Source organism: Kogia breviceps, chromosome 10, assembly GCF_026419965.1.
Source record: "Kogia breviceps isolate mKogBre1 chromosome 10, mKogBre1 haplotype 1, whole genome shotgun sequence".
In the NCBI taxonomy this organism is placed as follows: domain Eukaryota; kingdom Metazoa; phylum Chordata; class Mammalia; order Artiodactyla; family Physeteridae; genus Kogia; species Kogia breviceps.
The window spans coordinates 102,009,152-102,297,509 of NC_081319.1; the positions used below are offsets into that span (position 1 = coordinate 102,009,152).

Below are 288,358 nucleotides of genomic sequence, written 5' to 3' on the forward strand. Positions count from 1 at the left end.
TGGCCGGACAGGATGGGATGGCGGTGGTGTGACTGGGAAGGACCCCTCAAGGACCTCCAAGACAGCCCCATTTGGACTTAGCTCTAGAGCTCTAGTGTCAAGTCCTGTCGCTAGGCCTTTTTTTTTTTGCATTTACAAAAACAGCTATTGTCTTACACAGGGACCAAATTTAGAGCTGCTTTGGAAACACTTTCTTCTAAGGACAGAGTGGATTTCTTCCTTCACTTCTTCCAAAACAAGAAGGGTGTAGGGCATTTCTTAAAAATCCATATGAGTCCCTTGCTATTGTGTCTGTTTTGCAGACAAAACACTCTGCCAGGAAGTCTCTGGCAGACAGCCCCGTAACTCAGAAATTCCAGGCTCCATGACAGATGTGAGCAGCTACCCTGGTGACGGGAGCTGCCCGACTGCACGTAGCAGGACAACGCCCCCAAGACGCCCGGTGTCGTCCTTGATAGGAAAGGGAGGGTGCTGCTGTGGCTGTTGAGATGTGGCTGGAAGAGCAGGAATAACACCACCATGTTAATGAGAAATGCAAAGCGAGTTTTAATGGAGCAGAAAGGTTACATCACTGGGCTTTGCCCATCATGAAATACATTTGGTTTATTTTATATTATGTCTGACCTACGTGTGTGGGGCTGTAGATTCTTCCATGTTTAGTAAAGTTGAGCAAGAAGGCACAACTGACTAAATACTAGACATTCAAGACCTAGTTTTTGGTGTTGGTCAAAAGGTTCACGGTTCTCCCATTATTTGTAAGCATGGAGACTGAAGACCTGATTTTGTTGCCTTAATGGAATCAGTTATTAAACTGTCTTAAACTTTGGTCTTCTTTACACACATGGATTTAAGAAAGAAGAGAGAATTAAAAAATAGAAGATAATGACATATCTAGAAGAAATTAAATTTGGACTAAAATTCTTTAAAAGGAGATTTTTATTTCTATGGAGATATAATTTTACTAAAGATTTAAAAAGAAGTAGATGAAAATGTACTTGTTAACACAAGTGTTTATAAACAACTTTAAAATTAATTTCATTGCCCTAAGTGTCAGAAATTTTGAGTCAAACAAAGGAAATTTGGACCTGCTTATTAAACGAAATAGATATACTGAATGAGGCATCATTCTTTGAAGAGGAATAAACTGATGCTAATTCTTTAGACACTTGAATGCACCAGCACTGAGAGGTTTTGTTGTTTTTTCACAGATGGGTGCTAATTCACTGTGAATTGGCATACATATAATAAATGTTACGATATTTCTAAATCAGCTGTTCATCAAATAAAATACAATAAAGGCTGAGGAATCTCTCATTGGACAGTGAGGGCATTAACTTTCACTTGAACTTCTCAATTCAAAGGAAACAAATTCATGAATAGGTTCTCTTTAATCATGAAGGCAGTGTCTAATTTACAGTCTATTTATCTATGATGCAAAAAGGGAATGAAAGTTATAATTTTTCAAGTTTAGAAAGTGCTTTTTAGGAAAACCATGTTGTTTAAGAGCAAAAGAAGGGGAAGAAAGCCCTGCTATAATCATTACACCTAAAGTAATTATGCTGTCATTTTTTAAAAAGTACCAGATTGCTATAGACTGAGTATTCATATCTCCCCAAATTTCATTTGTTGAGAGCCTAACTCCCAATGTAATGCTGCTACCAGGAGAGGCCCTTGGGTTCTGATTAGGTCATGAGGGTGGAGCCCTCATGAATGGGATTAGTGCCCTTATAAAAGAGACCACAGAGAGCTCCCTTCCCCCTTCTGCCACGTGAGAACACATGGAAAAGACAGCTGTTTATGAACCAGGAAGCAGGCACTCCTCACCCAACACCAAATCTCCTAACACCTTGATTTTGAACTTACCAGCCTCCAGAACTGGGAGAAATAAATTTCTCTTGTTTATAAGCCACCCAGGATCTGGTACTCTGTCATAGTAGCCTGAATGGACTGCGACAGGGACTTTCAGGTAAAGAGGCTTGGCTTTTGCATACAATTTATTTCTAAACACTCATCCGCCACCAGTTCCTAAAGAAATAATCTAAGAAGTATATAATTGGGGAAAGCATCCATTTACACAGAAAGCTAAGGAATCAAATAATCAAAATGGCAGAAATAAACCCCTCCTGAAGGTATGGCATGGCCTTCTGGGGAGTAAGTGGGCAAAGTGCTGGCCCCCAGGAGTCACTGGGCTTGGAGGGCTGAGCTCTGGAGAGGAGGGTGGGCTGTGAGACTAACCTGGAAAGTGCCTTGTAAAGGCTGTGGGTGTGCGGACTGTGGGGCTTCCCCACTGACAGTGTCAGTGCAGGACTCAGAGATCTAGGCTGCTGTCATTAGTGGAGAGCTGTGGTTCCCTGCTCTGGAGAGGAAATTTCCCAAAGTGCAATGGTGATTGTAATTGTAGTGATAAGCAGCCTGGTGAAATTGGGCTGGAGACCCCAGGGGGAAAGGACCACTTCCTTGAACAAGAGGCTGCTGGCAGCATCCCAGGATGGTGGCCAACCTTTGCTGACACAGTAACAGCTGTTTAGAAAAATTGGGCTGAAGAGGCAGATTTTCATGTGAGTTCCAGCCGTAAGCCTGGGGCCAGGCGAATTGGCTTCTCTATAGATAGAAGAGGAATTACAGAGACCAGACTCCCTCATCAGCATAGCATGTGGCTCAGATGCTCTTTGCTACCCTCAGATTGGATCACTGGATTAGCAACAATCAGTAAGCAAGAATAAAACCAGTGTGGTGTCTATGAAAAGATTCTTTATCATGAAATCCTACCAGGAAGATTCAGAGAAAGTGTACATTTCTGGAAAATATTTGTGGCAAAAAACCCCAATGAATTTCAGATATCATCTGCTCTTTACTCTCAATAATATTAAAAAATGCTCCGCATAAAATTAGATGAACTGTAAAATGACGTGACAGTGGAAGATAATGTTGAGATGTAAGCAGCACTTAAAGGGAAATAAATGAGGTATGAAGAAATGATTTAAAACTAAGCAGATAACATCAGTGTTTCAAAACACATTAGAAGCAGAAAAGAGCAGACTCAACCCTGCCAAAAATTATATCAGTAATACAGAAGACAAGCTAGAAAAAATATATGTATATATAATGCAAAAAAAAAAAAAGAGAGGAAAAAATTGGAGGGATTTCATGGGCATACATGGAGATCCAATATGTGGAAAACTGTATTTCTGAAGATGATACCAAGAACAGATGGAAGAAAAACAATATTTGAACATATATAAAACTTCCTAAAGACTGAAATCTCCCAATTAAAATGGCCCACTGGGTACTAGGCAAAATGAAGAGATTCAAACACTTAACATACCCCGGTGAAAGTTCTGAAATTTATGTAAAAGTAAAGAACCCTATTAAAGCCATGAAAGGTTATATACAAAAAAAGAAAGAAAGAAAGAAAGAAAAGAAGGAAGAGAAAGAAAGAAAGAAAAGAAGGAAGAGAAAGAAAGAAAGAAAAAGAAAGAAAGGAAAGAAAGAAAGAAAGAAGGAAAAGAAAAGAAAGGAGAAACAAAAAAAGAAATACAAACTGGTCTCAGGATTTTTTTAAAATAATATAGATGCTAAAATCAATGACAAAGTCAATGTCTAGAGTTTTGAGGGAGAAACTCTGTGACCCAAAATTCCTTATGTAGCCAATCTGTCTTTCACTTGTCAAGAACAGAAAAAAACATTTTCAGAGATTCAAGGGCTCATAAACTTACAGTCCATGTGCAGCCCCTTTTGCTACTCAAAGTGTGGCTCACAGTTAGCAGCATCGTATCATCTGGGACCTTGTTGGGAAGCAGAAGCTCCCCTCAGACCCCACATCAGACCTACTGAATCAAAATCTGCATTTTAACAAGATCTCCATGTAATTTATATGCATATTAAAGTTCGAGAAGTACTGCTCTAGTAAACCAAATAATTAATCAAAGTGTAAACTGCACCCCCTCCCCCAATAGTGAATCACAGTTGAGGACCACAGTGAACATTTAAATTAAGTACCATAGAATCAAATCTTAATAAGTGTATATTGAAAGTCTACATATATATTTATATAATATAAAATAATAACCTGAAAATAAATGTCTAAAATCTAATATAAATAGGGAAGGAGAACAGGTGACAGAAAATAAAAAGCCTATTGCATCATATGGTTCAGCAACATTCAATAAAATTCTTAACTTTTGGGATGTTTTATCCTTGGAATTGGTAAAGACGTATGTGTGTGTGTGTGTGTGTGTGTGTGTGTGTGTGTGTGTGTGTGTGTGTATGTATATATATGTAATTTTTTTTTCAAATATGTTAAAGACAAATGATACCCAAACTATAAACTAGCTTCAAACAGAGGGCAAAAATTCACATAATGTAAAAGAAAAAAAAATCAGAACATATTCTTTGTGAAAATAAATGTAAATGGGATAAACTCCCCTATTCAATAAAGTAGGCAGATTTGTGTCAGTGAAAATAGCTTTATTACTTATCCTCAAATCAAAGAAAATATAAAGTACAGAGCAGGAACAAAAACTCTCCTGAGCTCCCATTATACACAAATAATCATTACAAATGTTCTGATGATCATTTTTCCAGAAAACAAATCCATTTGGTTTTTACAAATGGGACAATACAATGCATGTAGTTTTTTAAAACTGCCCATTAAATATGATATGTCTAGGTGTATTTGTAGTTGTTATTTGTTTGTTTGTTTCATATTTTCATGCTTAGGGTTCTCTGGATCTGTGGTTTGATGTATTTCATTCATTTTGAAAATTTCATTTAAAATATTTTTTTCTGCATAGTTATCTCCTCTTCTTCTGGGAAACTAATTACCCATTGTTACTTCTTTTTCTAGCTCTCGAAGCTCTGTTATGTTTTATTTTTCACTCTTTTTTTTTTCTTTTTGTGTTTCAGTTTGGGTAATTTCTATTAACCTATTTTCAAGTTTATTGATTCTTTTCTCAGCTCTCAAGTCTGCTGAAGAGCCTGTTGAAGGCATTTTTCATCTACAGTACCACAGTTTTCCTTCCCCTAATATTTCCATTTAACTTTCTCTTCTCGCTCCCACTTCTCTGCTGAAGTTTCCCATCTCTTTATGCATGTCATATGCTTTTTTCCCCTAAGCATCTAACATATGAATTATAGTTATTTTAAATTCCTTGTCTGATAGCTCCAGTACACGGGTTACCTCTGAATCTGGTTGTGTTGATTGCTTTGTCTCTTGACTTTGGTTTTGCTTTGTTTTTCATTAAATTTTGTTTTGTGTGTATGTCTTTAATTTTTGATTGAATGTTAGACATCATGTTTAGACCAATCGGCACTGAGGTAAATAGTATTTACACGGGTAAGTGGGCATGCCTCTTCGGTTAGACCTTTAATGTGGGTGTTGAGTAAGTACATTCAGGAGTTGAAGTGGGTTTGAGTTTTCTTGTTGTTATGGTTCCCTTCCATGAAAACTGGCTTCTAGGAGGCGTGGAACGTGACTTCCTGGTAAACTGGCACGTGACCCCCTGGAACTTATTAACTTGCCAAAGATGTAGCAAGCTTGTGCATTATAGGTAGGCACGACTATTACACCTTCGTAGGATAACTGATTGATAATTTAGCTTGCTTCAACGCCATAGTCAAGCACTATCGTTTCTCCCCTACGAACGCTCCCACTCTGCTGCCTCCTTTCTTTGCTCCCTCCCTTGGCGACACCCAACTCCTCATCTGCTCTGTGGCTGCCCTGCACAGTGGAACAGACCTGGAGGAAGCCCAGGTGTGTCCCATTGGCTTCAGGTGGGTCCCCAGGCCAGCAGGCAGTCATGCCAAACCGTGCTGGTCCATCACTCTCCCATGCTTTTCTAGACCTCAGACTTCCTCTTCCCTCCCCAAACTCCAGTACTTCTTCTCCCATCTTCAGCCCTAGCTCACGATACTGGCTCCCATTACGGTGACAAAACGGAAGCCACCAGAAGAGAACAGATACAAGGGAGGGGGGAGGGGCGGTGGTGGTGGGATACATGGGGAGACTAGGATTGACATGTAGACACTAATATGTGTAAAATGAATAACTAATAAGAACCTGCTGTATAGGAAAAGAATAGAAAAGAAAAATTTAATTCTCTCCAAAAAAAAAAAAAAGAGAGAACAGATACAAGCTCTCACCACCAACCACACCCACGCACCTCTCCAGATCAGTGCTCACCCCCTGTGCAGCCCTTCTCTTCTTACAGACAACGGTTCGTACTCCTTGGGCCAGCCAACCTCTCCTCCTGTGCACCTCGTGACATCCCCCCACACTCAGGACCATTGCCCCCCAGATTCTCCCTTCTCTCCTACAGCATCAGTGTTGCCTTCTTTTCTGGACCATCCCCATCAGCTTAGAAACAGGCTGATTCTTCTTTCAGGTTAAAAAAATCAAAACCCTCTTGGCCGCGTTCTCCCCTCCAGCTACTGTGTGTGCCTTTCCTTTTCTTTACAAGAGAAGTTTTGAACGTGCTGTTTGCACCCATTGTCCCCGTTTCCTCCCTACCTGCCCCCTCGAAGCCGCTCCAGCCAGACTTTGCTGCCAACCTCTCCACCCAAACTACCACGAGCAAGGTCCCCGGTGACGTACCCACTGCCAAATCCAGGGGTAAGTGTGAATTCTCATCACACCTGACCTATGAGTAGGAGGACCTGTCACTGGTCATCCAAACTGGGGCACATTTGAGAGTGAACAGGGTTGTAGCAATGATTCAACCCAGTCCGGGAGTATAAGCTGGGATGGTCCAGGGCAAACCAAGGCAAGTCAGCAGATACGAAACAGCTGCCCACTCCCTCCTCTTCGCTCCTGGCCTCAGGCCAGCAGTTAGCAGGCTGTCCTCCTACCTTCCTGGCTGCTCCTTGTGGGTCTCTTTTTCCTATTCCTCCTCACTGGCTGGTCTTAACAGTGAGGTGCCACAGGGCTCAGCCCTTGACCCGCTGCTCTTCTCTATACTCGCTCCCATGCTGACTAACCCTGTCTCAGGGCTGTAAATACCATCTTACATGCTGATGACTCTCAATTTTATCTCTGGCCCCATCTCTTCCCTGAACCCGCATATCCGGCTGCCTGTTCTGTGTATCCGCTGACTTCTCCAATGTAGTGTGTTCACTATTGAGTGACTTTTTCCTCTCAATCCTGTTTCCCATTAAAGTTAATGACACCTCAACCCTCCCAGTTGCTTTGTCTGAAAATCTCAAAAGTCATCTACCACTCCCTTCTTTCTCTCAGCCCTCCTCTGGTCAACCAGAAAATCCTGCTGGCATTTACACCAAAACAGATCTAGAATCTGACTACTTCTCGTCACCCTCTGGCCTCCACCCTGGTGTGAGTCACCAGCATCTCCAGCTGGGACTGTTGTAACAGCTCCCTAACTGGTCTGCGTATGTCCGCCCTCGCCCCCCGTCCATTCCTCAGCCCAGCTCTCGGAGCAACGCTGTGTGCAGACGAAGTCAGAGCATGCTGTGTTCCTGCTGAAAACGCTTCTCACTGATGAAAGCCAGTGTCCTCTCACACCAGTCAGAACGGCCATCATCAAAAAGTCTACAAATAATAAATGCTGGAGAGGGTGTGGAGAAAGGGAACCCTCCTGCACTGTTGGTGGGAATGTAAATTGGTGCAGTCACTGTGGAGAACAGCATGGAGGTTCCTCAAAAAACTACAAATAGAACCTCCCATAGGATCCTGCAATCCCACTCCTGGGCAGACATCCGGAAAAGATGAAAACTCTAATTTGCAAAGGTACACGAACCCCAATGTTCATTGCAGCACCATTCACAAGAGCCAAAAAATAGAAGCAACCTAAGTGTCCATCGACAGATGAATGGTTAGAAATGTGGTATATTTATATAGTGGAATACTACTCAGCCATAAAAAAGAATGAAATAATGCCATCTGCAGCAACATGGATGGGCCTAGAGATGATCATACTAGGTGAAGTAAGTCTGACAGAGAAAGACAAATATCATATGATATCACTTATATGTGCTATCTAAAACAAAATGATAAAAATGAACTTATTTACTGAACAGAGATGGAGTCACAGACTTAGAAAACAAACTATGGTTACCAAAGGGGAAAGAATGGTAGGGGAAGGGATAAATTAGGAGTTTGGGATTAGAAGATACAAACTAGCAGATACAAACTACTATATGTAAAATATCAACAGATAAACCAAGGACGAACTGTGTAGCACAGGGAACTATATTCAGTATCTTGTAATAACCTAAAATGGAAAAGAATCTGAACATATATATATGAAACTGAGTCACTTTGCTGTACACCTGAAACAGTGTAAATCAACCACACTTTAATTAAAAAAGGAATGATTGGGCTTCCCCGGTGGCGCAGTGGTTGAGAGTCCGCCTGGCGATGCAGGGGACACGGGTTCGTGCCCCGGTCTGGGAAGATGCCACGTGCCGCGGAGCAGCTGGGCCCGTGAGCCATGGCCGCTGAGCCTGCGCGTCCAGAGCCTGTGCTCCGCAATGGGAGGGGCCACAGCAGTGAGAGGCCCGCGTACTGCAAAAAAAAAAAAAAAAAAAAAAGGAATGATTAAAAGGAAGAAAAGCCAACGTTCTCACTTTCATTTGCCTCACTCTTTGCCCAGGTCTTTTTCTTTGGACTTTCTCTGTTGAGAGCAATCCTTCAGCTCTGCTCTCTTCCTGAACAATCACATTTGAACTATCACAAAAGCTCCTTGAGGAAACTACGGTTTCTCTTCTTCTTTAGATGCACCTTCCAGAATGTTCTGACCAACAGTTAGAACAAGAGGATGTCACTGCTTTCAGTACCTGCCTAAAAGTAGCATTTGTAGCCCAATAATAACTCAGGATGCACCTGTTAAAGGGGTTCAAATGGTGGCATTTCAGTTTCCATATTAAGAGAATGTTCTGTGGGGTCCTCTTCCCAAAGCGGCGACACACTGGCGGTTCATTTCACTCTCAGCAGGTGGAAGACAAAAACTGTAGTTTTCTGCCATCAGCAGCAGTTCCTCCCAGTGCAGCTCTTGGGAGGCTGCAGATTTACAGGAAGAGGGCAATGTATCAACACTATTTGTTAATGGCGGGAACACTGGCTCCCATGCCTGTTGTCTCATTTGTTTGGGACCAGGCTATGATTGTGAGGATTCTTTCTCATCTGAGGGAAAACAAATGGGACTTTCGTTCATTCATTCAACAAACATGTATTAAGTGCCTTCACCAGACATCGTGTTCACATCTCACCCCATAGAGACTAGAGGGGAAACCTGACACTACACAAAAAGCTACACAAACACATAGTTACCGTTCTGTTCGGGGCTCCAGCGAGAAAGGACAGATATTAGGAGAGCGTAGTGGAGGTGAGGGCTAACCCCTGAAAAAAGTCTCCCCGGAGAGAACTGTATTTACTTCGTTGTTATAAAAATTCAATTTCCCCACTCTGAGGCTTTCTTGAGCTAGAAGGCAGGCTGCTCAGAGGTGGAAATCTAAGTAGGGCTGCTCCCGGCTGCTGCCCTCCGACGTGGCATGTATGTTCCAAGCGGGGCCTGGGAATTCAGAGGAAGGACCGAGCGCAGGCAGCCGGGGATTCTGGGTGGCGCAAGAAAGGCAGGCCTGTGATGGGCTCAGAGGAGAGGAGAGTCGTTGCAGGCAAAGGGAGCAGCCTGACGTCTGTCTGGAAAAGAGGACGTTATTTAGTCTCAGTGGAGCCTGGGAGAGAGGGGTGGGTAGGAAGAGGTAGAAAAAGAGGGGCTCTGCGTGCCAGGCGTGTGGGTTGCAGGGAGAGAGTGGTGAACATGACGGATACAGCCGGAACGCTTACTGATGGAGAAGAGGGCCAGTCAACCAAGTGAGCACAGAAATCCGCAACAAAATGACATCGATTGTGAAAAGGGCCACGTGGGAACTAAACTCGGAGGTGGTGGAGAGAGTGTGCTGAGCGGACGGCAGTGGCTCCAGAGGGCTGCTTGGGGTGTCCCGTCCCCCGCGGAGGGGATCTGGGGGCAAGAGACCTGAGTGCACCACGAGGCCAGTCACCGGAAAAGACGAGAGAGGGAGCAAGCTCAGGCCTTGCAAGTGCGGAGGCAGGAAGTGTCGGAGGGGATTGGGAATAATCCAACAGCTAGAATCCGGGGCAGCAGAGGGCACGGGGTACTGGGTGAGATGGCATCTTTCCTGAAGGCCCTTGAGAGCCGAAGCAAAGAGTTGGGATTTTATTCTAAGAGAAGAGGAAGCCACTGAAGGGAATTAAGTGAAAGAGTAGTATGATTCACTTGTAGAAGCTGTGTGGATAGATTGGAGGGACTCTGGAACCCAACTGCCTGGAGACTCCCGTAGATGAGATAAGAGACGTGGGGTAGTGGGAAGGGGGAGGTTGACTGGAGCTGTGTTTCAGAAATGGAAATGACAAGCCCACTGATGTCACCTGGGGGCTGCAGCGGGACTGAGACCAGCAATAGGAAAAGGGGAGCAAAGTGTGCAAACGGGGTTTCTGGTGTGAGCCAACAGCAGGGAAGTACCGTTTTCTGAGATGGAGAAACTGAAGGTCCGGTGGATTGCGGGGAATCCCACGCGTGGGGTTTGGGCTCAGCCTGTAACATAGGCTGGTGGTGAGATCCAATAGACAGTGAGCGCTCAGAGGAAGGTCTCGGCTCGGCTCGTAACAGAAATGTTGGTGTCATCAGCTTGCAGGTCTGTCTCTCGCCAGGGCTGTGAATGAGATCAGCTAGGGAGTGAGTGGAGAGAGAGGACAGGACAGGCGGCTTGGAGGCTGAGAAGCTAGCATCTTGGGGCTGGGCTGAGGGGCTTGAGGAGAGATGCATGGGGTGGGAGGTACAGCAGAGACGTTTTGGTCCAGATGTGGATCCAGATGCAGCCAGTGCTCCTTGTCCCGAAGCTGCCAGGAAGCCCAGTAAGATGAGAGAGCGTAGCCTTCCTCGGATTTGCCAGCGTGGACATCTCTGGTGACTTTGGGGTATGGTGGGTGTGGAAGCCAGGGGGGCATGGGCTGAAAAATGAGCTTACAATGATGTGTGCATAGTTCTGGAAGGATTTTGCTATGAAGGAAAACCAAGGAATTGGGATAGTAGCTGGGGGATCATGAGGGCAAGGGATGTTTTCTATTTTTAAGTTAGGGAACACTGAAGTGCGTTCATCCGTGGGTGGGAACGATCCAACAGAGAGGAAGTGGTTGGTTAACTAACGCAGGCCAGAGAAGACTGCGTGGGAGCAAAGCCTGGAGCAGGTGAGGGGGTGGGTGCCGGGGTTTTGGCTGCTCTAACAAACTACCGTGAATAAAACATAACACACGCATAAAACAACACACGCTTCTCCTCTTACAGCCTGGAGGTCAGAAGTCCAAATCAGTGTCACTGGACTAAAGTCAGATTGTCAGTAGGGCCAAAGGTCGCTCTGGAGACTCTAGGGGACCATCTGTTTCTTGCTTTTTCCGGCTTCTCGAGCTGATTCCTTCGTTCATTCCCGCTCCCCCCACCTTCCAAGCCAGCAGGGGAGGGCCTTTGAATCTGTCTCCGCTGATTACATTTAGGGCCAACCTAGGCATTCCAGAATAACCTCCCCACCTCAGGATCCTTATTAATTACACCTGCAAAGTCTCGTTTGTCCTGTAAGGTAACACTCAGCCAACATGGATAGGCTGCGGAGGACTGGCCTTGGCTCGGGGCGGGGAGACTTCCTTCCTTCTTGCAACCAGAAGGAAAAAGGGAAAGGGACCCGTGCAGGGCTGTGTAGATTTGGTGGCACAAAGATGAGGGAGTTCCTGCTTTTGGCTTCAATTTCCTGCCAGAAGTATTGACAGCTGAGAGGAAAGGCGACTGAAGGAGGGTGGACAGGGAGCGGAGGGGGTAGAGGTCTGGAAGTATTGCACGGAGTGGGAAACTTAACCACCTCTCAGGCTTGGCCAGGGTCCCTGCGAGAGAGCCTGGCCAGGTGTTAAGTATAGGACGAGAATCCACGGGATCTAATCAGGAGGCGGGGAAAACAAAGCAGCCGGGTGGCGGGGGTGGGGGGTGGGGGGGGGATGGAGAGCGAGGGGACACTGAGTGAGAGAACTGTACGCACCAGAGGGCCTGGGCAGAGGGCGATACCGCTAAATGCAGACTTCGGAGACAGTGCAGATTTAGGTGATGACAAGTTCTGGGGTTTCGCTTGGGGAGGGAGTCACTGGGGGACAGATGGGTCATCCACGTGGATGCTGAAGAAAACAGAGTGGGAAACAACCACCGCTCAGGCCTGAAGAGAGACCCTGGCCAGGTGTTAAGTATAGGTTGAGATGGGTCATTCACCTGGTTGCCGGGAATGAAAACAGGAAAGAGGTGGCCAGGAATACTGTGAGACGGGAACCAAAATCTTCAGTGAACGGGGAGTGGGGAGTGACCCGGAAGAAGTTAGATGCTAGACGTGGGTGGGTGACCGGAACCGGAAGAGCAGTGGGTGTCCGGTTCAATAGCATCCGTGGAAAGGGCGCTGGTGGTTTGCCGGAGGAAGGAGGAGGAAGGGTGTGGAAGGAGCCATGCGAGCAAGGAAGCCCAGCTTTTCTTCCCAACTCGGAGGGAGTCAAGGTGTGAAAGACAAATCTCTTAACACTTGAGAGGGCTCCCATGTTTCCATGTTTGTATTAAGATAAGGAAAGTAGCTGATACTCTTAAGAATGTGTGCTGATGCTTTGGTGGAAGAGTTGGGAGGTCTGAGGTTGGAGGCGCATTGGGATGGGAGTGTGGCTGATACTGGATTTTTGGAGAGGATCCCTGGGCTTCCAGTGGTGAGTGAGTTTCACAGGACAGAGCACGTGGAATCACGTAGCTAAGGGCCTTGAGCGGCAGTCTGAGGACTCTGTGTTTTACCCTGTAGATGGGGGCTGGGGGAGGGTGTTCGCAGCAAATGATCATGGTCAAAGGCAGGCTTTGGGAAAGTTAACTTTCCGGCCTCGTGAATGAAAGAGGCCCTTAGAAGGCTACTGCACAGGACAGGATTAAGGTCTGATCAGGGTGTGAGCGCTGAGAATGGTAGAAAGAAATGGTATTCGGCAAGAAATGTGGTTGGCTTGAATTATCAGAGATAAAGGAAAGGAGGGAGTAATTGGGAGATGATTCCCACGTGTTGAGTGTAACTGGTTGGGAGAGTCGGTTTTGAGGGGAAATTGATGACTTGGTATTTGGCAAACCTTGGTTAAAGGGTGCGTAGTGGCCAGAGCAGTGTAATGACAGGTGAATCAGTGGGCGCTTCCCCTGTTGTGTCAGCAGTCACTGCCTGGGGTTTCCCAGACTGAGGATAAATCAAGGACAAGCAGGATCCCAGGAAGCAACCCACTGAGTCTCCGGATTTAGCTTCCGATCCCTAGGGCGGGGCCTAACCTTCAACTACCACGTGCAATCAGGCGTGCGCCTGCAGATGTGAATTGCGAGGCGCCCGATTCACACGATTCACACCTGGGGAAGCCTCGCAGTCTTTCCACGGGAGGCAGTGCAGCCAGAGTAGGCGTGTCTATATAGCCTTGATGCAGCTGGGGAGTTAGGGCGCCATAGGACGCCAGCCAGGCGTTTTTGGAGGAGGAGCCCTGCGGGATTAGTGTCTAAGAGGAGGCTCTGAGCTTTTCTCCTTCTCACCCTCAAGGTAAGGCAGGGCAGGGCACACCGGCACTGGTTTCTCTCGTTAAGCGGGTTTTCATCAGTCCCTGAGCTCAGGCCCAGAATCACCGTTGAGGTCCAGCCAAGAATTTGACTCATTCAGGTGTAAACCCCGCCCATTCTGCTCAGTTTCCAGAATTCTGCTGACAGCAGTTCTTTCTTCCTTTGGCCTGAAATCCCGGGGTCTTTGTGTACGTTGAGATGAACCGAGGCTGACATCCCCCACTGTGGCCTCCCGGCGCTCCAGGCCAGAGCGGGCAGAGCCTGGGTTTGGGGAGGCGCAGAGCCCCGCGTGAGTAACCCAAGCCGTCCCGGGAAGTGCTGGAGGCCGGGCATGGAAGGCTGTTGGGGGCCCGGACCCCCTCCTTCCGCGGGCTCCCAGCCAGGCTCTCCGGGCGCGCGCGGGCCCAGCCTCCGCCGGGCAGCTGGCGCGCGCCGGGCGGGGGCGGGGCGCGGGCGGGGCCTCTCCGGGGCGGGGGGCGGGGCTGGCGGCGCGGAGAGAACTGGCCGCCGCGGCGAGAGCGCGCGCAGCCAGCCGCGATGTCCGCGCGCGCCGGAGGTCTCCTCCCGCCGCGGCCCCGGGCCCTGGCGCCGGTCGCGCCTATGCTGCTGCTGCTGCTGCTGCTGCTGCTGGACGCCGGCGGCGGGCGCGGGGGCGCCTGGGCCCAGGAGCCGGAGGCGGCGGCGGACGGGGCCCTCGCGGCTGACGGCGGGGACGGGCAGGACCCGCACGCCAAGTACCTGTACACGGCCGACATGTTCACGCACGGCATCCAGAGCGCCGCGCACTTCGTCATGTTCTTCACGCCCTGGTAACTGGCCGCACCGCCCGCCTCGAGCTCCGCGGGCGCGGGTCGGGCCCGGGCCCCGCACTGTGCGCGCGGGGGGCGCGGGGCCGCGGCCTGGGGGCTCCCGGCGAGGGGCTGAGGGTCTTCCGGGCCGGGGGGCGGCACGCGCCGGGCGCTCGCGGCTGACGTGGCGCTAGGGCCGGGGTGGAGCAGGAGGGGGCGGTCCCCGAGGGCCGAGCCGGAAAAGGCCGCGGTTCCGGCTCCCGCGCCCCTTCCCCCGATCCCCGCACCGGGGGAGGGGAAGGGGTCGTCGCCCTTCGGGGCCGCTGGGAGCTCAGAACCCGTCCGTCCCCTGGCCCCAAATTTCTGCGCCGGCCGGAGGCAGCGGCCTGCGGTGCGCCGGGACCCGGAGGCCACGTGCGGTCGCCCCGGCGACCAGGCGCCCGGCGTGCACACTTGGCCTTCGGAGGCGGTTCGCTCGCCGCACGGCTGACCTCCGGCCTGCGGGTTTAATTGAAACCCAGGGACTCACAGGCGTGATTTCCCACCCTGCGGGAAGGGGTGGCCCAGACAGAAGAGAGTTCCTGCGCTCCCCCGGGGAGTGGAGAGCAGTGCGGGTTCTGGGGGCCCGTCCGCAGCCCCGCGGTGGTGGGGAGCTGTGCTCGCGGTGATGGGAGCCACTGGCCCCGGGACCCAAGGCTGACCTCTGGCACCTGCTCCTCTCTGCTCTCTTGGGGCCTGGTCGTCTGCGAAGTGTGAGATGGGAAAAGTCACTACGTTGAGCATACGGTCTCCCTCGCTGTGGTTCGGGGCGGGGGGTGGGGGCGCTTTGGTGTGGCCTCGGTGCCGGACCCAACCCAGAGACGCCTGCTCTGTGGGTTGTCCTACGGAAAGCCTTCCGGTCGTTCGCACGAGCACAGCCGAAGGGGTCCTCCGTGGGCGGGGCACACAGCCAGTCTTTGGGCCCAAGGCCCTTTGCAGGCTTTACTGCAGAATTTGGCATTCTCCCCCAGAGCGGAGGCGGCTCCTTGAGATGTGGGAAGGGGATGCAGGAAGGAATAGGGAGAAGATGCCCAAGAAAAACGGCCTGTTCAGAAAATGTGCTGGTGGAAGTTGGAGGAAACTTTTGCTCTTCCTCCCCACGTTCAGATGATGACCGTATTTCAGTTCATTTGGAGTTAAATCAGCACTTTTGGTTTGGGTCAGAACTGTCCCATAGATAACATTGTTTCCAGTTCCCAAGAACCAAAAGCTGAATTTGTAGAACTACCAGTGGTATAGAAAATACTTTGTAAAGTAATGGATATCGATAGTTACTTTGTGAAGGGTATTCTCAGAGTAGCTATTCCAATTAAATACACTACTTAAGTGAAGCCTATTTTTGTGGAATAAATCTGCCCATGGATTTTTTTCCTTATATTTTAAAGAAAAACTGACATGTAGACATCGTAGGTCCGTGCAGTGCCAGTGGAGTTTTAATTTTGGAGTCTCTGTAATACTCACCAGCTAGTCCTGGGCTGAGTGAGGGAGAGGACCGGGCGCTTGCTATTAAGTACATTCCTTAAAGCAATGTAATGTTTCATTGTGTGCGGCTCATAGACTTTTAGGTGGCTGCTCCCAGAGGAAGTAACTTTTAAAGTTTTTGTTTGCTTCTTAATAGTCTATGAAATAGAGATGTGTGGCTTTCTGGGACAGCATTTAGAAGTTAGACTTTAATAAGAGCAGATCGGAGCTCAGATGAAATACACTGTGGGCTGCCCCGCCTCTTTCCATTTCAGTCTCTGGAATGATGGGAGCCCGTGTGTGATTCGGGGGTAGGAGCTAATGAAAGCATTGGTCTGTGTGCCTTTGCTCTGACCCGGGCAGAGGCAGGGAGCATCAGGTCATAGCTTCTCTATGGCCAGTTTTCAGGTCACATTGAATCTGGTGACAATGAGGTCAAGGTTGGAGCCGCCTCCTCCAAAGGACCAGGTGGCTTTGCTCTGTTATGTGAGCACAGACTGCCTCTGAATGCAGCTGCTGTCTCAGAGGTTCGTGCTGTAGCCCCAGGGGTCCAAACCCAGAAGTGCCAACTGCACGGCACCCGTGGATTCATCACGAAGACATTGCCAAGCACTTAGTACATGCCAGACACTGGGAATCCAGTTGTAGAAAGGATAATGCTTGTCTTCTTGTACCATATATACTTAAATCTAGCAGGGGTTTTCCCTCACAATTGTCTTCCAGAAAAGGGGGGTTCATATTGTATCTGAACCTCTTATAAAGCAGGATTCTCTTCTCTGGCCAAGAGAGTGCTTAGGGAGGACAGGTTAGCTTGAAGCAGAATTTTCCAGTGCTTCCTTTAGGTGCTTCCTGGTGAGGTCATCTGTCAGAAAAGAGGCAAGGAGATTTAACACTGATTTTATTGAGGAATTATTTTGAGGATGAACTCAGTTATTAAGTGTTGGGTGTTCTTACCACACTTTAGGAAGCAGTACAGCAAGTAGTTACATCGTAGACACCATGAATACACACTTACCAGGTGAGTGGGGAAAAAAACCCCACATGCCATAATGTTTGTGTATAGTTAAATTCATACAATGAGTATTATAAGTGTATGTTTGAGTATATCAAATTTAGAAGTTTGGGGTGGCCACAAGCTTTATTTATGCTTCTCACTGGAGAGAATGCAGAACTGATTTCATTTCGAGGCTGTCTTGCATTTGGGGAGACTCGGTTACATGGTAGAGGAGACCTGACCGTAAAGGAGCCATGGCGAGGGGAAGTGCTGAGCCACTGCCACAGAGACGGAGCGAGGGAGCTCTCCAGAAAAGGGGGAGGAGAGAGTGGACACCAGACGGCCTGGTAGTCAGGGCTGACTTCCTGGAGGAAGTGACACCCAAACTGAACAAATAGGGATGAGCCGGGTGGGTTTAGGGAGGAAGTGTCAGAGAGAAGAGTGTGCTGATTCCCAGGGCCCGGTTTCAGGAACCGGGAAACCCAGCAGCACGGCCCGGCAGTGGGCGGCAAGGGAAGGAGGGCAGTGGGCACGGAGGTCAGGTGGGAGGCCAGCAGCGGCCGGATCGAGGGGCGTCGGGCACAGCGCCGGGCGAAGTTTTGATTTCACGCTGAGAACGACGTGGAGTCTCTCCGGAGGGTTGAAGCAGGGGAGCAGGGTTCTGCAGACGCTGTGAGCTGTCCGGCCCCGTCTCCACTGCAGTGTGAAGAAGCGGTTGGATCAGGGAGCCCCTCTGCCCTAGGAAATGGCTGAGGGGGTGGGTCAGGCACCCTCTGACCCCGGCGCTCAGCGTGCTTCTCGCTGTCACCTCGGTACAGGTGTGGACACTGCCAGCGGCTGCAGCCTACCTGGAACAACCTGGGAGACAAGTACAACGGCAGGGAGGACGCCCAGGTGTACGTGGCCAAGGTCGACTGCACAGCTGACTCGGATGTGTGCTCCGCCCAGGGCGTGCGCGGGTACCCCACGTAAGTGACGGGCGCGCGCCCTGAATCCGCTTGGTCTTCCTCGGCTCTTCGCAGCCGCATTCGGCCAGGGAAGTTCCAGTTAGACTTCTGGCGGCGTCTCTGTAGTTCTGAGGAGTGAGGAGCTGCCGACTTTCAGCAGGCATTCCCTGTTGTTAGGGAAAGGTCGTATTTACACCGCGTGTGTATTAGGTGCCTTTGTTTACTTCGTTTGGGAAAAGCCTTTAATTAATCAGTTGCGTTTTCCTGTTTATAAAAGAGCGTGTCTGCCAGACAAAAACGGCATTCTCCGTGGGGTCCTGTCCCACTTGACGTTCACACGCACGTTTACACGGTGAGCAGCGACGGGCACGAATTTTCGGCCGCTCCGTTAATTCTTAGGCCTCCTTTCTAGCGTTATTTCCCGCGTGACTCGCCCGCGGGCTGTTTTTGTTGGAAAGAAGGTGCAGCCGTTCTGACAAGTGATACTTGCTACCTACTTCCTCGACAGTTAAAATAGTTTTTTGGTTTCAAGAGCAGAAATGGAAACTGGCTTCATGAACAGAAGAGGGAATTACTTTGAAGGCTGTGCGGGAAGGCCTCTGCGAGTCGGCCCCATGGGTTTGGAGGTCTGTCTCTCTGCCCTCCCACCCCTTCAGGTGACTTAACTGCCCGCTCTGCGTCTCTCTCTTGCCATGGCGGACTTGGGCCCGTCGCCGGGTGGCCCGGCTTGGATAGAGTGTTCATTCCAGAAGCCATCTCTGTGACCCGAGAGGCAGGATGTTGTCGGAAGAGGGCAGCCCCCATCAGGCCCCACGTTCACCGGTGGAGTGAAGGGCGCTTCTCCAAAAAAGGGAGGAGGCTCTTTCCAGAAGGACGTGGGAGGGGTTGGGCACTGCGGGTCCCAAACTGTTTGTTCAGATCGACAGATGAAGTCAGTCCTCTGGGAGAGCCGAGCTGATCTTCAAACTTGCGAGGCCGCATGGGAAATGGCCGGGGCTCTGGGCTGGAACCTGGATGCCACGGTTTGGACCCCAGCTCTACCGTCTACTTACCCTGCTGCTCTGGCCACGCACGTTCCTCAGCCTCTGAGTCTGACGTGGGATGCTGACACCCACCCCCCGTAACACTGCCGTGCGTAGCAACGTGTGTGTAGATACCGATCTGAACATACCCGATGATGTTAAGGCTTCCTCTAACCTTTGGAGATTCGGCATTTCCATCCCGGGCTCTGGAACTCTCGGTCTTTGGTGACTGCTCGCTAACGTGAGTGCAGCAACTCAAGCGTACGTCAGACCAGAGCAACAGAGACGGCATTTCCTGCTGTACGTACCTGCCTGTTGGCATCGCCGCCCTGTGCTCCACTGCGTTGCCTTCAAAGTACACTCTGCTTGTATGAAGAGCATCCCAGAGAAGCAGCCAGTGAGAAGTGGGGCCAGTTACCTGTTGAGAGCCTGTTGCTTTCAAGGTGCAGGAGCAACAGAGATGGGTGGCCATGGTGTCCACGCTTAACAGCTGGCTCTGTGTGGCCCCGTGGCTCTGTGCACCGTAAACCACGCCACAGGGAAGGTGAAACAGGACCGGTCGTAGGGCTGAGCAGGCAAGTGTCAGAGAGCAGGGGGTTCCACCTGCACCCAGTCATACGAGCTCTCTGGCTGCAACATCACTTACTCCACAGATGCTATCCACAGATACTGAAAGATCCATGTGGGATCAGGTGTCCTGATTCGTTTGTTTAGAAGATGGTCTCCCCAAGAAAACCATGCACTGGCTTTGTGGTGTTAAAAAGAACTATACAGTACAATGAGCTCCCACTACGTGGTTTGGGAGGGAACCTCGTGACCGTCACAGCCCGAGAACAGATTGTTTTCAGAGAATGCAGGGGGTAGGGACATGCTGCGTAAAATGTAGTGGCCTTAGGGCAGTCATAGATGTACCTGTGTGAGCTTTTACTTCTAGGGATGTTTCGAGGCCTGAATCAGACGATGATGTGAATGCTGAGGTGGGTTGCGGAGCGGGGTGCCAGCACATTAGCTTTCAGGCCATCCCTCCCCTGGCACCTTTAACTGGAGTAAAAGATTGGAGAGGGAGGGAATTTGGGTTCCCAGGTCCCTGAAGAAGGCTGCTTATGCTCGGGAAGATGTTTTGAGGTCTTGCTGTTGAGCCAGTAAAGAATCTTCATCACCTGGGAAAATGCTGGCAGGGGCAGGGCTGAAGGACCTTCCCTAGGGCTGCCGTGCGGAGTGCCACTGAAGAGAACAGGAACGTTCCGGAGGCCAGAAGCCCGAAATCAGGGCATCAGCAGTGCCGCGCTGCCTCTGAAACCTGTCAGGGGTCCCTCCTTGCCTCTTCCTGGCTCCTGGTGGTTGGAGGGCAGTCTCCGGGGTTCCTTGACTTGTAGAAGCATCACCCCAGTCCTCCTTCTTAACTCGGCCTTCTGCTGTTTGCATGTCTCTCTCTGTGTCTGAATTTCCCCTTTCTATACGTACTGGATTAGGGCCCACCTTCATGACCGCATTTTAACTTGATTGCCTCTATGCAAATCCTATTTCTAAATAGGGTCACGTTGCATGGTAGCCCGGGTTAGGACTTCAGCAAATCTTTTGGGGGACACAATTCGACCCATGACACCGTCTCATCTACAGCAGTAGAACTTCCATCGTGCTCTTTTCCAGGGGGACCCAGCAATGGGGATCTTTTCCCCTGCAGAGTCTCCTTGACTGAGGAACAGATCACCAGGAAAACAAGTGCCCATGTGGAGGTTTTGGTAACAGCAGAAGAGTTTGGGGCTATACTTGGGGCATGAACCCCATGGCCCGCTCTGCATTGCTGCCTTCATCTCCATCTACAGTGAGAATGAAGTCAGATGCCCCGTAAGGGAAGCTGGGCCCTCCCTCGGCTCCGTGAGCTTAACCAGAAGCTCAGGCTTGAGCTGGTTAGAGATTTTTAATCCAACAACAGGAAGAGATTTTAAAAATTAGTTTTGCTTTGCTCAGTACACCACATGAGGAAAAAGTCACGGATTAGGTTTTACTGCATTTTAACCTTAGCAAAGAAATGGAGGATGGGTTCAACAACGCCTGGTCTGATTTCTGATTTTTTAAAAAAAATTCTTATATAGTTTTATGGTTACAATTAAGATTTAAGTCTTCAGATTTTCTTTCCTTTTTTTTTTTTTAACTTCTTTATTGGAGTATAATTGCTTTACAGTGGTGTGTTAGTTTCTGCTATATAACAAAATGAGTCAGCTATACATATGTTCCCATATCTCTTCCCTCTTGCGTCTCCCTCCCCGCCACCCTCCCTATCCCACCCCTCTAGGTGGTCACAGAGCACCGAGCTGATCTCCCTGCGCTATGGGGCTGCTTCCCACTAGCTATCTAGTTTACGTTTGGTAGCGTATATATGTCCACACCACTCTCTCAGTTCATCACAGCTTCCCCTCCCCCCCCCGCACCCCGTGCCCTCAAGTCCATTCTCTACGTCTGCGTCTTTGTTCCTTTCTGATGTTTTGAGGATCCCCTCGTTTCTATCCTGAAGCACCTTGGTGGAGGGAGGCCCTGGGGAGAGAGGGAGGGAGTGGAGAGGGACAGTGGCCGCCCCAGTCCTTTGTGGGCACAGCTTACCTTTCCAGAGCGTCTCAAGGTGGTGGATGTGGGTGTTCAGAGTCTGAGGGCCTGCTCTGGAGTCGCTTGAAATGTTAAACTTCATGAAGGAAGGGACATACTGGCCAAATCGAATTAGATTGTGTCTCTTTGTCATGGTTATATGAGTATAAGCTGCTAGGGAAGGGGACATATATTCTTCATGGGAGACACGTTGGGATGTCCCCTAGTCCGTCACAGGATCTGAGCTTCTGGGTGAGGCCAGTAAGCCCATCTTCACCTGAATGCCTTCTACAGCCAGTGTGTTGCTTTTCTTGTTTGGTGTGAAACTTCATTTTAAGACCTCTGTGGGGCTAGCTGTCCAAACCCAGAGCTTGATTTCTGCATATCTTAACTTCTCGCACTCCGACGCTGTGCATTGGGCATCTCCTAACAAAACCCGCGTACGTGCCAGGAAGCGTTGGGGCTGTTTTAGGTGCGTAGGCTCGCCCCTGAATGCTAGCCTGTGTTTGTTTCCTGTCAGTAGCCATATTTCCCCCTCCGTCCTGCCGCCTTCTATTAACTCTGTCAGTAGAAGAATTATTCCCTCCCCTCCCCCCATTCCCTGACGCCTTCTGTTAAGTTTTATCTAGACCATGTTGTCCCGTCACCAGTGGAGTGACACAGGGTCTGGACATGTTCGTCTCGGCCTCTGGGGATGTCTTTGCTCCCCTCCAAAGGCAGAGAGTTCCTTGCTGTCTGCAGATACGTAGTATGTGTGGAAAGTAGAAAAGATTCCTTCTCTAGGGGCAAGTGAATGGGCCACATCAACCAATGTCAAGGTTGTCCTTTACAGTTGGAGAGTTGAACTCTCTCACAGTAGCTGGGTATTCATGAGCTGTAAGAGTTGAAGAGCTGACGGTGTATCCCGGAAATACATTTACTGCAGAACAATGCTATTTCTACTACAGTTGTAAATTGTTTTTCAGAATGCAGGACGTAAAAACTACTGAAGCCGGGGAAGGATAACAAACGGGGGGCAGGGGAGAGCTAGAGAGTTCTGCACAGCTGAACCCCCGTAGCTTGGGGTTTAACTCGCGGCCTGATGTGTTCACCCCGGTTTTGTTTCCCAAGAATAACATAAGAAGCTTTTAAAAGTTCAGGATCAAGTGAATATGTTATCGCCTAGAACATTACTCTTCTTTCTTTTCCAAGTATTATCAGAGAGGGGCAGGGGTGTGCTGGCTGCAGCCCACCGACACCTCATTTTTATGATTGTTCCGCTAACCGAGTTTGCTCTCTGCTCAGAGGGGTTTGAAGTGCTTTAAAATCTGCTGCAGCTAATCCTCTGTTACTCTTTCAGCTTGAAGCTTTTCAGGCCTGGCCAAGAAGCTGTGAAGTACCAGGGTCCCCGGGATTTTCAGGCCCTGGAAAACTGGATGCTGCAGACACTGAATGAGGAGCCCCCCGTGAGTGCACACAAAACCGCCCCCTCTTTCTTCCTACATTTTTGGGGTAGTCAAGAGGCCAGTTTCAGTACCATCTTAAAGCAACTTTTATCATAAGTAAAGATTCACTTTTTTTTTCTTCTCAGTTTTTCTTTTCATTGTGATAAAATACACTGTAAAATGTGCCCTGTTCACTATCTTTCAGCGGACGATTCAGTGGTATAAATACATTCAGAACGTGGTGCCGCCGTCACCGCCGTCCACGCACAGAAATTTTCCGTCTTCCCCGAAGGGAAACCCTGTGGCCGTTAAACCCTGCCTCCCCCTCCCCCTCTGGCGTCCCTGGTGCCCAGCGCTCTGTTTTCTGCCTCTGTGAATTTGGTTCCTCTAAGTACCTTATGTAAGTGGGAAAAGATGAAGTTTTAACAACTTTCTGTTGTGGAAAAGTTCAAACAGGCACCAGAGTAGACAGAAGAGTCTAATGGATGATGTGCAGGAGCGTAGAGAAAGGGCCCCGCCTGAGCCTCGACAGTGCTTCCCGTTTTGCGGGCCTTATTTTGTATCCCCTGCTTCCCCGCCCCGCGTTTGGCTGCACAGTCAGTGTCGTTTGCAAATATTTCAGGATGCAGCCCACAGATGAGGACTTGCTGCTTTTTAACATACCCTCTGTGCCCGCTTCACATGTAATTCCTCAGCACCCGAGATGGACTCGTGGCCACCCAGGGTCAGGGCCAGGCCCCCGCCAGAGCGTCCAGGCCGGGCCAGCCCCTCCCCGCCCTTCCTCCCCCGGGACCTCGCTCCTGCAGGCGGTACCCACAGTGAGAATCTTCCCTTTTCTTCTCAGCCCCACGGCCCCACGTGGCTTTGCTGATAACAGAATTCAGTACCCTTCACGCTCTCCATGTCTTAACGGCCTCCCCCGCTCTAAGGATAATATCAGGAAATTGCAGAAACTGTATGATTTCTGAGATGTTTTTTTTTTATTGCAGTATAGTTGATTTACAATGTTGTGTTACTGAGATAGTTTTTAAAGACATATGTAGAGTGTTAGGAAGAAAAACCTGTAAGCCTCCTCCAGCTGACGTTAGGAGTCCTGACTTTGTCATAAATCACGAGGACCGTGAGCCCCGCAGTAAGTGTCCCCTCGTGCGCGCGGTGCTGTCGGGTCAGTGCTGGGTGCTCAGGCCCTCAGAGGCTGAGCTGAAGTTTGACGGGAATAGAAAGGTGGCCGGTGTTCCCATGCTGTACGGTTCTGATGAAAATATGAAGAGCGTCTGAAGTCTTTGAATGTAATGTCCAGCTCAACACTGGACTGAGACTGTGGTATTGCATCAGGCAGGCGTTGCCTGACTTGAAGGTTGTCTGTGCTCCGGGGGTCTTTCGGGGGCCCTGATGCTGTTGGTGTCATCTTCCAGGGCGTGGTCCTTCAGCTGTCCCCCAGATTCTGTGTAGGGGTCACAGCTAATCAGAAACCCAGCTGCTTCCCAAGTGCTACTTTACCTCACATTTTTAAAAGTTTAGAACCACATGGAGAAGAATGTCGGCATACGGTACTGAATAAGTGTTGACCAGAGACGTGTCTAATTTTAGGCAACAGGGAAAACCACAGACCTCGCAGAGAGTAAATTTGCATCTCTTTGTCATGGCAAGAAAGCTGGAGGAGCAGGTGTAACTTTCACATAGATTTAAACTTCAAGTTTTTGTTTTTTGGGGGTTTTTTTTTGTGGAAATGTCCTCTGAGGGGAGGAAGCCAGTTTTAAAGGGGAGTTCACGGTCTCCAAAAACATTTAAAGTAAACTTTTCAGCAAAAAGCCAGTCTTCTATGATGACTTTATTCACGAAACCATCCGCCAGTCTCAGGATGGCAGAAAGACTTCATCTCATGAACCGAACGTCTTTCTGGGGAGCGGAGCCCAAAGCACAGGCTGGGGACGGGGCAGCCAGGCTGAGGCTCACGTAGCCATCCTCGGGGGGGTACCCCAGGGCCGTGGCCACATGGCACCCACCCCTCCCCACCTGAGACCTCAGTTACCCACTGGCTGTATCTTTGTGTCTCAGAGCAGTGGGGATCTCAGATAATTGCTAGAGATGATGACAGGGTGCCTTCTTATAGAAAAGTTCAAATTTTCAGACTTAATATTGCAAACCGAAATTCTTTTCAATATGAATTTTGCCTTATAAGCAAAAACTTTTAAAAAACTTTTCTCTGCATTTATATCTAAATAATGTATACATTTTCATCTTCAAAGAGGATAAATTTAGATTTTTCCTTCCTAGCATTATGGCAGTATTAAAGGAAGTCAAAGAAAAGAAAACCTGCCATTTCTTAAATTTTACCCCAATTTTTATACTTCCATGTTTCCTTCTGTATTTTTTTCCTTAAACAGCCATAATCAAATAAACATGGTTCATTTCATTAATGATCTTTTTATATAGTTGAATCATCTTTATGTTGATCATATTTTATCTCATGGATTTGCCGTAATTCAGCTCTTCTCTGTCCATGGATATTTAGGATATGTATATTTTTTCTGTCATCAGAAATGCTATAAGGAACATTTTTACCTTTGTAAAGGACGTTTTTTTTTTTCCTACTTTGGAGGACTTTTTAGAATATATTCGCAGACGTAAAACTGCAAGGCAAACAATAAAAAAGCAAGACCACTTTTATGGCCCATGATGAATACTGCCAGATTGCTTTCTTAAGACTCTGTAAAAGCCCACATTGTCACCAGCCCGGGGAGAGGGGAGGTGCCCGTTCTGTGACACGCTGTGGTGTCCCCATAATGGCCATCCCTACACGCCACCGAGGGACATGGTCCTTCGGTGCCATAAATGGACATTTCACTGCGGCAAGCCCTTTGAACATCTTGTACAGGGTGACGTATAGTCTTTTGTTTCACGTTACTGGAACTTAACTGACTGTTCACTTAGCCGTCACTCTTGGGCATCCTTTTGTCTGGGTACTTCAGCACTTTGAAAGTTTTGTCAAGCCAGCAGTGGAAAAGAAACCTTCATGGTGCTTTACTGCCCAGCTTTGAGCTGTCAGCACTTTGAAAGCTTTTAAAGACTTAACTTAGATAGTCTTTTTAATCGAAATATGAACCGCCAGATAAACACTGAGTAACGCACACCCACGTGTCTGTAGCACAGTGGGCATTCAGTGGTCTTCTCTTCACCTCTGCTTGCAGGCCGTGGCTGTGCCGGCCTTTTCAACAATTGCGACATCTCGAATGGCGTGGCAGAGTGGTTAGTAGTTGTCACACTGGTGTCTGCCGCGTACTGGAGAAACGCCGCTTCTTGTCTGTTCACTGTGTGTTTCTGCCCCAGACTTAGCCCCATGAACTATATTCTCGCTTAAAAGTGCAGCCCGTGTTTGCCCTGTGCTTTTCTCTTTGCTGCCTTCCACCCACCTGAATTTTCTTTCTCGTCACCTTTTCTCGTTTATCAGCCCTGCAGAGTTTTACCTTCCTTCACAGGTTCTCTTATGTTTGTGTAGCTAAAGGATGGCCAGGCCCTCCTGTTCTCGGATGGTTTCCCGTTCCCCACTGTGTCCCTTTTGCTCCCTCTGTGTCTTTGGGTGCTGCTTCCTTCTGGATATTTTACAAGACGTCTCAGGTCATGTTTTAAAGGACGGGACAGGGTGCTGGTTTGGGGTGGCCCATCCTTCGCTCTGTCTGCTCTGTTGGGTAGGGTTTGGGGACAGCAAAGGACAGGTTGGGGCAGGGGCGCCGTCACCCAGCTGCCTGGGGCATCGATCCTCGAGCATTTGCCGAGGGTGACAACGTCGCTTCTTTGCCCGGGGCGCCACCTCAACACAGCAGTGTCCCTCGAAGCCTCGAGGTGGCAGGGGAAGGGGGAGAGCATAGAAGGTTCTGGACAGAAGCCTCCAAGGGCTCCACGGGGTCTTCACGCACACATCCAGTGACTCTTGTTCCGTCTCTTCCCATCAGACGCCGGAGCCCGAGGTGGAGCCACCCCAAGCCCCCGAACTCAAGCAGGGCCTGTACGAGCTCTCGGCCAGCAACTTTGAGCAGCACGTGGCACGAGGTAGGCGGGCGGGTGCGCCGGGTCTGCGTCTCTGGGCACCCCTGCCCGGTCCGTCCTCCCGGGGGGCCTGGCTTTTCCTCTTGCCACTTGTGGGCTCGTGGGTCTCAGCATGGGTGGCGCTTGTCAAGAGCTTCTCTCCCCCAGCCCCGATGACAGCAGTGTTTAATGCTCTTCCTCTCGGAGGTGATTTCTCCTTTTGTCTCTGTCCTTAGGGACAGGCCAGTTGTACTACTAGGCTAAAGCCTCAGGTGTGGAAAGCTCACTGGTGGTGACTGGGTGCGCTTACTTGTGTACTGGCTGGACGGTGCGTCCTTGGATAAGAATGTGTTTGTTTATGTTAATGTTAATCATATGCTTATTGACCTGAGGCAGAAAGAAAGGTTTCTCTTACCTGTTTAAACCAGAATTTATTAGGACGATTATAACACACGAATCGAATCAGCGTAGGCGTTCTTTACATTTAAAATATTTTTCGATACCAAATCTCATTTTTTGAAAATAGTCTCCTAAATGTCAGAAAGACCTGAGTACGATTTCTAATGTTAATAATGTATAAGGCCTTTTTTCTTCACACGTTCGGAAGTGTTGGCTCAGCAGTGAAGGGCTTGAAAGTGAATTCAGCCTCCTTGCTGACCCCCCCTCTCAGATGCTGTCATGGAGAGAAATCCTCCTGGGAGACGGGGTTGGAAACGCTCTTAAAAGGCCTTAAAATTGTGTCCGGCCCTGAAGCTTCCTGCTTGCTGGGAGTTGAAATACACCCCATTTAAGGTCTGACATCGCTTGTGGTGATGCTTTCAGCCGTTTTTAATTAAAGGTGGCTAGTTAATTGGTACAGATGCTCTGACAGGGTTTCCGTCCTAAGGGGAGCCGCTTTAATTTGAGACGGGCTTGGGCTCCCTGCAGGACGCGCTCCCGGGGCCACCCCGTGACAGACCACTGTCCGAAGCCCAGCCCTGACCCCCCCTGAGCAAGTCGCCCACCGGGGGGCCGTGTCCCCACACGCCGCGGCCTCGTGCTGCTGGCATGAGAGAGCAGTGCGGCCCCGCCCTGACTCAGCTCCGCTTGATGCTCCAGGAGGCCCTGGACCTCCTGTCTCCACCTCACAGCACAGAGTAGCGACACACCTGTCTGGAGACATGGTTTCAGCCTTGCAGATCAGCCGCTCGTGTATATTTAAAATGTTTTTATTTGAATTTCTTACCTGGAGTATAGTGGATTTACAGTATTGATTTTGAAGCAAGTTTTTCCCTATTTCCCTCGAACGCATCATTGCCACGGTGACAAGATGCCGCCGTGAGTGTTGCCGTGGCAAAGTCGGACTCCGAGCCCGAGTCACACGTCCAGCGTCCGTTGGTTGGTTCTCTCCTTGGCCACAGCCTGATTTCGGTTTGGTCTCAGCCTGACACCGTTTTGGCCCTAGGCTGGTCAAGGTAGAAGAGCCTAGATAAAAGTTTTCAGTGCCTAAATCATGATGTTGTGAGGCTTGATTTTCTCCTAGCCAAGGGAGTGATATTCAGTCTTTTTAGATCTTCTATCTTACTGTGAAATAAAACTCAGATACAGAAAACAGTGTAGGGTGTAGTGAATGGTCATAGAGCAGTCACCCGGCTCAGGACAGAAAACTGCTCGCTTCCCGGGCCCCGTCCCAGCCCTGCCCCCCCCCGCCCCCCAGGCGCTGCCCTGACTGCAGGGAAAACGCCGCTTGCTTCACGGTGTGCAGTACAGCTGCCCTGTCCACGTCACCCTGGTGTCTCTGTTCCCTGTGAGTCGGCCGTGGAGTCTAGGGACTTTATCACTGTCTGTTGGATGTTTTGGGGGTGTGTGAGCAAGACTGCCTGGCTGGGAAGTCTCTCTGTGATGTCAGTGGCCTCGTCCGTCACCGCCTAGAGCCGTAGCTCACGAGGGCTGCAAAGCCTGCTGCCGTAATTCAAGCGTCCCTTCTTCATTTTTACAGCAAGAGACGCTTGCCCTCGTTTCTCACTCGGTTATCCAGCGGTGCAGTTCACGTGGGAGAGACAGGCTAAGTGCCTGATTCTTTCCCTTTATTGCCCGTTTTCCAAATAATGAGTTGGGTTCCTGTTGTCCTCCAAAGATGACAGATTAGTTTTTAAGGATCGTTACGAACTCATGGGTAGAGACGTACTTGATGGGGAGTCGCTTTTTAGCGGTTCAGGGGTTCACCCCGAACTGAGCTTTGCAGGAGGACAAAGATGAGACGCTTCCACTCACACGCTAGTTGGGTGGATGTAAAACCACACTCCCTCTCCCTTTCCCCTGCCTCCTCCCCCCCCCCACCCCCGAAGGAGACCACTTTATCAAGTTCTTCGCTCCGTGGTGTGGTCACTGCAAAGCTCTGGCTCCGACCTGGGAGCAGCTGGCTCTGGGCCTTGAACATTCCGAAACTGTCAAGATTGGCAAGGTAAGTGAAAGCCCTATTAAACCGGAAACAGACCGCCTTTGGCTGGATTAATTAGCTGAGTAGCCCATTATTCATTCTGTGCACAAAGTCGCAAACTTGATTTATTAATTCCATTTAGCGTGCCACTTGATAATTCATTTCACCTTCACAGATGGCAGCCGGGTTTCGAGTGTGCTGGCTTTTCCACAGTCTAGAGATAAATTATGGCTTTGGCTCCTTTGTTTATTTTGAAGCAATGGCCAATTCTGAATTGGCAGCCCCAGAGCCCTTTCTGCAAAGATATGGGGCAGAGCCTTAGAGAACGTTCACTGGACGTACTTGGAGACGGTCCACAGTCGAAATCACCCAAGAGCTCTTTCCTAAAAGGACCTTCGGCTCTGCGCTCACACCCTGTGTGCAGCCCGCGTGCAGAAGACCCGCCCGTGGGGAGCCCTGGCTTGCCCTGCTGCCTGGAATTCTTTCCCACTTTACGGAGGGAAGCCAGAAGTGATGCCTGACAACTGGGTTTTCGGGAAACATCTAGAGCAGCTTCCGGGCCTTCAAGCACTTTTAATCCGTCTATCCTCCAGCACCTACCAGACACCCTGCCTGAATTGCTTTTATAAAAATCTCATTTTCTACCTTGCCGGGGGCTGATCTGTATACAGAAGTCAGGCTGCATGTTCAGGGACTGTAGCCAAGAAGGTGATGTGCCCAGCACAGTGAGATGGCCAAAAGCACAAACGTGGGATTCCGACAGACCTGGCCGGTCACCCCCGAGCAGCTTCTCCACACCTCAGTCTCCCGCTTTGCAAAACCACGACGAGATCTGACTGGGGCGGTGGTGAGGGTGACGGTAACGTGCCGAGCGCAACGCTGGGCGCAGAGCAGACGCCCGGGAAACTGTAATGGTGGCTACGCGGCGTTTCCACTCTTGTGTGTTAAACCCTTCGTTTGACGTCTTTTCAGTGTTATCTTTATTATATTCCAAATACTCCTATGTAAAACTCCCGAACCTGGGGATGCGTTTCTGAGCTAGCTTTGGGACTGGCGTGGTCTCTGTCCACGACAGCTGGCCGTCCCCTTCTCCAGGTGTCAGGCTGGGCTCCCTCTCTCCACCTGCCAACCTGCTCAGGTAAACTACTGCTCCCCCACAACGGGCATTCTTGAGTGAAAAGAAACCATGTCTCTAAAGTAGATCCTATCGCTCCGCTCCCTAAGCTCAGGTGTATTTGGGGGTAAAGTCTCTCCAAAAGCTGCAACTTGCTGGCGGAGATGCTACAGATGGGGCGTTGTAGAAATTTTCTTTCTTTGAAAAAGTACTGAGTGTCCAAGAGCGCGTTTACCAGGAAGGCTCGCGGAGAAACTGACGGGGCGCGTGATCTGCATTTCTAGGTTGACTGCACACAGCACTATGAACTCTGTTCAGAAAACCAGGTCCGAGGTTATCCTGCTCTCCTCTGGTTCCGAGATGGTAAAAAGGTACGTCTTCAGGTCTTAGTGTTGAGACGAGATGTGTGTCTTAACCACGGCTGAACGGTCGACTGGTTTAACAGGGGTGGCGCGTTGCCAGCACAGATTGGGCACTGGTTTAAAGGAATATGCATCATGGAGCGAGAATGTCTTTCTCTTTGTTGGTAAGGCCTGGCTGCTTGAGAGAAACCATCAGGTGTTAGGTACTCCCCAAACATCTCAGCTGGCTCAGGTTAACTCTAGAATAAGCCGACTCGACGGTCCTAGGGTAACTGCTCTGATTACGACCTTTGACAAGGGTCAGCGCTCGCTCTTGGTAAGGCTCTTACGCCGGCTTCGTCCCCGGCCGGTGGGCAGCGCCCAGACTTTGGAAACGCTTAGCTCTGCAGAAGGAAGGCGCTGTAAAGTTCTTTGCCCAGAGCCAAACTGCGGCCGATCATCTATGCTTTGCCTTCACATTTGAGCAGCAGACACCACAGAGCCGGGACACCCAGACAGAGATGTCCAACGGGGGCGGGGCACGCGTGGGCAGGTGGAAGGTCGTGGATTCACTGCCCTGACGTTTCTCCATGTGGCCCGTGTCCCGGACAGGTTGATCAGTACAAGGGCAAGCGAGATCTGGAGTCGCTGAGGGAGTACGTGGCATCGCAGCTCCAGAGCTCGGAGAGGGGCGCCCCGGAGCCCGCCCGGCCCTCGGAGGCCCCCACGCTGGCCGATGAGCCCGCGGCCGACCAGGTGGGTGCACGGTCGTCTCCTGCCTCCAAGCGGCAGCGCAGGCACGGCACGCGGTCATTCACATGGTGGGCTGGGGTCCGCTTTTCAACACAGCGTTTTCTTGAACTCCTTTTACATACATGCTTGTTAGGGGGTCAGCGTAGACAGAGCTTCCCTTTAAAGAACCTGGCGTGGGCGTGAGACAAAGGAGCCTGCGAGCATTTGAGGTCAGCATTTCTGGACGGTTCTTCCCTTTGGTTCAGCACTCTCTAGCTTGAAGGTGTTTGCTGCGAAAGCTGGGCTCTTGCCTCTTGGGCCCGTTCTGTGCGTTTCCATAACTTGCTGCAGCCAAGGTGGTAAAGGCCCCTGAAAGAGCCGCAGCCGAAGGGCACTGCGCGTTGGAATGTCAGAGGCAGATCACTGTAGGCTACTTCATTTGTCCAGACGATCGCTGACTTATCGAGGTGTCCTCTTCATATATTCAGAGCGTGAGGTTTCACGGTCGTTCGTTCTGTGTTGATCAAGCCCTTGTCGCGTTCCAGCCACTGGCCTAGGCCGCCAGGACACAAAGCGAATAAGGTCGTTTTCCGCCTGTGGAGAGTGGCGGGTGGGAGGGGGAGACACGCGAAGAAATGTCGGCGCTGCCGCAGGCCGGGGCGGGGCGGGGAGGCGGGGAGCGCCAGCGCTCGGGTGAGTGGGTGTCCGCGGGTGCGAGGAGGCCGAGGGCGCCGCGCGGGACGCAGACGGAGCCGGCGGCTGGCCTCCGGGGGGCCTTGTCCGCCAGCCGGGGATCTCGGGTCTGCAGGGGGCAGTTGGGGGGCTTGGAGCCGATGTGCACGTTAAGAAAGCCGGCCGGCTACAGCCTGTGTGGACGAGACGGAAACGCTGTATCTGGAGACGAAGGGTGTGGGGCGGCGGGCGGGGCTCCGGCTCCCCCTGCGCAGCCGGGATGGGGGAGGGGAGGGGAGGGGAGGGAGAGGCGGGCTGCAGGCGCCGGGCGGGGTTCAGCGTGTCCGGGCGTGAGGTGAGGACCGGGGCTGGGGGGCGGGGACGGGTCCACTTTCAAGGTGTTGGTTCCAGGGCCGGGGCGGTCTGCGGGTGGCGACAGGTACGAGTCCGGAGCTGAAGCCGGATGCCTGTCTAGACGGGAGGTTCCCGCGTCCGCTCCTGTAGGTAGAAACCGACGCCGAAGGCGCGGGTGAGGATGAGCTTATTCGGGGGAGTCGAGTAGTGTTTCCCCAGGAGAACAGTGCTTGATTTCCTAGCTGAGAACCGTAAGGCGTGTTTGTCTGTTGGTTTATTTCCAAAGCCGAATCCTGGTCTTGCCGCTTCAGTTTACACGACTGCACTCCACGGCGCGTCGGGTTCCTACCCGGGACAGCGGGCGGGGCGGCCCCGGTCCTGGGGAGGACGCGTCCCTGGCGGCGGTCGAGCCTCAGCACTTAACGGGAGCGACTGTGACTCGCTGGGGCCGTCACGCCCAGGGCCCGGGGATCAGACTTGGAAAAACCAGCAGCCACCTACGGCATCCTCCCAGGGTGGGGCTGTGATGGGGCCTCCGCCCCCCGGGCCCAGCCCCTGCTGGGATTCTTGTAGGTTGCGGACTGCGTGGGTGTTAGTTAAAAGTTGAAGTTTGGGTTTAAGAAGTAAACAAACGATTTCATAGTTAAGGGGCCATGCGTCAAGGGAGCCTGTGTCCTGGTGGTTACAAAGGTCACCCCACATCGAGTATAATTATATACTCTGGATGTTTTTGTCAAGCCCAGAAGGCTTTCTATTTATAATAAGGTTTTCCACCACTAAGTGGGTCTTTCAGTGAGTGGGGTATCATGTTTCGGGACATAAAAGATGGTAGCGTCTGGATGGCCCCCTCAGTGCCCCTGCGTCCTGGTCACGGACACATGGTACTCGCTGCTGGACCCGAGCGGGGCAGCCCTGGTACACTTTGCCACGTGATGCATCATATTTCTTTTATGTGTTTGTTTATTTGGCTGCATCGGGTCTTCGTTGAGGCACGCAGGATCTTCCGTTACGACATGCGGGCTCAGTAGTTGTGTCGCGCGGGCTCCGGAGCACGTGGCCTTAGCTGCCCCGCAGCGTGTGGGATCTTAGTTCCCCTCGATTGGAAGGCGGACTCTTAGCCACTGGACCACCGGGAGAGCCCCCATCATCCATATTCTCACGAGAGGATCACAGATCCGTTTTTGGAGAAAAACGCATAGATGTAATTCTGTGAAGAACCTTCAAGGTAGAATCACTTTACATCAGACTGCTGTGTGGCACCTTTGCCCTGAATCCTCCAGCCTGAGTTCAAATGCAGTTTTCACATTTACTTTGAATTTAAAAATGGAGAGCAGCCTGTTATCTGTAAAGCACACATTGCCTATGCTTGTGTAACTAGGGTCCTTCTGTCACATAGAGAAGATAATTATGAATCTGTAGGATGAGAGCGATAGAGTCGGTGGGGAAGGCAGTGTGTACAGACCTCAGGGAGGCCGGTCAGCTTGGACTTCGGCCGGTGTCCGAGGCTCCAAGCCCGGGAGGCGCACGCTTGGGCCCTGCCCACCCGGAGCCCTGGAGACAGCGGCCGAGCCTGAACCTGCCTGGGCTGGCTGGGGGCAGGACGCTGGACGTGTCCTGTCCCCTCCACGCGGCACCTCCTGGGCTCAGGACCGTGGGGCCAGTGATGACGATGAGTCTGCCCTTTTGTGGAGCTTGTGAAAAGTGAGTTGTGTAGGTAATTTGTGAGTGGCCTCGGAGCACACGTCACAGCGTTTAAAAGACGACGGACTTGTATCTCTGCGACCCCAGGGCATGATTCCCGCGCTCTGCTTTACGTGGTGTATTTGAATCGTGACTTTTCCCTCCCCCAAGGGCACTACGGTGTTGGCACTGACGGAAAATAACTTCGATGACGCCATCGCAGAAGGCATAACCTTCGTCAAGTTTTATGCCCCGTGGTAAGTGGCTGTTGAATTAGAAACTTTGTCCTCGTGCACTTGACTCACACCCTATTTTTCAGCTCATAGGCCAACCCTCCGGACTCAGTGTTGCGCAGATGCTACGTTTACATGTAGTTACGCTACTGGGAAAAAGGAAGTGTTATCATTATATATGTTAAAGGTTGGTGGTTTTCATCAAGTTATGGAGAATGAGGTGAACTTCAAGTTCAGTCTGCTCTGGAGAAAACAAAAGTGGAGACTTATTATCGTGGCCACGTAACACTGAAGTTTTGTGGTATCTGGGCACTTTGCCAAGTAGATGGCTTTTGGGGTTAAAAACACCGTGGACATCCTGAGGTATTAATAGCTTTGCCCCTTCGTCTCTCTGGATGTTGGGGAGAGATCGAGTAGAGCTCAGCTTTCCGTTACAGCCGTGCCGTCTGTCAGTCACCCGAGCTTCCTGGCCCGTGGCCCTCAGGGACCAGAGCAGACAGGGGCTGCTCGGAGCCCAAGACCACGGCATCCGGAACCGGTGGGAAGACGATCGCTTCCAGGATGCGTTGTGAACCGCTGCGGCTTTGGATGCCCTTTAAATCCTTTGAACCCAGTTTCCTCAGCTATAAAACGGGGAGAACGCGTTGTCTTATTTGGAAAAATAGTGTTGAGGAGAGAGAGAGATCCTGTTTCTGAACACACACGTGCCATTTTCCCTCCTCACTTTGTTTCATTCCGCGTATTCATGAGAAACAGTAACAGCAGAGATGAAAAGTTAATGAGTGACCTGTATGACTTGCGCAGGTTTTATGCGGGCCTCTCACTGCCGTGGCCTCTCCCGCCGCGGAGCACAGGCTCCGGTCGCGCAGGCGCAGCGGCCACGGCTCACGGGCCCAGCCACTCCGCGGCACGTGGGATCTTCCCGGACCGGGGCACGAACCCGCGTCCCCTGCATCGGCAGGCGGACCCCCAACCACTGCACCACCAGGGAAGCCCCACGCAGGTTTTATTCTTAAAGAGTAGAATCACTAGTAAATAATGCCTTTAAAACTACCATGTATTTTCTATTTAAAAAACCCTAAAGCTGTGTGGATCATGTACAAGGACAGAAGAGCCCCTTTCATTGCAGGGGAGCAGGTCAGAGAGGGGAAGGTGGTCAGAAAGGGGCTGTAGGAACAGGTGGAAGGAGAGTCTGCACAACACCGAGTGCCCTCGGTGCTCACACCACGTCCCGGAAGCTTCAGGGAAGCTTTGACGTTCTTTTGAACATTTAAGACCGTGAGAAATACGTGTGTTTGGCATTCGGGTGATCTTAAAAACCAGTGTTTGGCGTCTTCCGTCTCCTGCTCATCTCCAGCTCGCGGTACATTCATAAACCAGGGAGCCCACAGTTTACCGTGTCGTAGAGATGGTTTCAAAGTTGACGCTGTCCTCAGACCATCTTGTAGCCATCAGTCAGGTTCCGAAAGTCTGCTCTGACTTGGGTTTGAATTCTGTGTTTGGGATGGAAGAGGAGGAACGGGCGCGGGGCGTGGGGGGGGTGGGCGGCGGCGGGGGGGGGGGGGGTTAGCGCCCCCTGCGGGAGAGCCCGCTGTTTTATATAAGCTTCTAGGCAGCTGTTGGCTGCTTCCTACAGAAGCAACAGGCTGGGCAGTGAAATGCAGGCGAGTGAGCTTGACGGGACCTCAACCAAGCTGTCGCTGTTCTGTCCCCAGGTGTGGGCATTGTAAGAACCTGGCTCCTACCTGGGAGGAACTCTCTAAAATGGAATTCCCTGGCTTGGCGGAGGTCAAGATCGCCGAGGTGGACTGCACTGCAGAACGGAACATCTGCAGCAAGTACTCGGTGGGTCCGCACGGATGCAAACCCACGGGCGCAGAACTGGGGGTGGATCCCACGCGGGGCTGTAGTTCGGTTGGTATTGTGAACTCAGCCGAGATAACTCATCCTCTCCACAAAGAGTTTTTTGTGTCCTTTGGGAATTTTTTTTTTTTTTTCCCAATTGAGAAGCAAAAGAGCTGCTCTCTCAGAGGAAAGGCTGCCTTCTGTGAGTGCACACAGTTCAGAGGGGGTTTTCAGGCCTTGCCACCCGGGCAAAAGGCTGGCAGTACCTGAGACCTAGCTTGAGGGCAGGGCGCCGCCTGCGCAGCCGTTCTCATTGGCTAAACAGGCAGCTGGCTTGTACCCTTCGTGGCGCACAGACACGAGGCGGCGCTCAGTGCAGATCCTACACTTCCCCGAGAGGCCACGCCGATGGGCCAGGCTTGGGTTCTTTATGTAATGTCGCCTTCTTTCCAAGCTATCGGCACCATCGAACAGCCCAGAAGATTTGCAATTTATATTTATATTTGTCCATTTGTGGTGTTTTTCTTAAAACAGTTTCGAGGCCTCTGGAGTTTATTAGAGCAGATGTTTGTAGCGCAGACGTCATCTACTTCCCACAAGAGGCCAGTCATTTGCTGTAATTTTTTAAATTTTTTTGCTGCTTTAAGGAGAAAAGAGGTGAGCTGTAGCTGACAAGTGTGTGTCCTCGAGGCTCCTGCCGCAGCTCGGCACGGACCACAGAGTGCCCTGCTGTCTGTCGCCAGGGAGCTTGCCGGGAAGTGCAGCCTCGGGCCCCCTCCATCCACACCAGCTCCCCGGGCGAGACTCCACTCGGGGGTGAAGTCACTCCTTGTTGCTAATCTCGAAAGTAGGTTTGGGTAGGAAAGTGAATAAAGAGCCCCAAGGCTCCGCTTTCTGAACTCTTAGGTACTTTTTTGATGTTCTGTACGTTCTGAAAATTTAACTATAGACTTCCCTGGACACAACTCTAGGATCTTTTCGGATTTTGTTTAAGAAGCAACTGGTGTTGATTTTCTTTTTTTAAAGGTACGAGGTTATCCCACATTGCTGCTTTTCCGCGGAGGGAAAAAAGTCAGCGAGCATAGCGGGGACCGAGACCTGGATTCCTTGCACCGCTTTGTCCTGCGCCAGGCGAAGGATGAACTGTGAGCTCGGCTGGAAGCTGTGTGTCCTGCCTGGCCCCGGGGACGGGGCTCAGTCCTGCGGCCGCTGCCCGCTCCCTTGCGGCGGTGACTCCGAGATCCGAACGTACTAAACTTGTGCTGTCTGCCCTGCGTGTGTGTGTGTGTTTTAAGCCGACACGCTCCGCAGATTCTTCCTTAAGTTTCTCTAAGTAAATGCATAGCTCATGGTCCCTTTGCAAACTAAATATTTTCAGTGGCAAAAAAGCTACCGTCCGTCCCATTCAACCTTCTCTCGGCGAAAGCTGAATGGTTTCCTTTGAGACTAAACTAGAGTCAAGGAAATTCCAATTGCCAGACTGTTTTTGGCGAGAGCATCATCCGAGGCATAGTTTTCGAACCGTCCGCGCACAAGTTCTGGAAAGGTGGCCTTGCCTTGTGGCGGTGTTGCGTTGCTCTGAGCTGAAGGTCCCAGTTGACTTGTTAATAACATGGTTGGTCCGTAGCTTGGAGCAGATTTAAAACACAAAATCCCGTCGCCTCTGGAAGAGCCGCTTTCCCAGCCCCTCCTGGATCTTCTGTCTGTGTTGATACCTCTCTCTCACGGAGAGCGGTGAGCCGTCATGAAAACAGTGGCACTCCTGACGCGTGCCCGAGTAAGATCATGCTGATGCCGTAGCCTTGTGTGTGTGTGTGTGTGTGTGTGTGTGTGTTGATACTTGACCAGTTGCTTACGACTGTTCAAGGGATACTTCTGTCCCTGCTGAGTGAGAGATTTCATTAGTTAACATGAAGCCAGAGTCCACGTGACCTTTTTTGATGTCCCACGTGGAAAGTTCCACAAGGCTGGTCCCGACGGTTCTGTTAACTCCTGGGAAGATTCCCGTTGGTTTGGCCACCGGGGCAGCAGGACTAGATGAGCTTTCCCAGGTCTGGGCATCAGGGACTGAGGACGCCCTGCAGCGCCACGATAGAGCCCTAACCAGAAGCAGCTTCCGACTCTGCAGTCCTTTTAGAGGCCGTGTCCTGTACTTCGTCTGCCTTCGAGGAGGTCAATCTTCTACTGTACAAAGAGTGGGATTAACTTGACCTCAAGGTCAAAGGAGGGAGGCAGGGCCGAAGTAGGCCACATTACCGGCGTCCCCGTAACTCACGCCGTCCCGGTTAATAAGAAGCATGTTTACCCTTCACCCTTGGAAATCAGCAGCTGTAGGACTAGGCTCCCTTAAGCTATGTACCTGTGGGTTCTTCGCCATCAACTGCTCCTTGTGATAAAACACTCCTCACCCCACCGCCCGAGCTCCGGAGATGTGGCCGCTTGGCACGAAGTACCTGGTGGTAAGGACCTTAGAAACAAGACCCCCGTCCGCTGTCCGCGGCGGACAACAACAGCAGGATCCCGGCCAGCCTCTGCCTTAAAGGAAATCTTTATTAATCATGTATGGTTCACAGATGTTCTTTAAAAAAAAAAACCCAACTTTCTAGAGAAGCACAATCCTCATGAGTGGATTCATCTTTGCATCATGAGTCTTGTTTTAAAAGAAAATCAAAGTGGTACAACTTGTTTACACTATGATACTTTCTAAATAAACTCTTTTTTTAAAAAAAAAAAGTCTGGTCTCTCCTTAAATGTTACAGCAAAACAGATATAAAATAGACAATAAATTATAGTTTCTATTTACAAAAAAGCTGTAAGTGCAGTTATAGATCATAAATGTATTATTTAATCAGTTTAGTATGAAATTGGTTTCCTAGTACATGATCGTGAAAAAGACATTTAAAAAATATTCTCAGATTTAATCTGAGTCTTACTCTCTACAGGGGAAAACCGTGATTTCGGTTCCTAAACCGCACACGCATCCTAATCTCCTAAGGCTGGGTGCCCCCTTCCTTAGCTCATCGCCTTTGCTGGTCTAACCCCGAGATGCGGGATGCTGCCCAGTAAGAGGCAAGGAGCCGTTTTACCGACACAGATGAGGGCTGACATTCGTTCCTGACGTAAACGTGCTTTTTCAAAGAGCCGTCCCTCAAGGGAAGAGGTGCGGGGCGTGTAGCTCGGTTAAAATGATGGCTTTAAAAGGACTTCTCATCTCCAGAGCCTCGCCTCAAAGTGGGATCACTCTAGTCTCTGGTTTTGGTCCTAGCAAAGAAAACAGCAAATGCTGGGGGGGGGGGGGGGGGGCGCGCGCGTGGGGGTGGGGGGGGTGGAAATGATGTGGTTGAACTGAAATAAGGATATTTTCACACGGACAAAACGCCCGCACAAACATGTAACAGCACGACTGAGACAAAAGGCACTTGCAGGCTGCCCGGCTCCCTCCCGGGCTGTTGAGCCCCCGTGAGAAACCGACCTCCCCGGGATGAGAGCTGAACAGAGACGTTCTGCCCCCCCCCCCCCCCCCGCTCCCGTTATCTGAGAAATCTACCTGTGAGCAACTAGTGAGCCCGCCGATATCTGAGCCAAGAAGAATTTTACTTTAAGATTATCTTCCCTGTTGACTTACTAGAACCACGAAGAGCTTGATCTACAGCAAAATAAGTTGGGTGGGTTTGCGGGGCAGAGGGGAACCTTCAAAGGTAGGTTTCTCCAGTCACCAGACTTCACGCTACAGACACTCAAACTCAGCTCCCTGGAGACCGGCAACTGCTCGCGGCATTTAGGACGTGAGCAGGTTACGGACGAGGTCCTTTAAGGTGTCCGTTAGGGCGGAAAGGCGGCAGCCAGCGCGAGGTGGTGTCGGCGTCCTATCCCGCCTCCCCGGTGCCTCCGGGTGCCTCCTAAGGCAGATGTGACGCAGGAGCCCAAGGCGGTGCGTGTGCGCGCGGCAGCTCGCCCCGAGTCAGTGGCACCCACAAGCTCTGACGACCATGTTCCTGTATTTCTTCAGGATGACGTTGGAGCTGTCGTCGAAGTAGAGCACCGAGATGGCGTTCAGCTTCGTGGGTGCACAGCACGGTTTGGGGACGTACTCGGGATTCATAAGGTGAACCTGCTCCAGACACAGAAGGAGGGGAGGCGTCGTTAGGAACAATACCTGGTCCGGGCCTACTCCCCGGCCACGTGGAGACGCCAGCGCTCACCAGGGTCTGCACGATGGCGTGGTTGGTGGCGTTCATGTGCGCGTTGAGAGGGAAGGAGCATTCTCCGTCGCAGTAGTTGGCGGCGTAACCCTTGGGTGCAATGATCCAGTCCTTCATTCAAGGCAAAAGGAGGCAACAGAGAGTGATGTACACACGCGCCCCGTATCACCTGGGCCCTCGGGAACCCTGCGAGAAGCTCTCTCTCACGCGGGACGGCTAAGGAGACCGACACAGCAGGTCGAGGTCACGCTCGAGGGGCAAAGCGAGGCTCTGAACCCGGCCAGTCCGACTCTGGAGCCCTCGCTCCCTTCCACAGGCCCGCGAGGCCCTGACCTGCTCCCGGCCCGCCTAGGCCTGGAGGCCTGCAGGCGGCCGGCTCCGTGAACTTGGACCAGAGGAGCCTCTCCAGCACTCCCTGTCACCGCAATGCCACCTGCACACGGGAACGATCTTCCATCGCTGGACACCTAGGATGTGCGTTTTCTCTTATTAACTAGCAGTGGCCCTCAGGAGGGAGGCAGAGCGTCGGTGCGCTTCTAGTCTGGGCGAACCGGCACGTGGCCCTTGGAGAAGTTAACTGTTAGATGCTCTTCCAGCCCTTTCTCAAAGCACAGTGAACACTTGTTTCAATGCCCAAAGCAATACAGGCCCTGTGGACCCTGAGAGAAGAGCACTGGGAAATGGGCTGCTGATTTGGAGGGACAGGGAGCCCGTGCACCTGGAACGGAGTGGGGGGTGGGGGTGGGGGTGGGCTCATGCACAAGTGGGCGGGCCTTTTGCCACCCCGCTCCAAGACCTGGGCATCTGGAAGGGCTCCTAAGTACCCTCACAGGAGGAACCTTCTCAGCCCTCAAGTTCAAAGTCTTTGATGATGGCTGCTGCCCCTAAGATGAGAAGAGACTGCTAAGAAAGGGCCCTCGCCCCCCTTGCTGTCCAGAGCACGCACCTGCCACCCCAGGTCTTGGAAGCTCACGTAGAGCTCATGCTTCCTGCAGGCTGTTTTCAGTTCGCTGCTGTTGTAATCTGTTGGAGATCAGAAGATGCAACAGTTAACCCATTCTTTTTTTTTTTCTTTTTCTGTACGCGGTCCTCTTCGCTGCTGTGGCCTCTCCCGCTGCAGAGCACAAGCTCCGGATGCACAGGCTCAGCGGCCACGGCTCACGGGCCCAGCCGCTCCGCGGCACGTGGGATCCTCCCGGACCGGGGCACGAACCCGCGTCCCCCGCATCTGTAGGCGGACTCGCAACCACTGCGCCACCAGGAAGCCCAACCCATTCATTTTTCATTTACCAACTCGCCCGGACAGTTAACCACGGGCCAGCCGTGCACAAGGCCCCCGCTAGACACAGCTGGGGCGCCCACAGCTCTGCAGGCTCCCAGCTGCTCGGGTGTTTGACTTACTCCGTCTTGTCCACTCTGGGGTCACTGCCGGGCACACACACAACACGTCATCACTGACCTGAACGGACCCCCTTCAAGCAACAGACGTTTGTCGTGATCCCCCGTTGGACCGAGAGCCCCAAACACCCCGGGGCCCTGACTTGGAGGACATCGTATTCACAGGCAAGACACACCAGGCAGGTTCCGCGCTCGCCTTCTAAAACAGGGGCTGGGAGGACAGCTGCTGGGCCAGGAGAGCCTCCCGACGGGGGCGCCCCGGAGCCAGGCCTGCCGGGGAGGCCGGGAGCACCACGTCTGCTGAAGCGCACGCAGCTGCTGCGTGTGGCAGGACCTGCTGGCCTGGCTTCACTCACCGCCCACCGGCAGGAGGACAGGAGCCCCTGGCTCATCTAGGCCAGACGGAGCGGCTCGTGTGTGACAGGCCCCCTGCGAGGTGCCCCGGGAAACACGAGGATGCGTCAGGCAAGGCTTCTGGCCTCCGGCGACTCAGGGAACGGACGGGGCGCCGTGAGACGTGCAGAGCTCACGCCAGCACAGAACAGAATCCGAACGCCGTGCGCAGGGGCTGGAGAGAAACCCCACCGGGAGTTCACGGAAGGGACAGTTAAAGAGGGAGAGAGAGAGGAAGAGGGAGCAGTGCTGGTGGAACGAAGTTAAGGACATGTGAAGAGTTACCCAAACCACGGAATTTCCTGTGTGATAATCGAGCTCCTAGTGGGTCCCCGGAGAGCTCAGGATGGCGCTGCTCACCAGACGGACCACCACGTGGTCAGAGCCGGGACGCGGGCCGGCCTGGCCTCCAGGGAGGGGAGGAGGGCTGGAGACGGAGCTCAGGTCATGAGGCCCACGTGACAACCCCGGACACGGGGCTCGGGGGAGCCTGGCGTCGCCGGGCGAGCCCGTCCGTGCGCGGCGAGAGGGCTCCTCCTCTGCGGCCTTTCTAACCCGGCAGGAGTCTAAGTGGGGCACTTCCCCGAGTCCTGTGAGTTGCCCCAGTGAATCACCAGACCCGGAGGGGCCGGCGCGGGAACCCGAGTCTCACCGAGTGGGACAGAACCGCAGGTGGCGTCCGCAGGGGCCAAGCCCTTGACCTGGTGGCATCTGTGCTCCCCCCGGGCCGTGAGGATCAGGACGGAACTGGGCTGTAGGAGCCCCAGGTGGCATCGGGACGCGGGGGGTGGGAGGGCAGTGGCTCCCTTCTGCCGGACGGAACCGAGAGGGCATGGGGAGGACCTCGGCCAGCGGCGCACGCTGGCCGGCCCCCGGGGTCTCCGCAGTCTGGCCCTTGCTTCCCTCGGGCAGAAGAGGTTCTCAGGAGAGCAGGGCGGGATGCGAAGGGCAGGGGCCCCATCACGCCGCAGGCGGGGCCGGGCAGCCGCCGGCACCTGAATCCCTGCGGCCCCAGCTCAGCCCAAGTCCCAGGGGTGCAGGCAGCCGGCCTGCTGTCCTTTCCAGCCCCGAGAGAGGAGGAGAGAGGAACAAAGGGGACACTGGAGAGGGGAAGAAGCAGGAAAGAATCAGGGCGGCCTAAGAAACCAGGGGGCAAGGGAGGAGAGGGAGGGCTTCTGCAGACGGGCTGCCCGGGCCGTGCGGGGCTGACCCCCTCCCCTGCCCCAGGCCACACCAGCTGCAGGCCCCATGCTCGGCCAGGAAAACACCAGAACAACAGGAGCACAGAGCATGCTGTCCGCACAGCCCGGCTCTTCTGAGCTCAGGCCGCTGAGTCTTCCCAGTGGAAGCTTGTTTTTTAGAGGGAACAATTCGCTGCTCTCATTTCCCTTCCCTCCTAGAATGACAAGGGCAGGACAAAGGGCAGCTGTTAAGATGGCACCCCTGCCTGCACTGGTCTGGCCTGCCCCCCACCGCCCCAATCTCTGGCCTGATCTGCCCAGCTTATCCCAGAGGAATCTCCGGCTCCCACGTACCCCACAGAATCCACAGGGCCTTAAGAACCTGCTGGAGGAAGCCCAGCTCCTGTGCCGCGGACACTGTGGGACCCCGGGACCACACTGGGACTTTGATTTCTGATGTCAATAATCTCGTAAAGCGTTGGGTAGGGGGCAGGAGTGGGGGGACAGCTTGCTTTTCAGAGGCTCAGTTTTGTTTACAACCAGAGGGTTAGCATGAAAGGCAACAGTGAAGTCCTGTTCTTTTGTGGCTGCAGGATTTCAGGGTCTTACACAGCATTTAAGCTGAGCGGGGCTTTGATCTCAGCCTTGGTCTTGGTTATAAAAGAACATGGAGCTAAGTATCTTGAAAACAGACAGAGGCTTCCCTTAAAGACTGAGCCCCTAGACTCCCTGCGTCACGCACCTCTGTCCCTTCCTAGAGGGACCCTGGCCCCCAGTGCCCTCTCTGGAGTTGACAGTAGTGGTGAATTATTCGGGCATCTTGCAGCACCTGTTCACGCCTCTTTATTATTCAGCGTTACCGGCCATTAGCACATTCATTAGGGGTGAACCTAGGGATGGAGTAGAAGGTCAGGTTCTAGTTGGCTTCACTCCTTGATAACTTTTATCTTAAAGGGACGTAATGGCAGACGAGAGTCAAGTATTATAAATATGGAATTTGGAACAATTCTAACTTTCCAATCACTCATGCCCTTGCCTGTCCTCCACAGCTGTGGAGAATTAAGTTCTGATTTCATTTAGAAAGCCCTGGACGAGCCTCTACCTCTTGACTGAGACATCTGGGAGCCAAGCTCCAGGCCCTAAAATTTGAATTTAAGGTCAAAATGACAAATGAAAATCCGCAACGCCTTTGAAGAACTATCAACGGCTGAGTCACAGCCCTGACCCATGTGTCCGATTCTTCCCAAGCGCTGCGTGTCCATGCTGGATGAGCCCTCTCGTCTTTGGCATGTCAACCCAGGGAAGCAAGTGCTGAGCTAGAGGGGACACCTGCCAGGAACTAAAGGCCAAGCAGACATTGCTCTGGGAGAATGAGACCCCCTAGTCTGTGCACTGAAATTCCCTGAAATCTACAGCGAAACATTTCCTAGTCATAATAAAGTACCCACATCACTGCTTGGCGAGTGATGAGTTCTGGTTACCTTTCCTATGCTGGAAGCATATTGAATGGTCCCAACTGGAAAGTTCAAGGGATAGAAGATATGAACCAGCAACGAGAAGGTCAATAGTGTATTTACATGTACCAGAGCCACCTTTTCTCCCAGGACCCTTAAGGATACATGTTTGGGGACTTACCTGGTGGCGCAGAGGTTAAGATGCAGGGGATATGGGTTCAAGCTCTGGTCGGGAAAGATCCCACATACCACGGAGCAACTAAGCCGGTGCGCCACAACTACTGAGCCTGCGCTCCACAGCCCGCGAGCCACAACTACTGAGCCCGGTCGCCTGGAGCCCGTGCTCCACAACGAGAGAAGCCACGGCAATGAGAAGCCCGCGCGCTGCAACAAAGAGTAGCCCCTGCTCGCCGCAACTAGAGAAAGCCCGCGGGCAGCAACAAAGACCCAACACAGCCAAAAATAACAAATAAATAAATAAAAATTTTAAAAAAGGATACACGTTTGGGTGGGTTGGAAAGAGACAGAAGGAGAATTTAAGAGATGTTCACAGGTAGCATTTGAATCGATGAAGAGCTCATTCCAAAGAAGAGAGAGGGTCTTGAGAGGCTGCTGGTTCAGAGACAGTCGGCAGGGCCGAGCGATGTCAACACGAACATCAAGGATGAACGAGGCCCAAAGGTCAGCGAATCCAATCTGACGTGAATTGTTCAAAGTGGCAGAAAATGTTTCAAAACTATTCATCTTGCAAAACAAGGAGCAATTCTCAGTCACGTGTTGCCAGCCAGCTGGTGCACGTGGCAGAAAAACTCAAGACTCGCCAGCTGAATTGAAATCACACTCACCACCCCATCCCCCAAAGATGTCTTGGAAAGACCTTGGAAAATGAGCCAGAACAGAATCTAGAATCACCACATTGGAACCATCCCTCAAGGCCATTTGTTCACAACCCTTGTAATGGGTGGGTCAGGTGGTGTCAGTCCCCCAGGAGACAAAATCATGGGCGCTGAGAGAAAGATAACTCTGAAAGAGGGTAAATGGCAGCAGGTAGAGTGAGACCACCCAGTGAGAGCTTGGGGTGCCACAGGGGCAGCGGGCTGGCTGGTAGCCTGGAGGCCCGAAAGCATGGCCAGAGGCACTAGAACCCCCAGTGGGCTGCACAGCACGGCTTGGACCAGGCCTAGTAAAACACGTGTCAAACGACGAACAAGATGGTCCAGACAATATCGAAGCCCAGCGGAGAAGTGCGACACGGCCAACGTGCAACATCCGCTCGGAGCGACAGAGAAGCCGGGGCAGGTCCAACCCATCCAGGGGGACTTCGGTCCAAACCCACTGCTCAGTGCGTGTGTTTGGGAAGTCCAGCTTGAAGGCCAAGGACAGGTGTGAGAGCAGATTTTGGGGGGCAGGGGAAGAGGCGGACGTGCTCCTGGCCTCTCCCTCGTTGGGGACGGGTCCCGCCGTCTCCGGCACCGGCAGCTCAGCTCCAAAAACAGCCACGTGTCTCCCTGCCGTGTTTCACCCTGATGACAGGCAACTGGATGGATAATGCTACCTTCTTTACCCAGAGGCACGGCGGTCTCCGGTGGGCTGCTGCTGGTGTTTGTCTCAGCGGAGAAGGATGAATTCCCCGGGAGCGCACACTGTGGAAGCCTGGGGGCGAGGGGGGCGGCAGAGGCCAAGCCATCTCTTCCTTCAACCTCCCGAAAGACTTACAAGGGCCAAGTCCCACCTGGAGTCACACCCGAGACCACAGCTTTTTGTCTCGGCAGCATCTACCTGGTTCACGAAGACCCAGCAACATCTGGCCCCGCCGCAGCCCGGAAAGCGCGCGCAAACCGATGGTCCACTCCCCTGGAGAGCAGGCCACCTTTCTGGAAACACCTTCTCCGAGAGCCATCCCCTCTGCACCTCCATTCCCATTAATGGCAAGAATAAGGAAGGAGGAAAGGGCCAAACCGCTAAAGCACTTCAGTGAGCCCCACCTGGGCCATTTCTTGGACCAGCTTGAGAGAGTCTTCGAAGATAATGGGAGGGAAGGAGGCCCCTCCGTAGTAATACTTTCATTGGGGGTCTGGGCCTTTAAACAGGTGAGGCCAGGCCCCTTTGTTACAAACTCTTTGCCTTCCTGCCGCTGAAAGGAACAAGGCGTGTTTGAAAGTACGGGGCTGGGGGATGGGAAGACCAAGAAAAAGCAGATATACTCGCCTCTTCTTACAAATTAGACCACCTTTACTATTCGTATTTAATTGAAACTCATCAAACTGAAAACAAAATGCTGAAAGGGATTTGGAAGAGACTAATTCAGTGATACCACGAAAACCCAAATCAGAGATGACAGGTTTTCTCGATTAAAAAAGAAATGTACGCGTGTACTGGTGGGGGAGGGGATGTGGAGTAAATCAAGTGAGATTTTCATTTTAAAAAGCAATCGACACCTCAAGAGCCGCCTTGGGGCCTGAGGTCCCAGTACCAAACTGACCACAGTTCATTAATGAACGGATGCCACCGCCCGGCCGCACCGCCCTGCCCCGAGGGCAGCACTGCGATGCTTCCTGTTCAGCTGGCTTCCTGCCAAGCGAATAAAGGCAAGCGATCATTTCTTCTTTAAACCCCAACCCTGACTGTTTCTAGCGGTAAACACAGGAACAGCCATGCTGGGCGAAGCTTCCAAGAAACACCAGGAGGACGAGCAGCAAAATGTCACATCACACCGGGTGGTGCAAGTTCCACATCCAGGTTACTGGTCACAGAAACCGCTGCGTCAGAACCCAAAATGAAGACACCTTCTCCCAAAGAAAAACGCGGAGCTTCGGAGAGTTCCAAGAACTCTTGCCGGCCGTGGAAGATGACACTGTGAAAACAGTCATCTGGAAGAATTCACGCATCTTCCAGAAGCATTTTACATCCCTTCCGAGGAGCCTAACATACACCCCGAGGCCTTCCCATGCTTGGAGGCAGCTCATCTTTAAGCCAGAGCAATGCTTCTCATTTAATTCCAGCAAAGCCACCGAGGATCAATCATCCCCACTTAACAGCTGGGTAAACCGACGCCGAAGTGGATTAGGTTTGTCCAAAGTCACAGAGTAGTAAGGAGGGAAGCAAGATCTCCAACTGCAAATCCTACAGCAAATCTTCAACTCTGTGCTTGATTGCCGGGCTATTTAAAGGAAAAGGAAACCCCAGAACTTGAAAGCACCAACTTTAGAGTAAGATGCACCGTGGTTTGAATTCAATACCGGCTAGCTCTGTGAGCTGGGCGTCAGGAGGGAACATCTGCTACCCCCCGCCCCACCCCCACCGTGTTCTGACGAGCTGACTTCCCCAAAAGGCACGGCGTGGGAGGGAGCATTTCGGAAAGACCTCTGAATTGACACTCGGGCCGTGGGGGCTGTGGCCTCCCTCCTGCCCTTTGACCCTGACTGTTCAGGGCAGGAGGGGGCTGACTCCCTCCCCTACCTCCAGGCGGTGAGCACCTGGGCCCAACCTGGCTGCCGGAAGCTACCACGAAAGAGATGCGCTCTTCCCGAAGCTGAGGTTGCCTTCCTGACCCCCACATCAACACAGGCTTTCCGAGAGCGCCACCAACAGAGGGCGGCTAGGAAGGGAGAGATTCCTCGTATCTGAGCCCACACCATCTAACCACGTCTAAAGGTAGAACCCTGAACTTGCCAGTCAAATGCACCAGTGAAATCCAGCGAGAGGGCCGCTGGAGCTGACTGGCCACAGCACTTGCAGCCGAGAGCACCGACAAACGCCAACCCGCCTTACACACGAACGTACCAAGCCCGTAAGTCACGGCTTCCCCGGCGTAACGCAACTAGGAGAAAAGCCAAGCGCTCTACGGATCGTCACGGGCATGAAAAGAGGTGGAGAGACCCGACCACACAAAAGGACGCTTTCCTGGAAAAACAAGACTCTGAGGCTGCCTGCGGCCCGAGACGACCTCGGGGTAACACGTGCTGCCCTCTGACGGCCTAGGGACCCGTGTAGATGATCGGGGGCTGACCAGGCACCTGCAGCCTCCGCGCGTGGTCTGCAACCCTTGGCGGGTCCTGGGTCCTCACGGACGCCCCGGCGCCCACAGGGTCCTGCGAAGACGGGGCCGCCCAACCCACCTGAGGCGCTGGAGGCCCGCGACACGTCCTGGGCCGGGGCGGAGCGGTTGCGGCTCTGCTGTCGCCGGCGGCCGGCGGCCGACCGGGTGCTGCGCACGTGGACCTCGCTGGCCTTGAAGAAGGCCACCATGAAGGGCTGCTTGTCGTAGGGGCCGTCCCTGCCCACCAGGCCGGCGGCTCGGGGGCTGATGTCGAGCCCTGGAAGGCAAACCAAAGCAGGAGGCTGGCGGGACCCCCCCAGCCCCGCCGGGTCTGCGGCTCTCACCCCTGCCTGTTCACCCTCCTTCCTGACCGCGAGCCCCCCACACACACACCCCACCCCGGGCGAGGCGGCTTCCCGGGCTGCCGGGGCCGGGCCCGCGGGCCGCAGGTGCGGGGAGGGCGCAGGTGCGCGGGCCGCAGGTGCGGGGAGGGCGCCCACTGACCCGCGCAGCGTCGGCCCGCGGACCCGCTCCCGCCTTCCTCTCCCTCCATGCGCCCTGGGTGCTGCCCTCCGCGGGTCCTCTCGGGCCCTGGACCATCTCACCGTCTCCAAGGCCTTGCCAGGAGGCTTGGGCGGGGAGGCCTTGCTTGTGCACAGCGGCTCTGAGGCGACGGGAAGCCAAGCCATCCTGGAGCGCGGGGCCCACCCGGAGACCAGGGCTCCGCCACGCCTGCCGCAAAGGGAAACGGAGGCCGACGACCCTCGGCCCGAGCTTGGCCAACTCACCGTCCCGCGTGACCACGCTCAGCTGTAGCCCCATGTTGTGCTGCGGGGTCAGGACCCACAGGTTGCTGGTGGCTGTGATGTCAAATTCCAGCCAGCCTTCTTCCGAGGCCCACACGGCGCGGGTGTCCAACAGAAACAGGTCAGAGTCTCTGAAAGAGGGAAAAGGCGGCAGGATGAAGGGCGCAGAGCCCCCAGCCCATCCCCACTGCGTCCTGCCGGGTGTCAGACGACAGGTGCCACCGTCGGACCAGGCACGGCGACCAGCCGGGGGGCCCGGCCGGTTTGGCATCACACAGGACGCAGCCGCGACACAATCTGCTGGGGAGCCACCCGGACAGCAGCTGCCTGCTGACACGGGGGGGCCCTCGGCGTCACCAAAAGCCTCACGACACCTGCTCAGGCCGCATCCTTTTTAGAATTAAGGGAAATTCAAAATAAATAAAGTCCTGTTGTTGCGTGCCTTGCAGCTAACGAACTCTAAAAAGAGAGGCAGTGGAGAGGGCGGTGAGGAAGAGGGTTAAGAAAATATTAAAATCAGGATCAATAAAGATGAGCATTTACTAAGTTGTACTTTGTTCGTTTTTTTAAAAGCTCAGAACCCGACAATCCTCACGTTAGTTCCTGTGAAAGGAGAAGCCAGGATTCACATCCTATTTCTGAGTAATCATCAATTCTTTTCTTTTAATTAAGGCCTTCACGTGGCCTACGGGGAGAGCCGCGTCCTTCCCCACGTGGACCGTGAGTTTCAAGTCTGTCCCGGCCCCGCTGTGAGCCACGCTGGGGACCTTTGAGGCAAACTCCCCGAGCCCATTCCTTCCACTGGGCTCCACAGGGACTACTTTTACTTTTTTTTTTTTTTTTAACAGTTTCCAGCTGATATAACTCTAGTGTGGGAAGATGGGGTGAGGGACCCACATGCCATGACAAGGCAGCGTGAAGGACGGTCACTTTGGTGTGTCGCAAGGACACAGTCTGAGCTGATGTTCCAGAGACACTGGCACGAAACAGCCTGCAATTCCCATGACAGGGAAGGGGGAGGTTTTAGCCATGGAAAGAGTCAAATCCCCTGGTGCTGGAAATACTTTGCTGCAAGAGTTTACAGAGCAGAAAAATTACTAGAATTCAATACTAACTTTAAGATGACCATCACAATACGAACAGTGTGCATTTACTTATTTTATAAATTTATTCACGTATTTATTTTTGGCTGCATTGGATCTTCGTTGCTACGCGTGGGCTTTCTCTAGTTGCGGCGAGCGGGGGCTACTCTTCGTTAAGGTGCGCGGGCTTCTCATTGCAGTGGCTTCTCTCGTTGCACAGCACGGGCTCTAGGCTGCAAACTTCAGTAGTTGTGGCACACGGGGCTCAGTAGTTGTGGCGCACGGGCTTAGTTGCTCCGCGGCATGTGGGATCTTCCCGGACCGGGGCACGAACCCGCGTCCCCTGCATCGGCAGGTGGACTTCTCAACCACTGCGCCACCAGGGAGGTCCTAACAGTGCACATTTAAATCGGTCATAAAGCGCTTGCATCATCCTGAAAACGAGGTAGAATATCATTACCCCCATTTTACAGCTGGGGAAACTGAGACTCAGGTGTGAGTCTATGTAAGTGCAAGAACAATCTGGTGAAAAGAAAGTAAGTGGATTCAGTGTTTTCCACAATGACTTCCTGCCTTTTGAGATTATTATGAAAGACAACCTGTGACAAATGAATACAATGTACCTCTAAGTCCATCAAACGTTTGGGAGGCCGGTGAAACATCTGAGTTAAAAATGTTAGACTTCTCAGAGGGGAAACAATTTTTCCTGTTTACATGGCTCAGAGTTAGAAGGCAATGCTATTGTCGTCTTTTCCAAGTTCCAAGCAGTAGGTGTGGCTACACGTCGTTTACTCAGCTGCTGGACAGTCTGCAGGGGGTACATCGCAGCCTGCCATCTATAAAGCGCCCCCCCTCCCCGCATGTGTCACACGCCCTGCTGAGAAGTTCCCCCCCCCCATCGCTGAGGTGACTGTGGACAGGCAGACAGGGGGTGTCGGTGGAAAACAGCAAGAGGGGGTGGCGAGTCCAAAGCTTTGAAGTGAAGATGTAAAAAGACATCAATGCTGTTCTGGAAGGTTGGAGAAGACCTTCATCCAGAAATAACACAGACACCATGAACGGCAATGTGGGAAAAGTCACCCTGGTCCCAAAGGATGCACAAGACATGTTCTCGTCAGAGGGGCGGCTTCTAGAATGAAGACGCGGTGAGAACGTCAGGGCGTGAGGCTGCCCCTGAGGTGAAGAGGGTCCGCGTGGGGTTAGAGTCGAGAGCCACTGGTCACTAAGAGTTTCGATGGGGCAACCGGCACATGTTTTCAGGACGTGTGACAAGGATGCAGAGAAATACAGCCCAAGGTATGAGCGTGGCACAGCTGGTAGAAAGAGCTAGAATGAGCTTTTATATTTAAAAAGAATGTATGATGAAGGAACGGGGGAGTCTCTTAGCAGAGAAAGTGGGGGAATGGGACAGAAGGCCGTCATCCAAAAATGGGAGAGAGAAGCAGAGGAAAAGGAAAAGAGGAGAAGGGCATGACTTAAAGAGGAAGAGGAAGAGATGACGTCCGCAGGGTGAGTGGGGTTTGGTGGACGCGGGAGTCCGAGTTTCCACCCTGACTCTGCTCCAGAGTCACACTGGGGGGTCCCCAGGAATTGGTGCTGCTCCTGGGCCACACCTCGCTGAGTGTCCAGCGAGGACGCCGGCCCTCACAGCTTAGGAGACCCGTGGATCCACACACGCGGGGTCGCAGCTGAGCCCGGAGACGGGAAGAGCTCCGGGGCTCAGGGCACTGAGGGCGAATCAAATTCAGCCACTTAAACCCGGGATGCTCAGGTCCCTTAGAAGGGAAGTGATGGAGAGCATAGGCTTGAAATAGCTGGGCTCAATGGCTGGAGGAACAGCAAATATTTCCCGTGTGCTTTCACCAAGCGGGGCCTCGAGAAGAGCTCCCACCTCTCCTTGGGAAGCCCGGGGAAGGCAGGTCCTGTTATGTGTCTCTTCTAGAGCTGAGGGCGTGCAGCCTGGAGAGGGTGAGTGTGTGAAGGACACATAGGTGGTTAAGTGGGGTAACCACAGCTTGAAACCAGAGCTCAGGCTTCAAAAGCAGAGTCAAGAAAAGTATAGGCAGACAAATATCACATGATATCACTTATCTGTTGAATCCTAAAAAATGAGACAAATGAACTTATTTACAAATAAGAGACAGATACAGAGAACAATCGTGGTTACTGAAGGGGAAACGATAAATTGGGAATTGGGGGTTCACAGATACACACAACTGTATATAAAACAGATAAACAACAAGGACCTGCTGTATAACACAGGGAACTATATTCACCATCTTGTAATAACCTATCATGGAAAAGAATTTGAAAAAAGTGTGTGTGTGTGTGTATACACACAGAACTGAATCACTTTGCCATATACCTGAAACTAACAAAATACAGTAAATCAACTCTAGTTCAATAAAAAATTTTTTTTCTAAAGTACAGGGCAGAGGTAGTAATTACCCAAACAAGGGCTTAGAATAAAGTCAGAGTTTAAAATCCACTGCACATCAATGCCAATGGCGGCTGGATACAGAAGACACATTCAGATAGATGCTCAGGGCCGGCACAGGATGAGAAATCATGAATGACTTCCCATGTCAGGGTCAGTGTAGGAGGGGGTGGAAGGTCATGCAGGAAGTAAAGGTTGAGATGCCTAACTAACGCCTGTTGCTGGGACTCCAGTGGCCTCCCGGTGTCACCCTCCCCCTCTGCCCAAGCGCAATGCCCTCTGTCTACACTGCACACACCACTGACACACACTCCGAAAGGGTGAGGAACTTTCAAAAAGAATGACAGCTTTGAGGAGGGACTTCACTGGCTCAATGCTTCCAATAACTCAGGTATTTAAGAGACACTATTTATGGCAGGTCACTAAAATGGGTCTGGTCTGACCCACATCTATTTACTTTTCTTCAATGACACATGACCTCCTCAGTCTACGCACTCTGTCAAAGTGTTGCCTCAAATAAGACGCTCCTGATTTTGCTACGCAAACAGCAGGGGTTCCCTTCTAAACCCCACTCTGGTGGCATCGGGGTCTTCTTTAGGCGAGAAGTACAATTTTCAAATAGAATGAAAGTCAAAAATCAATGAAAATTAGACAGTAAGGCAAGGATTTTTACTTTTTTCTCATGTAATGTATTGTACATAGAGGATTACATCTAAACTTTTACCAACTAAAAAGATAGAAAGAAATAGGATATTTGAAATCAAAGCATTACAAACCAGAGTAAACTGCTACACACACACACACACACACACACACACACACACACACACACACACACTCACTCACTCACACGGATTTGAGTAAGGCGGGTGAATGAACATTATTATTATATAATCAGCCAAGCTCTCATTGACTTTATGGCACTTGAATTTACCCAATTTGCACCTCTAGGATGAGCATAAAGAGAAAAGTTCATATATCCAAGGCACTTACACTCTGTAAGGGATATTTCGTCTTCAATAAACCAGTACAGATCACTTTGCTGTTAGGATATTAACACAGCTCTGCCCTCACGCGGTGTTTACCTCGGCACTGATCCTACATATGTTAGCGCCTCAGGACCACCTGAAGAGGCAAACAGGATACCATCCATACCACCGCAGGTCTGCAGAGCGCGAAACTGAGGCACATCTGGGTTAAGCAACTTGCTCACACTCACTCAGCTGGATTTGAACCCAGGCAACTTGGCTCTTAACCATCATAGCAGGTTCTCAAGGCCAGCCTGCGTCAGAATCGCCTGGCGACCTTGTTAATAACACACAGACTGTTACAGTTTCTGAGGCGGAGCCTTGCAGACTTGCACTTCTAACAGATTCCCGTCGCTGCTGGTCTGGGGAACCGCGCTCAGACGCGCTGTCCTCCAGCACTCTCCCTCTCGAGTATGAAGAGAATGACCTCGGCCTGCTTTTTAGACTTAAGGTTCAAAGCTGTCTGCTCTCAAAATATCTTGCTCCTCTCCTTAAAATCATGCAAAGTCATGTAGGCTTCACGAGTGTTTGATTGTCTTAGGGACTGGCTTTACCCTCAGGGAGTTCGAGTTAGACTCATAATCAGAACCACAGGTTAGGTCAAGTCCAAAGCAGCAGTATTATTAGAAGGTTTGCTTCTATGTGTCCTAGACAGGGAGAGAGGGGGAAGGCGGAAGATTACTTCGTACAAGTTCATGGCCACCTAACCTGTCCTCTTTGGCCACGCAGACACAGTAACGTTCCCAGACACCGGGGCAAACACTCCAACACGCCCTAGCGATCGAACACAGATTGAATGAAGGGTCTGCCACCTTTTAAACATGTCATGGGCAAATCTTGTATGTTTTAGTTCTTATCACCAACCCCATATCCACGTCCTTGCCCGACATGGGGAATTAAAATGGTAAAAATACTGTTAATTGGTGATTTTAAAAGAAATAGCAAAACAAAATCTTGACCACAACCATATGGCCCAACTCCCACAAAGCTGGACGTCCCGGGGGACATGCTGGCAACCAAAGCAACCTGTTTCTGGGAATGAATAATCCAGAAGGCACAGTTCCAGAAACAAAGACCTATGTTCTTTCTTTTTTAAAATAAATTTATTTATTTTATAAATAACTTATTTATTTTATTTTTGGCTGTATTGCGTCTTCGTTGCTGCACATGGACTTTCTCTAGTTGTGGCAAGCCCGGGCTACTCTTCGTTGCAGTGCACGGGCTCCTAGTTGCGGTGGCTTCTCTTGCTGCGGAGTACGGGCTCTAGGCACACAGGCTTCAGGAGTTGTGGCGCATGGGCTCAGAAGTTGTGGCGCACGGACTTAGTTGCTCCGCGGCATGTGGGATCTTCCCGGACCAGGGCTCGGACCCATGTCCCCTGCATTGGCAGGTGGATTCTTAACCACTGCACCACCAGGGAAGCTCAAACCTATTTTCTTTTCTCTGCCACATTTACCAAGTGGATAAACAGTTCCAAACAATAGTTCCTCCGGCTCCCCATGCCCTGACATCCCCCTCTCCCCAAACTTAGCATTATTCTGAGTGTATCCAATTCTGTGTGATAATGTTAATTCCTCTCTAACCTTCTCAGCTCGCCTGTGCCCTTGCAAAGAACAGAACGAAGACAGGCAGAGGAAGAAGGTTTGGTAGCTTCTTGAATCTTTTTCTTTTTTTCTTTAACTTCAGGGAGATGATTCTAAGTCCAAGGAATATGTTCTTGACTAAGAAGATGAAACTAACAGGTTACGTAACAGCAGTTGTGGGTCAGTTACATTATCCCCTTTTCAGGGGCAAAGGAACAAATACTGAAAAGTTCAGTGCTTGTCCGGGGCCCACGCTGAGTGCGTCAGAGATTATCAAGCCAGCAGTAAGATTGCAGGAGTCCCTGGGGATGGGACCTGTGAAAGCCAGATACGGAAAGAGAAACAGGTGTGGCTGCACACAGCGATAAAAAGGCTTTGATTTTCCTCCACCCAAACGACAATAGGGTTCTCCTATTCCTGGCTTTCTCAAGTTTGCCCTTCTCTTCATAAAAGAAAACGGTCCCAGGTATCTCACTTTCATGTCGGTGGAGATAAGAGTTCACATTACTTCACTTTGGGAGGCAGCACTGAACATCCGACAGAATTCATACAGCAATCAGTTTATGAGAATCAGTCTATGAGAAATGCTTTTCTAAGAAAACAACTCGCCTAGATCCTGGCTCAACTACCGCGTTCAGGTCTGGTTTCCAGAACTATATACTGTTTGGTTACTGACTCAAACATCAACATTTGTGGGGATTCATTATAAAGATTACCAAATAAAAATAATAAAAATATGATACTTCAGAGATGGGTGCTTCTGGCTACGATGTATCAAACTAACACTCCTGCTAAGACTAAAAACACAAACCTTTTTGAAGCCATCTTAGAGCAACCGAGAAAGGCAACGGTTGATGAGTCAAGAGCTCAGAGAGAAGAGAAATGCATTGAGGTGAACCCTGTATTTGCTGTTGCCTTTTCATCTCAGGGTATTTGTTAATTCCTAGCATGACGCAAGGATGTCAAACAGAAAGGAGAAGCAGCCAGGAGCTTGGAGCAATATCGCTGGCTGGGGACGCAAATTGGAGCTTCAGGAAGTTATGACTTGAAGGGCTAAGGTCCCAGAGGAAAGAGGCTGTAGAGAAGTGAGCTCATAAAAGTGATCTCATAGAAGTTTGGGTTCACTTCCTCTAGGACCTTGGCTCTTCAAGTCCTGGTGTCCATGAACTCCAATATTTCCATTTGAGATGCTTGCCAAATATTAGACTGTGTTTGCATGCAGGAGGAAGCTGAGAAAACAAGCAGAAAGAAACTGCTTAGAGGATAAAAGGCAAAGCAGAGTTTTTGGCAGTCTCTCAATACTTGGGAGTTAAAAAATTAGAGGTCAGAGGCCATCAGGGAAGGAAACTTCTGGTAAACAACCTAAACTTTCAGCTGAGACCCCTAAGAGCTAAACTGTAGGAGAAAAGGAAAACCAGAAACAGAGAAGCCTTAACACATCTGGAAACCCAGCCTCAGTTAAGACAAAAGAACAAGGTGATCTGCCTGTCTGTATTTTTTCTGCCTTCCAGAAGAAAATGAAACCCAGTCTGGAAGGAGATACCAGTATCTAGAACTGATTTCATAAATAACGCCCAGAATTTAATTTTAAAAAATTATCAGGCATGCCAGGAAAGAAAACCAAATGAGGAAAAATCAAGGGAACAAACAGATAATAGAAATAGACCCACAGGTGATCCAGATAATAAAGTTTTCAGACATGATCTTAGAATCTAGCCTTATATTAAAAGGGTAATAAATCACAAGTTGGGTTTGTTCCAGGGATGTGAAGTTGGTTTTACATTTGAAAATCATTTAATGTAGTATATCACATTAACACTGTAAAGGAGAAGAATCATATATAGACATCCCTCAGTATCCCTGGCAGACTGGTTCCAGGACCCAAACCTGGATACCAAAAATACCTGGATACCAAAATCCCCATATGCTCAAGTCCCTTACATAAAATCATGTACATTCTTTGCATAAAACTTACCCATATCCTCCTGTATATTTTAAATCATCTCTAGATTACTTATAATACCTAACACAATGTAAATGCTATGTATCAATAAACAGTTGCCAATAAACAGCACACAGCAAACAATAAACAGCACACAGCAAATTCAAGTTTTGCTCTTTGGAACTTTCTGGAATTTCTCTTCAAATATTTTGATCCATGGTTGGTTGACTCCACAGATGCAGAACCCATGGATATGAAGGACCAACTATAATCATCCCAAAAAATTCAGAAAAAAGATAAAATCCACATCAATTTCTAATTTTAAAAAACCCATAGCAAACTAAGAATAGAGGAGAATTTCCTTAATAAAATAAAGAGTATCTACAAAAACATTTATAGCAAACGTTATCCTTAATGGTGCAATATTAAACATCCCCCCCACTTAGATTAGAAATCTGACAGAGATTTCCAACCTGAGATTAGAAATCTAACAGAAATCTGAATGGAATTCAACATTGCACTGGATATCTAGTGAGCACAATAAAACAAGAAAAAGAGAAGTAAAAATATAAGAATTACAGAGGAAAAAATAAAAATATTTATAGATGACATGATTATATTCATAGAAATTCTAAAATTCTGCAGAGAAAAATTATTAGAATTAATATGTAAACTTGCAAGGTTGCTGGATATAAGGTCAATATATAAAAATCAATTGTATTTCTATATGTGGGCAAAAAAGAATTAGACACTGAAACTTTTAAAAGTTAATAACATCATTTACAATAGGATAAAAACTTCAATTCCTGGAATAATTCTAATAAAAACATTCAAGACCACCTAAACTGTAAAATGTTATTGAGAGTAATTAAAGAAAGCCTAAATAAACATATTCTTGGACTGGAACACTCACTATTAGGGAGAGTCAATTCTTCCCAAATCAAACTCTAAATTTAATGAAATTCCAAACAGAAGCCCAGCAAGTTTCTTTTGTGGAAATTGAAATGCTGATTTTACAATATATATGAGAATGCAAAAGGGCCATCAATAGCCAAGAAAATCTAAAAGAACAAATCTGGAGAACTTACACACCAGATATTAAGACTTCTTACAAAACCAAAAGAATCAAGAGTTTTTATTGATACAAGAAGAGAAAAATCAATCAATAGAACAGAATAAAGATCTCAGAAACAGACCCAAACACATGTGGTCACCCGATACATGACAAAAATGCCACTGATGTGAATGGAAAAAGGAGAGTATTTTTAATAAATGGTTCAGGGTCAGCTAGGTTTTTCTATTCTTACACAGCTATCTAATCTACATCTGTAGCTCACCTGTGATCTCAAATATCCATTCCTGTAGAGTTTAGCTCATTCTGCTGATCTAAACGCTCCCATATCCCACTGCCTCTTGGGCATCCAACCATGACTCGGACATGTCCCAGCCTGGACTCGCGTCCACCCCCCCGCTTCCTTCACTCATTCCTACATTCCCTATCTCTGTGAATGATGCAGAGTAGCGAATCAAATTAAAAATTTTGGAACACTGGGTTTTTTGCCTTTTGACAGTTATTTTCTCTCCCGGGACAATTATATTCTATCTTAAAAAGCAGGTCAGAAATGGTGAACTTGGTCACAACTTTAAACAATAATTCAGTCTGGCATTGTTTCTGGGGACTCCACCGGCATGGCCTCTGGGTGGCCTAAGGAAATCTTTCTTGGTTTTAAAAATCAGCTTTTAACACAGCATTGCCCTGTTCCCTTGATTCAAAGATGCACATCTTCCAATTCTAAGGATTCTGAAGTTAGGATGAAACATATGGACCAAACTGGAAAAAAAAAAAAAAAAAAAAAAACCTGCTTTGGGGCTTCCCTTGTGGCGCAGTGGTTGAGAACCCGCCTGCCGATGCAGGGGACACGGGTTCGAGCCCCGGTCCGGGAGGATCCCACATGCCTCGGAGCAGCTGGGCCCATAGGCCATGGCCACTGAGCCTGCGCATCTGGAGCCTGTGCTCCGCAACGGGAGAGGCCACAGCGGTGAGAGGCCCGCGTACCACACACACAAAAAACAAACAAAACAAAAAAACCCCTGTTTTGCCTGTCTGCAAACAGAGTCGTGATATTGCTCATACCAGGAGGAAATGAATTTGGAATTTGGTAATTAATTCTCACTTTAAATGTCTTCCAAAGGACTGCACCATGACAGAACACAAAAAAGAAAAGTTATCATATACACAGAAGATAGATTATTACTGCCAGGCAATACAACTGCCAGACCAGAGACAGTAGAATATGGATGTCACAACTATCAGAGGCACGTGTGGCCAGTTCATGTACCAAACAGAACCATCTTTCAGACCCTGAAAAAATTTCTGGCTGGCTTTCAAGAGATGCTGTTTGACTTTGACTTCCAGATATACGAAATTGAATAAGAAGAGTCAAAGTATGTCTTTCACCAGATAGATATGTAGATGCAAATGATATTCTTAAAGGCCCCCAAACTGCACGATAAATGTATAGGTGCTATAAAAGTAAAGATCATGAGTACATGTTATGAAAAGCAACATGCTACCATCACACTACTACACATGACAATGGAAGGTTGACAGTTAATCAGAGCAGCCGGGCTTCCCTAGTGGCGCAGTGGTTGAGAATCCGCCTGCCGATGCAGGGGACAGGGGTTCGGGCCGTGGTCTGGGAAGATCCCACATGCCGTGGAACAACTAAGCCTGTGCGCCACAACTAGTGAGCCTGCGCTCTAGAGCCCGCGAGCCACGACTACTGAAGCCTGCGTGCCTCGAGCCCGTGCTCCGCAACGGGAGAAGCCACCGCCATGAGAAGCCCGCGCACCGCAACAAAGAGTAGCCCCTGCTCGCCGCAACTACAGAAAAGCCTGCACGCAGCAACAAAGACACAACGCAGCCAAAAATAAATTAAAAAAAAAAATCAGAGCAGCCTTTACCCTCCAAGTATGAAGACAGCTTAGTGTGTATGAGATTCGGGAGAAGATGGTAAGATAAACGGACAGAGATATAATACTGTGAATAAGGACAAGTACTTTTATATAAATTTATTCTAGTCTTTTTTTTCTCCTCCACACCCCCTCCTCTAGAAGAACTGCTAATAGATCCATGGTTGACCAAAAGATCAATGAAGGTTTGCAGAGCTTTTCCATCGCAAGGCCTTGAAAGCCAAAGTATCAATACCAGGGCCTGAATTCTAACAGACACATTTTTTCCCCCAGTGGAGCTGCCTCCTCTGCCATCCAAACAGAAGCGTCCTTGAGACGTTCGCATCTAAGCTAAGGAGATGAAGATGCAGGGCATGCCATAAGGGGACTGCTTACCTCTTTCCGGCACTTCACCTTTATCTCAGGACTGTCCCCATGTCACTGGGATGACTTTGAGGGAATCAAAGCAGATCATAGTTTAGGCCTAACTTGGACTTGGCAAAATCCATATGTGCCACGTGTCATCCTCTTCTGAGGCTAACCTGCCTGCCCAGCTGTCTGATGGGGTCATGGCTAAATCCTAAGGAAGGAACATAGGGGAAGGTCTTTCCCAAACTCTAAGCACTGTATAAATGCCAGTTTCCGCCAAGGTCATCATAAAAACATAACACTTTCGTACATCAGAGGGTAACGCCGAACTCATCTTAAGATATCAACCCCACACCATACTCTAGAGTAAAATTTTAAAATGAACTGCAAAGGGCCCCCTGTGCTCCTCCGATAGGGCCGCGTATGCTGTGGGGTTGCCAACGCCACCCCCCTCTGCGAGCTGCTCGAGATCTTTTCGGGACTGCGATTCCATCTCTTGGCTTATTCTCAGGTTTTGAATATACTGTATCAATTGCTACCCTGTCCTACCTCAAAGCACCATCTCTTCAACTCATCACTTTCTTGAACTTACCTGGGGTCCAGTGCTTTCTTACCAGTCAGAGACATAAGGTTCCTGCAGAGTTCGCAGCAACGGCTCATCTTCCAAGAATCATTTCTGGCCCTGCCTGGGTCAGGCTCCTAGCTGCCCTTTACACCGGGAGGCCCAACACCGAACAATGTCTGCCTCAGCTGAGGGTATGACTCAGCACTGAAACACCTGCCCTTTTTCTCTTCCAAGGAGGCCAACTCTTTTGCAACACACTCGTGTGTTTAGCTGATCCCTCAAATGCTACAAATTTCACTGAAACAGATTAGACAGCTATGTTTCTTCACAGGCCTGGAGGGTTCTTTTCAGCCAAGACACCCCAAGATGGTACAGATGGGGAGATCGAACGCTTCCCCAGAAGGGGTCCCACAGTTCAGTCTGGAGGCTTCTGGAAGGACAAGAGCAAAAACCACAGGCAGCCTGGGCTCCAGGCCCGCTGATAAGAAAATCTTCTCCTGGCCAACGTGGAACTCTTTAAAAGCATGAAATTCTCCCAATTCTCCCAGGATTTCCCCTTTCCTATGCACGAAAATCAAACAAATTCAATCACCAAATGCTCCCATCCTAAAACGCAGAGAAATTACAACTCTGCTTTGACACGGAGTCAGCAAAGGTTGGGACCATTAGGGGAGTTTTGTTTTCCAAGCTCGCTGCTGGCCTGGAGGAAGCACGACACCACGATCTGAAGCTCAAGGCAGCTGTTCATTTTTGGCTGGAGTTCAGTATAAACCTAACAAATGGTCTGCCAGCGCGTGCTCTCTCTCTTTTTTAAAATAATAATAATTTTGAAAAAAATCCACAGTCACAAAACCTCCCATCTAGTGTTTTCACTCCAAAGCTTTTCCTGCAGAATACAGAAAACTATGTTTTCCAAACAAATGTCTGAGCCAAAAAAGGCACCAGCAGGTTATTTCCATCAGAGAAAAGGCAATAGGACGGATACTTAGGCAGATTGAAAATCAATGGCTAAAGCAGTTCCACAGAATCACTGAAGAGCAATTCTCTCTGAAATACTGAAAGGTGGAAATCTAGCAACGAATAATTTACTTTTCAAAAGAGACCCTTAACAGTTAAGTCAACGAATACACTTTTATCTAGGAGCGAAAATCAGACATCAGAAAACCTGCCTTCCATTCTGAAATTTTGATGTGTTATAGAGATCGTGCAACGGCTCTGTTTTACTTACAATACAATTTAACTACCACCGCTGAGAATTCACATACAGCCATCCGTGTGTCTGTCCAACACGAGGACATGTCCCTCCTTCTCCAGTTCCCTCATTACAGACTTGAATATGCATCACGGCCAAATGCTGGCAGTGCTCTCAAAATGGTCCTTGTATGGTCCATGTTTGTGATTATTTTCGTGTGTGTATTTGCGACAGACCCACACACAGATCCGTAAGTTCAGGAGAGACCCAACTCCTTCCTCCTTTGGACCTTCTTAATCCAAACTTTTGGACCTCCTTGGGAAATTAACAGATTTCCAGGACCAAAAGCAAGAATCTGGAGGTGGTTTATAAAACCAAAGCTAACAGAGTCCATCAATAGAGGACATAAAAGTCCCTCCTCCTCTGCATTCTCTTCCTTTCCCTTTTATCTTCGCATTTACCATACAATTGCCAGAATGTCCTATCACGGGCCGAGTTCCCACCTGCTGCCTGCTGAGAACCACGGGCAGTGCTAACCTCTGCATCGGACTCTCTGTTCTGGCCAAACCACTCAACTGAGCCCTAAATACAAGCAAAGTTCAAGGTCATGGGCTTGTTTTCTGTGTGCTGTACGTAGGACTGAAATAACTGCTGTCATACTTCATCCCTTGGCCCCTCCGAGGCTCTAAATATCACTCCATGGACATTTTCCTTTATTTGCTAGGCAGCCCCAAGAACACAGCTCTTCTGTAAAACAGTGTGGCCCCATTTCAGGAAACAAGAATAATATAGACACGGGAAAAGGAGTCTACCGGTCCCTTGCAACTACATGATAAAAAATACACTTGAGACACACACACACACACACACACACACACACACTCACTCACTCAAAGACCTATTATACCACATATGTGTATATTATGTGCACAAGCACATATCCTTCTATTCGCCCGAATCAGCAGCATTTGCAATGCATGCATATCCTCCTATCATTTCCGTGTGCGAACTTACATTAGCCACCCTCATCCACCATTCAAAGCAGGGACTAAAACATAGTGAGAAACATCTTAGTCCCAGTGAATGATATGTTTTCCGAACACAAAGGATGCTTAGTAGATACCGTTCACTGGCTTGCTTTGGAAAAGAAGACTATTTGGGCAATGTTCACCTTAAGAGCAAAAAAAGTCGTCTTGCTGGCTCGACGCTACCATTGGGAACACACACCCCCCGACACGCCCACGTGCTGCCCTTGAACTCCAAGCCACCTTCCAGAGACAGAGTCGGGGTTATAAGGTGATGGGGTGAGAAACGGGGGCCAGCCCCACCCTTCGGGGTTCCTCGAGCCTCCGTACCTGTGCTGCTGCTCCTGTAAGACTTGGTAAATGCCGACAAGGAAAGTTTGGTTTTTAAAACTCCCGAAAACACAGTCCTTGTAGATTCGGAACTCTGCAGCCGTCACCGCCTCACCCTCAGGAATCTGGGATAGGTTGAACTTGAACTCTTTGTGGTGTCGCTGGCGAGGGGAGAACTCCTTGTCGTACTCCACTATAGGATTAAACGAGAGAGAGGGACAACTATTGTTACTTGGCTAAGTGCCACAGGCTCACCTCGAGAAAGTTCCCCCGATTTCATTCCTAAGTGGCTTAGCGTTACCCTTATTACAGGGATCAGTGGGTGATGCGAAGCACCTCGGGCCAGGCTGCCAGGCTGAGATTAAAATCCTTCATCCTCCCCAAGGATTAAATACAATGCTTAGACTCTCTTTAACGACTTGAAACTATTTAACCGAGTTGCATGACAACAAGTTATTTAAACTCTTGTCTTCCGGCTTCCTGGTCTGCAGCAGGAGGGGATGAGGGCTTCCCAGGGAAGCTGGAGGAATCCAGGCAACAGCGACCAAGAACGCCTCGGCCTCCTGGCCTGCTGTCCCCTCCCAGCCCCGCTTTCCTCCTGCGGCTCTCCTGTCCCCTCAGGGTGCTTCCTTCTCTTCCCCACCAAGCAGTTGCCAAGACCAAGGGCAGCCCTGAGCTAACCTCTGCCGGGGGAGGGGGTTCCGTGGTCGGAGATGGGGGTGAGCAGTGCCTCCTGCCTGGCTCTGAAGCTCGAAGGGTCCTCGTATTTTGCCTGATGTCCAGGGGGGATATTTGTTGAGGGGTTTAGTGCGAAACTTCATGGAGAATATTGCTCTAACTAAAGTCCCCTGCCGTCCCTCTACTGGAGGAAACTGAGGGTTGAATGCTTCTGAGTGGAGGGACCCTCTGGGTTGTGAAGCTGCGGGGGTCTCCATTTAACCTGCATGTAGACCCCACGTATAAGGACAGAGGCGCAGAAACACATCGCCAAGGGGATAACATGCTATTGCCTAAGGCTTTTTTTTAAAACTGGGAAAGGAGCGAGTCTAAAAGCTTTTTTTTTTTTTTTTGGGTCATATTTTGGCCATGCCACGTGGCTTGCAGGATCTCAGTTCCCCAACCCCGGCCATGACAGGGACAGCGCCGAATCCTAACAATTAGGCCACCACGGAACTCCCTAAAAGCTTTCTTTAAATGAAATCTTTTCCCTGCATAAAGACAAACTATGGAAAACTACAAACAGCTGATTATCATGCTTCAGAGTCAGCTATACAAAGTCCTGGGTGAGAGAAACGCTACCAGCCTCCGACGCTTAACTCCTAATCGTTGTAGGAGAGAAAAGCAAGCACCCTGCTTCCCACCACAAATGCTGACTCTTTTCCCCCCCGAGCTCAGAAATGCTTCTGCCCTGCTGCTCCAGTTCGTTTTTTCTTAATGGCAACCGCAGTAGAATGTCATGAGCAAATTAATCCTTGATGGTAGAGCTTTTCCAGGGCTTGTGGGTAGGGAAAAAAAAAAAAAAAAGATCAAGTTATTTGCCACCTCCAGTGGCCCGCTTTCTCCCCCACGTGCTGTCCTCCGTAATCACCAGAGAAAAGCTCTGCAGATTAAGCTCCTTTAAAGCCAATAACTTTACATGAACTTGAGACCTCGATGGCATTGCAGAAGCTTGGGAAAGTTAAGCCATCCACCGGTACGAGGTTTCTAAATAAAGAATTTCTGAAACTGCCATGTGACTATGCAACAAATCTTTTAGATTCAACTTATCCCTTTTCTGGGGGCGGGGGGGGAGGGAGTTGTTACAAAACGGTAAGCTTTGGCTTGTGTAAGAGCTTGAATATAAGTTAGAAAAAAAAGGAAAAAAAAAAAAAAAGGTCCAGCCAGAAAGTAAACCATGGTTCAGTCCCAACAAGAGAACAGGTTTTTTAATTAGTGGCTAAGCATGAAAAGCAATATTGTTGGGGAGTTCACCCAAGGACACCCACACCTGATGGTGGATCACTTTTCCCTAAAACTGATCTGCCTTTTCAGTTTGATATGTTATCATCAGTGGTTAAAAAGTGAATCGAATCTGATTTCCCAGAGACTTTCTAAAAAATAGTCACACAGCTTTTCTATAGGGCCTCTTGGGTGCTTAAAAATTTCAATATCAAGAAATGAAAGCATATTCTTCAGATTCTTTTGAGAGAATGCATAAGAATTCCTCAAAGAAGTCTTCCAATCACTCTTTTTTTTTTTTTTTTTTTTTTTTGGTGGTACGCGGGCCTCTCACTGTTGTGGCCTCTCCCGTTGCGGAGCACAGGCTCCGGACGCACAGGCTCAGCGGCCATGGCTCACGGGCCCAGCCGCTCCGCGGCATGTGGGATCTTCCCAGACCGGGGCACGAACCCGTGTCCCCTGCATCGGCAGGCGGACTCTCAACCACTGCGCCACCAGGGAAGCCCCAATCACTCTTAACATAAACAACAGAAAGAAAAACTATGAATGCGAAGCAAGATATAAAACAGTGACTTAAAAATAAAACAGTGACTTAAAGATATTTCAGTTATAAGGAGGAGAGAAGGGACAGACACTTCAATACATGAGAAATATGTCAGTTAGTCTTTGGAGAGGTATACCACCCCCAGTAAACCACACCTTCCTGTATGTACAACCTTAGGTGGTCCCTTCTCTCCTGGGCTGGTTCTGTGACCTTCTCTGGACCAATAAGAGGCAGCAACAGTGCTGCTGAGTGATTCTGAGGCTAAGTCAGAAGCTTGGAACTTCCCTCCATTTAGGTGTCTTGGAATGCACGTCTAAGGAAAGATGGCTACCACGTTAAGAAGTGCAACGACTCTGAACCCCCTAGACTATGAGGAAGTCCGAGGTAACCACGTGGAGAGGCTGTGTGGGCGCACAGAGACACGGAGGGAGATGGAAGGAGGGTGGGAAGAGCCCAGTCAGTCCCCAGCCACCTCAGCTGAGGCACCAGCCATGGTATGAAGACACCATCTTGGATGTCCAACCCACCGGAGCCTTGGGATGACCCCAACCCCAGTGACCACCTGACGGCAACTGCATGAGAGACCCTGGGGGGGGGGGGCACTCAGTTCATCCTCGTCTTTTCACCAGACGGTGAGAGGTGCTAACAGTACCTTGCTGTTTGAAGCCACTATGTTTTGGGTGATTTGTTACACGGTAAGAGGCAACTGACACAAGATGAGAAGGGAGGGCAAGAGAGGATGAGAGAGGACGAGAGAAGGGGAGTCTGACCTTGCCAGGAAGGGGAGAAACTGCAGGCACTTCTTAAGGAGGAAGGACTTTGGGGGGCTTCCCTGGTGGCGCAGTGGTTGCGAGTCCGCCTGCCGATGCAGGGGACGCGGGTTCGTGCCCCCGTCCGGGAGGATCCCACGTGCCGCGGAGCGGCTGGGCCCGTGAGCCATGGCCGCTGAGCCTGTGCGTCCGGAGCCTGTGCTCCGCAACGGGAGAGGCCACAGCAGTGAGAGGCCCGCGTACTACAGAAAAAAAAAAGGAAAAAAAAAAAAAAAAAAAAGGAGGAAGGACTTTGAAATCCTGGGAGGCAGTGTGTGTGACTAAGGATCCTGGCAGCCGCTCACAGACAGATGTGAAGAGATAGATAAAGAATCTAAAAATGAGAAAATGGAAGCATAGTTCAAAGCCTTCCATTGTATTATCGTGCGAATTAGAACTCGTTGCCTTATATGTACATTTCCCCAATTCTCCTCCGGTCAGTCTTGAAGCACCCCGCTTCCTCCTGCTTTTCCTTTATCCTTTTTGGAGGAGAGGCATGGTCTCCTCAGCCCCCCAGTGGGTCTCCCATTGCTGCCCACCTCGTTATAAGCTCTCACACCTAAACTCTTTATTGTCGCCTGAACTTCTCCTCGTGCCTCCTAGCTCAAAGCTACACCATCTTTCCTCCCTCTTCCCACGAGACCTCAGCTACTGGTCACTGGAGTTTGCTTGCAATGCCTCCTCTCCCCCCCAGATCTTCTGCCCACAATTAAAGTTACACGGTGCATTTGCTAATGTCTCACAGGGATACAAGAAATAAGTACGATGAGGTCACTGCCTACATGTGCATTTGAAGACCACCACCAGAAAACGGTAATGGTTCCAATGAGCTCAGCATTTCCCCTTTGAGCTCTGTGACCTGGGCTCCTTAAACATCAGACAGTTCAAGAAAAATGAGAGAGGGCTGAGGTGGGGGTCCAGCGCTCATACCCATTTTGTAGCCCCTGCCTCTGGCTTCTCAAAGATGGCGCCGTGGGTGGAATAGGTAGTAGCGAGGTTAGTAGCCAAGAATGCGGACCAAGTGTGAAGCCGACAACACAGTTCTGAAGTCCAGCTCCCCCTTACCTTACTCCGTTGATACCGGGCAAGATATCAGCCAAAGTTTCAGTTATCAGTTAAATGGGAATAACACCATCTCTGAGGATTAAGTGAGACAATCTGTACAAGACAGTCAATGACAGAGGAAGGGCTCAGCAAATGGTCGTGGGACGTATTGTTAGCGGCATTTGACAACCTAGCTCCTCTGAGCTGAGAATATGTCTTTGCTGAGTTATTCAAATTTACTCACGTCTCTCAATGAGCCTTTTACGGTGGAGGACTTGCATTCTCTGGAAAGGGAGGAGAGTGAAATCACTGTCCGAAGTGTCATCAGCCCTGGTGTCTGGCTACTGAACATAGTACTGTGTTCTCTGAAGCAACGATTCCTAGAATTTTTTATTTCAAGGACCACTGAAAACATTTTTTTTTTAATGGTAATGACCTTACACAAGGACATCTACTGTTTCTGTTTTCCTTTTGTAAGGACAATAAAACAAATAAGACAACAAACTACACCCTTTTTAACACTCTGATTTTATTTTCAAAGGTCCTTTTAACACCAAATCAAGTAGGGAGGATGTAATTCAAGGACATATACAATCCTTGAAATTGAATCAGTTTCGCTTTATAAAAACTCACTCTGTTCTCTCTCTTTGCCTCAGATGATACCAGCTGAAATTTCAGACCAGCACCAGACCTCTAGTCAACAGGTAGGAGCCACAGCCCAAAAGAATAAACGTTCCTAGGTCAAGATTGTAAGTGTAAATTATGTAGTATTCGACATGCAAAAGTATGTATATATATGTAATTTATGGAGATAATGAAACATAATAACGAAGCACAAATGGGACCAGCACCCAACGTAAAATCTGGAAGGTGAACAATATTCCTCCCCGGTGCCATCCCCCACTCCCACCCACAAGGGACCTCGGATCATGAATAACGTCTGGCAGTCCCTTGCCTTTCATTTATGTATTTATTTATTCTGGGCTTTCGAGACTTTCGTTCTCTGACCAAGGATTGAACCCACGCCCTCGGCAGTGAAAGCACGGAGTCCTAACCACTGGACCACCAGGGAATCCCCAGTCCCTTGCCTCTGAAAGAGTTTTACTACATACGTATGTATCACTGACGCATAGAGTGTTTAGTTTTTCTTTTTCTCTTAAAGTCTTTCCTTTCAGAGACATGATGGAAGTTTTAGAGGCACCCAGGGAAAATCTAGTCATGGCCGCAGCTAAGCTTGAAGGCTGCCCAAGCAGGGGGCCGTGCTGCCTATCAGCTGCTGGCGGAGTGCTGAGGTTCTGTGGGAATGGATGACTAGCAACTTTTTCTCCTTCTGCAGCCCTACCGCGTGCACATCTATTACAGACACGGGCATTTTCTTAATATGTGCTAGTGGGTATGTGGAGAAAGTAAAACCCCTGTGCATTGCCGGTAGGGATGTAAAATGGTGCAGCTGCTGCGGAAAACAGTTGAGTGATTTCTCAAAACATCAAACAGAATCACCACACGATCCAGCAAGCCCACTTTTGGGTGTGTATGGGTACCCAGAAGAATCAACAGCAGGGACTCAAACAGATATCTGTACACCCTGTTCGTAGCAGCTTTATCCACAAAAGCCAAAAGATAGGAAGAATCCAATATCTACAGTGGATGAATGGATAAACAAAACGTGGTCCATAAATACAATGGAATACGGTTCAGCCATAAAAGTAGAAATTCTGACGCGTGCTACAACATGGATAAACCTTGAGCACATTTTGTTAAGTGAAATAAGACAGTTACAAAGGGACAAATATTGTATGATTCTACTTGCATGAGGGACCCAGAGCAATCAAATTCATAGAGGCAGAAAGTAGAATGGTCATTTCCAGGGGCCGGGGGTATGACAAGTGAGTGTTGAATGGGTACTGAGTTGCAGGGAGGGAAGAAGAAAAAGTTCTGGAGAGGGTGGAGTGACTGTCACACAACAATGTGAAAGTACCTGTACCTAAAGTGGTAAATTCTATGTTATGCCTATTTGACCACTGTTAAAAAAAAAATTAAAAATGGACATTTTCTTGCACAATCACAATGTATGATCACACCTAAATGAAAATAATTCCTCATTGTCCTCCTATACCCAATCCATAATTAAATGACCTCAAATGCCTCAAAAATTGTCTTTCTACATTGGGTTTGTTGCAATCAGGAGCCCAACAGGGTCCATTCCTTATGCTTGAGTCTCTTCTAAACTAGCAAACTAGCGGGGGGGGGGGGTGAACTGGGAGATTGGGATTGACATGTGCACACTAATATGCATAAAACACATAACTATCGAGAACCTGCCGTATTAGCACAGGGAGCTCCACTTTGCCGTACAGCAGAAACTAACACAACATTGGAAAACAACTATACCCCCCCGAAAGAAGACTTGCTTACCCAAAAGATAAAATAAATAAATAAATAAAAATAAACCAGCAAACCAGGAATAGAAAAAAAAATCCATTAACCTGATGAGGAGTCAACATAAAAACGTACACTAACAACAGTCCTAATGGTGATACGTTTGAACCACTTCCTTTAAAACAATGAAGAAGGTGAAGATGCTCATTTCAGTCTTGCGTTGGAATCCAGCTCAGTGCTGCTAAGGTTAAACAATTGGAAAGGACGAGGCACATTACAAACTGTGGACCTAATAAGAAGTTCAGCAAACTGCTTCCCTGTCTCAGTGAGTTGTAACTGCTGTAACAAAAACACTACAGACCGGGTGGCTTAAACAGCAAACATTTATTCCTCACAGTTCTGGAGGCTGGAAGCAAGAGATGAGAGCGCCAACAGGACTGGGTCCTTGCTGAGGGCCCTCTTCCCAGTTAGGTCCTCACAGAGCCTCCCTTGGTGCATGCTCGCAGAGGGAGAGGGCGTGTGGGAGCTGGAGTCTCTTATTCTTATAAGGACGCTAATCCCATATTGGGGCCCCAACCTCATGACCTCACCTAGACCTATTTATCATCCAAAGACCCCACCTCCTAATACTGTCTCACTGGGGATTAGAGTTTCAACAGTATGAATTTCAGGGACACAAACACACAGTCCATGACGTTGACCTGAAGGTGTCACGTCATGTGTTCCACTACCTTTCCAATTTATGGTATGAAATTTTTGCATTTGTTTTCATCAGTGACCCTGGTGATGGTCTCATATCATCATGTTGTTTGGTTTCAAGTTACACGTGCTCTTGGCATAAGTTGGGAAATGTTCCCTTTCTTTACAAGAAATGATCTCTTCCTGGAAAGTTTGGCAAACTTATCAGTAACATCTGATCCTGGAATTTCCTTTGGGGAATATTTTTAATTACTCATTCATGTTCCTTTAAACATATAGAAATATTCAAGCTATCTTTTTTTTTAAGTCAGTGTGTATCTTCTAAAATTTGTTAATTTGGGTTTAATTCTTTAAATTTATTGCCATAAAGTTTTTCAGAGTATTCTCTTATTATTTAATCTCTGCTCTATTATGTTTTTCTCATTCTAATATTGTTTATTCGTGGATTTCCTTTCTGACTCATCTTACTGAAGGTCACTTTTTCTTTCTCACTACTGCTTAATTTGATCATGATAGAGATATTTTAATATAGGTATTTTCTGAACATCATTCCACAAAATCTGAATTCTATCAATTAAAGTTGTCTAGAGAAAAATAAAGACACCACCTACTTCAACTGCAAATATAAAAGAAGAAAGAGGGAGGGAGAAGTATGGAACACTCGCAGGATAAATTGGGAGATTGGGATTGACATATATACACTACTATGTATAAAATAGATAACTAAAAAAAAAAGAAGAATGGAACACTCTCTCAATACATTTAAGAGTAGTCCATATTCATTACTTTCTCACTAACTGGACTCATTCGGTGGTTAATTCAGTATAGCTCAGTTCCGGGAATTACAGTTGACCCTTGAATAACTCAGGGGTTAATCCGAGTGTGACTTAGAGCTGGCCTTCCACGTCCTCAGTTCCTCCAAATCCATGGATTCAACCAACCTCGCACTGTGTAGTACGAAGTATTCACTATTGAAAAATATCCCCGTATAAGTGGACCCACGCAGTTCAAACCCCCGTTGTTCAAGGGTACATTCATTTGACAATAAATTCTACATTTTCCAAATGCTTAATGCTTCCACTTATAGACCAAACTTGAAAAAGCTGAGACCCTTTTTTAAAAAAATTACCATTCCATTGATAACTATAAACTTTTTTTTTTTCATGCTATGGCACAAGCTGATTTCATTTTAGGCAACATAGAAAGTTCTGGCTAGTTTTCCAAGGGTTGTAACAATGGTGGCCTTTTGACTCCTCTGTTGCAAGCCTGCAACCTTAGATAGTGACAGAGACACTGCGTTCAACTCTCCTACTCACTTTTTAAACCGCAGTGCCACGACCCTTCCCTCCAGGGTTCACCAAATATTCCTAAATATTTGTATTCATGTTCTATGAGAATCACAAATATCAAGAAGCTATTTTCCTGGCTACCATGCTCTAAATGACTTTTTTAATCTAAACTTTACTTTCTATTTTAAATAATTATAGATCTATAAGTGGTTGCAAAAATAGGACAGATTTTTTTTTTTAAAGCAGAGAGGTCCCACATAACATCTTGTATAACTAAGAACAATAACAAAACCAAGAAACTGACACTGGCATTAATACCTTAGCAAGACTACAGACCCTCTTTCTGATTTTACCAGCTTTATTATTATTATTTTTTAACTGGGGTATACTTGTTTTACAATGTTGTGTTAGTTTCTACTGCACAGCGAAGTAGAGTTCCCTGTCCTATACAGGTTCTTATTAGTTATCTATTTTGCACATATTAGTGTATATATGTCAATCCCAATCTCCCAATTCATCCACCTGCCCCGCTCTACCCCCTTGGTGTCCATATGTTTTTTTCTCTACATCTGTGATTTCACCAGCTTTTACGTGCACTTTTTTGGGGGTATGTATGTACGTCATAACTCTATGACATTTTGTCACATGTATAGATTCCTATGACCACCACCACAGTCCGGATCCAGAACAGTTCAGTCACCATAAAGGAATTCCCAAGGCTGCCCTTTGATTCCCAATGACTCCCCCCCCCCCCAACCCGGTACGCGGGCCTCTGACTGCTGTGGTCTCTCCCGTTGCAGAGCACAGGCTCTGGACGCGCAGGCTCAGCGGCCACGGCTCACGGGGCCCAGACGCTCCGCGGCACGTGGGATCTTCCCGGACTGGGGCACGAACCCGTGTCCCCTCCATCGGCAGGCGGATTCTCAACCACTGCGCCGCCAGGGAAGCCCCCCAATGACTTTTAAGACCAGACTCAGTGCATATATCATAAAGAGATTTAGGACCAAAAATTAGTGCCTACATACCATCACTAGTAGTAAGGGTTAAGCAAGTCATTTTTTTCTTTTGAAAACCTCACTTTAGAACCTTTCTCCCTACCCCAACAGATGTTAACATCACTTTAGGCTGGGAAGAAGTTCAATAGCTTCAACCATGCATGTCTTACAGTGGAAACAAGGCACAGGCCTCAGCTAACACGAGGGCGTGCACTCGGGCTCCGGATAAACATATGTCACCAGGAAGGACTTAAGCTGAACAGGGGCAGCCTTGACAGAGTCCCATGGAGAGCAAATAACCACCATTTTGCCTCCTTCTAGGGACTTCTATAAAGAAGCAATCCGATTACATTTAGTTGTTTTTTTTTTTTTTCGGTATGCGGGCCTCTCACTGTTGTGGCCTCTCCCGTTGCGGAGCACAGGCTCCGGACGCGCAGGCCTAGCGGCCATGGCTCACGGGCTTAGTTGCTCCGCAGCATGTGGGATCTTCCCGGACCAGGGCACGAACCCGTGTCCCCTGCATCGGCAGGCGGATTCTCAACCACTGCGCCACCAGGGAAGCCCTCCGATTACATTTAGTAAACATCAGCATACATAACATGCATTTTTCCACAAATAAATTGAACACCTTCAGTCAAAACAGAGAAATGGGACAGCCCAAAGAGAAAACTCAACTCTCCCACACCTCTGGTTTCAGCAGCACAGCAATATCGGGCAGGCAGAAGGCCCTCACTGTGGCTGAGAGGAGAAATTTAAGTCTGTGTTCATTACACCAGACTCATCATCATTTCTTTCTGGATGATCTGGTTTCCCCGGGCTGCTTTTATGTCCTTCGTGCTTGCTGTGCTGCAGCTTCACCACAACGCCCTGAGCTGTGCGTTTCCTTCTCTTTGTTGTACTGGGACGACGCCGGACTTCATGTGTCTACGGCGGCCTGTCTCCCATCGGTTCTGAGAAAGTCTTAGCCACTAGTTCATCGACAGTGGTCTCTCCTGGCTTAACTTCAGTTTCCTCTGAAAGTCAGATGGTTATTATATTAGACCTTCTCATTCTAACTGCTGCCTCTCTTAAATGCACATGTACATCCCTTACCTCCTCCTATGTGCGCTGAACCATCTCTCTAGACCCATCTGCAAGTTCACCAATTCTCCCTTTGGTATTTAATGTACGGTTTAAGGCATCTATTCGTTTGTCATTTAATGATTTAAATTTTTTTTCCAATAGCTTTCTTCGTCGCCATGGTTGCTCTGTGGTCTACTTGCTCATCTTCCATTGTTCTGCATCTCTCTTTATGTATTTATTATACTATTTATTTTGTGTATTTCCTACATAGCTGTCTTCCCTTTTCTAACTTGGTGCCTCTTTTCTAAGATGTGAAATCCTTGGGGAACTTAATCCGCACTGCCCTCCCACACCTCTGATGACTTTCCTTTTGCTGGTTTTACCTCCTTGGGTGTTTGGAAATTTTTCGGTAATTTTTGATGGAAATGCATCCCAAATGTTTAAACTGGTGTTGCTTTTCTTTAAGAGAAAAAAAAAAAAAAAAGTACATTTGCTTCTGACAGGACTACAAAGCTGGAATCGGTGATCTCTTCTGGAAGCTTGGAGGGCCCTGGCTTCACGGGGGACCCTCCAGGACCACTCTCCCACCTTGGCCTGGGCCCTGAGCTGCTCTCGTGATGAGTGGTGCTGGTATTTGCTCTCGCAGACACCCGGCTCTCATGTTTGTTTGCTCACAGTAACAACCTCAAGGGAGCTCTCCAAGATGCCTCGGAGTCCCTGACATTCTGATGGAGACATACTTGCCGCTGTTTATCCTGGACCTAGTCATCTTTTAGCAGGAGGGCCTGATGGATTATCTAGCTTGCAACACTTCCAGAATTTGGGGCCTTTATCTTCTGTGTTTGGAAAATAACATTTGGGACACATTCCTCTCCACTCCGAACGATGTTATAAAACCCGCCTAATGTTTGAAGACTCTACCAGCACCGCCATAGACATCGTGTCATCTGTTTCTCCGAACAGTCCAGCAGGCAGGCAGAGCAAACAAGATCACCACGGTATCAAGAGGCCTCTGAGGCCAAGGGCAGTGAAGGGGTTTCCCTAAGCTGCTCATTTTTATGATTTCTGCTAGGATTTTACGCTGATGCCTCCCTCCTGGCATCTCCAGCCTCTGCTCCCCCTTAAGGAATGTGCTTGTCTTAACTGCTGGGTGCGCGTCAGCATCCAGATGCCCCTGGTCCCCTGGAAGCCCCAACACACACAAGAGGAAACTCATCCAGCCCCCAACCGAGCTGCCCTGTAGCTTCACCTCTGTCCACCAGGCCAGGCCCAGCTGGCCGATCAGTCCCCGGCCTGTGTGGATTTCACCTTCTAGAAACGTGCTGTAGCCACGAGCAGCTATTCACGTGTAAAGTGGTTAAAGTGAAACGTGCAGTTCCTCTGTCACACCAGCCACGTTGAACGTGCTCAGTGGGGGGCTTCCCTGGTGGCGCAGTGGTTAAGAAACCACCTGCCCATGCAGGGGACATGGGTTCGAGAAGATCCCACATGCCGCGGAGCAGCTAAACCCATGCGCCACAACTACTGAGCTGCGTTCTAGAGCCCGCGAGCCACAACTACTGAGCCCACGAGCCATAACTACTGAAGCCTGAGCGCCTAGAGCCCGTGCTCCGCAACAAGAGAAGCCACTGCAATGAGAAGCCCGCGCACCGCAACGAAGAGTAGCCCCCGCTCGCCGCGACTAGAGAAAGCCCCGCGCGCAGCAACCGAGATCCAACGCAGCCATAAATAAGTCAATAAATTGATAAAAATAAATAAATAATTTAAGAAGTATCCAGTGGCCACATGCAGCTGGTGAACGCCGCATCAGAAAGCAGGTCAGGGAACACGCCAGTCCTCACAGCAAGTTCTCCTGGACGGCACTGCCTTAAAGGTCCCTCTGACCCAGCCGTTCTCCTCCCTCCACGCCCACTGCCCCTGCACAGCCTGTCCTGCTGGCCTCACTTCTGCCCCCTGTCCATCTATACCCGCGCCGCAGCTCACACCACAGTCACGCTGCGGACCTACCTTGTGGCGGGCCCGCCCAGAGCCTTCAATCCCGACCCCCCCCCCCCCCCACCATCGCCTTCCCGTCCCACCCCTCACCTTCCCCTGCCTCAGCTCTTCTCTTAGGAGGAATTCAACTGCTCTGCTTTTCCGACCACACTCCCCAGAACCTCATGCCTTTGCCTCACTTATCCAATCGCATTGCCCTTTCAAAGATCTTTCAGATGAATGATAAACACGACGTGGCGTGTATGTATACACACACACACACACGCACGTGCGCACACAATGGAATATCACTCAGCCATAAAAATGAATGAAAACTGGCCATTTGCCACAGTATGGATGGACCTGGAGGGCATTATGTTTAGTGAAATAAGTCAGACGAAGAAACACAAATACTCCATGTTTTCACTTATATGTGGAATCTGAAAAATAAGATGAATGACGACAACAAAACAGAAACAGACTCACTGATACAGAGAACTAATGGTTATCGGTGGGGAGAGGGGTGGTGGGAAGGGCAAGGCGGGGGTAGGGGATTAAGAAGTACAAACGACTACGCAATAAAATAAGCTACAAGGATATACTGTACAGCACAGGGAATAGAGCCAATATTTTATAATAACTTTAAGTGGAGTATAATCTACAAAAATCTTGAATCACTATACTGCATACCTGCAACTAATATGAAATTGTAAATCAACAATACTTGAATTAATAAAAAAAAAAGATCCGGGCTTCCCTGGTGGCGCAGTGGTTGGGGGTCCGCCTGCCGATGCAGCAGGGGACGCGGGTTCGCGCCCCGGTCCGGGAGGATCCCACGTGCCGCGGAGCGGCTGGGCCCGTGAGCCGTGGCCGCTGCGCCTGCGCGTCCGGAGCCTGCGCTCCGCAGCGGGAGAGGCCACAGCAGTGAGAGGCCCGCGTACCGCAAAAATAAATAAATAAATAAATAAACAAAAAGATCCTTCCCTCCCTCACCTCCAGGATGAAGACTTTCCAGGGCCCCAAGTTTGAAAATGCTTTGGTGCTCCTATGCAATGCTAAATAAAGACAATTTATTACAGCCAAAAAATAAGGGGAGGTAAATCAAAGTTGTTATTTCCTCTGTAATTACTAATGCTTTGGTGAAATATATCAAAGTGAAACTCTTTTTTAAAAATGTGTTTCCACTCAGTTTTAAGCGTTTCTCTTTTGCTAGAACTAAAACCATTATTTGCAATACTTCATGGGCAATCGGCACTATTTTAAATCTTCAAGGCTGAATTCCGGGAAGCCTTCCTTAACTGCCTTCCTTCTCCACCCTCCCCCCAGCCCCACTGGTTTGGGGACCCTCACTCTAAGTTCCCATAACATCCCATTGACATTGGACCCCGACCTTATACTAAGATGGCCAGCTGTTCATGTGGCTGCCACCCTCCCCTGCTGGACCATAAGCCTCTCAAAAGCAGGGTCCATGACAGGTTCGCCTTCATACCCCCAGGAGGGCTCGAAGAATGAATGCAGAAGCCAGGACTGAGGCCTGCCCCGTGCCCAGGAAGTGTCCCCAGCAGGCAAAGGGGGCCAGAACAAACTCAGGCTTTGCACTCTAGCCCCTGCGATCTTTCCTCAATTCCCCGGGGCATCCTCCAGAACACAGCGAAACCGGGGTACCGACTGGACACATCTGTCCAGCTTTGTTTTTTGAAGCTGCAACGCTCTGGGGCCAGAACAGCAATTTTCATATTGCTTGGCACTCAGCGTTCAGGCTGCAAACTCCAAGCATTTTAAATGTGAAAGAGCAGAGGAAAGAAATTAATCAGCTCAAAATACTTCAATAATACTCAAGCCATATCACAAGGTCACCATGCACAAGACAGAATGGGTTTTTAATCTCATCCTGAATTCAGAGAAACAGACCTCTGACATTCTCCTTCCCCTTCATTCTTTGTTTTTTTAATTGAAGTGAAATTTACATGATAAAACGAACAATTTTAAGGGGAACAATTCAGGGGCGTTTAGTACATTCCCGGTGTTGTGCACAACTACCCCTATCTGGTTCCAAACTATTTTCATCACCCTGAAAGAAAACCCATGCCCATGAAGCAGTAAGCTCCTCATCCCCCCCTCCTCCATGTCCTGGCAACCAGCAATCTTTGCCCTACCTCTATGGATTTGCATATTATAGATGTTTCATATGAATGCAGTCATACAGTCCTTTGTGACTTGCTTCTTTCACTTAGCATAATGTTTTCAAGGTTCATCAGTAGTGTTAGCATGTATCGGTACTTCACTCTTTTTGTGGCTGTATAATATTCCATTGTATGCACACACCACATTGTGTTTACCTGTTCATCCATCAGTGGACAGTTGGACCATTTCCACCTTTTGGCTGCTATGAATAGTGCTTGTAAGAAGGTGCATGCACATGTCTTTGCTTGCCTGTTTTCTATCATAATACCTCTTTCATTCTCGTTTGTTCTTCCTCTTTTTTTAAAAATAAAATTTATCTTATTTTTGGCAGCGTCGGCTCTTCGTTGCTGCGCGCGGGCTTTCTCTAGTGAGCGGGGGCTACTCTTCGTTGTGGTGCATGGCCTTCTCACTGCAGTGGCTTCTCTTGTTGCGGAGCACTGGTTCTAGGCGTGCGGGCTCAGTCGTTGTGGCTTGCGGGCTCAGTCGTTGTGGCTTGCGGGCTCCAGTAGTTGTGGCGCACGGGCTTAGTCGCTCCGCGGCATGTGGGACCTTCCCAGACCGGGGCTCGAACCCGTGTCCCATGCACTGGCAGGCGGATTCTTCAGCGCTGCACCGCCGCGGGGGAAGCCCTCTTTTGTTCTTCCTCTGCGTCTCTCCTTCTCAGACACAGTTTCCCCAGAGTTCATGCTGGAGCCACTAACAACGCTCTATTGGAATTTAAACACAGCCTGTCCCCCAAAGTAGGGCGATTATAGCTAAAGCCTCACCTCAGGACCAAGCTGGGCAGGACCTGTGAGCGGAGAGAGGCTGGAGAGTCACTGAGTGCTGAGTGAACACGCCCAGCACCGTCTCTGGCGCATAGCAGGTCCACAATAAATGTTTGTTGACTCTGATTACAAAGGAGGTTAATTCAGAGGAGTTACAGGAGGGACCGTGAGAAGGAAAAATAGATGTACAGACCAAGCAAGAGTCAAGAGAAGAAAAGGGCACCTCAGAGAGCAGCAAAGTGGGAAGGGTAACAAGAGACTGAAAATCAAGCTCTGATGAGAGAGGAACCTTCTCACCAGAAGACATCCTGGGCAAAGATGAAAAGGGAGGGACCCTTATCAAATGGCTATCATTTCCTTTTTTGAAAGTCTGAAGTCTAACATGCAGGAAAGAACACCGGACCAAGAGGTGAGGCTTCTTTCTAGCCCGTCAGCTGACTGAACCGTTTTCAGTCTCTTGCCACATCTACAGGGTGGCCTTAAATCTGCAAACAAAGATAATACTACTTTATCAGATACTAGAAGGGAATATCAATAACCCACTCAGCAGGGGGTACTGGGCCTGTGTTTACCGATTTGGTGACCACCCTCCACAGCTGAAGTAACTTCCATCCACGAGGCAAAGAGAATTCCGACCCCATATGCACCGACATATGCTCAGGCAACGCCCGGCAGGGCTGTAAAGTACTGGATGATGCATCCTTTGTACTAAGATCACGGGCATCAGGGGTCTTCTTCACGTCCACCCTTTGCCCGGCCCATAAATCCCACCTCTTCCATCTCCTTTTGCAGAGACCAGGCAAGAGCATGAAAAATCCACCACATGGAAAATCAGTCCTTACATAGCTGAGAAGTGAACTATGCGGGACTGCTTTCTCTCGCTGGGTGGCAGCTTAAGTAAACACTAAATCCTGCCTTTTTCCACAGTGGACTTCTGACCATGACAATGGAGCTATTTGGTTTTGATGAAATGTTCACGTTTTAAAAGTTAAGAGTAACTGACAGCCCAGCTTCTTGCCCTGGTTCCCAGGGTGACCGGCGTTTCAGATTCCTGGTCTGTTACACCGCATCAGATGACCCGTTATTACCCGAGGCCCAGTGTCCGCCGACATGCCAAGCACAGGACGTGGGGAGAGGCCTTTCTCAAGCTCCCGTCCAAGCCCCGGGTGGCCTGACAGCGGGTGGGTGGGTGGGGGCGCAGCACACACCCTCCCTCTTAACCCCAGCCACGCCCAGACCCGAGGGCCTCGCAGAAAGAAAACTCAGCCTGGTACAGAGGGTGAGACCCGCCCCCAGAGTGCATGCACGGGGGCAGGGCGTCTTGTTTTGTCACCTTCTGTGTCTGAGGGCCTGGACCAGCACCGGCGCAGAGCAGGGGGCCAGTGTGTATTCGCTGAGTCAGGGAACCACCCACGTGGAGGCAATGGGGTCACACCTTCCAGAGCACCGGCCTGGCCGCAGTGACGGACAGACGCTTGAACATCTCCGGGTCAAGCTGAGCCCTCGGTTCTAAACTCAGATGTGATCATGGCTGCCGTGTTCTAAACAAGAGAATGGAGGAGTCCCCCCATGGGGGTGGGGGGTCCCCGCAGCACAGCACAGCCATCTGAGTGCAAAACACAGAAGAGGGCTGTTCGCTCCCTTCCAGAGACAAAACTTGGATCGCCATATCCTTGCAAAAACACAACAAAACGCTTCTCTCAGGGCTGCTCTCGGAGAATCGCTTTCCCTTTCTGGGGCACCAAGCTTTCCTGCCCGCCTGTGTGTTTAGCCCTAATTGACTCCAAGTGTTTATCGGCAACACTTCCTACATTAAAATAACCACAGGTACACCAAGGTAAAGCATTTGAATGTATGATTCGGAAGAAAAAAAAAAAAAAAAAACACAACAGAAAACACCTATAAGAGGCTCCAAAGAGTGGAAAACACAGGGCCTCACTGCTCCCATCTTCCTGTTTCTAAAAAACATGATCACGCAACTTCTGAGTTAACTGGCTAATACTGACCCGAACACCGTAATTTCTCAAGCAATCGCATTTATTTATAAGAGTAAAATGGACTCCAACCTACCAAAGTGCTTTTGGGTCCTCAGAGATGATGATGATCACAGATAATATAAAGTCAGAGAGACAGATATGAGCTGGGAAGTACTCAAGTGTGTGCCAGACTGGCAGTCTGCACTTGTTTGTTTTTTTCGTTTGGTTCTGATTTCCTAACTAACAAGTGGTACAAGGAAAACATCTTCGGGTTGAGCTAGAAGCTCAGGTCCTTGTCTCCTCTTCCTGGAGCCCCCGTGAAGCCGTCATTTTGGAGGCACTGCTCTGGGATAATTTCTGTGTCTAACACAGCCTTGTCAATTCACCGCAAGGCTGAGTTTAGGAAAAACCAGGCTGGAGAAGATTCTTATCCTAGCATCTATCTGTGGGAAGGCCGGGGACGCAGAGGAACAATGCAGTGACAGCCAAATGTTTCGCAGTAACTCTCCCTCCCTGTCCTAATTCAAAACATTATACTTCATTATTGCTGTAGCACCAGAGTACATTCTTTGCTCCAGTGATTCACTTCATTTTCCTGAGAACACAACGGAGAGAGGCTCCCAGTGTAGAGTTACTGATCGGCCTCCAGATTACGTCCAAGCTAAACGGCTCACTTAACATTTTGTTTTCCCCGAAGCACAGCGGGTCCACAGGGTGGGGGAAGTCCACAGGGCGGCCAGCTCCCTCGGCCAAGTCACAGGATCTGGGTTCTTTCGGGATCTCAAATCACAGGCTGAGGAGCGCAGCAAGCAGGCTTGGGGGAAGTTGGGCTCCAGAAAGAAGTGAGGTGGCCTGTAGAGAGCTAATGGTAAACCCATGAGGGCACCTGCCTTAGGAGTATGCACAAGGCGCTGTGATTGATTTGGACCAAGTCCGGCCTCACTCAGGCACTGAAATGATCAAAAGTCGTGGTTCAGGGGCTTCCCTGGTGGCGCAGCGGTTGGGAGTCCGCCTGCCGATGCCGGGGACGCGGGTTCGTGCCCCGGTCCGGGAGGATCCCACGTGCCGCGGAGCGGCTGGGCCCGTGAGCCATGGCCGCTGAGCCTGCGCGTCCGGAGCCTGTGCCCCGCGACGGGAGAGGCCACAGCAGTGAGAGGCCCGCGTACCGCCAAAAAAAAAAGTCGTGGTCCAAAGGACAATAAAAGACGGGAGAGGAAATGAACAGAAGAGAGGCTGCCCGGAGACCCCAAGGGGCACCCCACATAAGTCAGGCAGCACGGCGTTAACGAGGAATCCACCACGCAACCGTGGAGGGACCAGTCTGCTTCCCATCCAATGGGTGGTTTCGCCCTGGACCCCGCTGTACTCTCAACACACGGGGCTGGGGCCCGTGCACAGTGGGTACCACCAGGTGCCGTAGCTCGGTTCCCCCACATCGGTCTTCCCCTTGCTGTTTCTCTTCCTGTCTGGCGTTGGCAAAAATCAGACAAACCGAGTCCGAAGGAGAGTAAGAATTACTGAGCAAAAGTCACGAGTAATTCTTCCAACTACCTTTGATCATCAGTGCCTTCCCCACAAAACCTGTCACCGAAGCCATGAGTGATCAGTGCAACTCATGGGCTGGATTTTAGCCTTTCTCTTTGTAGAGAGCCCATCACAAAACAAACCACGAATGAAAGAACTAGTTCTCAGGCAATTTAAACCCGTGCTGACAACGGCATTGCCAGAGCCCCTCCAGGTGCGGGACCATCCCGGCCCTCTGAACTCGGCTGCATCCCGACGATGAGAAAGCCACCTGGGAGATAAACACACCAAGGCCTTGGCCACACGGGAGAGTGAGAGGAACGAGAGAGAGTGACACCTAGGACAGGAAGGGCTGACTTGGCTGGAAGTGATCTGTCAAGTAAGAGAAAAGGAAGCTGTTGCTTTATGGCCCTTTCGAACCAAGAAGGAAGTCCACCCGACTGGGCTTGGAAACAGAGGTAGTCAGTCAGCCCCAATCCTGAGTGCTCTGGAAGGATCCACAGCCACTGTGACGTGGTCTCAACTCAGATACTGGAGTCCACACCATCTCTGAGGTCCCCCTTCATCCTGCTCCTGGCTGGAAAGCCTTATGAGTGGAACCAGGCAGGGCCAAACAGGGAAACATGGACCATAACTGTGGCTGCGAAGCTACAGAAGAGTTCGGAACGACATTTCTCTTTTGTGGCCCTGCCTCCCACAAAATGTCGTTAGGGAAGAAAGAGAAGATAGGAACGTTCTCTAGGACAGGCTGCCACTGGACTATGGCAGATGGAGTTTCTGATGTCCACGCAGTTGGAAAAAGCAATGCACACTTCAAATGACAACTTGGGAAGACACTTTGTCTCTTCAAACCATTAACGTTCTAAAAGCTACCAGATATGGCCAGATTTTATCCTGACCTGACAGTGTCAGCAAATCCAGCAAAAGAAGACCCTAGAAAGGGAGCATGGGTTGAAGGTTTGCACATGTTCAATGGTGCAACAAGGGTGTGGATCCTGAGACCAAACGCCTGGGATTTGGCCCAGAGATGCTCCTGCATGTTTCTGGCTTCATCAGCAGGGAGCCAATGGTGTCTTCTGGCAAAGTGCCTCCACCTCCCACTTTTCCCATCTCAGTTTCCTCATCAGCAAAGCAATGGAAACGCCAACACTAGTGCCACCTGAAAGTGAGGTGTGACTGATCTCACCAGTACCCAAAAGAGAATGGAAATATACATGTTCCTGAAAAAGCCAACACTCGATCTTCACCGAAAAAATAAATCACTAAATTCAACTAAATATTTACCGAACACCTATCATCTACAAGGCATGCTAATAAGCCTTTGGGATTATCATAGAGTTCACATTTGCACAAGAATAATTTTAAAGGTCATTAGTGGGCTTCTAAGGATATTACCAACACTAAGTGACATGTTTAATTGGATATTCCGTTAAAGCTCCCTCGTCCCCCTCCATGTCCTTGAAATAAATTCAAAGCTTACACAACAATAACATACTAACCCCTCCCCTCCATTGTGTTCAAGTCAGAAAGGATCAATAAACGTCTATGGTCAAAGTGGGTTTGATAGAGGGAGAAAGGGGGTCTTATAGCAGCCATATCACTTCTTAGAAGACTCACAATGGCCATGGGGAGAAGAGCCCAGCCAGAGGAAGACCACTGCTAGTCACTGACCCTTGCTCAGAATGTTCTGGAAAGAATGCCAGGAGGGGCGTGTCACGCAGGAAGTCTGGACCTGCCGTCAGTCAACAACGACATCATATTACATCCCTTCCTGACTTCTTCCTCTGAGCTTAGAGGCCTCCTTGACCCCCTCTTTCTCCCACAGCCCCCTCCCCCATTCCAGCCAATCCTGCCCGCTCCATCTGCAAAATCGACCCGAATCTAGCCGCTCCCCAGCCCCACAGCTGCCATCTGTTATCTAAAGCACTGCCGTAGGCCCCCACCATGTGTTTCTGGTTCTACTTTGCCCCTACGGCCTACTCTCCCCACAGTGGCCACAATGACGCTTTTAAATCATAATTCAGATGATGTCATCCCCAGTATATAACGCCCTAATGCCCTCTCTCTAGGAGCTAGAATACAATTCAAAATCCTTAGGGTGGTACACAAAGCCCACCCTGATTCAGGCTCTGGCTTGCTCTCTGACCTCACTTCATACCCTTGAAGACGTTTTTCAATAGGGCAATTCCGTGAACACGCCAAGCACACACCTGCCACAGGATCTTTGCACTTGCCGCTTCCTCAGCAGTAAGATGCCCTTACTCCCGAGAGCCCTATAGCTCACCCTCTCACTTCCCATGTCTGCAGGCTCAAATGCCATCTTCTTGGAGAGGCCTTTCCTGACCACCTAGCTGCACATCTGGTTACTCCCCATCCCTGCTGGTTAGGTCTCCACAGTATCTGTCACCACTGGGCATTATACTGAATTTATTAACTTACTGTCTGTCGTCTTCTCTAGAAATGCATGCTCCATGAGCGCCAGAAGTCTGTTATGCATTTTTATATCCCATGTGCCTAGAACTGGGCATGGCATGTGGCTGACAGCCAATGATCCTTTTGAATGAATGAGTAACCTCGATATTATTTTCTTCATTGGCAAAAGGGAGGTAATAGTAACTCATCTGCTTCGCAGAACTGTTCCAATACCTAAATGAGATAATACGTGTGGAAGCATTTTGCAAAGGATAAAGTGCGAAATTCTCTAAGTGAAAGGAATTATTTCTATTTACCCACTGGCCTGGGGACAAAGCAGAGCCAGTAACTCAATCAGCATCACCTACAAGTGAGCTGTGCAGATATTCAGGAAAACATGAGTTTGGGACGTGCAGTGGTGGTGACTGCAATCCCTCAACTGAAAAACCTGTTCCATGCGAAGGAAAAAAAAGAGAGAGAGAGAAACAATCAGGGAGAATGTAAGATAGAAAACCATAGGGTACCGAGTGTTACAGAAAATGTGGAGCAGGCTTGCTGTAATATTTGAATTCCATATTCACAAACTGTAAAATGAATCAATACCAGAAAAAAGGAGGAGGTACATTCACTGGGACAAACACAGCACGGATCCCGCTGCAGCGCCAGGGGGGCCGCCGTGGTTTCCACGCTAAATGGCCTGGAGGAACCAGTTGCTATGGCTTAAGACCCCAGCACATCAAAAGCCTGAAGGCGGCGGCCCTGACTACCTCTGTCATTCGGGCTTTGGAAAGTCACACCACTCCTTGGCTAGTTTGTACCATGTTGCCCGCTGCTCCCGGAGAAGTGGTAACACTTAGGAGGGAGCTTCTAACAGAGGGTGAGAAAAAGGAGTACCTGGGGGTTGACAGCGCACTAAGAAGAGGGAGGGGTGGGCCTGAAGGGTGGCGGGAGGCCGTTTCCACACCCACCCCGGGGACAAAAATAAAACCCACAGAAATAGGCTGTGATCTGGTTCGAGACAGGCTCAGGAACAGGGCTCCAGGGGGCAGGAGGCGACTCGTTCACACCAAGCATACCCTGCACAGGGAAGGCAGAGAAAGGAAAGTACCTCCCCCCTCAAAGGCCAGGGTCCACGGTCAGGACACCACGCAGTCAGTCCCTGGCCGCACAGGGAGGACACAGCAGGCAGGGTTGAAATCATAACCTTAAGGCCTGTGTCGGTGAAAGCTCATTCGCGGCAGCTCTTCCTCCTCAGATTCCACACGGCCAAAGTCCCTCTTAGCTCCCTTTATAACGTCCTGAGTGCTGAATATTCTTAGAAAGTAGGGAATGTCTTTCTGAAATAAACATATATTAAATACTGGCTGTGTGCTAGACAGCTTGCTAAGTGATGGACACGCATTGTCCTACCTAAGCTGCATGACGCCTGAGTACGGCCGTCACTGTGACTCCGCCACCGCCCATTTGGGAAGACAGACTCTCCAAGCGGCAAGGAACCTGCTTGAGGTCACGTGAGCGACACGGGCAGCCCTGGGACCTGGCTCGAAAACTCATGCCATATCCTTACCCTGCAGCTACAGGTCCTACAAGAGAGATTCTGGGAGCACAGGTGGCCTAAGAGCTGCCCCAAGGCTTGGAAGTCTGGACGGGCACACGTGAGAAGCCTAGACACAACCCCTGAGTCCCCCGCTCAGACTAGGTGAAGCCAGCCCTCAGGTGGGGACGGCAAACTCAGAGCCCGAGGCCCCAAAGCTCTAAATCTTGGCTCCAACAGCCAGACCCTGAGGGATGAGCAAAGCAGAGCCTCCAAGATGCCTGGGGGTCCCGTTCAGCTCCAGAAGGTCGAGGTTTCGCTGCAATCAAGGGCCACCTGGAGGAACAGCCCACGACAGGCAGGAGGACGTTCACGGGGAGGAAGGGGCCTGAGGAAAGTACCAGATGAAGCAGGAGGAGTTTCAGGTCTAGAGAAAGGGCTTCGCCCTTCCCCTGGGCCAAGCCCACCTGCCTCGGGGGATGAGCTGAGGGCCCTTCACCCGCCCCCGCTTCAGGAGCGCTGGTACTGAAGGCGGGGACAGTGCCTGGGCCACAAAGCACCCAGAGCTAGAAAAGCTCCTGGACACAGCTCGTTCGGGTGGGGAGAGGGGAAGGGGCCACACGAGGCAAAAAGAGCAGAAGTGAGCAGGCATCAGCAAGTGCCGAGACCCAACGGGAACGCTTTTCTGAGGGCATCTGAGCTCCCAACCCCTCACACACCCGCCAGGGTTTGAATTTATTGTCTAGAGGTAAGAGCTTTAATCCTGCATAGAGAACAATACAACGCCCAAAGGGATCCTAATAACGAAAAAGAAACTGCACTGCGTATGTGAAAGTTGCTAAGAGTGTAGATCTTAAAAGTTCTCATCACAAGGAAAAAAAGGACTTGTAACTACGTGTGCGGATGAATGTTAACCAGACTTACTGTGACGATCACTTCGCGGTATATACAAATACTGAATCATTATGTTGTACACCTGGAACTAACGTAACATTATATATCAATTGTATCTCAATTTTTTTTTTTTTTTTTTTTGCTGTACGCGGGCCTCTCACTGTTGTGGCCTCTCCCGTTGCGGAAGCACAGGCTCCGGACGCGCAGGCGCAGCGGCCACGGCTCACGGGCCCAGCCGCTCCGCGGCACGTGGGATCCTCCCGGACCGGGGCACGAACCCGCGTCCCCTGCATCGGCAGGCGGACTCGCAACCGCTGCACCACCAGGGAAGCCCCTATGTCTCAATTTTTAAAAATTTTTAAAAGAACAAACCTTTACAGTGTATCTATTTACTGAATTGTATGTCATTTGTAGCACACATATATATTAAAATGTACATATGTACACTTTTTAAAAGACTGAAAAGATATACAGTAAAATTCTAGTTAGCAGGGATGACGGAAAGATTATGGATAATTTCTACTTCTTTATTTTTGGTTATCTCTATTTTATAAATTACTCACAATGTAGTCTATTTACAATAAAAATCCATTGCATTATTTAAAATAAAAAAGATTTTTAAGTACATCACTTAAGTGGACCACAGAGGCCCCTAATTTCACCAGCCTCTTAACTTTATCTCTCAAAGAAGTTGTTAAACATTCTCAGATGTCTAGAAACATAGTTGGGATGCCTCTTTCCATCTGATTACAAAAATTACTCACTGTAAGCCAATTTATGGTAACTCTACTACAAAAAATGCAGCTTATGCTTCTGGTTGAAAAATCACAGTATTACCTCAACTTCAGCTGGAAGATAGAGAAACAACATTTAGGATTGAAAGACTGAGTTTTAGAAGAAAATTGCAATTGGAAAAAAGAAATTAAATACAACTAAAAAGAATTCCCAGAAAGGATTCTCGGTTCCCATGGAGCGGCTTATTTTGGTCTGGTATCATTGCTGAGACCTTCCAGGTAGGGCCTAGGAAGTCCCCTGGTCCTTCCCGTTCACCCTTCTCTCATCCTACTTTCCCCTTTCACACCCCTCACTGCCTACTTATTTGCCAAGTTCAAACAACTGCTAGATCTCCAGACCTGGTAGTAAAATACGCTGTCAGGCATGCAACCCCTAAACATCAGCACATAAGCTGACCTGGATGGACTCCAGCCAGCCAACTGCAAGCGATCAGACAGACAAAGAAACGGGTGTGCAACGTGCCCTGTCCACTCGGGTTTGAAGTTCCTCTGGATCATTTTCACCAGCTGGATCTTAAAGATGAATCTGTAAGTGAGAGGTAGGCTGACTTACCATGCTGGTTTGCCCAAGACTGATGGGTTTTCTAGGACACACGGGCCTTTCAGTGCTCAGACCGGGATAGTCCCAGGCAAACCAGGACGAGCTGGTCACAGTACTGCCACAGGACATCTAGGCCGATAACACCTCAGCCGGTAGAAGTTACCTGGATTAGAGATCACACGTATGTGCGCATGGGCACACACCTCTCAGTCACACACGTGTCACATACACATGCCTGTAGGGATGTACCTGTGTACATCTCACACCAGAGCTGGTCCCTTTCTTTCTCTCATTTTCTGCTCCAGCCAACTCTCACCAGTTCACCTCGTCATCATAAACGATGTTTCTCCCTCTGATTACTCACGTCCTCATGGATTTCCCTGGTTAGACATGGGATACCTCTCTCTGAAACCTGAGAAGAATATCTTGCTAATTTCATGCGTTTATGTATTTTTAATAAAATGCAAGCATCAGCTCATTAAAAGGATCTCCTTTCCCCAGACTGTGATGGGCTTTTCCTTTCTTCGATATTATCAACATGTCTGCACATGACCTCTGACCCAGGGGGACCCTGACAATTGTATGTGACGTGATCCTGAAGATCACGAGCAGCTCCATCCCCTTTTCACTTTGAAAACAAGGGCTATGGAGCCAGATTCCAGGACCCCAAGCCCTGGACGGGGCAGCCTTGTTTGAGGAGAGGAAAATCGGGGCCCTGGCTCCATGTGACTGTGACCTCGCCAGCCGGTAGCAGTTCCCTTTGGGGCTTGTTTGTGACGAGTGTTTAATCGCAGACAGTGTCCACAAGAAAGGAAACCTCAAAGAGTACCAGGCCACAGCGCAAATCACCCGAGTTGTCAACAATGTACAACTCACATAGAGATGTCAGTTACCGCCCACAGCTGCTGGCAAGTTTGGGGTAAAAAACCCCCCAAATCAGAACTAGAGGTGAGCTAAATAATATGATCCTACAAGGAACATTAAAGAATCCAAAATCCCTTCTGTTTTAAATCCCCTTCAGGGGAATATAAAACGTCCCTGAAGTATAAAACAAACATGCTGCTGTCTCTCTCGTCTTACATTAAAAAGTAATGTTGGGCTTCCCTGGTGGCGCAGTGGTTGAGAATCCGCCTGCTGATGCGGGGGACACGGGTTCGTGCCCCGGTCCGGGAGGATCCCACGTGCCGCGGAGCCGCTGGGCCCGTGAGCCGTGGCCGCTGAGCCTGCGCGTCCGGAGCCTGTGCTCCGCAACGGGAGAGGCCACAGCAGTGAGAGGCCCGCGTACCGCAACAAAACAAACAAACAAAAAAAGCAGCAATGTTTAGGAACGCTTTTTTATACTTCCATGGCAGTGAGATTAGCAAAACTGAACCGCTTCCCTGGCTCTAATTTGTATGTATTTGCTTATTTTTGATTTATGCAGTTCTTTGTGTTTTGTAAATTCTGAGAAAAATCAGCAGAATAAAATAGTCCAAGCCACGGATTTGGTCTATTTCATGCTCTGAAAAAATTTCTCCAAGTAAAGAGTCCAATTATAAATGTGTTAAAAAGAAAAAACAAGAAAAAACAATGTTTGGGCGTGGAGACATGATCTAAATGTATTCACCTGTTGGACCCGTAATGTGATTACCCACAACAGACTGAAGGACCGGCTGAGTCATGTCGGGCAAAGAGCCTGACATTCCCGACCTCTGTTTCCGCACTTTTCGACAAGATAACCAAAGCCCATTCTCTCCAATGCTGCATTTCTATCATGACAGGAGGTGTTGGGGAAAATCTAATATTCGAGTCAGATGAAGGTTCAATAAAACTTTAAGGAACACTTCTAATTCAGCTTTAAAACATAAGGCAGTTTCCTGCCTTAATAAACATACATCATTCTTTAACGACTGAGGCTCCTGCAGAATTATGTTAGCTCCTACTGAGAAATAAGGTCAGAAGAAAATAATGTTGTCTGGTTGAAAGAATCCTGAAGACACAGCACACACCTCTCTCCCTCACACACGCACAAAATGTAAGAATCAAATGAGCTCATTCACACATGTAAGAACATTTTGCAAACTGTCAAGTTCATGGGCAGGGCATTATTTTAAATTAGACTGAATGCTGGCTTGGCCAAGGACCTACCTAGAAGTTGGTTTCTCCAGAGTGAGAAAAGTGGGAGCCTAAATCTTTGCTTGCCTTTGTTTTGTTTTGTTTTTTTAACTGAGGTATAGCTAATTTACAATATTGTGTTAGTTTCGGGTGTACAGCAAAGTGATTCAGTTATACATACCTATCGACATATATACATATATATGCATATATATATATATTTTTCAGATTCTTTTCCCTCATAGATTACAAAATATTGAGTATAGTTCCCTGTGCTATATGGTAGGTCCTTGTTGGTTATCTATTTCATATATAATAGTGTGTATATATTAATCCCAAACTCCTAATTTATCCCTCCCCCTCCTGTTTGTTTCTGAATTTGTCACTTTCTTTTCTCAGTAGAGTTCAGAATAACAGATAATCCTGATTAACTGAAGGACCTGCTCATTGTCACTGAAGTATTATCACAATACGAAGACCAATGAGCTAATAACCAGTATTAGAAACAGTAGAGGAATAAATTTTTTGCATTCTACAGGATTTTCTCCTGATACCACAGTGGGTTTTCTTTTTTTTTTTTTTTAACCTAATATATAACCCTACAGGGAAACTGGACATTAAGGAGAAAAAATAAAGTCAAAAACAGCCACCAGCGAAACAAGCAGACTATATACTCTGATGTGCTAATGCACTTTGATAAATAGAACCAGTTCTCAGAGTTTAATTAGTTGGTCAAAAATAGAGGTCAGCATACACAGACAATGTCATCTTTCCTAATTAGGAATTTTACTTTGGGCCAGAATCTGAAGTTAATATACCAGTGGAAAATGCATGGGTTTTTTTTGTTCTGTTTTGATTTTTTGCGGTACGCGGGCCTCTCACTGTTATGGCCTCTCCCGTTGCGGAGCACACGCTCCGGACGCGCAGGCGCAGCGGCCACGGCTCACGGGCCCAGCCGCTCCGCGGCACGTGGGATCCTCCCGGACCGGGGCACGAACCCGTGTCCCCTGCATCGGCAGGCGGATTCTCAACCACTGCGCCACCAGGGAAGCCCAATGCATGGGTTTTCGTGGTCAGACAGATCTGGGTTGAAATTCCAGCTCTATCACCTATCAGTTAGTGTGACCTTGAAGAGTTATTTGACCTCTAACTTACCTTTAAAATGGGGAGAAATCTACTCTGCTGATTCGGGAGAGGACTCAACTAATGGAAGCAGGTGTCATACAAATGTAAACACCATCCTCTTCCCCCACTTCATCTACTTATTTTTCCATTCTTTTCTTTTCTTAACATACCTGTCATGAAAACATACACACAAGCCTCTCTAGAAATTTTCCATCCTACTAGTTGATGGCTTTGCAAGCCAGAGGGCAGGACTTCCGTAGGTCCTCATCATGGGAAATGCTTAACATAAAAGTCCTCACCCACCTCCAAGTGTCACAGATTCTGACCGCAGCCACTCTGCCAGCAAGCACAGGTTAAGCTACGTCGATACACAAATGATTAATAAATGTCCCACCAACCATTTGATTTATGGCCACAACTACTATTTCTATGCTACTATGTTCTACTTCCTCTTGCTCTATTTTTGGTTAAATGGGTTGTATTAGGAAGTCCAGCAACCGGAGAGACAAAGGAAAATGTTAATACTAAGCACATCCTTGCTGTGAAATGCTCATTAATTAATTACAATGGGAATGAATTTAGCCATTTTCCTCCCTGCTTAAAGACCTCACTATAGTATTTACTTTTTTAAAATTTAGTATTAATGAATGATTCAACTATATGACCCTCCTATGTTCATGTCGAGCTTTGAAATGTTTCATTATAATGATTTTAACCAAGCCTATGGTATTGCTATGGCCACTATTAATTCTTAGCAACGAAAACAATAATACCAACTAGTTATTGAGTACTGACGTGCCAAGCAGTGATAGGCTCCCTGCAAACATCTAATTCATTTTTTGCAACTCCCAACATCATTCTAATTTACCGATGAGAAACTTGCCCCGATTCCCAAAGCTTATCACCGTCAAAGCCAAGATTTCAGGCCATACATTTTTTATCGCCAAGTCCACGCTCTTAGCCTCTCTGCTATTCTGCATGCACAGAGGACCTGCCACTCACCCAGCGTCATGTCATCTCCACGTCCATCAATTCATCAGCGTTTTAGTACCACAGCTTCCAGGGAGCCCCTGGAGTAAAGGCTGATTGCTTAGTGAAAGAATCCAGGAGTTCTTGGTCTTATCATGAGAGAAAAGACCCCCAGAAAGAAAAGAACAAATAATCTCACAATAGGTTACTTAGGAGCTTGGCATCACATAATTTGAATATCTTGAAAGACATTTAAATGAGCTCATTTCATATGCTAAACAGGTTAACGAGACACCTTTGTTCCTGCCAGCTGAGGACACTAAGGGATCAAGTCGCATCCCTGCTTTAGGGACAGACTGGGCTTCCAGACTCAGACCACTACATGACTCCTCCCAATGGCCTGAGGAAAGAGTGAGGTGTAACTGTGGTTTGCTACTGAAGAATCCAGAGATGACAACAAAAGATAAGATTAAGAGGATAGGTGTGCTTTGTGCAAAGGGATTAAAAAGAAAAAACAACCTGAAATAAAACTGAAGAACAGGGAATTCCCTGATGGGCCGGTGGTTAGGACTCCACGTTTTCACTGCTGGGCCTTCATTCTGAGTCCCCAGCTGGCCCAGGAGAGGGGAGCAGGGAGGGGACCATGGGAGTGAGGCCTTCAATACCTGGTAAGGGAACTAAGATCCCACAAGCCACATGGCACGGCCAAAACAATGAAAGAAAACCAACCCTGAAGATCGGACAAGGTAGCGAACAACAGAAAGACAGAAACGGGGAACACAAGAAATACCATCTTAAGGATGAAAAAAGTTAAAAGAGTTTTGGCATTTGGCTGTAGCAGGCAAATTCCTACAACGGACCCCAAGACCTCTTGCCCGGATCCCCAGGACTGAAAATAGGATGAGGTATCACACCCTGATTATACTATCCGGCAAAGGGATTTTGCAGATGTAATTAAGGCTAATAATCAGTGGATTTAAAGTTAATCCAGACGGAGGTTACTATCCACTCCACGTGGGCCTAATCTAGTCCCAGGAACCCTGTAAAAGTAAAGTTTTCTCCAACTGGTGGCAGAAGATGAAATCAGAAAAATTCCTAGCATGATGCCATTGCTGGCTCTGAAGGGGGGGGAAAGGCGGTCTGTTGAGACTTCTAGAATCCAGGGCAGTCCTGGCTGACAGTGGGCAAGCGAACGGGGACCTCAGTCCTACAGCCACAAGGAAATGACTTCCTCCCAAAACTTGGACAAGCTTCAAGGTAGATGCTTCTCCAAGCGTTGTCAGAGAAGAAGCCAGCTTGGCCGATATCTTGATTTCAGCCTCATGAGACTCTATCCAGAGCACCGAGCCAAGCCCCGCAGATTTACGATCTACAGAACGGTGAGCTAACAAGTGGATATTGTTTCAAGCCCCTAAGTTTGTGATAATTTGTTATGTAGCAGTAGAAAACCAATACACTGTCTGACCTGGGTTCAAATCTTAGCTCTGTCCTTTCTTCAATTGTGATCTCAGGCACGATACTTCAGCTCTTTGTTACCCCATGTGTAAGTGGAGATGCTGAAGCACCGCCCAGAAAGTTGGTGGGAGGATTGGTCAGCTGCCTGGTCCTGGCACCGAGAAACTGCTACCAAACACGACAGCTGGGTTTTCATTCTGAGTTCCCGGCTGGCCCGAGAGAGAGGGAGCAGGGAGGGGACCACGGGAGTGAGGAGTCGACGTCTGGCTATTTTTACCTACGACTGTTCACAACTCCAGTGTACAGAATCAAAGGGATTTCAAAGGTAAACTGCAGAGAGGTGCTACGGAAAATCCTCAGAATCTGTAAACTATTTTATGTAATGATCCACTTAACACCCGCGTCATTCCAAATGTATTTGAGGTCGTCTACCAAAAAAAATCGTACACCGGGATAAAACTGAATAAGCGAGGAAACTGGGGAAAAGGAAAGAAATCCAGAGATATACAAACTGTGTGGTATTAAGATCTTTTACCCACACTAAGGACTGTGTTTGACCTTCCCAGTAATCGCTGAAAACAAGGGTATAAGGGCAGTTACATCATTCACAGAGAAATTTGCTCAGAAAAAGTGTAGACCTGGGAGACAGACCTCTTCTGGGTCCTTATAAATGGGACACCACATCGTATTGGGAAAGAGTTGTTGAAAATACACCATAGACACTTCTTTCTTGATGTTTTTTCCGTGACTTTTGCATATTTTAACTTTGATTTTAGTATTTTTCTTTGTGATTTGTATTGGTTTGTTATACAAAAAGAATACCTTTTTGTCTTATTTGTTGCTTATCATATTTGCAACAAATACACCAAGGAGTTAATATCACAAATGTATCTATTTTAATTTTGCTTATAGTTTGACATGAGTTTTAAATTTTTATGTAGTCTAATATGTAGGTATATATATTCCTTACATGTATGTGTAAGGAATATATATACATAATGTACATATATATTATACAATTTCCTTTTACTTTATAGCTAGAATGCATTTTTCCATCCAGAGACCAGTTAAATAATTACCTTTATTTTCTTCCAGTTTATAATGGTTTAATTTCTTAAATTTCTGTTGCCTACTATTTACAATAGCCAAGACATGGAAACAACCTAAATGCCCATTGCCAGAGGAACGGATAAAGATGCGGTATATATACACAATAGAATATTGTTCAGCCATAAAAAAAGAATGAAATAATGTCATTTGCAGCAACATGGATGGACCTAGAAATTATCATACTAAGTGAAGTAAGTCAGACAGAGAAAGACAAATACCATGATATCACTTATATGTGGAATCTAAAATATGACACAAATAAACCTATCTATGAAACAGAAACAAACTCACAGACATAGAGAACAGACTCGTGGTTGCCGAGATGGAGGGGGTGGAGGAGGGATGGATTGGGAAGTCGGGGTTAGCGGATGGATAGGATGGATAAACAAGGTCCTACCTTAGAGCACAAGGAACTATATTCAATATCCTGCAATAAACCGTAATGGAAAAGATTTTTTTTTTTTTTTTGGCGGTACGCGGGCCTCTCGCTGCTGTGGCCTCTCCCGTTGCGGAGCACAGGCTCCGGACGCGCAGGCTCAGCGGCCATGGCTCACGGGCCCAGCCGCTCCGCGGCATGTGGGATCTTCCCGGACCGGGGCACGAACCCGCGTCCCCCGCATCGGCAGGCGGACTCTCAACCACTGCGCCACCGGGGAAGCCCAATAGAAAATAATATGAAAAAGAATGTATATATGTTTAACAGAATGACTTTGCTGTACAGCAGAAATTAACACAACAGTGTAAATCAACTATACTTCAATTAAATTTTAAAAAATAAAATCTAAGAAACTGGAAAAAAAATTTGTTGCCTATGACTACTGAATCTCAAAATGCATCTGAGGTTCAGCCAATGTTCATGAGAACTGCGGTGGGTAGTGTTCTTTCAGCAAATAAAAGGAACCTTTTTCTAAGATTCAAAGTTTAAATACTTGTTATCTGGAACTAATTCACTATCGGTCCTGAGAACAAGTAAACAGATTCCCTTATTTCTTCTCCCCGAAGTCCTTCCATTTTCTCAATCCAATTATAACACAGCTCTATCAAAGTCTATAAAATGTACCAAAGCTTGATCTAACTCAACCCTAACCCAAAACAACTAAATTGATGTTGAATTTGGAATCTCAGCCCTTGGTCCACTATCCCCGCCCTGTTTTCCCCACTTGAACACCTGCCTATGTTTACACAGAGCTCTGAGGAGAGGCACAGCCCGGTTCTCTCGTAACCATTTGCAGGGCAGTAATTTTCATACATACATTTTTTCCCACTTACTTAGGAATCCCAGTTTAAAAACAAACACCTAAGTATTTGCATCACCAGAGGCTTTTACGGCCAAAGAAAAAATTAGGTGCTTCCATTACAGAAGTTATCTGTAGAAAGACTTTTCACCTCCGCAGGAGTATAACTGAAAAGTTTAACGGAGGGCAGAGAGAACCCATGTGAATTTAATAAAGGGGTGGGGGGAAGAGTTAGACAATGAGGAGGTCTGGAATCTATTAGATCCAATTATACCCTGTGTTACCGTCCAGTGGAAGAACAGAAAAGAATACTACCGTGAACTTGGACCCTATCTGGGAACGCTGAGTCCTTGGTAAACAATGTCTCCTAAATCACATTGTCTCAGGTAGACCCGGGCGGGGGGGAAGCGCCCGCGCAGAAAGGGCCCCCTCAAAACGCTTCTCTCTCCAGGATACACATCTGCCCTAATGAGGGGGCCCACCCAATGGCAACTAGTTATCAAGCCAACAGTGTTGCCTACAAATCAGACCTTCTTCCCAAATACTCTTTTCCCATTCCCTCTTCCACCGCTGATTTCCCCCCTCGTGTCACTTATCCCCAAGCAAGCATTTCCCACTCCACGGCCTGCCACGTACCCTGAATCCTGTTCCCCATGGGCCTCCACACCAGTCTGACTCTGGCTCCAAGAACTGGACCCTGAGGACCCCCGGTTTATGCCCCCAGGGGAGCCAGGGACGCAGGGCATCTGGGTGGCGTCTTGGATTTCTGGGCACAGGGGAGAGGGTGGTGGGAGTGGGGGGGCAGCAGAGGTGTGGCGTCATTGCTACAATAACGGAGGACCGTGGCCAGGGAGGGTGTGAGGAGCCTGGGATGCAAGGGCAGGTGGGCGTCATCTGAAGAAGACAGCAATCGGTTTACCTATGACCTCTGACACCATTTAGCATGAGCTCCATCATTTACCAAGTGGGACTCTCTAGCCACAAAGTGTGAGCTGAGCTGAGGTAACCGTGCACTTTTCAGGCCCTTGACATGGCATTTCCCAATCAGAGGAAAACATACAACAGCTGGGGGCGGAGCCCGCTCTGTTTCAGACGCAGGGTTTCAAAGCACAGCTCTGGCTGGGTCAGAATCCCAAGCCCAGCCGTCGAGTTCCACACAGCTGCTACCCCCATGCGCACCAGAAGCCCGTTTCATCTCAAAACACCCCGTCCCCAAGAGTCACTGCTGGCCAAGGGGTGGCTTCTCTCATACCCTCTGAGATTCCCCTTCTCTCAAGAATGTATGTATTTTGACACTTTACAAACACTTTTAGGAAAATACAATGAGCGCTACTATTACACAGAATGAATCCTTCAGAAAATAAGCTTCCTAACCAGGATCCTCTGGTTAATTTTCACACTTTGCAAGATTCCACTTTGCAACCTTCGAGGAAGAAAGATCTCAAGGCAGAAACTGCGTGAGCTACACCAGGGCGGCGACTTTCCACTTTGTTTCCTTATTGTGTTAGTCACTGAATGCAGCACTGGGTCTGGAACCAAGTCAGTGCCTCCGGAAGGGTTTGGTGCCCGTGGAGCACCTACCCCGAGGGAGGCAATGCGGCCCCTGGGCTTGGCAATCTCCCCCAGCTGCCTCTGGGGCCTTGGGACGGCCACTTGAGCTAAGCTCCGTGTTCTCATCTGTACGTTAAGGCTAACGAGCTGGATCTTTTCGAATACCTCTTGGAGTTTTAGGATGTTCTGTTCCTGTTTTCTGAAACTCTGGGTGTCACACAACTTGACTAGCACCATTTTATTACAGACAGGTAAGATGAGCAACTCGGCATGGAGAAAATGTCTCATTCTTATTCTTCAGCGAGCCAGATAAATGGATACTTTTATCTATTTTTTTCTATCAATATGTCCAGTGAACCACGAAAGTTAGATCTAACCTTGGGAATCCGTAGAGCGGGCAATGGAAATATAGGTCCATACTTTTTTTTAATGGCTTAAAAGATTTAGGCTAACAATGTCTAGCTTTGTCATAATAAGCAGCCATCAAATATTTGCTCAGTGAGGGCTTCCCTGGTGGCGCAGTGGTTGGGAGTCCGCCTGCTGATGCAGGGGACGCGGGTTCGTGCCCCGGTCCGGGAGGATCCCACGTGCCGCGGAGCGGCTGGGCCCGTGAGCCGTGGCCGCTGCGCCTGCGCGTCCGGAGCCTGTGCTCCGCAACGGGAGAGGCCACAGCAGTGAGAGGCCCGCATACCGCAAAAAAAAAAAAAAAAAAAAATTTGCTCAGTGAACAACTGTATGAATAAGTGACTTCACCATGTACGAGATTTGGGAGAAGTAATACATGTTCATGATCAGATTCCGTTTCCCTTAATTTTGCTGTCTCTGATGTTTTATTCCCTAGAAGACTTCCAAAGCCATTCGGGCCACTCAGGCTAGTTTGTACACAGCCTTTTTCTCAAGCCAAGTGTAGTAGAAATTCAAACACGATCACGCGCCGTCTGCCGTTTGGGCTCTAAACCCTAAAGTTCAACAAACAGCCTTCGCAGTGATAACCGCGTCCATATATTTCACAGAGCCTGAAGGTCTCCACTGGACGGCGGTGGGTGGGATATAGTCAATGGTCGGGAGTATCTCCTGGATTATGTGCTTTCTGGCCTTTTTGCAGAGGAGAAGAGCAGTTAGTCTGCATTTAATTTTTAAACCGTGTTTCGTCCCTTTCCACCTCTACACAACCACACGCGTGAAAAAAAAAATCCGGTTGCACTTGCTACACGTTCCTTTCCCAGTTCTTCTGGGCTGTTCTTCCATTTCTGCTTAGAACAGTTCATCTTCCCCAAACCAGCGCTGAGTGCAAGACACATCTCCCATGTCTCTAATCACACAAACAGAAATAAGGCTTGGACACCGTTAACCCCTTGAACAACGAACAGTTTTCTCCTGGCCACAGACCCAAGGAAGGTCCAGGGAAACATATGATATCTATTTCCCACTCATTCCAAGGAGTTTAGTACCGGTTGCAAAAAAGCTGCCAGAGAGTTCCATTTAAAGAAACTCAAACCAGAAATTTTTAAAGGAGGAAGGTTTAAGCTCTTGCTTTTAAATCTGTACCATCATAGACATTCAAAAGGGGTATATTTCTGTACTCCATGCCATGAGAAGAAACAGGGCCCCTGCCAAAGCAACTTTTTTGTATTTAAAAGAAGTAGTTCTAGATTTTCCTATGATCGTAAGTTCTCTGGCGTCTCAAGGCCCAGAAGTGCTTATGGGAAGGGATGATTCTGATCTCAGTACTTGAACCTTCACCTCGTTTGCTCTGTCAAGGTAAATAAAATCTGACAAGTTTTGTGCTTGTTGGAAGGGCAAAGGGGGAGGGGTTTCAGAGACCAGCTAGGTCTTTAGACCTCCCATGTCCTAAGAATAAACACAAAGTTGAAAATGGACAAATCAGAACTTACAGTCTTGAGAAATTAACAGCAGCACAGAAGTTCCAGGCAATTGGTGTTGGCAGGGTCCCCCATGTCCCTCAGGAGGCCCTGAGCAGCTTCCGGTCAATGAAATGGGGGTTAATTGGTCTACCTGAGAAATGCTTCTCCATTCATCTTTCAGCAAATGCTCAGATTTTATAGAAGTTTGACTTCTACCGACCAAAAGCATAAGCTGACTTTAGTTCTAAGTACAATCCCTTAACATGCACACATATTTTCTTTTAACATTTCAAACCTTTCAGTTAGTAACACGAAAAAGAACGGGCATCGTTCACAGACATGGGGGTGCAGTAGGGCTGCATTCCGTGCTTGACTTCAAGACGCCCTTGGAGCGGGATGGAAGGCCAGGGAAGCCTGCCCTTCTTGGGGTGATCTAAGTTGTCCTCTGCCCTTTGGGACTGCCTCTCCCCATCTTCCTCATCTATAGCAAGGCTTCTCAAACGTAACATGCCTCAGAATTACCTGGAGAGTCCGTTAAAACACCAATTGCTGCCCCAACTCTAGAGTTTCTGAGTTAGGAGGTCTGGGGAAGGGCCTAAAAGTCGCAGGTCTAACAATTCCCTAGAAGGTGCCGATGGAGCTGATCTGTGGACCACACTCAGAGAAGCGCTGCTCTCTGTGTACGGAAAGGGTGGAGATGGGTCAGGACACGTAAGGTTCCTCAGGCACTATTCTCTCCCTCAGCCACCGTCGTAAGGAAAAGGATGACCCACAGCTTCCTACTCATGAGAGTAAATGGAGAATTGATGACCTGAAGCAAGAGACGTAGAGGTTAGATGTTTATAGAGTTGTAAAGGTTGAAATGGCATACAGCAGGGAGACTTCCTAACTTCGTCAGGAAGTTATTAAGACTAGAGGCAACTTTTAGTTCAATGCTATGATTTAAACTGGAGACGGGGGGGGGTGTAAACCAATCCTTTCCCATCCCATGATAGGTGAAGTTTCTCCTTTCCTACCTGCCTAGCTACACCAGATTAATCAGCCTCTTGATAAAGCATGAAACTTTAAACTACATTTTTGTTTTAAAAAGTAATCTAATTAAGATGGACTATTAAGCGGAAAGATAATTTCATTAGTATGTAAAATATTTAGAGTTGTCCAACTCAAAGAAAGAAAAAGATAATGGAGAAAAGGCCTTGGTATCCATGGATTTATTGGTTCCAGGACCCACCTTGGATACAAAAACCCTCTGATGCTCAAGTCCCTTATGTAAAACGGTGCGGTAGTTGCATATAACAGACGCACATCCTCCTGGAGGCTTTAAATCATCTCTAGGTTACTTATACTTAGTACAATGTAAATGGTATGTAAAATAGTTGTAAATACAATCTAAATGCTATGTAAATAGTTGCTGGCGTGGCAAATTCAAGTTTTGCTTTTGGGAACCTTCTGAAATTTTTTTTCCCAAATATTTTCGATCCCAGGTAGGTTGACTCCATAGATCTAGAACCTGTGGACACAGAGGGCCGACTATTCTCTATAGGCTCCTTTGATACACTCCCTTTATTCAAGTCGCTTTTTTTTTCTACATGTTAGGCCCAGAAGTAGTATGTGTTCCTTAGAATCAGAGAAAATATCAAAAGCCAATAGAATACACTTGTACACCCACGAAAGACATACACTTGTAAGTCAAAAATCTAGGTAGGGGGGCTTCCCTGGTGGCACAGTGGTTGAGAATCTGCCTGCTAATGCAGGGGACATGGGTTCGAGCCCTGGTCCAGGAAGATCCCACAAGCCGCGGAGCAACTAGGCCCGTGAGCCACAACTACTGAGCCTGCGCTCCACAACAAGAGAGGCCACGATAGTGAGAGGCCCACGCACCACGATGAAGAGTGGTCCCCGCTTGCCACAACTAGAGAAAGCCCACACACAGAAACGAAGACCCAACACAGCCAAAAATAAATAAATTAATTTTAAAAAAATTAAAATGCTTAAAAAAAATCTAGGTAGGGAAGAAGTTAAAATTTACACATGAGAAAAGCTACAAACATTTTCAGGATGAGAATGCAAAGGATTATAAAGATGTTTGTCCACAAGGAAATCAGCTGGTTAGCAATCCTAGAAACAGGAGAGGAGATAACTTGCAGGTTGCTTACTCTTGCTGTAATAGGTAAGAACCTTTGATTTCTATTACAAGTTAATCACTAAAGGGATGTGGCCTATAAGCTTAAATTATACATAATGACCCAACTCTCAGAACCCTGCCTCCCAGGTCATGAGCATTAAGCTAAAATGCTTTTGTTTAGCTCACAGGAAACATCCTGACCAGTCCCACCTGTGAATGCCTGCAGGGAGGAAGAAGTGAACGCATCCCCTCCGGAGGCTGATGGGAGCCAGGAAATGTTTGTGGCTTTTGGAATAATGTCACTATTCCTTGTCCCAAGAACTCGCCTCTCGATTATTGGTCTGTTGTGCAGCAAGCGTAACATTGCTAAGAAGCGATCACTACAACAGAAATCGACGTCCCCAAGCTGGGTGGGTAACAACGCCTGTGTCACCATCAGGTGAAGATCCTGTGCCCCAGGTGAGAGGGAAAGTCTGCAGGGGCTGGGACTCCAGGAAGCGGTGCTTTGCCTCCTGCTGCCGGGCCCCTGGGAGCCTGGCACCAAGCGGTTAACCGGACGTGTTGAGCAGGCTTTGCAGAAAATGCGTTCGATGTTAATCTCCTCAAAAGCGTCCAGCCGCATTGCTGACCCCACGTCTCAGAAAGCAGCGATGCTCACGTGTGGGAGCCTGCATTCTTTCCAAGTGGACACTTCACACTTGAGCAGCAGTGAGACGCAATGTGGCTGGAGTTATGTGTCATTCCAACTAGAGACAAACAGACCCAAATGTGCTGTCCACGAGGACCCCGTTCTGTGTGGGAAGCCTTGCTTGGGACATTTTTCACATCGCAGAGCATTTAAGATTTCAATGGCCTTGTGACTTCTGTGCTAGAATATTTTACGATCTCTGCTGACCCTCAAAATGCTCTTTGCGGGGTGTTATTTGGCCTTACATGGTCCGACAACAGCTCTTCTAAAACGGAAGAGCTCTTGCACCAAATAGCGACACTGTTTGTTTTCCCCAGTCATAATGAAATATGTGCTCACTGGTTCTCATTCATTCCTGTTCTTTGAAACCCGCCCCTCCCCCCGCCCGCACAGAACTCTAACAGGGTTAGATCTGCTTTCCTCCCAGGGTATGCGAAGCAGCCACACAATTAAAATTCCACCCAGCCCGAACCACTTAAAATAAGACAGGCTGGACTCGGTTCTTTAAGTGAACTTCGGGGAGAACCATAAAGAATAAATAGCAGCATCTCAGTGTCTCAAATTAAAACGACGCACATCTCAGGCTGCTTCTTTTTTTTTTTTTTTTTTTTTTTGCGGTATGCGGGCCTCTCACTGTTGTGGCCTCTCCCGTTGCGGAGCACAGGCTCCGGACACGCAGGCCTAGCGGCCATGGCTCACGGGCTTAGTTGCTCCGCGGCATGTGGGATCTTCCCGGACCAGGGCACGAACCCGTGTCTCCTGCATCGGCAGGCGGATTCTCAACCACTGCGCCACCAGGGAAGCCCTCAGGCTGCTTCTTAAGATGATTGCAGCTGTGATAAGAAATGGGCTGAAGAGCTACAGACCACTTCACACCCCCGTGTGTCAGTGTGCGGCGCTTCGATCCAAGAGGTAACATTTACGAACGCCCCATCACCCACGGCATGGACAACGAGCTCGGGGATAACTCCGGCTGCGCTGCACGGGGGACAGACGGAGTGACCCATGATGCTCTGCGACACGGGACGGACTCAGGCGGGCCCCTGGGCCTTTGGGTGGCTCTCTGTCTGCTCGATCTGATTGACTCTCTAGACTGGGGGGTGAAAAATTGAAATGGGCCCAGAAAATTTACAGCAGATCAACAACAGTATAATGTAAATAGGGTTACCTTTTGAACAATGAAAGTGCTTCAAATAATGATTTGCCTAAGAGACTCACAGACACAGAGAACAGACTAGTGGATGCCGGGGGGTGGGGCGGGGAGGAAGGATTGGGAGTTTGGAACGAGCAGGTGCAAACTATTATACATACTGTTATACATAGAATGGATAAACAACGAGATCCTACTGTCTAGCACAGGGAACTATATCCAATACCCTGTGATAAAACATCATGGAAAAGAATATAAAAAAGAATGCATATATGTATAACAGAATCACTTTGCTGTACAGCAGAAATTAACAACATTCTAAGACAACTATACTTCAATTAAAATAATACTTTTCTTTCTTTGAAAGACCGTATCACTCTGGTGTGACCTGTGAGTGCGTTTACAAGCATCAGGTTGGTGGAGAAAGGGGACAGTATGTCTGGGTAATGGTTGTTCTTTATACACTAAAAATCAGTCATAGAGAAAGATGGAAGGTATTTTTTAAATCACCCACTCCAGTCATGGAAATCACCTAATTTCAATCAATCCAGTACAGAAGGCTGTCTACACATGTCTAATAAGAGTCCTAAGTGTGCTCTTTCTCACCCTAACACTGTATATAAAACCTACTAACCAACTCTGTGTTTAGAACAGAAGCTGCTTGAAGGAAGGGAACACATTTTTTTTCCTGTGTTTTGTGAACCCAGCATAGCAACTGGCATGAAGAAAACACTAGAAGTTTGCTGAATGAATGAATGCATGAATTTTCCAATAATAGGGAGAGAGAAGTCTTCCAGCCTTGCCCACGTGTCTCTGAGATCTAAAACCTTTATTCCCACTGAAGTTCAGGTTGAATGTGAAATTACTAATTTAAATAAAGGCTTTGGAAGAGGCACATGAAAAGATGCTCAACATCACTAATTATTAGAGAAACGCAAATCAAAACCACAATGAGGTATCAGCTCACACCAGTCAGAATGGCCATCATCAAAAAATCTACAACCAATAAATGCTGGAGAGGGTGTGGAGAAAAGGGAACCCTCTCGCACTGCTGGTGGGAATGTAAATTGGTACAGCCGCTATGGAGAACAGTATGGAGGTTCCTTAAAAAACTACAAATAGGGGCTTCCCTGGTGGCGCAGTGGTTGAGAATCCGCCTGCCGATGCAGGGGACGCGGGTTCGTGGCCCGGTCCAGGAGGATCCCACGTGCCGCGGAGCGGCTGGGCCCGTGAGCCATGGCCGCTGAGCCTGTGCGTCCGGAGCCTGCGCTCCGCAATGGGAGAGGCCGCAACAGTGAGAGGCCCGCGTACCACAGAAAAAAAAAACTACAAATAGTTATCACATTAACCAGCAATCCGACTCCTGGGCATATATCTAGAGAAAAACATGGTTCGAAAGAATACACGCACCCCAATGTTCACTGCAGCACTGTTTACAATAGCCAAGGCATGGAAGCAACCTAAGTGTCCTTCAACATATAAATGGATAAAGAAGATGTGGTACATATATACAATGGAATAATACTCAGCCATAAAAAAAGAATGTTAATTCATTTGCAGCAACATGGATGGACCTGGAGATTATCATACTAAGTGAAGTCAGACAGAGAAAAACAAATATATGTCTCTTGTATGCAGAATCTAAAAAAAATGATACAAATGAACTTATTTCCAAAACAGAAAAACAAATAAATAAAGCCCTTGGGTAACGGGTCCTGATAGTCACTGAGCTGCCTGAAAACTCTGCCCGGACATTCATTATGTGTAAGACCAGGATCTCTACTGAATAATAAAGAAAAAAAGGGCGGGAGTGTTGAAAACCAGTTTACATGGCAAGATAGCTACTGGCAAAAGGAGGTAGGATCTTTAAAAATCTATAATGTTTTAAGTGGGGAGAATCATGAAAAAAAAAGAAAAATCAGAAGTGAGGGTTAAAAGCAAAAGGAAGGTAATAATAACCCCCACTTGTGTTTTCACTTCTTAGTTAAACCTCTGCTTTAATTTCCTGCTTCAGTGGCTTAGTTCAGGCTGCTATAACAAAAATACCACAGATGGGATGGCTTATGGACAACTTATTTCTCTCAGTTCTGCAGGCTGGTAAATCCAAGGTCAAGACACCAGTGATTTGGTGTCTGGTGAGAGCCCGCTTCATGGTTCACAGAGGCCAACTTCATGCTGCGTCCTCACACAGAAGGAGGAAACAAGCTCTCACGATTGTTATGAGGGCACTAATCGCACTCACGAGGGTCCACCCATATGACCTCACCTAACCCTAACTACCTCCCAAAGACCCCACCCCTACTGTCATCACATTTCACCATAGGAATTTTGTGGGGGACACAAGCATTCAGTCCGTACCAGTGACTTTGCATCTAACTTGTAGTCTGAGATAATCCTAAAGAGAAGCTCAGAGTTCTTTAGCTTGGGATTTGGACTCAACTAAACTGGCCACCTACCCCGTTCTAGACATTTCCAGCTCTTATAACGCTCCAAGTAGGTCCCTCGGATCTCACTGGAGGAAACGTATTGCTTCCTGCACATTTTTCTCTCATTTATCATTTTAGGTTCATTATGGAGCAACCAACTTTGCATGTCAGCAAGTGTGCTTACCTTGGAATACAGAGAGGGGTACCACGTGGTCCCTGAACTAGAGCCCTCATTTCAGGAGGATAAAATGCAATCATATTGATTACAGTAGTACACAGTAAACTGATTACCATGTTTCATCCAATCTAAGATTCCATTGCTTGTTAAAAAAAAATTTACTTATGCAACTGCTAAGAAAGTTTAAACCTCTGCCAACGAAACTATGATATACCAAGTATCAGGCACAACCTAACTTCAGAAGTAAAAATTGGAAAAAAAGTTCATCTTGAAATTAATAAAACAGTGGCAGTCAAAGGCTGGTGGAGAAGGGATATGACATGCAGTCTGGGAAAGCTATGAAGGAAAGGTGTGGTGAAGGGGATGCCACGTGAACTGAGACTCGACGGGGGTGAGTTCTCTAAAGATGGAGAGAACGACAAGGACAAACGCTCGAGTAGGAGAGCGCAGGGAGGGGAAGTGGAGAGTACATTGGACTTTAGTCTGCATGAAGCCAAAAGATAAAACCCAAGTGGAAGGACACTGAACACTAGCTGGAAGCTGCTGGTGGGCGGTCCCCAGAGATTTTATGGAACACAGAGACCACTAATCTGGCAGAGGTATCTAGGATTACGTCACAACTGTATCCAAACACTTCGATGGAGTCTAGTTAGAACAAATCCAAACTCCTTTTCAAGGAATCTAAAGCGCTGAACCATCTGGCCACCGCCTCCCTCCTCAGCCTAACCTACCTCTCCCACTGGACCACTGATCCAGCCGCACTTGAACCAGCCAAGGTCACCTGCCTTAGGGTGTCTGCACCTACTGTTTCCTCTGCCTGTGATGCTCTTCCTTGGCTCCTCGCACAGCAGGTCCCTTCCACCCTTCCGTTCTCTCCTCACCTTCTCAGATGGAGGGACCAGCCCTGGCCAACCCCATCCCAAGACTGTTCTTTTCCTACTCAACCCTTTCCATGTTTCTCTCCTAGCACCCATCAAAGCTTGAGGGGATGCTGTTTACATTCTGTTTACTTGTTTCTCGTTTGTTTCCCTCTTTGACTGCAAGGTTCATCAGCGGAGGGACCAGGTCTCTCTTCACTCCTGTTGTGTCCCAGCCCCTGGCCGTGTCTAGCACGCCGCAGGCACTCAGTGCAGATCTGCTGATCGATGAGTAAGTGCCTGACCCAGCCCCCTCCCCTCCGGCACACACACTCTGAGCCAGGAGGCCAGATGGACCCCAGATTGACCCGGTCTCAGCATCTGGAAAGAGGGCGTTGCCTAAGGACGTCTCTCTGGGAAGGAAGAACGCATGGTGATGCTTCAAGGTCAGAAGACCATCCAGAGGAAAAGTCTCAGTCCACTCAAGGGCACCTGAGGGGAGGGCATCCCTCCTCCTCCTTTTAGCAACCTGCTCAGAGGAGGCGCACGCTACCGACGTCTTGCACCTTCTCCACTGGCCCGTTGCCCACCCTGCCTTTCTCCCTCCCTGGCGGAAGGTGAAACTCAAGCTTATCAGGTAGGAGTGTTCCGATTCACCCATGCTTCGAAACCAGGGCCATGCTGAACTCCATGCCCCATCCACGAATTCTGACCACTGTACGAAGAGCCCCTTACCTGTGAATCTTCTAACCCTTGGAAACCAGGGCTCAAGAAAGATGAGCTCTCAGGGCTACCCTTATGAATGACACTCTGTTATACGAATCAACAGCCTGCAGGACAGGGACACAGCTGTTTAACCCACCACTGCATGTGGTGCCAGGAACACAGGGGGACTCAATATTTATTGACCGAGTGAATGAAAACTCCCAAGAAGACACTCTTCTCATTGGACTCGGTCACAATTTTCTTTTAAATCCAAAATATCTGTAAACAATCAGGCTTTTCCTTTAATAACTGATAATAAGAGATGAGCTGAATGAGGTGGTGAATTACCTGGCTCACATAAGGTTCTCATTCATGCTGAAGATCTCTTGAGCGGTCCTCCAAATGCCTTCTAAATGGCCTGCTGGCCAGCTCTCTGTGTTTAGGAAGCTGATTTGGAATTTGCCCTCTGGATCTCTGTCTGGTTAAGGGCACTCTGTATCTCCCTGACAGAAGGGGCTTTCTACAGATCTCAGGGCAGCACACATGTCAGCCCGACCTAGATCAAGCTGATCTTACCCATCAGGTCTACTATAGAACCATCTGCATCCCACCTTGCTAGCTGTCAGGCAGGCTGCTGCTTCTGCCGAGCACCACGTCTGCTGTGTCTTCTCCAGAGCTCACTCTCATGAGAGGCCCCCCCGGGGCTCATGTACAGAAACCACGTGGAGATACAGAAGGCATCTGTACTCCCGGCTGCACTCTGCAAGTGCTGAACTTCCACCCACCCCAGTCTGGCACACAACTCCCAAACTGGGCGGGGAGGGGGAGCAGTGGAGGGCAAGTGTTTCCTCTGACACCTCTCTGTTATCTGGACAGACCTCCTTCGACCTTGAGCTATTTCGTGAAACCACCTGAGATCACGGGGTTGCCAAGCCCGTGGGCAAAGTATGACTGGGCAACAGCCAGTTGTCCCCAGGCCTCCATGTCTGACCACGGTGGACCTCAGAGCTCCATGCCGACCAGAAGGAAATGATTTCCTGTTCACCTGGATTTGCCCTTAAGGATGTATTCAGGCCCAGCCTGGCAGAGCCCAGCCCGAACGTCAGACGCTGCAGGTGCGTCTCTCTCGAGTTTCTCAGTGCGTCACTACTCCACGATGAAGAGCTGGATCGAAGTCCAATGGTACCAGGCAATGCCAAAAATAAGAGGACTGGTCTTCCAGCAAACAATAAACAACGCAGTTGGGGAATTCAGCAAGAAAGTTTTTCAGAGGATACAGTTTGAGTTCATAAATGCTCTATTAAAACGTTAATGCTAAGCCACCAGAATGAAGGAATTCATCTGCACGGGAGGGTCATCCATTCGGAAATATTTTGCTTCATCATTTTTGCCTTCATGACTGCATTCTGGGAGACGTATTTCTCCTTCCAAATTAAGTGGCCAAACGAGAACAATATCAATTCTGAAAAGCTTATGTACAGCTCCTTCCAACGTGAAGCGAGCTGCTGTTTCTCCCCAAAACTGATACAGAAATGGCTGGGATTGACCAGCTCAACTGATTGGAGTCAAGGACAAAGTTCAGGATTTGTGGCCCACCTTTGATTTGTTTCATGGCCACAACCTGAAAACCTCCCCCTGACCAGTTCAGGCAAAGACTCACTGACACTAGAAAATATGCGTTAAATATAATTTTTTAAATTAATGAAGTATTATTGACAGCGATCCCACTTCTAGGCATATATGACGAAAACTCTAATTCGAAAAGACACATGCACCCCCAAGTTCACAGCAGCACTGTTTACAACAGCCAAGACATGGTAGCAACCTAAGTGTCCATCGACAGATGAATGGATAAAGATGTGGTATATGTACAAAATGGAATACTACTCAGCCATGAAAAAGAATTAACTGTCATTTGCAGCAACATGGATGGACCTAGAGAATATCATACAAAGTGAAGTAAGTCAAAGACAAATATCATATGATATCACCTATATGTGGAAGCTAAAATATGATACAAATGAACTTATTTACAAAACAGAAATAAACTCACAGACATAGAAAACAAAATTTATGGTTACCAAAGAGGAAGCGGGGGGAGGAATAAATTAGGAGTTTGGGATTAACATACCCCCACGACTATATATAATTGGACAACCAGCAGGGACCTACTGTAGAGCACAGGGAACTATACTCAATATTTTGTAATAAGGGAAAAGAATCCGAAAGAAAGTCAATATATACATATGTATATACATATGTATATACATACGTACTCGGTGTCTTGTAATAACCTGTAGTGGAGGGGAATCTGAAAAATGTGTGTGTGTGTGTGTGTGTGTGTGTGTGTGTGTGTGAGAGAGAGAGAGAGAGAGAGAGAGAGAGAGAGAGACACTGAACTGCTTTGCTATGCACCTGAAACCAACACAGCATTGTAAATCAACTATATTTCAATAAAATTATTTTTAAATGTGAAGTATTATTAAATCAATTTAATCAGTTGGTTTGAAAAATAGTCATTCCAATAAATACTTCCACTATGCTCGTGAACATGGAAATAAAATGGACAATGAAAGGAACCCTAGAATCGCTAATACATAAACTCACCCCCCAAAGGAAAAGAAAACTCCTTTAGTTAGAAGGAGAGCTACCACTGAAACCCGAGCTTCATAAGAACAGAACCAAGAGATCCCACCACACAGATATGGTTTAAGACCTGGCTTCCAAGAACTGTGCAGCAAGAGGAGAGAGGCAGAGTAGTTTCAGGATATAAATGTTAACAGAGATCTTGTGAGCCAAAACGGCTCAAAGGCAAAGGTCAATATGTGGCAGTGTGTGAGCTCTAATATTTGATGGACGTTAATGATTAGCTGCAAAGTTTTCCACTGAAACTATTGGGCTCCGTGAGACAACTTTTTTTAAGTCTGTATGTAAAAGCTCTCTCCTTAAAAGTTCGAAGAATATCCATATTTATTATCTCATTTGTCTCTTCTACTTACTGTGAGGTAGGAAGGATCAGGATGGATTATCCCATTTTACAGCCTTTAGCGGAGATAAAGGCTAGCAGCCCATGTGAGGTGTCTGGATGGGGGTCATGAGAGGAGGGAGGACGTCATAGGGTAGGGAGACTGCTTTTAGATAAAACACACATTCACACACCTTCCTTTATTGAAACAGCATTCACCTCTTTGGGATAAGAGGAGAGAGACTGATAAAGATAATATAAACAACACAAAAACTCAAAAAGCATCAGCCCTAGAACCTCATCAATTCAGGACTTCATTCGTTTGGCATGTCTGCTTTCTGGATGGCGCCTATCGACATTTGCACTTATCCATAAGCAAAGGGTTCCCTAAGCAAATGGAAAAATGTTCCCTACCAAGGGGACAGGCTCAGCTGTTAATGAGGGCGGGGATTAAAAGCAAAGCTTTCAAGTTTTAAAGATTCTAAGATTATCTGCTTTGAAGCCCCGTAGACACTTTTTTATATATATATATACAAACACTGTAATACAGGGAAAGTCCTTTTGGCTGGCGCTCTTGTCAATTCTAAATCACAACTGTTTATTTATAAAAGTGAGCTAATTGGTCAGGATGCTTGACTAGCTAAATTATCAGTTACTGCAGGTGTTTTAAGTGATGGCCCCGCGCTTATAGGGTGTTGGCACTGCAAGAGACCTTAAAATTCATCTTGGTCTATCCTCCTTATTTACAGGAAAAATCCAAAGCTCCGAGAAGGTAAGTAATTCACACAATGACATTCCGTTGGCATCAAATGGCCTTTCTTCGAAAAAAAAAATTATAACTTTAATCTCTTCAATAAATTTTTTGATTTGTTTATTTTTGGCTGTGTTGGGTCTTCGTTTCTGCGCGAGGGCTTTCTCTAGTTGCGGCGAGCGGGGGCCACTCTTCACTGCGGTGCGCGGGACTCTCACTCTCGCGGCCTCTCTTGTGGCGGAGCACAGGCTCTGGACGCGCCGGCTCAGTAGTTGTGGCTCACGGGCCCAGCCGCTCCGCGGCATGTGGGATCCTCCCGGACCGGGGCTCAAACCCGTGTCCCCTGCATCGGCAGGCAGATTCTCAACGGCTGCGCCACCAGGGAAGCCCCTCTTCAGTAATTTCAACAGGCCTTCCCCAAATTAATCCAAGTTACTGGCAGTTTTCTGAAATTGACTTTATACAAGATTACTGATTTAGCATCTGACCCCGTGCTTTGATTGGCTGAGACTTGGTGACCATTGAAAATCCACAACGTAAATAACCCTTGAAACGGATCATTGCGAACCAAGTGTAGTAATTTTAACAAATTAGCTTGGCACTCAGGCCTTAAAATGAGGTTATCCTGTTGACTAAGCGGCTGTCTCCTCTCTGCCCCCTCTGGAGTCTTTGCCAGGTTTTCCCATCCGAACCTTGGAATTGGCAGCAGCTGAAGCTTTCATGCTCTATGTTGGAAAGTTCAAGTAGGCTTATTACTCTCAGGCTACTGACCAATTAAAATCAGTACACGATGTGGTGAGAGAGAGTGAGGTCAAGAGGTAATAATTTAAAATGATGTAATGAGATGATCCAATCTCCCTAGCCCCGCCAGAAGGCCCATCAGTGACCACATCCCTGGTTTGCCTATATCGCTCTGGCGTCTGGCCATGGAATTTGTGAAATCAAGACACCTCTAATCCTAGCTGGGGTTTCTCTGGTTCCTGAGCTGAGACTAGTCATTAAGGCTGAATGTAAGGGAATTACTTGATAGATCGTCTTCCTTGGGCTACATGTGGCGTGAGGATCGAGGACCACTGAGAAATACTTCACATTAGCTGGTGTACGATGGGTCCGTGCACCCCGAGCCTGAGGCCCGTGTGGGCACCAAGCAGGTCCGTGCACAAGTGTGGAAGGAATATCTGAGTCCCCACCCTCAAGATGAAGGGAACTGACAAGATGCCACGCTTTGGGAGGGGGGAAACCCAGACCTGCGAACACGCGGAACATGAACACTAAACGGGTGTGTGTTTGCTTGCTTCCAGCAAGGATCTGGGATGTTCGATGAGACGGCAGGAGGGAACGGGACTGGACGGTGGTCATCCAGCACCGGCTCTAAGAGCCTGCATGACTGTAAACAGGCACCTGACCTCCTCTGTCTCAGGTCTGCATCTGTAAGGAGAAGACGACCAAGGTCATCTCTGCTGTAGACTGAACGTTTGTGTTCTCTGCACCCCGTATTCATATGTTGAAATCCTAACCCCCAATTTGATGTGATGGTATTAGGAGCAGGGCCTTTGGGAGGTGCTTAGGTCACGAGGGTGGGGCCCTCTGGAATGGGATCAGTGCCTTTAGAGACCCCGGAGAGCTGCCTCGCTCCTTGCCCCATGTGAGGACACGGTGAAAGATGGCTCTCCAAGCCTGGTTAGGAAGCAGACGCTCACAGACACCAGATCTGCCGGTGCCTTGATCTTGACCTTTGCAGCCTCCAGAACTGTGAGGAATAAATGTCTATTGTTGATAAGCCACCCAGTCTGTGATATTCTGTTATAGCCACGCTGACAACTAAGACAATCCCTGGGGGTCCTGCTGAGCCCCCGGTCTCCCAGCCAGTTTGAAACTTAGGACTCATGGCAAGAACTTGGCTGATTTGGCCTACAAGTAGCCTGTGGCCCTTAAAATGTAAGAAGACTGATGGAATCTACAGAGATAAAGGTACTCCGTCCATTTATGTCCATACATGAAATATAGGGTGATTGTCATATTAAATCCAAGACTTGGTCTCCTGAGTACTTCACTCAACCAAACAAGTCAACTAATTAAGAGACCAAGATTAGACAGCTAGAGAGTTTCTAGAGGCATATTTAGCTTAAGGGAAAGGATGACAGAGAAGCATGAGGTTCACAACATAATGGCAGGTGGAAGTCATGTCATCCCAGGAGAAGGATGGACCCAACTGACATGTCAGATCTCGTCAACTGCTAGTTTCTGCGTTTCTCAAAACATCGTAATGAAAGAAATGATCACAGAGAAGTTCATTTAGTAAAAAAAAAAAAAGGAAATACATAAGAAACAAAAGAGTCGAGTCTAAAATAATTTCTCTTTCACCTTGGCGCCCTTGAACGCTTGCGTCAAACCCGTTTTTCGTTGCTGTTGAAGTCTAAGAGATGAACCAAGCGATCTCCTGGCCCATGGAACTTACGACTCATGCAGTTTGTCCTCCAAGAAAGAGATTTACGGACCCAGCGAGAAAAATAAATCCAAGGTAAGCCTGTGAATACTATCCAATGAGGACAGTGGTGTGATGACATGTCGCCAATTGAAGTTTGATGGTTTATTGCTCTCTCTCAACACCCACTCTTGTGTCTCACCTAAAACACAATTTCACATTGAAATAAGCTATGAGTATCAATCTGAAGGTTGATTGCTAACCTTCACTTTTCACGCAATGAATCTGTAGGTGCTTATTAGGATTTAAACTACATCACCTCTCAGAATATTAGTTCTTTGCCTTTAGATGCCAAGAGAAAGTCGAAGCAACTATACACTTCATTGCTTGGGATCTGTTAACAGCCCATGTTTTGTGGTGGATGGAAGGGGTGGGGGCTGCCTCACCAGATTTATTTTGGAGCCTGAGAACTTAGGGGCACATTAAATAGAGCATACATTTAAAAATAAGCACCACCTGCAATTTCCAGTGTGTCATCTCCACAAAGAGTCTGATGATGTATATTTGTTGTAGTTACTGCAAAGTTTCCTATTGCTTTACCAAATTCCCCTCATTACTGGATTTGTTAGCCTACGTTGAAGCGTGTTACGAATAGGCAGTACTCTAAGAAGACATTTAAGTCCAGGATTTTATAACTTAAATTGATAAATAAAAATGAATCCCAACCCACATGACCCCCCCCAAGAGAAAAATAACTACTCAGGGCTCTGTTTATGTACCTCAGAATGTGCCGATATCTGGAAAAGAGAACCAATTATCCAGGAAGATTTGGATAGCTATGACTTGAGAATCGGAAGATGATTTCACTGAATTATTTCTCTAATTTGCAACATTTAAAGATTTGATTTAATTGTGAAACCAGCAACTTTTTGTTTAAAAAAAATCTGCTATTAATTTCTTTATGGAGTAAAGACTGTATGAAATGGAACTAAAATTCCATTATGTATTGATTATACTAAGAGTAAAGCAGTGAAAAAGAAAACATTGTTTTCTAAGTATGACTTTTCCCTGGCAAAATAGAAACGTCTTCGCTATGATTACTGGGCCCCATAAAAGTTGACATTTGACACATATGGATAATCTTCTCTTTCTCTAAACAGACTGTTCATAATATAACTGAAAAGAATGGACGAAAAATTAGCTAAAATATTCTGGCATCAAAACAAATCCCAGAACTAATATTCCCACGTATGAGGGAGGGAGAGATGTTATTTAACATGCCCTCATGCACCGATGTGGGGAACCAGGTGAAAATAACATACTGTTTTTCCACCAAGACAGAAGGACTTTCCTGCTGCAGAACCAAGGCCTTCACAGCCACGATGGCTGTGGTCTGGCTGCCTCCTCGGAAAGGCGGCCAAGTATTCCTCCCTCTGGTCAAGTGAGCTCCCCCCACTGGCAACCCAGGTGGCCCTCCCTGTCTCCTATCTTTCAAGACTTCTCTGCGGTGTGACAGTATGGATCCTACCCGCCCTCCTTCCCGAATCCTTTTAGATTTCATGCATTTCCGGTTCTGTTCAGCCTCCTTCCCAGGTTCCCAGCACCGTCTCTTTCCACGTGCATCTCCCCCAGGAACGTTCTGTCTTCACCCTATAGGTGCTCTCCTTGGGCAACGGCGTCCACCCCGTGGCGTTAACAATCGCTCCACGCTGCAGACTCCAAATCCTACACTTCGAGTCTTGACCTTTCGTACAATTACAGACTTGGTTCCAACTGCCCGCTTGATATTGGGTGACCAAAAAGTGCCTTCGGTTTTTAAGTAAAAATAAGACACATCCTTCATCTTCACCAAGAACTTTATTGAACAGCGTATTCACCCTTTTGTTGCACTACCTTCTGCCATTTTTCAGGCAACTTCATGATTCCATCTTCCCGAAACATTTTATCTTTTTGAGCAAAGAACTGTTCCAGGTGCCTTTTACAGTCTTCCAGGGAATTGAAATTTTTTCCATTAAGAGAATTTTGTAAAGACGGAAATAAATGGAAACCTGAACGTGCAATGTCTGGTGAATATGGCGGATGAATCAGAACTCCCCAGCCAAGCTATGACAGTTTTTGTCTGGTCACCAAAGAAACATGCGGTCTTGAGTTATCCTGATGGAAGATTATGCGTTTTCTGTTGACTAATTCTGGGTGCTTTTCGTCGAGTGCTGCTTTCACTTGGTCTAAGTGGGAACAGCACTTGTTGGAATTAGTCGTTTGGTTTTCCGGAAGGAGCTCATAATAGAGGACTCCCTTCCAATCCCATCATATACACAACATCACCTTTGGATGAAGACCGGCCTTTGGTGTAGTTGGTGGTGGTTAGTTTCACTTGCCCCACGATCTCTTCTGTTCCACATTATTGTCCAGTATCCACCTTTCATCACCCGTCACGATTTGTTTTAAAAACAGAATGTTTTCATTACGTTTAGACAGAGAATCGCATGAGGAAATACAGTCAAGAAGGTTTTTTTCGCTTAACTTATGGGGAACCCAAACATCAAAGCGATTCACATCACCAAGCTGGTGCAGATGATTTTCAACGCTCGATACGGATATTCTGAGTGTGTCGGCCATCTCCCGTGTGATATAACGTTGATTGTTCTCAATGATCGCTGCCAACTTCAACTGGTCTACCGGACCACGGATCACTGTCCAGCAAGAAATCTCCAACACGAAATTTCGCAAACCGCTTCTGAGACGTTCAATCAGTCACAGCACCTCTTCCATAAACTGCACAAATCTATTTTTGCATTCCGGTTGCGTTTCACCTCTCTTGAAATAATAAAGCATAATATGCTGAAAATGTTGCTTGTTTCTTCCATCTTCAATATTAAAATGGCTACACAAAAATTCACCAATTTTGATGTCTCTTTTTTCAGTGCACGCTCATATGACAGCTGTCACATACAACCTAACAAAATTGTTTTGAATGAAGTTAAAGACAACTAAGTGCTACTAGAGCCGTCTTATGGAAAAAACTGAACGAACCTCTTGGCCCACCCAATATTTCCCAAGGGGACTTCAAACTCAACATATGGTCAAATGAACTCATCATCTTTCCCCAAAACCTACTGTTCCTCCTTGTGATGATAAATTTTATGGGTCACCTTGACCAGCCACTGAGCGCCCAGATAAAACACTGTTTCTGGGTGTATCTGCGAAGATGAGCATTATGAGTTGGTAGACTCAGTACAGAAGGTGGATCTCTGCGGGGTCTGAATAGAGCAGAAGGTGGATCGTGCGCCTTTTTCCCTGTATCGTTGCCTGAGCTGCTTCTCCTGCCCTCGAATGGGATTTGCACCATCGGCTCCTCTGGTACTCAGGCCTTTGGACCCAGACCGAATTACACCCGTAGCTTTCTTGGGTCTCCAGCTCACACATTCTGGGACTTTTCCATCTCATAATCGCATGAGCCAATTCCTCATAACAAATATCTATTTATATAAATCTATAATATACTGATGATACATACTTTTAACATGTAAATATATATGAATTTATATAAGTATATAAACCCAGGATGTATCCTAACAGTTCTGTTGCTCTGGGGAATCCTGACCATCACAGGCCTCATCCTCTACCTCATTTTGAGGCATCGCCTCCACCCACACCCCCAAGACAGGTGTCTGGGGTCGTCTTCAACACTCTCCTCCCTCCCCACGCCCTTCCCTCTCCAATCAGTGCTAAGTCCCACCAGCCGGACTTCCCTGGTGTCCCGAGAACTTGTCCCCTGCTCTCCGCCCGCACTGTCACTAGCTCGGCCCCGGCTCTCATCTCTCTGCTTCCCACGGTCACGTTCTATCCCATGAAGCCTCCTCACTGCCGCCCAGCAGTGCACTCGGTCACGTCACTCCTGATCACATTCCTTCCATGGCTTCTCACCACCCACAGGGCTGGATCTAAGCCGCTTCGTGACAGCCTGGCCCTCTGTGGCTGTGACCCTGCATCCCCGTCCTCCCCAAGGGAGCAGGCTACCTCACACCACTGCAGCCCTGCCCGCCCCCCTCCTCGGTCTGGAGGACCCCCTCACCGCCCAGCACACCCCCTACATCGCCTTCCTGGACCAACTCCTCCTTCCTTAGGCCTTGACTCTGTCCTCGGGCTTATCTAATCAGTTGAAGGCCTTAAGAGCAAAAGCAGAGATTTCCCAGGTGATAAAAAGATGCTGCCTCAAGACCCTGGCATCAACTCCCACCTGAAATTGCAGCCTGTTGGCCGCCCTACAGATTTGGAACTGTCAGCTCCCACCATTGTATGAGGCAATGCCCTGAAAGGTCTAAGCATCCGTCCATCTATCCTTTTAGTACTGTTTCTCTGACCGATACAGGAACCTAACCTGTCTTTGTGAGGTCAAGGAAGTCTGTAGTCTGACTTTTAAATGAGATGAAGGGTGGGAAGGATAAAAATAAGTAGACAGGGAGACTTCCCTGTCGGTCCAGCGGTTAAGAATCTGCCTTCCAATGCAGGGGACGAGGGTTCGATCCCTGGTCAGGGAACTGAGATCCCACGTGCCGCAGGGCAACTAAGCTGGCGCTCTGCAACTACCGAGCTCACGCGCCTTAACTAGAGAGCCCACGTGCTGCAACTACAGAGCTCGTGTGACACAACTAGGGAGAAAACCTGCACGCCACAGCTAGAGAGAAGCCTGCACGACCGCAACTAAGACCCGACACAGCCAAAAATAAATAAATGTTTTTTAAAAGTAGACAGGTGTGAAATACACTAAGAAGGTAGAATTGATATGATTTGGCAACTGAAATGGGTAGGTGGAGGGTAAGAGAAAGGAAAACATTAAAATACCCTCTTTGCTGGTTTAGGAAGCTGAGTGTGTGTTGACGTCACTCAGTAGCTGGGGAACGCTCCCGGGCACGGAAGCCTTTTTGTCCCCCGTTTCTTTTAGGCCGGACTCCAGCCCCCATGACGGTCCCTGAGTTCCAAAGGGCAGATTCGAACAGTTGCTGATCAAGGGAGGAGAAGCCAAGAAACCACCTGGAGCCAGATTCAAGGGACCAGAGAAGCTCACCGAGATGAGGAGACCCTGCACACCCCCTCATCTTGTCAGCGACCCCAGCCTTGACCTGTGGCTGTCAAAACTCTTCATCAGATCCTACCAGGTTGGGACACATAGTTTTCGAGGACAGGAGCCCAGTGTGTCCCCCTCTGCCTGGCAAAGCAACAAAGCTCTTCTTTCCTACTTCACCCAAAACTCTGTCGCCAAGATTCGATTTGGCACCGGTGTAGAGAGGCCGTTTTCAGCATTGTGAGGAGTGGCAGGCTTGGGAGACGTGATGAAATTAAGTTTCCTGCGTGTTGAATTTGAGGGGCCTCTGGCACTTCCCAGGGGTGATGTTCAGAGGGCAGTTAGGAGGGTCTGGGGGTGGGGGGAGAGAGAGAGACAGAGAGACAGAGAGACAGAGAGAGAGAGAGGGGGGGGGCGGTGAGAGGGTGAGTGTTAGAAATACAGACTTAACAGACATCATTTCAGTGACTCTCGAAGCCCTGGGAGAAGGTGAGGCTGCCATAAAGAGCGAGAAGCCACGCAAAGGGCCCAGGGCAAAGCGCGAAGAGCTCTAACATGTAAGCCACCTGTGAAGGTGTCGGGGCGCGGGAGGGAGCCAGAAGGTGCAGAGGAAGCACCCGGAGCTGCAGCACGGGAGCCCGGGGAAGACGATGCTTCCCAAGGGAGAGAAGTCACAGCAAGAGGACATCACGGCGTAGCCTCACTGTGCTGGTGGGAGCGGCCGTGAACGCACCGCAGGGTGCTGTGTCTACCGGAAATACTTCAGAACCGTCCAAAGTAGCTGAAATCGGTTCAGTAAACTGCGATTCTGTTTGTGCTCGGAGAGCGTAAAAATCAAAATGTGAATAAAGAAAGGAAATACAATTGTGCCGCCTCACAGGCAATGACGCACCCACCATCTGATTGGGGGAAGCAAGACGGGTGTCCGGGGGGCGGGGGGGAGGAGCCAGGGCGCTGGCCGAGCCGGGAGGGAGAACCGACGTCAGCCCATTTCCAAGCTCAGGGATGGAGCCTGCGGAGAGGGTGGACGTGAACCTGTGGACGGGAGGGGCGGTCAGTGCGTATGGGGAGACGGGAGACGCTGGAGCTGGCGGACAGAAGGCGTCAGAGGTCTTCCCTGTGACAGGAGGAAAAGAGGAAGAGATGCTCCTTAGAGACGCTTAGCCATGCGGTGGCAGGAAAACCCGCAGGAAGAATTTGGAGATGCAGCAGCGACTTACAGGTGTTGAGAGACCAACTGAGTGGGTTTTGTTCTGTTCTGTTTTTACTACAAAGGCCCGAAGGACCACGATGAACACTGCCAGACTCTGCCGACACCATCGAGTTGATACTCGCTGCCGGATGCCAGGAAAATTCTCCCCACGTCGAAGGGGCAGGAGGCAGGGGACCGTGTGCGGAAAACACTTGAAAACAAACTGGAATAAACACACACACACACACACACACACACACACACACCCCAGTAAGAACAGCTGTGCATACGAGGTCCTGAGCCAGCATCACAGCAAGTGGTCCAGGTTGAGAAACCCGGCTGAGTGAGGCGACTGGTAAAAATACAAACAGCCTCTGGAACCCAGGGCATCGCTCAGAAAAATGGGCAGAGGGGATGGTCCCAAGTGGAAACCTGATGAATACCAAGCCATGCCTCCAGCACTGGTGACACTGAGAAAGCAGGGGACAGGGGCCGCCTGGCAGCCTCCAGCCCAGGGCAGTCGGAGGGTGTGACAGCAGCAGCCCCCAGGTCTAGAGAGGCCACTGCACGCTGGCCAGGGTCAGCACAGGACCTGAAGAATCTTCCGCATCTTGAAAAGATACGAGGGTCATTATTTAAAGGCCAGTCAGGGCGAGTCTCTGAAGAAATCCTACAAGCTGGGAAACGATGACCAGCCCAGAGCACTTCCAGCAAGGAAGGTGTGTCAAGACGTTCTGGAATTGGCCACCTAGGAGCAAGTTACCTGCTGTCCATCAGCCTCGGAGCGTCTGCCAGACTGTCTGTCTGTCTCCCCCCTAACATTATCCCTACGTTTTCCCTCCAAGGTCCATGTGAACTACAGTCTCGAGTGTTTCACCCTCCTTTGCATTTTACTACCTATTTCTAAACTTCCATCTATCCTTCAGATATTTTCCTTTTACTTTTTACAGTGTTTTTGGAGCCCCTTTCCTTGACCTTTCTCTCTACATAGATGGCCGCCAAGAGTCATGTGCTCTAAAATCAGTCATCTCCCAACTGGGGTCCACAAGCCCCGGGTGGGAGGGTGACAAAGATTTTCTGGAAGGCGAATGAGCACGGATAGTTTTTAAGAGGAGATTACATTTCCAGAACCTCAGTTTCCCTGTGAATCCTTTCCTAAACCTGATTAGCCTGAGATTCTGTTGGTTCTGCTTTGCTACCTCCCCTTCCTTCTTACCGCTCCAGAATCTTAAAGCACATTGACAGGGGAGTAAGAGCGTCTGCGGTGCCGAATAGAAAGAGTAATTCAAGGATGCATTCCTGAGGGAGAGCCCTGGAGAGAAAAGTACAGAAAATGTCTCTGTAAAACAAAGACAGATGATAATAATAAGGGGGGAGGTATCTTATTTCTACCAGGTGACACATTCACTGCAAGGCCCTTGCCTTTCCAATCTATATATGTTAGAGCTTAAATTCAGAAGTCAGACAGTTGCTTGGAGATACATGTTGACATGTTTACTTAAACTGAAAAAACACAGTGACTGCTTCTGGTTTGCCTGATTTGTTTTATTATGAGGACTGGCTTTGCCACTGTTAGTTTTACATGGGTGGATGGTTTCCAAATACGAAAATCCATCACTTCCACATTTTGATGGAAACATATTTAAAGCATATATACGCTGTTACAATGGACCTTTAAAACTATTCAAGTTTATAAGGAATCTTTAATTGTTGGCTTAAAAATGTATAAAGGGGTTCCTGGTTTCTTTACATAAACATGGAGGATGGTATTTGGAGCACATGACTAAGCTTTTCCCCATTTGGCACTATATACAATCTGTATATGTATATACAATAATAGACGCTGTGTTCTTTCTTTGAAGTTGACGTCACTCTCAGTATACATACAGTTTAGCTAGAAAGACCGATACCTAACCCCTGGTACTTTCTATATTAGGTTCAAAGGGTGACTCTCCTTTCTCTAGTGCTTAGGAGCACTAGACAAATTACTTCCAAGCCTGCCTGCCCAGGAATACCTGAAGGTCTAAACTCAATTGATTGAGCACCAGCAAAATGCTTCCGAGGGCTCCATCTTCTTCCACAGATTTAAGAAATGTTCTCTAAGACCTACAGATGGCCAATAGGCACATGAAAAGATGCTCATCGTCGTTAATTATTAGATAAATGCAAATCAAAACAATGAGGTACCATCTCACAGCAGGGAGAACGGCCATCATTAAAAAGTCTACAAATAATAAATGCTGCAGAGGGTGTGGAGAGAAGGGAACCCTCCTACGCTGTTGGTGGGAATGTGAATTGATAGAACCACTATGGAGAACAGTAGGGTGGTTCCTCAGAAAACTAAGAATAGAGCTACCATGTGATCCAGCAATCCCGCTCCTGGGCATATACCCAGACAGAACTATAATTCGAAAAGACACATGCACCCCTATGTTCATAGCAGCACTATTTACAATAGCCAAGACATGGAAACAACCTAAGTGTCCATCAACAGGTGAAGCAATAAACAAGATGTGGTACATCTATACAATGGAATACTACTCAGCCATAAAAAAGAATGAAATAACGTCATCTGCAGCAACATGGACGGAACTAGAGATGATCATACTAAGTAAGTCAGACAGAGAAAGACAAATACCATGTGATATCATTTCTACGTGGAATCTAAAACACAAAACAAATGGACATATCTACGAAACAAAAACAGACTCAGACATAGAGAACAGACTTGTGGTTGCCAAGGGAGAGGAGTGGGGTGAGAGAGGGAAGGATTGGGAGTTTGGGATTAGCAGATGCAAACTATTATATGTAGGATGGATAGACAACAAGGTTCTACTGTACAGCACACAGAACTATACTCAGTATCCTGTGATAAAACATAATGGAAAAGAATATGAAGAAGTATATATATATACATATGTATATAAGTATATATATATATGTATAACCGAGTCACTTTGCTGTACAGCAGAAATCAACTCAACATTGTAAATCAACTAGACTTCAATAAAATTTTTTAAAAAACACAAAACTTTTCTCTAGACTTGAGCAAGGACTTCCCATACACTAGGGACTGACCACTCTTGTAGCTAAACATTTATCATCAGTTTCTATTATTTCTAACAGGCCACACATCACATGTGTTGTGAAGGAAGCTACACTTGAAACAGCCACCCTGCTTGGTGTGATTTTATCAAAATGACTTTTATTTTATTTTATTTTTTATTTTTTTTTTATTTTTGCGGTATGCAGGCCTCTCACTGTTGTGGCCTCTCCCGTTGCGGAGCACAGGCTCCGGACGCGCAGGCTCAGCGGCCACGGCTCACGGGCTTAGTTGCTCCACGGAATGTGGGATCTTCCCGGACCAGGGCACGAACCCGTGTCCCCTGAATCGGCAGGCGGATTCTCAACCACTGCGCCACCAGGGAAGCCCCAAAATGACTTTTGATTTAAAAAAATCAAGCTACCATAGTCAGCAACCCAGAAGGCGGATAAAACATGCCACATATGAATGTGAGCCCACCAAGCAGTAAAAAGGAAGGAGAACTCCAGGAGGAAATGCCAGGATCAAGTGATTTATGGGATTCTGGGTAAGCAATCTCATTATTACCGTAATGAAAGTAATAAACATTCCATAGGAGTTAAGGAATACAAATTCCAGAAAAGTTCGACCAGCGTCGAATAGTTACTAAATTGAGAGTCTTCATTCCAACCTAACACACAAACATGCCAGAGTCAAGTGTGGCCTTGACCCTCTCAGACAGAGCAGAGAGTGGCCAAACAGCTCGCCACGCGAAGCAAGCCGTCCCTTGCCTTGCTAACAGGGTTGCAAGGAAACAGCTCCCCAGTTCTGAGAGTGGAGTCTGGCAGATTCCTCTTCGAGCTTTTTCGCAGCCTGCAACAATTCATCTGTCAAAAAAGTGCATGAATGGGAAAAATCCAGCAGCCGAGCCAAGCACTGTGCTGCAAGTGTCTCAGATTTTTGAGAGCTGGCCAAACACGCCTTTATGGACTGTTTTCCCTCTCTTGGCTTTGCAGCCCCTCACCCCGAAATCCTTGATAACTGTTTTAGAGGTGCAACTCCAGTTCAGACAACGGCTTAACTTGGGCTCTTTTAGAGAAATCCATGCACATTTTTCAACACAGATGGTGTATTTGCATATGGACCACTGGCCAAAGGACAAGTCAACACATTTTCCTTTTCCTGAGAGCTGACCCACACTTTGCGAGCGCGCTATTCAAGGACTGATCTCCCAAACTCCTTCCTCCTATTTCCCTCCCTGCTCTGTTCCGCAGGACCTTTGTTTCTCCTCACTGTCCTTCTCAGAGGATCGTTGGAAAGGGAACAAGAGGAGGTTGAACTCAAACTACATAATCGAGCTCCATGTGGCAGCTCTGGGGAAAAGATCACGAAAGGAGGATGTGAACGCCATTACCCAGATTTGGGGATTGTCTGTGGATCTTAATTACTCCTGTGCTTCCTACCTTGAAAGGTCAGGGACGATTAACAGCTGCTGGTGGAGTTCCAAGTGGGACAGCCTGTCAAAGTGGTGGACCCTCAAGGCAATCCTTCCTTTGACCCTGAACTAGGTCACCTGTATGGGCTCTTCTGCTGATGCCCTGAGTATGCATTATAAATGATAAATCATTGCTTTCCCTTCTTCTTCCTGGGTTGTCTCCTGAAACGTTCAGGAGGGCTTGCTTGTCACTGGGGGCCATCTGTTCCAGGCCGATTGATCCTACAGGGGGTTTGGGACACATACACAAAATTCTAAGTCCCAGAACAGCAACCTGCTAAGGTGACGGCCAGCCTATAGAGACAGTGCTGGTCAGGGGCACGGCGTGGCCAGGAATGCGAGGGCTTTTACTAAGGAAGCGCCGCCAAGGATGTGAGCTGAAAGGCTTCCGGAGGGATTTTATTTAAAAAAAAAAAAAAAAAAAAAAAAAGGAAAAACAGACTAAAGAAGGGGAAAGCAGCTGTTTGGAAATAAACTGTAAAACATCTGTAGCACACGAGCAGAATCCTCCAAGTATGAGCATGCAGTTTTAAAGGGACCTCATCTTGCAGAAACAACACTCCAACTCCATAGCAGACACCGAAGGCAATCCATCCTTTGAGATGTTCCTAGCAGGGCCAGATGTGCTGATAGGGGAGAAACCAGTTTTCCTGGCAGCCCCTGAACACAACTGTCCTCTACCGCACCAAGCCCCAAAGAAGGGAAAATTCAGAGGGAACTCAGCAACCTGGCACTACTGTCTTATGGTGGATGGAGCTTAAAGGGCCAAACACACACGGACCCGGTCCCTCTGTATCGGGAAGCCTGGGCTTCTGCTTCACGCGTTTTCAGGACTCTTTGGGGGTACTTTCGTTAACAAAAAGGCAAAGAAACTTTCTGCATAGTTTCTTGGGCTTCATTTGCATCACTGCAATAGAATTCAGAGATTTTTTTTTTTTTTAATCAAGGTTCAAGGGTCTAAGTAGCTCAATTTATTTTCAGTAACTAAGTTACCAGAAACTTGTAGCGTGGCTGTATTTATTTTCTGAAGGAGGCTCCAAGTTGGCAAAAGGGTCCTTGGAAGGACATATTTCTTCACGTTCTCTTGATCTCAGTGTGTGGAGATTCGCTTAACAGCTGTTTTATGTACAAGTGTTTTTTCAGCCATGTCCTCCCCCTCCATAAACAGACTTTTTTTTTTTTTTTCAGGCAAGAGAAGCCTGCAAGACACAACAAAATATGAGGCTGCTCCTCAAGCCTCTGCCAGCAGCAGACAGAGGAAGAGTTTAAGAAGATCATCGTGTGGCATGTCCCCATTTACTCCTTCCATAGCTTGAGACGAAATTGGAGTTGAAAGCAAAAGATGCTCCCTCTGGCCTTTGCCAACCACAGAGGCCTCTCCCCACTGATCACCCCTCAAAAAGACAAATCATAATAAACACGCCAATGCTACTACGTGTCTGACAATTCTGAATCTCAAACACAAAGACCCCTTTTCTCATTTATCAAGGAAGCTCCTAGCGAGGACTCAGAGCTGTGACACATGAAGAGAAATGAAGAGAAAGAAGCCAATTAAGCATCACTCTTTACACTCTGCCTTTGTATAAACTACAGCAGTAATTCCTTATGTTTTGAAAAACAACACTTATTTGAAGAGTGCCACACTCAGTAAGCCTGTTAGCTCCTTTCCCTCTGTAGCCCTGGGGGTAGGAGACAAGTACTGTTTTTGTCAATACGGAAGGGGATCGTCACAGCCATCTGGTATACCACCACACTCAAACCTCGACGGCCCTCCTCCAGCTGCCTGGAACAGGTGTCTAGGGGGGGAATCTGTTTCCTCCAGAATTCATCTAAACTTTCTCATCTCCATGACCACTCCCCTCTTGGTTTGCCAGTGAAGTATTAGTGATTCTTTACTAAGTAGGTGGCAGATGGGTCTAGGGACCTCCCCTTCCTGCAACTGAAAAGCCCACCTCAGACCATAATAAACACAAAACCCTCCTCCACTTCCTCAGCACACTCTGGAGCCTGGGAAGGAGGAAGTGGCCAGGTGACTGGTGATCCAAGGTAGGGGGCAGCCGGTCTCCGTGGGGACGACAGAGACCTCCGCTGCTCCTATAAGCTCAGGGTTAGCATCCTACTGAGAAGTAAGAAGATTTCTTACATCCCTTCCAAGATCAACTTACTACACTTCCTTCTCTTCTGTGTTTGATCTTCCCTCATGCTCGTATCAAATACTATCATCTGAAGTTCAAAGGATTTTCTAAGAAAAAGTGTATTTTGCCAAATGTGTTAATTGGGAAGTGAGGGGGTATAGGGGGCAGAGGAACTCTGGAAAAAGTATCTAAGTTGAGGCATGAATTTTTAAAAAATGTATCCTGGCACAGAAAAGCTTTATTTTGCAATAATACTCATGATAACAGTCTGAACACATTACTAGCACATGATGTGAACACCCACTCAGACACATATACCTAGACCCATTAAGCTTCACTTGAGACAGCCAATTCATTTCAAAAGAAATAGGCACTGAAGATTACTAACGTTCATATTTCTCTTAAAAAAGATTGATTTGGCTAATACGCAGGGGAGATGCAAGAAGATGAGTCACACACTTAATAATGAAATGCAAAAAATGTCAACAATCACAAAAGGAAAACTGGAAAGGAGGAAACCACATTTTAGAGCATTGTGTGTATTATACACTGTGAAGGTTAGAAACAAAGGCATCTTAAGACATGGAAAGGAAACCATAAACAAAACGAAAAGACAATCCACAGAATGGGAGAAAATACTTGCAAATGATGCGACTGACAAGGTATTAATCTCCAAAATTTACAAACAGCTCATGTGGCTCAATATCAAAAAAACAAACAACCCAATCAAATGGGCAGGAGACCTAAATAGCCATTTATCCAAAGAAGACAGACAGATGGCCAAGAAGCACATGAAAAGATGCTCAACATCACTAATTATTAGAGAAACGCAAATCAAAACTACAATGAGGTTTCACCTCACAGCAGTCAGAATGGCCATCATCAAAAAGTCTACAAACAGGGCTTCCCTGGTGGCACAGTGGTTGAGAGTCTGCCTGCCGATGCAGGGGACACGGGTTCGTGCCCCGGTCTGGGAAGATCCCACATGTCGCGGAGCGGCTGGGCCCGTGAGCCATGGCCGCTGAGCCTGCGCGTCCAGAGCCTGTGCTCCGCAACGGGAGAGGCCACAACAGTGAGAGGCCCGCGTATCGAGAAAAAAAAAAAAAAAAAAAAAAGTCTACAAACAATAAATGCTGGAGAGCGTGGGGAGAAAAGGGAACCCTCCTATTTCGTTGGTGGGAATGTAAACTAGTACAGCCACTATGGAGAACAGTATGGACGTCCCTTAAAAAACTAAAAATAGAGTTACCATATGATCCAGCAATCCCACTCCTGGGCATACATCCAGAGAAAAACATGGTTTGAAAGGATATATGCACTCCAATATTCATTGCAGCACTGTTTACAATAGCCAAGACATGGAAGCAACCTAAATGTCCATCGACAGAGGAATGGATAAAGAAGATGTGGTACACATATCCAATGGAATATTACTCAGTCATTAAAAAGAATAATGTCATTTGCAGCAACATGGATGGACCTAGAGATTATCACACTAAGTGAAGTAAGTCAAAGACAAATCTCATATCGCTTACATGAGGAATCTACAAAATGATGCAAATGAACTTATTACAAAACAGAAACAGACTCACAGACTTAGAAAACAAACTTATTGTTACCAGGGGGGAAGGGTGGGAGGCGGGGGATAGACTGGGAGTTTGGGCTTGAGATGTACACTCTGTGATATGTAAAACAGATCACCAACAAGGACCTACTGTACAGCACAGGGACGTCTGCTCAATACTCTGTAATAACCTAAATGGGGAAAGAATTTGAAAAAGAATAGATACATGTTTGTGTATAACTGAATCACTTTGCTGTATACCTGAAACTAACATATTGTTAATCAACTATACTCCAATATAAAAGAAAAAGAAAAAAGGAAAGAAAACACACAAAATAAGACTTACGAATTGCTTATTTCTGGAATTTTCCATTTGTTGTTTCCCAATGACAGCTGACTTTGGTAACTGAAACCTCAGAAAGTTAAATCATGGATAAGGGGGTACTGGTATATACTCTTTGGATTAGAAAATTGCAAAGGATACAGGGTAAAAATATAATTGTCTCATATTTAATAAATACTTATTGACCACTTACTAGTTAGAAGCTGTTTGGGACAGAAAAGAAGGATTTAGATTAATTCAAGGATTAAGGAAAACTAAGACTTTGAAGGGTCTTCCTAGCCTTTAAAAAGTACCAAAAATGCTACTGTGGTGGACGGCCAGTCTGGTACCAGAGACACAGACCAGGAGACGCGGAAATAAACTGGTCACAGAAACACATCGTATGGGTGAGAGCATCTCGATTCCCCAGAATAAGTCATGACACATTAACACTACAGTTAAGTAGAAGCAGCACAGAAATAAATGACTGGGTGTGTACGCTATCTAGATTCGACTTAATTCAAACACACACACAACCACACGCAGCCTATGAAGTAAGGTAGAATGAGGTGAACCAGAGCTGCAAATTGGTTTCCCAAAGGCAGCCTGTGGTTTCAGGGAGGAAAAAGCATACGCACCCAAACCCTCCCCCGAGACACCACAAAAAGACACAGTGAACACCAGGGAGGCACCAGTAACAGGCTGTTTCTCATCAATCCCTTCTTGACCTCAGATGGCATCTCTCTGCTATTTAAGTAGCCTCCCGGCTTTGGTGTCCCCATCTCTAAAATGGGGCGAAGGGCCTCGCGAGAATACATTGCAGATGAAGTGGAACAGCACACCTGAGAACACTCTGGAAAATACAGAGCTTTATGTAAGAGCAATAACATTTATGACCATTCTTAATAAGCACACAATTTGCAAACTAAAACTCCTTAGAGGTGAAATCCACCCAGGTGAGGACCGGAGGTAATGACTAGAGCACCCCCAGAGGGCACCATGGCAACTCGGCATGACGGCCAGCACACTAGAAGTTAGTGTCTGGCTGGTTGGGTGCCCACCACAAACACCTGCTGGGCTGTAACCTGGGTGGCAGGGTAAGCACGCGGGTCCTCTTGTCCGGCTCCTCTGGGCGACCCACAGGGATCCAGAAATTGCCAAGATAACCCACCCACCAGCACCAGAGTCAGAAAATACTACTACTCCTCCCCGAGTTGTAGGGTGTGTCCAATGTTACATCACAAATATTTGAATACCTACAAGTCTGGGGGGCTGGGCTATGAACCGGGGGGAAAACAAAGAAGTTGGACAGCACCTGCCCTCAGAACGTTTATAATCTTACTGGAGAAATAAGACACGAACGGAGAAGAAGATAATCGGTGAGGCAAGAAGATGACGTCATAGAAACAACCTGAAGAACGAGAGAGGTCACAGAAACAACAGATAAGGGGGAAGAGTCTGGGGTCCCAGACCCCAGACAAGCTCTGGGAAGTCACTTCATAGAACCAAACTCCAGGGAAACAGTGCAGGGTTACAACAAGACCATGTCAAACTCTTTTCTAGGTGTGAAATCCCAAGACTGTGACAGCAGTTCCAATTTCTCTACTTCTTTCAAGTTTTTCCTGTCCCTCACTTAAAGGAACATTGCAGCCACGGAAACAATGTCTAGGAAAGAGCCCCACGTGCACCCATTTACAGAGAGGCAGAATCCTCCAGTGGTCAACGAGCGGGGTTTGGAGTCAGACACACCTGGACTCTTGTTGTCACTGACTCTGAGACCCAGACGAGGCGCTGGGCTTCTTCACAGCCTCAGTCTCCTTGTCTCTAACGTGGGTTTAACACCAACACCTCCAGGGATGTCGTGGAAGTCAAGTCAGACACAGCACGCGTACAGAGGCACATAGTGTCCGCTGCATTGTACTCAATACAGGTTAGCTGTTAATAATGTTTGTGTTTTAACATTATACACGCACACACACACACACGCACATCTATTTCCCTACAATGTGCATTTATCCTCTGTGTGCTCCCACTGCTTTGGGATGAGGGTACTTAAAAGGTATGTCACGTCTGGTGCGACACACCTCTCTCCCCACAGCCTCACATCGTGCTCTGAAGGTTGGCCGACAGTCAGTAAACAGTTATTTAAAGCAATTTCCAAACGGCTCAGTTGCCCACTCTGAGGAGATGTTCCTCTGAATGGGAGCAGGTAACCAGACTTCTGAGCCAACAGGTAATGTTCCTTATATAGAAGTTATCAGCACTCATTTTGGGAAAGGAGGGAAAACAGAAAGGCAATACCATCGCTATTTGACGTTCCAGAAGCCAAAGGAAACATCAACATATACAGGCGAGTCCCAGGGAGGCGGGGGCCACAGGGCTCAAAGTCACTGCCTCCCAGGCAAGCAACCTCCAAGAAAGGTCACCTGAGCCTCTCCAGCTCTAAATAGAAAGGTGTGTTTGCACAGAGTACTAATTTGGTAGTTCTGATGTGTTTGCTCGGGTTTTACGCTTTACTTTCACCTTTTTTTCTCCCATTTATTAAAAAAAAAAAAAAAAATGATGCCAGAAAGATACAGGTCTTCATTAGGTTGATGTGTTTGCTTTGCTTTATTTTAATACTGGCCCCAGTTCCCTCTCTTCCCAGTTTCTCTCCTCCACCTCCCACCTCTCTTCCTCAGCCTGCAAATGCCAGAAGTCTTCTAAGAAACAAGGCCCTCCCTATGCCTTCAAGTGGCCTCAGGGAGCTCCGTGTACCCTCCCTCCACCTCCCTGTCCCAGTACAGGTACCAGAGGGAGAGGGGGCACTGCATCTGAGCCGGTCCCCTCGGGGGAAGCCGCAGAATGCTCTAAAGAACATGCCCTTATAAAGCAAGTATTCATGGATTACTTTGTGCGATTTTCTAAAACCACAATGTGTAAAAATGTACCGAGTCCACTCTCTCTTGACCTGATGGCTGCCCATGTGCAGTATACGTTCGGGCACACGTGCAGTGCACACGTGCAGTGCACACGGAGGATAAGCGTGAACGGCCTGACCGCAGAGGAGCGCTCAGGAGCCACCTGCCGGCGCCCGGGGCCAACGTGACCACCCCAGCCTCTGTCCTCCTTCACCTTGCCTCGCACCCTGACCGAGAAGATGCCTCCCAGTTCCGAGGACGACCTTCTCAGCTGGAAGATATCCTTCCTTGACAGGGCATAGCAAACGCTCCACTTTCTGCGGGACCCCTCAGGTGAGGCTGTCATTCAGAAAACTATGGGACCATCCCTAGCTCTACAGCATCAACAGCTTATGATTCTGACCTCCCCGTGTTGGGGTAATAAGGGTGCTTGACCGTCTAAGAAAAGGTCTGGGACTGGATTTAAGTTGTGACCTTATTAAATCCCTAAGGACTCGATTCTCATCCTACCGTATGCCTTTTTTTGGTATATATACATCTTCTCCCTCCCTCTTCACTCCTACCGTCATAAGGAAGTCAGGGTAGGGCCTGAGTGACTTCCCATATCAATAGAAATGTTCATGTAAGACACACTATCTAAATATTATAATTAATACTTTTTTTAAATTAATACTCTTTTTTCTTTTTTTTGGCTGCACCATGCAGCACTCGGGATCTTAGTCCCCCAACCAGGGATGGAACCCCGGCCTGCGGCAGTGAAAAGCACAGAGTCCTAAACTCTTGACTGCCAGGAATTCCCTAATTAATACTCTTTTAATCTGACAACAACCAATAGTAAAGTTGGGAAACGAGGCATAAGAACAAATCTGGCGGAGCAAAGCACTGAGGAAACAGCCCTAGTGACCAAGCTGACACTGTGAGGTTCTTCCTCCTGAAACACCGGAAATGGGCAGGGGACTCGCTGACAAAATAAACAGGAGGGGTCCCTTGGGCACCATCCTTTTTCCTAGGGACCCAAGAAAGCAAGCCACGTAACTAAAGCAGAGAACCTAGTGTCACTTTACTTTCATCATATCATAGAATCACAGAGGAGAGATTGTAAGTACTGAACTAAGTCACTGGAATGAATGAAGAACATTAGCAATTTCCTCCCCAGTCATCAGGAAGAACTAATATGACCTGGAAATGCCAAGCAAAGGCGGCATCATTATTTGCCTTTGATTTGGGATGCAAGGCAGTGGGAAGGTGACAGAATCAGAAGTGACCTTCCACATTCCTCCAACTGGGAGACGTAAGCCCCAGGTCCCTAGACTCTCTGCCAACGAGTGGTCAGCTTCATAGGCTAAGGGTGCATCTTTTTCCTGGGGAGTCCATTTTACTCATTAGGTGACAACTTACCACATTATTTTACGTTTAAAATAAACAAGGTGTACTATGGACAGAAAGCAAAATCTGCATGATTTTTTGAGACAATGCAAGAAATGAAAAAAATAAAAATCTTAGGCCCTTGGTGATGGCTGTGGGTGCTCCAGAAGGCAAACTGGGTCTCCACAGCCACTGAGGTCACTTCAGCAGCCCTGTGAGTCTCAAGATTTCCCATCAAGGTCATCCTTAAAGCAGAGAAGAGAGTTTTATGACCAGATATCTCCAGCTAAGCTAAAAGTCCACAATTTAACCTTTCGTGCCTTATCTTAAACATTCGTCTGAATTTCCAATGTGTTTCACAATAGTTCCGTATTTGTTTTAATAAAGAAATAATGTCTTAAGGCCTTTACCACTGAGGAAGACAGAGGGTCTGGGAAGATGTGCCATGTGATCCTTTGTACCTCAGAAATCCTCCAAGGCTATGTTCTCCCATGGAAGGAGCAGGTGGAAAGGACCCTAGGCAGGAAGTTGGAAGGTCTGGATTCTATTCCAGTTCCTGACACTAGATAAGCTCGGTGGTGGTAAATTTGCTGTATCAACTCGACTGGACCACAGCGTACCAGATTTTGGTCAGATATTCCGAGTGTTTCTGTGAGGTTCTGGGTGTTTGGGGATGAGCCTAGCATTTAAATCAGTAGAGTGCATAAAGCAGATTGTCCTGGGGACTTCCCTGGTGGCACAGTGGATAGACTCCACGCTCCCAAGGCAGGGGGCCCAGGTTCGATCTCTGGTCAGGGAACTAGATCCCACATGCATGCCACAACTAAGAGTTCACATGCCACAACTAAGGATCCCATGTGCCACAACTATAGAGCCCTGGAGCCGCAACTAAGGAGCCCATGTGCTGTAACTAAAGAGCCAGTGAGCCACGACTAAGGAGGCTGCCTGCTGCAACTAAGACCTGGTGCAACTAAATAAATAAGTAAATATAAAACTACTAGAAGCTAACACAGGAGAAAAGGTAGGTGACATTGTGCTTGGCAATGACTTTAAAAAAAAAAAAAAAAGGCAGACTTCCTCCCTAACGAGGGTGGGCCTCACCCAACCAGGTGAAGGCTTGAATATAACAAAAGGCTGACTCTCCCCCAGGTAAGGGAGAATTCTCCTGCCTGACATCTTCAAACTGGAACATCAGCTCTTCCCGCCTGATGAGCTGGGACACTGGCTCCTGCCGGTTCTACAGCAGCTTCCAGTCTTTGGTGTTAAATTGGGACACCGTGTCTGCAGATTTTGGACAAGCTAGCCTCCATAATCGCAAGAGTCAACTCCTTATAACAAATCTCTTTCTATATATGTATATATACACACGTCCTATCGGTTCTGTTTCTCTGGAGAACCCTGACTAATAAATACAAATCTTCTCCACCACCTCTAAATCTCCACCACCTCTAAAGTATTATAACCAGAATTATACATTCAGTGTTTTTCACTGCCTCTCTCCCCAACCCAAATTCTAAAAATAATTGGCACTTACTTATTGGACACACTTTGCTCCTTCCTTCTTCTAGCTTTTGTAGCCCTTGAGCTAGCATTAGTGGGGTTGGGAGGGGGAGAAGGGAGTGGAACTCCATTTTTTTTTTTTTTTTTACCTAAAATATGACAACATTTCTTAGAATTTCACAATGTACCTTAATGTGAAAAGACTTTAAGTCTTGCAGAAATAAATCTTTTAAACTGTTTGGAATTCTTATCTTAAAAAAAGAAAACATAATGTCTGTTAACTCCACCACCACAAAAGTTCAGCACACGTTTTGAAAAATGGCAAACTGGAATAACCGTTCACCCTCCCCCCATACAATGGCCTCTCTCTCCTCACCTGCCACCGTATTACTGCAGGCACCAGGTAACTGAGTCGTGATTCACCCAGGTGGCCATGCGGAGGGAAGTAGGTGGCTCGACTCTTACTGAGAAAGCGTTATGAAGTTCCCATCTTATATTTCTCCCTGGGACTTACCAAGGTAGTGACAGGGGTGGAATTACCCCTCTTCACCTCAACGTTCTCCAGCTGCCCTTGGCTTCCAGTTGACTCTAAACCCACCTGTAGGATCCAGGATAGTTTATCCTTGACCCACACCCCCATTAGGATGGACCTTCTGGTCAGGGTTGCAATTTATCCTCTATCTTGTCCTCTGTCCTAGGAACCAAGAGTTTCATCCATCCTGTATCCCCTGGCACAGTGTTTAGGCTGAAAAAAGCACTTGATAAATATCTGTGGAATATGTCACTAAATGAATAAAAGAGCAACACAGCACTGGAAATACTGGAACTTTCCACAGTGTGAACCTAATTCTGACAGCCTTCTGCCAATGACGGTGAGAACCCATCATAGGGTCCCTTCTCTCCATGGATCTCAAACTCTTGCTTCATTGACAGTTAACAAGGAATAAGTAGCCCCCTAGGATCTGGGGAACGCATGAAGGATATACTGAACAGTATACCGAAAGGACAACACCGTGGACCGGTGCCAACTTGAACACTTGTAAGCTACAGCTTGAACTCAGACTCAGCGAGGACTCCTCGGCGTGGGTGGGTGGGCGTCAGGACAAAATGAACTCGGCAGGCACAGGGGGACATCCCACCTATTGTGTGACGTGGATCTGCCCAAGAATAAATCAGGCAACCAATGCTATTACGATGGCAGCCACGGGGGCCAGTAATAACTTACAGATTGAGACATTTAAAGCCAGAAAGGATGCCAGAAGGATCTATTCAAACCCTATCGTCCCACAGATGAGAAGAGCGAGGCCAAGCGTTGCTAAATAACTCAGCTCAAGTTTAAGATTTCAGAACGAGGACTTACACCCAACTCTTCTGGTTCCAAGTCCAGTATGTTTCCTACAACACCACTCGGCTTGGGCCTTGCTCAGGCCTTAAACCTGCCGCTGAGGCTTTTAACACAAATGTTTTGAAATTGTTTTGAGCAATTCTTGGAAACATCTGCTGACATTCTTTCAAGCTGTCAGAGTCTCCAGACCCCGTGTGCAATCCACCCACAACCACAACACACAAGGTTACTGATGCTTCCCATCCCGCTGCAAATTACTCATCTCCATTAGGACACCAGACCCGCCAGTGCTAAACGATAACATCAGCACCTGCATATAGAATTACTATGAAAACATGTTGTTACAAGAATGGTTTCACTAACGGGGTCTGAGGGGGGGCGGGGGGCGGGGGGCCAGGTAGCAGGAACGTAACCCCAGGAGCACACATCTTTGCTACTTCTACTACTTGTTCTTCATCCAGCGTACACATGAACTAATAAGCAAGAGGCTGACCCCAGGGTTCCTTCGATGGATTTCCTTTCTTTTCCCAGTACTTTGGAAATGCTTTTCTTCTGGTTGGAGAAATGGAAAGGAAGATAACAGGTTTCAGGTCTCGCTCTTGCAAAACATGTACACGGTTGTAAATTCTTTCATCCGATTCGGTTAAACCATTTAACAGACATGACGCCACAACTTTCTTAAAAGCCTAAACTGGAGCCTCCCTGGTGCCGCAGTGGTTGAGAATCTGCCGCCTAATTCAGGGGACGTGGGTTCGAGCCCTGGTATCCCACATGCCGCGGAGAACCTAGGCCCGTGAGCCACAACTACTGAGCCTGCGCGTCTGGAGCCTGTGCTCCGCCAACAAGAGAGGCCGCGAGAGTGAGAGGCCCGCGCCCGCCGCAACTAGAGAAAGCCCTCACGCAGAAACGAAGACCCAACACAGAAAAAATTAATTAATTAATTAACTCCTACCCCCAACATCTTCTTAAAAAAAAAAAAAGGCCCAAACTTATTTCAAAGTAAGAAGTTTAAAAAAGAAACAATGGAAGAAGGCAGGAAGAAAGGATGGGAGGTGGAAACAGTCCCATGAGCACAGAGCCTTGTCTGCTCTGCCACCCTGGCAGGGAGGGCGTCTGGGTGCCACCAAGCAGTGACCTGTCTGTACAGTCAGGGAGCAAGTGCAGATACAGAGCCAACCAAGCAACGTGAGGCAGAAAGGATCTTAATTCAGGCAACGAGGTGCTTATAAAACTGGTGGAAGAGCTGAAAATGCGGGCTCTGGAGTGAGCCACAATCCAGAGCCACCTGCCCAAGGGCGCTGCCAGCAAAGGCAGTCAGGAAGCTACTGCCCCATGATGGCCCCTGGACCACGATCATCTCAGCCACCCCCAGAGAAGCTACCGCTGGACCAGTCGGCTGGCTCCAGAGGCTCACAGGGCTCGAGAGAGCTGCACCCACCAGCAACCAGGGGGCCCCTCCCGCCCCCTCAAGTCGGTTCCGACTTCAGTTCCTCCACAGTATATCGATGGGGGAATGTACATCACATCTAGAGAGGTACTCTAGGAGGAGGACGGAGTGGCTGCTGGCCAGGCCGGCGTACCGTACATCCTGCATCCGCCGGCCACAGAAAGAAAGCCATCCTTCCATGAGCAAACACCTCGAGGCAGGAGGGCGATCGTCACTCTGAGTCCCCCTTTCTGGAGGATCCTAGCTCGAGTCCAAGCCCTCTTTCCGAGTTCGCGAGATCCCCGCGAAAACAAGAGGCTCCAAAGAACAGGTTCCAAAAGAGACATCCAAATGGCCAACAGGTACGTGAAAAGACGTTCAACATCACTAATCATCAGGAAATGCAAATCAAAACCACAATGAGATCCAGTTATAAGCTAAACAAGTACTAGGGATGTAACATACAACATGATGAATATCATTAACACTCCGAATGTCATATCTGAAAGTTGTTAAGAGTAAGTCCTAAGAGTTCTCGTAATTTTTTTCTGTTTCTTTAATTTTTTTATCTATATGAGATGACAGATGGTCACTAAACTTATGGTGATAATCATTTTATAATATATGTAAGTCCAATTATTATGCTGTACACCTTAAACTTATACAGAGCTGTATGTCAATTACATCTCAAAAAAAAACTAGAAGGAAAAAATAATGAGATATCACCTCACCCCTGTTAGTATGGTTGCTATCAAAAAGACAAGAGAGGGCTTCCCTGGTGGCGCAGTGGTTGAGAGTCCGCCTGCCGATGCAGGAGACACGGGTTCGTGCCCTGGTCCGGGAAGATCCCACGTGCCGCGGAGCAACAAAGCCCGTGAGCCATGGCCGCTGGGCCTGCGCGTCCGGAGCCTGTGCTCCGCAACGGGAGAGGCCACAACAGTGAGAGGCCCGCGTACCGCAAAAAAAAAAAAAAAAAAAAAAAAGACAAGAGATAAGTACCGGTTGGGAATGTGGAGAAAAGGGAACCCTTGTGCACTGTTGGTGGGAAAGTAAATCGGTACAGTCACTATGGAGAACAGTATTCCTCAAAAACTTAAAAAATAGAACTACCATATGATCCTGCCATTCCAGTCTGGGAATCCATCAAAAAGAAGTGAAAACGCTAACTGAAAAAGATATCTATCTCACCCCAATGCTCACTGCAGCACTATTTACCATAGTCGAGACATGGAAGCAACCCAAGTGTCCATCGATGGATGAATGGAAAGAGAAAATGTGGTGTATATTTACATGCAATGGAATAGTATTCAGCCATAAAAATAAGCAAAGCCTGCCACACGGACAACATGGATAGACCGTAAGGGCATTATGCTAAGTGAAACAAGTCAGACAGAGAAAGAAAATACGGTATGAACTCATACGTAGAATCTAAACAAAGAAAACAAACTCATAGATACAGAGAACAGACTGGTGGTTGCCAGAGGTGTGCCGAAGTGTGCGTCTGTGGAAGGAGGTCCAAAGGTACAAACTTACAGATATTAAAAAAAAAAAAAAAAAACCACCCAATAGGCACAGAGCAATCTCACTGGAGTCGGCTGGAGAGCAGACCCTAGACCCCTCAGTCAGGCCCCCCACCCCGTCTGTGCCCACTTCCCTCTTGGATACCGAGACTGCCCTAGTATCCCTTTTGAGGCTGGGATCCCTCCCTATTCCCCCTCCCAGAATTCCTGGGAACCGCTGTTCCTCCCGGACCCCATTTACTCGAGCTGGATCCTGCAACCTGCCACCCAGTGAGCCAGCGGCTCTGATGTGATGGAAAGAACAAAAGAAATGAGTTTAAGTCCTGGCGCCGACACCGACAGCTGAGTGAACGAAGCGAGCTTAGTTTGTTTTAGTAAAGCCCACCACACGCTGAGCTTTCGTTTTCTAACATGTAATACTGCGAGTCTGGTCCACCCGAGATGCTACAAGACGCTGAGACAAGATATCCTAGGGCCTGGCGGGCCAGGTCCAGGAGGAGCACTCAAACCGTCCTTCATTCTTCGGGTTTTGCCCGCGGTGTTTGGCTTTGTCTCCACCTTCCTTGCCCCCACATGCTTGGGGAGGAGCGGGACACGCCCGCCATCCACTGCCCACCTCTCTGGACCTCCCCTGACCGCCTGCTGCCGGCACCAGCCCGGCCAGCAGCCCCTTCCGGGGCCTCTTCTGAGTCTGGTGGTTTTTCAACCACAGTGAGTCATAACCAGATGTAATAAAATACTGGAGTCTGCAAAAGAGTCCCTTTTTTTAAAAAAAATAAATTAGATGATTCAAGGCTAGCCCCCCAATCTTGCTCCTATCCTAGCACTTTCTTGGGTGGAAAGGAAGGGGGCAGGTCGGGAGCTAGCAAGCTGAGGATTCTCTCTGTCACAGACCTGATGGAGCCACCCAGACCCTGGAGCCGACTGGACACCATGTGGATCTCTTCCTAGAAAAGCAATTTCTTCGGGGAACCTTATTCCAGTGTGTAGGACCCATTTGGCAAAATCCAAGTTCTGTCACTGATTGCCGTCCACCTGCCAGCTTGGCTCAGGACTAGCCCTCCCTGGGCCAGCGAGGATGGAATGACCTGGACCCCTCTGGAAATAACAGAGGTAATGGTCAAAGACATTCAGGGCTCCTGGCCCCTTTCATAGAGTCCCAAGAAATCGTTACAAACGATTAACAAGCCATTTCCCCCGAATTCCAAATAAGCTCAAGAAAAGGGTCTCTCCCAGAAGAAAGAAATGGAGGGAAAGAATCTGTTCCACTAACTCTGCCCAAATATGAAGACCAAAAGCAGGGGAGTAAACACGCATGGAAATTCCAAACGATCCACTCACCTGCACTTGGATTAACAGCACTAGAACACTCACCTTAGAATTACCTACCATTAACATTTTTAAGTCCTAGGCTTCAGTCTACCCGTTGTTCACATTTCTCTTTATCCCTATTCCTTTAAAAAACCTTTGGCTGGGCTTCCCTGGTGGCGCAGTGGCTGAGAGCCTGCCTGCCGATGCAGGGGACACGGGTTCGTGCCCCGATCCGGGAAGATCCCACGTGCCGCGGAGCGGCTGGGCCCGTGAGCCGTGGCCGCTGCGCCTGCGCGTCCGGAGCCTGTGCTCCGCAACGGGAGAGGCCACAGCAGTGAGAGGCCCGCGTACCGAAAAAAAAAAAAAAAAAAAAACCTTTGGCTTTAGGATACTCTTTTGAAAGCCTGCAAATGCACACACATACTAATGGGAAAAGATCGACAGTATATACTCTATAGTCATTTGAATAATTTGCATATTCATCATGAGCTTATGTTTATGCATGGTCCAGGCCTGTGGCCAAGTTTGGCTCACCTGTCCATCGTTTCCCTGTCCCTGATTGTGTCCGTATGGCATACTGCACGGCCACCTCTGCTGTCCTGTTCCTCCCCAGACCCTGCGCAAACACATTCACCACGAAAATGCACTGTGATGAGTGAACACAACTCATAGCAGATGTTCTCTGTCCTTCTGTTCCAAAGGGAAATAGGACTTACCTGGCTTTGCCAAAAATGCCATCATCTACAGTAAAACTGGGTCTATTGGGCCGTGTACATGTGTGTAGACGGAGGTGGGGGGCAGAGAGAGGGTTCCACTGGGGTTTTATGTGTACCACTTGAGAGTATATACAAGTGGAAACTACAGAAACAGCATCTATTGGGCAAAATTCTATGCAAACTGAGAATCTAGGTTCTTCTCAGCACCTTTCTTTTGTCATCTTCTTGACTGTGACCAGCACAGAGGGGCTATAGTGAGAAATCCCCCGAGAATCTGAAATAAGAGAAAATTGCCTTTGGAAAGTGGAACTTTAAATCAACTCGTCATGAATCCAATTAAGCCACCATAAAGAGAAAGACTGGTTCCCAGCCTCGCAAGGCATGAGAATAATCAGATCAAATGTTCTGTAAAATATCTAAAGAAAGAAGGTAAGAATGTACTAATCGACAGTGAGCAAAGGGGGTGCCTGTCACCTAGTGGTCACGCGAACTTAGGAGGGAAGGGTCCAGAGATTCAGACAGACAGGTTCTACCTAAGCACGTCCAGAGTTAGGGGAGCCCTGGCCTTGAGGTGTCCGGGCAGAACCCTGATTTTAGAAGCTCCCGCATTCTAGTTCCTGTTCCGCCTAATTATCCGGTTATGATGCGATTCCCAAGGCATTGGGAGAGCCCGTCCCGGGGGGAGGACACAAGCACTCGATCCCGTTGGCAGTATCAATCTCACTGTAAATCAATAAACCGGCGTCAGGTCTGGGACTTGGCTTTTGCTGACAGCCCCACCCCCAAGGGGCAGAATGTCCCCGCCATCCATCCATGTTTGCCTGGTCCCCTCAGTAGCTATGGTCTTATCCTAAGTCAATATATTCATTAATGACTGAACGGCCTGTGGGCGTTCACAGCTGTGGGACAGACTCAAAATTCGGCAAGGAAAAGACTCCCCGGCAGGTGTGATTCTGCACGTGCGAGAGTGAGAAAAAAAGATACGGGAGCATCCCCCCCACTGTGAACGATGACAACGAAATGGAGGTGTCCCCACTTCCTGGGGGCCCCTCGCTTGGCTTAGGACCTGGGTGAGCGTGGCAATGCTGGGTGAGGGTGCAAGTGCATAAGAAAACAGAGGAAGATGAACGCGGAGTTCCCAGGCGTGATCCTGAGAAGGGAGGATGGGGACGGGTGTGACCAGTGCTGGCCCTGCCAGGGGCACAGACCAAGGGACAGGCCCCTTTTAGCGACAACTAAAAGGACTTCTAGTAAAAGGAACGACTGGGTGAGGTTTCCGGTTTCCACCGTGCCCTCACCCCATGTGGCCCCCCTCGAAGCCCTCTGTCCAAAGCCTTCAGTAACACCTACCACTCAGGCACGATCACGTGACTATAAACAGCATCAGAACACAGACCCTGGGGCTGGGCTGCATGAGCCCGACGTCTGGCTCTACCACGTACTTCTCCATCTTGGAGAAACGTCTGTACCCTCTCTTTGCCTCAGCTGCCAAATGGCACTAATGATACCAACGACCTCACATAAGTGCCCTGTACGTGTGGCATTACTACGTGGGAGGGAAGATTTCACAGCCGGGTCTATCAAGGCAGAACCTCTAGGCACCAACACAGACCCCCAGGGCCTGTGGCCAACAGAGCCACACAAACACCAAGACAGCAGAGCGCCTGAGGAGGACGTGGAGTGTGGAGACAATGCAATCAGGTCTAGGGCTTAAGGAGCCGGGTGAGCCCAGCTGATGTCTGGGGTAGACCCACCAGTAACGAACGTTTACTGAACGTTTACTGTGGGGCGGGCACACACCTGTTTTTCTGCAGACGTTTAACTTGGTTGACCAGTTTTTAAAAGAATGAAATCAAAGAGAGAGGAGAAGGAAAAAAATAAAAATCAGAGCAGAAAGAGGGTCTCCGCCTCACCCCTGTTATGCAAAGAGACAGAATCTCCTCGGTTACATTGATTTTCCAACAAGATGAGGAATCGAAGATGACCTCAAAGAATTCGGCTAAAACACAGACCTACTAGAGCATGGACTTGAGGACACGGGGAGGGGGAAAGGTAAGCTGTGGCAATGTGAGAGAGTGGCAGGGACATATACACACTACCAAATGTAAATTAGATAGCTAGTGGGAAGCAGCCGCATAGCACAGGGAGATCAGCTCGGTGCTTTGTGTCCACCTAGAGGGGTGGGATAGGGAGGGTGGGAGGGAGATGCAAGTGGGAGGAGTTATGGGGATATATGTGTATGTACAGCTGATTCACTTTGTTATAGAGCAGAAACTAACACACCATTGTAAAGCAATTATACTCCAATAAAGATGTTTAAAAAATGAAAATAAAAAAATAAAAATAAAAAAAATAAAAAAATTTTTAAAAAGTTTTTCAGGAAAAAAAAAAAAGAATTCGGCTCAGCTCTCAGGAATGCTGAAGGTCAAGGACCCGCAATGCTGGTGCTGAACACTTAAAACATCTGATGACCAGCCTGCTCCCGAGAGATGGAGTCATTGGTGGGTGCAGCCCTGAAACAGGCGCTCTAAAATTCCCATTTGATTCTAACATGCCTTCAAGGTGGAGAACCATCGCTATCACGAATTTTTTTTAACATCTTTAATTGCTTTACGATGTTGTGTTAGTTTCTGCTGTATAACAAAGAGAATCAGCTATACCTATACAAGTATCCCCATATCTCCTCCCTCTTGCATCTCCCTCCCTCCCTCCCTCCCTATGCAACCCCTCTAGGTGGACACAAAGCACCGACCTGATCTCCCTGTGCCATGTGGCAGCTTCCCACTAGCTATCCACTTTACATTTGATAGTGTATATATGTCCATGCCACTCTCTCACTTCGTCCCAGCTTACCCTTCCCCCTCCCCGTGTCCTCAAGTCCGTTCTCCACATCTGCCTCTTTATTCCTGTCCTGCCCCTAGGTTCTTCAGAACCTATTTTTTTTAGATTCCATATATGTGTGTTAGCATACGGTATTTGTTTTCTCTTTCTGACTTACTTCACTCTGTATGACAGACTCTAGGTCCATCCACCTCACTACAAATCACTCAATTTCATTTCCTTTTATGGCCCAGTAATAGTCCCATTGTATATATGTGCCACATCTTCTTTATCCATTCATCTGTCAGTGGACATTTAGGTTGCTTCCATGTCCTGGCTATTGTAAATAGAGCTGCAATGAACATTGTGGTACAGCTCTCATGAATTTTAATCTATTTCCAGGTAGTTTGTTTCCCAAGCTTTCCTGATAGATAATCACCGGGGGTAATTGTTGAAGCTACAGACTTCCCCAGGCCCCTTCCCTAGAATTTCTGAATTAGTAAATCTAGGATGAAGCCCAGGAACCTGCATGTTTACAAGCACCCCAGGTGATGTACATACTCAGGGAGGTTCAGAAAACAGGTTGTACTTTTAGGAGAGGGTGGAGACAATATCGTAAAATCAACAGGGAAGTTACGTTGCTAATAACAGCTCTAAGTACAGCCGTGGAGCTCCAAGGTACTCTCTGGGGCTTAGTTCCAGGACCCCCGTGGACACCAAAACCCACAGAGGCTCAAACCCCTTACACTGGACCCTCTGCATCCATGGGTATGCAGGGCTGGCTGTATACATGTTTATATCCCTCTCTGGAGTTGTGTTCCAATCCCAATCTGTGTCCAGGACTTAAGTGAAAGACAAAATGTGAACAAAATTCCCAGTCCTGCAGATATTCGATATTTACTCGGTGGGCCACTGGCCAAGAGAAAGGAGACTCATTGTGATATGTGGTTTCTGCCTCTTCTTAAGGGATCATTTTTTTCACTATTATTTGGACCAAATCACCAGGACCTAGAATTTGAAATTGATGTAAGCTATACACACATCACTGAATAAGCACTTAGACAGCAATTCATGTAAAAGTATATCCAACTGCGTAAAAACAGGATGTGGCTTATTTTTTTTATTTTAAATGTTTTATACTGTATTATTTAAACTGTTCCATGCACTTTAAAAAAAGGCAGAAAGCTTCCACATTCATTTTTTAAGTTCACACTATAAGTAGGTATATAACCCTGATATCAAAACTGAACAAGGATAGAAAATAAATGGAAATGTATAGCAATCTCATTTGACTATATCCAAAGATCCTAAATATAGGAGTCTATTTAAATATTTGTATATGAGACGGGTTTATTCCAGGATGCAAGAATGATTCAACATTAGAAAATCTGTTTACGTTAAGTCACTACTTTGAAGGATGCCCATTGTTGCCATTATATATTTTATAATAATAAAATATTTTTTAGGAACTCTCAGAGGTCCTAGACAATGAAGGACAAGGAAAAGACAGTTATGGATCCTGGAAAGAAAATTTCAAATTTATCTTTATTTGTAGATTGTATGATGGTCTACCTCAAAAATCCAAGAAAAACAACCTCTCTGCATTGTTTTTTTCTGGTTTGATTTTTTAAAAACAATTGCAATTATAAATTACAATTTACAAATTATAATAATACTTTTCCAAATATTTTTTTCCCTGACATTCCAAAACACTTAGAGCAACTACCTTAAGTATTTTCCCACACTTGATTTCTCTGTGACCCTACCAGGTAAGTCTTTCAGATTTTCAATTCACAGGCTAGAAAGTTCAGAAGAACAAAAACCTGGCAGAGGTCATAGGAATAGGGATGTGATGATCACAAACACCTGTGCTGAACTTGACCCCAACTCAACACATCTGAGCATAAGCCCCTGGCTTTCCGACTCCGCTGCACCCCGCAATCCGCTGGGGTATCTTTTTTTTTTTTTTTTTTTTTTTTGCGGTATGCGGGCCTCTCACTGTTGTGGCCTCTCCCGTCGCGTAGCACAGGCTCCGGACGCACAGGCCCAGCGGCCACGGCTCACGGGCTCAGCCGCTCCGCGGCATGCGGGATCCTCCCGGACCGGGGCACGAACCCGTGTCTCCTGCATCGGCAGGCGGACTCTCAACCACTGCGCCACCAGGGAAGCCCCCGCTGGGGTATCTTTAAGAGATGTGTGACGCCCAGCTCCCACCCCAGACACTGTGACTGATTTAGGGTGCAACCTGGCATCGGGCTTTTAAAAGCACTTCAGGTGATTCTAAAACCTAACGAAGTCTGGGAACTGCTGACGTAAGCGGTTCCCCGGCTGCTCATTTGGGCAAGTCTGGGCTCCGAAGAGCTGAGAGCATAGCTCTGCGTCGTCCTTTCCAACCTCTGGCTCAGGCCCTTTTACCTATAACCCGTCTCTGTTCTAATTCAGAAACTGCCTGGGACATCTGAGCACCTCTTTGGCCTTTGGCTTTGTTCATCCTATCTGAACTGCCCTACTAACACATTACATACTTACTGAATATGTTGGTTTGGGGGGGAAGTGTGTATCCCTTTAGAATGGTTTATCTAGTTAGTTCAGTAAAGCTCCTATCAGATTTACTGACCACCTGCCGTGCAGGTGCTGTGGGGTGACAGCAATGATTAAGGCCCCATCTTGAGCCCCCTGGTGTTCACAGTTTACGATGTGGCAGAAGAAGACACAAAATAACCATAACAACAAAAAACACGACTAAGCATAATGAGCTGCGGTGAGTACTACAAGAAAGGCACAAATCAGGACTTCCCTGGTGGTCCAGTGGTAAAGAATCCACCTTCCAATGCGGGGGACGTGGGCTCCATCCCTGGTCGGGGAGCTAAGACCCCACATGCCACGAGGCAACTAAGCCCACGCGCCACAACTACTGAGCTCGCGCACCTCAACAAGAGAGCCCACGTGCTGCAAACTACAGAGCCCACGTGCTCTGGAGTCCATGCACCACAACGAGAGGAGCCCGCACACCGCAACTAGACAGAGAAAAACCACACGCTGCGACTAGAGAGAAGCTGGCGTGCCGCAAGGAAAGATCCTTCGTGCTGCATGCCTCAGCAAAGACCCCACATGCCGCAACTAGGACCCGATGCAGCCAAAAAAATAAATAAATAACATTTTAAAAAGAAAGGCACAAATCAAGGGAGAGAGAAATATCCCTTTACCTCGCAAAATACTGAGACAGGAAGAAGTAGAAGTAGCCAATCCTAGAGGGTTTCTGAAACAAGGAAGAGGAGACTCTCAGGCCCCTGGCAGGGTAGGGAGGTACAACAAGCTGATGCCAGCCTGGCAGGGGTGACCTGATGAGCACACATGGTGAGGAAGCCGAGATGTGGCCTCTACAAGGCTAGAGACTTGAGGTTCAAAAGCAGGTAAGAAGACAGCCTGGAGAAGCAGATGCAAAGGGGGCAGAGCCCATGGGAGAGGTCAGTGTGTCTGGAAAAACCCAGGCGACCCAGCTCTGATGAAGGCAGGGCACCAGGTGCAAGTGAAAACCAGTCACTTTCAGGTTCTGGTTTAGCATGTAAGGATCTTGGAAGTCACCAATCCATCCTAAGAACAAGTTAAAAAGCTAAACAAATTGAAAATCAGCAACTCTTCTTGAACCCATCAGGGAAGTGAGGTCAAGGGCAAGGCACTGCCCCAGAACTTGGACAGACAAGCAGAGACAGAGGATTGCAATTTACAAGAGCAGAGAGCAGAAATCGCTGTGGGAACCAGCACTGCGGTAGGAAATCCTGAACTGTAATTGACGAACTGCTGGCCGGTTGCTGTGAACAGCTCTGAGAATTAAAACTCCAGGGGGACCCCATGCTTCTGTCAGTTTCACCTTCTTCAGGAACTCGACCAGGTTCTCCCAGTGAAGATCAGAGAAAAATCCCCACGGGCTTCCAACAGGAAGATTGCAAAAGGGGTCATTTTGAAGTGTACCAGAGCTCTCTGTTCTTAACAAGGCCTGAAACCATGAGAAATTATTTCACTAGAGCCCAACCAACCTGGGAGAAAGGAAATACCCGACTCCTGCCCCCTGTAGCCATCCTGCCCCACCTAAGGGGGAAAAAAACCGCAGAGCCTGGTGAAGTTCTGGGCCTGGGGCACAGGTTCACCGCAAGACTGAGATCTAATCACAGGACTGGAGAACACTCTCCCCTCCTCCCATCTCACCACCACATCCCTTGGGGCTTATTTACCCGCAGTTCCTTACGTCATGTCTATCTTTCAACAAAAAAATTACAAGGCATACTAAAAGGCAAAAAACAACACAGCTTGAAGAGACAGAGCAAGCATCAGAACCAGGCTCCGATATGGCAGGGACGTTGGAATTATGAGATCAGGAAATTAAAATAGCGATGACTGTCAGGTAACAAAAGATTTGCCAGCTAGTACCCGAATATAAACTATCCCTGGCTTGAAGGCACTAACAGTATTACATTTTCACCTAAGGTAACAAATAAGAAAAATTACAGCTCTGCACCTGGGAGAAAAACAGCTGAGAACTGAGTTTCCCGAGCTCGCCCTCACCGACCTATTAAATACGACTCTCCAGGTGGGACTCAGGATAGGGATGGTAGGTAAAATATCTTCAGGGGCTTCCCTGGTGGCACAGTGGTTAAGAATCCGCCTGCCAATGCAGGGGACACGGGTTCGAGCGCTGGTCCAGGAAGACCCCACATGCCGCGGAGCAACTTCTCAACAAGAGAAGCCACCGCAAGGAGAAGCCCACGCACCGCAACAAAGAGTAGCCCCCGCTCGCCACAACTAGAGAAAGCCCGCACACAGCAACGAAGACCCAGCGCAGCCAAAAATAAATAATTTTTTTAAAAAAATCTTTATCCATGTCACCCAGCAAAGTCTCCTGCATAAAGGACATGCCTTCAAATATATATATTGATTTTATTTGTGTGCATTATTCTAAAAACAGCAAGCCTACATTTAGGCACAAGTAAATAGTCTGCCATTACATGCTTTCCAATTCATTATTTCTAATACTCCACTTTAGCAAACTCATCATTAGAGGTAGACTTCAAAACCACTCAAAATCTGCAGGTAAGATACAATCCTCAAAACGCTCTATAGGACCTTCCTCAAAAGACCACCTGGGAGCACATACTGAACGCAGAGAGAATCTCCCACTTAAACACGCTCAGCCATCGCAAGGCATCAAATTTACTGAAGCAAACAGAACAGTGGCCCCCGAAGACGGCCACGTCCTGCTCCCTGGAACCAGGGAATGTGTTACCTTACACCGTCAAAGGGATTTTGCAGATGCGATTAAGTCACAGATTTTGAGATGAGAGATAATCCCCGGTTATCCAGCTGGGGCCAACGTGGGACACGGGAGAGTCAGGAGGAGAGGTGATGAAGAGGGTGAGAGAGATCTGAAGTCTGAAGATGGAGGAAGAGGTCACAAGCCAAGGAGTGCAGGTAGCCTCTAGAAGCTGCAAAAGTCAAGGAAATGTATCTTCCCCTAGAGCCTCCCGAAGAAACACAGCCTGGCTAACACCTAAAATTAACCCAGGGAGACCTACGTCAGACCTCTGGTCTACGCAGCTGCAGGAGAAGCTCGTGTTGTTTTAAGTCACCAATCTTGGGGTAATTTGTTACAGCAGCAACAAAAGCACACTTGCCATCTACCAGCATGTGCCAAAGTGGGTCAGGCTAGCGAGTTAACGCGAGAACGGGAACCGGGGTCCCCCGCCTTGGGAGGTACTGAGGATGACAAGGTAAGGACCGAACTTTGGTTGATGGGTGCTTCTGATGCACTCACATGTCCTTGCTCATGCAAGGGGGGACCACAAAACAGAGTTCACCTACCTCAACCGCCTGAGCCAAACAAGGACTGAGCGCCCAAGTGGTTTGTTGTTTTGGAAGGGCAGGTGAAGGGACTCTTATCCCGTAACAGTGAGAGTTGATGTAATTACCTCTGTCCTTCTTAAAATCCTGAGAAGCAGGTAAGATAGTGAATATGTTGAAATGAACTGGCGTTTCCCCTCTCTGGGAAGCAAGTCTGACCTCTTTGAGAAATAAACCTACAACCCCGGGCATCCCTGGGCCGACCCATCAGGAGGGAGATGCAGAAACCGATTATCCATAAACTCAAGGCTTGAAAGTCTCAAGACTGGTCCATTCCTGGAACAGTTTGTAAGTCACTGTTTGTTGGAACACAGTTTCATAACGAAAGGCAACGAGATGCGTCCCAGAGAGAGTGAAGCAGGACCCTGTGTGTGTGTCTGACCAAACCTTCATCGTGCAGCTGGAACCCCAGGTGACAGAGTCACCCCTCACCCTTGGAACACACAGCATGTCCCTTCTGAGTGGCCAGCGACCCCTGCAGGGTGTGCCCTACATTGACTGGTCTCTGCAAAACCAGCCACGAAACACCGGCTGATTGGTCTTAACAACTCCAAGGAACGGCTAAGGAATAAGACTGGATTTGCACTGTGGAGGACATGCAAGTTATTCAAGTCAAACTTTTTTTTTTTTTTTTTTGCGGTACGCGGGCCTCTCACTGTTGTGGCCTCTCCGGTTGCGGAGCACAGGCTCCGGACGCGCAGGCTCAGCGGCCACGAACCCGCGAGGTGGATTCTCAACCGCTGCGCCACCAGCGAAGCCCTCAAGTCAAACATTTTAAAAGTTCGATCTATGATCCCTCTTTAAAGGGGCCAAGAGCCAAGGTGACAGTGACACACTGTGATTGACACTGCATGTAGGGAGAGGAGAGGAAGACGACTGGGAATCAGACAAAATTCAAACGTGTCGCAAGTCTCCCACTATGGAGAGAAGACGTGAATTCAGTCAATTCCCTGCACGCGGTAAGTGTTTAACACAAGTCTACTCGGTGAAGGCAGGAATAGAACCCTCAAGCTGTCAAGGTGACAAGATCTCCAGGCACAAAAGAAACCCCTTCTTGGCTTCTCTCTCCCGGTCCCCCTTGGGCCTCCTTACTGCTGGGGACCCTGCAGTTCCAGCACCAAGACTGTGGTAGCAACTGGACCACAGAAATCTGACCTCCACGTAACCTCACTGGAATGGACCGGGGACAAGCATCCTCACACGCGCTCTGTATGCGTTGCAGACACATCCTCCCTACCAGACAGCAGACCCACGTTTGCGCAGTAAAGGGGGAAGAAAGCGGGAGTGTGGTCGGAGACTTCATCTGAGCGGGAAGAGCTACGCGTACAGGCTTTTGGGCCCATGACTTTCTAACGTCTTCTTCTCCAAGTTGCAGATGATTTTAAAACAAGTGGAGAAAGATAAACACCCCCTTCCATCCCCTCCAGAAAAGGACAGCCCCCTGCTTGAATATTCAACGGAGGTTTCATCTGAGGAAAGTAGATGAAACTTCAGACTCCCTTCCCCCCAATGATTCCCCACACGAATCATTCTAAACCCTGGAACCGCCCGAGCTGAAAATCCAGACTCACCTCCCTACCCGCCCCGCTTCCCCCAGAGCGCACGGCAGATAACCGGTCACGTAACCCCCTCTCCCGCTGGGGTCCCCCTGGCAGGGCACCACTGTGTTTTTCACCATTCCTGAGGACAGATCCTTCACTCAACAGCTGTGTTTGTTTACGGGATGAGAAACGAACACGGGACACACGCACTTGATCCAGCAGCACTTTCCTTTTGGCATCTCCCTCTCCAGACTACACAATATATCCAACCTTGTAGTCCGGTTAGAATTTGCCATCGGCCAGAGCCAAGAGGGTGGGTAGAGCGGACGTCGCCGTGGAGGGGAACCTTGAATGATTCGCTCTATAGACAGACATCAATTTTTCCTTGAAGTGGCGCCAACGGGCCACCCCGTGTGTCCCTCCGAACCTGCCATTTCCCTCCAGCAGAAGGGCAGGGCCCCCACTTCTTCTCAGACACCAGGGGATGGACGGCTCTGTGAGTCCCTCGAGGTCCTGCCCAGGCACGATGGAACCTACTTGGCTGTCCGAGACCACGACCCACACTTCCGTGTCCGTAGCAAGGTGAACTTCGAATGAAATTCACCAGCCTCCTTTCTAGGTGGTGTCCTAAAAAGATGAGGGTAAGAGTCTCCGACATAAAAGAAAAGGCAGATGTTTTCCTGAAACTTTTTCTGTTCAGAAAAAGACTTTGCTTTTGGTGGTTTCTTAAAATTCCCAAAAGAGCACTCCCTCAACTTTTTAAAATAAAATCATCTGAAAGAGGATCACTATTCTATATAAAAATACCAAACTTTATCATTCTTTTTTTTTTTTTTTCCTTTTCGGGAAACGTATACTTCCGATCTTCTCGTTTCAGAGTAATGGAGTGTCTTGTGCTTTCATTTCTCTGCAACGTCTTTTGGATTATTCCTCACCCGGGGTTGGCTGCAGAAAGCAGAGGCTGAAAACACTGGTGAACCGTCTCCAAGTTCTAAATTCACTTCTGGGATGTAGGTTTTGTCTTTTGAAATGCCAAGTCCTAAATTCACTTCTGGGATGTATGTTTTGTCTTTTGAAATGCCAAGCCCTAAATTCACTTCTGGGCTGTATGTTTTGTCTTTTGAAATGCGGGTTTCTGAAAGCTCACCTAGTTATCTAAGACTTGGGGAATCCACAGGAGTATCTGCAGAGTGTGCGATACAAACCCGCAAGGGAGTCCCAAGGGCAGGTGGGAAGTAGGGCCAACGTACACGGCCACGTTTTATGGGCTGCATCCCAGGTGTTCAAAGGCCCCGCCTCTAGGCTCCCAGGACACCGCAAATGCAAAGCAGACGTCAGCAGGCTGCACACCGGTGTCACTAGGCAGCTTAAACATCAAGCCAAGCATGGAGACTCCTTTCTCATCTTACTGCTGTTCCCCTCGAAGGGTAATATGAGAATACAAATGCACAGCCAGTGTTCTCATAGGATGCTGTGGTCACTGGAACAATACTTAAAATGTGTGGACACACACAGTGAGTCGTACCTTTCTATTAGAGCAGAATATAATATCATTATAGACGCTATGACATCTAGAGCCAGAAACAATATTTCCTATGCCAAAGATTAAACTCACATTTCTAATAGTATGTGTTGACTGTTTTACTCAGCTAGCTCCTAGAATATATTTCTGTCCTAACTTTTTGTTTTATGTTCATCTTATCTCCCCTGATAGGCTGTAAACTCCGGGAGGTCAAGGACTACTGCATAAGGATTTGAACCCTAGTCAACCCTTAGCAATAGGAGGTGCCCAGCTAATACGGTGAAAACTACCTCATTCTTAAAGCCAACCTTCAGGTCTGACTAAAATGTCAACCCAGGAAGTCACTGGTGAGGCCCAGACATGTCCTCTGAAAAGTAACACGGAGCATGTCATGAACACGTGGCTGCTTCCATTTTAATGAAGACACCACCTCTTCCCTACACCAAATGCAAAGTAAGGCTCTGCCCGTAGCCTCCAGGAGGTGACGGACTGGGGATGGGAAAAAGTGAACAAATGACAGCCGAGCCATCAGGAAGTGCCAACCAAATGCTGTGAAGACTTCGAGGAAAGGAAGTTTGCATCTACCCCAAAGAGGTCAGTAAAGGCTTAAGGAAGGAGCTACAATTTGAGATGGGCCTTGAAGGGTGGCTAAGAGCATGTAGGAAGGTGGTGAGGGTTGTGATACAGAGCCCACTTCAGCGGCTGCATCTGGGTCTTGCATGCTGGCCCAACCCATTCAAACACAAACCATGGCTGCTGCGGCAGATCACCCCTCAGCAGGACTGGAATTTTCTATGCTATTAGCTGATCACACTGAGGCCATTACAGAATATCATATGTCCTTCTCCACCTTACGGAAAGAGAAGTGCACGTGGAATTCTATGTTAAAATAATACACTGGGCTCCTTCTGTCTCTAGCCCAATTATATGAGGTTGGAACACTGTGCTGGAAAACTTGCGATAATGACCAGCCAGTGCCGAAGGGCATAATGTTTTGATTGTCAAACAGTTTGCTCATAATGCAAAGCTATGACTTCAGAAGTGATTTCACAAACATCTTGGTAACAGCCATCTGACTCATAAGCTCCAATGTAGTCTTATAAAGCAGCTGTGTGTGTAAGTAATCCAAAGATGGTCCTTGAGAAATGTTACAGAGCAAAGCATAAAATAAGACAAGAAAGCCTGCGTCTTGAAGAGGATACCATTTCGCAGTGCAACTTTAACACTCAACGTAAGGCAAGGGCCAAGCCAACCGGGCAAAATGTGCCAATGCAGGGCATCGCTGATCCAGGGGGAGAGAACACATGTATAGGCTTATGTGACTTTACAAAATTAATGGGAGACTTTCCACCTGCTGATTACAGCACTAAGCAAGGAAAACTCACTTGGAGGTCTCATAAGACAATCCTTATTTCGCACAGAACGTTTTGACCCACTCAAGACTTTTACTTTGATGTTTCCGTGTTACACCCCAGGCACCTGTTGTTTATGTGTTAAAACGCTAAGGCCCAGGAGAGGTAAGTGACTTGCCCAGGGTCGCCCAGCAGTCAAGTCAGGGTGGGAGGATGGTGTCTCTCACTCCACTGATTCCTTCCCTTTCATCCACATGCAGACTGACAAAGACACTCAGGAAAAGGGCCAAATATGTTAGAGTTCTGCATTTTCTGTTTCAATTTCACTGCTATCACACCAGCTCAAAAAAATGTGAAAGTCTGGTTTCTTAAAAATAAGAATGGAATCAGCAGGTGTTTAAGTTTTACTTCTTTGTTCTTCTAATCCACTTGAGCTTTTAAAGTCGTGTGTCCTTAATCCCATAGAACATGTCCCTCATTTAAAATTCAAAGCAAGTTCAACCCAAGAGCCTTAAAGAACATGGGTTTTACTAATGAGGCAACTGGGACCTAGGAAGGTTACCAGTGACTGCAAGGTTACCAGCTAGTTAGTGGCAAACCAAGACTAGAAATAGAGTGTTCTGGACTTCAGCACACAGAGTGATGATGGAAGACCTCAGAAAAGCTGAATTCTAACTGCCTACAGCACATGGCTTGCATTTTTTTCACCCATACTCTGACAGGTCCTCTCTACCTTGAGCTGCCCAAGGAACCATCTGGCAAAATTCACATCTGGTGGAATTATTCAGGAACAATGTATGATTTTCCTAGGAACACAGGTTTCTAAGTAAAATGGAAGATATTACTAGTGTTGAGGATACTTACATGGTCGTGAGGGACGTAAAGAATGTCTAACAGCATCTCCTGAATCACTGAATGAGTCCCCAAATCAACAGTGAGGATGACATTCTGAAAAAGGAAAGCCTTCCTTGTACCAGGTTACCATTCAGAAGGTAATTCCATAGCTAACATGCGCCAGGCTCTGCGCTCAAAGACACACAGGAATAAGACAGCCCCTGCTCTTAGGAGCTCTTGGTCTGGCCGGAAGCACTGATGAGTAAACAGATCACTCGTGTTGGTCTGACACGAGACACCTCCACTGCACCACTGCCCACCGCCTCTCCTCAAACCACAGAGGCACCTGTGGGCAGGTGAGCAAACAGAGAAGGGAACATGGGCTCCACCTCCCGTGGTGCACGTGAGCCCGTGGTAGGCGGCTGGAGAGAGGGTAATGGGGCTCGTTGTTGGGTCAACAAAGAGACTGGACACTAAAATTGCTAAGCACAGCCTGACGCAAAGGCTGCACTCTTCTCACGCGTCAGGTATGGCAATGGGCCTCCTGTGACCAGCCCCTCTGAAGCATCCCCAAGCTTCACCTTCTAGCCACTACCACCACAGCTATTCAAAAGAAGTAAAAATTAACATGCAAAGACCACAGAGCACTGTAGGGAAGAGAGGGGTTTGTTGATCCTGTTTTAAATAGGCTTGGTTGCAAACCAGAGCTGTCGGTATGGCCGTTTTCCAAAACACAAATCTGGTGAGGTCCTACGAGGACCTAAGAGGAGCCCAGATGAATTTCTTAGTCCTTAAAAAAATGCCTGGGGGCGAGCGTTCAGCAGAATTCTCTAAATCTATTCCTGATTCTGCCAGTTATTCCTAGGCTTGAGTGAGAATCTTCCTTCCTCTATTCAGCTGCCTGCCTGGGTAGAGCAGGGATATCACTTATCTAAGGGTGTTGGCTGCTCAACTTGCATTCACATCCTCAATGTGACTTCAGAGATGCTGGAATCCGCACAGATCACCATCTTTCCAGAAAGAAGCCGAGCTACAAGTCCGAAAGGTAATGTGTGGAATGTTTGTGGAAAATGCTATATATTTGGTTGCTGGTATCCCCATGTGTGAGCATTCTTCTCTAACCAGAAAGACTAGTTTGCCGTGATTCCATTTCTCCTCTGCAGAGCCTTGATCTAGAAAAGAAGCCACTGCTAGAGAAACTGTGGAGATAATTTGAGGCAGGAGTCCCAAACACGTGAACTTTCAGAGAGTTGACATTTTAGCAGGCTAGGGAGTGGTGATCAGCAGTCATGACTGAGGGCTGTGGAAAGAATGAAGAGAAATACTAGATAGGATTTCCTTCCTGCTCTGCAGAGCAGGGAGCCTTCAAAAGGAGAGAGTGCAGGAATATCTATGAAGACGAAGCTCTGGGTATAACCATAAAAGAACACCAACAGATTGCTGGTAAGGTGGGGAGACAAAATGGGAGAGGTCTGGAAAAGAAGCAAGCAGCATCTCTGAAACCAGTCTTGTTTCAGCATAAAGAATTTCCTCGTCAAGAGTAATAGTTGAGGTGTGTTCCTTTTTCTCTGAGGGGGAATGAAGAAATTAGAGACAATTCATAGCTTCAAGGGATCAAAGGAACTTGGGGACTCACAGATGCCATATGTATCGAGTTGGACAGTATCCCCACAAAATTCACATCCTTCCCAGAACCTCAGAATGTGACCCTACTTGGAAACAGGGTCCTTGTGGATATAATTAGTTAAGATGAGGTCATAACTGGAATAGGGTGGGCCCTTAACCCAATATGACTAATGTCCTTAAAAGAAGAAGTGAAGAGACATAAAAACAGCAGAGAGAAAAAGAATGTCACATGAAGACAGAGGCAGAGATTGCAGTGATGCTTCTACAAGTCAAGGAATACCAAGGACAGCCAGTAACACCAGAAGCTAAGAGAAGGGCATGGAACAGATCCTCTCCTAGAGCCTTCAGAGAGAGCACAGCCCTGCCAACACCTTGATTTCAGACTTTTAGCCTCCAGAACTGTGAGAGAAAAAATTTCTGCTATTTAAACCCACCCAATTTACGGTCCTTTGTTGTGGAAGCTCCAGGAAATTAATACACCATACTATGCATTTTGCAAATGAAATAATATAACTAGTACAGTCTTTAATTTGACTTCTTTATACCACACAATGGGAATTTCCCTTCTGTCCATGAAGACTAAATACTATGGAATTGCACTCCCACCATAAAACAATTAGAAAACAAATGAATAAAAGTTATGAAACAAATGATGTGAGCCCTACGATTGCCCCAGTTCACTGCCTGCAGAATTTCAGGCGTGGGGGGTCATACAGAGCCCAATAATCTCACTGAGTTCAAGAGACTGAGACTGGAGTTTGGGGAGGCCAACGTAGCTAAGTTTGCAGGGCTGAATACCAGAAAAAAGGAAGTTACACAGAGAGAGCAAGCTCCAAAGATATGCAAAGGAGTCTTCTTTAGCCTTTAGCTGAATTCTGAACTGCTCATGTCTAACAAAACCTCCTAGACATGGAAAGAACTATAGCAAAAAAAAAAAAAAAAAAATTACCAGAGCTCACACAAGGCTGGGAAGTTTGTGTCCCCAAGAACCAAAGTGTTGAGATATCATAATATATGGAGCATTAGGTAGAATCTTCAAAAAGAATGTGCCTTAGTAGGGGAATAAATTTTTCCTAAAATAAAAGCTGACCTGTGTCCACTATAACAAAGCATAAAAGCAAACGTCAAAAGGATCCTCAAATAGATCTGCAAGTTACTTAACAGCATATCAAAATAAAATTTAACTTTCCTTAGAGGAACATAACAAAATCCAGCAGCACACAACACACCAAATCAAAAATGAATGGGCATGCAAAGAAACAGGAAAATATAACTCATAACCAAAAGAAAAATCAATCAATACAAACAGACTCAAATAAAAGAGATAACAGAGTTAAAATAATAATAGTAGGCAAGGACCTTGAATAGCTATTATAAATCTTAAATATATGCTCAAGAATGCAAAGGAAAATATTAGTATGTGGAGGAAATAAATGGAAGCTATAAAATGTGCAAATGAAACTTCCAGAAGTAAAACAAAAAATACACTGGATGAGATTAACAGCAGTTTAGATAATGAAGAAGAAAATATAAGTGAAGCTGAAGTCATAGCAACAGAAACTGTGCCAAATGAGGTAGCACAGAGACAAAAAAAAGACTGAAAATAAATGAACAGGGTTTGGTGAACTGTGGGATAATGTAAAGCAGTCTAGCATTTTGGGAATTTCAGTCCCAGAAGGAGGGGAAGAAAAGGGGAAGACTGAAAAGTGATTTGAGGAAGTAATGACCAAATTAAAAAAAACAAAAAAAGAAAACAAACAAAAAAACCTATAAACTCACAGCTCCAAGAAATTCAAAGAACTCCAAATAGAAAAATCATAAAATAACACCAAGGCACATGATAAAAAATTGATGAAGACCAGCGATAAACTTAAAAATCTTAAGAATCAGCCATATAAAAAAAGACACATTACATACAGAGGAGAAAGATAAATGTGATAGCAGACTTTTCAACAGGCCATTCAGAGTAGAAGTCAATAGAATGATATCTTTAAAGAGATATGCAGAAAGAAAGAAAATACTGACAACCTAAAATTATAATTTGAAAAATTAGAAGTTGAAAGTGAAAAATCTTTCAAAAATGGTGATAGACTTTTTCAGACAAACAAACGCTGATAGAATTTATCACCAGTAGACCTGTATTACATGAAAGGTTAAAAAAAAGTTCTTTAAGCAGAAGGAAGATGGAAATTTAGATCTACATAAAGGAATAAAAAGTTCAAGAGGGCTTCCCTGGTGGCGCAGTGGTTGAGAATCCGCCTGCCGATGCAGGAAACACGGGTTCGTGCCCTGGTCCGGGAAGATCCCACATGCCGCGGAGCAACTAAGCCCGTGAGCCATGGCTGCTAGGCCTGCGCGTCCGGAGCCTGTGCTCCGCAACGGGAGAGGCCACAACAGTGAGAGGCCCGCATAACGCAAAAAAAAAAAAAAAAAAAAAAAGTTCAAGAAATGGTAAATACATGGATAAACATAAAAGACTTTTCTCTTTTTAAATTTCTTTAAACATAATTGACTGCTTAAAACAAACAAAAATAACAGAATATTGAGGATTTGTAATGTATGTAGAAATAAAATATATGACAACAATAACACAAAGGACCAGAGGGGAAAATTGAAGTATACTTTGTAAAGTTTTTAGAGTATATGTGAAATTGTGAAGAATTTGAAGGTAGACTGTGATAAACTGATGGTAATGGAGATAAAATAAAATCATAAAAAATACACCATTGATCCAAAAGAAGGCAAAGAAAGAGGGGGAAAGGAACAAAGAACAGACAGGACAAAGAGAAAACAAATAGCAAAATGGTATATTTAAACTCAAATGTGTTAATCGTTGTATTAAATTTAAATGGTCTAAACATTCCAATTAAAAGGCAGAGAGCACCAGATCATTTAAAAAACCAAACAAAATCTAATTACACACCATTTACAAGAAATCCACTTTATATATAAAGTCTAAAGATACAGATACATTAAAAGTAAAAGGTTGGAAAATTATGCCCTGCAAACACTAGTCAAAGAAACTAGAATGGCCATATTAATTTCAGATATAAGATGGCTTCAAAACAAAGAATATTACCAGAGATAAAAAGGAATATTTCATAATGCTAAAGAGTCCAGTTCATCAAGACACATAACAATCCTAAAAGCGCATTCCCCTAATAACAAAGCTTTAAAACACGTGAAAGAAGAAAAACGATAGAACTGAAAGGAGAAGTTGGCAAATCCTTAATGTTGGTTGGAGATTTCAACTATGAGTAAATCAATGAAAGTAGATGGAAAGTCAGTAAAGATACAGAAGACTTGAAAAACACTATCAACCAACTTAACCTAATCGCCATTTATAGAACACTCCACCAACAGCAGCAGAATACATGTTCTTTTTAAGTGCACAAGAAACATTCACCAAGATGTGACTCCAAAACAAGACTCAAATTCAAAATGACTGCAATCATCCTGTACTCTGTGATTGCAGTGGAATTAAACTAGAAATCGGTAAATCCTCAGCTATTTCAAAATTAAACAACATACTCCTAAATAATCAAAAGGTCAAAGAAGAAATCACAAGAGAAATTTTTAAAATATTTTGAACAGAATGCAAATGAAAACATAACAAGAGGAAAAACTGGTGGTGAGAGGGAAATCTATACCATATAACGGTTATTTAGAAAAGAAGAATGGTCCGTACACGAGAGTACGTATTTATAATTTGGGCACTCGGAATTAATTTTAATCTGTAGATCTGGGGGCAAAGTCTCAATGACCTTGGAAGCCTGACTTCTCTCCCCCGCTTATCTCCCAAGAAAGGAACTCAAGCTCTTTTAAAATACGGGCATTTCTGAAACAAAGATACCACTGCCTGTCAGCTCTGTGAAGAAGGCAGGCTGTGAACTAGCTCAATACCTCTCAAAGTTTAATTTGCCTATGAATCACCTAGAGATCTTGTAAAAATGATATTCTGAATCAAAAGATATGGGATTAGGCCTGAGGTGATGCATTTCTAACAAGCTCCCTAGTGAGGCAGACCACACTTTCAGCAGCGGGGAACAAGAACCCTCTCCTCCAAACAATACGTCAGCCTCTTTTTAACCAGGAACAATTTCTCCCACTGAATCTGATTTTTTTTTTTTAAACTTCCTCTGGTGTCCTCTTCCCTCTCTGGAGAAAATGCCAAGAAAAAGTCAGTGGGTGATGGGGGCAAAAGTTACTTAATAGAGAAGAGACAGGGCTGGCCACTGACCATTTGATCAATTAAGTAGCAGGTGCTTGACTGAGATCAGGACTGGCTTTAATAACCATTAGTTTAGAAGTTCTGAAACCTTTTTGAATGCCTAAAATTACTTCGGACTCAGACCAGTTTGTTGTTGTTTTTTTTTTTAACAACAGCAGTGCCATGACCACATATAATGAGAAATCGTAAAAACGAGGTTGGTTCTGTGCTTAATATTACCTGCTTCTGCAGCTTGATAGACCCTCCTGACTCCTAGTTAACCCTGTTTCTTGATCCTCTGAGCAGGTGTAGGTGTTCATTACACCCAGCAGATAACACTCAGACACACCATGGTCCTATAGAAGAGGCTAATCAGCAAAGAGGAAAATACAAAGGGCAAGAGAAGAGGGGAGACCACGTGAGCTGGGCTTCGTGGAACTATTCTGTACATCCATCCACAGTGATGAAAGGATGGCTGTATTCACAGCTGTAAAATATTCTGCACTTTGGGGGACAAAGATTTTTGTTCACCTGCATCTTCCTTATCTGCAAATTGCCAATCCCAGCCAAGAAACCTCCGTGATGGAACACTGAAAGCTCTTTTATTGAACTTATTGCTTCCTGGCATGGAAAATTATGTAAAATTAAATTTACCCCCAATTAAAAAAGAAAGAGAAAACTTTAATTCCAGTTATAAATTCATTCCTATTACAACTTAAAGACTTCTCTAAGATAGATTGAATGACTGTAGATAGACTTTCTTAATTAAGTCATCCAGCAGAACAAGTGGAAAGTAAGGGCCCCCATATATGTCATGGAACCAGCCTGGAATTAAAAGTTTAAGTAACTCATATTCAGGATCTGGATTCTACAGCTTTAGAACAGAAGCCAGCAAACTACAGCTCATGAGCCAGCCACCTAGTTTTATAAATAAAGTTTAATGGGAATGTATTCCAATTAAACTCCCATTTTTTGAAGTACTGCTTCTGTACTACTGCAGCAGAGCTGAGCAGTTGCAGCAAAGACTCTGCCTGCATCAGGCCCTTTAAGAAAAAGTTTCCAACCCCTGCTCTAGAATGTGCGAGGACCAAGAAGTCTGAAGGAAGCAGAAAATTCTCACGCTGAGCAGAAAGCTCTCAATATCACAGTATGAAATTTCAATGAAGCATCTTTGTGAAGTAGTGAGTTTCCTGTAACACAAAGGGTTTAAGCAGCTCCTAGATGACCGCCATCCTAGAACTGTGATGAAGGGGATGGAGGGTTTCTTAAGTCACATCTGTGATTCCGCCTCATCTACTCGGTCAACGGCACAGAGGCCCACACTGGACTTCGTGAAACGTAGTCTCACTTGACCCACAAAGAAAAACATCTTACGTTACAGCTAAGAGAATCTAAAGAAAACATGCATCTTGCAAAGGGCAGCCCTGGGTATCTTCTGGTGGCCAGTTCGTCTAGAACTGGCCCACAAAAGTGACTCTGCTGGGCGGAAGCCGTGTCTAATTCTCTGGCCATTACAGCTTTTAACAAGCCGTGATTGCTCCACAGAGATTTGTAAATATAATTTAATGATGTCTCTGTGTAATCCAGATTGCCAAATCTTTCTGCAGTCTTACTCACGGGCACAGAATGTACGTGTCAACCCAATTATAGACTTCAAACTAAGTGCGGCACCACTGGATCTTTTACAACAGTAAGTATTGTTCTCTAGAGATCCAGGTAGGTGGGCTCATGGAGAAAGAAGGCCTAAAAAGTCAAAGATTCATCTTTGTTTTTCACTTCTTCACCATATTGCTTTTATAGTGTAGCAAATTAAGAGGGTCTTTTATTTATTTATTTTTTTGAAGTTTCCAATTAAAGTATTTGACCTCTCTGCTGCATTTTAGTAGATGGAGCTAGGCTCCATTCTTCTGCCAGAGGAACACACTTTGCAATTCTCAAGCCAATTCTTTCTCTAACCAATTTGGCAGTGTGACTCGCTGGGCTTGCAGGTAGTAACGAGAGCGGAGCACTCCCAGTAAGCCGTTCCTTTTTACGGTGCTGGCTTTCACCTAAGTATCAGCGGGAGGCAATACCACTTGGTCAAGTCCACCTTCACGCGACATCAAAGGCGCCGAGCTTACCGTGGCTCAGTACGGACTAATCCCAACAACATTTGAAGCTTTGGGTTGTAGACAAGGACAAGTAGGTTGAGAATTTCCGTTCTGGCTCCCGATTAAGAGTAGCTTAGGCAGCATCCTGAGATGGACCCATTCCCCACCACGGCTGAGGCAGTCCAAGAAGAGACACAAGGTAGACAGAATCAGAGCCCTGACATCGCGGAACTGGGGCGGACGTGGAGGTAAGGAGGTTACCTGACGTCTAACCTCAAAGTGTTCGATGCCCGTGGAAACCAGACTAAAAAAGAAATGGTAGCCAAGTTATTAAAAAGCTTACCATTTATTAAGGCTCTCTTTCAAATAAAGAATGTTCACTTTGTTTGTTTTTTTTTTTAAAGAACAGAGAATTAAAACTATCAAAGAAACTTTGATTTTAGTTTTTAACTTCAAATTCCAGAACCAGCTGGAAAAAATCTCAAGATACTCTTAGTGGAGGTCCCTATATTTATGGAGTTCGTTTAATTAAGCAGCAAAGGGACAGGTAAAACACAAGCAAACCAGCCAATGAAAATGAAAATTTACTGTAAAAGTCACTCTGGGACATCTCAAGCTTAATCACAGCCATTGTGCAAGTTCAGAAAGTCAGAAGGAGGAAGATATCGGCTCAATATCCAGGTTCAGAACCCTTCTCCTTCCCCATGCTGCCCTTATCATTCCCTAATTGATACACACCCCAGATTTCTATCACAGAAGCTCGACGCTCCTGCAGAGTCCTGTGTAACCACGCGTCAGCCTCTTCCTCCTGAACAACCTTCTGCTGGCATGATGTGGTCTATAGATTTCCGCATCCTTGGCGCCCGGCAAAGCAGCTGGCACCTAGTAGGCACCTCCAACGTTCAAGGGGCTGGATATACAAATGTCATTGACCGTAGGAAAAGTGCCCTCAGCATACATGGGATCCTCTCTAGCCTGTCACCCATTCTTACCCAGTATCATAATTTGTGCCTTTGCTTCTGTGAGTTCTATCATCTGCCTTTTTTTTTTAACATCTTTATTGGAGTATAATTGCTTTACAACGGTGTGTTGGTTTCTGCTGTATAACAAAGTGAATCAGCTGTATACATATATCCCCATATCCCCTCCCTCTTGCGTCTCCCTCCCACCTTCCCTATCCCTCCCCTCTAGGTGGTCACAAAGCACCGAGCTGATCTCCCTGTGCTATGCGGCTGCTTCCCACTAGCTAGCTATTTTACATTTGGTAGTATTTATAAGTCCAGGCCACTCTCTCACTTCATCCCAGCTTACCCTTCTCCCTCCCCGTGTCCTCAAATAAGTTCTCTACATCTGCATCTTTATTCCTATCCTGCCCCTAGGTTTTTCAGAACCTTGGTTTTTTTTTTTTTTTTTTTTTTTTTTTTAGATTCCATATATATGTGTTAGCATATGGTATTTGTTTTTCTCTTTCTGACTTACTTCACTCTATATGACAGTCTCTAGGTCCATCCACCTCACTACAAATAACTCAATTTCATTTCTTTTCATGGCCGAGTAATATTCCATCGTATATATGTGCCACATCTTCTTTATCCATTCATCTGCCGATGGACACTCAGGCTGCTTCCATGTCCTGGCTATTGTAAACAGAGCTGCAATGAACTTTGTGGTGCATGAGTCTTTTTGAATTATGGTTTTCTCAGGGTACATGCCCAGTAGCGGGATTGCTGGGTCATATGGTAGTTCTATTTGTAGCTCTTTAAGGAGCCTCCGTACTGCAACTGCCTCTTTAAATCTCACCCACCCTTCTGGGTACAGTGCTTCTCAAAGTCTGGTCCCGTGAACAACTTGACTAAAAACCACTTAGGATGCTCCTTAAAATGCAGATTCCTCAGTGCCACAGCAGACACACTGCTTCAAACCATCTGGGAGGGAAGCCCAGGACGGCACATTTTAAACAAGCTCTTGAAATTATTCTGACACCCGTGATCTACAGACAAAGCATGTTTAACGTCAAGTCCAACCTGCCTTTAGAGGTCATCAACCAGGAGATGTCACATTGGCCGCTCTGCACTGGGGACTGTGTATGACACATAACTATTTGGCAAAAGACTCCAGCCCTACACACGTGGTGACATAACGGGGTGTGGGCTGTTTCTTTAGAGGAGCGTCCCACAGGCCTAGCCGTAGCCGTAGGTGCGGGCCCAGTGGCTCCCATGATGGTTTCAGGCAATGGTTGCTCTGACAACTTACTACTGATCTTGGGAAGCAATTTATTTCTCCCCCACCTATACTGAAAGCAGATCTGAGACAGTTTGCAGAAATACAATTTTACAAAATACACATGAAGGAGGTGTGGAAATAGGAACAAAAGGAAAATAGGGCAAGAACGTAAGACAAGGTTAATATAGAAAAATAAATACCACACGATAAATAGAAATAGTTCTGAGTTTCCTAGTGACCAACAAAGATGGGACCGGAACCATTTACAACATTCTCGACATTCACAAAATAAGACAAAAGCTGGTCAGAAAAAAAAAAACCTGAACTTCCCTAATACTGGCAAGTTGAGCTAAGCAAAGCTTTGTATTCTGAAAAGCATATCCATAACACAGAATGCCAATCCCTCCCCCTCCCCCGTGGAGGTACAGTGGTTCATCGGTGGTTTGCCTTCTGTAGATGAAACACACACTAGATAATGAATATCTACAGGAAAGTTCTAAGTTCCTTTGACTGAAGGATAGAAAACCAGTGGCATCAATGTGGGAGTTCAAGATGGTAGAACTAGAGATTATTCCTATTTTACTAAGATACCTGGTTGGCTAAACAATGTAGGGATTTCCAGTCTTTTTCACAGGTTCATCCTCTATTGATCCCAGGAATAGGACATCATTATAACGCAGCAGCATACTTGCAGTCCTAGAGACTAAGGCCATCATGGGATGCAAGAAAATTATAGACTATGGAAATCATGGGACTATGGAATTACAAAATTATAGGCCTATGGAATTGGAATGTGTCTCAGTACATGACGATTCAGACATCGACAGTGAATCTTGGATCATTCAGCTTGGGTAGGTTTAGTAACGGGCAACGTCTCCACCCAGTCAGAAGCAGACTGTTGGCACTGAGCTTATTCACAGGGTATCTGTGGTCCCCACAACTGGTATAGCCCCCAAACATCCTCCTTTATTTCACCTTACGATGACAGAGTGCTTCAGCTTTATGAATCTCTCTCAAAAACATTGTCTCCTCAAGTTCCAAAGAGCACATAAAGCCTAAGAGCTTTCCAGAAGAACTTAAGAATCTATATGTACTGCCCAATGTTTTCCAGTTTTCTTTTTGGATGGTTTCCTACTCTCAGCATCAGAAGATGATGTGTTAAACAGTAGGACAAAGACCATGAAGATTTTCTTATATGGCCTCTAATTGGAAACATAACCAACAGCAGCATCTAACTACCGGGCACTTAAGATGTACCAAGTGCGGTGCTAGGCTCGCGACAGGGAATATCTCAATTAATCCTCATAAGCACCCTGAGAACTAAATGCAATTGCTGCTTCCTGTTTCTACAGGTGATAAGATTGAAGCACAGAGGACTAGCGGGTAAGGCTCATATCCAAACACAGGCAGTGTGCCTCCACCATTCAAATATTCTAATTCAAGGTATCCCAACGGACCGAGATGAGTACCAAGACCCTGTGTAAATACCATCGTATCCATTTTCTACTGCTGCTGTAACACATCCCCACAAACTCAGCAGCTTAAAACAATGCGTATCTATTCTCTCACAGTTCTGTAGGTCAGAAGTCTGACATGCACCCCACTGGGATCAAATCAAGGTGTCAACAGAATCACTCTCCTTTCTGGAAGCTCTAGGGGAGGGTCTGTTTCTTTGCTCTTTTGAGTTGTTGGCAGATTTCAGTTCCTTACGGTTGTAGGACTGGCATCCCCGTGTCCTCGCTAGCTGTGAGCTGAGGGCCGGCCCCAGCTTCCAGAGGTGACTGCAGGCCTGGGCTTGAGGCTTCTTCCTCCATCTTCAAAGGCAGCAGAAGCAGAAGAGTCCCTCTCACCCTTGGAATCTCTCTTCCTCTCCCTCCATTGCATCCCTCTGGCTCTGGCGCCTCTGCTTCTGTTTTCAAGGGCCCCCATGAATCAGCATCCAGGATAATCTCCCTATTTTACAGCAGCCGTCTAGCCATCTGAATCCCCTTTTTGCCACGGAGGGTAATATATTCCCAGGCTAACACCAGGGGGCAGGTACCACAAGGGCCAGAATTCTGCTACTGCGAACACTCCACTCCCAACGGTGCCCATCCATACGTGTCTGAACCAGCTCTGACACACAGGGTGGGCCTGTGAACTGTACACTGTAAATGAAACTTTCCTAGGAGTAGGTCCTCATGCGATTAAGTGGGGACGTAGAAAGGAGAAGAGCGTGTCACCTGCTTGGATTGGCACTGGCTAGTTCCCAGCCCCAGGAGATGAAACCTCTTTCACGCTACCTGTCACAGGTGTGGCTTGGCCAAGAGCCTGGAGACAAACCAGGTGGCAGACGAAGCAGAATTTCCATCCGGTCAGTTCCACCAGGCGAGCAGCCTGCGGACAAGGCTCAGGTCACTGCTGAAGTCTCCTCTTGAGCCTGTTCATTTCAAAGACGGGAACGTTCTCTGCACCTTGACCACAGTTCTGCGCTCCCAAGTAGGTGTTTTTAATTGTAAGGAGAAAGGAGGGAAAGCATTCCAGGAAGACCAGGTTAAGTCTAGTCAAACATCTATTTAAATCATAACCTTTCAGATTTTAGTTCCTGGAAGGAGTCCTTTTTCCACCAGTGATCATCTTGTAGGTGTCATGAATCTGTCACCTAATTTCCCCTCTTTATTAAACCTTCTTAACTTAATTGAAGGAAAGGAAAACTGCAGGAATGCCTGTGATTTCCAAATTCACCAGCAGAAACCCACTCCTCTCTACCCTCGGCCTGAAGGTCACGTCCCCCCATGAATTAATCACATCCTCCTTGATGCTCCCATAATATTGTTTTTACCTCTATCATACACACCACAATACAAAGGGGTCTGGGGTCAAGGTTAGGGGTCTATGCAACTCCACCTCTCCCTGTCCCTACTGTGGTCAGCACCTTAGCCGGGTGCCTTCAAGGGGCTCCATAAACACTGCACAACCAATTCAACCTGTCATTTCTAATATGGAAGATAATCCCTGGGTTTCAGGAAGCTTTTCTTCAGGGTGTACCACCCAGGACGCCCCAGATGCCATCTAGTTAGAGGCACACCCTCTACCACTCTATCTCCCAAAACGTAAAATGATGCAACAGTAGAACCAACATCCTTCTGTCTTCATATGCTATCTGTAAGCCTTTTACAAATAGATCTTTTTTGCATTCTGTGGAGGGTACACAGATATTCACTATAAACCCTTTCCATTTTTCAGTACGTTTGAAAATGTTCACAACAAAATGCTGGCCAAAATTAAGAGATGAATCATAACTTGGAATTTGCTTCCTCAAAATGGTGTGGAAGTCAATCACAATATTTGCAAGCATCAACAAGAAGGAAGCCAAGAACTCATCGTGGAATTATAAACGCAAAGCTCTTAGGTAAGGGTTTGGTAAAACATGTTTGCTGCCCAGTAGGAAAAACCATGTACTGTAGTTGACCTTAGAATCATGGAAATAAATTCCTCATTCCGGTGAAACGTCCTGGTGACGTGTTTTATTTTCGCAGAGTGCAACGGGGCTACCCCAGTTGTCCCTGTGGTGTTTAGGGATGCAAGGTGGCATTCAGGAAGGAGTTTCGATTCTGAGCTCCGTTTCCTGTGAGCCAGGCCCCAAGCACCAGAAGAGCCACAGAAATGGATCACCAGATCAGGCAAACAGAGGAATCAGGTGTGTGGGAGGCAGCGAGCATTTCCACTGTCCTGAAAACCAAGGCCTCTAGGAAAAGAGAAGCCAAAAGGATGAGCCATCTGCTTCAGAAAAGAATGTCTCATGTCATCCAACCCTGAGAGGAAGTGCCCGGGTTAGAGAACACCCTCCAGATGCAAGATAAATCGTGCTCCTTACGAGAGCCAAACGGGGGAAAAATGAGGGGTAGATAGTACAACAGCTGAGACACCGTAACCTTACAATTCCCACATAATATGCAACATTACATGCGGTTACTTGTTCCTAAAGACAGCCAAAGGTAAAAATAAAAAACAAAACAGTCAACCAGCCAGGATGTAGAAACGACCTAAGTGTCCACCGACAGATGGAAAAAGAAAACATGGGATATACGTACAATGGAATAGTATTCAGCCTTAAAAAGGAAGGAAACCCTGCCATTCTCGACCATGTGGATGAACCTGGAGGACAGGATCCTAAGTGAAATAATCCGGACACAGAAGGATGACTGCTGTGTGATCGCACTCATATGTAGACCCTAAAATAGCCAAACTCGTAGAAGCAGAAAGTGGAACGGTGGCTGCAAGAGGTGGGGGGAGGGCGAGGGGGGGGACAGGAAGATGCTGGTCCAAGGGTTCAAAGTTTCAGTTACGCAAGATGAATGGGTCCCTGAGATCTCCTGCACGGCGATGTGACTACAATAACTATCTTAAGTATTCTCACCACAAATTTTAAAAAAAAGAAAATGGAAATTATGTGAGGCGATGGATATGTTAATTGCTTGATTGTGACAATATTTCACAATATATCAAATCATCACCATGGACGCATTAAATGTATTTCTATTTGTCAATTACACTGCAACCAAGCTGGAGAGTATATCAGTAAACTAGTTATTTGGGGCTGGGAGGTGTAAAGGGAGTAACAACTGTATAATATATCTTCCTCTACATTTACCTACATTTAAAAGGAATAAAATTCACAAGGTTATCACTTGATGAGACTTACAAGTCTCGAATTATCTTCATAGTTCCCGTGGCTACATCCTCGCATTTCATCAAATAAAAATGTGAAAGTGAACTAGATCTGCTACTTCTCTGGCCTCTATCAATGCCATCTCTCCCCCTTCCCTCCACGCTAAAGCTCATATATATCCTGGAAATGAAAGTGTTTATATCTGGCATACTCTAGTAGGGAGAGCAAAACTGAAGTGGCATAAGGAAGGAAAAAAAAAAAGTTCTCTGTTCCAGGACCTACCTGTCCTCATTACACATAATTTAAGTACTGAAGAGTTGTTTAATTTTAAACAACTTTTCTAACAGCCTATAAAAAGAAGCATCCCATCTCGCATGCGCTTACGCTGATTTGACATTTTTTCCGACCTATTTGGACGCACTTGTGCCCACTTAAGCCGTCTCTCTGGATTGGCCGCTCAGAGTTTTATTCTGCATGATTCGTTTCACCAATGGTCTGGAAACACAGGGAGGCAATAATGCACGTCTGTTTCGGACACCCACCCAAGAGACCTCCCTCCCTCTGGCCAGACCTCGCTGCTCCTGGGCAGGGCTATCTCAACTCTGCCTTTGGCTTTGATCTGGTTTGGGTATTTAAACGCTCCCTGTCGCCCAGTGGGGAGCTGAGTGACTTTGATTCAATAGACATGATGTCACCCCCTCAGTCCTTATGCAAACAGAGTGTCTAACACCTTCACGACAGAAGCCAAGCCAGCCGCCTCCTGGAGAAGCTGACAAGATAAGTATTTGGCGTTGACACCTGCAGGCGGAGTCGTGGCACAAGCAGGAAACTTAAGTTTAGATCCAGCAGCACTTCTGACTCCTATGAACACTTATTAAAGTCATAATGACATCAGATAGAGGGAAAACGACATCCCTCCTCCCTGAGGCCTTTTCTTCCCCCTCCACCATCTAGAAAGTCACAGAACATAAACCCCAAAAGAAGGCAACATCTTGTTTTATAACCACCGGTGAAATGGAAGTTCATAAGCATTCCTCAGATCTGCAGTGTTTCACCATTTAGAATTCCCTCGTTCAAATAACTGATGCTGCGCTTTCCTGGTGGCGCAGGGGTTGAGAGTCCGCCTGCCGATGCGGGGGACGCGAGTTCGTGCCCCGGTCCGGGAGGATCCCACGTGCCACAGAGCGGCTGGACCCGTGAGCCGTGGCCGCTGAGCCTGCGCGTCCGGAGCCTGTGCTCCGCAACGGGAGAGGCCACAGCAGTGAGAGGCCCGCGTACTGCAAAAAATAAAAATAAAAAATAAATAAAAAATAACTGATGTTATTCGCTTTGAGAGAGAGAACAAAGACCACATAGTCATTATATTTTAGAGGAACTGATCCTTACCTGTCCCATGAGCATCTACTATCATGTAAGGTAAGGCACAGCGCTGGGTACCCGCGGGGAAAAGGGGTGTTGAGAGGAACAAAGCAATGCATAACAAAGCATCAGAGAAGTTGGTGTCGAAGGTGATTTGCCCAGACCTACCCAGCTGGCAGGTGCAGCGCCCACGCTGGAACTGAAGGCTCCCAGCTGCCTCCTCTAGGCCACACCGAGTTCATCTGCAAACACATCGGCACCGCGGACGCCACTCCATGCTGACGTGCACTGGGGAAGGTCACCAGGCCCCAAATGTTCTCCTCAAGAGTCGTGGCACGTGGTGAGCAAATTCCCAAAAGGATTCCTTGATAAGATGGCATCTGAGCTGGGGCTTAACGAACAGGTCGAACTGAGAATGCGGACATGGGCAGTGATGCAATGGAAATGGGAGCAATCGGGAGAAAAGGCCACAGGAAGGAAGGAAATCACGGAGCAGACTTGGCTGGTTGAATGACAGTGGGGACAGAGAGGAGGGGAGGGGATGAAATGGAAAGGCCGTGGAGTCAGAATGGCATCCTGGCTTCCTTCGGGGCCATAAGGATCCGATGAAGGTGACGCAGGGGAGATAACACATCACATCTGCGCTACAGAAACGCCGAGCCGAGGCTGATGCAAGGGTGGGTGGGCAGGCGGGGAGGCTGGCAGAGAAGTCCAGGCCAAGCTCATAAAGACCGCATCTGGCAAACGTGGGGAGAGAATGGAGGGAAAAGATGGCGAGGATGCGAGTGAGAGATTTCAGAAGCAGAAACAGTAAGTCCAGCATCTGCTCGGGTGTGGGGGTGAGGCCAGGGGTCGAGGGTGAGCCTGAGCAATGAGCCCCCCGGTTCTCAACCCTCTGTCAGCACCGTCACGCCCACGCAGGCCTGTTCAAGCGTAGGCTCCCACAGCAAAGCCGCCGAGTGCTGGCGAGTCCAAGAAGGTTTCCATTGCACGTCAATAAAAATGAGAGATCTGTGCCGACTTACAAACTCTGCGTGACCGTCCTGCAGTGAGACGAGTGCGAAAGGGACACTGTCCAGACAGTTTGGTAGCAACTTGACCAATCATGTTATATCGATGGCATCTGATCATTAGAAATTGAGGCTTGATCTTATATGTATTTTGTTTTTTCCATTTCACCTCTCTTAATCGTTCACTTTTCATGAATTCGACAAAAGTATGGGTCCACAGAAATTTAGACATTTTAAAAAAGCCAACTGGGTCTTGCACAAAGACAGTCTGAGAAGCCAACTTTGACTACACTTTGAATGGATGGGTAGGCAAGAGAGAAGTACACGAGGAGGGGCTCCGAGCTGAGACACCTCCCCGTCGCTGACATCTGGCTGCCTGAATCCACCGGCTGCCGGGGTCCCCGCCACCACGGTCCGCTCAGCCTGCACGCGCATCTCTGAGAGCTGGCACCTGGCCACCATCACGCCCTGTGGCTACACGTTCCCTCCTAACTCCTACATCCGAGTGTGTGGCCCCCCCCCACCCTCGAAACTCACGGCCATCTCAGCCCCTTGTGTAGGTCGAGTGCCACATGCCAACCCTCTGAATCTTTTGCTGTTTTTCACAAACGTCCCCACACAGCATTCTGGATAGAAAAAGAACGAAGAGGGTGCAAGCGGTGTTAGAGAAGCTCAGGAATTTCTTAGGACTGTACAGCGGGGTGGGGTAAGCAGTGTCAGAGGGATAAAGGATTCCGGAGAGGAGGGTGAAGGCTCAGGGCAGAAAGCTTAGCTGCCCCTGAGAGAAGAATGTCCCCAGAGTGATGCGGACAGAGGTCAGACGGCAATGGAACAGGAGGAAATGGGCAGCGAGGGCAGAGCAGCTTTCCCTGCATGGCAGCGAGGCAGGGGAGAGAGCTAAGCAGCTTCACCAGACTGTTCTATCATGTGACTGGGCGCTATCTGGAACATTAACACTACTCTGAACAATAATTTTCTCCCCAAATCTCCAAATTCTCCCCTATCTGTCTATCTGCTTTTACAGCTGTAAGTTTGAAGCTATAAAAGTCTGTTTTTGCCTTGCTGAGATAATAGGATAATAAGTGACATCAGTCATTCTTTAAGGCCAAAGGCCATAAAGAATACAATACTGACATGTTCTTACCACCTGCCCCCCCCCCCGCAAAAAAAAAAAAATGCAGTTCTGTTTAAGCTTACAGAACACTTGGAAAAGGATGAGCATAGGGGGAAAGTTAGAAGTAAACTGGAGTCTACTTTCGTAAATTTCTTGGACTTGTGCCCTACCTCAATTGCCAGAATCTAAAACAGAAACACAAGGAGGCATCTTTGGGAGAGGAGCAAATCTTTTCAACTTGAGGACTGAGAAGGGAGATGCCAATAGGATCATTAACCATCCCAAAGTGGCCCAGATGCTTGCGGTCGATATTAGAAGAGATCTGCCTATTTTTATTATGAGCTCCTAAAATAAATACGGGAGGTAAGATACAGGATCGAGGCCAGTCACCACTGCAAAGAGTGGGCTTCACCCCAGAATTCTCTAATCCAAGAAAACCATTCACAAGCATCTTCAGCAAATTATATTCTTAAGGACGTTCAAAGCATATAAAAGCATGAACAGCAATGGCATCAATGAAAGATGGGAATTTTCACTACGCTTCCTGTGGGCTAGGATATTACTGCACTTCCTGGCATAGGCAACTGTTTAAAAGAATAGCTCTGGATAACTATCTTGATTGCGGTGATGGTTTCAGAAGTGCTTATATAAGTCAAAGTTTACCATATTTATACTTTAAATAAGCAGCTTATTGTATGTCAATCATACTGCAGGAAAGCTGTTTAAAAAAATAATCAGAGGGCTTCCCTGGTGGCGCAGCGGTTGAGAGTCCGCCTGCCGATGCAGGAGACACGGGTTCGTGCCCCGGTCCGGGAAGATCCCACATGCTGCGGAGCAGCTGGGCCCGTGAGCCGTGGCCGCTGAGCCTGCGCGTCCGGAGCCTGTGCTCCGCAACGGGAGAGGCCACAGCAGTGAGAGGCCCGCGTACCGCAAAAATAATAATAATAATAATAATAATAATAATAATAATAATCAGAGATACACAATAGAATTACTCTCCTAGAATTAATTTCTGAACATAATATAGTCTGGAGTTTCTCTGCTGTGTTCCAGAGAATTAAAAGGCCGTAGCAATCAGGGTCCAGCCAGGGAAACAGAAATCCCAGCAAGTGTTTGCAACAGAGGGAATTGAATGCAGGGGACTGGAGGCATCCTCCATCCTCCAGGGAAAGCAAGCAGGTTGTGGTGAGACACCCCATGGATAAGCAAGAGTCAGAAGCCACTTCCATCCTCAGGAAGAAAGCCTGGGGCCATCAGTGGAAGATGGCAAAAGGCAGCCCTTCCAGAGGGAGCCAGAGATGCAGAAGAGCTGTAGCAGCTGGAAAGGCAGCCTCCTGGGGTCCCATCCCTGCTCTACAGAGAAGACCATGGGAGGGTCAGAAGCGGCCCTTGGGAGAGAGAGGCCCGGGTCTGACACAAGGATGTCTCAGGGGGAAAAGAGGGTTACAGAAGAAAAGTCGGTTCAGAAAACTCTATCAAAGCAAGTTAGCAGACTTCCCTACTGCTGTGCTTGTCAGGGCTTTAACATGCTTCTAGACGTGGAAATCTCAAAGAAAAGAATATGACATAGGGCAGAAGACCCAAATAGACATTTCTCCAAAGAAGACATACAGATTGCCAACAAACACATGAAAGAATGCTCAACATCATTAATCATTAGAGAAATGCAAATCAAAACTACAATGAGATATCATCTCACACCGGTCAGAATGGCCATCATCAAAAACTCTACAAACCATAAATGCTGGAGAGGGTGTGGAGAAAAGGGAACCCTCTTGCACTGCTGGTGGGAATGTGAATTGGTACAGCCACTATGGAGAACAGTACGGAGGTTCCTTAAAATACGAAAAATAGAACTACCATACAACCCAACAATCCCACTACTGGGCATATGCCCTGAGAAAACTATAATTCAAAAAGAGTCATGTACCACAATGTTCATTGCAGCTCTATTTACAATAGCCAGGACATGGAAGCAACCTAAGTGTCCATCAACAGATGAATGGATAAAGAAGATGTGGCACAAATATACAATGGACTATTACTCAGCCATAAAAAGAAATGAAACTGAGTTATTTGTCATGAGGTGGATACACCTGGAGTCTGTCATACAGAGTAAGTCAGAAGGAGAAAAACAAATACCGTATGCTAACACATATATATGTAATCTAAGAAAAAAAATGTCATGAAGAGACTAGGGTTAGGATGGGAATAAAACACAGACCTACTAGAGCATGGACTTGAGGACACAGGGAGGGGGAAGGGTAAGCTATGAGAAAGTGAGAGAGTGGCATGGACATATATACACTACCAAACGTAAAATAGATAGCTAGTGGGAAGCGGCCGCATAGCACAGGGAGATCAGCTCGGTGCTTTGTGACCACCTAGAGGGGTGGGATAGGGAGGGTGGGAGGGAGGGAGACGCAAGAGGGAAGAGATATGGGAACATATGTATATGTATAACTGATTCACTTTGTTGTAGAGCAGAAACTAACACACCATTGTAAAACAGTTATACTCCAATAAAGATGTTAAAAAAAAAAAATGACAAAGTGCTTCCAACGCTCTTCCTCTGCATAGCATTTAGGAAAAGTGTTCCATGAAACGCTATTTGGAAGATGCTGATCTAGCCCAATACTCGCATTTTACAGACAAGGAAAGACTCAGAACTTTGGTTAAGTGGCTTGAACATGCTACTGTAAAAAGGGAGAACACGAAAACTAGAGGCTGAAGCTTCCCGAATCTTAATCAGGTGCTCTTTCCTCAACTCTCTACTGAAGAGGCCTTAAGCACTTTCTAGCACCATCAAGAAAACTAGCTTAAACTTAACCATTCTAGTGAGCGATGCATCGTTTTGGTGGCAGAAGCTACCAGAATCCATGGAGATGTATACAATCTGCTGTTAGGTCAAAGACCACCAAAGGCATCAGCACTATGGAAAAAGAACAGATAGAAAATAGGAAAAACATGCAATGGAGTTGCTAAATTTATTAATGGGAGGAAAAGAAGAAAGGGAAAAGCAAGAGGAGAGAGGGAGAAACTAAGCTCCAGTGGGTACCACCTGCATCCGCGCAGCTATGCTAGCTTCCACGTCTTAGAGTGATGACGTGTATGTGCATGCATAACAATAGAGACGAACAACCTCAATGAAGTAGGTGAATTAAGCAAGGTGCCAGATTTGTGGGACGAGTTCCCAAAGTTGGTATTAGGGGGTTCTGCCCTAAACAGACCCCATAAAAACGCAAAGGCCTGCTCCACGGATCTCGGGAAAAATGCAACTCTCCAAATATCTTCAACTGAAGACACCTGTGTCTTCCTCACTTTAACCTCCATAACCTTAGCCCCACCCTTCGGTATCATTTCGCTTTGGGCTTGATTAAACTTCTATCCCCCCCAGACAGAGAGGCGGTTAAACCACAGCGCATACCAAGTCAGGTGTTAGAGAACAAAGCTGAATTTCTCAAATCCACTGATCTGGCCCCGGTCCCAAGCTCCTCTTTTTGAGAGGTTTCATCTCTGCAGGGTTGTGGGGGAAATAAAGGAGGTTATTTAGCTAGAATTCAGTGAGAAGCCATCCCAATAACACGGAGAGCTGACACAAAGAGACCTGGGGAGAATTCATGAAGTGTCTCACCTGTACAGGATTTGTAAAGAAATGCTCACAAGTTCCCAAACTACTCCAAATGAATTGCTCACTGTTTGTTCAAAAGCACTCCTTAGGGTTACCATGTTTCTTGTTTACATTACTGCATCTTCTCATTTATTTACCATTAATTTGTGTAGCCCTTTCTCATAGAAAACAGTTCTAAGCAAATGAGCCTCACCTACAAAGACCTCTGGTTTACGCAGTCTCCATTAACTTAATTTTAATCTGATCTAAACAATCTCTCCCGAGGAAACCTTTTCAAGTCCCCGATCCTGCCACTAAGGCCACGAAAAGGTATTTTTGTGCGTTTTTCAATGCAGTACTCACACTAAGTTTTAACAATAGTTTTTCTTCCTTTCTGAAAACGTTAACCCCTCCCCCAACAACCTCCCAAATTTTAATAATTTACGAGCACAGAATTCCTCTAATTCTTGTTCATTCTTCAGGCCTCTTTCTTTCACTCGCCCAAATCCCGCCAAGCATGGATCAAACAGGGCACAAGCCAGGGAGAAATTTAATCGCTCATATCTCTGCCTGAGGGATTGTCTAGGTACTATGGTGACAGACACCTCACTGAAAGTATGTGGGCGAAAAAAGATTTTTAAACTCCTAGACTAAAAAAAAAAAAAAAAAAGGATTTCTAATGGATTTGGTGTCAACATACAGAAGCACAAAATAAGGCCTATGTAGTCAATCAAAATTACTTATACACTGATGGGGTAAAGCAACAGAAACGAAATATTGTTCGACAAAGGTATCTTGTTTCCCTTCCCCCAAACTCTGCATATTTTGAATTTTAGGATTTTTACTGATCTGCTTTTCTGGCTAAATGTACAGTTTCTCCACAGAAGACTTTCAGGGCAGTGAAAACTACTCTGGTGTGGTGCCATGATGATGGATACGTCAGTAGACGTTCACCCAAAGCCACAGAATGTCCGACACCAAGAGTGAGCTGTAACGCAACTATGGATGCCACAGAATGTCCGACACCAAGAGTGAGCTGTAACGCAACTATGGACTTCGAGTGACAATGGGGTGTCCGCGCAGGTTCACTGACTGTAACAAATGTACCACTCTGGTGGGGAATGGTGATCCCCGGAGGAGTTGTGCACATGCGGGGGCGTGGGGTTATGTGGGAAACCTGAGCTTTTTGCTCAATTTTACTGTAGACTTAAACTACTCTAAAAAGTGTATTTTTTTAAAAAATGCACAGCTTCTCTGCTAATTTATCCTGATAGAGTGTTCAATAAAATTTGCAAAACCAGTAACACTTTCAGTCCTTCACTGTGTAGTTTACAAGGCTCTGTCTTTAGAATATTTCAACTCATAGACTGAGAAGGGGGTGGGGAGAGAAAATAAGCGGTCTCAGAGATTAAGCAAGGCCGATTATAAAAACCTCCCGGTCTCATCAGCACAGAAAATAGCTCACAGGGATGATGTAGTCAGTTCATGCTCTGCTGAAACACGAGTCAATTTTCTGCCAGCCCATGTTCATGAACAGGAAACCAACAAGACTGTAAACACAGGAATAACAATCAACAGGCGCAGATGTTTAAAGCTGGAAGTTACATTCTGGACAAGGTGAAAAGGGTAAGTGGTAGGAGAGTCATAGTAAGGCTGTCGGCGGCGGATATCAAAGTGCAGCGTGGAGAGGGCTCCTGGGCAGTGCTTTCTGCCTGCTGTGAAGCCACCCGGCTCCTCCCCCCTCGGAGCTCTCAGATGATGAGAAAACAATCTGAACATAAAATCAGCACTACAGAGCAAGGACATTTCAGGCGTAGGACAATCCCCGAACTATCTGGCAGGACCAGGAACCAAGGGCGTGTGCCCATAAACCCAAGAGCCAGGAAGGCTCTCCCACTCAGAACCAGACCCTCATTCTGCAAAAATGTTTGAAGGGGAGTCTTAGACCCAGTCATCTGGGACTGGGTTAGAGATAACAGGACCGTGGGGACCCATCCAGGAATTACCTGATGTAATTTAGATAGCATCTCTATTATGGACCCAATCTCTTTAATAATGGATATGGGCAGGGCAGGAAGAAAATCAGTGCCTGCCGACATCAGTAGAACAATGCCGCTCAGGGCAGAATGGTTTTCAACTCATTTTTGGAGCAGAAAACAATTCTTTAAGGTCAACAGTCCTTCGACATACCAAAGAGGGGGATATTTTTAGAGATGCATAGTTTTTTTCTTTTCTAAAAGCAGAGTTCTAGGAGAGAATGCTATCCACTCAGAGAAAACCCACAAAATTCCAAGATCTGGGCTCCCCATCTCTTGCCGTGGGCTGTGGCCTTGCATGCTTTTATAATTTCTCCTGAATTATCCACTCACACCTGACCAACAACTCGATAGCCCTACTCCTCTGACGCGTTAGGCTCTCTCTGTGGTTCTGTCGGCTGTTCCTCGGCCTTAAGATGTACCAGCAGAGAGGAAGAAACGGTTCTGAGTACATCTAACAGATGTAACTGCAAACAACAGAAACACATGAACATGCAAGAACCTTTCAAGCTGTCAACTCTAGGACCCACGGATAACACAAACGGACCAATCATCCCCAACTGCCTATTGATAGAGAAAACCCAACTTAAAAAACAGGTTGTCCGTTGCTGGGCACGTTCCTCCACAAAAACAACAGTCATGGAAGGTAGCTATGTGATCCCGGCCAGCTCCAGAGTCTAACTTCATAAGGAGGCTGAAATACTATATATTTACAGTGGAAGATGTAATTGCAGAGAACAATATTTTCAAAACACTAGTAAACTGAGCCAAAAAATCCAATCTGCTTCAGCGCACTACAATGTCTTATTTTTAAAGCTTGGGGTGGGGAGGAAAAATTAGGAGTTTCGGATTAACATATACATGACTACTACATATAAAACAGATAAACAACAAGGACCTACTGCAGAGCACAGGGAACTATATTCAATATCTCGTAATAACCTATCAGGGAAAAGAATCTGCAAAAGAATCGATATATATGTATAACTGAATCACTTTGCTGTACATCTGAGACTAACACAACACCGTAAATCAACTATACTTCAATTAAAAAAAATTTTTTTAGGGCTTCCCTGGTGGCGCAGTGGTTGAGAGTCCGCCTGCCGATGCGGGGGACGCGGGTTCGTTCCCCGGTCCGGGAGGATCCCACGTGCCGCGGAGTGGCTGGGCCCGTGAGCCGTGGCCGCTGCGCCTGCGCGTCCGGAGCCTGTGCTCCGCGACGGGAGGGGCCACGACAGTGAGAGGCCCGCGTACCGCAAGAAGGAAAAAAAATTTTTAGATAAAAACACACCAAAAATTAAAATAAATAAAAAGCATTTTTTTAAAAAGCTGGTGGGGGAAGACATACAGGTATAACTCTGCGGCTCCGAGAATTTCTGGCGCGCACACAGACTTTGGAGGTTGATATGGCCCTGGTTCTTTAGTAACTAATTTTTGTGAAAACGGGAATGGCTTTCCTTCTCCTTGACACAGTTGTCACCGCTTTCATACATTCCAGGTAGGACGGGGACCGTTTTCTGGACCCAAGCTTCCAGAAGACAAGAGGAGGAGCCAGTAAGTAAGGGTATTATGAGAAAATGTGCTTGAAAAAGAGCAACTCAGCTGTAATGTGAAAACAGAAATGAAGGCAACAGAACACGCCAGCTCTTCGTGGGGAACACGAAAGGGGAGGAGAAGAGGCCACCTGCCGCCCCCCATCAGCCCCTGGGTGACGGCCGCTCAGCCAGGACACTACGTCGCCTCCCTAGGATGCGGCGGGGTAGGGTAATGGCGTGGGGAGGGTCGGGGGAGAAAGGTTAATGGATCACAGCTGTTTACACTCATGGGATTCTGTAAAGGACTCACATCTTAGGAAGTATCTATGTTGGTTTCTACCCCTTTTACTCAGATACTTACGGAAGCTTAGTCTAGTCAGGAATGCAATGATCCGATTACAATATTGCCTACTTTCCTTCCTACAGCCGGGGGTGCCGAAGGTGGTGATGTGACAAATTCAGACAAGAGGAGAGGCTTGTCCTTATTCAGAATAAGGCTCCAAGTGGAGAAGTTAAGAGAAAAGTGCAAGGGTGGGGGAGGAACTGGGAGATGGGGATTACATCTACACACTATTGATACTATGTATAAAATGGACAACTGACAGGGAACTCTGCTTACCGCGCTGCGGGGATGCACATGCGAGGGAAACCCGAAAGGGAGAGTTTTTTTAAAAAAGAGAAAACTGCAAAGGCTTTATATTAAGGAAAAAAGAGCATTCCACGGAAGAATTCATTTTTCAATACAGAATGGGAAACAGCAGAGGACTGCCTTGAGAAAAATATTACACAAAGCTGGTTCATTACCCAAGAAATTGTACCGCTTTGCCTTGCTTTCCTTTCCTCTCCTAACTCAGCTTCATAAACAGACGAGGGAGAGGCAAAGATGAGAGCAGTTGGTGACCTGAGTTTGCTGTCCTACCTTTGATATCCAGTGTTCACCCTCCCACCGCCGTATCCAAGGAAAATACTGAGGTGAAACCCAACATTGAAAGTAGCTGAACTCGGAAGACACAGCGATGAAACAATTACATGCTGAAGGAAGTGCTGAAGTTTGGGTGTTTTTCACTTACACAGATGTTTATATCACAAGGGATCCTTCCTCCATGCTAATCGGAGGTAAGCTCTCAAGTAGAGGAACCAAGAATGATTCAGCACATTTCAAAAGGATTTCTACCCATTCTTAGAAGGCAAGCAGAGGAAGCACCGTCCAAGGTCTAAACAATGATATCTGCTCGCCCTTTGACCCGAGTTGAGGAACACTTGGTACAACTTTTTTTGTTGAAATACCACTGAATCTCACATTGACTGTTTTGAAATCTCTTTAGGAGACTATCTACTCCTTCTTTGAGCCACACAATTGCAACCAAATTCTCCAAACTATTTTTGCCCTGAAGAGCCTGCAGGCAACGGATTTATTTTCTGCTAACAAAAATCTTCCTAAGTACAGGCAGCTTAAATGAAAAATAGGACCGCTGATCCTGTGAGAAAAAGACAGTACAGTGTATCTGGTTACAAATCCAAGTAGGGAGTATTCCATTTTTCTTCTAATTTATGTTTCCCGAGAGTAATTTTGTTCAGAAGATTGCCAGTATTTTTAGTACAATAAGTTTCTTGTTACTTGTACTAACACATGCTGATTCCTTTTTCTGACCACAGTTTGAGTTTTTTATTTCATTGTATCCTAGCATCTGTAGATCAACTCCTCATTAGTTTAAAGTAAATAAACGAAGTCTGAAATGCAGAGATTTAATGAAACCTTTGCACTACTCTGAAATGTGATGCATATTAAAAATTAATATACATATGGGTAACTAATAAAGAGGTATATTAATAAAGCATGATGATATACATCAGATATCATGAATCTCAATGTCCTAAATGTCTTCACTTACCTCAAGTGTTTTACTTAATAAAAATCAGATATACCATTTGTAAATGATCTAAATAAAACATCAGATATACCCTTCCAGATTAGTGAAATATGAATTGTAAATGAATGCGTCTACTTTCATTCATTCAATCTCGATTAAGCACCTTCTGTACACTCAGCATTATGCTAGGAACTTAGGTTACAACAGTGGATAAGCCTGGTTGCTTTTCGAGGCTGACAGCCTAGAGGGGTGACAAACAAATGAGTAAGCAAATTTTAAAAGAAAAAAAACAAACAAACTCCTTGTGATAAGTGCAACCAAGGAAATAAACAGGGCGCAGTGATGGTACATAAGTGGGTGAGGGTGAGAGCAGCGCCAGTTTCTATGGAGTGGTTAGAGAAGGCTTCTTCTCAAAGGTGAATTCTAAGCTAAGACCTGAGCTAGTTCAGGATATTTCTCCAAGGTCACCAAATAGGCAGGCTGCCCAGACACTTTTTAGCATTAGAAAACAAGCAGAAAATGGCATGCGGTGCTCAGATTGAATGCAGGTTCAGGAGCGCACCAAGCTTGCCCAGCGGGCAATCTGCACACCAGCCGGTTAGGACAAAGGAGGTTACACATCCTCAGACTACTCACCCAGAGAGGGTGTAAAACCGTCAACATACACAGAGTGGGCCAGTCAAATGACCAGCCTTCAGGATATGCAAGAGAAATGTATCCTGTTGATTCATGCTTCCTGAAAACCACTCTGACTGACAAGGCTCAAAGCATTTGCAACGTATTTCATGAGTAAGTTACTCCCCCGTTGCAGGGAAGAAGGATGTTTACACCTATGTAACATATTCCCTTATTTCAGTTTGTAACTTACCTAACTCAGCAGACATAAGAATACTTTAAAACCCATGCTGTAACCTGTTTCTTTCTGTAGGTTCTTCAGAGTCATGTAACACAGTAGCTAACACGCCATTGACACAGAGTAAGAAAGCTGTGGAATTCTCCCAGTGTCCGTATTTAGAGAATCCACATTGCTAAGGAATCACTTCCTTCAAATGAACTGTCCTTATGCTCAGAGCTATGATAAGCAGATTTTATCACATTTTTAGCCTCTCATTATGAAATCCCCCTTTCCTACTGCTAAATGGATTAAGATTAAATGGAACTGCTTGACTGGCAGGTGGCACAGCTTGTGACTTGGATTCTACTTACCTGGAAATGATTTTCTCCTCTAATCGCCCATGTGGAGTCCAGGATTGGACCTACAGATAGTTATAACTTGCAGTCAGAAAGCCCAGTGGTATGACAGGAGGGGCATGGGACAGAATTCCCTACCCAGCAATCTTTTTCCTTCCATATCAGCCTGTCCCGGGCCTGAAATGACCCTACTGTTGAGTTCTCTTGGAATTTTTCAGTGCTGTTTTTTGAATCTTTACAAATCTTTCTGAAAAATGAAAATATCCCTAAGCAGATACTATGTTAAACCATCGCTTTAGCAGGATTAGTTGACAACCAGCCCCAAGCAGTGCGACTCAGAAGCAGTGCCTACCTGTAGACCCGGAAAGGTCAGAAGAGCAAGGAGTGGGGAGAACTCGGAGGTCACTCAACACAGTAAACGGTACCATCCTTTACTCAAGCTAATTCTCACAATTGCAAATACCAGTGGTTCCCAAACTCCACTGGAATCACCTGGGGAATCTTTAAAAACGCTGATACCTGGTTTCCACCTCACACGTTAACTACTGATATGGGGCACCACCTGGGCACTTAGACTTCAAAAGCCCTCAGGTAATTCTCATGTACAGCAATGTTTGGGAGCCACTGACATAGGAAGCATTGCTCCTAACTGTTTTCTGGGATGCTTTGATTTCCTTCAGACATCAGGATCTCCCACGCCAGTGTTTCTTGACCATGGCAGCACATTAGAAAAACCTAAGGCCAAAAAAAAAAAAAAAAGCCAGAAACTCACCAGCTTAAGATTCTGGCCGAAGTGCTCTAAGGAGCAGCCCAGCATTCCTTACTTCTTTCCATGCCCCAGGTGACGCTAATGGTCAGTCAAGGTCGAGAACCATGGTGTAAAGCCTAGGAACTCTTTCCTGGAGACTATAATATGATCGTCCCTGGAGGAGCCAGAAGTGCGTGCCATTCTTCCCACTCTGTTCAGGTAGGGGCTACCCCCCAAAAGGCAATAACACATTTCCCCAAGGCTGTGGGGAAATTCAGGGGAGGGCGGCGATGGGTGGAATTTACTAAGCCAGAAGCAGCAGAAATGTTAGAATAAGAAAAAGCACTGGTCCCTCGCCTCCAGCCCACGTTCCCCGCGCCCCAACTTTACTGACTGGCATGAGAATTTCCTTAGAATACTTCTTGGAGGTGGCTCAACCCTGGATTTTGTCCCAACACACTGTGACATTTCCGGTCCAATCAGAAACCCTGGCAGCGCAAGGAGCAAGACAGGCAGGCCTGGAGACTCCACTCCCCGCGTCATGAGTCTCCCAGGAGGGTTTCCGCACCACCTGGATGTCCATCTTCCTGCTCCAAATCCTCCCGGACCTCGCCCCTCAGCCCCACTCCTCCTTCCCTCCTCCCCCAACGCTCAGGGGAGCTGAGAATCATCTCCTAGAGACACTTGTAAAAGATTCGCTTCGAGTTTTTACATGGGAATCGTTCAAGTAAATAATGTCCTTAAAAGACGGACGTCTTCGACGTGGCTTGGAGACGTGGTAGCGCTACTTTGGTGGCCGCTAACCCACTTTGGGGCCCGGCCAGAGCCACGCGTCTCGCACCAGAAAGGAAGTCCGCGGAGACCCACCCCACCGCGCGGCTGCGCCCACTTGGGGCGTGGCTACTGCGCCCCGTTTCTCCCCGCAGAGAACGCGTCCCCTACACCGCTTTGTCTACGCTGAGCTGAGTCAGTTTATGAATGAAGAGTAGCACAGACCGGAGGCGCCGATTCTGGAAAAAGTCTTCCTTACACCGTTCTCATTAACAGATGAGAAAACTCAAGGGGGAAGAGGCTCTGTGACTCCGTCCGGGTTTGCCACAGAACATTTGTGGCTGAGCCCGATTTAGCCGCCCTTGAATTTCCATTCTGTTGCCTGGCAACCGGTTCAGACCAGCTCAGGGCCCAACCCCGGCCCCCAACCCACACCCTTTCCCTGCCCGTGCAGCTGGAGCCGCGCGGATCAAAAGTTCGGCCTTCTGGGGCACCGGCCAAAGGCATGTGAACGAAGGCACTGGGTGGGTGACCCCAACTGGGCTCGGGGTCGGGCCCCAAACCCGCGCGAGCCCCGCCTGGCCGGGACTGGCGCGCCTCCCGCGGTCCGTTCGGGACCTCCTTCTGCATCCGTCCTCCCCCAATTCCGTGAATACCACTTAACGCAATCATGTCAAGTTTCCAGAGTTCTCAGCTGCTCTCGGGTTCCCCGGAGTCCCGGTGGGAAAACTAGCACTCAGAGCGTTAAGGATGCAGAACCAGACCAGGAGGGGAAAGTGCTGAAGAGCTTTCTCCTTCCCAGCTGGCTCCACTCGGGCCGGACTTCTCTGCCACGGTCGGGCTGGCGTGGCCCGAGCCGGGCACCAACGGGAAAAGCGCGGACTGTGCTCCGGCCGCCCACGGAGACGCGCCAGCCAGCGCCGCTCTCGGGACCCAGCGTCCCAGCCCGCCCGCCGCCGCAGCGCTCAGCCCGGGCGCGGGGAGCGCACGTGCCGCCCCCGGCCGCGCAGGTGGTGGGAGGGCAAAACCGGCCCGTCCCCGCGTCCCCGCCGCGCCAGCCTGGTTCCCCAGCGCCAGGGGCTCCTCCACCCTCTCACTCCCCCTCCCCGGGCCCGGGAGACTGGAAAGGGGGGGCGGGGGGGGGGAATGTGCCGGTCGCCACGCTCCCCCAAATCCTCACCCAGGTTCACGAAGCTCATGACCATGTCGGCGTCGTTGAGGAAGGCGCTGTCCTGCGCGCTGGTCAGTGGAGACGCGCCGCCGCCGCCGCCGGGTCCGGGCGCCAGGACGCTCCTGCTGCCGAGGGCCGCCTGCCGGGGCTGGGACGCGCCGGCCCCTCCGCGCGGCCCGGGCTGCCGCCTCTCCTCGTCGGAAGCCCCGTCCTCGTCGTCGGCGGCGGACAGGGCGTTGTACAGGTCCAGCATGAAGAGGGGCGCGGACTTCAGCCGCCCGGGCGGGGGCTCCCCGCGAGGCTGCTGCGGCGGCAGCGGCGGGGGCGGCGGGAGCGCAGGGGGCTGCGGCTGCTGGAGGCCGTGCAGGGGCCGGGGCCGGTGCGGGAGGCCCAGCACGGCGAGGATCTCCTTCTGCATCTCCCGCTTCTCGTGCGTCTTGAGCCTCCGGTAGAGGAAGCCCGAGGAGGAGGTCTGCGGCGGCGGCGGCGGCGGCTGCTCCGCGGGGCCGGGGCGCCCGCCGTCCCCCAGCAGCGCGCCCCCGGCGGCGGGCAGGGGCGGGGGCCCGCAGCAGCCGCAGAGCAGTCCCCACCACCAGCACAGCCACGGCGCCCTCCGCCCCAGCATCCCCGCCGGGCCGGGCGGGCCCCGCGGGCCCCGCGAGGCGTGGAGCGGCGGAGCGAGGCCGGAGCGCGGCCGCGGTGGCCCTTGGGCGTGAAGAGCCCCGCCACCTCTCGGCGGGCTCGCTTCCCCTTCCTGGCCCTCAGTCCGTATCTCTCATGGTCGTCTGGGGCGCCCGCAGTTGCCCAGGCTGGAGGGGAGGCGAAGGGGGCGATCCCCGGGAGGGCCGCTGGGGGGGCAGGGGGGGAGCCCCACGCTCCCGCGCAGGTCCCCGGCGGCGCAAGCTCCGGGCCAGGTGCGTCCGAGTCGGGGCCGCGCGGCAGCCGGCGCCCTGGCTCCTGGGTGGGTCACGGCGCAGTCTCTCCGGGGTCTGGCTGCCCGCGCACGTGCGCTGCCTTGCGCCCTCCGGGGCGGCTGGACGGACGGCGGGGCCGCTCACCAGCTGGGGAGGATGCCCGGCCTCATCCCCGCGCACGCCTCTCGCCGGCTTGCACGGCCGCCGTGAAGTTTACCCCGCCGCAGGGCCCCGGCCGTGGCGGACAGGGCGTCCCAAGGTGCCCACCTTCTCCGCGAGGCTTACAGTTCCTTCTCCTCTCACAAACTCCGCGCCCCCTCCGCCCTCGGGCACGGCACTGTCGCTCCCCCTCAAGATCCCGGCGCGCCGTTCCACTCCCCAAGCGGAGGCGGTGAGGCTCTTGCTTTCCGTTCCGTGCTCGTTCGGCTGCCCTGCAAACCCCGCTCGCAGAAGGGATGGGAGGGAAGCGGACCCGTGCGCGGAGCGGCGGCGTCGGCGCCGGAATTCGCAGGCTCCCGCCTCTCGGAGCCGCGCTCCCCGCAGCGGCCAACGTGGGCTTTCTGGTGCGCGTCTCGCTCAGGTACCGCACTCCAGCCCCCGGCTCTCCCCGCCCTCCTGGCAACGGACAGGCTGGCGGCCAATGAAGAGGCGCGTCTCGCCTGTATTTAAATAGGCCCGCCCCCTTCTTTCACCCTCCCTCTCCCGGGAGGCATCGCCTCCGCCGCGCGTAGGTTTCAAGTACAGAGAATTCTCGGAGGCACCCGAGGAGTGGCGAGGTGGCAAAGGCAAAGAGGTCACTGCTAGGAAGAATGATCTGCTCAACACCCCGATGGGAACCTTTCCCTTTTACGATCCCATAAAAGGCCTAAATTGATGCCTTAACTAAATGAGAGTAAAATCAGCTGTTAAATCAATGCCACCTGAATCAATTGAAGAACAGAAAACCATCACTTTTTCCCATTCCTTCCTTAGCTTCTCTAATTGATGTAATACAGGCGTTGAGCGTGCACGTGGCTTCCAAAGGCAGCTGATGGAAGTTGGGACACACCCTCGGAGAAGCCGTTCCCAAACGCCACAGAGAGGGCCAAATATAAGCCATTATCCGTCGTCCTGAGGGCTTGGGCTCCGCGTATTTTGATTTATTTCTTCATTTGGGCTTCGGCTTCGCTTCTTAAGCAAGCACCCAAAAGAAGAGGGTGTAATCAGAGAGTGTGGTAAAAAAGCGCCCCCCCCCCACCCCCAGCTTCTTGGAAGTGTTTCAGAGCTTCTCCAGTTTGTCTTGTTAACGTTGCATTTTAATGCACCGAAAGACAATCGAATTTACATGATGCAAGATCAGTAAAACTTGAGGAGAGGTGGTAAAGGTGATTTCAGTAAGCGTAGGGGCTTGGCATGTCCCATTCAGGATCACAGGCAGGGCCCTGAAACTCGGGTTGCCGGGAACATTAGACAAGGTCAAGCATGTAAAACCTGTTAGAATTTCATGGCAGGCTCACTTCTCAGTTACAGACACTGCCCCCTCCCCCAAACAACACCACCATCATCTGCTATTCAGCATGCACATTCATTTGCCCTCACCCTATCCGAGAAGACCCAGTTATTGGTGGTTCCTAGAAAGAAGTTCTCTTAAAACGTTATGATCTTTTACCTGGTGAAAGCGTGTACATTAGAAATCAAAAACTGCAGTGCTGACCTAGCAGTCTTGGTTCACATTGTCCGGGGCAACTGGGAGGCAGACCAACCGAATACATACAGACTATGGAGTTTGTGAACTTATAAGATCATGAGGTTTCTGCTGATCCAAGCCTTTTAATCATTGTTATCTTGTTTCAAAGAGTCTGTGTTGAAATGGGTAAGGGTCTTTACCTCCCACCGTCCCACCATCCACTGGTTCACTCTTAGCTGTCGTTCTGTCTTGGCCCAGACACAGTGGTCTTTAGGACAGACTTTAATTTTACAAACGTCCCGTAGCCATTGATCTCAGGCAAGACGACATCAGCAACACTGAAGGCCAATCTGTAACCACCTGCAGGGATTCCTTTCATCTGCAAAGGGGAGTACATCACTACGTGGTCAGGGATGCCAGGCCCCCTAGAATTAGCTTCCATCACTTCTTTTTTCTGCCCGGGACTTGTTACCACCATAAAATCATTGCAGTGCATAAAATGCCAGCAGCCAAGAGCTCTGATCAGAAGACCTGAAATTTCAGCAGGTATATGTGGGCTTCCTCCCAAGGGATCCCTCCTTCCGCAAACCTAGTCACACCTTCTTGAGACTTCCAGTGAGACTTAAGCAGAGTAAAAGCAGCTCCAGCCCATCAAGGCAGTGGGTAAAGTTCTGGAAAGCTGTAAAAACCCTGGCCATAGGGCACCTAGGAAGGGCTAGGCCATTTAAAACACAAAAGCTGACTGTGACCCATCTATTCTAGGTGCACCTATTACATATGCATATCTGACCCAGTGGAGAACACGCACAGACACACCATCTTCCCCTGTTCTTGGATACTTGGTCAGAGGTAGATGGACCTCTACGACATGGGTCTAAAATGGCCCTTAGTGATTTGTTATCAATTAACATCTGAGCAGCAACCCTGATTCAGGTCGGCCGTGGGCTTCCCGTCTCAACCAAGATGGACTCTCAGGCCCTGTTGCATGACAGAAGGAAAAAGAGGGTGCCTCCCCATGACAAACACAAGAGCACATGACTCTTTGAAGAGCCAGAGGGGAAATATGTGACATGAGTTATGACAACGATCATAAAGATGGTGCCATTCATCCAAGGACCACAGAAGAGGGCGTGCTCTCCTCACGTCCCCACCGCCCCCAACATGTGCACATATTTGTCAGAAAACACTCAGACAAGACTTTGGATCCATTAGGGGCAAAGGACATAAAGAGATATGGTTCTGAAATTTGAATAACTTCAAAATTGGGACCACTGTTTCTTAAAGCCTATCAGAACGCTGAGTAGATAACGGACCCCTAACCACGACCTCGCCCACTCCCTGCCTTTCTGAGCACTCCCCATCGCCTACCCCGACAACCCCCAGAAGTCCCGGGACAAGAGGTCGGGCAAAGTCCAGATGTGATTCAGGAGGGCGGGAGGGAGGGAGAGGAACAGGTCTGGCTCTGGAGTCTGATGGGATGTGTGACCGGAGGGAAATCAGAGGGAACTTCGCCCCCTGCAGGACATCAAAATATCACCGTCCCTTGCTCTGTGTGCCAGGACAAGCTTCATGAAGTTCCCTGCATGGGCCTCCAGAACATCTGGGTGGAAAGAGGAGGAATTCGGTCAAGAAGCCGGATGTAGAAACCAATCTGTATCAGACATCTGGTGGCTTGGCTGACATTTCATGCAGATGGCCTTCAGTTTTCTGGACAGGGTTGCCCGTCCGACTCCCACGCACGAAATGAGGGGGTGAGGAACCCTCACCGTAAAGCGAAGTACTACCCTGTACCTTTGGTGACATGGGGATATAGGGTGGGAATCCTGTACCCAGGTGTCCGTCAATGCACAGAGTAATTCACGCGAAAAAGCTTTTAAAAGAGGAGTTACCCACGTTCCTTTCATAGTATGAGGGTTTCTATTTTACATTTATGGCACACTTGACCAAATAATTTCGATTTTTAAAAGATGCTGTTTATTCATTTGATACATTAAATATTCTATACTCTATGCTTTCCTTTGACGTATCTTATTAGCAATACACTGCAATTGCAGTCTTTGATTTTTATGCTAAATCATACCTGGGCCCCTTTCAACTGACTTTCCTAAAGATGTCAGTAGCTGCTTTTAGAATTAATTGAATGTAGAAGTATTACAAGCTATGCTGCTCTTGTGCTTAAAAGCCTGAGGTCTGGTCACCTGGACTCCTTGGGCAACTCCACTTAAAACACTACATTTTTATCTTTAACGTTCATGTGAGGATTTGAGTATTTCCTAATACGAATTTCTCGATATAATAATTTGCTCCAACTTTCAAAATATCAATTTGCAGTTGCGTGAAAAGGAAATATGATAAGTAAATGTTTGCAGAGCCCTGAGAAACGAAAATCTGAGAGTTAAATAAACATTTTGCTTCTAAAAGCTACACCTGTAAGGCAGCCTTCAAAATACGTGTCTCATCCAAAAGTCTGTGGCAACACTTACATTCACTCACACTTTCCTTTCACTGTCAACTATTCAAAAATGCTGGGCATTCTCACTTCAAAATATCATTCGAGCCATCATATTTTCCTACTCATGAAGGACATCTGGTGGCAAAGTGAAAAACTAATACATAAATCTGTTTCCAGAGATTTTTTTCCACACTGTAACCCAAACGGCAAATCTGTTACTGATGTGTGCCTCAGACTATTCTCACTAGCCGCAGAATCTTTAGAAACATCCAGAATACTCATTTTTGAAATCTTCATTGGATAACTGACATGGGCAGAGTAAACTTTTTTTTTTTTTTTTTTTTTACTGAGTAAAACAACGCTTAACGTATTTCTGTGACTAGCTCTACAATCCTTGAAGTTTTGTTCCAATAAATCATTGGACATTTAGCTCCACTGGGCGGTGCCTGAGGCCTCTGAGCTCCACCCCATCTGTGGTTCCCTCTGGACGTGTCCTGTCCTGGATGTGTCTCTTGTGTGTCAACTAGGAGGTCTCATGAAAATATGATATTATTGTGATGCCTGTCGTCCCCTTAACTAGCAGAGCTGTAACCAGGGGTGTAGCGGGCAGGAAACGCCACAGTGACTGGATAAAATCAGGTTAAAATGAAAATCAAGGCCGTCTTTTAAAGAGGAAGAGAAAGTCTGAGAAGATGGATGCCAACGGGAAGGCAGATGTTGATACTAGTTACCCAGTCTGCATTCATTCATTCATTCGACAACTATTTGAACGCCTAGCGTGTGCCAGGCACTGTTCTAGGTTTGGGGATACCAAAGAGTCAGATTTTAGAGGGGAAGACTGACAATAAACAAAATAACTAAGAAAATATATTTGGGGTGAGCAGGACGCTGTCCCCGTGATTCTTGACCCCGGTGTTCCACCTGTGAATACGTTACTCTACGTTGCAGAGAGGGCTTTGCAGATGGAATTAAGTTTGCTAAGCAGGTGACCTTAAAATAGGAAGATTATCCTGGAGTTATTAAGTGAGCCCAGTGTAATCACAGGGGTCCTAAAAAGCAGAGGAGGGAGACCGATGAGACAGAGCAGTCTGCGAGGGACTGGAGCTACCTTTGCTGGCCTCAAAGGTGAAGGGGCCACAAGCCAGGGGATACAGGTGCCTCTAGAAATGAGAGCAAACCTCAGCTGACAGCCAGAGAGAAACCAGGCTTAATTCTGGATTCTGTCAGCAACCCGAATGAGCCTGGATGGAGATTCTCACCCAGAGACTCCAGGTAGGAGCCCCAGGCAGCTGACTCCTTGATTTCAGCCCGGTGGGACCCAGAGCAGAGAAACAAAACCTACCAACTTCCGACCAACAGAACTCTGAGATAATAAGTATGTGTTGTTTTAAGCCACCAAAGGTGTGGGATTTCTTTCACAAACAACAGGAAACTAATGTGTATATAGTACGGTAACAAGTGCTGTGGAAAAAAATTAAACAAGGAAGAGGCTGTCGAGAGTGTGGATAGTCAGGAAAGGTTTCACTGAGAAGGCGACACTTGAGTCCACACCCGACAGAGGAAAGAGAACCAGCCCTGAGAATATCTGGGGGAAGAGCTTTCTGGGCAGGGGGAAAACAGTAAGTGCAAAGGCCCTGAGGCAGGTGCATGCCTGGTGAGCCTGAGGAAGAGCAAGGAGGCCAGTGAGGTTAGAGCAGAGAAGAGAGAGGAATAATAGTAGAAAATTACATCAGCACCCCACAAAGAGTGGGCACTGGGGGCCAAGGTGGCATGGGATCCTGGGTGTCCTTGTAAAGAATTCACCTTTTAAAAAGCACAAGATGGGGGCTTCCCTGGTGGCGCAGTGGTTGAGAGTCCGCCTGCCGATGCAGGGGACGTGGGTTCGTGCCCCGGTCCGAGAGGATCCCACATGCAGCGGAGCGGCTGGGCCCGTGAGCCGTGGCCGCTGCGCCTGCGCGTCCGGAGCCTGTGCTCCGCAACGGGAGAGGCCACGACAGTGAGAGGCCCGCGTACCGCAAAAAAAAAAGCACAAGATGGCCCAACAACATGGATACATCTCACAAACATAATGTTGAAGGAAGGACACCAGACACAAAAGAACACATATCGCAACTCCATTTATACAAAATTCAAAAACAGACTATTCTAGAAGTCAGCTTAGTGGTTACCTTTGGAGAGAAGAGTAAGAGTAATTGATCGAATGAAACCAAGAGGCGTGTTCCTAAGGTTGGTCTATTCCATCCCCTGACTGGTGGTCGTAACAGGAGCGGTCGATTTTAATAATTCATCGAGTGATACACATATCACGTGTACACTTTTTTCATGTGCGTTATACCGCAATAAAAATTTCAATTAAAAAACAACTAAGTAAAGGACTACCACCACCACCAATAAGAAGTGTGAGATGGGAGGGTCACTGAATGATTCTGAGCATAGTGACAGGAGTTGACTTAAATTTTCACAGAATCGCTCAGGCCACCGTGTAGAGAACAGACTGTAGGGCTGCCAGGGCAGAATCAGGGAGGCCAGTTAAGGAAGTCTTGCTAATGCTAAGGCAGGAGATGACGAGGGCTCAGAGGGGACCTCAGATGGAAGACCTCTGCAGGGAGAAGTGGTGGGGGATCCTGGACACACTTTGAAGGCAGATCCCAAGGCCAAGAGGATTCACTGATTGCGGGTAAAAACAAGAGCGCCAGCTACTTCTCCCCCTGTACAGGGCCAGCAAAACACCATCTCCCTCACTGCGTAAGGCATGGGGTGGCAGTGTGAATTTGCAGTGGACTGAGGAAGACAAGGGTTCATGCCCTCGTGACTGTGGGTTAATACGATGGCAGTGACGAGGCGTGGCCTGAGGGGCTTTGGCCAACCTGTAGCCTCCGTCACAAAAGCCGCTCAAAAGAAAGAGTGCTTGCTACCCAAGAACAGCTTCAAGACAAGTGCCCTGATAGCCTTCCAACAATATTCCCTCTACAGTTATGTAACAGCTCCATCTTGGGAATATCATTCTCTTCCAAGACATGAAGTTTGGCCATTAAGAATTCATTTTAGGGCTTCCCTGGTGGCGCAGTGGTTGAGAATCCGCCTGCCGATGCAGGGGACACGGGTTCGTGCCCTGGTCCGGGAAGATCCCACGTGTCGCGGAGCGGCTGGGTCCCTGAGCCATGGCCGCTGAGCCTGCGCGTCCGGAGCCTGTGCTCCGCAACGGGAGAGGCCACAACAGTGAGAGGCCCGCGTACTACAGGAAAAAAAAAAAAAAAAAGAATTCATTTTAAAAGGACTTCTATAAATGGGGTATCCTGGATGGCATATTGGAGCAGAAAAAAAAAAAAAGGATGGTAGGGAAAAAATAATGGAATGTGAATAGAGGGTAGAATTTCGTTAATAACAATGTATCAATATTGGTTCATTAGTTGTGACAACTATACCATAATAATGTAAGATGTTAACAGCTGGAGACACTGGTGATAGGAGACAGGGGAACTCTGTATTATCTTTGCAACTTTTCTGTAAATTTTAAATTCTGCTAAAATAAAAGGTTTATTTGAAAGAATGTTCCTATAGCTTTAATCTTAAAATATAATAATTAAAACTTGGCCACCTCGTCTGCTGTAGAAAGTAATACTATGTGTCTTTATTCCACACAGATTTATAATGGCATTGTTTCTAATCAATTTTATCCATCTCTTTCCTCTCTTTTTCAGATTGGGTGAACTCTGCTGTGTGTCCTGCAGCTCACCTATCGTTTGTTATCTCCACCCTACTACAGCCCATCTGGGGAGCTTTTTATTCCTGTGATTGTATTTTTTCCATCTGGTTCTTTTTTATATATGTATAACTTCTGTTTCTTTGCTGAGATTTTCTGCTTTTTCATTTGTTTCCAGGGAATTTGTAACTGACTGTTGAAGCGTTTTTAATGACAGCCGCTTTTACATCCTTGATTTGGGTGAGATGAGATCATTTGATATCTGATTGATCTTGGTAGTGGTGTCAGTGAACGGTCCTTTCTCATTTCAAGCTGGCATTTTCTCGATTCTTTTGAGGGTTTGAGGGGGGTTGCTCTGGGTTTGCTTTGCTTGTTTTGGTATGCTTTTACTTTGCTTTTGCGTCTTGGGCATATATTCTATTATGTTATGAGACTCTGGGCCCTCTACTTAAATCTTTTATCTGGCATCGCCCTGCCTAGGTCTAGCTGGCAGGTCCGGGCCTCCTTTTGTTGGCCGTGGTTCCAATGGCAACTTAATTTTCAGGGGCTTTGTGGTATTATTATGGTCTGTGTGGTTTGTCCGGTGCTGCTGGGGTTCCTGACATCCTGCTGCTGCTGCCTGAAGGGCCACAGGGTCGTCCCCATATAGACCACCAGGTGTCCCTCCGTGGGGCGGGGGAACTGCAGGGACGAGGAGGCTCTCTGGGAGTCAACTTTTTTTTTTTTTTTTTTTTTGCGGTACGTGGGCCTCTCACTGTTGTGGCCTCTCCCGTTGCGGAGCGCAGGCTCCGGACGCGCAGGCGCAGCGGCCACGGCTCACGGGCCCAGCCGCTCCGCGGCACGTGGGATCCTCCCGGACCGGGGCACGAACCCGCGTCCCCTGCATCGGCAGGCGGACTCTCAACCACTGCACCACCAGGGAAGCCCTGGGAGTCAACTTTTAAGCACCCACATACTGATGATCTACAGTAAAATGCTGGTTCCTGGCCGGTTTTCACCAACGACTGCATAAGAGTCTTTTTTGTCGTTGTTGTTACGATATGGAGTCCATGATTTAACTGATTTTAACTTAAATTCCGTACGGTCACAAACACAAATAGAGGTAACTTATTAAAATAGAGGTAACGGTTAAAGATAGACAAGGAAACCAAATTTTTAGGTTGGAACCAAATAACCATGAAGGTATCTAAAACCATAACAGAAATTAAGCATTGTATTTCGCTCTGAGGTTCCTAGGAGACAAGAAAAAAATGGAAATAGAGGGCTATATAGTGCTCATAGCTTAACAGAAAAAAATGCAATCGTATCTGGAGAGACTTTTCTTGCATTGAATCCTCAGAGGATTTTTTTTTATATAGTTTCTTTTAGAAAGAACTCCTGCCTGTTGATGACCACATGTTCACTTTTCCTTTGACTGAATAAGCCAGATCCACTCCAATGAGATTCATACAGTATATTCCAGAAGTAAGTAGACAGGGCCGTTTGGGATTTGGGGTGGCATTATTGCTCCAAATCTCATGCAGAGGCTGGGGAATTTACCCTATTAACAAGTGAACTGGGGTGGAAGGCAAAGCAAGTCACAGAGAGCTAACTCTTCAGTCATCCTCCAGATATGCAGTCTGTACACCTCACTTTTATCTGGCCAGAAATCGAGACTGTAAGCTCTTTTGTATTCCAGCCCTGGCCACGGTGCCTGGCACATAGTAAGGTGCTAAATCAACATTTGTTTAATGATAGAATTTTTTTTTTTTTTTTTTTTTTTTTTTGCGGTACGCGGGCCTCTCACTGTTGCGGCCTCTCCCGTTGCGAAGCACAGGCTCCGGACACACTGGCTCAGCGGCCACGGCCTCAGGGGCCCAGCGGCTCCGCGGCACGTGGGATCCTCCCGGACCGGGGCACGAACCCATGACCCCTGCATCGGCAGGCGGATTCTCAACCACTGCGCCACCAGGGAAGCCCTTAATGATAGAATTTTATTAGTTAATGGCTTGGGTGGGAAAAGAGAACAACGCATAGGACATTTCCCCATCACATACTTTCTCTACCATGAGAAGATCCCAAAACACAAAAAATTATATGCATTCATCAATAGTTAAACTAAACTGTAGCCCGTGAAAATAAACATTAAATTGTTCACTAATAACCAAAATGTCAGGGCTTTAAAACTACATTATTCTCTTCCTACACAGACATTAGCATGGGATCACCAAAACTAATTTTAGCAGTCACCTCTACTACTTAAATGTGTATAAATCACACTCATAAAAATGAGACTTTCATGCAGAAATAAAACTAAAATTTGCCAATACACCTCAGAGTAAAAATGTTATTTAAGGATTAGTAAAACATTTATTTTCCTAGCATGTGAATAGGACACTTGTTCTCATAATTTTCCTTCACGTCCCTCACCAGAACTGAATCTTCTGACATCTGGAACAGATTCTTTCAGATGCATACCTACACCTGTTTCAAATTCAGACACCCCAGAATCAGTAAAAGAGAGCCCTTCCAGACATCAGTAGAGCAGGGCTCCTGTCAACAATGCACTTTGCTAAGGAAAGAAAGAGGTCTCTCCCTGCCAATAAGAAGGGAGCTGAAGGGAAATTTTGTAAATGTTACTTATATGAAATTAATGAAATGATGTTAGTATCACTTACAGGTTTAGGGAAGTGTGTGTTTCATGTTAAGCCCTTTACCGTAATTACCTTAGTTCTAGGTCATTTGCTCTTACTTTTTATCAGAGGAATTCAAAGCACATTCTTTTCAAGACAGCTGTGTTTTAGTTATGCAAGAATCAGTGTTAGAGAACCTATGTACAACAGAGTGCCTCTGGTCAACCATACCCTATTGTGCACTTAAAAAGTTGTTGAGGGGAGATCTCATGTTATGTGTTCTTACCCCAAAAAAGGGAGGGGGGTACATAAGGAAACTTTTGGAGGAGATGGAAATGTCTTTGACCCTGATTGTGGTGATGATTCCATAGGTGTCTGCGCATGTCCAAACTCATCAAATTGCTTACATTAAATATGTGCCGCCTGTTGATGGGAATGTATATTGATACAGCCACTGTGGAGAACAGTATGGAGGTTCCTTAAAAAGCTAAAAATAGAACCAGCATACGACCCAGCAATCCCACTGCTGGGCACGTACCCTGAGAAAACCAGAATTCAAAAAGAGTCATGTACCACAATGTTCATTGCAGCTCTATTTACAATAGCCAGGACGTGGAAGCAACCCAAGTGTCCGTCGACAGATGAATGGATAAAGAAGATGTGGCACATATATACAATGGAATCGTACTCAGCCATAAAAAGAAACAAAATTGAGTTGTTATTTGTAGTGAGGTGGATGGACCTAGAGTCTGTCACACAGAGTGAAGTAAGTCAGAAAGAGAAAAACAAATACCGTATGCTAACGCATATATATAGAATCTAAAAAAAAACAAAACAAAAACCTGGTTCTGAAGAATCTAGGGGCAGGACAGGAATAGACACAGACGTAGAGAGTAGACTTGAGGACACATGGAGGAGGAAGGGGAAGCTGGGATGAAGTGACAGAGTAGCATGGACATATATACACGCTACCAAATGTAAAATAGCTAGTGGGAAGCAGCTGCATAGCACAGGGAGATCAGCTCGGTGCTCTGTGACCACCTAGAGGGGTGGGATAGGGAGGGTGGCAGGGAGATGCCAGAGGGAGGGGATATGGGGATATATGTATATGTATAGCTGATTCACTTCGTTATACAGCAGAAACTAACACTACTGTAAAGCAATTATACTCCAATAAAGATGTTAAAATAAAATATGTGCCGCTTTCTGTATATCAATTATACTTCAATAAAGCTGATTTTTAAAAGGTGATCTGAGGTGGAAAAGATAAGCAAGAGACATATCAGACAGGATCTTGAGAAGTTTAGACTTTCAAAGGATAAAGGGACAGCACCAAAGGGTTTTAATCAAGGGAAACACAGTCTGATAAAGTATTTTAAACCATTTAATGGGCTGCTTTGCAGAGCATAAAAGCAGGAAGGCCGGGAGGGGAATAATGTAGTAAGCGAGGGGACAGAAGATGGTGGCTTAGATTACGGTGGAGATAGTGGATGGATTGGACATATATTTGAAGGTAGGAAAATTATAGGACTTGGTGATAGATTGGAATGGAGGAGTAGTGAAGAAGAGGAATCAAGGATTTATACTTGAGCCAACGAGGTGGCTGAGAGCTCCATTATTGAGATGGGGAATTCTGGAAAAAAATATGTTAGGGAGAGAGAAGTTGGAAAAAGAGAAGTTCTATTACAGAGGTTGTGTTTGAGGCCCCTTTGAGATTTCCAAATGGGGGTACCAAGTAAGCAGTTAGAGAAACTGCTGTATCATTCAGAGGAAGCACTGGCTGAATAAATTAATTTCAGGTTCATCTAGATATAAGTGATATTTAAAACCTTGGGAATGGGTGAGGGTACTTATGGAAGGAGGGAGAGAAGGAAGACAGGAGTGAGCCTGGGAAAGGCTTAGAGAACAAATAGGAGAAAAGCCAACAAGGAGCGCAGAGTGACTAGAGAAAACATGTCCCTGTCAACCATGGTGTCATGGAAATCAGGAAAGGAGGCGGGACTGGCCCACCGTGTGGAAGGTGGTCAGGAGAGAGGATGCCCCTTGGATGTTACAACGTGGACATCACTGGTGACATTTACAAAAATAATTGCAATGGAGTGAGAGGGGCAGAGGCTTGACGGATTAGAGCCAATGAGTGAATGGGAACTGAGGTGTGGCGGGACCACAGAAACGCAACTTGTTCAAAAGTTTTTTGTAAAAGGGAGCAGCGTAACCAAGTGACAGCTGGCAGAGGACAAGAAGCCTAGCGGCCATTTGATTTGTGACAGGGAGGGCAGGAAGAAGGGCAATTTGCCAGGGATAACAAGAGGAAAGAAGGGGAAAATGGCTGAAGATGAAGAAGGTGTGACACGTAACTGACAGAAGATAAAAGGCAACGTATCATCTGTTTCCTTAACGAAGAGGAGGCCATTTCTTCAGGCGAGCGGGGGAGCTACAGCAGGCAGATGCTGTGGTGTGAGGATAGATGAGTTTGTAGAGGCCCCGTACGTGGCCCTCAGTGCCCCTTGCCTCCTGCTCTTTGGGCACTTGTGGGATCTCCGCCCCTTGAGTGGGGGCAGGACTCACTAACCTCTGATGAACGGAAAATGGCGGAAGTGATGGGAGATGAGATGAGGCTAGGACAGGACTGTGGTTCCCTCTTGGACACTCACTCTGAAGGAAGCCAGCCGCCATGTTTCGAGCTGCACTGTGGGGAGGCCCACCTTCCGAGGAACGGAAGGCGGCTTCTGTCCAACAGCCAGGATGGACCGAGGCCCTCAGTCCAACAGCCATGAGGATCTGAGTCCTGCCAACAACCACATGCGTGAGCTGGCAAGGGATCCTCCTTCAGTCGGTCCTTTGGGGGAGATGGCAGCCCCAACTAGTCACGAACTCAGGACAGTCTGAGACCCCCAGGTAAGCTGCACCCAAATTCCTGACCCACAGAAGCTGTGAGATAATCAGTGTTGGTTGTTTTCAGTCACTAAATTTTGAGGTGATCTGTAGCAACGGAAAACTGATATAGAGAAGAAAGCAAGGAACTAAAATCTTGAACAAAAGAAAGTTAGAGAACTATGGTTAGGATTGACAGTGCTAAGTAACCAATTTATTAAGAAGCCTCAAACTCAATGGGGTCAAAAATGTAAACCATCTTATATTTCTCCAGTCTAATGCATTCAGCTGTGCTCTCTCAAATCTCCATTGGCCCTTGCTTAACGCAGATGGGGAAGATTTCATCATCGGTCACTCACTTTCAGTTGAAAAGTCCATACAGTGTAACACTTCAATGTCTTTACTAAAATGTTAGACTAAAATTTTGAAGGAGCATCCCAAGCCCATTGTTTCATCCACAGGTTGGATAACTAGTCCTCAGAACCTTATAAAAATGTTTCACCAAATTTATGGTTACCAAAGGGGAAAGGTGGAGGGAGGGATAAATTAGGAGGTTGGAGTTAACATATACACACTACTATGTATAAATTAGATAAAGAACAAGGTCCTACTGTATAGCACAGGGAAATCTACTCAGTACTGCGTAATAAACTGTATGGGAAAAGAATCTGAAAGAGAGTAGATATTGTATAACTAAATCACTTTGCTGTACACCTAAAACTAACACAACATTGTAAATCAACTATACTCCAATGTAAAATAATTTTTTTTTTTTTTTGAGGTACGCGGGCCTCTCACTGTTGTGGCCTCTCCCGTTGCGGAGCACAGGCTCCGGACGCACAGGCTCAGCGGCCATGGCTCACGGGCCCAGCCGCTCCGCGGCACGTGGGATCCTCCCGGACCGGGGCACGAACCCATGTTCCCTGCATCGGCAGGTGGACTCTCAACCACTGCGCCACCCTAAAAAAATTTTTTTAAGTCATAGCAGGGACTTCCCTGGTGGTCCAGTGGCTAAGACTCCACGCTCCCAATGCAGCGGGTCTGGGTTCGATCCCTGGTCAGGGAACTAGATCCCACATGCCGCAACTAAGACCCAGTGCAGCCAAATAAATAAAATATTTTTTTTAAAGCCGTAGCAAAAAAAAAAAAAAAAAAGTTTCACAAAGGGTATCCCACAGAAATGATAGCTTCTGAGTATATTCTTTAGAATCTGCCAAAACAAAATAAAATCGATACTGTTTTTATTTTCCATAGAATTCATTTAAAGTATAACTGTAAGAAAAGTGTTCAACTGTATTATAAAAATTGTGCATTTCCTCATTATTGACACTCTGCCTTTTAAAACATGCCCCTTTGGCAAATGGGCAGACGTTCACTGTGATTGCCCCATGCATGAACAAACAGCTTCAATCTGCTTACTGATGGATATGAATGTGTCTTCATTTATTATTGGTTTGATGTGGTCTTGATTTGATGATCATTGATTTATATTCAGTATCTTATTTAAAATGTCAGCTTCTTTGATATCTTGTTCTTTTTCCTTTGATATCTCTAATGTTTAAACGGATATTAAAATGTTTGGAATGATTTCTTACAGGAGTTAATTCATCAGTGAGACAACAGTCCATGACGCTATAGCCCAAGTTTGCAAATTACCTTGGGTGCCCCTGCTGCTGTTGTGTCAATTTATAATTTAAATGTGTTCAGTATTTAAGAAAGCCTGAGATGGGCTGACCTATAGAAACTCTCGGGCTTCCCTGGTGGCGCAGTGGTTGAGAGTCCTCCTGCCGATGCAGGGGACGGGGGTTCGTGCCCCGGTCCGGGAGGATCCCACGTGCCGCGGAGCGGCTGGGCCCGTGAGCCGTGGCCGCCGGGCCTGCGCGTCCGGAGCCTGTGCTCCGCAGCGGGAGAGGCCACAACAGTGAGAGGCCCGCATAACGCAAAAAAAAAAAAAAAAAAAAAAAAAAAAACAACTCTCAAGCACTGGAAGTACTGTTTTTATTTCCAAAAATATTTTCTTGACTTCTAAAACTCTGTGTCTGTGTGTGTGTGTGTGTGTGTGTGTGTGTGTGCGCGCGCGCGCGCGCGCGCGCGCGCACGATTGAAAACTGTTCTTCTCCCTCAATATCCTCCTTTATCAGTACCTCGAAGGGTGTGGTCAGGTTCTGACGTGACTCTTTCCCCTCTCTCTCTCTCTGGGGCCTCGCTCCTCCGGGGATAAGCACTCGAAGAAACAAACAAGAAAGCAGAGGTTTTCCTAAACAATTGATGTCCACCTGGCGGTGGGGACGGGGAGCATCTTTGATCCTCTCTGGCTCATCTGATGCTGCTGCCCTCTGCCGATATGGTGGCTTCTGTACACCCAGTACATGTGTTTTGGGGGAGGGGTTGGTGTTCAGGTTTACCCCTGCCTTTGCCGTCACTGACCACGTGTCTCTTTGGCACCGACAGTGGTCCACGCCCTCAATCACCTTCCCACACTGGGTATCCCCTCGCTGGCCCAGATGCCGCCTGGAGGGCCCTCCTTCCTGCCTCTCATCTAACTTCCATGCTCCTTATTATTCAGCCATGGAAGCCACTGAAGGCCTTTGCCGTGTCCCCTGAAGGCCAAAGAGAACTACAGTGAGGCCCCCAACATCCATCTTCTTCCCTCAAAGCACGTTAAGCCACGGTCCTTACTCACCCTACTGGCAAGAGTTAGACAGCCTCTCACCTTCGAAATTTCAGGCAGAGGCGGCACCAGTTTCTATGGATACGTACGCTCCTAACCTCCAGGGACACCTGTCAAGCTCCCCCACAAATCCCTTCACCACGCTCCCCTCTGCTCCTATGGCGACAACAGAGCAAAATAACAGGTTTCCAGCTTCCCCAGCGTGAAGCCAAGGAGTGAGACCCAGCCTTCTCTTCTTGTGATTCAGTTATCTCTACCAGTGATCCTCTTGATGCCCCCATGTACACTTGGCTTTGTCCGAAACAGCCCCGTCTCCCTGGTGAGGAAGTGACGAAGCCACGTGTTCCCCAGCCAAGCCATCGTCTCCTGACTCCAGGGATTCCTCCTCTCTGCTCTCCTTGGGAGTATGGGGAGAAAGACAGGAGTCATGGCTGAAGGTTTCAGGGAGCCTTCTGCAGCCTCTTTAATAATCTGTGATGGAGTGTCTGCCCCTAAATGTGGGCAGTTGCTAGAACTTATTGCTTCTCTGTCCTCCATATTTGACCCCCAGTTACTGAATCAGGAAAATGGTAAATGTCTCACTTTGTGTGACAAACAATCATTGGAGGCTATCCCAGGGAAAGGGAACAGCATATACAAAGGCCGAGAAGCGAGGAAGATCACAGTTCCCGATGAGTAAATCCATATGTTTGATTTGCAAGGGCTCTAAAACCTGAGTCAAAAGCTGAGGCTAAAGGCGCAAAAAGAGACCTAATTGTTAAGAGACCTGTATGCCTTTCTATAGAGTCAAAGTATACCCTATAGGTGATACAGAGTCATGGAAGAGTGTTTTGCAAAGGAGTGACAAGACTCCGTTTGCACATTAGAAGGGTGACTCTGCTGACAATGTGACAGGTAGATTATGTTGGTGTGTCCAGAAACAAGAGGAAGGAAAGGAAGGATGTTGTCATGACTCAGGTGAGAGAGGAGAAGGGCTTGAACGAGAGCAATGGCAGCTGTGATGCGGGAAGTGAACAGAGGTGAAAGCGTTTAGGATTACAGACCAGTTCAGTCTTTGTGATTAACCAGAAGTACAGGGAGAGGGTGAAGGAGACATTTACAGTGACCCATTGGTTCCTGACTTGAGGAACTCGGTGGATAGCACCGATATTTGCAAAGACAGGGCTCCTCAGAAGAAGAAGATGAGCTCCACTTTGGATGTATTGAGTCTGAGGCCCTCATAGGACACCCACATGGAGCTGCCTAGTTGTACATACAGGAATATTCCTCAGTATCACCTGCCTGGAGACATCAATTTGGAAGATGGAGCCATGAGTTTGAGTGGCATAAGTACAGAATGATAAGAGGACTCAGGACAGAGTTCTAGGGACCACTGACATTTTAGTAGTGCCACGAGGAAGAAGAAACCACCAAAGACACTAGGAATTTACCACTGAGGTAGGTGGGAAACTAGGAGAGAACAGTGCCACATTATTCAATACGGAGGAGATTCCATGGTGAAAACGCTACAGGAGGTGTCAAGTAAGGTGGCATTTGAAGTGTTTCCACTGGACGTAACCATCAGGACATCCTTTGAGACCCTAGAGAGTGAACTGCAGAGGGATGGAAGCTGGTGAATAAGGCAAGTCAATGGAAAGTGAAGAAGAAGAGAAGACGGAAGGAGAAGAAGGTCTCCGGGGAAGGAAAGACAAGACAAGAAAGACTGGAGGGGGATGCAGGGTCAAGAAAGGATGTGTGTGCGGGCAAGGGGGTATGCTGGTGGGTCTACTTCAGTTCAGAGAAGGGAAAGGAGAATGACCTTGAGGGTCTACTGCAGTTCTGCCCACTGAGAGGACCATGAAGTCTAGAGAGGCATTCTTCTAAACTAATCATGGGGCTTATTAAACTTTATTTCTCAGCCTCACGAAGTACGTAATACTCCAGTAGAGTTTAGTAGCCAGAAACTAAATTTCCAACATTTAATTCTTTGCCTAAATCTCTGCTTTTAATCCCAAGAAAAGAAATACAGAAGCCAGGAATACCATGTCAGTGATGCTGAACACCTGTGAATTCAGTCGTCACTCTGGCAGCATCATATTTACATCCAGCATTTTGATAAAAGCTATAAGCATCTTTGAAAGCACACCTAACTGTAAATTATTAATCAGCTGAGTCAACCAATAACTCTTCCAGTATTCTCCCAAACCTAGATGAGCCCCAAACACTGCTGGAGAAAAATACCCAGTGTGGAGATGGGCATCAAGGGAATACTCATCAGTTTCCCAAGGACACAGCTGGTCGAGCTTTCTATCCATCTCCACGCAATGCCAAGTTCATACCTCTTCCACCTCCGGCTCCAACTCCCTTTTGCCTGTCACTATGACCTTGCTTCCCGCCACATAAAGGATGGGGGTGGCAAACCTATTGCAAAGACATATCTTCATCTTCCTACCAAATCTACAAACTCTCTTCTCCTCCTCTCCCTTTTGTCACAACAAAGGAGGTGTCTCTCCTCCTATCCCAGAATCAGTGCAAAACGCTTCTCATGCACTCTGGTCATAGCCCCTTGTGATTCCCCAGGGACTCTGCTCCCTTGATTAGCCAACAGCGTGTGTCTATCTCACACACTCAACAACATCACCACCAATCTCCCTCTCGATGACAGATGACTTGCTTTGTGCCCAAATATTTTAGGATGTTCCACTTTCAAGACCTTGCCTTTGGTCCCTGCCCAGCACACACCCTCTCCAACTTCCTCCCCATCCTTCCCCTTCCTTAGATGGCTATGAAGCCACCACTTCAACCCACCCCAGTTGGTTTCCACCCGCACCATGCAGGGTTACTACTGGCCTCCATATTGTCAAATCCAGATGTAAACTTGGAAGCTTCTCACAGCCATTAACTTGACCTCTACCTTGTTCTTAGCACACTTTCAGCTCTCAGCTTTTATGAAACCTTCCTCTCTCAGCTTTGTCCTTTCCCTCCATCCAATCCATTCTCCTTACAGGAGCCATGATGGTTTTACATGTAAACTGCACCCCTGCTCAAATCTTTCAGTGGGCCCCCCAAATCCTGCTGACCTCTCCAGCCTCAAAACCTTGCCACTACCTTCGACACTCACTGCCCTCTGCATCCTTCCATTTCCTAGGAGGTGCCTGTATCTCCCATCTCAGGGACTTGGCAAATTTTGTTCCCTCTATCAGGAATACTCTTCTCTTCCCTACCCTGACCCTTCACCTGGCTAAATCCTACTTTCATGCTTAAATGTCACTTTCTCCCACTCTACACGTACACGTCGTTCCCCCCATAATAATCTCTCATAGTACTCTCCAGGTTTTCTTTATAATATTTATCGTAGTTTTAACTATTTATTTGTGCATGATTATTTAATCTAGAGTGTCTTTCTGACAACTGTCACCTCCTAGAAAGCAGAGCCCATGTGTGTTTTCCGCCCAGAAGCCAGCATTGTTGTAGCTCCCAAGAGGTATTAAACGAATACCTGCTGAATAACATGAATTATTATTTTGAAATAGCTTTGTCCAACTTTAAACTAATCATATTCTCAGTATATTAATTATATCATATCATATGCAAAGAAATTTTTTTTAGAAAACATTTCTCCCCTTTCTTGTTACAAGATGGCGCAGTGCATTGAAAAGGATGTAACACAGCTGAGGACACAGAGAGACAGCCCTGGCACTGCCTCTGAGTCACACTTTTCTCATTTGTAAAATAAGAATAAGAATCATACTTAACTGGTATTAACAGAAATTGTTGTGAGGACTGAAGAAGGGGAAAAAATAGGAAAAGTGCTTTGTAAACTGTAAAGTGCTAAATAAAGTTATTAATATGATGCTACAGCTAGGTTGAATTCTTTAGAGAAGGCCTGTTTCCTTATTAATTTTCCTTACAAAGAAATAGGCCAGTTAATTGTCTTTTGTTTTTTGGTTTTGTTTTTGGCCACGACACGCAGCTTGTGCGATCTTACTTCCCTGACCAGGGACTGAACCCACGTCCTCGGCAGTGAAAGCTCAGAGTCCTAACCACTGGACTACCAGGGAATCGCCAAGGGAGTTAATTGTTTAAGTATTGCAAAAATATATAGCTGTTGCCTTGTTCTAGATCACATCTATTTTTTCAGTTCACCTAGAAATACACACTGCACATTCTGTTGAGAAGAATTCATGGAAAGTCTCTATTTTATAAAAGGTGCATTTTGGGGGCCTTCTCCGGTGGCACAGTGGTTAAGAATCCATCTGCCAGTGCAGGGGGCATGGGCTCCATCCCTGGTCCGGGAAGATCCCACATGCCGCGGAGCAATCCCACACGCCCACGCGCCACCACTACTGAGCCCTCGCGCCACAACTACCGAAGGCCGTGCGCGTAGAGCCCATGCTCCATAACAAAAGAAGCCACCGCAATGAGAAGCCCACGCACCGCAACGAAGAGTAGCCCCCACTCGCCGCAACTAGAGAAAGCCCGCGCGCAGCAATGAAGACCCAACTCAGCCAAAAAAAAAGTGCATTTTTGGATTTATAAATTGGATTCGCTTATTGCGATCAGCATGTTGGAATTCACCAACAATGTAACTTATGTTGAAAAAAGCAAGAAATAGGGCCATTAAAAGCCGATTGAACAAAAATATTAAATAAGAGGATTCCTTTGTATGGCTAAACTAACAGGACATCTAGCTCCAAAGTGCAGTGTATTGGGGAAAAGAGGTAGGGCCTGTGTCCTTGCAGGAGTCTTGAAACTCTGTTCTTCTTAAATTTTCAAAGATGGCTACATAAATACACATCAGCCTCTCTTGTAGAGGAGCTTATATATCAAAATGGTAAAAAGCCTAAATAAGTGAATTTTGTAGTTCAGTCACTGATAATCTCAAGAAAATTTCACGTGAGGAAGTCATCCACATCCTCTTACCCACCATTTCTGCTTTCTTTGTTTTAAATGGCTCACAGGACAACCGAAGGGGAAGGCAGTGGGGGAAGGGCGTGGCGAGGTAGGGGCATTTGGAAGTTAGACCATGATTTCTATGCTCGTGTCAACTTTAAAGGGCATCAACTGTTTCTTTTAAAAATTAAATTCTGTATACATTAATACAAATATATTCTTTCCTTAAAAGGGTATTTACCTAAATCTGACTTTTCAAAATGAAAACTAATTGACTAATTTAGAAAGATTATTCTTCTCCACTATATATTTAGTCAGTTATGCTGAAAGTGCTTTCGTAAAGCTGACAAATTCAATAGACCCGCATAATGGCTTATTTTTTAATGTTTTATAAATTTATTTATTTATTTTTTTTAAATTTGTTTTTGGCTGCGTTGGGTCTTCATTGCTGTGAGCGGGCTTTCTCTAGTTGCGGCGAGTGGGGGCTATTTTTGTTGCGGTGCGCGGGCTTCTCATTGCGGTGGCTTCTCTTGTTGCGGAGCACGGGCTCTAGGCGCGCGGGCTTCAGTAGTTGTGGCTCGCGGGCTCTAGGGCGCAGGCTCAGTAGTTGTGGCGCACGGGCTTAGATGCTCCGCGGCATGTGGGATCTTCCCGGACCAGGGCTCGAACCCGTGTCCCCTGCGTTGGCAGGCGGATGTTCAACCACTGCGCCACCAGGGAAGTCCCATAATGGTTTATTTTTGCTGAACTCTTTTTTCAGTTTTACAAGACTGTAGATATTTAAGCCCTACCAACATCTGCATCTATCATCCTGACGTCTGAAGCATGCTTTGTAACTGCGAAATATGTGATAAAACTGTCAAAAATCTATGGAGGCAGCTGCATAAATTTTGAAACCAAAGTCAAAGTTCTATTTATTCTGCGACAGTGTAAGAGTTGCACGTTTTCCAGCATTATGGAAAGTAAAACCCTCACCCCACGTTCTGTTGCTTTTTTTTTTTTACTTATGCTACAGGAATTTCTTTCATGGGCTGAGCATTTACTAAATAGTTCTGTTCCTGGATGAAATGTTATCTATATTTCTTTACTTTTTGTTGAACTATAATCTACATTCAGAAAAGTGCATATGTCTTGATGCAAATTTGATGAGTTTTCACAGGCTGAGCCCACGTGTGTAGCCAGCACCCAGTTCAAGAAACAACATGACCAGCCTTTAGACCCCCTTCCGGCAACTACTCCTCCCAACGATAACCACAATCCTGACTTCTAACAGCCTAAGTAGCTTCGCCTGGTTTTGGACTTCATATAAATGGAATCATGCAGGATGCTGACTTGTGTCTGGCTTGTTTTGCTCAACACTGTGGTTTGAACACCTTATTAATGTGTCTATAGTTGCAGGCTAACCTCCACAGCACTGCAGTTCTTACTCAACCACTCAGCAAATATTTGTTGAGCTCCTCATGTAGGCCAGGAACAAATGAATCTTCGTTTCTATAGATAACATTTCAGCGCTCCTTTGTTGATAGAAAGTCAGTAAAGAAAACGTCAGTTTCCTAACACATCTTTCAAAGTGAACTGCTTTGCCAAACTGAATTTCAGCAACTTCCAAAATAATCTCAGAATCATGATACCCGTAAGGATACAGGCAATACTGGGTTTTTTTTTTCAATAGGCACAGTGTCCATTTGTATTAATATTCTCCATGTTCACTCAATATCCTCAGTGTTTTCTCTTATGACACTTTGTGATCAAAATAATTTTTTTAAGATTTGTGAATCTGAATTCTCGGGAACAGACAGTTCTCTGGACCAATTTGTTCTAAAGCAGGTGGTGTGATTCAAGGACATTCTGAACGTAGCTGCGAGTCCCAGTTTTACCACCAGTTAGCTGTGTAACTTTAGGCAAGTTCCTTGACCTCTTTGTGCCACTCTCTGCATCTATAAATAAAATGATAAACCTACAGGATTTCCGTAGAATCTCCTAGTTCCATTTTCTGTAGGGTAAATACTTGAAGACTGTGTATAAAGAGGATTTATACACGTAGCACATCCAAGGAATGTCACTGAAATGTAATTTCTTTTAAGCTAACACCCTTGCTACTGGAAGAAAAGATCCACAATTATATTTCCACCTTTTAGACTGACGTTCAAGTACCCAAATGCCGAGCTGAGTCTGCTCTCAGGGACAGGGGGACTAGCATAGCATAGCTTTTGCTATGGAGCATTTGCTGAATGGCAGGCCTGAGCCATGACAACAATATAACACAAAATCTGGGTCTATTTCCCAAAGAGAAAATAGATCAAATGTGTTGCCTTTTCCCTTGGTTCTGCAAAACATTTGATTAACGAGCTCTCTCACACACAACAACAACAAAAATAGAACCTTAACACGCTAGTCCTTAGAATTCTTAAGCTTAACCACGAAGCTCAGATTGCAGTAATTTAGTACATAAGGGACACGTTCCATCATTTCTTCTGCGTCCCCTTTCCTATGCATCCCCAAAGGGGAAAACCAGGGATGTTCTTCAGGGGTAAGTGGGGATCAATAAAATGAAGCCACACTTCTAAAGGATGTTGAGAAACAGACTCATAAATTGTCTACTGGGGTCCATGCCTGTTTTGCTCTAAGTTCGTGGCCTCGTGTAATTAACATACATGGGGGGAAAAAGCAAAACCCCAAACAGAACCAGTTGATATGGGCTTTCTGTCACCTCCAAACGGGAAATCACCAACATTTAAATCACACCCCTATCCTATTTTGGGTTTATTTGAGGGAGAAATATATCAACAAGGATTTTTTTTAACCTCTGAAAAGTAAGTCATTACTTACGTAAAACAAACACCCCAGGAAGGAAAGCTCCATCATCCTTCGCCTGCAGTGGGATTTGGGGAAGTGCGCTGACGCAGCTCAGAATTTCATGTGCCAGACAGCAGCTGAGCTCCTCTGTATGCAGTTGGTAAATGTGAAAGGTAAACTACAAGAAATGTGGCATAATGACACCGTAAGGGGAAAAAAAAGTCATTTCGCAGTCCGCTGTTCTTTAAACTCTTTGAATTCTTGCTTCAGCGGCTCTGTTGAGTCACAGCTGTGATCCGTGTTGGCAGGAACCAAAAATAACACCGCTGGCTGCAAAGGTTACGGGGCTTGGGCCAGCTTTTTATGGCCACACAGCAGTACCTTTCTGTTGCGTGGAACTGTAACATTTCGCTTGTAAGGGAAATCTTTCTCAAGCAGTTGTCTCAGGTCTGCCCGGGGGCTGTTTCTGCTCTGCTGAAAGCGGACGGCTAACATAGAAAACGCACAGAATTAAAAGGACGCACTTATCTTCAAGGGACTTCCTCTGAACCTCCAGTGCTGGACAAGACCACTGATGGAGAAAATGAAGTGTGTTCCTTAAGCCATACCAAATCAGTTCTACATCTGACTTTGATTAGAAAACATAAACCCTTTTCAGAATCTTTCCCCTTTCTTCCCCTCCTCCCCCCAAAATGGCACTGCTTCACTTTTTCCAATCATACAGTGATATTTGGAAAGTTCCCTGTGCTTCCATTAAGAAAAATACAGAGAAGGAAAAAAATACATAATAGCCATCTATCATTTTGTATGTGAGGCCTAGCTTTAGGATTCTCAAAAAAAAAAAAACAAAACACACAAACCCAACTGTGCGTTCTTTGAAGAATTTAGGTCCGAGAGTGATAAGCCTATTTTGCTCTAAGAAATGACTTGTATATTCAAGGGAATGATTTGTTTTGTAATCTCTTTTTTAAAAAATTTATTTACTTTATTTTTGGCTGCGTTGGGTCTTCGTTGCTGCACGTAGACTTTCTCTAGTTGCGGCGAGCGGGGGCGACTCTTCGTTGCGGTGTGCGGGCTCTAGGCGTGGGGGCTTCAGTAGTTGCAGCACTTGGGCTCAGTAGCTGTGGCTCGCGGGCTCTAGAGCGCAGGCTCAGTAGTTGTGGCGCACGGGCTTAATTGCTCCGTGGCATGTGGGATCTTCCCAGACCAGGGCTCGAACCCATGTCCCCTGCATTGGCAAGCGGATTCTTAACCACTGCGCCACCAGGGAAGCCCTGTCTTGTAATCTCTTAACAAGGGTTTGTTTTGCCCTGATCTTCCTTTTATCCCTTTTATCATTTATTCAACACATATTTCTTAAACACCTATCATATTCTAGGTGTCCAGATACAGAGGTGAGTGATGTCAGCCCTTGTGACAGGGAATCTAGTAGGAAAGAGGGATGTGAATCAAAGAATCACAGAATAAGTTTGGCAAAGCCATTGCGATCAGGGCTCTACAGGAGAACTTCGCACTCTAGAGCATAATGTCAAGAGAGTTGGACCTAATCAAGGAGGTCAAGAAAGGCGTCGCTAAGGAATAGTGGCGCAGAGATAGGAGGAGTGGGGCAGCTCGCTGGGAGTGGAGAAGGAGCAAAGAGCAGTCCGGGTGGAGGACCACTGTTCCCTGGATCATCTGAAGAACTAGAAACAGGTTGGGTGGAGCCCCAGAGGGAGTGGGGATTGAGGGATGGGGCTGGAGAGCCGGATAGGAAAGAGCCCACAAAGCAACTAGCGGCCACTGATAAACATTATAGTCTTTCTCCTAAGACCAGCGGGAAGCCACTGAGGTATAGTTGTGAGGAAGTAGTGGGTGACGTAAGCAGATTTCAGTTTTGTGTTTGTCGTACAAACTCGTGGTTGAGTAAAAAATTCAAAACTCCAGGAGACGCAAAAGTGAATCATTGCCTTAATTATTAATTATTGCTCAGAATATCCCTAGCAACACAAGTTTAAGGATAAACTTGGCACATGCCAATTTCCTAGTAGCAACAGATGACGATTCTTCTTTTCATGGTCATAAAAAGTTGACCCAAACCCTGCTAACCCGAGTCATGAGTCATATCAGTTTTAGCCAATCCCAAGCCACCTATTTCCAAAACACTGGGGAGATGCTCTGGCAAAACAGGTCCAATGCCCTCAACAGGCCAGTCTATCCAAGTAGCCTCAGTCCTTGGGCAACTCCAGATGGACCATCTGGAGGAAAATGCAAAGGCCAGGGGCAAATCCCAGGAGCTCAGAGTAGTGACTGCTTAACAGGATGGCAGAGCCTCAACTAGAGCTATCCTTCCAGAAGGGGTTTTTGTGTTTGGGTTTGTTTTGTGTGAAAGAGGCTTCAGACATTCCGAAACTAGAAAGCAGTCCTGCTGTGGTGACCCTCCACGTTCTACCCTCCTAAGTGGCGAGGCACTGAAACCTGCACGGTCAACCCCCCCAGGTTCCGTGAGCCAGAGATATCCACACCTCGGAACTCGGCTTCCCAAGCCTTTCACTCTCTTCCTGGCCCACCTCCTACTAGCTAAGCCTCCCCAGATTCACAGCCACACACACACACACACACACACACACACACACACACACACACACACACACACATCAGCAAAGTTCTTACAAGGGAAAAGGCGTTTTTTAAGATTTTTCAAAATGTTTCCAAGAACGAGGAGGATGAGATGATGATGGAGCACAGGCAAGGCCCTGCGCTCTCTCCAACCTCCTTGCACAAGTCAGTCCCTGAAGAATAGTCGAAGGCAGCTGTGAAAGTGATACGGACACATGAAGCTGAGCAGACCTCTGCAACAGCAATGACTCGAACGCTCTTAGCAGCCCTGGACGTGGATTGAAGGAGCCCACGTCACATGTCAGGAGTGGAACAGGGTTAAAGACTCTGGAAAGGGCTTCTCTTCACAGTCAATCCACATAATCAGGACACGTTGGGACTCTCGTGGGCCTTAGGTATTTCTGTCTTCCCGGCCCCTTGGTATAAAGACACATATATTAATATTATATATTAAGACAGACTTTTCAATAGAAAAGTTCATTTGTTTCTTCTGCCTCCAGAAGAAATAAGAACATTTTCGTGGGCCCCACTTTTCAGCCCTGTGATGACTGTGCCCCACGGAGGCGCACTGACACTCACTGATGCTGCCGGTGCTACGCGTTCAGGTGACCCCAGGTGACCCCGGCACACAGGCCACTCCTCCGTGCTCCTCTGTCCCAGTGTGACGATGGCTCTCCCATCCGCATGAGTCCCTGAGCCCCTTGAGGGCAGACGCGTACTTGGGGCAGGTCTTCCTCCTCACTGATCAAGTGCCCAGCATTTCACAGGGACTTGATGAATATTTAGTGAGTGAGTAAATGCACTGAGCTGCGGTTAGAGAGTAAACACAGCCACACCTGCTGTGATAGGAAGACACGTGAGCCTAGCCTCAGAGCCCTGCAAGGACCCCCCCCCCCCCGGCAGGTGGCTGAAAACACAGGCTCCAGGTTAGACTCTGGTGGAGGCTCGGGCTGAACTTCACAGTGGAGCAGCTCTGGGCACATTTCTTAGCATCCCCAAGACTCGGTTTCTCCACAGTTCAAGTGGAGGACGGTGGAATTATGGGAAGAATCCAAGGAGATAACGGGGTGGGGAACTTAGCACAGAGCCTGACCTGGATAAAGAGCCAGTACAAGAGGGTGTGAAAAAAAGGAACCCTCCTGCACTGTGGATGGGAATGTAAATTGGTGTAGCCACTGTGAAGAACAGTATGGAGGTTCCTTAAAAAAACTAAAAATAGAGTTACCAGGTGACCCAGCAGTATATCCGGAGACAACTCTAATTCGAAAAGATACATGTTCCCCAAAGTTCACGGCAGCTCTATTCACAACAACCGAGACATGGAAGCAACTTAAGTGTCTCTCAACAGATGAATGGATAAAGAAGATGTGGCACATATACACAATGGAATATTCCTCAGCCATAAAACGAATGAAATAATGCCATTTGCAGCAACATGGATAGAGCGAGAGGTTATCATACTAAATGAAGAAAGTCAGAGAAAGACAAATATCATATGATATTACTTATACGTGGAATCTAAAAAAATGACACAAATGAACTTATTTACAAAATAGAAATAAACTCACAGACATAGAAAACAAATTTATGGTTACCAAAGGGAATAGTAGGGGGGGGGGCATAAATTAGGAGTTTGGGATTAACGTATACACATTACTATATATAAAATAGGTAAACAGGACTTCCCTGGCGGCGCAGTGGTTAAGAATCCTCCTGCCAATGCAGGGGACACAGGTTTGAGCCCTGGCCCAGGAAGATCCCACATGCCGTGGAGCAACTAAGCCCGTGCGCCACAACTACTGAGCCCATGTGCCTAGAGCCCGTGCTCCGCAACAAGCGAAGCCACCGCACCGCAATGAGAAGCCCGCGCACCGCAACGAAGACCCAGTGCAGCCAAAAATAAATAAATAAATTTATTTTTTTTTAAAAAGGGGGGGCTTCCCTGGTGGCTCAGTGGTTGGGGGTCCGCCTGCCGATGCAGGGGACGCGGGTTCGTGCCCCGGTCCGGGAGGATCCCACGTGCCGCGGAGCGGCTGGGCCCGTGAGCCGTGGCCGCTGAGCCTGCGCTCCGCAATGGGAGAGACCACAGCAGTGAGAGGCCCGCGTAACGCAAAACAAAACAAAACAAAACAAAAAAACAGTACATGTTAAATATTATTGTCATTTAGCCTGAATCTCTTCATCTGCATAATAGAAATGAATATATCTGTTATGGGGTCATTACGAAAATAGAGTGAGGTGACAAAGGCTGAAGAGCTTTCCTAATTGCATTGTAGTGAGAAAGTATTAAGACAGTGGAATGCATTCGAAGACCTGAATCTGCATCCCAGCTCCAAAACTTACGAGATAAAAGTCTTTCCAATACCGTACGCTAACACATATATATGGAATCTAAGGGGGAAAAAATGTCACGAAGAGCCTAGGGGTAGGACGGGAATAAAGACACAGACCTACTAGAGCATGGACTTGAGGATACGGGGAGGGGGCAGGGTAAACTGGGACGAAGTGAGAGAGTGGCAGGGACATATATACACTACCAAATGTAAAACAGATAGCTAGTGGGAAGCAGCCGCATAGCACAGGGAGATCAGCTCGGTGCTCTGTGACCACCTAGAGGGGTGGGATAGGGAGGGTGGGAGGGAGGGAGATGCAAGAGGGAGGGGATATGGGGATATATGTGTATGTATAGCTGATTCACTTTGTTATACAGCAGAAACTAACACACCATTGTAAAGCAATTATACTCCAATAAAGATGTTAAAAAATAAAAGGCTTTCAGCAAAGTATTTACCTTCCGAGTCTCACTCTATTCACCCGCATAATAGGGGTAATGCCCACCTCCGAACGTGGCTTTAGAGATCACGAATGTGGAAAAAAAGACCTTTGTAAAGTCCACGGTGCTATAAAAATACTTACTGCCCGGCTCTCCTGATTGGTAACAAGTATCCAAACCAATAAAGCCACAGTTTAGGCTTAACAATGGCCATCATTGATCTCAGCCTTTTTCCTCCTAATTCTTTCTGATCCCCCTTCTTTCCCCCTCCTCTGCTTTCAGATTCCTTTGGGTTTTAGCGTTGCTTCCTTAATGAGATCTGCCTTGGAGTTTACTCATCTTCTTAACCCCGTAAACTTTGGCTAAAACCCATTGCCACCCTAAGGTCCGACAAGGGACTCGAGGTGAAACCCTCTGAAATTTCTCGCTTCTCAAGGGCTACAACTGCAGTCTCTATTAAATGAGATAACAAAAGGCTCCGGCTTCTGTTCAATTCCTTTTCCCAGCAATAGACACAGATGCATCTCCTGCCCCGTTTATAAGGCTATTGTTCTAGGTTTAGGAGGAAGTTGTAAAACAATAAAACAGGAGAAAAAGAAAAAAGCTCTCGGATAGGTTTCTCCTCAAAGTTAAGGTCCAAACAATCCCTCCCTGCAAGAGACAGATCTAAGCGCCGAAAAGAGTCATGTCTGACTTTGCTCTCAGGCCTCAGACCTGCCACCCCAGCTGCTGACTCACCCTCCCAGAGGAAAGGGCAGGGCTGCCAAGAACAAACAGAGAGCAGGACACCTACGTCTGAGGACCTTGGGATCATAGCATCTCAGGGGGGCGGCTGCCCAGCCCCCGCAGGGATCGTCAGGGAGGATGGAGAGGTCGTCTTGACGGAGGTCCCTGAGGACCAGCTGGCATTAATATTGCCAGGTTTCTGCTTCAAACACTAGAAAAGTTTGCCTGTGAGTCAGCAAATACCTCCTTTTGGTTTTATGGTGAAAAGTAGAATTTCCTCACATTTCTGAAGTTATTTAGAAGAAAGGATGCTCCTTTCTTACCCGTGCCACTGCTTCTTCCCCCCACCCCCACCCCCCGACACCTCTATCTCCACACTTCAGACCTGAGAATCCCGGGGGAGTGGGAAGCGGGCTACCTGGGAGATGCCCCCCTCGTACGGGCATTTCCCCATCCACTGTACCCGCTACCGGGAGCTCCCTGGAGAACAAACATCATCCAGAGCTTAAAGTCCCCGTTCTAGTGGGGACTTCGGTGCAGCCCTCCTAGCCCGGCATCTCTAAGGACCATCGGCCCTGCCAGGCACCCCATCGCCCCTCACCCCACACAGGTGGGTCCAGGGGTCTTACCTGGACCAGTGCATCCTGCTTACCTCGGAGCGCACGCCTGACCCGAGCTTGCCAGCGTAGGTCCTCCTAGGAACGAGGACGTGGAGGTCAGAGGCTGCAAGTCGGTTTCTGTTTATGTGAGAAGATGCAGGAATGTGAATGTGCCAGAGTCGAGAGAGAGCCATCTTCTGCCATCTGCACGGATGCACGGGACCTGACGGTCTATCAACGATCAAGCCCCCTGAGAAGATGAGCCGAAGAGAGGATGGGAGAGAGAGAGGAATGAGAAGAGAGGAAGTGACAGTTGTGGTGACTGATGGCTCCTGGTGCCTGACTCCGTCCCCTCTGTCCCCACACCCCTCTGCTTCCCTGTCCCCAGGTTCCATGAGACACGCCTGCAGCCATTAATTAACTCCCACCCTTTATTCAAGCTAGCCAGGTTGATCTCTGCCATTTGCAACTCCAATAGACCTCAGCGTTGCCTCCTTACACGCATTTTCATTTTCTTGGCAACTAGGTCGGTTTGCTTTCTGTCACCTACATTTCCTCAGTGCCACATACGTGCTTTAAGGGACTGTGATCTCAGAACAATACGTATGTATGACACAGGCTTACGTTCACCGACAGCTGCAGGTTTAGGAGTGGACCCAACAGCCATTGAGGCCAAGGAGAGGTGAGGGGTGGTCTTCTGGGGGCTTCCAGAACGACCCCCTCACTCACTTCTGTGGTCCTAATGAAGAAGTGGGCAGGCCAGGGAGATGTTGACAGCCGTGTTGTAACCACGCAGAGGACACCACAGACGACTAAATGGAAAGATGGAAAAGAAGCCTTGTTTCAGACGACATCACTGAGCTGCCAGATCAAACCATTCCCAGCGCCTACCCTCTCTCAGACTATCCATTGACATGATCCCATAAATCCCTTTAACTAAACATCCTAACTAAAATTCCCAAGACACTACTCAAATGTACATTCTTCCACTGCAATAATCCCAAACTCCCTCAGTATATTCTGGGAGAATCAAAAGGAAAACAGGAAAAGAGGGCTTGGCTGGAAAATCAGAGTCTTCCAAGATACCAGCCGTCCTCTGCCACCAATTACCAGTGGAACCTCAGGCAACTGTGTACCTTCTTTGAGCCCAGGAACTCATTTGCAGAGTGAAAAGGATTAGACTTCCAGCACTAAAAGTCTATGATTTTAATTGTAGACCATAAGCTCCAACTCATTGAGTCCTATGGGGGTAGTTTATAATTACAGATGTGAATGGCTCCACACTCTCAAATTCAGCAACTAACAACAACAACAAAACATTTTATTTGCATTAAATAAATTAAATAAAATTAAATAAAATTAAATAAATTAAACTCTCAGCATGAAGCAAGAAACCCAGGGTTAGAATTCTAACATGGAGAGGTAGAAAGAGGAAATGAGAGAATACAATTGAAGAATCATCTGGCTGAGCCCTGTTCACAAAGGTCAATCCTTGGAGTATTGGCGGTTACCATAACCCAGGAAGCCATGGTGTGGTGGCTCTGCAGGCCACACCCAGCCGGGGGACATCCTTCACTTGAGCTGTGTGGTGTGGGTAACCTGCAGCAATGGAAAGAGCCGCTAGTCCATCAGGCTTTGTAAGAAGGATCTAAGGGTGTAATATTTAATTTAGGCTTTGAATTAGTTGGAGAACACATTGAACTCTTAAAAGTTAGTATTTGTTACTGATGTTATTTTTCAAGACCTTTTTTGTTGTTGTTGTTGTTGGTCAGAGATTGCTTTGTTTCTCCCTTTCGTGGGGTGGTTACTGCTAAGAAAATAAAACCTGTCCCAACCCAGAAACTCAGAACTGATACTCCAGGTTCCCTCACTGGAAAGAATAACAAAAACAAAACCAGTATAATTGACTTCCACCACAGAGGGCACATGTAAGATTGTGCGAGCATACACACTCACACAAATTGATAAAGACTCTTGGACCCAATCGTGCAGGAATCAAGCTGCAACCAGACCTGCCATATGGATTTACTTTTACTGGAGGTTTCCAAATATTCAATTTTAGAGCAGACCTCGGTACCATATTTTTCAAGAAATCTCTTCTCCCCACAACTTTAAATATAGCTGTGCCAAAGTCAAGCATGATCTCAAAAGAACAAAGCAAGAAAAGTTCATAGATCATCTTTTGGTAAAGTACCAAGGAGGTATCATATGACAGGCTCAGTATATCAGGCCAATTTTAAGACTGATGTCTACCCATACTGGGGAAAAGAATACTGGAGAAAAATATGATTCTAGAGATCATAAGAAACAGTATGGTGTGCATTTCCCAAATGCCTTTAGATTAGCTTTTAAAAAAAAAAAAAAAAAAAAAGATGGTTGGTTTGTTTGGCCAAAAATGTATTTCAAACAAAAAATATTTCACAATTTTCTCAACTCACAGACTCCAAATTTGAGAACTATAAGAAATCATAGTAATTACCCAATCCAGTCTCCTCATTGTTAACTGGCCTATCTATACTTAGTTATGTAGAAAACTAGTTTGGAATAAGAATAAGCCTATGAAGAGTGCAATATTCAATACAGCATGATTTTGTTTATGTGAAGTTCAACAACAGGCAAAACTAATCTATAGTGTTAGAAGTCAGAATATTGGTTCCTTCTGGGAAAGAGGAGGGGGTAGAGGAGGGGCCTCTGGCGATGCTCCTTCCCTTGATCTGGGTGGTGGTTAGTTAAGTGCCTGAGAGTTATGACATGTATAATCAAGCTGTATATTTATAATTTGTGCATTTTTATATGTGTGTTATACAACAACCTAGGAGTTTACTTCCAAGAAAAGATCCCCAGGTAACCAAATCTAAGTCAAAAAACAAATAAAAAGGTGTCATTTTATTTTTGATGCAACAGTTAATTTAGAATCACATTAGCTTTTTACTCACCTTTTTTTTTTTTTTTTTTTTTTTTGTGGTACGCGGGCCTCTCACTGTTGTGGCCTTTCCCGTTGCAGAGCACAGGCTCCAGACGCACAGGCTCAGCGGCCATGGCTCACGGGCCCAGCCGCTCCGCGGCATGTGGGATCCTCCCAGACCGGGGCACGAACCCGCGTCCCCTGCATCGGCAGGCGGACTCCCAACCACTGCGCCACCAGGGAAGCCCCTACTCACCTTTTTTTTTTTGCCGTACGCGGGCCTCTCACTGTCGTGGCCTCTCCCGTGGCGGAGCACAGGCTCCGGACGCGCAGGCTCAGCGGCCACGGCTCACGGGCCCAGCCGCTCCGCGGCACGTGGGATCCTCCCGGACCGGGGCACGAACCCGCGTCCCCTGCATCGGCAGGCGGACTCTCAACCGCTGCGCCACCAGGGAAGCCCTCACCTTTTTAACTGACGTACCGATTCCCTGTTTTTGGTGCACACTTCTATGAGTGGAACAAATGCATGAAGTTGGACCCCGATTTCAAGATACAGAACAGTTCTCTCCCGCCTAAAGGGCTCTCCAGGCGGCCCCTTTGTGGTCACCCCTCCCCCCACGTTCAACTCCCAGCAACCACTGATCTGTTCCTGTAATTTTTGCATTTTTCCGGCATGTCATATAATTAGAACCACACAAAATGTAGTCTTTCGAGTCTGGCTTCTTTCACTTTAGCAAAAAGCATTTGGCATTCATCCACGTTGTTTCGTGAACCAGTAATTTGCTCCCTATTATTCCATTCTGAGTAATATTCCAGTACTTGGATGTACCATGGTTTGTTTATCCATCCGTCAGTCAAAAGACATTTGGTTGTTTCCAGTTTGGGGCATTCATGGACAAGTTTTGACGTGAACAAAAGTTTCCAGTTCTCTTGGGTCAATACCTAGGAGTGGGATTGCTGGATTATATGGTAAGTATATGTTTAACTTTATAAAAAACTGTCAAATTTTTTTCCCCGAAGTGCGAATGCAAGCACTTAATATTGTCTTTTTTAAGAAGCCATTCTAATTGGTGAAAAGGTCATCATCACAGAAAATACCTGCCCAAGATTCTGCTAATAGTACATATAGTAAGTGTAAAATTTAGGAAGAGATAGTATACATTAATATAATTCTGAAGGCCAATTGAAAGTAATCTGTGTTCTTAAAAATAATGAACTATCTTTTCTATCTGAATTTCTTTAATATTTGGTATTGAATATCTTATATTCATTGGCCATTTGTATTTCTTTCATGGGAATGGCTTGTTGAGGCAATTTGCTCATTTTTATGTTAGTATTTTAAAAGCTAATTTGAAAGAGCACTTTGTGTTTTATGGAAATCAGGCTGTCAATTTTGTTGTAAATAAGTTGGTGCTTTTACTTTGTTTATGAAGTTTGCTGCTACAAAAAAGATTTTCTTAAGTTTAGAGTCAAACTTATAGAAAGCTCTTTTCCACTCAAAGATTATTTTTAAATCTTCACCAACGTTTTCTATGATTTGTTTACTTCATTTTCTTCCGTGTAAAATCTATCTAGAATTAATTTGGGGGTGACAAGGATCTCAACCGACTGAGATTAAATTAAGTAAAAGCAATTAAAATCTGCCAGTAAACAGTGGAAAAAAATTTTCTTAAGATTAATAAACGTCTTTCCAGAAGTCATTTTTTAAAATTTAGCTTTCTCTAGTCACTTTTGTTTGATGTCCCACTCCAGCTTTATAACCTTTTGAGATTTTTACTTTTTTCAACTTTCATTAAAACTGAATGTGAGGGCTTCCCTGGTGGCGCAGTGGTTAAGAATCCTCCTGCCAATGCAGGAGACACGGGTTCGAACCCTGGTCTGGGAAGATCCCACGTGCCGTGGAGCAGCTAAGCCTGTGAGCTACAACTACTGAGCCTGCGCTCTAGAGGCCGTGTGCCACAGCTACTGAAGCCCGTGCACCTAGAGCCCGTGCTCCGCAACAAGAGAAGCTACCGCAATGAGAAGGCCGCATACCTCAATGAAGAGTAGCCCCTGCTCTCCACAACTAGAGAAAGCCCCTGCACAGCAACAAAGGCCCAACGCAGACAAAAATAAATAAATAAAATTTAAAAAAAGAAAAATTGAATGTGATAGAGACTTCTTGGGGAAATGGGCTATCAAAACCTGCTCGTGGGCTTCCCTGGTGGCGCAGTGGTTGAGAATCTGCCTGCTAATGCAGGGGACACAGGTTCAAGCCCTGGTCTGGGAGGATCCCACATGCTGCGGAGCAACTAGACCTGTGAGCCACAACTACTGAGCCGGCGCGTCTGGAGCTGTGCTCCACCACAAGAGAGGCCGCGAGAGTGAGAGGCCCGCGCACTGCAGTGAAGAGTGGCCCCCGCCCGCCGCAACTAGAGAAAGCTCTCACACAGAAACGAAGACCCAACACAGCAAAAATAAATTAATTAATTAATAAACTCCTACCCCTAACATCTTAAAAAAAAAATCTGCTCTTAACTTAAATATCTGGAATGTAAATATAAATTTAAATGACATAACATGATCTTGAATGGCTAATCAGGACAGTGGCCACCGTTTATTTTTAAAACTTCATGGGAAAAATGTAAATTCAAACGGCAATAGTTTGATCCCAGTAAATGTAAATTCAAATGCATCATGTTATCCTAAATAAGTAAGAATATTCCCATCACTATCTGTTAAGCAATGCCTATTTCCCCTCCACTGACTTGAGATACCTCTTTTATTATATAATAAATTCTCATTTGTTCTTGGATTTATTTCTAGATTTCCCCATGACTTTTCCTAAATCAGTCTATGAAATGGACACTTTTACAGTTTCATCATATTATCTTTATTTTTTATTTATTTATTTATTTATTTGGTATGAGGGCCTCTCACTGTCGTGGTCTCTCCCTTTGCGGAGCACAGGCTCCGGACGCGCAGGCTCAGCAGCCATGGCTCACGGGCCCAGCTGCTCTGCGGCATGTGGGATCTTCCCGGACCGGGACACGAACCCGTATCCCCTGCATCCGCAGGCGGATTCCCAACCACTGCGCCACCAGGGAAGCCCCATCATATTATCCTTAAACATGAAAGAGACTAAACTTCAAAATTTTTTGTATTTTACTGTGAAAAGTAACAGATACAGAAAAGTGCATAAAATATGTAAAAACATTTAAACAAATAGTTATAAAGAGAAGACCTGGGTAAACACCAACCAGGTCAAGAAATAGAACTAAAATTTATTATTTTCACAGGGCTTCCCTGGTGGCGCAGTTGTTGAGAATCTGCCTGCCAACGCAGGGCACACGGGTTCGAGCCCTGGTCCGAGAAGATCCCATATGCCGCGGAGCAACTAAGCCCGTGCAGCACAGCTACTAAGCCTGTGCTCTTGAGCCCGCGAGCCACAACCACTGAGCCCGTGTGCCACAACTACTGAAGCCCGTGCACCTAGAGCCCGTGCTCCGCAAGAAGCCACCACAATGAGAAGCCCACGCACCACAACGAAGAGTAGCCCCCGCTTGCCACAATTAGAGAAAGCCCGCGCACAGCAACGAAGACCCAATGCAGCCGAATGTAAACAAATAAATAAATAAATTTTTAAATTTTATTATTTTCAGTTGTCTCCCACAAACTACCTATTTAAGAATTATCAGCTAGTTCTGATGGTTTGACAATCACATTTTCAATCATTTAGTAAAAATTTGTATGTAAATTGATAGTGGAACTACCAAAGCTCCAGTAAATAAGAAATGCTCGGTTAATTTTATGTTTATAAGTAAATGGGGTTTAAACCTCCTTATAATTTCATATTGTACAACACAATATTTTTTCCTTATTATATAAAAAGATTTTTCAGAGTATGTCAATTTTCTAAAAAAGAACATTTAAACTTAAGAAGGACCCCTTTTCAGACGTTCAGAAGCATTTGATAATTTATAAACAATTGGCCTGCATTGGCCAACATGGCAGCTACTAGCCACAGGTAGCTACTTAAACTTAAACTTAAGTTACTTAAGATTAAATAAAATTCAAAACTCAGTGTTTGGGGCTTCCCTGGTGGCGCAGTGGTTGAGAGTCCGCCTGCCGATGCAGGGGACGCGGGTTCGTGCCCCGGTCCGGGAAGATCCCACGTGCCGCGGAGCGGCTGGGCCCGTGAGCCGTGGCCGCTGCGCCTGCGCGTTCGGAGCCTGTGCTCCGCAGCGGGAGAGGCCACAACAGTGAGAGACCCGCGTACCGCAAAACAAACAAACAAACAAAACCTCAGTGTTTCAGTCGCACCAGCCACATTTCAAAGGCTCAAGAGCCACATGTGGCTAGTGGTCACCCCAAGTGTTCAGCACAGATACAGAACATTTTCATCATCACAGAAAATTCTATTGGTTGGCTCTGGTCTAGACCCTTCTTGGCTTCCACAAATGATCTGGGGGGTCTAAAACTCTAATTTGAGTTATCTTTAAAACATACAAGATATACAGTCCAAATAAACATAGGAAACAGAGATCAGAAACTACAGAGAGAGAAAAAGAAATGTACTAGGAACGGGTGATATACAATGGAGCACTAAATCTTGTTCTAACCTTCTTTAGCCAAAGCTGAACAAATAAACAAAACATTCAATGAATCATATAGCTCTCATTCGGCAGAAGGAAGTATATGCTTTTATTTGGCAAGACACACTGTTTCCTGGCGATCATATCTGGCGAGAAAATATTATGGGGAAACGTCCATCAGTGTAACCCACAGGTGGCTGGACTGTTTAGGTGGCTGGACTGTTTAGCTGGCCTCTGCTTACCCCACACACCTTGAAGTTGACTCATCACATCAAAAAAGTAGCAAAACTCATCAGTAGCAAAAATCATCAGTAAGTGGTGTCGATGTTCTTGAAGATTTCACGAGCGGATGAAGGAAAGGATTATGTCACCTAGCACAGGGCAAAGTCTCATCCAACTTTGTGCTAGCTCTCTCTGCCCTTGTCTGTCCCAAGGCCTCTTCTCTGGCCACCCTTGGGCTAAGTTTTCTTTTCCTCCCCTCCCTCCATTCCCCTACTCCTCACCCACAGCCTCTAAAAAATCAACTTTATTGGTCCCAGCAGTTCAGCTCATGCCTTTCCACGTATACCTTGCTCAGCAAAGCAAAAGCTCAGTGAGGACCCAAATGGCAACCCATAGCAACCCCTCCAGCCCACTTCACAGGAGCTCTCCCTTTACCTTGCCACGTAAGAGATACTGAGCCACCATTTTAAATACCTTTAACAGCGATTTTGAAGGGGAGAAAAAGAAAAGAGCTGAGGCTGTGGCATTAGATTATAATTTAGTCAAAGCATTTCTTTAGAGAATTCAATTAATTTGGTCCAGGTATTTTGGTTTCTGCTAAACTTTGTAGACTTCAAGGCAAAAGAGAAAAACAAATAAATAGACATACATACAAGAAATACCATGTTTTCCCGGGGTAGAGGGATGCGTACGAGTTCTTACTGGGAGGACATTCTCTCATTCTGTTTTCTAGCTCTACAGCTGGTGACATCTGGGACTCACGGAAAATGACTTTTCCAATCACAGAGATCATTAAGGAAAAGATCTGAGATTCTAGCAGATGTCTGTCTAAACAATCCCATTACAGCACCATGTCTCCCTCGTCAACCACAACATGGGGTAGAGTAAGGGAAGCCAGAGGTCATCATGGTGGCCCCCAGATCTGGCCCTGTCTTAGGATCCAGTTAGCTAACGTTGGTCGCCATAATGAATTCCCCCAGAGTGGCAGCCCTCTGTTGACAGCGCACACTTCAGAAGAAGGAGCGTAAAAGATATGGTCCCTGTGCTTCCCACCCTTCTTTGAAGACAGAAATTAATCAGAAGTCTATTTATTTAGACTTTGAAATCAGAGAATCATAGACCTGGGAAAGATTCCAGAGCAAGTCCTGTACACTTACTGCTCCATTATAGATGAGGTCACAGGGGTGCAGAGAAGTTAGGTGTTTTGTTTAAGATCACTAGCAAGTTAGGGGCAGAACCAGAAAATCACAAGGTTGCCTGTAGCTCCAATTATTTAAATCAGAGGCCACAAATCATTGGCCCCTACTGTGCTTTTAATGTTTTGATTGTTTGCTAAAATTTTAAAGTTGGGAAACTGTTATCCCATAAGTCTGCATTTCTGACTTGAAAAGAAACATCAGATTTGCTAACACAGAATTGTGGCTGCCTTCTTTAGGTGAGCTATGAGCCCCCCAGTTCATAACTGGTACATTCCCCCCGACCCCAAGCAGGCAGTAAGCAAGCTTCCCGTGTACCAGATCCATGTCGGATGTACGTTTGTAACCCCAGTAAAAGGGTCTAGACTATGATTGGTACTTAAGGCACATTAACTTTTGAATGAGTGATGCGTGGATACTGGGTTGCCATTTCGGTGTAGAGGGTCATGAGAAGAGGCATAGTCTTCTGGTTCACGGTTGCGCTCTGCATCCTGAGTTGCTAGCTTGCTGGGTGACACTGACACCCAGGGAGACCACCTGGTAGCCTGCCCACCTCAGCTCCGGCAATCTTCCACTCTACTTCCACACTCCCCGTGGTCACATGCAGAACCCTGAAGTTCCTTTGAAGCTTGAAGTGGCCAACATCTCCTTCCTCTGACCAAACCTCCCATCGTGTTACCTCTGCCGCCCCCTTGCTTCCACCAAAACAGGGACACAGTATCAGCTCTCTGTCACTTTCTTGTCACCCAGCCTCCATGTCACAGAATCTCAAAATGTTTTTCAGACTCAAAAGGAATATTGTGGGCTTCCCTCATGGCGCAGTGGTTGGGAGTCCGCCCGCCGATGCAGGGGACGCGGGTTCGTGCCCCGGTCCGGGAGGATCCCACGTGCCGCGGAGCGGCTGGGCCCGTGAGCCGTGGCCGCTGAGCCTGCGCGTCCGGAGCCTGTGCTCCACAACGGGAGAGGCCACAACAGTGAGAGGCCCGCGTACCGCAAAAAAAAAAAAAAAAAAAAAAAAAAGGAATATTGTGGTCTAATAATTTCAGAGCACTTTTCACAAACATTTTTAGGGCCCAAAATGTGTAATTCAGCAACTTTAAACAAATGCCCTTCTTTGAGGAGGTTTTTGGTCTGCCTTTTATCTTTGTTTGGGTTTTTTTTCCCCCTCCCTTGTGCATCGTAATTTCTTCTTTGTTGAGCATAAGGTTTGCATTGTGGTGTGTGTGCGTGCGTGTGTGTTTCGTTAGCCACCAGATAAAGCAATATGTTAACTCTGCTGAAAATTTGGGGTTTATCATTCGTAGGGCAACTCTTTAGAAGAATGTAACTACCAGAAGCTGCGCTTTTTCCCTCCCACTGTAGAAGCAGCACATTCAAACATACAGAAAAGTTAGAAAGTTGGCCTTAGAGGCAAAGATACCAACCACAGGGGGATAACCTAGAATTCTGCCATATAGTGAATATGATATTTCCAAATGAGTAAAAGGCCACAAGCGGGAAAGAGTGAGAGCCAAAAAAAATCCAAATTTCATTAAAATAACGGTTGCCGACAAAGCTGAATTACCTTTGACAGTCACACTTGCATGAAAACATCTGTCTTGACATGTGTGTCAAGAGATCCAAACATCTAAAACTGGAGAATGAATGAGCCATTGTTTAGTCTGCAAAAGGGCAGGATTGTGTAAATGAAGATACAATTGGGAAAAAATAAGGTACAGAAAAGAAAGTTTCCAATAGAAACCTTCTAATAAAAACACAAACACATGCACAGAAACTTCACCAAAGACGGATGAGAGAGCAAAACTCCTGAGGAAGAAAAGCAGCAAAATGAGAAAAGGCCTTTCAGTGGCTGAATGGTCTAAAACAAAATTGGAAGGAGGAGGGGGTCAGTTACACAGATACAGTTGGGAGGGAGGGGTCTTTGCAGGAGTCATCAGGGCTCGGCAGCCTCCAGATCCGCGCCCCGCCCCGTTCAGTGTCCCAGCAGAGGCCACTTCCAGAGAAATATCCAGGGAGACACAGGCGAGTCCTCAGCCCCTGCATCCAGGATTGCCGCCCTCCACCCTCGCTGTATGAAATTTCGGGGGCTGCCCCTTCAAGGAGGCATAGCAAACGCTAGGAGTTGCTTAAACAAACAATCCAAAAAGATGAGCAGGCGGGTTGAAGAGAAGTAAAGAAAAGAAGAGGTGGGATGCGTCAGAGCACCGTCTTCCTGATAGAAAAACAATGATCACTTAATTAGCATGACTAAGATGAAGAGCTAAAAATAAAGATTTCAGCCTCATTTGTTTTGCCATCTCAGCCAGCCCCAAAATTTTAAAAGCAATTAAATCAACCATCAAAGCCAGAGGGACCCTGGTCCTGCCGTTTCCGACGCCGCCTTAGGATGGGATGTATCCTTATGGGGAAAAGAAAGAACCAGCCACAGCCACTCCCTTCAGAGCAATTTCATCCAGACATGAACCAAACCACTGCGGAACAGCCCAAAAATACAGCAACGGGAGATCAGCCAGGAGGAAAGCCAAATTCCCCCACCGTGGGCTGCATCAAGTGCAGGCTTGGAAAGCTACTTCCAGGGGAGACCCTAGCCAAACAGGCAAGCAGCCTCAGAAGCACCGAGTCTGGGTACCAAAGACTGCCCACACCCACGCTGATTCACCAGTGGTCATTTTTGACGACGCATTCCGGAAGCTGCGGGTGAAGGTGCGGTGGCTCTGCTACCGCCAGCCATCCCCAAGGCCTTGCCTCCGGAGTGGCTGCTCCCTTCACCCTCCTCTCTGTTTTCTGGTTTATCTGTCACATAACATCCTCTCGCATCCTTGCTCAGAAATGTTTAGAGTCAATTCAGCTCTGCATTCAAGGCCCTCTACAAATGGCCTATGCTTACCGTTTCTATGTGACCTTTCTGTTTTTCTATACATACCCTGCAATCCTGCTCAAGAGACACGTGCTCTTTCACGAACACTCTCTGAGTTTCCCTCCTCCGTGAAGCTCTCCCCCATCTCTGGTGATAATGTGAATTCACTACCCTTTGAGCCTCCAACCCTCTTTCCTTCCTTCAACACACCACTGCTTCCCTAGTTCTAGAACATCACCATCCCAAGAAGGAGGGCTTCCCTCAAGAGTTCTGGAACTTTCCGGTATTTACTTCCACCCTTTCTGCGGGTCTGATACTCTCAGACTCATATACCTCCAGCACCTAGTGTGGAGCCTTCCACATAGTGTGTACTTAATCAATATTTATTTGCATATTTATGGTTGAACTGGATTGAATTGTAAAATAAGGTTTATGTAGTTCAAGCTTTGGGTACCCAGAAGCTAGTTTCGTAGAATCAGAACTTGAATGCCAGAAAGAATCGAAAGACCATCTAGTCGACCCTACAGATGAGGAAACTGAGACCTGGGGAGATTTTTAATTTGCCCAAGGACACACAATCAAAAAGAAAAACCGGAGACTCAGAACAAGCCCCGAGGACTTAATTCTGACAATCGCATGGGATATTAAGGCACAATATTGGTATGTTAATTTTAGAACATCTCTTGAGGAAATCATCTGATTTCCCAGCCGCCTTATCGAGAGCGTGCTGCATCCCAAGCGCTGTGCTAAATCTGCAGGGGAGGGGACCATTGCCTTATAAGTATGTAAATGAAAATAGTTATTATTGTCCTTAGAAAGGCGGAAAGTAGGCTGTCATTCAGCCGAGATCCTTCACAGTAAGGCTACGTTGGACCAGAGAGACTCTGACTCCCTGTGTGTTTTAACTCATCATAGCTCCTCTGTACATGCAAATTTCTCTTCGGCTTCCGCATCTGTTCTCATCTGTGCCTTCCCAAAGACGAGCCTTCGTTTTAAGTCCACGCCGATACTGCAGTCCCCTTTCCTTTTTAACTACTCGAGTATCACTCCCGGCTGCAGCTGCATTCACTGTAGCCTGTCTTTAACGCGGACGTTACATAAGACTCAAATTTCTGACATTACGAGGATTCTGATGGGTCATTTTAATCTAGGAGATACACACGACTCCCCAAGATTCCAAAGCAAGGAAAGAAAAAGAGGGTACGTACAATGATTTGAACGAGCTTTTTTTTTTTTTTTTTTTGCGGTATGCGGGCCTCTCACTGTTGTGGCCTCTCCCGTTGCGGAGCACAGGCTCCGGTCGCGCAGGCTCAGTAGTTGTGGCTCGCGGGCCCAGTTGCTCCGCGGCACGTGGGATCTTCCCGGACCGGGGCTCGAACCCGCGTCCCCTGCGTCGTCAGGCGGACTCGCAGCCTCTGCACCACCAGGGAAGCCCTCCCCTTTCCTTTTTAATCTTTTCAAACTCACTGTCTTCTAACGTAACACAGAAAAGAATGGATGCTTCTTAAGATGCATCCTAGATAAGACATGGAAATTAGCCTCTGTTACATGCACTTCTTTACGGCTTCTCACTTCTGTTTCATTTGAATTCCTTCGACAGACATGAATGCTTTTAGACATGTCACCAGGACTGCTCCCTAAGCAGCCTTACTTCTTTACAGGACCTCTTTCCTTCTGTGCGCATTGTTGAGGAGCTAATACCTCACGCGATACAAATCACCTTCATAAAGCTGACATTTTATTCTTTGCATGAAACTTCTGGTTCAAATACCCATTTTGCAAGCATGGAACATCACACAAAGCGTCAGAACTCCAGCCAAGCCTGGGCGGAGAGGGGTAGGTCAGAGGAGTCTCCGTCATATTTTAAATTTTCATTTCTTCCATTGGCTTGTGTCCTAAATGCTATTTAACGGTAGTTAGTGCCAATTTCCTTTGTTTCCGGGAATGCATCTCATGTGTACCTAACATGAATGTAATTCCTTATCAGAGTTGAAAGAAGAGTTTGCATGAAGTATGAACAATCCTCCCCTTAGATTTAAGGGTGAACCGTCTTGGTTTTATCACCGGATCATGGGTTCTCCTGACTAAGAGTGTTTTGGCTGCTCTGCCCTCAAGCAGAGAATGCAGATGTGGGACCTGCTGTAAAGGATTTACAGAAAACAGAAGTCTGAGGATGGCCACAGATAAATCAACAAGAAGCATCAGTTTCCCTCATCAACTGGGTTAGTGTCTCTCAAAGAGCATTCTGTGGGTGTATAATTCCAAATATTTTAGATGCAAATTTGTAAATACTGTCTGTTTTCCTTTGCTCAGAAAATATATCTCTATTAGTCAGTGTTCTCCAGAGAAACAGAACCCATGGGGTATGTACACACACACACACACACACACACACAGAGATTTATTTTAGGGAATTGGCTCATGGAACTCTGGGGGCTGATAAGTCTGATATTTGCAGGGCAGGTCAGCAGGCTGGAGACCCGGGGTAGAGCTGTTGTGGCAGCTTGAGTCCCATGGTCTCTGGAGGCATAATTCCTTTTTCCTCAGGGGACCACGGTCCTTTCCTTCTAAGGCCTTCAGTTGATTGGACGAGGCCCACCCACATGATGGCGGGTATCCGCTTTCTTCAGAGTCCACTGATTTAAATGGTGAACTCATCTGAAAAATACCTTCACCGCAACATCTGGACTGGTGTTTGACCAAACATCTGGGTACCATGGCCTAGCCAAGTTGACACATAAAATTAACCATTGCACTGTCACATGTTCAGTCTGAGGTTTTCTAGAAGAAAATTAAAACATCATGATATTTCGTGCAGTATCTTCTGGTTTTCCAAGTACTTTATCATTTTGGTCTTAAAGACATTATGCCACGAAAATTTTACAGTTGGACCACTTAAATATTGGAAAGAATAGGCCCTTTTTTAGAAGTGTAAGTCCTTTGTCTGGAATTTGTGATACAGCAATTGCAGCAATTAATGTAAAAATGGTTTGATTTCACCTACTTAACCCATCATATGCCTGTAAAGTATATGGCTAGGTTCTCTTTGGGGCGCACCTCATCACCATTTGTAACACTGTGTCTATGGGAAAATACTTTCAAAACTGTAAATCAAAATACCAGCGATATCCTCCCTCCGGTGATGAACAGAAATGGGAAAGAGTGATTATGTTCTTGGATCCCAATAACTTGTTTTTCCTCCACATTTACGTAATCATCAAAAACTATCACTCTACTTTTTTTTGTTTAATTACTTTTGGCTGTGTTGGGCCTTCATTGCTGCGTGCAGGCTTTCTCTAGTCGCGTCGAGCGGAGGGGAGGCTACTCTTCGCTGCGGTGTGCGGGCTTCTTATTGCGATGGCTTCTCTTGTTGCGGAGCACTGGCTGTAGGTGCGCGGGCTCAGTTGCTCCGCGGCATGTGGGATCTTCCCAGACCAGGGCTCGAACCCATGTGCTCTGCATCGGCAGGCGGATTCTCAACCACTGCGCCACCAGGGAAGCCCCACTCTACATTTTTATTAGCTGATATTCTCTAACCCAAACAATCCCCGGTTCATTCCAGAGAACAAAGAAAACGTGTTCGAGAGAGGGTCCCTTCTATACCTGGTCCCATACAAAGGTTGTTTATTAAGAGAGGGCCAGCTCATCTAGATAAAAGTAGAAGTGTCATTTTAAGGGCTCAAATAACAGCATTCAGTTGTGATGTGAAAATCAGAGTTAATTTTTTTGTGTCTGTGAATATACAAAAGCATGGAAATAAGAGTAGAAAACCTGAACCGTGCAATGGGAAAAAAAGCTCACAAATCCCAACTATGTGCTAACACAGTTACTCTGTTACTGAGATGGAGCCATAAATAAAAGCGCTCCCAAGCTGATAAGGGCAGCAGATACAATGCCATGCATTTACCAGATCTTGTTTTATTTTCCTCCTCCTGGCGCATGTCTCCCGGCCTCCTAGCAGTTGGGTGAGCCGTCGGAAGTTCATGCCCGGCGATGACCCACCTGCCCTCACCCCCCAGCAGGACTGGCCACCATCTCGTCCCCTCTTTCGGCAGTCTCACAGACTACACATTGAAGATTGCAGTGTCACGAGATCAAAGGATCCTGGAACCCTGAGACACTGCTTGATGAGGAGCCACCCAAGAAAGCCATCTGACCAGCATGACGTGAGCAAGAAAAATCCTTTGTGGTGTCAAGCCACTGACATCCGCGGTTTATTTATTAGACATCATGACCTACCCTCGCCCCATAGAATACGTTACCTAAGTCTTGCGATCTGACGATAGAAAGCAGCATTTCTTAAAGCAAGTAGCATATGCTAAAGAAGATTTGTCCCATGGAACACTATTCAGAGAACAAGAAATAGCATAATGGATTATGTAAACTGCTCAAAGCCTGTTTTCCACACGTGTAAACATTCAGCTGTTTCCTGTACTGGCCAAACTTCCTGCGTGGCATTCGAGTCCCTCCCGTGGCCTGGCCATTTCCTCCTTTTCTAGTCTCATCTTCTCCTTGTTTTTCATCTTATTTCTGGAAATAACCAAGCCACCTGTGCTCCTTGCACAGCCTCTGCCATTTCACGACGCTGCTATTTCTTTTCCTCCTGCCTGGACCATTTCCCCAGACATCTTTAACTAGCTACCTGTCAAGTTTCCCCAGGAGAAACAGAGCCACGGGAGTGACACACAACAAGGGGTTAGTCCCACAAACAACCAGCAGGAGCCTGTTAAACGGTGTCCTCACGGCTCTTTCTGCATTCGGTGCCAAGGCTGAGGTCCGCAGGGCGGGCAGGTGGGAAGGCAAGGTGGAGTGCAGCGTGGCTTCCCTGGGAGCCCAGAAGGCTGAGGGGGGCCCAGGCCGGCCTCTCGCATCGACGGCACGGTGATGCCGTCGGGGAGGCTGGCGCCCTTCTTCACAGAGCTGAACACAGCCCCGGTCCCGGGGTCAGAGGGGCCGAAGGAGGCAGGCCAGTGGCACCGGAAGTCCCTGCAGGCCTGGCTGCTCCCTCATCCCCGCAAGGTAAGTCCACAGACCTGCGACCGCAGGTGAGCGCCAGCTGGCCCTGCGTCGACGTCTGGACACAAACACGGCTGCAGCTCCTCTCCCACCTTCCAGACCCCCCGCAAGGGTCTCCTGTGGTCAGTCCTAACCCAGGACCCTGCAGGAAAAGGGATTCTGGGGAGAGCAGTTCCGGCTCGGCCAAGTGCACCAGTACAAGGTCACCACACGGGCTAAGTTCCACTCGTTTTTTAAAAACTGAAGTATAGTTGATTTACAATATTACGTTCGTTTCAGGTGTACAGCTGAGTGATTCAGTTACACACATATATGCGTGTGTGTGTATATGTATATATATGTGTATATATATTTACACACAAACACACATGCATGTATATATATATATATATATATATATATATATATACATCTATCTATTCTTTTTCAGATTCTTTTCCGTTATCGGTTATTACCAGATATTGACTATAATTCCCTGTGCTCTACAGTAGGTCCTTGCTGTTTACCTGTTTTATATACAGTAGTGTGTATCTGTTAATCCCAAACTCCAAATTTCTCCCTCCCCCTCCTTTCCCCTTTGGTCACCGTAAATTTGTTTTCTTTGTCTGTGAGTCTGTTTCTGTTTTGGAAGTAAGTCCATTTGTATCATTTTTTTTTAGATTCCCCATGTAAGCGATATCGTACGGTATTTGTCTTTCTGTCTGACTGACTTCACTTAGTCTGATCACCTGTAGGTCCGTCCACGCTGCTGCAGATGTGGCATCAATGCATTCTTTCTCCTGGCTGAGTAGTGTTCCGTTGTGTATATACACTTATCCACTCATCTGTCGATAAGCACTCAGGTTGCTTTCAGGTCTCGGCTGCTGTGAACACCGGGGTGCGTGTTTAACTTCTACTCAATTCGAAGGCTCAGCCGAGGCGGCACCTTCCCGGGGATGTCACGCTCGGCCCCCAGAGTCGGCTCAGCGTCTGGCCCTTCAGAGCCTTCTGCATCCCGCTGTCACGGCACCTCACATATGCGGGCACTTAACTTACCCTCCAACGTGCCTTTCTCTTCGCATGGATCGTAAGGTCCCTAAGGGCAGGGGCCGTGTGTGCTGTCGCTCTGTCCCGAGTGTCGTTTCTGACACAGCTGCCAATGATTCATCACCACCCGTCCTCAGACTAGGATGCCGGCTAGAAACACGGGAGAAGGCCCGGAAAACTCCCTCCTGCCTAGTGGCCGCCGTCCCAAGGCACGCGCGCCCCAGCTCAGGCGGACCCAGGAGGGCCACACAGGGGCAGCCCCCTAACTGGGGGGCGGGGCACGGGTGAGTCTAGAATAGGAAAGAACAGTCATCAGACATTGCTTCGGTGGCAGGCGTCACTGCAAACGCCTCACCCCGCTTGGACCCGGTTTGATTTGGGTTCTGTAAGGTGGGCGTGATCACCCCCGAGGAGGGTACAGAGCTGGTAAGTAATCTGCCCACAGCTGGTCCACATCACAGCTGGATTCGTCCAACTCCAGATGCAGCTTATTCCACTGCCCTCCCCCCCACCCCCGCGTTTCCTCCCCACCCCAGCTTGGGGACCGCAGGTGGCTGCAATGGCCCCGCGTGACTCAGAGGGGCCTTAAGCGAGAAGAGAGAGAAGTGGCACCGTCAGCCGGTGCTGTAAAAAGGCCTGAGGTGCCTATAAACGGTCCTCCCTGAGCCGGCCCCGCCCTCCTCCCCCTGCAGAGGCCCAAGGGCGGGCGGGGGCTGGAGTTCAACAGCACCCCACCCACCCACCCCCCACCCCGTCCCGCACGCCCTCCTCCACAGCCCGGGGCTGCTCCGGCCCCAGCCTTGCGCCCGCTGCCCTTCAGCTTCTTCCTTCCTTCCGTCTACGTCTTTCCCTGACTCTGGCCCTGCCGCTCAGGGCTGCCCAGGATAACTCGTTTGAAATAGAGCCCCCCGGGGAGTGGGTCACAGGCTGGGCTTTACCCGAAATCCCCACCCCCCCTCGGCTGGCCGGATTCTATTCCCAAGCTCTGCAACTGTGACTCCTCGGTGCTTCACATCACTTGGCTTTGGGAACAAAGCATGATCCCTTTGGGAGGGTCTCGGAGGGCAGCGCGGCGAGGTGGCCTTTGGGCTCAGACCGGCCTGAGCGCCAGTTCTGGTCACGTGCCTTTCTACGTGATCTCAGGCAAAAGCTGCTTAGCCGGTTGGGCCGCCCTTTGCTCATCTCCAAAGTGAGGACGGCGCCCACCCTTGGGTGGTTGGGAGGGTTCAACGGGCAGGAGGCCTGGGACCCACTCGGCACAGAGCCGGGCACACGCAGTCACAGGCGTGGGGACCGTCCTGTCGGGAGACTCGGGAGCCGTGGAAGGCAGTAGCTGCGCTTAGAGCAAGTCCATGGTTCTTCTTTTTATGTTTTCTTTTAGTTGAAGTCGAGTTGATTTACAATGTTGTGCTAACTTCTGCTGTACAGCAAAGTGACTCAGTTACACGCATATAGACATTAATATTATTTTTTAGTTTGGGGTCAGTAGATGCAAACTCTTACATTCAGAGCGGATAAACTACAATGTCTACTGTAGAGCACAGGGAACTAGATCCAATCTCCTGGGATAAACCATAATGGAAAAGAATATATATTTTTTAAAAAGTTCATGGTTCTTATAGCCCTCAGGTGCTCAGCCCGCAGAGGACTCGGAACAATGCAGCTCAGATAAAACCATTCCCATCTCTGCATGAAAAAAGCAAACACTGCTTCTCTCCTGGATCATTCCCTGGAATATACCTACAGTGCGCCCACCCCCCGTGTCCCGAGCCGGATGGGAGGAGACATCAAAAAGACATCGGAGATGTATTTCCTGGCTTCAAGGAGCTTTCAGTCTAAGCATTTCGTAAAAGGAAAATATTTGGATCGGGTGAATAAGGGGTTAATGGCGGCTCCTCTCTGCCTTTATGCTGTTGCTACTTCGCAGCAGTAAATTCTCATCTGAACTGCACTTGACCCTGTGCACACAATCATGTTATTCATATTCTTATAAACAGAGGGTACAGTATGTATAATTTCCTAGATTTCTGGGAGGAGATGTATCATAACTAAACTCCAACTTTTCCTTTGGAGAACCAGTCCCATTTGTTTCTGGTTAGCTTCAAAGCAGAAACTAATTTTTTCCTTTTATGTGTCAGTAACTTGAGTGAAATTTGTCACTTGTTTTTATGAAACATTCTTTGCCCTTGCCTTCATCGCTTTAAAAAAGCAAAACAAACAAACAAAAAACCACCCACAACAACTCACACTTCCTCCAAGATACAAGGCACTTAAAACGCAGTGACAGAAGGCTGATGTCATTTCTAGTCGTGGAAACTAACAGGAGTCCCACGGAATGGCCTGACCCCGTCTGCCCGACGAGAGTCTATTTTCAAGTGTCTACTGTGGAAGCAAGACCACTGGTGACATCTTGTTCCAATTTAAGCAAGGTTGAGCTGTGGGCCAGCGCCTTCAAATCATAACCAGCCCAGAAATTACCTCCTACCAAAAAACCACAAGGGTTAGACTCCGTAAGAATCAGTCCTGGAAAAGTTGGAACTCTCCAATCCGAGCATATTTCTGAAGCCGTCCAGTCAAGAACAGCGTTTTCCTTTTCTTTAGCTGGGAGATGTCTTGTTTGTCCTGGGATGAATTACCAGCGTGGCTGGGGGTGATGAAGGGTAGCTTTATTTTGCCTTAAAACAAACTGACTACTCTTTCACCACTTTGCTGTGAGCCAGAGCTATTTAGGAGATGCTCAACCTATTTTTACCTTTCTATAGACCTATTTAATAGAGATACCATGTCATCAGCAAATTCTCAAAAAACACGAGCTGACACACCATCTCAGAAATGACTCAAAGTCAACAGGATGTCTCTCTAGGAGCACGGCTCTCCCAGGGGAAAACTTCCGCTGGCCTGCATTTTCCATGCCAGGCAGGCCTCAGTTCACCCAGAGGACCACGAACACTGCGACATTTTAGGTGGGTTCCCCGTCTGCATCCCAAACCCCAAACATTATTGTACACACCGTGGCTTTGAACTCTCGGTTTATTTAATGCCTTGAAGTTCGAGTGGCCAACCAGCAAGGAAAGAAATAGGAGTGGCCCTGAGATGATTCCAACAGGCGGGTGCGCCCAGGATAAATGAGCAGTCAGTTCAAATCTAGGATCCAGGGGCACAACGCATGTGTCACCATGGAGATGATGAAAGGGACTGAGGAGGGAGAGAGAGCACTGAGGGCCACCTGGACCGCTCTTGCAACGGAGATGGGCGATATTGGCTACAGGGAGCCATCTGGCCGTACAGCCCAGCTGAGAGGGCCACTGGTGCTATGGCCTGCACTGTGTCCTGCTCCCACCCAAAGAAATTCGTATGTTGAAGTTCTAACCCCCAGTACTTATGAATGAGACTGTGTTTGGAGGTAGGACCTTTAAAGATGTATTTAAGTTAAAGTGAGGTCAATGACAGGTGTCCTTCTAAAAACAGATTAGGACATAGACACATGCACAGAGGGGAGACCATGTGCGGACACACCAGAAGATGGCCATCTACAAGCCAAGGAGAGAGGCCTGGAACAGATTATTCCCTCACAGCCTCAGAAAGAACCAACCCTGCCCACACCTTGATCTTGGACGTCCAGCCTCCAGAACTGGGAGACAATAAATTTCTGTTGTTTCAGACACCCAGCCTGGTATTTTGTTCCAGAAAGAACAGCAGCCCTAGCAAACAAATACAACTATCGACTAGGATCTATGAAATCAAATTATTCTGGTATTTCTGCCAAACTTCATATATTTTCAAAATTTTCTCAAATTAAGCAAATTCAGAAAAGCCTTTCTTGGGGATTTTAAAATTAGGAAAAGTAATAGCCTTTGAGAAGGGTTCACGACCACAGTCTTGAATCTGTTCCTATTTTCCTCACTCTTGTCAATCGCTGGGTGTCTCCCACCTCTCTCTCCCCAGGTCCTTTTGCATCCCTGGTGACCTGGCTTCAACCCCCCATCACCAATAGCATGTCTAAGCCACTTTTTTTTTTTAAGTGTTGACAGGATGCAGAACAATGGGAATTACATCCATTATTTTTTTTATTGAAGTAAAGTTGACTTCCAATACAGTGTTAGTTTCAGGAGTACAGCACAGTGATTCAGTTATACATACATAGATATATTCTTTTTCAGATAGATATTGGAAATCAACTATACTTAAATTTATTTAATTAATTAATTTATCTATTTCTTTCTTTATTTTGGCTGTGTTGGGTCTTCGTTGCTGTGCGCGGGCTTTCTCTAGTTGCGGTGAGCGGGGGCTACTCTTCGTTGCGGTGCGCAGGCTTCGCATTGCAATGGCTTCTCTTGTTGCGGAGCGCAGGCTCCAGGCACGCGGGCTCAGTAGTTGTGGCTCGTGGGCTCTAGGCATGGGGGCTCAGTAGTTGTGGCTCATGGGCTTACTTGCTTTGCGGCATGTGGGATCTTCCCGGACCAGGGCTCGAACCCATGTCCCTTCCAAGGGCAGGCGGATTCTTAACCACTGTGTCACCAGGGAAGTCCCTATCGTCGCATTGCTAAAGGCTAGAAGTCCTAGATCAAGATGGCAGCAGAGCTGGTTTCTTTTGAGGTCTCTTTTCTTGTGTTATAGACTAAATTGCATGCCCCCCACCCCACAAAATTCATAGGTTGAAGCCCTAACCCCCAATGTGACTGTATTTGGAGATGGGACCTTTAGGAAGGTAATTAGGGTTTAGATGAAGTTATAAGGCTGGGGCTCTAATCTGATAGGATTAGTGTCTTTGTAAGAAAAGGAAGAGACATCAGTGTCCCTCCCACCCCACCCACCCACCCCCCTCATGTGAAGGAAAGTCCACGTGAGGACACAGAGAGAAGGCAGACGTCTGCAAACCAGGAAGAGACCTCTCACCAGATACCAACACTGATGGCACCCTAATCATGGATTTCTAGTCTCCAGAACTGTGAAAAAATAAATGTCCGTTGTTTAAGCCTCCTAGTCTGTGGTGTTTTATTATGGCAGCCCAAGCAGATGAATATACTTTTGCTTGTAGATGGCCATCCTCTCTGTGGGTCTCCACATGGTCTATCCTCTGTACAGACACAAATCTATGTGCTAGTCCCTCCTCTTATAAGAACACCAGTTAGATTAGATTAGGGCCCACCCTAGTGACCTCATTTTAACTTAATTACATCTTTAAAGACTTTATGTCCAAATACAGTCCCATTCTGAAGTCCTGGGGGTTAGTACTTCATTATATGAATTCAGGGGGACACAATTTAGCCCATCACAGGCAACATCTAAGAACCCACAGGAAGTATCGTGAGACAAGGTACACATCTGCTCCATGGAACTCTGACCCTGAGGGTCCAGGCCATTCCCAGCCATGGTCTCACATCCTTTAGGTTTTTTTAGGCATGAATCACACGTCAGTCTACCAGGTCCCTTAAGCTCCAGGAGTTAAATATCTACCTCCTTGAGGGGTCCCATTAAAGCCTCCCTTCCTTGGGCTGGAAGTGAAGGAAAATGGGAAAGGCACCCCCATCACTTCCTCGTGGGATGAGAGTAGAAATCACAGAACAGTTACCACTCTCTCCAAAAACCTGTGATCTCAAACCTCCTAGATCCTTGCTTTTTATACTCTTGGATATATGAGTGACCAAAGGTTGCAAAACTGATTTTTTGACAACTCTTTTTCAAGTCCTACATAAGTGATTTTTACTTCGGCTTGTGGGCGTAGTTGGCATAGATTACCATGGTGCATTAAGTGAATACGAAACAGACATAGCTCAACTTTAACATCCTTGTGTACCCGTTGTTGTAGATGATAAGGGACTGAGTTTTTCACATATAACGTGCCCAAGTAGGTCAGCTCTAGGTCCATCAGGATGTCAGCCCAGTTCTCTGCAATTCTCTTAGCTCTGCCCTCTTCCATGTGTTGGCTTCATCCTCAGACGGGTAGGTAGCAAGGTGACTATAGCAAGCACAGACATCGCCTACAGACAGGACAGAGGCTACAAATCCTTTTACACCAGTGGCCCCTGGGAACATCTAGTCAAGTCCATGGACCAGAATCAGGATACATGTCCTCACTGAGACCAGTCAGCGGAAAGCGGAGTGTGTTTGCTATGAACATCTTAGTCTGCTCAGGATCTGTACCTCCTGAGTGTGTCCAGAGTGGAAAGGGAGAAGCTCTACCCGCCCCCATCACCACCACCCGGATCCAAACCCAAGGAGAGTCCATGGCAGCCCACAGCAGCGCTAACCGAGTGAGATGCTTCCTGGCCTTATATCTTCTCCCTCCGCCACTTCAAACCCTGAAGCAGCCAAAAGGGGGCAGGGGGACACCAGCCAATATTATTTTTAAGATATACAAATGGGAGTCTGGTAACCAAACAAATTGAGTTGGGAATTTGGAGTTGGATCACCTGCTGTCCAGCTGCCAACGGGGACCTCATCATGGTCAGTGGCTGGAGCCCAGATCACCCCAGAAGCAGCTGAATTATTGCAACTTGTATCTGAGGTGAACTTGGATGGTGTACCAGTGAAATCGAACACGTCAGTAGGTGTGATATATCAGGTGTGTACACAGCCTGTATATATGTATGTATATTTTTAATAGACGCTTTTCCTAGGAAAGTATAAATCACAAAACCAACCCCAGAAGAGGCAGGGAAAGGGTAACAGTCTAATTACCATAGAAAGAATTAAGACATCTATCAAGGAGCTAACGACGCCCCCCGAACACACACACACGCACACACACACACACACACACACACACACACACACTCACCGTGAGAAGGCTCACATGGCCCCGCAGAGGCCTAAGCCCATAAAGGCTAAATAACCCCCAAATCTATTTAAACTTTTCTAGAGCATAGACAAACAAGAAAACATCCCAATTCTTTTTTATGAAGCTGCCATACCTTCATACAAAAACCTGTCAAAGATAATAACAGAAGAAAACTCCAGATCAATCACCCTTAGGAATAGCAAAGAAAAGATAGACATTGGGAAATCTATTAATATAAGCCACACAGGCTATCACTACAAAACATAAGCAAATCAACTGAAAAGTATTATACAAGAAAATGCAGTATAATGTGACTAGACACATATAAACAGTAGCCAGTCAGAAAAAGATGAAAAAAATTGTATTTATAAAAGTACCATGAAATACAGAAGAAATCCATTGCCTAACTCATGTCCGCAAAGATTTACTCTTTTCTTCTAAGAGATTTATAGTTTTAGGTCTGAGTTATAGATGTAAAAGATCTTTATAAAATTTTTTTTACAAAGTAAGAGTTGAATACATGATAAAATATATGCTGTGTTTAGATGGGACTCCTCAATTTTTTTAAATAGCAATTCTCCCCAAATTAATCTATACATTTACCATAATTTGGGGGAAAAAATCAATAAGATTTCTTAAAGAAACAAGAAAAATTGAAATCTACATGATCTCCAGTTGGTTATAATGCACTCACTTTAATGTGCTGCTGGGTTCCTCGTGGTAATAATTTAGAATTTTTGCATTGATACTGATCAAGAAATATAGAGGAGGCTTCCCTGGTGGCGCAGTGGTTGAGAATCCGCCTGCCGATGCAGGAGACACGGGTTCGTGCCCTGGTCCGGGAGGATCCCACGTGCCGCGGAGCAACTAAGCCCGTGAGCCATGGACACTGAGCCTGTGCGTCCGGAGCCTGTGCTCCGCAACGGGAGAGGCCACAACAGTGAGAGGCCCGCATACCGCAAAAAGAAAAAAAAAAAAAAAATAGAGGAAATCGTGACTATGAGGACAATGAAATTGGATGATTATTACCAAGTTTAATTGATATCGGGGGAAAAGATAAAAAGCTGAGAATAATTAAAACTGGCCAATAAAAGTTAAGGGTGACCAGGACGATAAAACGGGGGAATGAACAGCTTTTTCAGGAACCCTCCTACACTGTTGGTGGGAATGTAAACTGGTGCAGCCAGTATGGAGAATAGTATGAAGGTTCCTTAAAAAACTAAAAACAGAGTCACCGTATGATCCAGAAATCCCACTCCTGGGTATATATTTGGAAAAGATGAAAACTCTAATTAGAAAAGATACATGCACCCCAATGTTCATAATACCATCATTTACAATAGCTAAGACATGGATGCAACCTAAGTGTCATCGACGGGTGAATGGATAAAGGAGATGTGGTGTATATATACACAATGGACTATTACTCAGCCATAAAAAAGAATGAAATGATGCCATTTGGAGCAATATGGATGGACCTAGAGATGACCATACTAGGTGAAGTAAGTCAGAGAAAGATAAATATCATATGATATCACTTATATGCGGAATCTGAAAAACAATACAGGTGAACTTATTTACAAAACAGAAACAGATTCACAGACACAGAAAACAAACTTATGGTTACCAAAAGGAAAGGGGGGGTAGGGATAAATTAAGAGCATGGGATTAACAGATACACACTTCTGCATATAAAATAGACAAACAACAAGGACCTACTGTATAGCACAAGAAACTATATTCAGTATCTTGTAATAACCTATAATGGAAATGGATCCGAAAAAAAATACATATATATATATATATATAACTGAATCACTTTGCTGTACACCTGAAACTAACACAATATTGTAAATCAACTATACTTTCAATTAAAAAAATACATGCAGAAAAATAAAGTTGAAGTCTGACTCCACACTGCACACAAAAATTAACTCAAAATGGAACACAGACTTAAACAGGTGAACTTGACCTGTGATAAGACAGACCTGCCTCTTCATTTTCTCTTATATGTAACACTCATTATCCCTGCCCCCCCACATGCCTTCTCTCAAGAATCTACAGGAAAGTGTGCTCCCCCTACACATGGGAGCAAATCCAGGAAGCAAGGGATCTAGCAAAGGCAAGAGCTGAAAGGAAGCTCCACGTGACACTGCAAAGTGGGCCTGCAGCGTGACCAGTTCATTCTGGAGCTGGAGGATAGAGGTATCCAAGAGAGACATCTCCAGGAAAGAAAAAACATATGGAATCAAACACCTGACATGTCTGAGTATCTTTAGAACATACTGGACTTTCACAACTGCAGTAGGGGGTCGGAGCCACAGGTCCCCAGGAAACTAAGCCAATGAATAGATGACCAGATGAGACAATTAATAACATCTGAGAAACCGAAACATTTCATGAGAAAGAAAATAGACTCTGAGTTCACTCTTTGGCCGGGCTGTGAACAATATTTACCTGGGTCTCATGGTGCAAACACGGAATACTGATTTAACAAAAAATCTGAAGGTGTTGGGAAAATAGGTAAAGATACAAGTCTGGGTGTGGGGAGGGCGATGTAAGAGAGCTAACTCCTCACTCTCTTCAGTAGGAGGCCAAACGGTGACATCTAAAATTGGAAAGTCAAGGCTTCCCAGTTGGTGCAGCGGTTGAGAGTCCGCCTGCCGATGCGGGGGACGTGGGTTCGTGCCCCGGTCCGGGAAGATCCCACGTGCCGCGGAGCGGCTGGGCCCGTGAGCCATGGCCGCTGAGCCTGCGCGTCCGGAGCCTGTGCTCCACAACGGGAGAGGCCGCAGCAGTGAGAGGCCCGCGTGCCGCAAAAAAAAAAAAAAAAAAAAAAAAACTAAAATTGGGAAGTCAGAGAGAGAAATAGGATAAACAGATTGTTTTGACATATGGCAATAAACACGATGCGAAAGAACTGAAAGTTAGAAGTCACAGCCCTCTGGCAAGAGGAAAGCCAAGTAGGGAAGAACAGGGCAAAGAGCCACTGGTTCTTTCTGGTTGCAGATTGTGTAGAACTGTTTGACTTCTTAAAACTAGGTGCATGTGTTACTTTAAAATAATAAATATTATTTTTTTTCAAAGTAAGGGAACCCCATAAATCCTTGATTGATTGATTGACAGATTGGTCCAACATAAGCCAATGGATTATTTGATTTTCAATAAAAAGTGCCAGGAATAAGGAGTGGATTCGAGCTATTAAATAAACTCAAAGCTTGTCTCATCCTGAGTTAACCACAACCTCCACTTACCCTCACCCAGCTGAGATGCAGAAATAAGCCAAATGCAGGGCCATGTGTCATTGCTGAGACCCTCAAAGCTGCTGCACCAGAGCGCTGGCACTTCGTTTATTTATCTAGAGAAGTCTCGAATTCACCCAAATTCAGAAAAATGTTCTTTTTTTTTTCAACTTTTATTAGGCAAATGTTCAAACATGCACAGAAGTGGAAAGAACTCCTATCTACCCATCTGCCACCTTCAACAATTACCAACATTCTACCTATTTATTTTATTTGCCCCACTCCCGCCCTGCCCCATTTATTTTGTCTGGAATATTTTAAAGCAAACCCCAGACTTTATGGTATTTTACTCGTAAACAATCCCGTATGCATATCCAACTGACGGGAACTTTTTATTTCTTTTTCACAGTTACCATGCCATTATCACACCTAATAAAATTAACAATAATTCCTTGATATCATCTAGTAGGCTGACTATAATTAAAGTTTGCTGATGGCATAAAGGGTGTGATTTTGAGGTTGTTTTGTTTGAATCAGCGTTCAAATAAGGTCCACACATTGCATTTGATTGCTATGCCTCTTAATGCTGTTTTATTCTCTAACAGCTCCTCTCTGTTTGTTTTTGGTTTTTTTTCTGTCTTGGTCACTGTTTTTTGTTTTTTTGAATTTTTATTAGCGTATAGTTGATTTACAATGGTGCATTAGTTTCTGCCATACAGCAAAATGTATCAGTCATACATACACATATATGCACTCTTCTTTAGATTCTTTTCCCATATAGGTCACCACAGAGCACTGAGAAGAGTTCCCTGTGCTCTACAGTAGGTCCTTATTAGGTATCCATTTTATACATAGTAGTGTATATTTGTCAATCCCAGTCTCCCAATGTACGCCCCTACTCTGCTTCCCCCCCTGGTAACCATAAGTTTGTTTTCTACATCTGTGACTCTATTTCTGTTTTGTAAATAAGTTCATTTGTACCATTTTTTTTTAGATTCCACATATAAGCAATATCATATGATATTTGTCTTTCTCTGTCTGACTTAACTTCACTACATATGACAATCTCTAGGCCCATCCATGCCGTTGCAAATGGCATTATTTCCTTCTTTTTTCATGGCTGAGTAATATTCCATTGTATACATGTGCCACAACTTCTTTAACCATTCCCCTGTCGGTGGACATTTAGGTTTCTTCCATCTCTGTTTATTTTTAATGTCTTTGATTTGATGAGGAAACAAGGTCATTTATCCTGCAGAATGTGGTGCATTCTAGATCCAGCTAATTGCTCCTTTGTGCTGTTTAACTTGTTCCTCCAGCTGTCGTGCTTCCTGTAAGTTAGTTGTCTGGTCCAAATGTTTGAAGAGATTCAGGATCAATTTTTGGACAGAAATATTTGCTGAGTGATGCCGTGTGCTTCTCATACCGCATCACAAGGGTCAGAATTCTAGTTGCCCCACTTTGAGAGCTGCCCAGACTGGCTATCAGATTCACAGAGTGTCAGCCCGAACTCTCCAGCCTGAAGTTCTTCACCAACTTTTCAGCTAAAGACTTTAATATCCGTAATATATTGTCTCGAAAGATCACCACCAGTAATTCCTCCCACCTCCGGCCCCAGAATTGTGGGAACAGGTACGCGTGTCTGTCCGGGTTCGGAATTGCCGTGGAACAGTGACTGCCACGTGGTTCCCGTTCTTCCCTCTTTCGACCAGGGGTGCCCACTGCCGACTTGCTGTTGCATGTCGGGCACAGGGAGTGGAGATAACTTATCTTCTTAGTTCATAGTTCCCAGGTCAGTAGGAGTTGCACTTGAGGACCTGGTTTAGATCACAAAATCCTCGACTTTGAGATGATGACAGAATGGAGACATTCGGGGGAGACTGAGTGTATTTCGCACGTGGAAGGGATGTAGACGATTGTGGCTAAGAGGCAGACGGTGTTAAACGGTTCCCAAGGCTGGCCGTGCCCCTCATCAGCGCCGGGGTCTGTTTCCTCTCCCTCTGCACCTGGACTGACTTTGTTTTTTGCTTCAAACCAACAGAAGGCAGCAGAGGGGACACTGTGTCCCTTGTGCGTTTAGTCCTTAAGAGACCCGCCAGCTTCGACAGCTTCTGCCCCCACCCTCGTGGAAACCAACCACCACGTGAAGAAGCTTGGGACAGTCTGTGAATGATGAGAATCCCTTGGAGGCTACTCAAGGTTCCCTGGTGACGGCGCCCAATGTCAGTGGGGCCATCTTGGACATTCCAGCTCTGGCTGAGTTCCCAGAAGAATGTAGCTACTTTAGTGACCCCAGCTGCCCTACAGGATGGTGGTTTGTCATGCATCAGCAGATAGTTGAGATTGATGACGATAGAGAGAGAGAGAGAGAGAGAGATAGATAGATAGGGCCTGGACTCATTAGGGGTTGCAAAATGGGATTTTCTAATTTCTTCTTCATTGAGTAACTGGAAATCTGCTGAAAGAGGAGACGTTTTCTCCAACAAAAATTTATTTTCCCTGAGAGGATAAATATAAGAAAGGGAGGACACACACTTGATGCTTCCCTTTACTTTTGAATTTTCAGTGCGCCCCGTACTTCCAATGGACCACTGAAGTTTGTGCGCTTTTTGCTTTCACTGTTTTCATTTTTATTTAGTATCGTTATGAGCCCTTGGATATTTATAAGTTTAACCTATTTCAATCCTTTGCAGTTATAAGCCTTACTGATACTCAAATTGTCCCTTCTTTGGCCCATGGCGGCCTCCTCCAGTTGGATCTGCGTCCTTGTGACCTGACCCCATTTGTCTTGATAGCTTCCTTTCCTTCCGGCATAACAAGATGCCCCAGGTTCACCATATACATTTCCTGCCCCAGACCTGGAGTCAGCCATTTCTCCAAGGAGTTCCAGTTCCTTTAGTGGGAAGTGGAAACTATTTATTCTTAATTTACATTCCATCCCAAGAAACTTAGAAATTAGATTTCCCAGCCCCAGGATGCTTAGAAATATTACATTAGAAATGAGCTGCTAGGGCTTCCCTGGTGGCGCAGTGGTTGAGAGTCCGCCTGCCGATGCAGGGGACACGGGTTCGTGCCCCGGTCCGGGAAGATCCCACATGCCGCGGAGCAACTAAGCCCGTGAGCCGTGGCCGCTGAGCCTGCGCGTCCGGAGCCTGTGCTCCGCGGCGGGAGAGGCCACGGCAGTGAGAGGCCCGCGTACCGCAAAAAAAAAAAAAAAGAAATGAGCTGCTAAATCTTGTATTCAACATCTAAAATGTATGTAATCAGGAGAAACATACTTAACTATGTTAAGTATGGCTCAGTTTTTCTCATTTGTAAAATTAGGGTAACGATAGTACCTAACTCATATTTGTGAGTTAATACTTTAAAAATTCTTGGAAATAATACCTGGGAAGTACTGGGAAGTACTGGCTGCTATTATTATTATTGTTGTTGTTATTAATTTATCCTATTTAAGGAGAGCTTATCACTCAGGATTTTCACAGGTATTTGAACAGTCTGTGCATTTAACATGTTCTTTTAATTAACTGCCACAACTTTATTTGCATATGCCTTTATTTGCATATAGATATCCGTGGACCGTATGTACAGTTCCTCTGGGTGTGGTTTTACATACATCTTGTTATACCTCTGTTTTGCTTACGTCTTTAATTCATCATGTTTCTGAGATTATACATATATAAGTGGACCTAGCTCATTTCTTTCTGAGTTCCAGAAATATTTATCGGCATGTAGCTTCTTTTTTATGTTCTCCCTTTGATGTCCATTTAGGTTGATTTGGCCTTTTGCCTCTCCCAACAAAGCTCTGACGAACAACTTTATATTCCTTTGTGTACCTATGTGAAGGTTTCTCGGAGATGTGTACATAGAAATAGGATGACCTACTTGGAGGATATATGTGGTCTCGATTTCATTTAACCCTGCCAGATTGAGTATATCTTGGAATGCTCTTTTGCTAGTCTAGGTTAAACCGATAAATTTCTGGTCTTAACAATTTGCCTGTTTTTCCTTTTGGGATGTCTGCCTCTCGCAGATGGTAGGAATTCCTTATTTATTCTCAATATGCATCCTCTGTCAGTTATGTCCATTAAGAAGCACTGACTTATGCCATTATTAGCACAGTGCTAAGGCAGACTGCCGTGGCTCAAACACTTGGCTCCCCCAAGGTCACTAGCTTTGTGACTTGGCTCCAATTCCTTAACCCTTCTGAGGTTCAGTTTCCTCATCTATAAATTGGGGTGGTAACAGAGACCTCCCCCATGGAGAACTATGAGGACTAAATGAGTCAAAGCATGCAAACCACTTAGAATGGAATCTGCACAAAGAAAGGACTCAGTTGTCTTTCGGAAATTTTAATATGTCTACAAACATTTCACACATATACAGACATTTTCACTAATTTTTTTAAACTCTGTTCTAATCGTTTGATCCTACCCTTATACTCACTCATCTCCCCGCATGCTCCCTGATGGAATTTTGTGTTCTTTGGGTCAAGAACCATGTCTTGGTAGATTTTTGTTTCCAAGTGCTTAATAAACAGCCTATCCCGTAAAAAAAAAAAAAAAAAAGAAAGAAAGAAAAAGAAATGGGCTGCTAGAGACATACACTCATGGCTGTGAGAGGGAAAGCTAATAGCCCATTAATAGGAGAGAAAACTGGAAAAAAATTATGAAAGGCAGACATAAGAACTCAAACATTTCAGCAATCTGGCCCAGGTCCAAGCTTGCATTCTCCAAAAAGAGATCTTCGGTGTTCCCATTTGAAGCTAATCTCGTCTTCCACACTTTCCTTACATTTTACTAATATCTCTATTATAATATTTATCAAGTTGTTCTTGTCTAGGTCTGTTTGTCTAGGTTAGTATCCCAGACGCCCATTCGAATCACCTAAGGAGCTGTTTATTTTTAAAAATAAAATGAAAAATAAAAATATTCTAATTGAGATATCATTGACATATAACATTGTATTAGCTTTAGGTGTTCACCATGGTGATTTGATGTATGTATATATTGCAAAAGGATTACCAGAATAAGTCTAGTTAACATCCATCACCACACATAGTTACAATTTTTTTTCTTGTAAGGAGAACTTTGACGATCTATTCTCTTAGCAACTTTCAAATACACAGGACAGGATTATTAACTACAGTCCCCACGCTGTGCGTTACACCCCCAGGACTTACTTATCTGATATCTGGAAGTTTGTACCTTTTGACCCCTTCTCCCGTTTCATGCAGCCTCACACCTTCTGCCTCTGGCAATTGCCAATCTATCCTCTGTGACTATCAGTTGGGTTTTTTTTTTTTTTTAAGATTCCACATATAGGTGAGCTCATACAGTTAAAAAAGAATAAAATAAAATTTTAAAATGTTATCTGGGTCCCACTCCCAGAGAGTCATATTTAACTGGTCTGGGAAGGGGTCATCTATATATTCTTTTTTATTTTAAATATGTTTATTTATTTATCTTTGGCTGCGTTGGGTCTTCATTGCTGCGCGCGGGCTTTCTCTCGTTGCGGCGAGCGGGGGCTACTCTTCGTTGCGGCGCGCGTGTTTCTTATTGTGGTGGCTTCTCGTGTGGAGCACGGGCTCTAGGTGCGCTGGCTTCAGTAGTTGTGGCACGAGGGCTCAGTAGTTGTGGTGCATGGGCTTAGTTGCTGCTCAGCATGTGGGATCTTCCTGGACCAGGGCTTGAACCCGTGTCTCCTGCACTGGCAGGCAGATTCTATATATATATATATATATATATATTTTTTTTTTTTTTTTTTTTTTTTTGCGGTACACGGGCCTCTCACTGCTGTGGCCTCTCCCGTTGCGGAGCACAGGCTCCAGACGCGCAGGCTCAGCGGCCACGGCTCACGGGCCCAGCCGCTCTGCAGCATGTGGGATCTTCCCGGACCGGGACACGAACCCATGTCCCCTGCATCGGCAGGCGGACTCCCAACCACTGCGCCACCAGGGAAGCCCACCCTCTATATATTCTTAAAACTTGCCAGATGATTCTGATAGACAGCCAGGGCTGAGAGTCACTGGTCTAGCCTGTAACCCTGGAAGGGTGGAGACCTGCTAAGTCATCCTGGATCTCCCAGCGCCACGTTACCCAGAACTGCCATTCAATAAATGCTTGTTGTGAGTAGGAATCTTGAATCCAAAATGGTTAATCAGGGAATTCCCTGGTGGTCCAGTGGTTAGGGCTCTGTCTTCCACTGCCAAGGGCCTGGGTTCAGTCCCTGGTTGGGGAACTAAGAATCCTGCAAGCCGCATGGCGCAGCCAAAACAAAACCAAAAAAAATGGTTAATCATTTTCAAGATAACAAATTGGAGAATGTGTCCCATCCCATCCCCTCAAAGGACCAGAGCCGTCTGAGAAATTTGGCTATTCAGAGCAATGTGTTCAGATAGCTCAGGTTTTCAGTTATTTGGGAAAAAATTACTATACTGTATCGCTGAAGCCTTTATCCCCAAACATTAAATCTCCAGTTAGAAGGGTAGTTTAGAAAGACTGCCACAGGTGCAGTGCTGGGATCCACACGCAGACAGTATGACGTGGGAGGTATGATCACGTGGCTTGAGGATGAAGCTACCGTGATGCGACTAACGACCAACAGCAGGTCTTCTGAGCCGCGGTGATCGTCACGGCGGCACGTGATCCCAGCTGCCCCTCAGTGTGGCTCATTGGGACCCCTGGTGGGAAGGGAATAAATGTAACTTGTGCAACACACATTTTTGTATTCCCTCAGCACTTAGCAGTGTGTTCGACATAGGACACACTCAATAAATAAGTGTTCAATCTTTTAGAAAGGAACTGCACGTGTGCCTTCTTGTATGAGGACTGTGTCTAACCTCAGTGAGGGCCACATACTTTGACTGTTCTCATTAACATGATACAGCTACAAAGGCATTGAAAATATGATCCTTTCTATTTTAGGCATAACAAAGAACTACAATTTTCTCTAAAAATAACCTAGATTGGAATTTTCTTCCACCCATGAGAGAGCTATGTTTATGAACACACAGTCCCAAGACCTGTGTCAACAACATTCTAAAACAATGCTTCACTTTGATAATCACATATAATAAGCATTTGGTTCCTTAAGCTTTCGTTAGCTGTGGGAATTTTTTTTTATCCTAACAAAGCAAGGATCTTTTTTTCCCCCCATAAAACACAACCCGTCTGATCAACAGCAGTCCAATCCTGGGTGCCTACAGAGGGACAAAATGTAAATTATGGAGAATAGCACGCCATGCCCTGAAACTGGCCGAGGCCAAGAGGGTCCAAGACTCCAGCATAAGGTCCATACATATCAGACCTGGTCCTGAAAACAGCCCTATTTTCAACGCATATATTTATATATATTTCCAATCCCTAGAGGCAGAATAGCTTATGATAAACTCTAGAGCTAAGTAAAGCCTTGAAATGAAATTAAGCAGCTGTGGTCTTTTAGGAGAATTTTCTGGAGCTATTCTGTGTGTGGATCAAGAACATGACCAACATATGGAGATGTAACTTGGTGCAGCCACTATGGAGAACTGTATGGAGGTTCCTCAAAAATCTAAAAATAGAGTTGCCATGTGACCCAGCAATCCCACTCCTGGGCATATATCCAGACAAAGCTATAATTCAAAAAGATACATGCACCCCTATGTTCATAGCAGCACTATTTACAATAGCCAAGACCGGAAACAACTTAAATGTCCATCAACAAATGAAAGGATAAAGAGATGTGGTGCATATACACAAGGGAGTACTACTCAGCCATCAAAAAGAATGAAATCATGCCATTTGCAGCAACATGGATGCAACTAGGATTATCATACTAAGTGAAGTCAGAAAAAGAAAGGCAAACATTATATGATATCACTTATGTGTGGAATCTAAACTCTGACACAAATGAGCTAATCTGTGAAACAGATAACAGAAACAGACTCACAGACATAGAGAACAGACTTGTGGTTGCCGAGGGGGAGGGGGGTGGGGGAAGGATGGATTGGGAGTTTGGGATTAGCAGATGCAAACTATTATATATAGAATGGTCCTACTGTATAGCACAGGGAACTGTATTCAATATCCCGTGATTAAACCATAATGGAAAAGAATATGAAAAAGAATATATATATATATAAAACTGAGTCACTTTGTTGTACAGCAGAAATTAACACAACACTGTAAGTCAACTATATGTCAATAAAATAAATTAAAAAACAAAAGAACTTGACCAACCTAGAGTCCAAGTCACATGATGCAGGATGAGCTACTTCTAAGTGGAGAGCGAGGGCTTTATCTATCAGTTACGTATCCTTCAGGGATCCTCGGGAAGGTGGGCATAGATTTGCCACGTGACTCCCAGACACTCTCTTAAAAGTCAGTCCGTGTTCCTTTAGTGCCCTTCAAGCAGGTGAGGTGTTTGACAGGTGTGGGAGCCGTCACATTACCTGATAGGGTGGGGCTCAGGATGCTATACCTCCTGCGGTGTACAGGACAATCCCTCACACCAAAGAACTGTCTAACCGAGTTACTGGCAGCACCTCCTCTGAGCTTAATAATTAAGTTGCTTAGTTACCGAGTTGGAAATTAAGGCCCCCACTGCGTATCTGCCTCTTCTGCTGTAGTTGTGATCATCTATTTACTACATTATTGAACAGACAGCCAAGCCCATCTGGAAAAAGGAGAGGACAATATAGTTATCCGCCAAGGAGAGGATCATCCATCGGTGGGACATACTCATCAGTATCTCTCTTTAGCTGAGGCCAGAGTTTAGCATTTAGAGACATTTCGGGGATATAACACTCAATTCCACCTTCTACTCAGCCCATAGTCTGAATGTGAGGATGGCGATAAGAAAATCTAGAAATTAGCTTCAGCGAAACTCTGCCAACAAAAAGAAAGTCAAACCGAAAGCAAGTCCAGCACCAGGCAAATGTAATGGAGACAGTCTGCAAAATTATCAGGTGAATTAAATGACTGAATACAAAGACTATTGACGTGAAAAATATTTTTGGTAATGAAGGAAATTGGTCTAAATTCTCTTCTATGGCTGATAGTTACTAAATTGTTCTGCTTATGAGGCAGAAGTTCTTGGTTTTTTGGTACTTTCGGTTTGTACCTAAAAATAAAAATGAGCGCCTATAAAATCAAATGGAATTGCTGTCAAGAAGATGCAACCCAAAGTGAAAGTCTTGAGATGCAGTGCTTTCGAGAGACTTGCCTCTGTTGGAATCCTACATTGTTTTCGCCTGGTTCAGGCACAAATGAGGAGGAATGTCCCCAGGGCAGCCTTTATGCGGGAAACACAATCCAGAATCCCAGCTAAATTCTGGGTTTTACGGCGGTGCCCCAAAGGTAAAGAGGTGAGGTGCATTTTGACTAAAGTACTAGAAGTCTAAGAATGTTATAAAAGTCTGCCCCAAATATGTAAACAAACACATCTTCATGTATTCATCGCATATTTGTTGAGCCCTCCTGCATACCTATGCTAGGATGCCAATAGAACTAGAGGTTTTTTCCCAGCATGCATTCTGATTCCATCGAGCAGAACAAGAGGATAAGGAATGGAGGATGGGTAGTTGTGAGAAGGAGAGAATGGACCAAGCGGGATGCAGGTGGATTGACTGCTTCCGTAATACAAATCACCCTTGGAAACAGTCTTCCAGTTCTCAGCAAAGGCAGGTGGTTTAGGTATGTCCATAGGAAAGCCAGCAACATCTCCCGTTTTCTGGCGCCTATGCCTTGAACAGCTTCTTGGTGCCCTACAGGGTGTCCTTCAGCTCTTCTTGGTTGGCCTACGAGATTCTGTGTTACAGGGAATCTCTTTCTGATTCTGTGCCTGTCATAAATACAGCTGTTGAAATACTCTTCCAGGATACATTTGAGGACGTGGTGGAATTTGGCTAATACTTTCCAGGAGGACCAGGATATAAACTGCAGGCCATACAAAGATGGCTGAGACGCTCTATGAGGCTGAATCTATTATCTGTGTACAGGAGGCTGTGACTGAAATGAATGGAGACCCAGCACAGGGCACTTCCATCTTTGGACGTGTCTGATGTTACTAAATATTCTGTGGGTCCAGGAAGCAGCATGGAGTCCACGTGCACGTCTCCCAACAGAGTTCAGGAATCAGGAATGAAGCTGACTCTCTGGGTCTTCCATTGTCCTGGGTAAAAATGTCACAGTTATTGTAACAAAGGGCATCATCCTAGACACAGAGCTTCCAGAAATCTCTGCAGACCACGATCACTATTTTGCAGAGTAGGGTAGCGGAAATGCAGCTCAGAAGTTTGGGCTCTCCTTTTCCTGGATATGTTAACTGGTTATTTTGGCAGAACAAGGCCTTCCTAAATGCTGAATCCTTTGGGGGAAATAGAAAAATATTCTCAGGACTTGAAATAGTTTGGTTAAATGCCTAAAATTGGTGATGGGGGTTAAGGCCGTCTTGGATTAAAGGGGCCTCTGCCTCTTCCTACTCCCTCTTTAGAAGGGACAGAGAAAGACAGAAAGGGAGTGATTTAATGAGATACAATATACTTCTACTTCATGACAAGGTTTGTTTTTGTTTTTGTTTTTTAACTAAAGACAGAACTCTCTCATGGCAGGATGTAGTTGCTTTCACTCTTACTGAGGCCATTTAAAAGCAAAAATATTCAAACAATGAAGCAAGGATACAGCCCAGCGGTGGCATCTGGGAAGGTTTGGCATCTGAGAGGTCATCTGGGTAGGAGGTGGCCCAGTAGGACTGCACAAGGGAAGATCTCACTTTAACACACACACACACACACACACACACTCTCTCTCTCTCTCTCTCTCTCTCTCTCTCTCTCTCTCTCTCTCTCTCTCTCTCTCTCTGTCTATTTCCTGTCTGCTGTCCCAGTGGCCATTTACCCAAAGCAGTCGCTACACCATAAAATTATCACAGACTTGTAGTTCAGATGCCTCAAGACCCAAAACTATTGGAGGAATGATCCCATCAGTTAACAGATTTCACATCCACTTACCTCAAGGAAAAGACAGCAACAGATATTTCTGGTTGGCAAGCCAACTGTCAGCCAAGTTAGCCTCCAAAAACTTTTTTTAATTTACTGGTTAATGATTCTACACGTAGGCATACACCATTATCTATAGACTCCGAGAAGAGATACCCATTACATGATTGTTTTCCTGGAGGAAGGAGCCTAAGGAAAAAGTCCTCAGGTTATGTCTCTACATTCTGATGTGGCCCCACTTGACCTGGTTTCCAGCCTATATTCGCACAGATCCGATTTGGAACTCAGACAGGTCAAGGATTCGACTGACCTCATCCACTGTAAGCGTTAGCTGTCCTGGCTTGTCTCAGGCTCTTGAGAAGACGGTAGTCAGGTTCCATGTTCACTGAGCTCTGGATCCATCCAAGTTTGCATCTTGGCTGCTTAAACGTCTTTGATATTTAGAAAGGTCTCACATCCCACTGGCAAGTTCACCTTGGTCAAACCAGCTTTGAGAAGTAGGCGTAAGAGCAGAGAGCAATTGTTCCGGAGTCCTCTTATGAAGAGCTGCTGCACCACTGTGGTACGGGAGGCATCAATTCACTGATTTGGAAGAGTTACCTTGGAAGAGGCTAATCCCAAGGCAGGGGTAAGCAGGTTCTTCTCTTCCTCCTGCTGATTTAAAGAGGTCTGTTACAGGAGGAACTTGAAAGGAAAAAACGGGAAGTGGGTCATGTAGCTGACACACGCGGCACACCAGGCCACATCCTTTGTCCACCTATAGCTTTGGCACATCTGTGATGAACGGGTCTGTGCATACAGCCAGCATCTCACATCCAGTGCAATTCCTCAGAGCCCCTCTACTTTGCTGGCTTTGAGTTTTCTCTAAAACTATGGAAATCTGCTCCAAAATAGTTTCAGCTATTCGCAATCCATATGTATGCTGGAGTTAAGACTCCTAGGGTCAGCCTTCAAATAACTGGGAACTGAGGCCAGCACATAAATGGCACAGACTCCCCAACTCCTGGTGGGACAATTTTTTTTTTTTTTTGCGGTACGCGGGCCTCTCACTCCTGTGGTCTCTCCCGTTTCGGAGCGCAGGCTCCGGACACGCAGGCTCAGCGGCCATGGCTCACGGGCCCAGCCGCTCCGCGGTACATGGGATCTTCCCGGACCGGGGCACGAACCCGTGTCCCCCGCATAGGCAGGCGGACTCTCAACCACTGCGCCACCAGGAAAGTCCTCAAAATGTATATTTCGATAGATTGGAATGTATTGGCTCATTTACCTGAAAAATCTAAGGCTAGAGTTGATTTCAGGTACCGTGATGTAGAGATTTAAAATATGACGTCAAGATACAGAATCGCTATCTTTTTGCTGTGTTCTGCTGTCCTCCGTACGTTGGCTTTATCCTCAAATAAACTCTCCCTCTGTGGTCAGAAGGGGGCTATAGCAGTTCCAGGCTTTCTCTTATTTAAGCTTCAATTCCAGCTAGAAACAGCAGGAATATCTTTCCCAGAGATTCCAGAAGTCTCACTGTGTTTCTTTGGCTTTGCCTGGGTCATGTGCAGATGCGGAATTGGATGCCCCAACTCTACATGTGGATATGTAATCAGGGGGATGGGGAAAGGATGACCTCCCAGAGGGAAAGCACACATGGCTGTCAGAACAAAGGTAAATGGTTGCTGAGTGGCAAAAAAACAACTGAAATCCATGACAGCCCCCTCCTCCGGGCTGACCAGGATGCGCACGTGTGCACAGCCCCACACACGCACGTGCGCGCGCGCACAGACACACACACACACACACACACACGCACGCACGCACCCTTCCTCCCATACTTTGTAAAGTCGCCACGTCTACTTAAAATACATTCACCACTTCTCCAAAAGAAGATCATCTAAATCTAATCCAGCACCAAGCCTAGAATCTCTGGAAGATATGCAGTCTTATCAGTCAAGGCAAACGGTCATGCCTCGTAATCTAATAGTCTACAGCTAAATGATCATTTTAGCAACCCCTGACACACTCAATACTATACAAAGGTGGGGAGAGAACAAGATAACTGCCGTGAAACCACCCTTTGAGAAAGGCAAGAATTGGAAATAACTTAGTGTCCACCAATCTAAAGCACATGTCACGTCCAGCTGGACAGGGGTAGCAAGGCTCCCCTCCTAGCACTGGACTTCGATCCTCGGTTAGCCAATCTGGATAGTCCTGGGAGACCCTTGTTCACCTACTTTCTTCCATGGTCCATGCTTTCTCCCTCTTTTTTTTTATGGAAGTATAGTTAATTTACAATGTTGTGTTAGTGTATATCAAAGTGAGTCAGTTATACATATACATATATATATATATATTCTTTTTCAGATTCTTTACGATTATAGGTTATTACAAGATATTGAGTATACTTCCCTGTGCTCTACAGTAGGTCCTGTTGTTTACCTGTTTTATGTATAGTAGTGTGTGTATGTCAATCCTGAACTCCTAATTTGTCTCTTCCCCCACCCCCTATTATCCCCTTGGTAACCATAAGTTTGTTTTCTATATCTGTGAGTCTATTTCCATTTTGTAAATAAGTTCATTTGTATCATTTTTTTAGATTTCACAAATAAGCGATATCATATGGTATTTGTCTTTCTCTGTCTGACTTCACTTCATATGATAACTTCTAGGTCCATCCATGTTGCTGCAAATGGCATTATTTCATTGTTCTTTATGGCTGAGTAATATTCCATTGTGTATATGTACCACACCTTCTTTATCCATTCCTCTGTTGATGGACACTTAGACTGCTTCCATGTCTTGCCTACTGTGAATAATGCTGCTGTGAACACTGCGGTGCATGTATCTTTTTGAGCTTTGTCTCTCTTGGAAGATCTCCTTGCCTGTTACTGTCCATAGTCACATCTGAGAAGGTCTTAAGAGGTAAATCCTGACTCAAAGGCTATACCCTATCAACTCACTTCTTAGTGACACGAATTTAGGTCTCGGGAGTATCTTCAAAGTTAAGCAATCACAAACTGTACTTGGACTAAGCTTGTATTTTGATTGTAAGCCCTCACTGTAGACCACAAAGAGGAACCAGCATACTCTGGCTCCCGGAACTCTTCCTACCAAATCTCCTGGTGTTACCCTCAGTTGTCCGTGGTGTGAGGGTCAGCACACAGCAGGCAAAAATGTGATCAGCATTCATTACCACTTAACAAGTACTGACACCTTTACAACCTGGGATAGAGGATTCCTTATGACTTCCACTCAACATTAACTCAGCCAATTCCCTGTTCAGGAACCTGCTACTTGCTAATTCTTACTCCTGGTACTAATTTATCTATCACTCATTTATTCAACAAATATTTCTTGAGTACCTATTATGCGCCAACCATTTGTTCTCAGTTCTATGGAGACAGTGGTAAATCAGGTAGACAAGATGCCTGCTTACATGGAATATATAGTTTGAATTCAATCAGTTCCAAAAGGCCAAAAATCCAACCCAAATAGGCGTATGCAAAAAAAAAAAAATGTAATTTATTAGCTAAGATAACTGAAAAGTTCACGGGTAGGACTGGCCTCAAGCGTAGCTTTATGTAAATGCCAGACAGTGTTGCCAGGACCCAGTTTCTCTTCATCACACAGTTACTGGCCGTAGCCTATTCTGTGTTTTGGCCTTATTTTCAGACAGTCTCTCTCTTCCTGATCACAAGATGTCTACAGAGGATCTAGACTGTATATCTTCCAGGCTTTCAGCCCAATAGGATTTCATTTTATTTACTTTGATTGAGTCATATTGGGTCCCTGGCCAGGGAACTGAGACACCCTGATTGGACAGACTTGAGTCATATGTTCTGTACCTCAAAGGAGCCAAAACCACCAAAAGTAGATGGAATGAAAGTGGATCACGGGTGGTTCCCCAGAGCAGAACTGGGGTGTGGTTATCAGAGAAGAGTGAATGGATACTGAACGGCAAAACCCATCCAGCAGATCCAGAGGAGAGTGGATGTCCTGACTCATGTACACATCCGACCCAGGGTCTCCAGGAGTTGACCGGGAGTTGGTGGTGCTCCATCCAGCTGAGAAATATCTGAGTCAGTGATTCCTAAGAAGCCAGGAAGTACATGAAGTTCAAGTCCCAATTCTGGAAGTTGTTGACAGAAGGTATGGGCATTGCATGTGCCAAGCAGCCTGCCAGCTACCCTGAGCTTGTGTGGAGAGCTCTCTCCACTCATCACTCCCTGAGATCTGGGTGAGGTTATGTGTCCCTAAGATTCGGTTTTACAAAGGCCTGGGCTCTTCAAAATTGCTCCAGAAGATGGGAGATTGGAGGGGAGGGGAGAAGGAAGGCTGTAATTCCATATTACCCGACTTCTCAAACTTCCTGCCAAGAATTACTCAAAGCTAGGGAATAACAGGATAACAAGATATGGATATGACACAGCTTTTCGTAAAATATATTTTGCTCAATAAAAAATAATTTAAAACATGACTTATATAATAAACAGATGTAACATGGAATAGAATGCAAAATTTACATTCATTTTTAGATCAACCATAACACTTCAAAGACATTTTCAAGCTTGCTGTGAATACTCAAAGGAAAATAACTTGCATAATGGAGAGAGAGAAAAAAACAAAACAAAACAAAAAAACCTCTTTTCCCCAGACAGAGATTAGGAAGCATGATCCTTATCTAAGAAGTTAATCCAGCCTCTCTAAGCAGAAAATTCAGCGTACTGGCAAGGTCTTTTTAGTAGCCAAGGGAGCAGCCCCTGAGTATGGCTGAGTAATGGCCCTGTTTATTATCCCCAGCAGACTCCCTGGGAAACAATTTGAAATCCAAAGTGAACTTATTCCTTTGTGGATAAGTAGGCCTTGCAATTACAGAACCACGAGGAAAGTATTAATCCCTTTCTGCTAGGCAATCAGGAAAATAAATATGCACTTTCACAACTCACACCGGTGGCAGGGCATAAAGAACAGCCTTGGAGAGTCTGCCAGGACTGTCTCATAGAAGACTCTGACACAGGATATTGTGAAGCAATGGTATCAAAGTCTATCACCTGGGCACGTCTGGGGGCTTGGAGTAGCAAAGACCCAGAGCCCCTGGGATGCTATTTCTAGACTGACTTACTAAGACTTCGGGCAAGTACTGCTGGGAGGAGAAAGGTGTATTCTGGGGCATAACAATCCCTGTGATTGGGTTTCCCAAACAGCAGGCAGAGAGTCGAGGTGGAGCTTGGAGGAAGGAGGCACAGGGCACAGAGGGCTGGGGGCCTGAGGGCGGAAACTGGGTGCCTCGGAACAGAGCCCCCTGCCGGATGCTGACTACCTTGCATGCTTGTCCTTAGACCATGGGCAACGCCAGCATACGGCTTGCAAGTCTTTTCACTGTATGTCGCCATCCCCTTTCGTTTTCCCCAGTCCTGCAATAAAAGTTGATCTGCCCAGATAGCAACGTGAGAAGGGCCGTAAAGAGAAGCTCCACAGAACTACAAAGAGGGGTGTGAGGCCTGTCTTACTAGAGTAGAAACAGATGCAGAAATGAGGTAGCTGCCCAGCTCCCAATTCACACTGTGATCAGCTGGCCCTCCTTTCTCCTTTGGGAATGTTGCTTTGCTCTAACAGGTGGTCCACATGGGAGCTGCAGGGTGCCACCCCCATGTCACATGAGTCCAAGGGGAGCTCTGGCCCAGGGTGCAAGCCAGGTCCATCAGAAATCTCACCCAGTTTTGATCAGCAGAAGCTAGAGGAAGCCCTTTCCTCTCAGAGGGAAAAGAGGGGAAGATGTGTGTGAGAGCGGCAGCCGTGATTCTAACCCCAAGGAGGAAAATAATTTAGGAGAATGAAGGGATGCAGGAAGGAGGAGGGGAAAGAGGGAGCCCTCGCTCTGGGCATCCCTGCTCCTTCTACCATTTGCTTTGTACGAGTCAATGTATTCCACCTTTTCCTAGGCTGGTTGGTAGTGGATAATTATCTCTTAAAAGCAAAGATCCTGTTCAATCAGTGTCCTTCACACAACATGCACACACGCATGCTTACATACACACACACTCACGCACACTGCAGATAATGGGTGTCTGAGACCAATGGTGAAGTAATTAGAGCCTAAAGTAGAAAAGATGGCAACATAGCTTTAAGAAGTCAGATCAACACCTTGGGAACAGACAGGAGACATCCATCCCTCTTTCCCAAATATTATGAAGGGAAGAGACTTTTTAAAGATGCGAAAATTGACAGTTTAGGTCTGCAAGTTCCAGAGCCAGAACTAGAACACAAGCTTTGGGACATCTAGACTAGAACTCTTTCTACAACATCAAGTGGACTCCACAAGTTAAAAGGAATTTTGAATGGTAATAAAAATGTGTGTTTATAGTAATAATTTCTCCAAAAAATGATAACAATCATTAAAATATACCTCAGGCTAACTTTTACATCTAAGGCTTCAGAGTAGATTTGGAGTTTTACAACATGGAATTATCATCTAAGTAAACTGTGACATTCCTGAGAAGTTGCTTAGAAGAATCACCTTTCAAATATTAAAACCAAGATACCGATCTCTTCCTGAATGTTTCCCAGGAAATCAGAGCTCAGATTCTATTACAGAAGAAAGGTAACTAAGGGAGGCTACTATGGATTGAGTTATGCCCCTCCCCAAATTTGTACATTGAAACCGTGACCCCCAACATGATGGTATCTGGAAACGGGGCCTTTGGGAGGTAATTATGGTTAGAGGAGGTTATGAGGGTGGAGCCCTCATGATGGGATTAGTGCCCTTGTAAGAAGAGGAAGAGATCTCTGTCTCCCTCTCTCTCTCTCTCTCTCTCCCCCTCTTTCTGCAGTCTAAGGACAACCCAACAAGGCAGCCGTCTGCAAGCCAAGAAGAGAGTTCTCGTCAGGAACTGAATTGGCTGGCACATTGATTTTGGACTTCCAGCCTCCAGAACTGCAAGATATAAATGTCTGTTGTTTAAGCCACCAGTCTGTGGGACTTTGTTCTGGCAGCCGAGCTGACAAACACAGAGGCCAAGATCACAGATACTGCAACCCCGTGTCCCAGGTTTCCTAATTTCCAGTCTGGATTTCCAGGAGGCTATCACATTGTCAGGTAAGGCCCCAGTCTACATGGCCCCCCTTCTTTGTTTCAGAAAGGAAACAGATAGAAATGGATTGTCCCTGAGGGTCTGGATGGGGTAACCTAGGAAGTTCCTTATAGAACCCTGAGACACATCTCGTATAGAACCTTGAGTCCTCAGTGGCCTTCTTACTAATAATTCTTTACCGCTAATAACTTGAGCAGTTAGATTTTTTTTAACATGAAACATTGCTGTAGACAAGATCCATTTTCATGGGAAAGGGAAAATCTATAAAATTAGAGCCACAACTTCCCAGTTCAGAGAGCTCCTGGTCACCGGCCTTTTCAGAACCTGTCAAGATGCTACCTTATATACCAAAAGGATGTTTTTTATTCTATTGTGGAGAAGTGGGAGGTTGATTTAAAAAAAAAAAAAAAAAAAAGGATTAAGTACTAAACCATGAACAAATCACTTTAGTCAAAAATCTTTTTTTTAAGACATGAAATAATTAGAATGGTATGGGTAGCCTGCTCTGCTAGCTTACAGCTTGAGTCACTCTCCTGACCTTGAGTGCTCGTTTTGAAGTGCAAAAATTATTTCTGAAAACTGATTGTAAACACAAGCAACAGAGGGGTAATGAACCATGAAAGTAATTCATTAAAAGAGTTCCCACTTAGTTGCACGTTTCCTACAGTAAAACACTTTTAGAAAATTGCTCACATTACAGACTCAGATGCACTATTAGTTAAATCTTAATCTTAAAAAATTACAACCACGTACAGTTACCCCAAGATGCTGGCATCAGTGCAGTGTCCCACCCCCATCCATGAGAGCTAGTGTTCTGAGAGCCTAGGGCGTGGTTTAATTTGGAGAAATGCTAAGGCAAAAATAAGATGGGAAGGGAGAAACTGCAAGTAAATATATGAATGCCATTATAATAATATTTTATACTCACAAAATGTTAGCATAACAACAACATAGGAAGTAAATAAATTACCAGTGATATTTTTTATTGTGGCAAGAAAACACATAACATGAGATCTACCCTCTTAACCGATTTTTAAGTGTACAGTGCAGTATGGTTTTTGTTTTTGTTTTTTAAGTCTTTATAGAATTTGTTACCATATTGCTTCTGTTTTATGCTTTGGTTTTTTGGCTACGAGGCATGTGGGATCTTCACTCCCCAGCCAGGGATCAAACCTGTAACCCCCAACCCCCTGCCCACATTGGAAGGCGAAGTCTTAGCCACTGGACCGCCAGGGAAGTCCCAGTACAGTATTGTTTACTACAGGCATAATGGTAGTCCAGCAGGTCTGCAGAACATTTTGTTTTGCAAATCTGAAACTCTGTACCCATTGAACAGCAACTTCCCATTTCCCTCTCCCCACAGCTCCTGGAAACCACCATTCTACTTTCTGTCCCTGAATTTTATTACTTTAGGAATTCATATAAGTGGAATCACACACTATTTATCCTTTTGTAACTGGCTTCTTTAACTCAGCATAATGTTCTCAAGGTTCATGCATGTTGTAGCATGTGTCAGAATTTCCTTCCTTTTTAAGGCTGAATCATATTCCAATGTGGGTATATCCACAAGAATTTTTTTTTTTTTTTTTTTTTTTTTTTTGCGGTACGCGGGCCTCTCACTGTTGCGGCCTCTCCCTTTGCGGGGCACAGGCTCCGGACGCGCAGGCCCAGTGGCCACGGCTCACGGGCCCAGCCGCTCCGCGGCACGTGGGATCCTCCCGGACCGGGGCACGAACCCGCGTCCCCTGCATCGGCGGGCGGGCTCTCAACCGCTGCGCCACCAGGGAAGCCCCACCAGAATATTTTTTATCCATTTATCTGCAGATGGACATTTATGTTGTTCCCACCTCTTGGCTACTGTGAGTAACGCTGCAATAAACATGGGAATGAACTATGTTTCCCAGATCCTGATTTCAATTCTTTTGGAGAAATAACCAGACGTGGGACCACTGGATCACATGGTAGTTCTGTCTGTAACTTACCAATGACATTACATACGCATGAAATCTTCAGTTATGGTTTTCTGCTCTTCAGTTTCATTTATCACGCTCTTAATCGTTCACAATCTCCCTTCTTCTGGTTTTAGTAAAACACTTGTTTTCTTTATTATGGATAATGAGCATGCAAAGATTTTTCCTTTTTTGTAACTAATGTTACAACACGCAAGTATTCGTCCTTGCTGTGATTCTACAGACACAGAGTAACTTGGAGGTTTGAGAAGCTTTGTATAGCCCTTATTCCCTCCTCAGCACGGGTGAGTGGGTGTTTCTTCATATCCTGTCCCGCTGCCTGGAGTTACACAATTTGACCTGCCCAGCAGCCTTTCTAGGCAAATCAGGAGCTGTCAGCAGCTCTGATTAATACCTCAGCTCCGCCCCCCCCCCCCCCCCAAAGACAGGAGAATTTGTTTCAAGTCCTAATTCATGTTCCTCATCTTCCTTTCTTTCTCCCAAGTTTTAGTGGAAACTTCCTGATCTTTCATTCACTTTATCTTCCTTTGCTACTCCCAACTTCCTAAATTTGTCCTTTTCTAACTCATAAACGCGAGGAACAAAGTTCTTGCAGTTGAAAAAATGGTCCGCAGTAGTAAACCCCTGTGTGATGCAGTAGTGGTGAGGAAGGAATTACTCCTCTCCTCTGAAACCATATTTTAAAGAGGCCGATTGAAATGTGGAAGCAGCGGCAGCTAGGGGGCTCCACACGCACCCACATAGGCTACTTATTCGGGGCTAAGTCTATTGTAAAGATCTCGAGAACGCATTGAAAACAGAGGTGCAGAAATTGTGCAGATTATATGTACCAAAGGTGGCCACAACGGTATGTCGCATCCCACACCATTTACTCGTAATTGACTTTGACATTCCTCCCACAGAGAGGTGGCGGTCCACGTTTCCAACCCATAACACGGGCAGGTTCGTCACTCGAGTGAAAGCGGTGTGGTGTGACTTCAGAGACTAGGTCATAAGAGGTGGTAAAGACTCCCCCTGGTTCCCTTGGAACACTTGCTTCCGGAGGTCTGGGTGACCATGTCAACCGTCTATCGGCTCTGAGGCCACCATGCTAGAAGGAAGCCCACGCTAGCCCATACAGAGTGACCAGAGAAAGCATCTCTGAGAGTGAACACAGAGAAATGTCTGGCCAGCCCCGGCTGTTCCAGCTTCAGCCCCTGCCTGACCCCAGCCACCTGCGAGCCTGGAGTCAGAACCACCCGGCCATCCCTTCTTGAATTCCTGACCCACAGAACCCACAAAAGATCAGCCACTGAATTTGGGGATGATTTGTCACACAGCAATAGATAACTGATACAGAATTATTTATCTTTTCTCTTTCTCCTTTTAAAATATTCTCTCACCTGGTCTTTTTCAAAATTGAGCATTGAATGGACTCTATGTTCACTCAAGTAATTTTTATGAGAAAGATACTTAGGGGCTTGCTTCCCTGGTGACACAGTGGTTAGGAATCCGCCTGCCAGTACAGGGGACACAGGTTCAAGCCCTGGTCCAGGAAGATCCCACACGCTGCAGAGCAACTGGGCCTGCGTGCACCACAACTACCGAGCCTGCGCTCTAGAGCCCGCAAGCCACAACTACTGAGCCCGTGTGCCACAACTACTGAGCCCTGTGCCACAACTACTGAAGCCCGCGTGCCTAGAGCCCGTGCTCCACAACAAGAGAAGCCACTGCAGTGAGAAGCCCATGCACCGCAACGAAGAGCAGCCCCCGCTCGCTGCAACTAGAGAAAGCCCGCACACAGCAACGAAGACCCAACGCAGCCAAAAATAAATAAATAATTTTATTTTTTTTAAAAAAAAGGTACTTAGATATGTATTGTAAGGGTTAAAACAGCTGACCCTGGAGACAGTTCTGCTGGACTAGAAATCGAGGTGCCACTAATTAACCACAGGACCTTGGGTAACTTACTAAATAGGGCGACAATTGTGATTACTTCTGCCCTCATCTCCACGTCAGCAGGCGTCCATCGTGTATCGACCGGGAGTTTGTGCGGAACTACACCTCCCGCAGCTCCATGGGTAGATTTTGGTGGATCTATGGAGCCAGTTGTGATCGTTGCATCCCCTGGAACGTAACTACCTCAAGCCTAAGCCAATCAGGGCAGGATTCGCCTGGCCACAGAGGGTAGTCGGAAGCAAGCCAATCACAGCAAACCCAGCAGTGAAAGTGAAAGTGATTCTTTCTCCCCAAATGCAGATGAGGAAACAGGTGGCCCCGGCAGAAGAAGGCAGCCCTCTTGTGATCCTGACAGAAGCCAACCAGCAAATGAAGCGGACACACAGAAAGGATTGAGCCAAAGTAATTACAGAGACACTGAGCCAGAGCCCTAACCGAACCGTACCTGAAGCTCACGCTACCTCCGGACTTTTCAGTTACGTCAGTTGACAAGTCTCTATGGTTATTTAAGAAATGTTGAGCAGGGCTTCCCTGGTGGCGCAGTGGTTGGGAGTCCACCTGCTGATGCAGGGGATGCGGGTTCGTGCCCCGGTCCAGGAGGATCCCACGTGCCGCGGAGCGGCTGGGCCCGTGAGCCGTGGCCGCTGCGCCTGCGCGTCCGGAGCCTGTGCTCCGCAACGGGAGAGGCCGCAGCAGTGAGAGGCCCGCGTACCGCAAAAAAAAAAAAAAAAAAAAAAAAAAAAGAAATGTTGAGTTGAGTCTTCTGTTACTTAAGCTTTACCCTTCTGTGCCTCAGTTTCCTCATATACAACATGGAGATAATAGTAGTAACTTCTTCACTGATTAGTGGGGAGCAAAGGCAATAATTCATGCAGTTTTTTGATTAGTGCTTGGCACGAAGAAACGTGCTTAATAAAGTAATATATATGTAAACATAAAGCTAGGAGTAAAGTGACGTAATTTTATAGTGATGCAAGTTGATAATTTATAGTTCTTATGCAACTATAAATTTAAAACAAGTTTATACATTAAAGTTGAGCAAGCAGAGGCACTGAAATTATGTGGCAGTGCTTGATCTAGGATATGCTAATCCTGTCTTATAATGTCATAGAAATTAAAATAGAAAATATAAAATCTTCATCGAGAACTCATGAGTCTCCTAGAATACACACATGACGCTAAGAGAAACCAAAATGTCAATTCAGTACACATCCAGGACATTCCTACTGAATGAAGGAGCATAACAAATGTGATTTGAAATCGTTTCTAGGGAAATTAAACCAGTTGAGCTTTTACATTTCTAGCCAGAAATCCCCTAAATCAAAATGTCACCATTCAGAACAGAAAAAGCCTCAAAAAATGAACTTCAAAAAATTGATTGATAGAAAATCCAGTTTCATGCTACATCTACCAACGGAAAAAGCGTTGTTATAACCCTTAAATAGAGTTTGTTATATTAGTCAATTTAACACCATTTTCCTTAGTGAGAGAGGAAATAATACTGGCCCTTTAGATTTCTTTCACAGTTGCATAATAAGCCATTACATTCAGAGGATCACCTCGCAAAAACACAATCCAGCTAAAGGCAGCTGAAATCCAATGATATGCCCATGGTTCCAGAGCCAGGAGTTATTCATGCTGAGCAAATAATGTTGATTTTATTTTATTGTCTGTGTGCTATATACTAAGGCTTGAGCAGCTGGTAAATTGTGTAACTTAAGATATTTTTTATCCTATTTACAAAGCTGCATTCTACTGTGTTCCTTCCTTTCCCCCAACTATAGCTGTACTTGTTATGAGAACTCTCATGGTGAAAACTCCCAGTTAAAGACAACTGTGATATGGATTAGGCTAACATTTGATGGGAGACCAACCTCTCACCCATCACTCTTTTGTCAACACTGTAATGGAGAAGGAGTTACGTGATCAATCGGGAGCATTGGACAGAAAGAGATGGGGCCTAAGGTACAAGTAAGATACTGTTTGGGCAGCAGGTCCTGGCTTGAGCCAAGGCTGCATGACCAGGAAGATTCCGACCTGCACAGTTAATGGACTGGTAGCGCCTGCGCCTTGAAAATTTGTTTGCAGGGGGGCTGAGACTTAACAAAAAGCACAGAGACTTAGGCAGACAGGTAACCTGGCACTAGTCAAATCTGGGCCTCTCGGAGGTGTCTGTGACTCCCTTCTGGAGAGAGGAGAAATGTTTACAGGAATCCTTCTTTCTGGGTTTTTCTTACAGTGCGAGCCACAGGAATGGATTTCATCCAGATGCATCAGGGCAATGCCTGAATTCTCTGCCTGTTTCCTGGGTGTCAGCCACGCCTGTCCCAGCTATTTGTTGCCATATAAATAAACTATCCAAAATGTAGTGGCTCAAAACCTCAATTATCACTCACAAGTTTGTGAGTCAGGAATTTGGGCAGGAGTCAGTCGGGCAATTCTTTTGCTTCCTGTGCCTGGGGTCACTAGCGGCTGTTCAGCTGGTGGCTGGCCTGGAGAGTCTAAGAAGGCTTCTCTCATATGCCTGGTGTCTTGATAGAAAAATCTGGAAGCCTGGGCTCGTCTGGATCCCTCTCCCTCTCCCTCTCCATGGAGTCCCAGGGCTTTTCCATGTGGTCCTTCCTACAGGCTGGTGGGACATCTTACCTGGCAGCTCAGCCCTCTAAGAGACGAGAGTGGAAGCTGCAATACTCCCAAAGCCTAGACCTGGGAGTTGCCGTGGTTCCCTATCGTACTCGGTTGTGGGAGCAGCCGCAGGGCAGCCCAGATTCAAGGACAGGGGAAGGAGACTGTGCCTCTCGATAGAGGCCCCAAAGAAATCTCAGCCATCGCAATACTCTCCCTCCGCTGAACAAGACTTGGAGCTGCATGAAGACTGAGGCACCAAGCAAATCTTAGCTCAAGGTTACCCGTGATGGAACGAAAATCGCGCTAGATCTCACTCCTGAGAAGCCAGGGTGGTTGGCCTTGGCCAGAGCCCACGTCTGTGGATCTCACTGGGATAGTCTAAACAATCACAACTACAGTGAGGTACCACCACGCACCGGTCAGAATGGCCATCATTGAAAAGTCTACAGATAGTAAATGGAGAGGGTGTGGAGAAAAGGGAACCCGCCTACACTGTTGGTGGGAATGTAAGTTGGTACAGCCACTGTGGAGAACAGTATGGAAGTTCCTTAAAAAACTGAAAATAGAACTACCATATGATGCAGCAATCCCACTCCTAAACATATATCTGGAAAAGATGAAAACCTTAATTCAAAAAGACACATGCACCCCAATGTTCACTGCAGCACTATTTACAATAGCCAAGACATGGAAGCAGCCTAAGTGTCCATAGACAGATAAATGGATGAAGAAGATGTGAGGTGTATATATATATATATATATGGCATACACACACACACACACACACACACACACACTCACAATGGAATACTACTCAGCCATAAAAAAGAATGAAATATGCCATTTGCAGCAACATGGATGGATCTAGAGATGATCATACAAAGTGAAGTAAATTAGACAGAGAAAGACAAATATATGATATCACTTATATGTGGAATCTAAGAAAATGATACAAATGAATTTATTTACAAAACAGAAGTAGACTCACACAGAAAACAAAATTCTGGTGACCAAAGGAAAAAGCCGGGGAGGGATAAATTAGGAATTTTGAATTAACAGACACACACGACTGTATATAAAATAGATAAACAACAAAGACCTACTGTAGAGCATAAGGAAGTATACTCAACATCTCGTAATAACCTAAAATGGAAAAGAATCTACCTATCTGAATCACTTTGCTGTACACCTGAATCATTGTAAATCAACTATACTTTAACTAAAAATTAAAAACCATAAAAAATAAATGATCAGCCAGGTCTTATCCTTGTGCTGCTTCTTTTTCCACTGCTCATTCAAATTTTCTCTGAGTTAAATCATGGCTCTCTCCTGGAGTCTTTCATCCTTGAGAGGCTTAACCAGTGGAACAAGTCTCTAGTGTCTTCTAAAAAGCTTCACAGATATTCAAAAAAGATTTAATGAGGTCTCATTAGAAAGGCAGATCTTTTTGACCATAAAACAAAAAAAAAAAAAAGAAGGAACTTCATGTCTGAAAAATATTTGAATACTGGGTCAGCTTCTGCAGAGCGCTTCAAAGAAAGAATGTTATGTCTAAGTCAGAGTCTGGACATAGAAGAGTTCGAAAGATAACGTGGTAATGCTCACTTGGCAACCCCATCTTCCTGACGGAGATGCAAACAGGCGAAGGCAGAGCCTTTTTTCAAAATGCATTGTAAACACGAGGCCCCACCGCCATGCTAATGGGAAGATTATTTTATTACTGTGTACTTTTCAAGGCTAAATTGGAAACATCTGTCTTCCTGAGACCTAACAGGAAAAAGATTACAACTGAGGATGAGACGGCAAAGTCCACCGTAATTGCCTCACGCTGAAGATGGGAGCATCTCCTGGGTGCAGGAAGCACCCCCTTTCATGCACCCCAGGATTTCATGAACTATAACTAAGAACACACCACAAGTACATAACCCACCCAGGCTCCTATTTGTGAAACATTAAGTTAATTCTCTAAGTTGCTTTTTAAAAGAAAAAATGTTCCCCAAAGCATCTGGAACCAGATGACCACAGGCCTTCCTGACTTGCATGTTCAAGTTAATCATGTTCTATTCCCTCCATATCTAGGTGCTCTGATTCTGATTTGCTTCCTCATTGTCTTGGATCACAGGAAGGTGTGTCTTTTCCCAGGATCACCTTCTCCAATAGTCCTCGAGGTCCTCATGAGAATTATGCACGGAACCAGATTGTTCCCTAGGCTTTCTCTCTGGGCTCCAAGTGAGCTCACCTATAGTCAGGGCTGCTGCTTGCGTTCTCTAGACCCTCCCATCCAGGGTCCGCCGCCCTCTCCATCCTTCCATCCCACCACCGGGGCGTCCCCCACTGCGATGTCTCTGCCCCCCCAGCCCCGAGTGCCACCGGTCTTGGAAGCCCTCACCTCCTACTTGCCAGAAGCCTTCCACACCTGCAGCCTCTGAGGATGTCCTTCTCAGATCTCGGGGAAATGCTTCCTGATCCTCACGACCAGTCCACCCTCAGACAGACTTCCCACACCAGAACGGCTGAGCTCCTAAACTGGATACAGTTGTTTTCTTTATAGTAGAGCCCTTTTCCTCCGGGCATGCACAGGCACCAGAAGTTGGGGTGAGGGCTGCTGGAGGGGGAACCACTAGGTGGAGAACTGGTCGAGCACAGCCTCACCCTATAACTGGAACCACCGTGCCTATAACTGGAACCACTGTACCTATAACTGGAACCACTGTGCCTATAACTGGAACCACCGTGCCTATAACTGGAACCACCGTGCCTATAACTGGAACCACTGTGCCTTGGTCAGTCGAACTGTGCCATTCAACCTGTCAGCTCTTCCAGCCTTCCTTCTCACCCATTGTTGATCTTTTTTTCTCAGTAGCCAAGATATCCTTCCTAGAAATATGGCTTCCTTTAGGGACTCCCCAGTCAAGAATGGCCATTAGACTCATGGAAGAAGACCCCTGCCTTGAGCCCCATGTTTCAGGGGTTCTGCTTTAGCTTTCCAGGTGTGTTGCATCTCGTAGGGCGACGAGTCCACAGGCCCAAGGGAACATCCTCACCCGGAGGCCACGGTCTTCCATGCTCCAGGCACCCAGGATCCTGGAATCCCTGCCCAAATGGCCCCAAGATCACTTCTAGAGTCTGAACACCCTCTAATCTGGGGTCTGTTCTCCCAAGGGCAGGCTGCACCTCCAGGACATGAAGCCCAGACCTGGGAGGTGGCCCAGGGGCAATTGTCTGGGCGATTCTGAGGAAGAGCTTAGGAGTGAGGCCTAGAGTGTCACACACACATAAACTCGAATCTTCTGGCTCCATCACAGACGGAGCAGATGCGCAGACAGAAGTCAGGCAGATCTCAGGCCGGGGACTTTTCCCCTCACTGCAAGCCTAGGGAAAAGGGCTTTAGTGGACCCACTTAGAAAACATCATGGCACCCTGCTTGGGGCACCCAGAGGACCAATGTCTGACTCCTGCCTGATAAGTCTAAACAAGGCAGAGGACAGGACAGGCTGCTGCTGGGTTTGGTCTTCGCAGCCTCGCAAAGGACGTGTAACGGGCAGAGGATGCGCCGCGAGATCAAGCTGGGGAGGGACTGTCTTAGATCCTGCCCCAAAAGGGCTTCCCTAGAGGAGCAAGGGGACCCTAACAGAAAGAGTCCAGAATGTTACAATTAGAAACAGGCTGTGCATAAATGGTGATGTGTGTGACAGGTGAGAAATAACCCTCTTTTCTCTCTCATCCCCATGACCTGGGCTGGGAGAATCCAGTGAAGGGGGAGCTGCCAGCCCACAGCTCTCGCTCACCGGGCCTCCCCCCCAACCCCTGAGGCTTCCCTGCCCGCAGGCCGCCCTTCACCCGCTGCTAAAGCTGGCCAACGATCACTGAGTCTCATACTCAGCTACTCACGGACCAGGTCAGAAGTACCTGCAACCCCTCAGTGTCTGGTTTCTACATTTAAAAATTATCCAAGTCACAAATATATTCTCCTACAAAATCAACAATGCAAAGATTTATAGAGTAGAAATGAAGAGTCTCCCTACACCTGCACCGCAGTCACATGTCCCTTAGCAGATGCGACCTCTACGAAGGGTCTGTGTATTTCTTCCAGTTTGTCCTCACCCGTGCATTTACACACACACACACGCACACACACAACCCACACATACACAACCACACACGCACACTTTGTATATTTCATAAACGGGATCACACTGCCACCCATTCATTTCGTCTTACACCACGTCTTGGCGTTCCTTGTAAGGATGTCCTATGATTTACTGATTTAATCAGTCCTATTCTGAATGCAGGTTGTAGAGCAAGTGGTATAGAAGCACACTCCCGCCAGCCCACCGGGAGTCAGATCACATCACAATTCCGCCTCCCGGTAGCTGTGGGACCTCAAATAAACTGCTTCTTCACCCTGTGTGTCTCAGGCCCTTCATCTGTATAATGGGGATAATAAAAGCACGTACAGGGGTGTCACAGAAGATTAAGTGAGTTCATTTATGTAAAGTGCCTAGAAAAGTACCAGCCCACAGAAGGTCTTGTATAAGTATTAGCCATTAGTCACAGTAATAGCGATATTTCCAATTTTGCAATGATAATATTTTAGCAAACAGCTTGTAGACAGTTCCGTGTGAGTATTTCTATGGGACAGATTTCTCTTCCTAGAAGTGGAATTGCTATATTAAAACGCACACACACATATTAATTTTGCTCAGCCCTACTAAACTGTGTCTCCAAAAGGGAGAAAATATGTGTGATAGTGTGTATTTATTTGCACCTGCACCAGTACTGGGTGTCATCTCAGAGACTTTGGCAACCCAGGGGTTGAAGTGGTGTTGTGATGATTTATTTGCACTTTGCTGGTTACCATTAAGGGTGAGAATCCTTTCACGGATTTGTTTCACAAATCTGTCCCACCCCGTCCCTTTTCTTCTTCTGTGAATCCATGAGCCATGGTTTTTGCCTGTTTTGTCACAGCATTACTTTTCTTTTTCTTACTGACTTGTAGTTGCTTTCTCTATATCATGGCTATTAGCCATTTGTGATTATATACGTTACAAAGATTTTTCACCCAGTAAGTCATCTGCCTATTATTAGTTTGTCACGCAAAAGTATCAAATTTTTGGCGGTCAATTCTGAAAATCTTTTCTTTTGGCATTTTGTGTCTTGCTTAGAAAGGTTTTTTCCCACCCTAACATCATGGAAAGCAGTCCTCATTGCTGGAGGATGATTCGTACCAAGGAAATAATGAAAAAAGGTTTGGGTTGAAATTTTATCTGGAAAAAAAATGAAATTAAATAATTGTTTTTATATTATATCTAGCAACACTTCCATTACAATTTCAACTGCAGCTAGTTTTCAAAATGAACGAGAAATAAATCAAGCTTTTACAGAGGGGAATAACTTTTCAGATAAAATTCTATGATTGTGTAACATAGTTTGCATTTTTTTACAGAACGGTCATTTTCACAAAAATATTTGCAGGTGTCATCAACTCTCCCAAAGGTTTCTCTGCATCCTTTCTTGTCTAAATCATCCCATTTTGAAGAGCCTATCCTGATTTTCTTGTAAACTTCCCCGTCTTCTTTCCTTAACTGGTTCCACGCTTCTTGTTTGCTGACAGCTTTGCACGAGATCTGAGCAGTGAGCTGCCAACATTTTCACCAACTTCATGAAAAATTCTACCTCCTTGGCCAGATTTGCATTGTCATTATGCAGTCTGTTTATTTTGGCGAGAAAGTTCTGAGTGTTTATAACACCAGACTCTAATCAGAGATCTTTGGTATCTGGGACAGATGTTTGAGCAGAGGAAGATTCTACTGTGGCCAATTCATTACTTACTATTTTCAGCATGTGTATAGTTTTGCTTTCTGGGGAAGTCTATAACTTCAGGAACTCAGATCATGAGTCCTGGGACAGTGAGGGCTCCTTAGCCTGCCGTGCCATTTAATTCACCCAGTACTGAGGGTGTGCGCTGAGCGCCATTTTAGACACAGTGAATAAGGTACTGTGTTACGGTTGTCCAAAGAAACGGAGCCAATAAGATGCATATAGTATTTATATTAAATATAAATATATTTATTATGAGAAGTTGGTTCATGTGATTATGGAAGCTGAGAAGTCCCCTGATCTGCTCTCTGTAAACTGGAGGCCCAGGAAAGCCAGTGGTGGATTTCCAGTCTGGGTCTGAGGGGTGCGAGCCCCAGTCGGAGGGAAGGAGAAGACGTATGTCCCAGCCCTGCAGTCAGGCACAAAGAGTGGATTCTCCCTCCTTCCGCCTAAGTGTGCTACTCAGGCTCTCACAGGTTGGGTGAGGCTGCCCACGTGGGGAGGACCATCGGCTTTACTCAGTCCCCTGACTCCAGTGCTAACCTCTCCCGGAAACACCCTCCCAGGCACACCCAGACATGAGGTTTAACCAGCTATCTGGGCATCCCATGGCCCAGTCAGGTTGACACGGCAAATTACTACCCATCGCAACCCCTTTGGCGGTTGCATTTCCTACGGCTGCAGCGTTTATCCCCTTTTCTACTGAAGAACACTGAACAGCTACCCCCTTAACCTCCCCCCTCCATCCCCTTCACACACACACATACACCAACAGCACCTGGCCCACTTCCTCCTAATCGTTCCCATGAGACCCTCAAAAGGTTGTTTCCAGAAACATCAGGGACAAACCAAAACGAACACCTGTGAGAAAGTTAAACCCTGGTCTGGGCGAGAGGAAACTTCAGAAGTGAATGACGTAAGGAACCCATGGCCTCATCCTCTCAGCTGACAAACGGTGTAGATGGCATCAAGCTGGGAAGAAGACGGAAGCCGCTGCCTTCCGGCTCTAGAACTCCATGACTCGACATCGGGCTGTCTCGAGCCGGGACTGACTCGTGTCAGCCCAAGCTCCCCGATACATTATGTGAAACAACTGTGTCAGAGCCTCTGACAATGCCAGACACTGCGGTGAGGGAAGAAGATGAAAAGACCACGGTCCATGCTCTCAACGATATTCCAGTACAGCTGGAGAACGGGTACCATTAGAGCAAAGGACGTGAGGGTCGCTCGTGAGTGTGTGAGGGTGGGGTGGTGGATCCACACCGGGTTCCGTGGGGTCCCAGAGGCCCCAGGGAGGTTTCCACGAGGCCACCACAAGAAGAGCCGGGCTCTGGGCTGCCCCCCACCTACCCGGACTTTGATGGGAGCAGCTGCTTTGATCAGGTTTACATTTGGGGTGTGATTAAAAGATGTTATTTAAAGAAAAGATTGCTTTTAAAGATTAAAAACCTGTGATCTAGAGCAAGGGTCAGCCTGGGGACCAAATCTGGCCCATCCTCTAATTTTATAAGTAAAATGAAATCAGAACCCAGCCGTGTTCATGCATCCATCGCCCATGACTGCTTTGTGATTCAAGAGCTGAGGGGAGTCGCTGAGACAGAAACCGTATGGCCCACAAAGCCTGAAATATTTACCCTCTGGCCTTCTCCAGAAAAAGGTTGCTAATGCCTGATTTAGAGGAAAGACATCTGGAGTTGGACCAGCTCAGATAACCGTTCATCCATGGAGGCCGTGAGTCATGAGGCAGAGGCAGGACAAGCCCCAGGGGCCAGATCTCCCTCCCGTGGTCACCCAGCATCACCATTAAAGTTTCATCCCCTCAGCCGCCAACTGCAGTGCAAGTCCGTCTACCCTCCCCAGGGACGCCGGGCAAGTGGCCTCTGTGCCCTCCCGTCCCGCCCGCGCTGTCCGCGAGGTGATTCACCGTGTGGAAAGGAAGCACGGCTTCGGGGCCTCTTCTGCAGCCTGGTACCTGGTTTTGCATTTTTGTCTTAAAGAGGGCTCCAGAAACACGGAATCTGCTGCCAGTTCTCTTTAATACATTCCAGGTAGTACCTGCCCTGTCCAGCAGAGCCTCTGCCTCTCACCCCTTTAGACCTGTTGAGTTCAAGGACAGTGAGCTCTCCACCCCCCTCCCCCACAGGGCAGGCCCCTCCCTGCCAACCAGACCCCTTATTGGGGAAGGCGGATCGCTCCCCCACTGATGACTGAGGCTAGGTGGGTGTGAAGAGTCATCTTGTGTGTCAGCTTGGCTGGGCTGTGGTACCCAGACATTTGGTCAGACATTATTCTGGATGTTTCTGTGAGGGTGTTTGGTGGGTCATAGATTCACAGAGTCTGAGGAAAGCAGATTGCCCTTCCTAGTGCGGACGGCCCCCATCTCATTAGAGGCCCACGTAGAACAAACGCCTTCCTCCCCGGAGCAAGAAGGAATTCTGCCAGCAGATGCCCTTGGACTTGAACTGCAGCCTCAGCTCCTCCCTGGGGGTGTTGCCTGCCAGCCCACCCTGCAGATTCTGGACTTGCCAGCCTCCATGATGGTGTGAGTCAATGCCTTAAAATACAATACGTCTCTCCACGTAGATATCTCGATGTGTATCTCTCTACACACACCTTATTGGCTCCGTTTCTCTGGAGAAGCCTGACTGATCCCACGGGTAAACCAGGCCTGGCCTTCCTGTCCATATCCACACAGGTTCAATTCGAGGCAGGAAGTGGGAGGTCCAGAACATTCTCTGACCTGGCATTTCAGGGCCAGGCACTTTGAGGGTCACTGGGTGCTTACTTTGTTACCATTAATAAAATCAACGCTTAGACCCCATTTGGACCCCTTAAGTCTGTTCTCTGTCCAACAGAGAGGGGAAAGGGACCAGCAGTTGGCACCCTTAACCTTCAACATTTATCACAGTCAGTTTAAAAGGGATCTGAAATTCATTCAGTCAAAGGTGTAAATGATCTTCTGGAAAAACAAAATCCTTTTTTTTTTTTTTTCCAGAGATATCTGAATTCCCAAAGGAACAACTTTTACTGGTTTTCCTAGTGGTTTTATTTTCTTCCTCATACTTCTGTGAATTTTCCATATATTTTTCAATTAGTAGGTATCATTTTTGTGTTGGAAAAATAAAATTTAAATATAAACTTAGGACTTCCCTGGTGGCGGGATTGTTAAGAATCCGCCTGCCAATGCAGGGGACATGGGTTCAAGCCCTGGTCCGGGAAGATCCCACATGCCACAGAGCAACTAGGCCCATGCACCACAAATACTGAGCCTGCACTCTAGAGCCCACGAGCCACAACTACTGAGCCCACGTGCCACAACTACGGAAGCCCGCGTGCCTAGAGCCCATGCTCCACAATGAGAAGCCACCACAATGAGAAGCCCATGCACTGCAACGAAGAGTAGCCCCCGCTCGCTGCAACTAGAGAAAGCCCACATGCAGCAATGAAGACCCAATGCAGCCAAAAATAAATACATAAAATAAATAAATTTATTGAAAAATATAAATAGGGGCTTCCCTGGTGGAGCAGTGGTTGAGAGTCCGCCTGCCGATGTAGGGGACACGGGTTCGAGCCCCGGTCAGGGAGGATCCCACGTGCCGTGGAGCAGCTGGGCCCATGAGCCATGGCCGCTGAGCCTGCGCGTCCGGAGCCTGAGCTCCGCAACGGGAGAGGCCACGACAGTGAGAGGCCCGCGTACCGCAAAAAAATAAAAATAAAAAATAAAAAAATAAAAACTTACTTGGTTTCACTGCGTCCTGTCCCCCAAATCACTGTCATTTTCCACTTGCGTTTGATATTGAGGTGACCCGCATTGTAATCTCACGCTGGAGTTCAACCCCCCGTTTTTGCAGATTCACTTATTCACGTGCCGATTCACTCATCACATTTGCACTCATCACCTATGTGTCTCGGCACCGTAACAGGTGCTGGGCCTCCGGAGTCAACTGGCCTGAGTTCACATCCCAGGTCTGCCCCTAATTAGCTGTGTCACCTCAGCCTAGTTACTTCATCGTAAAACAAGACAAACACTGGATGAAATGGGTCAGCAAGTGAAGCGGTTAAGGTAGCCTGAGTGGCTATAAGCTCTCAGTACCAATCAGCTGTTACCATTTCAGACGCTGATAAAGGACCCACCCTGGTGGCAGTAGTTTCTGTCAGCTGGTTTCTGTCTTCAGAGTGAAAGGGGCAACGGTCAGGCTGTCATTTTGAGGCAAGCAACGAAGATGTGAAGAAAGAGGGACGTGAACAGGATGGATGGTAGTGATTGGGGTCCATAGGCCCCTAGCGGCACCGGGCTGGGGTCTCGTGCTGTTCTCCAGGGCACAGCGCAGGAGCAGGAGGAAGACGGATTAGTGCCAGCTGGGTTTCACCTGGTGTCATGGAAGGCTGTAGGAGCCGGGGACAGGGGTGATAACATGGCCATGTGACAGAAGCAGCATACACCGGAGTGTGGTGCCCGGCCTGATTCTATGGAGGACACCAGGCTGTTACATAACTAGAAGGGGCCTCCCCATGGCTCAGGGCACAAGGAAGGCAGCATCACTTGTATTTTTCCAACCGAACCCGCCTCAGGCTCTAACACACCATATTAGTAGAAAGTGAAATATCTCCGGCTTGCGGTTTCCCGCCAACCTCCTATCGTTGTCCAAAAGGGCGTGGGCTTATTAGCGTCTCCAAGGCCAGTCCCATCCAGTCATGAAGCAGAAGCCAGACAAATGCCCTTGGGGCTGAAGGGAACCACAGTCCCCCCGAGAACGCAGCTGTTCCAGAATTAGCTGCCCGGCCAGGCAGCGGGGATCACAAGAGGTACAAGCAAATAACTCATCTTGTCTGATTCAAAGAAATCATTGATGCTACCGTGGGTTTCAAGATGGCGCAATTCTTCAAGCGGAATCCCACTTTCCAAGGATAACTCTACCCTAAACCAGCCCAGACCCTCAAGGTCCCACTGCAAACACACACCCCGTAGCTGGCAGCGAGGTGCCCCCACCCAACACTACTCCAGGACCATCTTATCCCCATGACACCCTAGATCATCCCGTTGAGTCCAGGTCCCCTTCTCCTCGCGGCTGGGGGCTGAGGAAGGCCTTGGAGGGATCTCTCCGTTGCCCTGACTCAATCGGTAAAGAGCCAAATTACATTCAACCTCAAAAGGGAAAAGACTGGCGTTTCCGTTGCTTTCCGCAAGGGAAGTTTTTTATCTTCCTATAGTTTGGTGAAGAGGGGGACGGGTGGCCTCAATCAAGTCACCAGAAAGGCCTGCCCCACCTCCACAGGGCAGAAAAAATAACTGGCAATGGCAGCTTCTCTCCACGGGAAAAAAAAAACAAAACAAAACACTTAGCTAAAAATTGATTAAAACTCAACCATAATAAACACCGCAGCTCAAAAATGGGCCAAAGACCCGAACAGACACCTCACCTATACAGATGGCAAATAAGCACATGAAAAGATGCTCCACATTACACTGTTTACTTTGCAGGGAAATGCAAATTAAAACAACAGTGAGATACCACTGCATACCTCTTAGAACAGCCAGAATCCAGAACACTGACGACACCAAATGCTGGGGAGGATTTGGAGCAACCGGAACTCTCTCTCTCATTCATTGCTGGGGGGAATGCAAAAGAGTAGAGCCGCTTTAGAAGTCAGTCTGGTAATTTCTTACAAACTCACATAGTCTTAATATACAATCCGGCAATCATGCTCCTTGGTAGTTACCTAAAGGACTTGAAAAACCTGCATACGATGTTTATAGCAGCTTTATTCATATTTGCCCAAACCTGGAAGCCACCAAGATGTCCTTCCACAGGTGAATGGATTAAAAAAAAACGATGGTACATCCAGATAATGGAATGTCATTCAGCACTAAAAAGGATCGAGCTATCAAGCTGTGAAAAGATATGGAAGAACCTTAAATGCCTATTCCTAAGTGAAAGAAGCCAATCTGAAATGGCCACATAGTATATAATTACAATTATACAACGTATAGAAAAGGCAAAACTATGGAGACAGTAAAAGGATCAGTGGTTGCTAAAGGTTAGAGGGGAGGGGTGAACAGGTAGAGCACAGAGGATTTTTAGGGATGTCAAAGTGCTGTATATGATAATGATGGATACGTGTCCTCACACAGACGGTCCCTGACTTACGATGGTTCGACACGGTTTTTCAACTTTACGATGGCGCAAAAGCAATACACATTCAGTAGAAACCGTACTTCAGATTTTGAATTTTGACTTTTTCTGGGCTAGGGATATGCGGGGCGATCCTCCCTCATGCTACCAGGCAGCAGCAGCTCCCCATCGGCCGCGCGATCGCAAGGGTGAACGACCAAACGGGTGCATTTGGGCCATTCTGAACCCAACCATTCTGATTTTCACTTTCAGTAAGCACCCAGTACATGACATGAGAAGTTCAATGCTTTATTACGGTACAGGCTTTGTGCTAGATTATTCTGCCCGACTGTGGGCTAATGTAAGTGTTCTGAGCACATTTCAGGTAGGTGAGGCTAAACTGGGATGTTCAGTAGTAGGTTAGGGGTATTAAGCGCATTTTCAACTCACTGTATTTTCAACTTACAATGGATTTACTGGGACATAACCCCACTGTAAGTCAAGGAACGTCTTCTGTCCATTTGTTCAAGGCCTTAGAATGTACACCACCAGGAGGGAAGCCTAATGTGAGCAATGGCCTTTGGGTGGTGGTGACGTATCAACATAATCTCCTCGGGGTGGGAGACTTACGACTCGGTGGGCTATGGGGAGACTGTGCATGTGTGGGGCAGGGGGTCTAGGGGAAATCTCTGCACCCTCTCAATTTTGCTGTGAACCTAAGATTGCTCTAAAAAAATAAAATCTTGAAACGTTTCAAATAAATAAATGATTGATTAGTAAAGACACCGTTGCCATTGCTTTATGCAAGCAGGAGTAGATGGGTTAGAGAGAGTATATTTCTTCTTTCAAAATTAGATTTACCTTGGACAATGGTCCTCATTCATTCACCCCACAAGTAGTTATTGCACGCCTGCTTTGTGGCAGGCACTGCTCTAAGCACCGGGGAAGCAGCAGGGAGCAAATAAACCACGGCCACGGCGCTTGTGAAACTTACATTCTCATTAGCTATGTGAGGTCATGAAGCGCAACAGAGGAAAATATCAGAGTCGGGAGGGAGCGGAGAGCCCAGTGGTCCATAGGATGGTGTGGGAAGGGCTCTCTCATAAGAAGACTTTTGAGCAGAGACCTGGAGGATGGAAGGAATGCTTTTCAGGTAGGAGGAGCAGAGAGGGCAGAGGGCAGGACCCCACAGAGCGTGCTTAAGGAGGCTGGAGCGGGGTGAGGGAGGGCCGCGGTGATGGGAGGTGAGGCCAGAAGCTTGGGTTGGGCACGGAACGTGCAGGGCCTTGATGTGAGAACTTTGTATTTTCCTCCGTGTCATATGGGGAGACACTTGATGGTTTGAGCAGGGAAATGATATGGTCTTGCTTCCATTTTAAGAGGATCATGCTGGCCCCTGGCTCCTCCATGGAGAAATAAGCCTTAAGGGGGCCAGTTAGAAACATGGAGACCTTAGTAGGGCATTTTTTCCAATAGTCTGAGGGTGATGTTGGCTTGGACGAGGCTGATGGTGGTGGTGGTAGTGAGAATCGGTAAAACGTTAGATAAGGTCATTAGGATTTGCCAGTGGGCTGGATGTGAGTACGAGAGAGAGAGAGTGAAGGATGAGCCTTTGGAAAGATGATGTGGCAATTTACCGAGACGACGAAAACCAGAGGGGGGCTGGTTGGGATGGGGAGTTGGGAAGAAACCAAAAGTTTGATTTTAACTCTGCTTGATCTGAGATCCCTATTAGACAGGCAGGGGTGATGTCAAGTCTGGAATTCAGGGGAAAAGGCTGGAGCGGTTTGGAGAGGTCAGCACATGAATGGTCCTGAACATGGAGGAACTGATGAGATGGCCTAGGGAGTGGATGTAGACGGGGAAGAGGGAGCCATGGGCATCCTAGTGCTTGGAGCTCAGAGATAAAAGGAAGAACAGGCAGTGCACACTGGGAAGGGGTGGCCTGTGACATAGAAGGGAGAACCAGGGGAGAGCAAGGTCTTGGACGTGGGGAACATGTTTCAAGAAGGGACTCAGCAACGATGTCAACCACACTTGGTCAAGATGAGGACTGAGACTTGGCCATTGGACTTGGAGAGTGAAAGTCACTTGTGGCCCCGACCCAGCAGTTTAGATGGAGTGTTAGAGGCAAAAACCTGATTGGAAAGAGACCCAAGAGAGAACAAGAAAAGAGGAGTGAGGACAGCAAGGATAGAAAACTCTTTTGAAGAGGTTCACCAGCAAGGAGGGCAAAGAAATGGGGTGGTAACTAGAGAGAGGTCTAGTGTTCATGTAAGGTATTTGGTTTTTCCTTGGTTTTGTTTTGTTTTGTTTTGAGACGGATGATAAATGATTGAATAGAGAGAGAAGAAATGACAATGCCAGACAGAGGGAACTACTCCCAACACTGTCTCCGGGTGAGTGAGAGAGGAGAGTTTCGGCACGTAGCAAGAGGTAGTGTTCTTAGGTTGAGCACAGAATAATTCCTCTCCTGCAACAGCGGAGATGCCTGGGAGTTTCTTTTCAACTTTTTGCCATGAGATGGCAGTAGACAGCTTCGTATAAACCCAACGAGCCTTAAAGAACACCTCTGGGAAAATGGCAAAAGCTGAAGTCAATTAAAAAAAAAAAAATGTAAGACACGCTCTGAAGGACCACACGGCTCACCAGCCTTCCAGCTTCTTCTTAAATAGCATCTTCTCGGTCAGTCCTTCCCTGTCCAATCTCGCCCTAAGTAGGTCCACAAGGCTTTCTGGAGGAGGTGATACCCAGTCAGACTCAAAGGATGTGGGTGCTCGCTGGGGAAGAGCACGGGGGAGGGTAACTGCCAGGCGTTGGGAAGAAACCAGAAGTTTGATTTTAACTCTGCTTGATCTGAGATCTGATTAGACAGGCAGGGGTGATGTCAAGTCTGGAATTCAGGGGAAAAGGCTGGAGTGGTTTGGAGAGGTCAGCACATGAATGGTCCTGAACATGGAGGAACTGATGAGATGGCCTAGGGAGTGGATGTAGACGGGGAAGAGGGAGCCATGGGCATCCCGGTTACTCAGGCAACTACAGCTGGGACTGATGTGAGAACCAGGCTGAGGGCAGAAAGAGTAGGATGGTGGCAGGAATCCAGCCACGAGATGCTTGCCCACCCCTGGGACTAGGGCAGCGTGGTAAATATAGAAAGGACAGGAGGGCTTAACACATCCTTAGGAGGTAACAGGAAAGGGACACCTGGAGACTGGCTCTCAGGCCTCTATTGCGGGTGAACAGGAGGACGCTGGCGTGAACCGCATGCAGACAACCAGAACGGGGGAGGCAGAGCCAATTTCGAGGAAAGGCGATGACCACGGTTTGGGACAGTGGGGTCTGAAATACGTGGAGAGTATTCGGGGAAGATGCGCAATTTTACACATAAACGTGGTGCCTGGAAGAGAGGGCGGAACTCAGTTACTATTGTGAACGTAGTTAAACTACAAGAGATCTGGTTACTGTCAACATAGTTAGAACCTAAGAATAAGTGACATCTGTTGGGCAGAGCCTATGTAATAAGAAAGAACCATCAATGTTTAAGGATGAGCAGAGGATGAAACACTCTCCAGAAGGAGAATGTGGAGTGGGAATCCAGGCCGTAGTGAGTTTCAGAAAGGGAGGCTGTATTCGTCTGCTAGGGCTGCCATAACAAAGTACCACACACTGGGTGGCTAAAACAACAGAAATTTATTTTCTCATGTTTCTGGAAGCTAGAAGTCCAAAATCAAGGTGGGTGGCAGAGTTGGTTTCAACTGAGGCCTCTCTCCTTGGCTTGTAGACGGCCGCCTTCTCCCTATGTCTTTCCATGGTCTTCCCTGTGTGTCTGCATCCTAATTTCCTTTTCTTATAAAGACACCAGTCATCTTGGGTTAGGGCTCACCTTCATGACCTCATCTTAACTTAATTCCTCTTTTTTTAATTTTTAAAAAATTTCTACTGGAGTATAGTTGATTTACAAGGTTGTGTTATTTTCTGGTGTAAAGTGAATCAGTTATACATACACATATATCCACTCTTTTTTAAACGCCTCTTAAAAGTTCTTGTCTCAGGGCTTCCCTGATGGTGCAGTGTTGAGAGTCCACCTGCCAACGCAGGGGATACAGGTTCGTGCCCCAGCCCGGGAAGCTCCCACATGCAGTGGAGCGGCTGGGCCCGTGAGCCATGGCCGTTGAGCCTGCGCGTCTGGAGCCTGTGCTCCGCAATGGGAGAGGCCACAGCAGTGAGAGGCCCACCTACCACAAAAAAAAAAAAAAAAAAAAGTTCTTGTCTCCAGATAAATAATAGTCACAATCTGAAGCACTAAGGGTTAGTACTTCAATATATGAATTTTGGGGGACACGATTCAGACCATCACAGTGGGTATGGTAGAGTTAAACATAGCACAGAGACCCAGTAATTAAAGATGCATAGTGTCCTTTGGGTTTGGTGATGCAGAAATCATGGTTGACCTCAGTGGTGCTTGCTAAAACCAGATGACAGTGGGTTATGGGAAGTTCTTCAATGGAAACAAATACTCTTTGGAGAAAAGTGGATAAAGGCATATCCCTAGAGAGTTTGGAAGAGGAATTATTAATATCTCTGCCCACTTCTTTCATTTGGGAAGCAAGGTATTGATATAAGGATATTGAGTATCAAATAATTGAAATATTATGAATACTATGATCTCTAGAGTAGAATAATTTCATTTACTGAGCACTTTTTATGTGCTAGAAAAATTCATTTTAACCCTCACAACAAATCTGTGAGGTAGTGTTTGTTATCTTCATTAACAAGTTGAGGAACCGAGGCTTTGGGAGTTTAAAGCAATTTGCCCACGAAGACACCACTTCAGATGGCCTGGCTGGGTCTCAAAGCTCTTTGAAAGCTCCAAAACCCTCATCCTCACCAACTCCATTATACTGACTGTATTTAAAATAGACAGCAAATTTGAGACAGATTACTTACTAAAAGTTTGTAAGTCATTTGCTTAGATCTTAGAATACATTTTCCCATGGAAATGTGATTGGTAGTGACTGGGTTCCCACTAGCCCACAAATGTATGTTTAAAGTATAATGTATGAAAAGATGCTTTTTATAAACTACCAAAAAAAGAAACATCTAAGGCTTTCCACCATACTAATGATTAAATAAAACAGCAAAACAAGAATATCACGGAGAAGTTTTTAAAAATTATCTTAAATGGTAGGACTTGAAAATGTCAATTAGGAAGTAAGTAGGAGAAGATTCTGGAGCATTTTGTTTTTGAACATTTGAATTTGAAACCCAATTTATCTTTATCTTGTTCAATTTACTTCAAACATATGGTTTCCCTCCACTTTCCTGAATTCAAGTCATTCATTGGCCATGATTGGGGGAGTTTCTTAACCAATAAATGTAATTTTAAGATGGTTAG

General features: G+C 47.0%; 2 protein-coding genes across 2 annotated transcripts; one reads left to right on the forward strand and one right to left on the reverse strand.

Annotated features, from left to right (window-relative positions):
- Nucleotides 1–14,142: 14,142 nt before the first annotated feature.
- Nucleotides 14,143–37,569, forward strand: TXNDC5 (thioredoxin domain containing 5). Its single transcript, XM_059076757.2, has 10 exons — nt 14,143–14,434; nt 17,726–17,875; nt 22,799–22,904; nt 26,837–26,933; nt 29,237–29,352; nt 30,727–30,813; nt 31,396–31,539; nt 34,393–34,478; nt 36,170–36,299; nt 37,326–37,569. The coding sequence occupies exons 1-10, from the start codon at nt 14,163–14,165 to the stop codon at nt 37,446–37,448; spliced, it is 1,311 nt and encodes a 436-aa protein (XP_058932740.1). The 5' UTR covers nt 14,143–14,162; the 3' UTR covers nt 37,449–37,569.
- Nucleotides 37,570–38,831: 1,262 nt separating this feature from the next.
- BMP6 (bone morphogenetic protein 6) lies at nt 38,832–188,865 on the reverse strand. The gene is made up of 7 exons (XM_059076749.2): nt 187,378–188,865; nt 64,278–64,470; nt 49,755–49,903; nt 49,046–49,243; nt 41,448–41,524; nt 40,502–40,612; nt 38,832–40,410 (listed from the first exon to the last, which is right to left on the reverse strand). The coding sequence occupies exons 1-7, from the start codon at nt 187,991–187,993 to the stop codon at nt 40,261–40,263; spliced, it is 1,494 nt and encodes a 497-aa protein (XP_058932732.1). The 5' UTR covers nt 187,994–188,865; the 3' UTR covers nt 38,832–40,260.
- Between the last annotated feature and the right edge of the window lie 99,493 nt (nt 188,866–288,358).

Bases quoted from the DNA above. Each gene is read 5' to 3' on its own strand.
- TXNDC5 (XM_059076757.2), top strand. From the start codon at position 14,163: ATGTCCGCGCGCGCCGGAGGTCTCCTCCCGCCGCGGCCCCGGGCCCTG. The intron at 22,905-26,836 runs GTGAGTGCACAC...TCTTCCCATCAG, and splicing joins CACTGAATGAGGAGCCCCCC to ACGCCGGAGCCCGAGGTGGA. The intron at 29,353-30,726 runs GTAAGTGAAAGC...CTGCATTTCTAG, and splicing joins AAACTGTCAAGATTGGCAAG to GTTGACTGCACACAGCACTA.
- BMP6 (XM_059076749.2), bottom strand. From the start codon at position 187,993: ATGCTGGGGCGGAGGGCGCCGTGGCTGTGCTGGTGGTGGGGACTGCTC. The intron at 64,471-187,377 runs GTGAGGATTTGG...TTAATCCTATAG, and splicing joins CATGAGCTTCGTGAACCTGG to TGGAGTACGACAAGGAGTTC. The intron at 40,613-41,447 runs GTGCGTGCTCTG...CCTTGAATGAAG, and splicing joins TCCAAGACCTGGGGTGGCAG to GACTGGATCATTGCACCCAA.